This window comes from Citrus clementina, unplaced genomic scaffold (assembly GCF_000493195.1).
Source record: "Citrus clementina cultivar Clemenules unplaced genomic scaffold, Citrus_clementina_v1.0 scaffold_5, whole genome shotgun sequence".
Classification (NCBI taxonomy): Eukaryota; Viridiplantae; Streptophyta; class Magnoliopsida; order Sapindales; family Rutaceae; genus Citrus; species Citrus x clementina.
The window spans coordinates 42,561,917-42,813,704 of NW_006262201.1; the positions used below are offsets into that span (position 1 = coordinate 42,561,917).

Here is a 251,788-nt window from a genome sequence, read left to right on the forward strand (position 1 = left end):
GCTAGGGAGGGGTTAAAAAAAAAAAGGCCCCCAAAACATGTACCGCTTCTCATTGAAAATATTGCTCATTGGCAAAAATAGGTAAAGATTATTAATTACCTAAATTAACTGAAATAAGACTAATTGAAATTAAAAACCTTTTTATCCGTATGAGTAGGTTGTAAGACAAAGTCTCTTATATCACCCAAAAACCAACCAGCGGTCTAGCACCGAGTTACCAAATTAACTTAAAACTATCCCAAAGCAAAAGAATTTAATAGACCAAAAATCAATTTAACAAAACTTGGAATGTTTAATGATAACAACTGGCCAACTCAAAAATGCCAATGATGAGAATACTCGGAACTCAATTATTTGAGGGGCCACAATCATGGAGCGTTGCGTAATTAATGCAAGCACGATACAGCTCTTTTTGTCGCAAAAATCTCCTTCTCATTGGACCTCATTGCAACATGTTCAATTCTTGAGCTCAAATCTGCTGTCAATCACAAGTGGAGAGGGAATGCCAATTATGTGAGACATAATGGTCGCGTATATTAATTCTCTTTAGAAGGCTTGCATTATCGTGAGATAAAAACAAAAAAAAAAAAATCATGATGAGGGGATGACTGGCTTGCTTCTAAATTATAGCATGACTTTCCAGCAAAACTTTACGTTTTGTTTATTTATCAATCACCTGTTTCGATTCAATATTATGTCTAACAAACCATGTGCGGTTTTGTTCTAATTACTCATATGCTCTGTCATTATGAACGTGCTAATAATCCCTGCAGTTTTATTTTCTTTTTAATAAAATTTGTTACAAGAACGTGCAGTTAAAAACTTCACAATTAATTCGATCCCATATGATGCAAAGAGGGAAACAATGTGAATCAATCTTTAGCATGTCTGGTAATTACCAAGAATGAGAATTTACATAATTTTAAAGAATCCGTTTTCTAGTGCAGATATTATACGCTTTAAAATATAAATTTAAATAATTTTAATTAAATCCTTTATGTTCTAAAAACTTTAAATGTAGATATAGTGATCTAATTTGTTGAATGTACATGCGTTACAGGTTGACATAAGTTAAGTAAAAATGGATGCTTGTGATTGCCTTTTTATTATTATTATTATTATTTCCTATTTTGTCGCGTGCATGATTTATTAAATGCACATGAGGGAATTACTTGCATTATCACCAAAGGAAAAGGAGATCATTTTACTTCAAAATAAGAAAGAAGACGTTAAGCTTACCTAACAAGTTTAGCAAAATGATTTATTATTATTTTTTAAATCCGAAACTTTGATTAACATTGGAGATAATAATGCACTTGTTGTAGAGCGCGCACGCACACATATATTTGCCTTGATCGCAATTGTTCAAAATATTGTTCTAGTTTTTTAAAATCAATGTCAAAATTAACATAATCTAAATTAAAAAATGGTCAAAAGTTAATTCTATGCTTTAATTATTTTTCATGTAATGAATCTACTAATTAATTATTGTAAACCATTCTTTTGATTTAATAGGGAAATCAATTTACAGAGAAAAAAAAAAAAAACTATACATCATTCAAGTTCTTCTATTCACATATGGAGACTAACTTTTCACAATTTCCATTTCTTTCTAGCGGATAGCACAGAGGAAAAAGAGATCAAGTGTTTTTTTTTTTTTTTTTATAAAAAAGAAGAAGAAGAAGAAGAAGAAGAAGAAGAAGAAGAAGAAGAAAGGAAGTACATCCCTTTTTTTTTGTTTTTGTTTTTTGTTTTTTGGTCTACTGTGTGAGCGTATTGAGCAGTGAAACCCTGGTGGTGATCAAACTTCTGAACACTTTCTCACTAGCAAATTCAATTTCACAAATGCAGTCCTCCAAATTTTGCATTTTCATCAAAACCACCTTCACTTGTTCATCTCCTTTCTTTCTGAAGCCCCACAAGCTATCAACACCGACCTGTTGAAACTCTTGAATGCCCTCTTCGAATTTTACTCTGTTGTCTTTCTTGCTCAGTCTCAAACCCATCCATGAAGATTTTCGCGGCGCAAAAGCCGTTGAAATCCCATTAAAAAGGGCAACCGTAACGAGCATTGTCACTCGAACAGCATCAGTGACGACACCGGCTAAATCAGAATCTACAACGGACGCCAGCATTGGTGGCGGTACCTGGTATTGGCCGATACACCGAATTGCACTGACAAGCTTAAGCATCTCTTTGGCCAATCTTTTTCTTGATTTCAAATACGAAGCTATCTTTGCGTCGTCTTTTTTCCTTATAGCAACTTTGGCAGCAAACTGCTCTTCCTTGAGTGTCATAACAGATGTTTGGAAGATTCCAAAGACATCGACGAAGCGAAGAAAGTCTTCGAGAAGCGTCTCGACCCACTCGTGTTGATTGCGAAGAGAGTCTTGTGTTTGAGGAAGATGGAGAATTTCATGCAGAGAATCATGAACGTCTTTGAGACGGCTCAAGCCGTCACAAAGCCAAGATGATGTTCTGTTATCGGGTTTAGTAGACCAAGTCTTGAGCTCGCTGATCTCATCTTTGATCTGGGAAACCAAAGGGTGTGATCTGCACGGAAGACTGATGGATCTAATGTGATGAGACATGGGTGGACGGTTGGGATGTTTGTTAGGGAATGAAAGGGAGCGCCCGAAAACGCCTACCATTTTTTGCTATTTTAATCTCAACTACAGTATTTTGCTTCAATTCGGTTTTCTTGACGATTGAATGAGAAAGAAATCAAGAGAGCTGGAGGGAGGAGGAGTAATGGGCGGGCGTGTGTTTACATACAGTATGCATATATATTCACACACACAATATAAAGGGAATATTTAAGTGGGAAGACAACTAAGGCGCACGAGGGGAGGAGACTGGATCCGCGAATAACTATAGCTGTTAACGCGGGCTTTAGACTTTAAATCATGTGGGTTTAGCGTTTACGCTTGCAAAAACTAGTCGTTTCTGTGTTCCTTTTCCTGTGGGGAGGAGACACCACGTGTTTTTGGCCGCTGGCTTTTCTTGATCAGCTGTAAAACTTTATGTCCAAACACCCAATTCAATTTGTGTCACTGCTCACTCACTAACCCATTTGTTAAAAGATATATAATTAAACTGATGAGGAGTTGGCGTTAATAATCTCAAATTTGTATTTGGAGAAAGTTCTTGTACATACATTCTTTTTCATTAAACTTTTGTGATCATGTGTGTATTTACAAGTAATTTCATGATTAGTGGAGAAAGTATTCATGACAAAAATCTAATAAATCCATGTGTAAATATATTTGGGATTACCCAAAATTTTCATATGTTTACTGTTCATTCCCAATAGAATGAGAGAGTCGTGTTGGATGGAATGTGTATACCACCACATCATCCTATGCCTAGCTTTTCAATAAATTCTTACTACAAACAATCAACATGCATTTTTAAGTTAACACATCAGTATAAATATTTTGATTGAAAAGAGGGAAATCGAGTCAAAAGCATTTGCATAGACTTTTGTTGCATAATTTGATTGCTAATTTTGTTTGCCCATGTTCAGTTGAAACGATTCGTTGAGTATGTTCGATCATATAATATGCCACAGGAATTATTCATCAAACTAATAATTTTATTTTGTTCGTTATTGAAAAAATGATTCAAAATCATTCAATGCTTACTTTGCATCCGCTTGAACCTCACCATTTTGGTCATTATTAGGGGAACACCCATCGTTGGACTTGTGCTGTGCCTGTCGCCTTGGCTGGTGATAAAACGTGATGGGTGCGACTCAAAAAATTCTGGACAAGGCACTGAGCCATCTCCATCTCCATGCTTAGTTATTCCAACTTCCAAATTCATTCGTTTTTACCAAACTCCACCTAACTAATCATAGAGATTGAATACTCGAGTGTTTTCAGCTTGGCTGTCACAAATATGACAGTGAAAACTATACGGCCAAAGGCGCGTATAAAGATTTGAATTGTTAATGCAAGTTGATGATCGAATCAGCGGCTGGTTGTCAATATGCCAATCTCGAGCTCCTCACTGGAGATTATTGATACCCTGAAATTTTAAGAAGTCGAAGAGGATTACACGGAAAGCTAATAATTAATAACCACACGCGTAATCTCGAATTGAGTTAATTGGAACTTGAAATAAAGATTTATAGGCACCTTAGAATCTTTTACACCCCAAGTCTTCAAATGGAGCATCTACTTTTTTTCTCTTCTGGCTCTCTCTCTTAGAGAAACAGAATGAGAGTGGAGAGTGAGTCTATAGGACTATTGTGGTCACTCACATAAGTTGGGTGTTTTGGTTCATGATTTTATCTCCTTTTTTCTTTCTTCTTCAGCTTTTAGCCGATCGTGAAAGTAAACAACGATATCTCAGTTTTCGGAAGCAAAATAGTTAAGCACTCTTAATGGACATTGATGAGCTGATTCGAAGGTGCCAAGAAATATCCTTGGAGGGTGAGAAGAGAGGTAGAGTGTCACTTAAAAGCAAAATGAAGATAGACAGGCCAAAAGATGGTGGACGGCTGTCTCCTGGCAGGGGCAGAGACAGCATATTGATTGACTGGGGGCTTACCCAACGGCGATAAAAAAATATAAAAAGTAATAAATATATAAATTTGAAAGATTTATCATACTTCAATATATGTTTACAATTGTCCTTTACGAGTTTTCATACATTGATAACGTTGCATTACAACTTCATTATCAATATTATTAAATAAGTCTTTTTCTATGTAAACAATTAAACTATCATTCATCCATTGCTCTCCCATTCGGTTTCGTAACCGATTCTTCAAAATGTTCATGGCTGAAAATGCTCTCTCTACACTCGCAGTGGCAACATGTAAAGTCAATGCCAATGTTATTAACAAGTAAACTAATGGATATACATTATGTCTCTTAGTCTCGATCATCCGCTTTGCAAGATCACCAATATCCTTTAATTCTGAAAACTCACCACTAGTGCGCATATCCAAAATATATGTATCAAGTTGAATCTCAAGTGCCATGATATCAATTGTAGAGAACTCATTTGGATACAACTGAGCTAGCCGTAATAGCTTCTGCTTGTTGAAAGCTGAAAATAAATCATTTGGAGATAAACATGCTAAGCAAAGAAGCAACTCAGTGTTTGTCTCATTAAAACGAGAATTAAGCTCTTGAAGTTGCATATCTAAGACTGCATAATACAATTCAACACGATAACGATGCAAATTTGTGATTTCTTGAGCTTTACGTCGTGATCGCCCTCTATCCACAAACATATCATCCATATTAGGCACATCAATATCATGCTTCGCACAAAAAAAAGTAACTTCATCAATCAAAGAATTCCATCCACTTTGTCTCATTGTTTGAAGTTGTAGTTTACATAACCTAACTAAGTTCATAGCATTCACAATATCTTGATCTTTCCTCTGTAATGCTTGTGATAACTCATCTGTAGCCCCTAAAATATTCCTCATCAAATGTAAACAGAACACAATTAAATGACAACATCAACTCTAGTAAATTCTTTGCTTCTCCTCTTTGCCCATATTTTGGTCCATCATCAATAATCATTTCCAATACACTAATTACTGCTGAAAACATGTTAATAATGCTCAATAATGTATTATAATGTGAACCCCAACGTGTATCACCACAACGTTTTAGAGTAGTCTCTTGGTTTAGGCCTTGCCCACTCGAGAGATCTCCAAGATTAAGTGCTTTAACAACTACATCAATTCAACAAATAATTATATATGATTTATAAACAATAAAATAAAAAGTAAATAAAGTGTTAACTTGTACCTTAATTTTATTGAATGAAGAAACGAGGGGTTGTTTGAAATTTGGAGGAATAAATGAAATCACTTTCCACTTTGCTTTTGGAGATGTCGAAACAAGAAGATGATTAATGCAAATTCCACTGTCAGTCTGTCACTGCTGTTTTGCTTTTGGAGATGCCGAAACAAGAAGATGATTTAGGGATTTTAGATTTGCGTATTGGTGCAGGCAGTGGAATTGGAGAAGGTACCGAATAATAAAATATTATTAATGGGTTTGTGGGCTATTTAAAAATTTGATTAATATTAATATTTGTGGGCTTAATTTTAGTTTGCAAAGCCCATCTCTTTTTATTTGTTTTAAAAACTTAAAGTATGTAATTATGTTTATGTGTTAGGGGTTTGAATATAAATTAGTGGGGGCTTAGGAAAAATTTATTAGAAATTTTTTATAAATTAAATTAGTTAGTAAAGGATTTTTTTTTTCAGTGGGGACTTAAGTCCCCACTGGTCCTAAGCTGGATCCGCCACTGTCTCCTGGGAAAGGTGTTGTTGGCTAGAGAAATCAACATCGTGGGTCTCAAAGCATCCCTGCAACAGGTGGAGAACTCTAAGAGAAGTGCAGATTGAAGAAATGGGGGACAATATTTTCTTGTTCAAGTTCGGAACAGAAACAGATAAGAGGAACATTCTAGCAGGGGGGCCATGGCACTTTGATAGAGCTTTGATAGTGTTAGTTGAACCAAAAGGTATCGGGGAGATCAATAAACAAGTTTTCACTCATGTATCCTTCTGGGTCCAGATACATAATGTCCCCATATTGTGCATGAATGAAGAGACCATCAAAGAAATTGGGGGAGAAATTGGATCAGTGGAGGAAGTGAGGACAAATGCCTCAGGAGAATGCTTTGGCAAATACGCCAGGTTGAGAATTTCAATTGATATTACTCAACCTCTGATTAAAATACTAGAGCTAAAGGATGAGGAAGCTGTAGAAGGGGAGAGTGCAGCAGAAAACGAATCAGGAAGGGAGTCTGCAGAAATGGTAGATACAGAAGCTAACAAGACAGAAAAAGAAACTACCAAAGGAAAGATCATCCCAATGCCGGTACTATATGAAAGGATGCCATATTTTTGTTTTGTTTGCGGATGCATAGGACATCAATACAGGGAATGCAAGCAATACAAAAACCAAACAAGAAAGGAAATGGCTTATGGGCCATGGCTGAGAGCACTCACAATGGCAGAAAAAATCAAGCTAAACAGAGGAAAGGAGCGATGGAAAGCAGAAGAAGAGAAAAAGGACAACATAATATACACAAGGTCCAAACCAGAGGTGGCCTCAAAGATGATGAAAGACCAACACAGAAGCAACATCAATGGAGCTGAGAAAGAACATGGGGTGACCCGATTACAAATGGATCTAATATTAGATAATCCGCAGACGGAAGGGGCGGGTGTTTCAAGGTTGTCAGAAAAAAGTCTCATAAAGTCAATGCAATCAACAGATATTAGTACAGTGCCTCAAAAACAGGGCCAAAAGGCGGATCCGAAATTTAAATAAGAGGGAAGGAGAAAGGGGAGATGAGCAAAATGGAGACTGGGTGAAAGAAACAAGAGAAAGGAGAAGGATATCACTAGTGAATGAGGCCCAATCAGAAATGAGCCCAATAGAAACCCAAGTTGTAGTAAGCTGCGAAGAAGGTGAGAGGCTGAATAAAACAAAGACTAAAATAAAGAAACGAAAATGGAAGCTCCAAGCAACCATCGAAAAGAACTCTTTGGAAGAAAATGGGCCAAAGCTTTTAAAAAAGCCTTCAGGAGAGGCTAATTGGGTGAGCCCAGATGGAAAAAGAAGAAAAATAAGCAGTTTAGACTAAGGTGCAATTTGTTCGATAAAAGCAAAGAACATGATAGAACAGGCAACCCAGCAAGACGGAGATGTCGAAATGATAGCAATGGCAGCTGTTTCAACTCCGAAAGGATTAATGGCGGTGGCTGGTAGCCAGCACCGCCCACAACTATGAAGATCCTAAGCTGGAATGTTCGGGGTTTGGGGAATGACCGAGCATTCTGGGAATTTAAAAAGATTCTCCAAATGCAAAGGCCTCAAATTGTGTTTTTGTGTGAAACTAAGATGAGGGCTGAGCAAATGCGGGTGACAGGTAAGAAGTTAAATTTCGAAAGTTGTTTTGCCGTTAGTAGTAGAGGTAAAAGTGAGGGGTTAGCTCTTTTATGGAGCTCGGAGGTAGTTGTGGATATTAAATCCTATAGTAGCCACTACATAGATGCAGTGATCCATTCGGAAAAGGGTAGCTATTGGAGAGGTACAGGGATTTATGGCCATCCTGAGGTAGAGCAAAAGCAGCATACATGGACTTTGTTGAGGAGATTAGCTAGCTTATACTTATTGCCATGGCTCTGTTTTGGAGATTTCAATGAGATTCTACAGAAAAATGAAAAGACGGGGAAGATCGACAGGCGTGAGTCAAATATAAAAGATTTCCGAGATGCTGTAAAATTTTGTGGATTGAGAGATTTGGGCTTCAAAGGCCACCCCTTCACTTGGTCTAACAGAAGGTTCGGTCCTCAGCTGGTGGAAGAAAGATTAGAGATTCTTTTACTGCAAAGACTGGGGGGGTATGTTTCATGCAGTTGCAGTAGAACACCTTAAAATATGGACCTCAGACCATAATCCGATAATGATGGCGCTCGAAGAAAGAGGCAGAAACAGAAGCTTTAAGAGAAGAACTTTCACAAGGGTGCATTATGAGGATATGTGGAGCCCTTATGAGAAGTGTCAAGAGATTGTTAAGCACGAATGGATTGAGAGTAGAAGCTGGAATTGTGAAGATCCCGTCTCTCAGTTTAAAAAGACAGCCAAAGATTCGCTTGCAGAACTAAAGATGTGGAGTAGAGAAGAGTTTGGTGGAAGGGAAAAGAAGTTGGGAAAGTTGCTGGAAGATTTGAAAAATTACAGGCAGAGCAACAATCAGTATGAAGATGGTAATGAAATTAAGATAATAGAGAGGCAGATTGATGACTTACTTGTGGATGAAGAGATTTTCTGGAGGCAGAGGTCGATGGCTGTTTGGTTGCGAGAAGGAGATAAAAATACGAAGTTTTTCCATTCTAAAGCCACAACAAGAAAAAAGAAGAATAGAATTGGAAGGATCTTTGATGAAAACAATAGGTGGACTGAGGAAGCAGAGGATATTGAGAGGATTTTTTGCGAGCATTATGACAACCTTTTCACCTCCAATAATCCATCCCAAAGCCAAATAGAGAATGCATTAAAAAACATGCCTCGTAGAATCACAGAGGAGATGAATGCCCAGCTAGACCAGCCCTTCTCTGAAGCAGAGATCACAGAAGCATTGAGTCAAATGCATCCAACTAAAGCCCCTGGTCCAGATGGCCTTCCAGCCGCTTTTTTCCAAAAGCATTGGAAGTCAGTGAGCCAAGGAGTCATTGCCACATGCCTGCAAGTCCTTAACGGCAGAGGTAACCTTACTCCCTTGAATCATACTTATTTAGCTTTGATCCTAAAAGTTGATAAACCGAAGAAAGTTAGGGATTTTAAACATATTAGCCTATGTAATGTAATCTATAGGATTATTGCAAAAACTGTCGCAAATAGGCTGAAACTGATCTTAAATGATGTAATCTCACCAGCTCAAAGTGCCTTTGTTCCAAATAGACTTATAACTGATAATATTATTATTGAGTATGAATGTCTTCATAAGATAAGGCTTAGTAAAGGGAAAAAGCATGGGTTAGTGGATCTGAAGTTAGACATAAGTAAAGCTTATGACAGGGTGGAGTGGAATTTCTTGAAATGTACTTTAGAAAAATTGGGTTTCTCTCTTGGCTTTGTTGAATTGATAATGCGTTGTATATCTACTTCATCATTTTCGGTGTTGATAAATGGGGTAGCTAAAGGGCTAATCTAGCCTCAAAGAGGGCTCAGGCAAGGATCCCCGTTGTCCCCATATCTTTTTATCCTTTGTACAGAGACTTTTTCAAATCTCCTAAAACAAGCAGAAGCTCAGCAGCTCATTCATGGGATAAAATTCAACAAGGAGCTCTCCATTACTCATCTCTTGTTTGCGGATGATAGCTTGATCTTCACAAGAGCTACAAGGGAGGACTGCACAAATCTGAAGGAGATATTCGATTGTTATGCAGCGGCTTCTGGCCAAATTTTCAATTACGAGAAGTCATCTATGTTTTTTAGTGAGAGTACCAGGCAGGAGCAGATCGCTGCAATTAAGGCCATTTTCCAGCTACAAGTGGTCTCAAGGCATGCAAAATACCTCGGTTTGCCCTCAATGGTGGGTAGAAATAGAACAAGTTTTTTCAAAGACATTAAACTCAGAGTTCTTGGCAAAATTTCGAGCTGGCAGGCAAAATTATTCTCTTGTGGAGGAAAGGAGGTGTTGATAAAAGCTGTTGCTCAAGCGGTGCCTGCATACGCGATGAGTGTTTTTAAGCTCCCTATAGGTCTTTGTGAGGATATGCAGAAGGCCATTGCTGGTTTTTGGTGGGGGAATAGCCAGAATCATAAGTCAATTCACTAGTCAAAATGGGAAAATATGTGCCAAGCAAAAAGTAGAGGTGGGCTGGGGTTTCGTGATCTGTCGAGTTTTAATCATGCCTTAGTTGCAAAGCAAAGTTAGAGGATTATCCAAGAGCCGAAGTCACTGGTAGCAAGAGTTTTGAAGGCCAGATACTTTAAACACTCAAATTTAATGCAGGCTCAGCTGGGTTCACATCCTTCATTCATATGGAGGAGTATTTTATGGGGCAGAAAAGTGATAGAGCAAGGGCTACGCTGGAGAATTGGAGATGGTCAGCAAGTTCTAGTGTACCAAAGTCCATGGCTTCCAAGACCTATGACTTTTCAACCGATATCCCCCCCATCTTTAAAATTAGACACAACTGTTACAGAGCTGATAAATGAGGATCAGGAGTGGAAAGAAGAAGTGATTAGGCATCACTTCCTGGAAGAGGATGCTGACCAAATGTTGAAAATACCACTGCCAAGGCAACCGAAACCAGATCAAGTAATGTGGCACCATGACAAAAAGGGCAATTATTCAGTTAAGAGTGGCTACCAATTGGCTTTAAAGCTGAGATTTCCGGACAAGCCAAGCTGCTCCGGGGAGAGATACAGATCATGGCATGCTATCTAGTCTCTTCAAGTGCCAGAAAAAGTTAAAATATTCATGTGGAGGGCAGCAAAAAATCTATTGGCAACGGCAGAAAATTTATGGAAGAGGAAAGTTGTTCAATTCCCCTGGTGCCAGAGATGCAAAAAAACAAGAGAAACTGTCTGTCACATGCTTTTCGAATGCAAAGTTTCAAAGCAAATTTGGAGGCTGACCCCTTTTGTTGTGGACTCTCAGTTAGGCAAAGTCAGAGATGTTTTTAGTTTGTTACAGGATCTTACTACAAAAAGGACAAAAGCTGAAATGGAGTTGATAGTTGCTGTGTGTTGGAGCATTTGGCACTCAAGGAATCTTGCCATTTTCAAAAATAAAAGGGAAGATTCCCATCTATCAGTTGCGGCAGCAGAAGCTTTGGTGCAGTCCTACAAAAGAATCCAAATGCCCCAAATGTCAAAAAGTCCCCCTACGAGTCCTGCTATCCAGCAAAAATGGAGCTACCCCCCTGAGGGCTGGTTCAAAGTAAATGTTGATGCAGCAGTAAAAATGGAGCAATAAAGAACTGGTTTAGGAATTGTGATAAGGAATTCTGAAGGGAAGGTTATGGCTGCAGCAATGAAGCCCTCAAAACAAAATCATTTAGCTCTAACGCCAAATTTGCCAGTGAGTGAGCTAAGGAATTACACCCTCGTGGAGTGTGCTGTATCTTCACTTTCTTCAGCCTCTTCATCCGATCTTGGATTTCAGAGATGACCCAAAAGATTTCGGTTCTTGTGCTCTTCTTAAGAGAGATTAACTCCACTACTTCCTTAGAATCAGATTCAATAATTAGAGGGAAACATCCAACATTTTCTGCTATCTCCAGACCGAACTTAGCAGCTTCAGCTTCTGCAGCATCAACCTTGCTAAGAAACTTGGGTAGATAATATACCAACAAACTTTTTGTACTTATTCACTCAATTGAATGAATGAAAGTTATACTTTCTCTCAAAAAAAAAAAAAAGAATCTTTTACACCCACACACCCGCATGAATATTTTAAAAGTCAAACTAAATTTTAAGTTTTGGATCCACGATTTGGATAAGCTACTACAATCATATTCATGTGAGATAGATACAGGGATAGTGATAAGTATGCTAAAATATATTAGGAAATTGCATCTCAATTAATGTGATATACAATGTGACGTAATTGAATAGTAGAAGTAGAATAGAAGTAAAACTAAACACACTTACTCAATCCAAAGTCGTGTGAAAATATGCTTACACTTGATATAGTGGTTATGAATCACTCTATCGTTTTACTTCTTGAGATTTTGTAAATTGTGAAGGTAAATATAATAAATCTAATTCAAGAAATACAATAAATAGGATTAAAATAATAACATGATATAAGCTTATTTCTCTAACTTAACTTAAATAAGAAAACTAACTGGCAATTAAAATATCTAAATGAATGCCTAATGTAACTCTAAATAAAATGACAACCATTGAAAAGGACCTAAAATAAATAAAACACTAAAATCTTCCCCCATCAATAGACAATCATCAAGTGATTGATGGATTTTAACAAATTTTGAGTGAATTAATCATATCATCACAACCTCGACTTGATAAATTTTAAGTGATTTAAGATACAATTTTGAGATGTCTAGTACTACTCTACAAAAAATAAAAAGGGTGTGAAATTAAATAATTAAGGCAACAATCTGAAATTGAAAATTATAATTAAGTTATATTTTATTTCTTCATATACCGTTATTCACGGGATCTGCTAGACATGTCGCCTTACTTATTTCATGTTTTATATGATTTCTCCGATGACTCAATTATTAATACGTAAACAATGACTCACGGACTAGCAGAAACATTGAATTATTAAGAAGAATTCTGAACTTTATGACCTGTGACTTTACCCAAAAGTAAATAAATAAATAAAATTGAAGGGTAAATGAAAGAAATGTTGCTTTAACATTGTAGTTAGATAAAACTAATCGTCCTTTCAGGGGAAAAGGAAAAAAAAAAAGGATAACCAAATTTCTATGAAATGCCAACTCCCAGAAGTGATGATCTAAGTAGTTGCAGCAGTCCTGAATCCAGACTCCTGATAAAAAATTAAAGATGGTTGAAATAAACATATCATCGGAATTTGCTAAGCATTTCTTTGCCTTTTTTTTTTTTAGTACTTGTAAGGTACCTCGGTGGCTCCACATCATTGACTATTGAGGTAGCTAATACGTTAACAAATATAATTTGGCTAAAATGACTAAGCCAATCGTTATCAGAATTCATAATTGAAGAAAAAAAACTATTCAAGTTGCAGATGTAGACAGCAATCGGTAGCTGCGAATGTAACAAAAGCGAGCAAAATAATTGAAGAAGGGCGTAATTTGCACTTAAAGAGCCGAGGATGTATTGGCGAATTACCTCCCCTAGTGGTATTGAATTTCGACCATCCCACTATCCAATTGAAAGCGTATTCTGATCCTTTTAATATGTTTTTTTTAATGGCTTATTGGTTGTTGGCCAGAGACTATTTAGTATAAATGGACAAAATTATGTCTTTATTTTTTTTTAAAAAAATATAAGAGACCTAAATAATAAAACCTATCCGAACTAAAATGTCAGATCTAAAGATTGACCAACTAGGTGAGTAGCTGACTACGTGGCGTTGAATCTGACTCGTGAATTAAGTTGCATATAAAATGAACTAATTAATTCAAAGTGTTGTGGAATTAATGGAGAACTGTCTAAATGCAAGTAAATAATATCAATGATAAAAGTTAAAAGGAAGGCAAAGATAATAGACAGGCTTGGAGAGCTTCCGTTGATGTGGCAGTGGCTTCTGTATTCAACTATTCTCTGTCAATATTATAAATTACAAACAACATGCCTCCTATTAATAGAATTATAGGTTAAAAAAAAAAATGAGCATTATTGAGTGGTGGAATCATTTGCCTGGTTTGAAACCCACGTACCAAATACATTACTACTGTTTGTACCCTTCAATTGACTCGGTGTTTGTTTCTCAACGCCATCTAATTTTATACGTTCACTAGTTTTTGCATCACTGCACCCAAGTGATGATGGATAGACATTACACAACACAAAGTAATTTAAATAATAATAATAATAACAATGATCACTAAGTACTAATCAAACTCCACTAGTTTCCGAATTCAGGCGCCTTTTTGAAAGTGATGACGACTTGGTAGCTCCGACAAGACAGATTGGCTTCGAACAACTTGTAGACTTGTTGTCGTCGAAGCTCTCAAATGACTGGCGGCAGAGGCACGAGATTCTTTCGCAAATTAACAGCATATGCATGAATCAAAAATCATGAAGTTTGTTAAAGGAATTCCCGTTTTGCATATTGCAAAGGATGATTACAAAGCATAATATTTTAGATAGGCATTTGGGCATTGCGGGTGTTGAGTCAGCCCACATGGAGCGTTGCAAATGGTAAGATCAATTAAGAAGGCATCGATCTTCGCCTAAACTTGAAAGAGGAAGAAGTCACGTTTTGTATTTGTGAGAATAATCTTTTGTTAAATTATTCTTTAGTTGGTGCTCTTTCAGAATTCTTTTGTTAGGTAAACCAAGGCGAAAATGAGAATAAAGAATCGAAATCTAGAAACAGCAAAAGGAGAACTGAGCCGGTTTGTTTGTTTTTTTTCTTTTTTTTAAATATCGTCGTCGTAAAAATCTTAAAATAAACCCTATAAATCTTACTCGTAGTCCCCATTTTCCACACCTTTACTATTTTAATCTCTTATTCTCTCAAATCCTATCCTTGCGCCACTGACTGTTGATAACCGATGGCAACAAAGCAACATTACCAATTAGATATTTTCATAGAAGTTGAAATGATGCCAAAATTGTATAGAATTTTAATTAGCTTGGAAAGTGAAACTGTCAAGACTCCAAAAATTTTTGACTGGTACATCAAAAGCAAAAAAATAAAAAATAAAAAATCAATTTAATTCGTGGCATGAAATGACTCTGTATTTTTCCGTATTCTGTTCCCACCTGCATCCGTATATAATAAACAACTCAGGCATATTCAATCGACAACCACCAGTTAGCACAAAATTTACAATCTGACATCGTCTTTTGGCTCACTATATAAACCGCAAACCACTGAAGATAAGAAAATTTACTTCTTTTATTTGTTTGTGTTGTTCTTCCATGGAGCTAAGGGCAACTGTGCAAGGCTTTTTCGTCTTCGTAGCAACCAAACGATTAAAAGGCTAATAGAACTAAATAGCTGCCGCTGCATGCAACGAGTGACGGGGCTGGTCATTTCAGATGCCACGTAATCAACATGTAACACGTTTCCTATTACCGGTTCTTTTGATTCGTTGACACGTGTGCTGCAACGACCCCGCGGATGGAGTCTTACAAAAAGGCTACGTATTTGATAAAGGAAAATGATAATCTCGTAACAGTGAAAGTAAAAGCAACGGAAAAAGACAGTGAGAGGCAGGGACAAGAGGGGAACCAGCAGCAGCACTAGCCACCGAACATTTCACCGATCAAGCCGCTGACACGTGAGCAGAAAAAACGGGGAAATCCTCCCGCTAGTGAAGCGCAGAGTGCTGATGCGCCACCTGGGTCTGACGCCAAGCACCAAGCTCCTCCTTCATCGGGTGACCGTGACATTGATATCACTGGCCAGTCTTATATTCAGTGATTAAATCACTTGTGTTTTTTTCCTTCTCCAAGAAACATGTTTTTCATTTCCTTTCTATTAAAGTTTGTACTTATCTAACTCTTCTTTCGTTAAAGAGCAGCCCCTTATAGTTCTCCCCAGCCCCATTCCATCATAGACTTTAAAATAAAATTTCTCTCCCAATACGAATTACATAATCCTAATATGCCCTTTACGAGGTTCATCCTTTTAAAAAAAAAAAAAATTCCACCCACTTAAAAATCCTAGTTCTTCTTTGGTGGTCTGATTGTTTTTTAATTGGAAGTTTCATATAGATTTAGAAGCCATATATATTTTCTTTTTTCTGTTTACACTCGTTGCTTGTAATGTTAACACATTGTTGAATTTTGAAAATAGTCTCACTTCGCAATAAAAAAAAAATATTGAAATTTAATTACTCATAAGAATTTCACAAATCACAAAATAATTAAAGAGTAACTGAATTGTTGAATATTATTTACTTGACGGTATCATTTTCTATAAAAATTTACATCAAGATTGAATCATTTTTAAAATCACACATCTATATTCAAGAACCACAAACAAAAACCCGAAGAATACTTTAACACCATATAAAAATACTTGCTTCTGCATTTTCGTTGCTTGGATAATGGCTTTTGCATGGATTCCTCTCCAACAACTCCATTCTCTTCATACAATCGATGAAAAAGCACGATCTCGATATGCTCGATCTGGGTTTTGAGCCGGGCATGGGTCAACGAGTTAGCCGGGCTCAAGGAGCTTTAAAGTTGGCGTGTTTTTAAAAATAAATTAAAATTATAAGAAGGATAAATTAGCGATTATATAGACTATATTGAGAGAGAAAAAATTACTTTGAAGCTTATGATGTTCTTAATTAAGAAATGGGGGTTAAGCGAAATTGAGATGTTTAAATATCACTATTCTTTGTCGAATGAAATCAGTGAAACGGCAAAGAAATCAGTGAAAATTAATTTGTTTCGTATTCTGGTTTTAATTAAAAAAATGTTACTTGGACAATTAGTGTGGGCTAAGCCATTTTTTTGAAGGAGTGGAGTTATTAACACCTTTAAAAATCTTTGAAAAATACATATTTTCTTGATATACCACATTTTAAGTATTTAAAAATTATATAATTTCTTTTAACACTATTTAATATTAAAAATAACTTTAATTTACCTATTCATAATCAACTACCTTCAACAAGATGTTCTTCTCAATTCTTTAGGTTTGTCAAACCTCTTCATCAATTAATTTTACTGTGACCTATTTTAATTTTTTTAATCCAATGAGCAAATACAAATTAAAGTAAATTTAATTATTTATCAAACATACTCATTAAAAAAAAATATTGGATAGTTTGGGAGGTTTTATTTTTTATTTTTAACTTGCTGTGATTAAGAGATGACAATAAAAGTTAAAACACAAACACGAAGAGAAAATCCTGAAGCCTGATCATTGAATCTCAAATAATCGTGATTTCGAGAATGTACTTTTTCTCTCTCATTAATCCCATATTTGACAATAACCAAACACCTACTAATTAGATTAATTTGTAACCGATTATGTAAATTCAGTAAAGTCTAAAATAGTAAATATGCATAAGGGTTTATAAGAACTTTGGAGGCATGCTAATTGGCTAACTAGCTATACCCTTTTTCAAGAGCTTTTCCATGCCTGGTGTTGAGAATGAGAGCTATAAATAATATTTTGCAGTCTGCAAGGCACATAAAACAAATTATCAATGCCAAAATTATCTTTGGAAAAGGGCCAAAATGTCTATTAGGCTGTGATCCAACGATCAAGGGCACTGCCAACTAGAAAGTAGAAACACACACCAACCCGATATGCAGCGTTCTTTTGTTTTTTTTTTTTCTTATTCGTCTTGATTTCGTTGAGTCAATCTGAAAAATGACAGCAATTGAACAAAAAACGTGATACCCAAATTCTCTAACTTAGTTGCACTTGCACAAACTCAACCATGGAGCAAGTAGCGTTCCGCTCCAGAGCAAAGCCCCACCACGCTGGACGCTACAGACCAAAACCGCTAATTTTCAGGAGTGCTCCGCTTAGCCTCAAATTAGTGTTCTCGGCTCTGCTCCTCCAAATCGAAGAGAGAGCAAAAACATGATATTTGATATCTCTTGTAAATTTTAAACGGTTTCCCTTTGGAGTTTAGTAGATAATTAGTAATAGACTTTGAACCTTGACTTAAATTGATTGTTGTGTTACTGTTCATATTTGTAGTCCCCGGGATTCAGATGCAGGTGTTTTTTTTCAGTTTATGTTAATGAGAGCTGGTGCACGCAAAATAGGGTTGGCAAAACCCTGAGCTGGTTTTTTAAGCCCCGTATTGGGCTGAGTTTTAACCTAGGTACTGGGATTTTTAATTTTTTTAATATTATATGTGTATTTTTTTATTTTTTAGTAATTTTATAAGCTTTAAATTTATTTCAATAAAATTTGATATGAAAATATAAATTTTAAGTGTTTAAAACTTTATATATGTGTCATGAATGAGTCAAATAAATATAAATATTTAAAATAATATATATTTTTTAATATTTTTTTAATAAAATTCGGGTTTTGAGTTTATCAAGTGATGTTCAAGAACAGCCCAGCTTCATACCCGGGCCGGATCACAATGTCTGGATACGGTCCAGGTTTGGACCGAGCGAGTATTTTTGGCACCCCAAATGCAAATGTTCATCTATTCTTTTTTTTTTCTTTTTGTTATTGAAATGTAAGAACATCTCTTCAAATAAAATTTTATTATTTATTTAAAGAGTGAGAAACACTATATTATTTAGAGTCTTTTGGAACGTTTAGTTTAATATTATATTAATTTTTATCTCATAATTTATGAAAAGAGAAAAGTGTTATAATTATTATTACGGTTATTGAGAAAATAAAATTAGATTAAAATTATATATATATATATATATATATATATATATTATTTAAAGAATCTATAAAGAGGTGACTTTTTTTTTACTCTTCTATTTATCATATAAATAAATAAATAAATATTTGATGATACTCTAACAAGGAACAAAAAGCTAAATCGAATGAGTGGTGGCCATGGCTTTGTTGGTTGCCCGTAAATCGTTTAATTATATTATAAATATTTTCAACCCTTAGATTAAAGAAGGATTCATCGAATGGTTTATATAATACAAAACAGAAAGTTGAGCATGGTCAATAGCGCAAGTGCCGCGCAACAGTTGAGTAAAATAAATATAAATATTTAAAATAATGTATATTTTATAATATTTTTTAATTAAATTTGAATTTTAAGTTTATCAAGTAATACTCAAGATTAGTCCAGTGTCATACCCGGGCTGGGTCATAATGCCTGGATGCGGTTTAGGTTTAGACCAAGCGGGTATTTTTACCACCCCTAACGCAAATGTTCATCTATTCTTAATTTTTTTTTGTTATTGAAATATAAGAACATCTCTTCAAATAAAATTTTGTTATTTATTTAAAGAGTGAGAAATACTATATTATTTAGAGAGTCTTTTGGAAGGTTTTGTTTAATATTATATTATTTTTTATCTCATAATTTATGAAAAAAGAAAAGTGTTCTAATTATTATTACGGTTATAGAGAAAAAATTTGATTAAAATAATATATATATATATATATATAAGGAGGTGATTTTTTTTTTTACACTTCTATTTCTATTTATCATATAAATGATAAATAAATATTTGATGATACTCTAACAAGGAACAAAAAGCTGAATCGAATGAGTGGTGGCCATGGCTTTGTCGGTTGCCCGTAAATCATTTAATTATATAATAAATATTTTCAACCCTTAGATTAAAGAAGGATTCATCCAATGGTTCATATAATACAAAACAGAAAGTTGAGCATGGTCAATAGCGCAACAGTTGCAGCACAGTTGAATCCCACAACCTATGGCAGTATACCGAAATTATTTCCTAAAAAACCCAAAAATAACTTTTTTTTAAATTTTTTTTTTCATTTTATACAACAAACACACAAAAAAATAATGATTACAATAACAATGATATATGCTAGCTCCCTAAGCCAAGTCGGCAAATGTCCTCCGGTGGAGGAGCTTCCCAGCTAAAAGCTCTTCTCTTCATCTTATTAAAATCATCAACACATCTTCTCACACCCAAAGACCTAACCTTTTTTCTCGCAGAAGCAAGTTTCTTCCCAGCAACCCTATCAAAAATCTCCTCCCAATCACTCTCCCACCCACCGCGAGCATCACACAATTCAAGCGTCCCATTTTCCCAGTTCGTCCAACTCCACCCCTTGTAGAGAGAAAGCATGACGTCATTCACGCACGATCCTCGACACACGGCCGTACACGGCCTGCACTTGGCCCCACTCAACGGTCCCTTACTCGACATCGCCGCTACGGGCACACCAAATCTAGATGGAGGGAACCCGTACTTTCGGTCCGTTACTATGCAAAACGGGAGTCGTTTTGTTAAACGAGGCACGTGGTGGGTAGTGAGCTGAGCTTTGAACGCGGTCTCCGAGTTGAGTTGGCGAAACCCGGCCAAGTCGAGTTGAGGGATTAGAGACAAGCGTGAAAGTGCTACTATCGATGTGTTGAGGTCGCCGATACCCAGCCGGTCGTTGAGCCCGCCGAAACTGGATCCCGGCGGGACTAAATATTGATCCGGAATAAAGTTATCCGGATCAAGTGGCAAGTTCCAATACCCGTCAACACGGGTTCGGACTATCCATTTGTATGTGAAATTGTTCCCTTTTTGGTAGGCTTCTATCATGTTTAGACATCCTTCCACGAGATTGAAGTACTGAAGCAGACCCTGCGTAACATAGCAATTGTCAGTTATACCCCCGTTTTAATAATTAAACTCGTTGTACGCGCGTGGCGAGTACTAATGACTGGGTTCACGTGCTATATGTGCGCGGCCGCGAGTTATGAACCTATTCAACAAAGCAACTAAGCAAGGGAGACTTTTCTCCAGTAATTCAAAATTTTCGAAATTTAAGATCCGATTGCTTCTAGCATTGGATTCAGGAAAATTGTACCAAAAATATCGTTTTGGTTCAACAGAAATTATCTGCAAATAATAATAATAATAATAATTCATTTAAATAATAGGGATCTGGTTGATAAATTTCGCAAGCTCAATATTCAAAACCAAAAACGCTTTTTGCAAATTAGCTCGTGGAAAATGATAATCATTAAAATATTTTTAAAATTATTATAAATTTTGAATATAAAAAGTTCATTATTTCAAATAAAAATAGAGCAAGTTTGAAACATATAATAATTTTAAAAGATTTTATCATTTTATATGGGGTTATTAAACAAAATGAGCAAAGTTGTGCGGTTCCCAGTTTAAACCAAACACACCCATTAGTAAAACTATTTAAAGTCACAGACGCGGGGACCCATTTGGAGATAGATAGTTAGATACGGGTATACAGGTACAACCACAGCATACCTATCTCTTTGCTACCATTTTCGAAATCATTTAAAAAAAGAAAATTAAAGATATTTGAAAATTCTAATAATAGATAATAACCGGAAAAAAAATAGTGCGAACCTGGATGCCATTAGGTGAGTGGGCGGCGGTGAGAACGCGGACTTGTGACTCGGTCTCATTCAACGGCTTGGGCTCGAAAATTCGAACCGATGCGAGCCGGGGCGCGAGTTTTAGTAAAGAAAATTTGTAAGCATTTTTATCCAAAGGGCTGTGCAAGAAAAGGTCAGCATTAGGATACACTTCGAGAATATTCTCGATAATCGACGGACCGGTGAGTTCGAATCTCCGGGCCCCACCGACCAAACACACGGCGATTCTCGATCGAAGCAACTCGTCCTTCCACTGAGCCGCCGCAGGGTTAGCCCCATTCGGAGATGAGATTACGAAATCGGCCGAGTTTGTTGAGGTTGTGGTGGTGGGGGTGAGGGTACGGTTGGAAATAAAAGATTTGATAGGGGTAAAAGTGGAAAATGAATTAATGGGTATGGAAGATAAGGAGAGGAAGACAAGGATGGACAGAGGAGGAATAATTAACAAGAGAAGGCGCCAATCAAGATCGATTACCCATCTAGTGATTTGCATGGTGCCTTTTGTAGGACTCTTTAGCATTTTTTTTTCCCTAACGGCTGTGTTTGGATCTTGGTTTTGGATTCATTCGCAAAAGAAATTTACATGGAGATGGAGAGGTACTTAAAGAGAACAGACGACTAATATTCCCAAAAAAAAAAAAAAAGAAAGAACGAAAGAAAGAAAGATACAGAAGATGACAAGTTAAACTGTTATGGTGGTTTTAGAAGTAGTTGAGAAGGAAGATGAATCCGTCTTTTAGTGTGAAGAGAATGGACTTGGGTGGTAAACTTTTAAACTTTTGAGGGTAATTTTTTAATTTTGAAGTTTGGCTAATATGCTTTTCTTTCAAGTTACATAATAGAATTTGACTTCTCATGCCTAACAACTACGTCTTCAATTTTTATTTTTATTTTTCAAGCTTAAAAGAGTCGGTCATTATATTATATTTTGGGTAAAAGCTTATTTAGTCCCTATATTATGAGGTTAGTGTCTATTTAGTCCCTGTATTTTTAAAAACACCTTAAAACGTCCCTGCTACTACATATTAACACTTATGCCATTATTTTTTTTTTATTTTTAACTTGCTTTTACAATGTTACATTTTTACAATAATGTTTCTTTTTTGGATATTAATAAAAAATTAAATTATCAAATTAAACTCAAAAATAAAATAAAAACAAAAAAGGTATATATTAATTTTTGTGGAAGCTCACGTATGTCTAAAAAATTAATATCGTAAAAAATTACATTATCAATTTTTTTAGAAAAATTAATATTTTAACTCAAGGGCGTGTTCCACAAAAATTAATATATATTTTTTATTTTATTTTATTTTTTGTTGTTAAACTGGTAATTTATTTTTTTCTTTTTAATAATGTCTAAAAAAATTATTATAATAGGGTTATTTTTTTCTTTTTAATAATGTCTAAAAATTATTATAATAGGACAATATTATAAAAATAAGTTAAAAGGAACAAAAGATAATGGTAAAAATGTCAATAATTTAATTGTAGGGATGGTTTGAGGTATTTTTAAAAATATAGGGACTAAACGGACACTAACTTCAAAATATAGGGACTAAACGAGCTTTTACCCATTATATTTTATTTCAGGTGGGATAGCAATTTCGGAAAACCAAAGTTTATTTTTTATGATTATTATCTAAGAAGTTGAATATTGTACCACGTACAAAACTAATAATATTTTCTTAGATAAGTAAGACAGAACTCGTATAAAAGCTAACAATGGTTTTTGTAAAGTAATAAAATGGCGTTAATTAATAGTTTTTCAAATATTTTTATTCTTTAAATATTAGATTAATTCTATTTATATTTAGAATAAAAGAAAATTTGACAATGTATAAATAATACTCTTCGGTGTAGCTAAATAACTGGACTCAAAATGGATGACACTTTTTTTAAATAAATAATAAATAATGCTGTGAAATCTGCATAAATTAAATGCATGAGACCACTGAAATTTTATTAATTTAGCGAATATTAGTTAATCATTAAATTAATAAATTTATTAATTTATGAAAATGTTATTTTTTCTGGACAGTACGACCACATTGATTTATTTTGATTTTGTATTTGTTATGTTTTATTTGGATGGTAATTAGTTGCCTTATATTGGTAGTAATTTATTGTTAATAAATGATAATGCCATTTGATTTTTTTTTTTTTTTGCATTATGAAAAATTAAAGATGAGATTTAAGTCAAAATCAATTTCAAGAAGGGATTAAGTAATAATGAGAGCATATTTTACACAAAGGCATATAGACATTATATATAGATTTAGTTTCAAATTACGCAATTAATAATATAAATGGGAATATATGATTTTTTTTAAATATTATTTTATAAATTTATTGAATTATAATTTATCAGGCTGGCCTTAATTTGTAGCTAGTAAAAATGATTATTTAATTCAAATTATTAAATTATTGAGAAGTAATTTATTTAAGTTCACTTGTATTTAGACTTTTTCAATATTAATTATTTAGCCTAATGTATTTAAACATAATTATGCCTAATCAAAACATGCATAATAATAATAATAATAAGAAGAAGAAGCTATTTTTGAAGCAAATAAAAAGAGGTTCAGACAGAAAGCTTAGCATAAAGTAATAGACTTTTTAAGCAAAAATATGGAATTTATACCCTGAGAATTAATCTTGAGATGTGCGGGAATCAACATTAAGTTTTTATATTTATCGGCAGAGGACGAGAAGCGTTGACACGTTTGCACGTTTATCGAATTGATGGCGCAGATGTTTTTATTGGCAACGTGTACTCGGAAAGGCGGCCAAGGACGATGGTAATATGATTATGATCCCTTTCTAATCTGATTTTTATTCGATCAGTGATATTAATATAATTAGTGATTAATAAATAAATAAAATTAAATCTTAATAATTTATTAATATTAAAATATATGTGATATAAGATATGTAAAAGATTAAGAGTGCTTAGATCAAGAGAGGATCTCAATCCATAATAATATGATATAATGACGAATATAATTAATTTGAGGTATTAGCTACGGAGGAGTTGTTCGATCATAGAGGATTGCCTTAAAATTATATGATTAAAGTGATAAATCATAAAAAAATATGTTTTTATTATGATTGTGTGGTTATTAATTGTGTTTACGGTAAAACAACTCAACTATAATTAGATTCTTAATTTGATTAGTGAAATCCTAAATCCTGACGCTGACAAAATGGTTAATGACTAATCTCTATCTCTCTCTTGAGTTATTTTTATATTGTCTCTGATCATTATTGTGACTTAGTAACTGAACAAGATAATGAAGCCAGTATGACAAAACTTGAGGGAAAAATGAGAATTAACTAAAAATTTAGTGAAAATTTTCTTACATATTATATTTGATTAAAATTTTACTGTAGTTATGATGGTGTTGATTTTATATATTATTTTATTATTTTACATCTATTCTTGACGTTAGACATAAAATTTAAATATTTTGAAAATATAAATCACACACAATTGCTCCTAATAGTTGTATAAAGCATAATTTAAATTGCAATAACAATAGGCCGTATGTAACCACGGGAGCTCTCTCATAAATTATAATCCTATATAAAGGGGAGGCAAATAGAATATACTCCTATATAAAATTGCAATAATATTTAGCCAAAGTTAATAGCGCCAATGCAACAAAGAAGCCGTAATTTTTGGAAACCGCGTAATCATTTTTTTTTTTTAATATTTGTTCGATTTACATTTTCAAAGTAATTAAATTCTATGGCTGATAATAAGACTGGGCTAGAATAATAAATTGATATATAAAATTAACACCTTTATAATTGCAGAAAATTTGAACATATTTTTCTAAGAGTAATGATACAACCACAAACTCTTGTACAAACTGACATGGTATTAATTCATTGGTTGAATGAAAATATAAATTAATAAAAACAAATCATGTGGGCCAAGTGATATTTAATTCAACCAATCTTATTATGCCACATCAGTTTGTACAAAATAAATTTGTACAAGAGTTTGTGGCTATATCATTACTCTTTCTGTAAACAACGCAAAGATAAGCCTCACTCCCAAAACTTGAGCTGCAGTATAAAGAAATTATTAAACGTTATTATTATTGCGGTAAAACAATGGATTCATACCCATGCATTAATTGCCTGTGCTAACGATTATGGACAGATTAGCTTCTTGTTTCTTACCAAGTAAATAACAATTGGATCTTAAATGCGAAACTTGCAATTTATTAACTTACTCATCAAGAACTTCAAAATCATTTGCAAGCATATTTTGGCGTAAAATTGCTTTAAAAGTTGTTGAATTTTTGCCGCATTCAAATTATTTTTCATTCGAAAATTGACAAATTGTCAAGTTTCACGTTAGTCTTTGTATCTACACAAGCTGCATGCATACTCAAATTATTAAGCCCCGGATGGAAATGCATGATTGATTCGTCCACCCAAATATCGTTTGGGTAAAAAGAGCATGTGCAATTTTTATTTCTTATTTTTTTTTTAATCTTTTTGAAACTCTCTCTAATCTAAAATATGCATCATCCTCAAGCAAAATAATATAGATATAAATTCTTATGTGGTCGTGTAAATTTTTTGTCTATACAACCTATAAAAATATTAAATTTAATACAATTAATGAATTGAATTTATGTGAAAATTATCCAACAAAAATGTTATTGATATATATTTGTAAATAAAAAAAAAATAGGAAAATTTGTATTTATACATCGTTCATGCTCAATTGATTAGGAGCTTGTGCTGGTGGAAAATGCATAATTCATAAAACTAGAGTCTAAAAGGCCGGTTCATTGGGCTTTAAAAAGCCCAAAATTGGGAAAAAAATTTAAAAAGAAAAAGGAAAATGATGGAAATATAAGCTACAGTAATGGCGTTTGCCGATTGATGACTAAACTCCGAGTTTCGTTGAATCGAATCGAAGTGCAACAATGCAAGGAGGATCTTCAGGCATAGGCTATGGTCTCAAGTATCAAGTAACTCACAAAACTCGAACGCTCTTTTTCAATTTTTTTATAAATCCTGGTTCATAGATTCTCAAGTTTTGTCTTCACACGCAGGCTAGATGCATATCAGATGTCAAAGCAGACACGGATCACACCAGCTTCCTCACTGGAACTCTCAGCCTCAAAGAAGAGAACGAGGTTTTATTTCTTTTTCATCTTTAGAGATTAATTTGAATTTATGTTCCAAGTTTCGGTGGCTAGATCTAATGAATCAAAAATCTTTTAGGTGCATTTGCTTCGGCTTTCATCCGGTGGAACCGAGCTCATTTGCGAGGGTTTGTTCTCGCATCCTAACGAAATATGGGACCTCAGTTCGTGTCCGTTCGATCAACGGATTTTCTCCACTGTTTTTTCCACTGGTAACCGTTTGATTTCTGTATGTGTTGCGTTTGATTAATACATTTTCGTCAGTTCTTGTTTTGATTTTGTTTGGTGTGTTATTGAAGGTGAGTCATATGGGGCAGCAATATGGCAAATTCCAGAGTTGTATGGCCAGCTAAATTCACCTCAGTTGGAGCTTATCGCCGCTCTTGATGCACATGTTGGTAAGATTAATTGGTGAGTTTATTTATCACACATTCTCAACTTTTTCCTCAAAAACTCCAAAGTTTGACTTTTCACAATTATATTTTAAATTACAAGAACACTTGATGAAATTATAGAATAAATTGAGACACGACTTAATGAATTCAGTCAGACGTATTCATTTTTGATATCCTATTGCATTATATTATGGTAAATTTATTGTTGGAAGCACAATATGCTAAACAAAAATTTTAGGTCTTTTTGTGCATTTATGAGGAACTTAGGATTGTAGCTTTTTTTTTTTTTTTTTGTTCGCTGAATGTATATACTGTATATCCTTGATAGCGTTCTTTGGTGGTCATCTGGAAGACATGATAAATTGGTCAGCATAGACGAGGAAAATATTTTCTTGTGGAGCTTAGATTGTTCAAACAAGAATGCCCAGGTAAAACTCTTAATCAAATTCATGTAGTACTCTTTGCAATTTTGATTCGGTATGTACTTCTTGCCATGAAACTAAATTTTGGTGATAATGAAGTGCCTTGTGCTGCATTTTGAATCTTTAGCTGGTGGAATGGAAACTTATAGTTGCTGCTATGCAGAAATTTAGTGCAGACCCTAACATCAACCATAGTTTCGGTTTTCTCATTTTGCATCTTATTTGTTTATTTTTTTTAATCTAGGTACAATCTAAACAGTCATCTGGTATGCTGCATTATTTATCTGGTGGAGCATGGGATCCGCATGATGTAAATGCTGTCGCAGCGACTTGTGAATCATCAGTCCAGTTTTGGGATCTCAGATCAATGGGGTATGTTATTGCATCCCTTTTTCTCTTGTTTCTCTTTAAAATGATTATCAATTGATCACAACCTACTCACATAACTGTTACTAGATGCCTTTTTGACTGAAGCATGAGTATACGTATTTGTTGTGTTACTGCTTTTTATTTGGATAACCAGTAGTCCTTGTGAGTAAAATTTGCATGTGGATACCAACTTAAATGCAATAGGTTCTACTTTCTCTTTTCTTTTATTTTTGGTAAACACCAAACTTGCCATCCAGTTGCTTTACTGTGGACAAAATCTACAAATATTTTGCAATTCCTAGATTCTCGTTTTCTTTCAACCACGATTGGAGCGGAATTCCTGAAGCTCTTAATCATCTGATGTTTCTATTTATACAATGCATGCATTGAACATAAAGTTCTGCCATGGCTAATGATAAAAGTGATATTATTGCAGGAAGACAAATTCAATCGAGCATGCGCACGTCCGCAATGTGGACTATGACACCAAGAAAAAGCATTTACTTGTAAGATTGCTGTTTTCATGTCTCCTTCACACATATGAATCAATTAAGTGTACACAGATTGGGAAAAAATCTGCACAATCTGGGGTGCTGATTTGATTAGTGACCAAAAAGAAAAATGATTGTTTGGGCTATTACTTGTTGCACTAGCAGTCATGTTGGATTCTAGATCTGCTGGATAAATAATATGGTATTGTCAATCACAGATCATTTTGTGTAGTATCTTTTTCATTTAGTAATCTATGTAGATGACAGATTCTCGTCATTTGTTTTTGGTCACTAATCTATGCACTAGCAGTCATGTCGGATTCTCGTCATTGCAGTGCTATGTAGATGACAGAAATATTATCACTTGTTAAAACTCAAAAAATGAGCATAGTTTGAGTTTACTAAGGCTTAATTACCTAACAAAAATATATTTAGGCAAAATACTAAACTTAGAGACTTGTTTAGTTGAGTCAAGAACAAAATGTTTTTCTCTCAAAACTACTCTCCTGAATGTTATTTTAGTCATATCTCTTGAGGTTACTCCTGCGTTTGATCTTTTAAATATGATAATGTTAGTAACTTCTGTTCACTTCTCTTGGCAAAACAAATTTGTTACCTGTTATAGGTTACTGCAGCAGATGAATCTGGGATACATTTATGGGATCTTAGAATGCTGAAGGCACCTATCCAGGAACTCCCCGGACACACACACTGGTAATAGGTTAATAGGTTTTATCTCACTCACTACTCTGTCTACCTTTAGATTACTTTGTTGCTTTTACAAGATGCAAGTTTCCATGAGTGTGTGATATAGCCATTTTCAAGTACATTTATTTGATTTTTAATGATCTGAGTCCCTTGTAAATGAGATACTCCTATTGCAGTAGTTTCAGTTTTCTGATTGTGACCTGTTTTTGATAATTTTGGCAGGACTTGGGCTGTCTGCTGTAACCCTGAGTATGATGGATTTATTTTGGTAAGTCTTAATGGTCTCTCAAGTGGTAGATAGTTTTACTGATCTTGAATGCCAGAAGAATCTCAGATCTACTTATTCATCCTATGTGGTTCCTCTTTTGGCACTCTTTTGTAGCTATGGAAAGTGTTAGTTTCAAGTTTGAATACAGATTGCCCATTCATGGCTGCATGAGAATATTCTTACATTTTAGGGACGGTGTATTCCTTGTTGAAAGTAGTTAAATGACTGAAAAACATATTGTGTGCTTAAACAATGAAGATTTTTAAGCAGAGTTAAAATACTGCAGAGCGCTGGTACGGACTCGACTGTAAATTTATGGTTGGTTTCCACGTCTAACCATGATGAGCTTCCATCCGAAAGGTTTGTCTTCTTGTCTGTGTATTAGATGTTGTATTATGCATCTTATTCCCTTGTTTAATTTGATCTATAATATTTATTTCTTTTTGTGTTTTTGACAGCTTAGTTGAATCACCAAATCAGCGTGCTAATTCATTACTCAATTCATATAGTGATTATGAAGACAGTGTGTATGGTAATTGCTTCAATCCACTGGTTCATTATTCTCAGTAAATGTTGAACTTAATTTGACTATATTCTTATTATGATCACAGGCCTTGCTTGGAGTTCTCGTGAGCCTTGGATTTTTGCTTCTCTGTCCTATGATGGGAGGGTAAGAAATCATATGTTAGAGAAGTGATCCTGAAAGATAAAACAGATGTTTCATAGACATACTTAAAGTTTTAATATATTACGATCTCAGATGAGATCTAGGGTTAAATTAGTTTTGGATCCATGATTCTTGATTTCAGTGAAATCTTGTTCAGATAAGTTACTTGGAATTTGCTAATTTGCCATACGACGTTGCCTTTTGAGTGTATTATGTTTCTTATGTTTTTCCTTTACACTGGCTTCAATTGAGAATGTCAGTGTCTCATTGATTTAAATCTTTTGGTTGCAATGCAGGTAGTTGTCGAGTCGGTGAAGCCTTTCCTCTCGCGAAAATGAAGTCTATCATAAGTCGCGACAACCAGCATTGTCATCAAATTCGTGTAAATTTGTTACAGCTCATGTCTTTCCCTTTCCAAAATCTGAAGCAAGGAAACGTTCCACAGCTCCTTTTATATAGTTCAATTACATGGATAAAAATTGTGAGTTTGTGACCATGACATTGTTTTTCCGTGAGTAGTTGAAATTGTTGTCCAACTGGACGTTAAGCTTATCCAAATTGCATAATCCAGCGTCAGAACGCATGTCGGGTTTCCTCGTCTAACGGCAGACAACCTAGTTCTGGGCCTTTTTATTGATCGTTCCGACACGTGGCATCTCGATCCCCAAGAATTCTCTGCCACGTACTTAGTAACACGTAAGCTCCACGAATTCAGCTTATCCGCTAGAAGAAGATTATGGCCAAAAGATGTTGCCATGTCATCGATATCTAGAATGCGGACACGTGGTGACCCAGGTGAAACAAAATTAGACGAACGTGGCAGTACTAGTTGGATAAGATGCGGAGATTTCGCTTTCCAACAGGACTAAATAAAAGTCTTTTTTGATTCACGTCAAGTGGACACTCACCAGCGGTTGCCACGTTGTCATCGCTAAAGATTGCATTATGAAAAATCCGGAGATTCTTTGAGGAGTCTCTTAGATTTTGGGAGAACTAAGTGGATTGAGACCTTCTCCTGATACGAGTATTTTGGATATTTTATAGATTTTTTATTATTTGTATTTTAATATCAGTGAATGATTAATATTTAATTTTTTTTATTAACCACTAATTATATTAATAGCACTTGCTCAGATAAAAATCAGATCAGGAGATGATCTTGATTCGAACTAAGAAGGCTTGATGATACACTATGACCCTCTCTAGAATCTAGAACCATTAATAGGTTTGTTTTCACATGGCGTTTGTTGTTTCATTTTTTCCCAAAGGCAAATATATAGCCAGTGTTCACATTCACACATATCGCCATTTTTATATGAAAGCCGCTTAACCATAGCTTGCATTCCGTTTCAAATTAACCTTCTTTTCATTATAGTAAAGGAATGAAAAGTTACATATACAATGAGTTTTACGGTCTTAGCTTCTTATTTCGAATTTATGGCTTAATTTTGTTCTTATCGTGTCAATTTGAGTAACTTGCAAATGATACATTCCTCGACTTTTCCTCCCCCATTTATCATAGTTATCATGATTATAATTTTATAAAAGAAGCTTACCAACGTTCCACATCATGGTTTGTGTCACATCCTATATTTTTGATAAATTTGTATGCCAATAGATTTTAAAATTTGATAAAGCAATATTTGAAGATCCATACTTAAAGTTATATATTCATTTTTATAGATATCCTTGATTTATCTAATTGGCTTTTCAAATGCAAATGTAAATAATTTAATTGCCCTTCGATATTTTAATTCTTCAATATACGTAAATATTTTTTTTTTTAATGGAAACAAAAAATAAAAAATTGTGCCTAAATGTTGATAAATATTAATTAATTTTAATTGATTCAAATAATTCGCACAAAAGAAAAAGGCCAAAAAAAAGAAAGTGACGGCTCAGTGTGGGACACGTGGCAAATCAATTGGGGGCATTATGGATATAAAATAGCAAAAAGGTGGGTCCGGTTGTGCTCACGTGTATGATTAAATCCCAGGATTCGTAGCCGTGGCCGAACAAACAACCACCGATCTGATCTCGCCCCTCACAGTGTCAGTCACCCGCTCTCTTCTTTTTTAGCTTCTTCTTAATTCTCATCACACGACTGACCAGTGAAGACCCTTCCCTTTCTCCTTCAAATGCCCTTAACGCAAAGATTCCCCGAAATTCTCTCCTCCGCCTCATTTATCCATTTTTCAAATTTGTTACTTTTAATTTTTTAAATTAATTTTTTTAAAAAAAAAATCATAACAAGTACACGCACGGTTCCCCCCTTCTCTTCTGCCTCTCCTCTCCTCTCCAAGTTCATTATTAACACTTCACTCATTCACCCTTAATGGCATTTTCGTAATCTTTCAATGGCGTCGAGTTCTAGAGGGTTCACCACTCAGCTCGATTTCCGACTCCGCAGACCCGTTGATATCTCTCGCGGACAAGTTAATGGATTGGACGAGCCGAGGAAGCGGAAACGAGTTTCTTTTGAAGGTGAACGAATTGGAGTGAGTCGAATTAGCTGCTGTTGCTCTGACCCGGTAGTTCCGATTCGGTCATGTAAGAGTGTTGAGAAATGCGAGGAATGGAGGTTCGATCCGAAAAAGAGCTCTCACCGCTCCCGAATCCAAGCCTCTCCTTCAATGCCCTTCGCTTCCTCTCAGTACGTCACTTTTAATTTTATGCGACCCTGCTGTGCATATTCGCATTAACATTGAATTTCACCAGTTATATAATAAATAAAATAGGTTGCAATTAAGATTTGATTAGTTTTAAGTTCTAATGCTGTAATCACAAGTTCATTTAACCATCAATATATTATTGTGATTAGTGGCTAAGAAGCTATCTTAGTGTTTTTTTTTTTCAAGTTTGCCCTGGTGTGCTGATGTAATTGAGTTATTAGTGACATGATTAAGGTACTGTTTGATCCTTTGGCCTTGCTGTAGATAAGTTTGTTCCGAATTTATTTTTGAAGTTATACTGTGAGCTACTTAATTTATAATGTAAAGGATGATTGAGGGAAGCCTTTGCTTTTTTGCATAATAATATTAGCAGATCTTGTTCTGTCTCCAAACAAGGAAAATTTTATCCCCGTTGTACCCCGAGGAATTCAGGTCCACAGTCTCGCGACAGTCCGCCAAAAAGAGGTAATTTGTTGGAGGTTAAGAGGATTAAATATGATTTTCTTCTGGCTAATATAGCATTTCGAATGTCGTGCCTAATAAAAAGACATGTTCGCTGGTTTATTCACTTTAGACACTGGTATTGCAAATGAGAAAGACTGGGGCATCAGCTTATTAAATGAAAATGTTAATGAGACTGGCACTAATGAAGATGGCAGTACTTGGTATCGTGAAAGTGGGGAAGATCTAGGAGAAAATGGATACAGATGTAGATGGACAAGGATGGGTGGTCGGTCCCATGATGATTCCTCTGAATGGAAAGAAACGGTACAATTTTCTTTTCTTAAATCACGTTTGGATGTATGAATGTTGTTGATGCTGGAGTGAAACAAATTGGAAGCAATTCTGTGTAACAAGTATGCTTAAATGGGTAACACTCACCCATTTGCTTTTGAAACCAAAGTTGATTTTGAATGCTATTTTTTCAGATGTTTTATTTGAATCTAAAATTGTTTGATCAAAGCCATTTACACACTTAAGTTAATATAAAAGAATATTGATTAATTTGTCTGTATATTACATTTTATCTTAGTTGTGATTCCTGGGTTCTCCTCTGGTTTGCTTTTATCTCTCTCTCTCTCCTTTCCAAAGTGCCCTTTTTAGTAGCAGAACCTTCTGCCTTTTCTATTGCTTTGATGTTCAAATATCTATGATTGGATTTGGTGGCCTAGACCAGATCCAGTTGACTGATTGCATCTGCATCTGCATCAGTCAACTGTCATGATCTGTCTAGGTTCTTCTAGATTGACTTTGGTTTTATAACGCTATTAAGTATCATCCCAGGTAGATGCATTTAATTGGATTTATTGATCTCCTTGACAGTGGTGGGAGAAAAGTGATTGGACTGGATACAAAGAGCTAGGTATATTCCTTAACTTGTCAATACTTGATATGCTGTTTATTCACTTAATTATTCTGGGAGATGGCGGAAGTCTTTGGACAGTTTTTTGCACAGTTAGCTTCAATTTCAAGACATTAGCAACGTAATCATATATTTTGAGAGACTAGAAAACGAAAGGACTAATATTGAGAACTGTTTGAAAAGCCTGTATTGGTAATATAACCTACCAATTTGACACAATGAAATGTTGTCTAAAATAATTAGATTTGGTGTACCATTATGATACTCCGAAAGTAGAGAGGTGTTGGAAGTTTTCAGCAAAGATTCAAATGAGAGTGCTTTGGCCATGGCATTTCAATTAGGAATAACTTGCAGTTATGCAATACATGTGAAAGAAGGTCATTGAATTTGTTAGTGCCGAGTTTCTTTCATAAGGAAACAATCATCTAGATATAGGAGATGCTCTTCCTTCTTTATGAAAAGTGCTCACTTTCGGTAGAGTTCATATTTTGTAGGTGTGGAGAAATCTGGAAGAAATGCTGAAGGGGATTCATGGTGGGAAACATGGCAAGAGGTGCTTCATCAAGATGAATGGAGGTCCTTTACTATGTTTTACTATTCCCCATGAGTTTGCATCTTGTTTTCTTATTTGCTTCCTATCCATGAGATGCAAATCAATCATTCAATCTTACCATGAATATATCAGTTCATTTATTGTGCCAATTTGAAATTTGCAGCAATTTAGCAAGGATAGAGAGGAGTGCCCAGAAACAAGCAAAATCTGGCACTGAAAATGCAGGATGGTATGAGAAGTGGTAAGCTAATATTACAATGCTTAACAACTACAACAATAATATTTCGTTTGCATTAAGGATGCAGTTGATCGATGCCCAGGTATCCGGTATCTGCTACTTTACTAATGCATTTTGTTTTGGATTTAGGTGGGAGAAGTATGATGCTAAAGGCTGGACTGAGAAAGGGGCACATAAGTATGGTAGACTAAATGAACAGTCATGGTGGGAGAAGTGGGGAGAGCATTACGATGGAAGAGGATCTGTTCTAAAATGGTTCTCTCTCTTTCTACCTTAGATGTGTTTTTTGCAAAGTTCTAATGCTATAGGGAATCTTAATATTTTTTTGTAGTTACTGGCTGTAGTGAGTTGTTCAGAGCAATAATTTAGCACGCAGCATATTTGTTGTGGGATGTAGAGCAATGGAGAATTTAATTAATATTATAAACGCTGGAAGTGCTTTGACACTTGCTAAAATTCAGTCCAATTATGAAATTTTTTTCCACTAGAGTTGGTGTATGACTAATCCTTCCCAGTAAATCTGATAACGATCATGCTCTGTGGAAACATTAAGTGAAATAGGCATGTTATGTATGGCCAAACAAAGAGATGAAAACTATTGTCTTTCCAAGAGTACTTGTTTTTTCTTTGGAGAGAAACAATGAATAAATAATATTTTCTTAAATGTAGTTTTGCTTAATTCCTTTTTTCTTCTCCTTCAGGACAGATAAGTGGGCTGAGACTGAGTTGGGAACCAAATGGGGAGACAAGTGGGAAGAGAAGTTCTTCGCTGGCATTGGTTCACGTCAAGGGGAGACGTGGCATGTATCACCCAGTGGTGAACGTATGCCTTGTTCTCATACCTCGTCTTCCTGCCTGAATGATTTTCCTTTTCTCAAATTCTGTTGGTTATTTGCCCATTATTATCTCTTGTGACATTAGTTAGTTTCTATTATCTTACTGATTTTCTTATAGAGCTGCCGCATTCATGTATACGACTTTCTGTTTAGTTTGGACAATATGCTTACAGATCTCATGATTTCATAAAATGTGACAAGATCAGTTTCTTGTATATATTCTTCTTGGGCATTTCTTCACAGTTTTTTCCAAACCAAATCCTTTCACTATGCTGGTAATAAACATGGAATGATAGATGGTTTAGTTTATATTTGATCTAATAGAGAGTTTTATTGTGATCTTTGCACCTTTTCGTTAGGACTTTTATGGCTGTTATTGAGGAGTTGCACAGATACGGAATTATAGCTTTGACATCTGTTGTTTGAATAACACTATGCTATTGAGATGAAACAGTAGTTTGCTTTGTGAACCATCCTCACAAGGTTATTGTGATATTTGTACATAGGTTTGAAACTATGAATTTCAGGTTTTGCTTTAACTAAGAATTTATTATTTCATCTCGTGACTAGGTTGGTCAAGGACATGGGGGGAGGAACATTTTGGAAATGGGTATGGATCTCTCAATACCCTAAATTCAGTGAACACATTGCTAAGAAATTGTCTCACCTTATCTAACATTTCCAACTATTGCATCACTTCTTCAAATAGACATTTGAGTAGTTGTCTTGCCTTTTTGCTTCACCAGGAAAGTTCACAAATACGGAAAGAGCACAACCGGCGAAAGCTGGGATATAGTTGTGGATGAGGAAACCTATTACGAGTAAGAACATGTTTCCTTTCCACTTTTCTGCTTTTCCTGTTGTGTTTTGGACAATGCTTAATTTGGAATTTAGTCAGATTAACTCTCCTAGTACGGGCTGTAAGTGCCTAATCTTTATTGACAAAAGACAAATACTTTTTCGCTTTTTGAAAGGTCACAAAGTAATTGACAAGATCTAACATGTTTTTATCCAATGAAGGGCTGAGCCTCACTACGGATGGGCTGATGTTGTGGGAGATTCGAGTCAGTTGCTGTCAATCCAACCACGGGACAGGCCGCCTGGTGTTTTCCCAAACCTAGACTTTGGGCCATCACCTGATCCAGCTGACGACCAACCGGGCTAGTCTCCCCCAATCTTCAGTGAAGAGCTATGTTTAGGCCCCCATTATTTTGTTTTAGGTGGTTTCAAAATTATTGGATCGAATCATATCGGTTGAAAGAAACTCCTCTTGTAACTGAATATCGTGAATTCCTGTTCAATTGATTCATTCTTTCAATAATCAATTTTGCCCACTTCACGTTTTGATTAAATTGAGGACGTAATTACATTATTTGAGCAAAATTTTGGGAAAATTGTAAGTTATTTATTTCCTCTTTGGGCCGGGAGGAGCGCCAGCCCGCTGTTCATTTGAAGGTGAGTGCATTTATTAAGTCCCGGCGTTTCATCTCATAAGACCCCTCTAATATTCAAATTATCGTAAAGGACAGGATCTGTGCTGTATTTACTTTTCAATCAAACTCAACAACCCAGCATCTCTCCTCTTTTGTATTTTTACTTGCATGCTATAAGCATAAAAATGTTTTTATTTTTCAAAACAATGTATTTCACTCTTTTTATAGCGATTTGATGATGAGTACAACATAATCTCAGCTTGATCATTTTTTAGTTCTTTATTTCTTTTTCACTCTAAAATATGTAACTTCAGAAATTTATTTGTCTAAAAGAATCTCTAGTGGACACTTGCATAAGAGATGATCAATTTAAAATAAAATACAATAATGGATGATAAACTTGTACCTAAGTGTGTTGGTGTAATTCTTTAAAAAGAAAAAGATAGTTATAACAGAACACAAAGGAATTTGGAAGTAGATGGAAAGGGGGAAAAAAAGATAAGAGTCCCCTAAAATAAGAGAGTAATTTTCGAAGTTAATGGAGTCTTGTGAGATAACATGCGCAGGTTGAATATCATTACTCTTTAAAATTTAAGCTGTTGGGCTTCGATTGTTATGACAAGTTGTCGGGGAAGGGAAGACTGGATAGAAATCGCCCCCATCGATTATCTATTTATCTTACTACACCACCCTTGCCAAACCCTTGCCAAAAGGGGCACGATTCTATAACTTGTGCGTGTATAATACAACCTTTTACAGATTGAAATAAATAACTTCCTAGACTAAGGCATATCAACAAGAAATTTTTTTCAGTTCCAGAAAATATTGTTTTCTAATCTTAAGCTAATCACAAACAATGAAGTCCTAATCATTTGTTCAATTCTCTTCACCAAAAACTATTGTCATACACGATGATTCTTACCAGTGTTGTTCAATGAACATGAAAATACATCATCAACTAGAAAACCGGGCCCAAAAAAAACACCCCTATATATATTTATATCACCGTAAATGCAAAATTAATATGGATCAGGAACATAAGAACTAAGAAGTGAAAAAGGCCGATTCAATGATTCTTAAAATTTGTTTTCGTCCACCATCCACAGATCCAACATGCAAATCCGTTGACTGTATGGCGTCAGCAATCAGCACTTCAGATGTTAACGTACGGCATGGTTGAATGAACTTGAAAAGACTTACAAAACCAGTAAACATGCTACAACTGTAAAATTTCTATTCTCTCTATCCTTTTCTTTTGCATTTTTTAGCAAAGATGCCTCAATTAAATATCTGTTCACACAAATTAACTAAACAGTTGAATTACACAAACCTTTGGCTCGAAAACTTTTCTTGCACCACCCATGTCTGGCATTGCATTCTGCTGCAACATAGACTAAGAAAGCTTCTGGTAGATTCCATTCTCAACCAAGTGCCCCAACACATGACTAATAGAAATGCAGATCGCTTTCAATATGATTAATAGCTCACTGTCAGAAATTCAATGTTGCAGCCATCATCTCCATTCCAATGGTCTTATATACATCACTCTGACGTTTCTGCAGGATTGTTGAAGTTTTGGTTAGAGCTGCAAATTTTGCTAATGGGGGACACAAGGATGTATGAAATTCACAAATGAATTGGTGTGGTAGACCCAAAAAGCTCTTTTAAGTGTTATTCTGTTTAATCAGATAGCATCTCCTCCAACTCAGGTTCCTCAGAGATGATTGAATCATAATCCAAAACTGTTCCATTATTCAGTTCCTTGTCTTGAAGTCCTCTTTGGTCTTCATCATCATCGGGATCAGACCATTCTGGATCATCCTCATCATTCTGATCATCGCTTACCATAACTTCCTTTCTGGTTAAACTATCCCCCTTTCCATATTTCCTAGGCACTGAATCTTTCTTTGTCCGGGCCTCAGAATCTTCACATATGCAGGTGGCTGGATTCTCGTGAAACTCACCCCTGCCTGGTCTTACCTCATTTGGCTCTCCCATGAAGCCTCGCTGGTAACTACGAACTTTTGAGGCAAATGTGTCCCATGTCGTGCTGGTCTGGTTCAAAAATAACCGATAGAGCTTTTTAGCATTTGGACGAATGGTTGGCTTGTGCCCAAAATATTTCCTGCAAACAAAAGAAAGAAATTCTAAAGTTAGCCACCAGTTACAAGTATGAAAACAGCTCAAGACAGAATAAAACATGTGTACCTTCTTCCAGCTAAAATTTTGGCCATATTACCATTGTTATTGGTAACAAATATGTCACTTTCATCACAAACAATAAAGTCCAATGCAGCCATCCGCGAAGAGAATGAAGAAAATGGTTCCAACTCCTTGGACGCGATAGTCTCTTTAGAATAGAAGTTCGGAAATAGTGCCTTTAAGGGTGCCAATGTCTCTTCTCCTCCATAAACTTCACCAGAAGCCACATAGATATGAACGTCACTGCCGTATCCTAGTGCTCTTAACATTAGACCAACTTCTAGTGGAGTGAGTGGACATTTTCCATGCCTTCTTTCCTTATCAGGATTGCTTATCTGAAAATCAGTTGAAACAAGGTCTCTTCATACTGGATGTCCAAAATTTGGCAGTAGAAAAATCTAACAGGACCAAAATGAAGCTTATATCGAAGTGAAAATAGAACACAAGTCAAATACAACAAAAATGACTTAATTTGTCTTCTCTCTAGCAGATGTCAGAGCAATTTCCTAGCATCAATTTATTTTCTTTTGCTATTGTTTTTTTTACCCTAGCTGCTCTGCGCCATTTGTTGCAGAAATTTTTATATGAAATCTGTATTTCTCTTTGTATATTCACACATTCTAGGCCAAAAATGAATTATAAAAAAAAAAAAAGTCAAATATGTCAAGAAAACAGGAATTTTTTACTAAATAAATGTCGGTAGATGATCATCCTAAATCAAGGTTTATATTTTATAGTCTTACATGTAAAGTTTTCCATCTCTTCCGTATTGCACCCAGTTCCTTTCTCTCCTTATCACCTCCACCGTAATAGCATCCAGAGAATGCAAGCATGTCAGGTTCAAACCTGTAACAAGAGAAAAACATGTACGTCAAAACTGTCTTGTGAATGTTAGGTTCACTGCTCAAAAAAAATTATAATACAACACAAGCAAGATTCTCAGAGTGTCTATGCCATAATCAATGAATCACAACCAAATGATGCTCCGCTCTTATCATCCATCAATTACAGGCTTCAAAGGCAATGTTACCACAGCTTTATTTTTAGGATCAGCAGGTCAGGCCGGGCCTGCGGTTCTAATGATTCCGTAGATACAGAAAGAGTCAGTCTCAAGTGTGCAGTACATCAGACCATTATATGTAGTACGCAATTTCTACATGCATGTATCAAATGTGTGTGCACAAACAGTAGTACAGTATCCATGGGTGTCTAAAACAGTAACCAGAAATATAGAGGACCGAAGATTAATCATTCTACCTCAGATGCAAAGCAATGTAATGCTTGCCTTTCATCCTCATTTGATGGACCAGTTTTTCACCCATTTTTTGGATAGAATCAGTAAAACTTAGAGCATGGTAGTTAACCCTGCATCTCAACTTCTGCAGATCTGTATCCAACTTGTTTGCAAGTCTGTAATCAAACTTGGATAGCTGAACAGCCTGCCGCACAATGAACACCAAAAATCTAAATTTGGTTGATTATACATAGGTCCAACAAGCAAGTGAATTCAATTAATATCTAAACTAATTACATATGCACAAAAGGGGGAAAGAAATAAAGAAAAGGTATAATGCTAATTAAGAAATGTGATTAATCACAAAGAATAATCATATTTCTTCCCATGCGTGGATAAGGAATCAATCAAGCGTTGCAGGTGGAACAAAAAAAAGTGAGCTATAACAGGCATAAACAAGAGGAATGGCATCCTATGAAATGAAAAAAGAATACTGAAAACTTGTAACATATAAAAGAAAACAGGAAAAGGTTTAGAGAACTGAAACTTACATGCCTTTTCAAAAGAACAGGTAATACACGATTCTGATAACATTTTTCATTGCATTTCCTTGGGACACGCATGTGATATGGTGTCAAAGATTTTCCTCCTTTCCTTGGGATCTGCTTTATGATTTTAACATCTTTTGACAAAACTGATATAAACCGATCAACATCAAAAATCTCTGAAAAGTCGCTGCACAAAAAAAAAAAAAAGAAGAAAGAAAAAGAGAAACAAATGTAATAAATTAGTCAAAATTAAGCATCACACTATCTTTTCAAACTTGGACAGACATAAGAAACTATAAATTCAAATTGCAATAGAGATGACATAGAAAATGAAACCAGGTATTAACTAACCTGGCATCCTTCCAGAAAGACTTTTGGTCCAGCTTTGGTATAACAAGAGTAGCATTCAAAATTCGGGCAGCGACAACAGCATCTATGATCTGCCAATGACGTGCTCAGTTATCTTGGAACCAATGATAAAGAATTTAAAAACTTTAAGGTAATCAAGAAGTAACATTGCAATAACAAAATCAACTGATAGTTGATGTGTTTGGTCCATTCATTATACAGCCCTATCATTAAGCTTGTTCATAAATTAATAGAACAAAGTTTCATGTTGACTAATGACAACTAATCAATGTGAAGTAGCTGTGGACCACAAAAAAGAAAAAATTGTGATTGTTTGTAATGTAAGAAGCTCAGAAAGTTACCCCAGTTCTTTGCTGATTCAAGCCTCCACTTGTAACAATCGCCAAGTACCTATTTGAATGTGTTACGTCTCCAGCTTCTGCAACAACGTCAATACGAGCTCAAATGAGAGCAATAGTAGCTAATTTGTAGGGGAAACAGCTTAATACAGAATGGTTTAGTTAGAGCAAAAACCTAATTGCAGTTAAATCAGATCATAAGCAACAAAAAGGCAACATTGAAATAAATACACACTTGCAAACTTGCTGCTGGCTATGCTGCATCCGTGATAAAATTGGGCGTTTCTTGAGCTCCAAATGTCACGATCTAATTTGCCACCATCTCTCTGTTTGTTCCTCAAACGCAAGCAATCGTATTTAATTAAAATAAGATCCGATAATTTTAACGAAGATTTTGAATATATATATATATATGAATCCCTAACCTGAACACGAAAAACGGGTACTCCAGTTGGACCATCGACGTTGTCGGTCTGCATACCAAATAGATAAAGACAAAATAAAAGTAAGCCGCAAATCCGTTAAAAAAAAGGGAAGTAAGGTAAATAGGGAGAAAGAGAGAGAAAGCATACTGAGGTGAAGCGGCGAGGGTGATGGAGATGATCTGTATCTGACGGAGACGGAGCCAGAAAGGAGAGGAGCGCGAATAGAATGAGAAGAGCGGAGAAAACGGAGGAGATGATCGGAACTACCACGCGCAGGCGGTGCTGGTGGTTGTGGTGTTGCCGCCGCCGCTGAAATGCCATTATTAAACCGCCGCTGCCGCCGCCGCCGCCGCCAGTGGCTTTGTTTGTTTGTTTGGAGAAAGAAAAAGAGGGGTTCTGATTTTGAGTTTTGAGTTACGAATCACTCATTGCCAGCCTGATCCCGAATAAGTGTTTGGAGTGTTTGTCAGAAGCTAAACAAGAAGAAACGACAATAATTCATTCCCATTCATTTTGCGCGGGCGCAGAAGGCTTTCGCGCACAACCAGTGTGACACCGACTCGCTGTTTAATGAACAATGAGAGTGTCACCGTGCCTTGTCTGTCTCGAGCTGCTTGCTTTTCCTTTTATTTACATCTTCTATTTTTTAAAATTTTATTATTTATTTAATTAATTCATTTTTCCAAATCAATTTGTGTTGTGCGCCTTAGCTAATTTGACCAACCATAACTTATCACCCCAACCCAAATCAGACGGAGATTTGCTTACATAAAAAGTCAAAACAAAATCAAAAGGAGCCGCATCGGTATTCGTGTTGCAGCATACGTGATAATTCTTGACAAATTGAGAGCTTTTATCTATTTTTATGAAAGTAACCGACTGTGAATTTGAATTTGTAATAGTGTTTATGAAGCAACATTCTTTTCTTCTTTGGTGTTATTTTTCATTTTGTCATAGATTCTAAATGGGTAGGTAGTATTGTTAAATAACTAGATTCATGGACGAAAGCTCTCCATTCTCCTTGATGTTTCTCTATTCTAGTATTAGCAGTAGTAATGAATGACAATTTTTTTTTTTTTTTGGTTTTTATTTTTGGACGGGCGGTCAATGAGTCACATGGGAGCAGGTGAGAAAGCCAACCCCCACTGATATATAATGGTAAAAAATGATTGCTCGCAGTTTTAGTACAGCGAGAGAGAGAGAGAGAGAGAGAAGCAGAGCATTTTGTGCAGTGACAAAACACAATTTGTCATTTGCACGGTTACTTTATTTGGTAGGCAAAAGGTTGGAGCTTCGGACACAATTTCTATTTTTCATGTCTTTCAGTTGGATTAGATTCGCGAGACGGACAATATTGAAGTTGAAGGATAACATTTTGTTTACTTTAGAACCCAGAATCCTAGATCACTGTTCGTAAAGAGCCCAAAATCCTAAACCTAGAGCTAGATGGGTTCCAAAAGCAAAAAAAAATTATAAAATTTTGACAGCTGTGGGATTTGAACCCACGCCCTTTCGGACCAGAGCCTAAATCTGGCGCCTTAGACCACTCGGCCAAACTGTCAAGATTGGAGCTATTGGACGATTTTTAATTAATATATAAATAAAATGATAAATGAACAAAACCATGACAAAAATTTTTATCTTTCAGTTAATTTTGATGATTATTTTTAAATGTAAAATCATCAATTTTTTTTTTTTTTAAATTTTACAAAAAGGCAATTTTTATAGTTTATAATAGTAAAAAATAATGTTGCCGACAGAAGGTTAAACGAGCAGGAATATGCACATTTCTTGTGTCTTACTTCAAGCAATAAAACTAATGTGATGGTCTTTACTCTTTAGTCTTTACCTAAGTTGAGGAAAGTATTGCCGCCATTCTTTTCTTGCAACTCACGACTAGATGCAAAATTGAGTATTTCATGTGATTTAATATGTCTTGTTTAAATCTTTTAGCAAATTGGAATCAAGCTAGTGCTATTAATAATAACCGGAGTTGGTACGTCAAATCAAGATATAATAGGCATCCATGATCTTGTTCATTATTTGTGTCAAAATCTTGAAAAATAATATTAATATAATCTCTTAACAAGTTAGGAGTAAGGATTAAAGTGTAAATTCTACGTATAAATTAACATTGCACAGCTAACTAAAAATATGATAGCATATATGATAGTTTGATAAAGTTCTACGTAGGTATAACTCTCTTAAATTCCAAAATTTAAAAGGATATCTGCATGAAAAAAAAAAAAAAGTCAGTGGAGAAAAGACTCATGTATACATGATTTTATTGGGGGTGTTCAAAATCTAATCCGATCCGCTCAACATGTTTGATCCGTAAAAATTTAATCTGTGGATTGGTGGATTGGATTTGATTGAAAATTTAAAAATCCGTAGTCAGTAAATTTGATATAGATTTACTTCTAGAAATCCACAAAAAAATTTATTTAATAAAAAATTAAACTTGTAAATACAACATTAGTACTTATTAATAAACAAATAAATTAAAATATAGTTACATAATACCATATTATATCTTATCTGATAATAATAAAAAAATAAAAATAATTAAATAAACAAATATATCTTTCTAAGTAATTAATTTTCATGTATTGATCTAAACAAATAAGATTTTTTGTTTTTAGTGTGCTATATTTTGAAAATTTGATTGTATTTTCTAACTTTATTTAAACAATTAATTTATTTAAATTTTATTTAATTTTAAATTTGATCAGCAGTTAAATTATTTTTATATTAATTTTTTTATTTAATTTGCTGATAGATATGACATAATTAAAAAATTTTAGCCTGCAAACCAATCCGTAAAATGATGGATTGAATATAAATTAGGTCAAATATGCATCCAATCCGCAGACATAAAAATTAAATTTAGATTAAATTTTACTAATTGCTGAGTTGAATTGGATTAAAAATTTATAATCCATAAAAATTTAGATAAAATATAAAATGATATATAATCCGCGAACACTCTAATTTTTATTAGAGAGCTGCCAAGATACAGCCGTTCGATGGTGGCCGACCGCGTTGACTGTTGGTAGCATAAACAATATCAACGGTCAGATACGAGAGCTATAAACATAATCCTAAGAATGAGAATCAATTTCAGCCATCCGATTCGCAATCGATCTTCACGGTTTGAATGATCTACGAACCACGCCTCTGTTCAGAGATGAAAGCTTCACATTTCAGATTTCACAAACGGAACAAACCCTCATCTCTGCCTGTGACCTCTGGGAAACCCCGCAACACATCTTAATGGCGTCAGTCACAGTGTAAAGTAAAAATAAAAAAGGAAAAAGTGAATTGATTGAAAAGGGAGAAAAAAAAAGTTTCTGAAGCAGCTGCCCGGATGAATTCGTTGACAGCGAAGCCTTGCTTTATTTATCAACCACCATCTTCATCAGTTACTGTTGTTTCTTGTAGGCCGAAATTGTTTAGTTCAGTGAGATGCCCAATAAAGACGAAGAAGAACAATAACGGAAGATTGGCTTTGAGGATTCAAGCTTACGATTCTTCCAAGAACGAGTCCAATAATAACGGCTCCAATGATTCCAAGCCTCCCAACGGCGCTCTGGTATTTCTTTATTTCACATTACTCCTTCATTTACTTTGATGATTTTCTTTCACCATCCTGTTATCTCTCAGGCGTGGATATTTAAGTATAACTAAAACTGGGTTTGTATTCAACACTTTGGCTTCTGTGCTTGCAAACGTGCGCGAGCTATTTGTGATTCACCAGACAGTTGTAAAATATTTTTTGTATTTCAGTATTTGCTTCAGTTATTTATTGCTTTGCTGGATTCAAATTGTGTGTGTCTGTGATGCGTTGCTTTGTTAATTGGCAGCCCAAGGGCAGAAGGGATATTCTACTGGAGTATGTCAAAAATGTGCAACCAGAATTTATGGAGTTGTTCGTGAAAAGGGCTCCTGAACAGGTTTGTTTCCTCATCTCTTTTCTTTTCGAGTCTTGTGGTACATATTTAATATGGGAAAGAATGAAATTCTAATTTTTCGTGCTTTCTCTTTGGTGTTATGTATAGGTAGTTGACGCAATGCGTCAAACTGTGACAAATATGATTGGAACGCTACCCCCGCAATTTTTTGCCGTAACAGTGACCACTGTAAGTTACTTCAGATATTACAATATCATACACTTGTTGACTAAGGCTTGGTCAATATATAATAATGTTTTGTGGTATCTCAAGATAATGGAAATTCAGATATTTACCAATATTTCCCATTCTTTGTTTTAGGTTGCTGAAAATCTTGCACAGCTTATGTACAGCGTTATGATGACTGGATATATGTTCAAGAATGCACAATACCGTTTGGAATTACAACAAAGTTTGGAGCAGGTCGCTCTTCCTGAGGTCCTAGACAAAAAGGTCTTCTTGCTTTTACTTCATCTTCTTCTTCTTTCATTTGTCATTGTAACTCTTCTAGCATATTTGCACAAGTGTTAAATGGGTTATGCATTTAACTTTCTGTGGTGCTGTTTATATAATCCAGTCACTTGACTGTTACAGGATACGCCAGATTATGCACCTGGTACACAAAAGAATGTGTCTGGTGAAGTTTTTAGGTGGAATAATGTTTCTGGCCCTGAGAAAATAGATGCTAAAAAGTACATTGAGTTCCTAGAAGCAGAGATCGAGGAACTGAATCGTCAACTTGGTAGAAAAGCCACCAATGGTCAAAATGAATTGTTGGAATATCTCAAGACACTTGAGCCCCAAAATCTGAAGGTAAGGAGTGTCGCATCCCTTTTCATTATCTCTGTTGTCTTCTTGGCATATGTTGGACAGGTGGATGTTTTCCTGCTAATTGGTATTCTTCCGGCTGGATCATGTATATTCCAATATGACTAGGATGTTTATATGTACAAAATATGGTCTTTACATAAATTGCCAGTTACTGCTTTGGGTAAGAATTTAGTCTGCATGATCTTCTTTAAATGACGCATGTGCTGTGTTGTAGGAATTGACAAGCAGCGCAGGAGAAGATGTTGTGCTTGCGATGAACACATTCATTAAGCGTCTTTTGGCTGTTTCAGACCCTGGCCAAATGAAGGTTTGAGTTTTTTTATATTTGAAATGAATTAACAGTTGCAATTAATAATTTAGCTGATGATCTGAACTTTCACCGACCAATTTGAAGAAAAAGTTTAGTCTGTTTTGGTTAGCTGGCTTTAAGCATTGAGTTTTTGTACCCATGCTTGGTGGTGCTAATTTGCATAAAAGATGTTCAACATGCATTCTTCTGATGAGTGTTTTTGGATTATAAGATCCTACTGTCATTTCTAAGTTTGAGCTGGTGTAATTACAGACAAGTGTGACCGAGACAAGTGCGCCAGAACTTGCGAAGCTGCTTTATTGGCTGATGGTTGTTGGATACAGCATTCGAAACATCGAAGTTCGTTTTGATATGGAAAGAGTTCTCGGCACTCCTCCAAAGCTTGCGGAGTTACCTCCAGGAGAAAACATCTAAACATGTACTATGAAACTGCAGATGATAGGATTTTATGGCACAGTTAGAGGTCACCAATCTGAATGCTGTACTTTCTGTGCTACAGAGGCGCTGTAAATTTATTTTACAAAGAAGCTCTATTGCTCGAGGTAGGGACATTATTTTTTTACGTGACGCAGATGGTTGGCGTATCAGGGATAGTGATTAAACATGAGCTTGGCAACAAATATTCTTATTTTCTTAATGAACCGAGTTAATCTTTTTTAAGTCGTATTGACTTCTTCGGATATATTTAATCTTCTTACCATTCTTTCCGGGCTTTTTGATGATGGACTCTTCTTACTGCATGGGCTTTGATCGATCATGTGACCAGTTAGAATAATGCCTGTTCCAACTTCTGAGCACAAGCCAATTTTAACCGCAACGTTACGTGGAAGATCCACCCCGCCATTTTCGTAATATTATTAAACTATTATACGGAAATTTTGTTTCGTTTGGCTGGCATCTGCTGCCAAGATGATGAGCCAGCAGTCAGCAGAGTTGTATGGCTTAGAATGCCAACTGAGGGAGGGAAGCCGGAAGCATGCAATAACAGAACTTAATGGAAAAATGAATTTGTGAATAGCATACAAGGTGATCGGGGGTTACTTTATTATCTTGAAGCAGTGAAATATGAATGTGAAACTTACACCATTTGCAGCGGATAAGATTTATATTTTCTAGTTTGAACGTAAATTTTATTTTAAATATCTTGATTCTGGATGATGGGGGAAGCCAAATTGGGCAGGCATTTGATTTTGATTTTCCATGTGAAAGAAATCCCCTTGAACTTGCTGTACACTAAGGAGGCAACTTGGGGAACAGATGGGGGGGGGGGGGGGAGATGGTGGATTCTTGAGGGTGGACGTGCATATTCAATATTGAATTCCACAAGCCAATTAAGCTTTTGTTTCTCAGACAACCTCAGATAGATACAATACAACAAAGGCCGCCAATACTTGTCCTTTTCCTTCGTTCCATTGGAATATTAAAGAAACAAACTCTTCAGTGTTGAAATTGCTCCTTCCTTTGGTTATCAATTAGTGTTATTTAAATTGTTTCATAGTCGGAACTGGAATAAGATAAGAATAAGCTTTGGATTTGAAGTGGCGCGCTATTTTTAATGCTCTATTACTGTTGCAGGGCCCGCTAAGCTTGTCTTCTCTTGTCTGCGGCCCAACTTCGATCTTATTCGCAAGGTTGATCCACAAATAGAGTCAAAGAAGTGAAATAGTTGCACAAGTTAAGTTTATCAAATTAATTATTATGTTTAATATATAGCAAATTGATTATCCCGATGAGTTTTGACGTGGCGTTTTTGTTCGCTGTATATATTCCTTTCATATTTGGGTCACGAGAAAGAAATTCCCTCCCACTCCCCCACCAAACAAAAGTGCCAATTTATAGCATCAAGAGTCTGAAAAATAATGTGTGCGCGCGCGCGTGTGTATATATATATATATATATATATTAAATTATTAATGCGTCTAGGCACTGCTATGAGCGCTATATATATGTGTGCGTAAGTCGCCTACCATATATAATATAGAACATTTCGAATTGAAGATTTGGAAATCATCAATGAAAATGGAGGTTGAAATACTTTCGAAAGAGTGCATCAAACCATCTTCTCCAACTGCCCATCATCTGGAAACCCACAAGCTGTCTCTCTTGGATCTTTATCTTCCTCCCGCTTATATTCCTTTGGTCCTCTACTATCCCATGAACCAACAGCACTCATCGGCCAATATTATTGATGATCATATTATCTCCACAAGATTGCAACTGCTAAAGCAGGCTTTATCAGAAACCCTAGCTCTCTTTTACCCGCTTGCTGGAAAGATAAAAGACCTCCATTCCATTGACTGCAACGATGAGGGGATTTATTTTATAGAGGCCAGAGCTAAAAGTCCTCTCGATGAATTTCTTAACCTTCCAAGTATCTCTTTGATAAAAGAATTTCTTCCAGATCCAGATGATGCCAAATGGAGGAGTATACCAACCCCAGGAGATTATGTAGCTAGTGTGCAAGTAACTACATTTTCCTGTGGTGGTATGACAATTGGTGCGTATGTTTCACACATGATCGGTGATGGAACAGCATTTAGCTTGTTTCTCAAGAGTTGGGCAGCTGCCACAGCTCGTAAGAGCTATAATGAAGAATCAGAAGCAGCACTACTACTGTCCCCTAAATTTGATGCTTCACTTTCATTTCCTCAAAATGATGCGTATCCAAGACAGGCTTGCTCCACCTCCATTCGCAGTAATCTACCTATCAAATTTGGTAGATGCGTTTGTAGGAGATTTTTGTTCGATGCCTCAGCAATAGCCAACCTCAAGGCCAAGGCAAAAGGCTCGACCGTGCAAAATCCAACACGCGTCGAGGCTGTAACAACACTACTCGGCAAATGCATCATGGCTGCCTCAAAAACGCAAGCAAGGTCATCATCATCTGATCGTGATTCTGACAAACCGTTTGCACTGATACATGCTGTAAATTTGCGGGGAAGAGCCACGCCGCCATTCTCAGAAAATTACATGGGGAACTTTATTTGGATGGCATCGGCATTATGCAAAACTGAGGAGGAACCAGAGTTGCAAGGCTTGGTGTGTCAACTGAGGGAAGCAATAGCGAAACTTAATGGAGATTTTGTGAATAGTTTACAAGGTGATGAAGGGTTGCTTAATTTTCTCGAGGCTTTAAAGTATGAAAGGGAAACTTATACTCGCGCAGCCGACAGAATTGCATACAGCAGTTGGTGCAATTTTGGTTTTTATGAGATTGATTTTGGATGGGGGAAGCCTATTTGGGCCAGCGTTACTGGTCCACCTGAATCACCGGCCACTGCGATTCTGAACGCAATCCTTCTCATGGATACAAATATGGGGAACGGGATTGAAGCATGGGTGTATTTGCACGAGGATACCATGGCTATTTTACAAGTTGATCAACAACTTCTTCAATACGCTACCGTGGATCCAAGTCCCATTAAAACAAAAATATGAATTATGCTTTCTCGTATCTTTCTTTTATCCAAAGCCACGTCATTTCAGTTGTAATTTTTGTCACCTTTTTATTAGAAAAGTCGTGTTTTAGGGATAGTATTTTCATACGTTCAAATAAGCCGTTCCGTTATTAATTACTGTTTTTTTATATTGCTTGTTTATGTTCCTGGCCGGAATTTGGATTAGCTTTGGATTTGAAGTGACTCATAATTTAATTCAATGCTTTATCGCAAGGCTGGCCTGGCTGGCTGGCTATATTTCCCCTTCAGCTGTTTTACTCGTCTTGTTGTGTAGCAGTGTTTGGCCAGATTTCATCAGGAAAGCTCGAGAATGTAAGCAGATCATCATCACTTGAAACATGTTATCTATAGATTTGATGCATTACTTTCTACCTTTATCAGCTTAATTTCATATTAGCAAACAACCAAAGAAGCAATCAACGACTATGCTTGCGATGTTCCGTTTTCATCAGTAGCGGCAAGCTAACAGCTGTAAGACGTACACGGTTACAAATGAACGTCTAGTATATTCGCCTCACTTTGTCGATCGAGGTTTTGTTTTGCTTCATTTTTCATTTTCAATATTGATGTTATAGGAAAAGATGAGAAAAATAATTACACCCTTAATTATAGACAATGGAGAATATGTTACACCAAGTAATACTTTATCTATTCAATTGAGATAACTCAATTCGTACCTTAACTAACGTGGTATTTTTTATTTATTGTCATGTCTATGTTATTAATTCATCTAATAAAACTACAAATTATCTCATATTTATTTTCTCAACTGTACGTGATGAATTAAATGATCTATTAGAAAATGGCTTGTACCAAAATAAATTTTCTATTACACGCAGTTTCTAATTTTTAATTAATAACATGTCTCAAGTTATGAATTACACATTTTTTGTAAGTCTTAAAAATTTGAAACATATATATGATAAAAAAAAAACAGGAGATATATAAATAATATAAACTCTGGTGAGATTGCAGAGAGCTTATTACTATATAGGTTCATCTTCAAAAGTCTGGGAAAATTTTGAAACTTACTAATTATTAAGTGAAAAACCAAGAATTATAAGCACTTTTCCGCTCTCATTCTCACCGTCCTCTTTTATTGCTTTCATAGTGTAGACACAGAATTTCTGGTCAACTAGGGAAATAAATAAGTGGGGTGATGTAATAAACAATACATAACGAGTTTGCATAGTTTAGCATTTAACCATCTCTTATGACTTTGGATTGTACGAATTGAGTAAAAAAACCATCGGAATCCAATTTGAACCTACCGAGCTAATTTAAAATAAATAAGATTGGATTCAAATTGAATGAATTTGAGTTTTGATTGATTCGAATTGAGTTCAGATTTGCGGCCATTTTGGCAATTTTCACATAAAATTTATGAAACCCATTACTAATTTTTTATTTAATTATTTATATTTATTTTTTATTTTTCCAGTAAGTAGTGCAGTTTGATCAGATCTGATGCCTAACCCTAACGACCACGAAAAAAAGAAAGAATAATTTCATTATTGTATTATCATTACAATTGAATTTTTGTTTAGCTATTTCTCTATTTATAATACAATTTAGACAACTCAAATTCTCAATAACTCATCCTTTTTTATGATCTTTTATCACTTAATTAAAGTATCATATGGAGTCAACATTTATCTTCTGACACTTCTCTTTTTTTCAAACTTAAATTGAACTTCTAGAGCCTCTAGATTCTTTTTATTTTAATGACTGTGAATAAAACTTTTCTAGGCCTGAACAAGGCTTCAAGCAATTGGACTCCAGCTGTTGGATTCACCAACTAGGTTATTTCAATTAAAATTATCTCCTATAATCATGCTCTCCTATTGCCGTCTTGATTTTGTAAAATGCTAAGAAATAACAAGAATAATGCTCAAATCAAGAATTTATTCTAAGAAATAATCAAGACCTACTTGTAAAAACTATAAAAAAAAATATTTATTTATATTTATTATGATTTATCCTAATTTGACTAGGCAATCTATTTTAATAAGACTCATACCTAAATTAAAAATACAACTCATATAAGTAGTGTTTTAACAATAAAACTCTAAATTGATAATCAAATTAAACTAGAATACAAATTAATTAAAATATTCTTAAATATTACAAATTTCAATTTAACTAAAAATTCTTCAATTATTTGCTCTACATCATGTATCAACAATTCTCTTTCTATAATATAATTTAGATAGCACAAATCCTTGACAACTCCTCCTTCTGATGATCTTTATAACTTAATTTGAGTTTCATCTAGAGTTGATATTTATCTTCAGCACTTATTTCCTTCTCAAACGCAAATTGAGCTTTTAAAGGTTCTAATTTCTTCTTATTTTAATAATCATGATTATAACTTTATTGGACCTCAATAAGGCTCCCAAGTACTGGATTTTTTTAATTAAATTTATCTCCTACATCTGTGCTTCCTCAGTTGCTTTGTTCTCCTTCTATTGTGCTCATTTGATTTATTCAAGTTTCCAACTATGGTCTTCCTAGCACCCAGACTTATTTGATTAAAATCTTATTTTCATTTTTTTGACCTTCCAAATTTCTTGTTAAAACGAAGAGATTAATTTCTTATTTTATTAAAAACCAGAATAGGAGAGAGAGAGAGAGAGAGAGAAAGAAAAAGAGAATGCTTCCAATTCTTCTTGTTTAGAGATGCTTTAATTTATACATTATAGGTTGCATATATATAGCCCTGAATCCAACTGGCTATTAAAATTTAATCTTCTTCAGATAAGATCAAAATTAAAAATAACAATTAATGGAGGTCAAATTAATTTCCATCAAGCCCTCTTCTCCAATGCCCCATCACCTAGAAAACCAAAAGCTTTCTCTTTTGGATCAGTCTCTTCATCTCATGTACATTCCTATGGTCCTTTATTATCCCATGCGGCAAAACATGAAGCTTTGTCCTACTAATAGCATTGATCATATCGTCTCGAAAGATTGCAACTACTAAAACAGTCTCTGTCAGAAACACTTGCTGGCTTTTACCCACTTGCTGGAAAGGTGCAAAAATAATCTTTCCATAGACTGCAAGGACGAAGGGATTCATTTCATGATAGCCCGAGCTAAAAACCCTCTAAACGAATTTCTCAACCAACCTGATCTCTCTTTGATCATTAGAGTACTTCTATTTGAGGTGGGCGATGAGGTTGGAGCATCTGCAGGGAGTCATGGAGCTAAGACACAAGTAACAACAAATTTCGTGTGGTGGTATTGTTATTACTTCATTCGTTTCATAAAAGATCAATGACGGAAAGACATTTGAGTCGTTTCTGAAGAGTTGGGCTGCTGTGGCTTGCAACAATGTTACTGAAGAAGCTGACGGCATGCACATCTAGTAACCCTAATTATGATCATGCTTCATCCTTGTTTCCTCAAAATGATGTATACCCAGGAGAAGCGACATGGGAAACTAGGACCACCCCGTTCGTCAAAACTGACGTATGTGCTACTCCGAGATTTGTATTAGATGCCCCAGCAATATCCAAACTCAACGCCAAGGCCACAAGCTCCAGCATGCAAAATCCAACACGGGTCGAGGTCGTGTCCGCACTCATTTCCTACTTTGCTGACCGATGCAGTAAATTTGCGACAAAGAACCAAGCCATCACTCGCACAAAGATACATGGGAAATTTGATTCGGATGGCGGCAACAGTATGTCCAGGTGAGGGAATAGAATTGAGTGGCTTTGTGCGCCAACTTAGACAAGCGGAAATTTTGTCAAAAGCCTACAAGGTGACCTAGGGTTTATAAATTTTTGTGAGGTAAATAAACATGAAATTGGAATGTACAGCGGTGCAAAGGAAAGGATTACGATTGGAAGATGGTGCAGAGACTTGGTCTTTATGATGTTGACTTTGGATGGGGAAAGCCAGTTTAGGCAGGCGTCGCTGGTAAGCTTAACTTTCCTACCTTTTCCGCTAGACGCCAGTGATATTATTCTGATGGGATCGAAGCCTGGGCGAACTTGCACGAGGAAGATACGACACTACTACAATTCGGCATACGACTCTACTACAATTCGACGTACAACTTGCTGCGTTTGCTAACCTTGGATCCAAGGTCCCATCAACCAGTGGTGTACTCACTCGGACAAAATGCTTGCGGATTGCTGGTGTTCTCTCTCTCCCTTTCCCTTCTTTCTGTTCTTTTCAAGTGGCGTTTGGATAATTAATGATGAATAACAACAGTACTATGTGGGATAATCAAATTCTCTGTGTGGATGCTCGCACATGTTAAAATGCAGTTTCAAGCTAAAAATTGTAGCTAAACAATGTTAATCTCACCTAGGTCCAATTTAATGCTACCATATTGACGTTAAACTATGCCATCTTGCTGGAATCTGCGTTATTTCAAAACGTGCAAACATCCACTGACAAGTAAATACCATTGGTATACACTTGCGCATATGGCAATTGATAGGCCTTGCAACTAACAGTTAATACAGATCACATCTTCAGCATGGGCAGGGAAAAAAAATTGTCATCTTTACCGAGCTTAAGCTTTAAACAAACTTCATTTAACCATTTACATATCACTACTAGAAACTCTTTTGCATCAATAAACAAGAATTAATGAGAACTGTATCACAACTAGTGAACTAACAGGATTTTCTTTTTCCTTCTTATCAACAGGGAAAAATATGCTCCCCATTGACCGCAAACTCACCATGAACAAATAAATAAAAGGGAAAACAAAAATATAAGATGTGGTGAGGGGATTGGCAAGATCAAAATAATGAGATAAAAAGGTACAATCAAAACCATTTTCCTCAACTGCTTGAACTTACAGCAATCTTGAAATTGGAATCGACAATCTGAACCAGAGCTTCATTCCCATTGACAATACTGATGCAATCTTATGCTTCAGAACCAAGCATAAGATATTGAACACCACCATTGTCTGTCAAGTGTCAAGCATCGGGAATCGATGTTCTGGCCACTTGGGATACGCACGCTTGTACAAGCTCATGCAAACAGTGTCACGCTGCTGAAGAATTCCATTGAAAACACACTTCATTGCCCCTGAGGAAAATTAAACGTTAATTGAAGAAATTTAGTTTCAAATTATCATCCAACCATGTTCTTTTATCTATAGAAAACCAAAAGTACATTCAACATCTACAGCTAATCCTCCCAATTGCAATGCATGGAGAGTTTCAACTATCTAAACAACTCTAGGAAAAATAAAGGTAATAGATAATTTTCAGGTCCTTAAGAGCATCACATGTATAGATACATACAAACAGACATCTCAAGCAGAAGAAGTGAATTAAACAAAGCGCAAGTATTTTGCTAAATCATATTTAACCATTTTCTTCAGCCTACAGACTGAAGAGCATTTAATCCCAGTTGTAAGATTTATATGGTCAAAATAAGCACCATACCATGTGTACCAACAGGTTCCTTAATGCGACCACGACGACCGCATTTTGTCCAAACTTCAACAGGCTGAAATCGTACACAATTATGTGAGTGTACAATAATTCTAAGGAACAAAAACAAAAAGAGCTCTCTTTACCTTGAACCATCTCACATCCTCCGGGTTATGAAACATATATCTTACTATGGCTTTTAGTTTTGATACTCGTTGAGGGTAACTGCAACAAATATTTTCAAGGTTTTAACAAATTAGAACCACTACAAATCATTCTTAACAGACCTTAGAATTAAACCAGTACATCGAACTTGACCAAATAAAGTATACATTGGTATTATGTGGTGCATATTAAGAGGGGACAAGTTGCAAAGATCATAAAAACTTCAATCAAGAAGTTTAAAATGAATCATACCCAGTTAAAACAATTTTCTTCAGAATTATTCTATCTGGGTCAATGCTTCTCAAGGAACCCACAGCAGCAACTGCAGGTGCGACGCCTCCATCTGCACTCTTCAGAACTATCAAAGGAAGAGGTGGAAAACAAATGGGAGCATAAATTGAAGCTACGGAGAAACACCCTGCATGAAGAAACCTCTCCATCTTATGCTTATCTGAATTCATATTGTCTGAGGAAAATATTGGCCTGCAAAGAGAAATACAATGACATCTAAAACTTCAATAGAAGTTCATTAAATGTGACAATTTAGAGGACCAGATACCACCTTGCAACAAACTGGCGAAACCCAACATGAAATATTAATTCTTCTTTTGCTTTTATAGGAGCATCATAGGTATCATGCTTCTTTACACTGCAAAACAATAGTAATCTCATAATCTGATATGAATTGATTACAACGCTATTTCCAAGGACAAGAAAAGTTGAACGCAGAAAATTTGTTCGTCGAACACACCTAAAATGAAGGACAGACATCTTGGATTCATGCTGCAAAAGTCCAGATGCTATTAATGGGCTTCTCTCTGCCATCTCACATAATCTGTGAGCAATACCTGCAGGTACTTCTTTGATATGAAGCCTCACATATAAACTAGCTGGTACACTGTCATCCATGTTCTCTTGCTCCATTTTTAAGGCATTTGCAAAAACATGCTTCTGTGTTCTTGTGAATTTATCAAATGCAAATATTCTAGCATATTCTGGAGGTAAAGATTCCTGATATTTCGTCAACAGGAAAATTAATAAAGCTCTTGTAAAGTTGATAGATGATAGAGAATATCAACAAGAAAAACTAATATTACTTTTGGGTCCCATGAAGAGGTCCTAAAGGACTTAAGGCCCCTATATTTCGCGAAGCGTTTTCTGGCGGGAACATCAAGCGGAGTATCCACTTCATCAGGAAATTCTGAAATATGAAGCCAAACAATGAACAATCCATAATAATACATTAATACTAAACTGTTAAGAGAAACATTAGTTCAACTAAAGTATAGGGTGCCTTTTCATGATTATAACAATCTCCAACTAGTTACAATAGTAAAACACATAAGTGTAGACATTAACTTCAGAAAAGATTTCACTGTTATTCGAGAAATCCCATGGCTTTGCACTGGAACGAAGTTTTCAAATGCATTTTCTTATGCATATTTGTTACCATGCAGTAAACTTAATAAATCCATGTCTATTAAGAGACACCTAAATAGTAGTCCCCAACCCAAATATTTAAGAATTGTTAGCAATAGTTCAGTTTGCCGCAGTGTGAATAATACCCCATAAGATACTATTTCTTAGAATGGATAGAAGAAAAATACCCTCATCTTCAGCATGTGCCTCTTTAATTTTTTTAATTTCATCCTCTATCTGTTCTCTTGTCAAGATTTCACCTTCCTGCATGACAAAGGAAAGCAACCGAAATTCTGAGAAGAAGTTGGATATAACATGCAAAGATGAGTAGAGAGAACAATTATCTTATGCGAACAAGAACTTCCAGTCAATCCATAAAGTAATTATTCCAAAGGACAAATTATCAGAATTGATGAGAAAAGTGACTCACCATCATCACAGAATCATTTTCAGTTCCATCGTCAGCATATCTGAAGTTTAGGGAAGCTTGATCATCATCAATGTCTGAGTTATTGGTTCCCTCATAGCCAGGAAAACCTCTATCTTCTTGGTCCAATACCATACCATCATCAGCATCATTATCACTATCTGAATCAGCCTCATCACTATCATCCACGATCCAAGCAGCCTACAAGACTTGAATTATAAATCAATTCCTTCCAAATGTTCCATAAAAGATACATACAGATATTTTAGAACAAACTTATGCATACCTGGTACTCTGAAGTGCCTCGAGGAAGAGCTCTTTTCTTCTGCTTTCTATGTTTTTGATTTTGGTCAGCCTCAGCCATTTCTGCTTCAGTTGGCCATGTCTGATCAAAGGAACAATAAGATAAAAATGCCAATAGACAAAACCATTACCAATTATCTCTCAACATATGGATAAGTTTTTACACTTTCATCAGAAAGTAGAACTTTTGCTCTTGGTTACGAGAAGATTCTGCCTTTTTCAATCCAGATTTAGATTAAATAAACATAAACATAATCATATTAACATGCCACCCCAAGAAAACTATTTTTTTATGCTATTAATTAACTAAGCCTTAATCGCAATATTGGGTTGGCACCGAAACTCATTTTTATAGTTGTTTTTTTTCAGGGATATAAGTGCCGCTCAAAGTTCTTATTAAAACGACAAAGATGCTCTTTCGATTTACCTGTTCTCCTGCAAGAGGATCTGGAACATTCTCAACAAGTAAAGGCTCCAGTTTCAAAGGGTCAGGAGACAAGGTACGAATGACCTGGAATCATGGAAAAAAAATCCATCAATTAATAGTTATCTAATCAGAAATACACTACAGTAAGGTAAAAATAAAAAATAAAACAAAGCCTGTTGCAGAAAGAACAATATTATCACAGCCAATGTAAAAAAAAGTAGAAAAATGAAAATCAATAGCATTTCTGCAGTGCACATGGGATACAACCAATCTGTAACCTTAAGCACAACAAAGAAAAAGACAAATAGTAACGATGTTCACCACTGACCCTCCACTAGTATATATATGAAACAACTAATACCTCCAGATCATGTATTTCATCCGATTCCATGGCATCAGATTCCTTTCTTGCATTCAAAGGAAATGGATCCTTCAAAATTTCAATTTTACCTAACTGGAAATCTCCCGCTCCAGAAATGTGAACCTGATTTGAAGAAAATGAGTCATACCTGTAAGATCCACCCATAAAGTCAAGAAGAAGGCTGAATTAATTACCAGCTGGTTCACAGAGAGACAGTGAGCACGCAAATAACCATGAAGGAGAAGCGTACATTTTCCTGAATTGCAATCATCTGCTACTACATCAACCTGTAACGGATTGGTGAATGAATTATCTTCTGAAGGCACTAACGTGAAAACTTATTTAAAAGGAAATTAAGAGCAAGATTTGCTACCATTCAATACAACATGAATGCGTGCAATAAAAGAGAATCATACAAATGAATCTTTGCAGCTTCTTCAGTAAATCAGTTTAATAATAAAACTAATTAGAATACCTTTTGCGCCATGAGGAAAGGCCGTTGATTTCGCCAGTGAGGCACTGTGAGTCTCTGTTCCTTAAAAAGCCACAGGAACTGCAACCATAAAAACAATTAGGGTAAATACTAGTAATGTCAAAATGATAAGTGAAATTCATTGCACATATTTTAACCGAATACCATTTATTTCTGGGTATCCCCAAAACATAATTGCTGAGTCAGCATTCTGAATAATTAGTTTAGAGGTGCAGACAATCACCTTATGTAACTCATCTTTTGTATCAGCAGCATAAAACTTACAGTCCTCAGGAAATTCAGAAGTAAGGCTAGAAATACACATCTTCTTTAAATCTTTCCTTTTTTTCAAATCGGTGGGTAAATCCTACAAGTGCAGAAAAAAAGTTTTAGCATCAAATCAACAGAGAATCCAAACTTTCTTCTCTATAAATTTCAAGCAAATGCAAGGCTCATCAACCAAGAACTTACACGGATCAACACAGCAGTACTTGGTAGTCCAAGAGATCTGAACACCGAAAGACATTGATTTCCAAATGAATCAATATAATAAGACATGCTTTCTTCACTGAAAGAGCTGGCTGATGCCACAAAAGCAACTAAATCAGCAACCTACAGTCATTCAAAAAATCATCTAAGCGTTAAAAACTAGAAGGGGAGGAATAAGAAATATGTAAACCAGTAATTCAGCAGAACATGAAATACAGGCATTAGAGAACGACTTACCTTCGCCATTTCCATACATCCCACTAAATCCCCATGAGGTGCTTGCAATACCTATGGTATACGACTTTAGTCAGATGGCTACAGATTGTCACAAAACGAATGATAAAAAAAATACATTTCTTTAACGTACAGATTAAAAATTTTGAAAATTCCAAATAACATCATCATAAAGTAGAACGATAACCCATATGCAACAAAAATAATTAAATGAAAAAGAAAAAAAATAGCAAATCTTCTCAGCAAGAGCACCCCCCAAAAAAAATCTCGATTTAACTACGGCTGAATGCATTAAAAGAAGTGACAACTTAGTTTAAAGTAATTCTTTTTTTTCAAAGAAAAACCCCTTCAATTATTATGTTTTCCTAAACAAATTCCTAGTGCCCTCAAGATGAATTACTGGCAAGTGGAAATTTAGCTCACCGTTGTTCTTAGTCTGTATTTGGAAGAAGAAACAGTTGAAGACAAAGCTCCAGTACCTTCTGAGGACAACTGTCTCAAAAGATCTTCCCTAACTGAATTCAGATTCACGGAAGCAGAGAGACCAAATAGAACCTGCCATTAAGCCAAATTAGAAACCCAAAACAGGAGATTAAATTAAAGTCCCAAAACATAAACAATTGATGACAGAAATCAAAACACATTAATACCAAAAATACAGTTTCAAATATAAAACACTTACTATAACACGAGGAGGACTCGCTATTCCACTCGAAGCTCTCTTTTCTTTCAAAAGTGCTAGTCGTTTCTGGTCCCTTAGCTAATAACAGGAACAATAAATTTGATTGAAATTCCACAAATTAATCTCAGAAAAAGAATTTAAAAAGAAAATTACCATTTTGTTACGCTGGACTCGGGCAGCCTTGGCTCCCTTTGCAACATTGCAGTCCGATTTTCCAATCCGGCTCTTATCTAATACATCAGAAGTTTAATTAAAAGAAATGATAACCAATAATAATTATTCGAACAATAAAAATAAATATACGAGAGTGATGGAAGAAGAACCTTTTGCAGCGGTTTTGTGAAGATTACGAGATGATTTGGTGGAGAATCGGGATTTGTGGGATTTGTTGACTTGAACTCGAGATCCTGTCATGGCAACTGCAAGAACCGAACACTGCTAGCTCTTCGAAAAACCCTAATGAGTCATCAGCAGTCAGCAGACGGCAGACGGCAGACGGCAGACGGCAGACGGCAGACGGCAGACGGCAGACCGCACGCAGGCACGCAGCAGCAGCCAGCCAAACGCTCAATTTTTGCTAAACCCTACTACGACGTTATGTGTAAATAGCGGCAAAGGTTTTTGGGTTTTATTAATAACTGTCGGTTAGTAGTTAACGTTATTTAATCGCCTAATTATAATTACCTACTTCCATTTCTATAATTGGCGGATTAATCCAGCATATAATCGAAGCTAACTGGGTAAGTGGATAGCACCAGAGCTGTACATACAACCTTAACATTTTCCTTAATATGAACTATTACCCTCAAGTTTTGAACACGGTCAATAAGACCCCTCACTTTTATCTCAATACAACCTCAACTAGTACCACACTGTAATATACTTTTATTTTTAAAAAAATTATTAATTTCAAATCAGCCCTTAAATTTTTTCACGAAAAATTAAGTAAAAATTTAATATTATTAATTATGAAAATGATAATAATAATAATAATAATCCAAAATTTTCTTTCAATATTTTTATTAAAAAACTTAACATTTTATTAATGTTAAATTAACCCAAAATTTTATGATAAATTAAGTACAAACTTCAATATCAAGTAGTGTTAGACATCTCAAAATTTCATTTTAAATTATGTGATATTGCAATCAGGTTATTAATGTGATTATTTTATATGGGTAGATCACTCTCCACAACAGTTAATTTGTTTTCTTTGAGGTTTTTTTTTTGAAATAATGAGAATTTGGTTTTAAAAAAAAGAAAAAGTATTAGTTTTCCTTATTGATATAACTTTCTTAACTTCGGTTTTTAATATATGAGAAGGAAGAAAAAGCCTATAGTAAATGGCAAATGTTGCCATTCAAATTAAGACAATCTAAAGAAAGAAAGATTGTCCCTTATACACCATTAATTAAATAATGAGATAATATGATTAATTTATTTAGAACTTGTAAAACATTATCAATTGTTAGGAATGATACATTACATGTCACATTAATTTTTTTAGAATTTTTATAAATAGTTTTAATTTTTTTAGAGAAAAAATTGATTTTATTTAACAAAAGTCATGTTTTTAAAAAGGCCAGTGATGAAAAAGTTGAAAAATAATAATGAGGATATAGTTAGAATGAACCGGAAAAAAATAATAAGAAAATGATAAAAATAATAAAAATGTAATAAGAATGAGAGCGTGATAAGCAAGCGATGAGAGTGTTATATAAATGTAGTAAAAGTAATGAAAAGAGAATTTTAGAGAAATTAACGAGAGGTGACCAAAATGTCGTAGAAAAATGGTAATACGCGACGAGAAGTGATGAAAAATGTGCAGAAAAGTGGTGAAATAAAGCTTTTCCAGGTTCAACTGAAGTCGATAGCTTATCCTGATGGTTAGAGAGATACCAACGGCGTCGTCGGGCCTCATTGCCTATTTTTCGAAATCTTGGCATGATAAGTACATTTAAGCTAAACACGAGTGGGCTAGGATGATTTTTAACCCAGTAACCGCTTCCCAAGTGGCAGTTAACAATTGGCCATGTTTTAATCTTCCACAACGGAACACAGCACTGAATTTAAAAAATAAAAAATAAAAAAGCACAGAATTAAGAAGCTCTTGATAAAATCCAGTACTTCGCGATGCAGGAAAATATCCGCAACCGTCTCTTCAAGAAGAGTAGAAGACGCACACGACTCGAAAGTACGACCACAAACTAACCAAAACAAAACCGATAATGCAACCTTCGCTCTTGCATAGTATCATCAACACTCACTTGTAATTCTAAATAAAATGATTCTTTTGCCTCCACAGCCTCTATCAGTTCGCTTCCCTGCAATTCATTCCGCTTGTCCAATCACACGCCACCACGTCATTTTTCAGCCTGCGTTTTCCGTTTCAACCATCACCGGCATAACCACCGCCACAGCTTCTGGAGAATCATCTTTTTCATCCTCTTCTTTTACTTCAAAACAAAACGACACCGAAGAAGAAGAAGAAGACGACGACGACGTTTTATCCCTACAAAAGCAGCGTTACGATTTCACTCCGCTTCTCAATTTTTTATCAGAAAATAGTAACTCTGAATCAGCTTCAGCTTTAGCTTCATCACCGAGTTCTCTTAATCGCGTTGAGTTCAAACTCGCTGAGTCATACCGAGCTGTGCCTGCTCCACTCTGGCACTCACTTTTAAAAAATCTCTGCTCCTCGAATTCCTCCATTGATTTAGCATACGCTGTCGTTTCGTGGCTGCAAAAGCACAACCTCTGTTACTCCTACGAGCTTCTTTACTCAATCCTTATCCACGCGCTTGGGCGGTCGGAGAAGTTATACGAGGCGTTTCTGCTCTCTCAAAGGCAAAGGTTAACTCCGCTAACGTACAACGCGCTTATTAGCGCATGTGCTCGCAACGACGACCTCGAAAAAGCCCTGAATTTGATGTCGAAAATGCGGCAAGACGGCTACCATTGTGATTTTATAAATTACAGTTTGGTTATTCAATCGCTCACGAGAACTAACAAGATTGATTCTTCACTTTTGCACAAGCTTTATAAAGAAATTGAGTGTGATAAGATTGAGCTTGATGGGCAGTTGCTAAATGATGTAATTGTAGGTTTTGCAAAAGCTGGTGATGCAAGCAAAGCTATGAGGTTTCTAGGAATGGCTCAAGGGGTCGGATTGAGTCCCAAAACGGCCACGTATGCGGCAGTTATAACTGCATTGAGTAATTCTGGTAGGACGATAGAGGCAGAGGCTGTTTTCGAGGAATTGAAAGAAAGTGGATTGAAACCTAGGACTAAAGCTTTTAATGCTCTTTTAAAAGGGTATGTGAAAATGGGTTATTTGAAAGATGCTGAATTTGTAGTATCTGAAATGGAGAGAAGTGGAGTGTTACCTGATGAACATACTTATAGTCTTTTAATTGATGCTTATGCGAATGCGGGTAGATGGGAAAGTGCAAGAATTGTGTTGAAGGAAATGGAAGTTAGTCATGCAAAGCCTAATTCTTTTATTTATAGTAGAATTTTAGCAGGGTATCGGGATAGAGGAGAATGGCAAAGAACCTTTCAAGTTCTGAAGGAGATGAAGAGTAGCGGAGTAGAACCTGATACACATTTTTATAATGTCATGATAGATACTTTTGGTAAATATAATTGTCTTCATCATGCTATGGCTGCATTTGATAGGATGTTATCGGAGGGAATTGAGCCTGACACCATTACGTGGAACACACTTATAGATTGCCATTTCAAGTGTGGAAGATATGATAGAGCAGAGGAACTGTTCGAGGAAATGCAGGAGAGGGGATACTTTCCTTGTACTACGACATATAATATTATGATTAATTTGTTAGGGGAGCAAGAGAGATGGGAGGATGTAAAGAGATTGTTGGGGAATATGCGAGCTCAAGGATTATTGCCTAATGTTGTAACATATACGACTCTTGTGGATATTTATGGACAATCAGGGAGATTTGATGATGCAATAGAGTGCCTGGAGGTGATGAAAGCTGCAGGGTTGAAACCCTCATCTACCATGTACAATGCCTTAATAAATGCCTATGCACGAAGGGTAGGTCTTTTACTTCATATGTATGCCTTAATATCTGTGTTTGTTTAAATCTTTTTCCTCATTTTGTATGTTGATGGATGTGGATAACTAGCGCAGTAGCATCAAGTGTGTGCTCTATACAACCATGATAGCTTAGTGCTTTTGACGGTATAAATTTTACTGAAATTGCAGTAATTGTATGGGAGTTTGTGATTCAAATCCCCATCGGTGTCAATGTAACCATCTTCTGCATGATTGGGATGCCTGTGCTCACTGCCACTGACTTCACTTTTCAGTATATTTATCAACAACTTTAATATTCCATGCTTTAAAAAAGGTCTCCTGAAACTACCTGTTTCAAAATGTTGGATTTATGTTTACGTTTGGGCAGATGACATTTGAGAATTTGAAGTTCCTTAAGATTATGTTATCTAGAATGTCATATGTTGAGCATGCAATTGATTCCTTCCATTTCATTTCTAACAGGGTTTGTCAGATCAAGCAGTAAATGCATTTAGGGTCATGAGAACAGATGGCCTAAAGCCTAGCAATTTAGCTCTCAATTCATTAATCAATGCATTTGGCGAGGATCAAAGGGATGCTGAAGCATTTGCTGTGTTGCAGTATATGAAGGAAAACGTTAGTTGCTATCTTAATTTTCCCCATGTTTCCCCCTTTCTATGGTGAAAGTTAAATCATCTCACATTATTTTACTACATGTCCTTTTGATTCATTACAATTGCAGGGCTTGAAGCCAGATGTGGTTACGTATACCACACTTATGAAAGCTTTGATTCGTGTTGATAAGTTTCATAAGGTATTCTCAAGTTACCTGTTCTTTAACATATATAAAATGCTGTCATATTCAGGTGAGAAATAGCAGAAGCACGATGGAACTGTTCATTGGTAATTCGTATGCGTGCAATCATACCAAAGATTGATGACAATGAAATACAAAATCATCACTACGTTTGTGTTTGTAGCAGGATTACCTAGAAGCTCTTATTTGTGTTGGGAGCTGATCCAAGTGGTTTATGCCTTTCAGGTTCCAGCTGTGTATGAAGAAATGATCTTGTCTGGGTGCACTCCAGATAGGAAAGCCAGAGCAATGTTAAGGTCTGCTTTGAGATACATGAAACAGACACTGAAAACATAGTTGACAAGCTGCGAATCTTCCAGCCAAAGCGAAAATTAAGACTAATTTTCATGTTTGAACTAGCTTGTCATGGTAAGGTTAGTGGACCCGGTCCTGAGCTGCAAGATTTTTAAGTTCAGTTTTGACATGTTACTGTCTTTCTTTTGAAGGAAACAGAACTTTTAAAGTTATTGATAGTGAAGTTTAATAATTTTGAACTTGAAAGAAACGTGAATGCTTTGCAACGAGATGACTTGCTGAATTTTGCTTTATCAGCAATTTCTCATGCTCTGTTTTTTTAAATGGTTTTGCAGGGAATATTGGTCCATGCTATTGCCAGGTCATCCTCTCCAGACTTTTGAAGAAATGATATCTCCAACAGCAATGTTTGGGTCTCTTAAATTGAAGAAACGAACCAAATCAAAATCTAAATAAAAATAGAGTAGAAAACCCACATTCCACTCCTTGAAGATAGGCTGTAATTTGGTGTCTGTTTTTTAAAAGCTTCGTCCACAAGAATGAAAATGAAGAAGCAGTTTGTTGCTGGTTCTTGTATTATATACATTACCACATTCACATAGGCAATTTCTGTATTTAACTACATTGCTTCGTACATAATTCGTGAAAGTTTAGTAACTATGAAGAACGCATCTGCTTATAATTTAAATCGGAAGCAGTGATTAGACTGGCGAGGAAAAAACAGTACCTTCAGGGCTTCAAATTTCAATTGAAAGAATTTTGTGTTCAACTATAAGATCAAATATCTATCTGGCGTCTACTTCTCAAATCAAAGTGAGTACCTTTTTTTTTTCCTACAGAATTTTAGCATTCACAGGGGGTGGTGGGTCTACTATACTTGTTCTTTGAAATTCTAGAACAAAACATAAACATTAATAAAACTGATGACAACAAGAATAGCCTGAAATATGTTCTAATCTCCTGCATTCCAATATCAAGCACCTCCAATTTCTTCCCATCTTTCTGTGTTCTTTGCATTAAGTATCCATCAAGATATTCATCGATAGATACCCGCTTGTCCCCATTGGCTGCAGAGGCCTTTGCCCGGAGTTCATCTAAGTAATGTGGTCCAAATTTGAAAATCGTTAAGAATGCAGCTGACCAATCATTAAGAACTCTCTGAACCAGGAAACAAGATACACCATCTTTAGATTTAAACCAACCATATTCATCATTAATCAACTGCAAACTGCCTCCTCAAAAAAGTTGGTTTTATATGGTAAATTAAAGAATAGATTAAAATGAAAAGTAAGGAAGGAATGAATCAGACAACTAGAAGGAAACAAAAGAGAACGAGCAATCGATTTTAGGAGTCACTGGACATACATTGAAGGTTGAGTGGTCAGTAGGATTGAACATTTTAAAGCAGTCCTTTGATGAGGCTGCACTATCTCCATAGATCTGATAATAAATGCAAGAAGTTATGTGCATGCATAACACAAGCCAGCTGCAAGAAATTATGCGCATGCATAAGCGAAGCCAGCTGTAAAGAAGTCAAAAGAGATTGCATTTCACAAACCTCAAAGGTAAAAGACATGGGAACCCTCACAACATTGAACATATAATCCGTTGCTGTCCCGTGAGCCAGATACCTAAAATCAAGCACATTTTTAACTCCAAGGAAGAAATCAATGCGTGAACACTAAAGCATAGGCAGGAGAGAACCACTGAGAAGCACTCAGGGAATAACCTATGTGTGGTCCCTTAGGGCCTGCAGCCCCATCGACACTAAGCCCATGTGGCCAAAGGACCACTTCAGCATTAATATGGCCTCAAGTAGAGGAATATTTACATATAATCAGCGTTCTCAGTCTTAAGTAAATACATACCCAACAGAGCCTCCTCCTGATCCGATCATGCAACGCTTCTGGCAGTGAATTTTATTGAGTTGTTCAAGCAATCTTCTCATCCGCTGTGAAGGTAATCCATCAGGTGTCGTATTTTTGTGGTCGTATGGCATAAATAGTGCCTGAAAAGTTAAAGTTGGCAACAAGAACTATGTCATCACTTGGGGCACATAACCAATAGCCCTAGAATGAAACAAAAATATTTAGCAGGTAAGATTAATTCTGGACTAACAATGAACATTTGGCAGGGAAGAATAATTGGGAACTGACAACAACTCACCTCCATTCCAGAGTGTACATTAACCCATATGTGAGGATCAAATGATAAGGCAAGTTTCCGCATTATTTGACTTTCAGGCTCACTGAAAGGAGCAGTTCCAGGATTTTCTTCATAAGGATCATAATCCTGTATTTGAAGTCACGACAATAATTACTATTAAAAAAAATTGACAATAATTACTATTAAAAAAAATTAACAATAATTACAAAGAGGGGCTTTTTCACATATTTGTGACATTTGAATAATCAAGTAATAGAGAGAACGGACACGAAACTTCAATATTGAGCCCAAAGTATCCAGCACTCTCCAAAAGATAAATTGTTAATGAGATGCACTTAAGTTAATATTACAAAATACAACTTAGCATATTTATGAAAAATGAAATAAGAATTATAAACTTAGACTGAATTTTCCATAATGAATAGGCATAATGGACCTTCTCCTTTTTGCCCCAATCTACGCTCCAGTTGCGGTTCAGATCAACTCCTCTGCCTGCCAAGAACTCAAAATCTTGTGAATTTTAGTATTCTAAAAGTCACATGAAATTTCAAATCACTAGATCAACTGACCATTCCTCCGTTCACAAAGATCTCCTTCTTCAACAAGTTTCCGGCCATTTAAGTTTTCCATTGGCACCACCTGATAAATTGTTTAAAAATTGAATATGGAAAATACCTAATTTCAACTTTTGAATGATGCAAGAGTTACCAAATAAGTATATCGGCAGTAACAGACTGCAGTTCCTGCAGTAAGTTGAAAGTCACCTTAATAACAAGCTCGTCAAGGGTACTGTTTAGAGAAACTGGATTCGTGTTAGGTAGAAACTGCTCTTCACTTAAGATTGACAAGATCCTCAAGGCAAGTTCCGTTGTAATAAGCTCCCTACCATGCTGCCCAAAACTCTGGAAGACAAGGAATCATCTGTCAAAAAAACCAGCAATTACCAATTTGAGACAATCTAAAGACTACATATCAAATTCACAATACATGACCCTATTTGATTTTCCAATGGAAAATACATGAGTTCTCCACCTGCTTCAACAACGCAATAACCTGCTTTACTACTGCCAACAAAACGATATTGTTACAATCTAATTATAAACACAACAAAAAGGTGAAAACTTACAAGAAGGATCCGAATCTTTGACCGGTCATCACTGTCTTTCCTTCTATGGCAATAAGTAACAACTCTGATCTCTGCATTATAGCCTTTGTTTCCCGCTTCGATTGTCTCCATCTATAATTCAAGTATAAACAGTCATAAGTTTAAATTCAGAAGTAGCACACAGCAGTTAACCCCCCCCCCCCCCCCCCACCCCCAACAAAAAAAAAAAATAGTAAGTAAAAGCTTACACTGAGTTTGTCCGGGTGCCTATGTACCAAATTTTTTATCATTTCCATCAAATCGCCACTGCAAAATGACATAGAATTATAAATCATTGCATGCAAAACTCGGTAAATATAGAAAAGCAAAATAGTCCGCAGCTAAGTGGAATTGTTTCTAACACGTGTTGTTTAATAATCATTGAGTTAAGAGTTCGAACTTATAATTACAGCTAAGATTTGTTCAACGCGATTCAATCAAAAATCACCAAATCATCATATTTATATTCATCTATTTATTTCAAAAGAGAAAAATAAAAATAAAAATAAAACCTGGAATGATAGAGATCGCGATTAATGGGGGTAGAAGATGTTCGGTTGAGATTATCATCGCAATTAACGAAAATTGGCAGACAAGCAGCGAAAATGGAAAGGGGAATATAGTACAGAGAAAGGCTACGGCGTCGTATCATGGCCATCGTGAGCAAAGCCGAAGCGAAAAGAATAATGTTCTAATTGCTTTGTTTCTTTCTTCTCTTTTCATTTCATTTTATTTTCCATGAAAAATAAAATATATAAAATAATAAAGCGACCGATGCGATGCGATGACTTTGCTTCTTCGATGACGAAGATGGATTGGGCACCAGAGCGAAAGAAGGAATATGAGGTCTTGTCAGTTTGTCTCTGAATTTTCCTCGATCAATGGTCATTTTCCTTATCTTTTTTTTTTTTTTGCCCTTTATGCTATATATTCGGTCATTGCATCAGACGGTGAAAAAAATAACCAATCAGATTATTCAGATCCAAAAGCAAAAGTCGAAAAATGGATTATATCATTATGGTCCCTTTCCCTTCGTTTTGTCCTGATGTGACACATTCAATATTAGAGAGTGCGGAGGTATATTTATTATTTTATGGAAAATGCTACTTTAATAAAAGATTGGGTTATAAAATTTTGATTAAAAAAATACTAAAACATCTTAATCAAAATTAAGTTGTTTTTTTAACTCATTTTTCATCACAGCAGCATTGTTGGCATTCTATCCAATTCAAAAGCTGAATTAGCTAGAAATGTGGTAATAAGTTTAAATAAAATTCACCTCTCAATTTGAATAACTCAAACTCATGATGAATTTAGTAGGTATTTTTGACACCCCTAATTTTAAAAAAAATCTTTTTAATTAAAATTATTTAAATAATTTAAGTTAATTATTGTTTTGTATAGAAATTAAATTAAACATTTAGATAAATTAATTTTTTTTACTCCCACCTTATTCCATAATTTATATTTATATTTTAAATTTTTGTTGATTTTTTTCATAGAAATTATAAAAGTTTGGAGCTATGAAAATAGAAGTTATGTAATAAGAAAAAAATTAACATAAATTTTATATTTTAGGATTTGTATGTATAATTTTATGTGAAAATAATTATTTTTAATATATAAATTTGTATTTTATCAATTAAACTAAGGATATTCGAAGAAATAACATTAAAAAGGAGAGGGTGTTATAAGAATTTTAAAGGGGTGTAGGGTGTTAAAGCTCCGCTCTAACCAACTACAAGTCATAAGCTCGCTTTGTATTATTGATTCTACGCTATGTACAGGCTGTACAGTACAGCCTATGCTACAAATTTTTTAGCAACTTCTCCGTTCAATTTCCAATTTTTTGCAGTTCGTTGATTTGTTACATATTGCCTTAGAATTAAAGTAATTTATTTTTTAATTCAATTTTTAAGTAAATTAAGACGTATAATGAAAAGTTTACAAAATGTAAATTAAGACGTATAATGAAAAGTTTACAAAATGTACTAAAAGTTGACTTTACAATTTAGTAGTTGAAGTAGTAAAATTGGTTTTGTCTTGCACTTTAAAACAAGATATTTCTGGACCATCTAAAATTTGCAATTGACCATTGAACTAATAATTAAGTCCGGAATGCAGGCATACAGCAATCAAGTCTCGAAGTCAGTATGATTTGGATCCTTCGCATAGTTCTGAACTTCTGATCTGAAATGTGAAATTATGAGTCTGCGTGTAACTGAAAGGCACCATGTATATAGTTATGTAAACCACATACAAAACAAAACAGAAGTTGCAGAAAAATGATCAAAACCAGATTTATCATTTATGAACTTGAAGCAGAATGACCAATGAACGTCAAAGGACTTGGATCCATTGAAGCAAATTTGATGTACTCTGAGCTGCATTCCAAATTAGACATGTCTTGCTCATCCAAGGTCATCCAAGCTTCTATGCCATCACCATACCTTGTTTCAACCAAGATGACAAGATTCATAACTGGTGAACCACTTAAACCATAACTGCTAACCCAAACAGGCTTGCCCCGGCCAAAGTCAATTTCATAGAAACCAAAATTGCACCAGCTGCTGAATCCAACATGATCCACTTCATCTTTGGAGCATAGCTCGCCTATCTGTTTGAGAGACTCACACATCAACGAATTCCCTTCATCACTGCTTAGCTTCTTAACAAATTCACCATCGAGTTTTGATATTGCATCCTTCAACTCGCCCACCAGATCATGCAACTCTGGCTTGTCCGGAGTCATGCATTTAGCAGCTGCCATCCAGAGCAGATTTCCTGTGCAGTTATCTGATAGTGGCGGCGTCATTCTTCGACGCAGATTCACTAAGTGGGTTAACACACACGGCCTTCGAGTTTGATAGCCATGTTTTTCTTTGGACGCAGCCATGATGCACTTCCATATGAAGGCAGAAACTGCCTCAACTCGTGTAGGAGGAGTAGGACATTTAATTTTTGAACTAGTTGCTACCACTTTGAGTGCAGCTATTGCTGAAGCATCAAACACGAATCTTTTAGTAATACACTTGCCTTTCTTGAACAAGGAACCCCACATCACCATTGATGTATCTCTAAGCCACAGATCGTTTGCAGGGAAGAGTGAAGGAGCAGCGAAATTTGGATATATTACTTCCTCGCAGCCCCGAGCTGTGGCACTCCAGGCCCGGAGGAAGGTGCTTAGCGCTGCACCATCAAGCATCTTGTGCGAAATGCATATGCCGATGGCGATACCGCCACAATCAAAAACATTGACTTGAATGTTAGTCAGGTATGTTACTGCAGTTAATTCCTTCATGAGTTCGCAAGGAAGGAATCGATGCAATAACAAAAGATCAGGCTTTGTAAGGAACTCATCAAGACGACAGTTAACTTGAGCCTCTACAAAATAAGCCCCATCATCATTGCACTCGATGGAAAGGTCATCTTTAATTTTTCCAGCTAGAGGGTAGAAGCGAGTTAAAGTTTCTGATAAAGACCTCTTTAGCAAAGCTAATCTTTTGGGAATTTCAGCAAGAGTCATGCAATCATTGGGATAAAAGAGAATAATCGGAGCGTATGGAGAAGGAATGAACTGATCCAAAAGAGAAAATTTGAAGGTTTTAAGGTGCGGGGGTGTTGGGGAAGATGGTTTTATGTCTTCTTTGGAAATGATTTGCACTTCTATTTTCATTTTCAATCTCTTGGTTTTTCAAGATGATGAATATGCTTTATTTACATGGGAAAGAGGTAAAGATTGATACAAATAAAGCATTTTCAAGCAAGTGCAAAACTTAATGCCTAAAGATTCTCTATGCATCTAGAAAGTGAAATTTGGTTCCCACTAGAATTGCCCTCATAGATGGATAAATAAATTACATATCTTTTTTTTTTTTGGTAGAAAATAAATTACATATCTAATGATAGATAATGTAAGTAATATTTGTTCTTTTTTTAACTTTTATGGTGATGAAAAGTAACATGCTTGAGAACCTTGTCAGTTAAAAAGGGTCAGTGTCTTGTTATTTCAATACTATGCGTGAGTTTGTCAAGTCTGACGGTCTTTTTGAAGGACATTAATGATAACGCAAATGGCATCATGGCTGCCGTCGTGTCACGAACACCGGTGAAATTAGGGAAGGTAAAATCTTGTATGAAGTCTCACAAGGCTACCCTCTAAATTAGATAAATTTTGAATAATTTTTAAAAAATAAGGTGAGAAATAAAAATAATAATTTTTAAATTTTTAATAAGATTGGGTTTGATATTTTACTCTCTATCTCACTCCACTCCCACCCCAATCCTCATTATATATAAATATTTTTTTTAATTTTTATTTGATAATTTTTGTTTCATCTGTTATAATGTTAGTTAATATTTTTTTTTATTTTTACGTAATATAAATGAGTTATAATTAAAAAAAACTTACAATATAATTTTTATTTAATCTAAAATATTATTATATTTTTTTTCTCTCTTAAGATATCATTTTTTTCAAATATTTTTTAATTTTGATATTATTTTAAATATTTAATATTTTTTAAAAATTTTATTTAAATATTTTATAATATATTAATAATTTTATTTAATTTTTTAATTTTTAATTTATTAAAATAATATATTTATATTTATTATAAAATAAATAATTAAGTAGGGATAGAAAAATTATTCCCCAGTAAAATTTCCTATCCTAGATGAAATCCTGCACGGCTCTTGCTCAAAAACTGATGTTTTCTAGATGTGAAGGTGAAGCTCCTTGTTTTGTGACAAATGGCGCCGCCTTGCCTTCCTTGTCAAAATGAGCACATCTCGTAGGACACAAAACAAAATGACCTAATTTTTGGCCATTGGATTTGTTCTTTCTTTTTATCATTGGCCAGCACATTCCTTGATCCTTCACTACTTAGTAAGGTGAGTTAGGTCCACTGAAACTTGACTTTCTAAAAGTGTGAGCTACTTTCGTTTTGTTGTCATATCCATTCCGATCTGACGATCTGCCCATCGTTGTAGATTGTAGTAATCATAAATTTTATATGAAGTTAAGGCATAATTTTATAAACGAAACAAGTTAGGTGAAGATTTGTAATCGGTAACCAACAAAAAAAAAATCTAACCTATCATGAAAAATTTATAAATTCTGTAACATATTAAAGTTGTAAAGTACCATTTCCCTACCAATTTGATCTTGTAGATTACTATGAAAAGTATTAGCCCATTCTCGTATATAATTATTCATTGAGGGAACAACAGAAGTTCTGAGAATACTAAATCAAAAGAAAAGGGTAATTAATTAGTTGAAAGTCAACGAGTAAACTAATCAACTCAAGACAAGTTTCTGTAATTTTTAGCAACACAAGCAGCAAAGAGCTCAGCCAAAAACCATTTTTTCCTTCTTGGAGTTGCATCCCATGTCCTTGCACAACTGATCATTGGAGTATTTTTGCAGCAAAACACTGACACAAGATCTTCTGTAGCTCTCACCGGCATAAAGCCGCATGCTTTTTTCCCAATTCATCACGTTATGTTCCATCTCTTTTATGGTTGGTAAATTAGAATTCCCAGCAAGAAAATGTGCCAGGCACTTGCTTCTCATCTCTGTTGTGCGTAAAATTGAAGGACTATCTGCATATCCAAGTATTGCTAGCTGGGGGATTTGAGGATGAATGCCCTCCCTTATACAGAATAATGAAAACCTTTCTTAGATATTAGATTATGGTTATATGAGAACTACACTTTTTTCCTTTTTTTCTTTTTTTCAGGTTTCAATGGAAATAAAATTCAGAAGATATATATCATCAAGGAAATCCTGTGGCCCAATACCTGTACAATGGAGCTGATGATCCAGTTATCTGTTTTTGGAAGTAGGTTGATTTGAAAATGTTTTTGAGTTTTTCATCACTTTTATATCCAGTTGCAAATATAACAATGTCCGTCACCAGTGGAGTTGTCTCACCATCTATAACCAACCCATTTTTGCAAAAAGTAAAGCTTCTAGATTTCATTAAGCTGAGGCCACCTCCTTGGACTCTGTCATAGAAGTTACGTGGCAAAACTGTGAACATGCATGAAGAAATCTGATTAAGGAAGCTATGACCTGGAATCATGTTATATTTCTTCAACGGAAAAGTCCATTTGAGACAGCTCTCCACCACTTTTGAAGATAGCCAAAGCTAAAATCAGCAGCATAATGTCAAGTAAACTATATTTGAAATCTAAAGTAGTTGAAATTTCAGAAGTATTATAATAAAAGTTGACAGCTGATGTATATGTAGCTGACAAGTCAAAGGTGTCTGTGCATATTTATCCAAATAAAGGCAGAGCTACAGCGACAGAAAGTTACCAGGGGTGAAAGTGAAAGGGCTAAAAGCCAAGAAAAGAATCCTTCACCAGGCTTATGGATTATTAACTCTGTCCAGCGATTTAAACTTCGAAAAGTTGACCAAAGAAAGTAATCAGGAACCATCCAATGCACTGTCTTGAATAGCAGAGTACACGGGTATCTCACCCCTGATATGATAATCAAACAGAACATTCAGGTATCCCTGCTTGAAAGATATGATCCTAGATGGACAGTTACATCTCTCATTAAGTTCTTTCATGATGGCCCTATTTATCATATCCAAAGATCTGCTCTTATATCATCAAACATATATACAAGTCATTATTTAGCAAGGGTTCTCTTACTTTAATATGATAAGGATAAATTAAAAGATAGAAAAACACAAATTTCAATACATTAAAAGACAAAATATATTACATTAAGTGTGTGTTTTTCTTATCTTTTAACTTATTCCTTACTTTATGTAAGGGATCTTTTATTAAAAAATTTAACTGTATATATAATAAACAGATATGTCTTAATTTTTCAATGATGAAGATTTGTATTATCAATGATTTAGCTGGATTGACAATGAAAGTAGTTAACAAGAATCTAATGAAATTAGCGCAAAAGTTCTTTAGTTCCTAAAGAACATAATCCATTACAGTAATAATTGAAAAGAGAAGCAAAGGCTTTTACCATTTCTATTAGCAACCTCTGCTGCCACATCCACAGCTGATTTTTGGAATCCAATGACTGTGACCCGCTTTCCATTGATGAGTTCAGCAGCGAGATCATCATTCATTGAATGTAAGACCTTGCCGTCAAACACTTCAGGGCCTTTGTTCATTGGAAAATCCGGTGTGTTAGGCAAGTCACTGTACCTTCCAATGCAGAGGATCACAAAATCTACTTGGTAAGCCTGGCATCATAAACACACCAGTTTAAGGCTCTGAAAGTTTTGGCTGCTCTAAATTCAACAAAATCTGAAATAATAATTGGATAATTTTTTTCTTCCAAGGAGGACATTCCACGTCCTCGGTGCTGCTTTATTGAAATGTGTTACTTTTGGCGCTAATGGCTCATGACTTGATACATAGCCAGAACAAACTTATAGTACTAGTATGCTTACTTCAGTTGCAGACGATACATTCCGAGCTTCCTGTACGGTCACATTCCATTTCCCTGAAGATGAAAAAGGCTTCCCGGTGCCTCCCCACAAGTCCCAAGAATGCTCATCTTCATCAGATGGTACAAGGCGGTCGATGCTAGTGACTTTTGTGTCAAATTTGATCGAGGGGAAGAGGTTGAAGTGAGCAGCATATGCTTGGAGGTACTCCATTACTTTGTTGTGATCCGGAAAAGTCTCGGTCACTGAATTTGGCCATGCAAAATCCGAGAACTGGTAAAAACTCTTGGGCGTTTGGAGCTTAGTAGATTCGATGGTTTGGCTCCACACTCCCCCTATGCCGCTCCTGGCCTCAAATACAATGGGTTTAAAACCATTTTCCAAAGTGTATTTGCATGCAAGCAATCCACTAACTCCGGCGCCGATGATTGCAATCTTCCGCTCCATTTTTGGTCCAGAAGAGAAGACGGTGAAGCAAGAAAGCGATAACTGTTGGTCTAGTGTAATTTGGCAGCCTTCTCCTTTTCCCATTTACATAAACGGGTGACAATAGCAAAAAGCAATAGAGACACAAATTCAACGCCGAAGCTTATTTTTGGCTTGTAATAAGAATCTAATGTTAAACAAGTACCTGCGACTGCAAGATAACTGGAACAAGCCTATGACGAGTCATGAATCACCCTCTTTTAGGTTAAGAGGACATAATTCAACCGATCTTGAAGAACGGGACAAATAGAGTCAGCCTTAGCACTGTTATACCAGCAAAATGAACGAGTGCTTGCCGTCTTCCACGTCCGTGCCATGCATTTGCTTGGCTAATGGCTTGACGTAACAGAGTATTGACATGTATTTCAGTCATTTTATAATTCCAGTACCTATGCTCACCCTCAAAAGGCAATGGGAGCAAAGCAGAAGATAAAAATTTCTAGGGGTAAAACCAATGGCTGTAGATTTGCAGACAATTTCAAATGGATAAATTGTATCCACACACTAACAGCAGTGAATATGCTTGCCATCAAGGGTAATATAACAACACTCATAGCATAGCCATGTGATTACATTGTTATGCAATTAAATAACTACAATTATAATTTAATCAAGCTTGTATTACAATTTGCTGGTTCCTTTCTTTGAAATGCTTCCCATGGCCTTCGCCTTCTCCCTTAGGACATATTTTTGCGTCTTTCCAGTTGAAGTCTTCGGCAGATCTTCAAAAACAACAGTGCGAGGAGCCATATAATGAGGCAGGCGATCCCGGCAGTAATTGATAATTTCTTCACCATTAGCAACACATCCATCCTTCAACTTCACAAATGCACAAGGTGTCTCCCCCCAGTGGTCATCAGGTCTTCCGACAACAGCTGCTTCAAGCACAGATGGATGACTAAAAAGCACCGACTCCACCTCAATCGTGCTAATGTTTTCTCCCCCAGAAATAATGATGTCCTTTGATCGGTCCTTTAGTTCTATGTAACCATCAGGGTGTCTAACTCCCAAGTCCCCACTGCGAAACCATCCACCATCAAATGCATCCTGTGTTGCCTTCAAATTTTTCAAATAGCCATTCATCACAGTGTTACCTCTGAACATGACCTCACCAATGGTTTTTGCATCGGATGGCACACTCTTCATGGTTACAGGATCTTTAATATCAATTTCGTCCAGGCCAAGATGGGGCACACCTTGACGGGCCTTGATCTTTGCCTGTTCTTCTCGAGGCAATGAATTCCAATCGGGTTTCCAAACACAAACTGTCCCAGGCCCATAGGTTTCTGTCAGACCATACGCGTGAGTCAGTGTAAATCCTAGTTCCTCCATTTTGTAAAGCACTTGTGGGGGTGGTGGGGCGGCTCCAGTCATCACTGCCACCTTCCCCGGAAGCGGTTTTCGAACACTTGGCGGTGCATTGGCTATCATGTTCAAAACTGTGGGTGCACCTCCGAAGTGGGTCACCTTGTGTCGAGTAATATTATCAAATATTTCTTTTGCATTGACAGTCCTTTGGCAGACATTAGTGCCACCCTGAGCAGCCACAGCCCACGTCAGGCACCATCCATTACAGTGAAACATGGGGACACACCACAGATAAGTAGGCATTAAGCCCATCTCATTGAACAGAGCTGCAGCCAGAGAGTTCAGATAGGCCCCTCTGTGACTACAAATAACACCTTTCGGGCTTGAAGTCGTGCCCGAAGTATAATTAAGCGCGATAGGATCACATTCATCTTTTGGACGTCTTACTTCTCGCAGTTTCCCGATAGCTAAAAGACTCTCATACTCTAAATTTCCAGAACTCGAAGCAACTGTGGAAACCGGTTCTCCACACTCTGGAACCAGGACTAGAAGAGGCAGCTTGGCTGAAGTCTTTGATAGAATTTCAAATGCTCCTTGAGCAATAGGTAGAAGCTGGTAATCTACAAAAATGATTTTGGCTTCTGAATGTCTCAGTAACACTGACACCATAGCTGAATCATGACGTGTATTAAGTGTACAAAGAACCGCTCCAGCCATTGGAACACCAAAATGTAACTCATACATTGCAGGAACATTTGGAGCCAATGCAGCAACCTATTCAAATAAGCAAAGGTCAACTATTTTATGCCAAACAAGTTCTGGGAGAATGCCTCTAATTCATCAAAAGCAGTTAAAGACAAAGCAATACTTAAAACAGCCAAATAGTCCCTTTACTTTCGAGAGATCTATCTCAATTACATTAAAGACAAGGGGAAAAATTGTCATACCGAGAAAAGTACACTAGAAAAGTAACCAGCAAGCTGAAATGTCAGCAAAGAGTTCCGACGCCAATGAGAATAGAACTTAATATTCGAGTCTCGTAGTTGTGGCTTTTAATTCAAAGTGTTTATCGAACACTTTAATGGAAGTACAACAATTAAATGGGCCCCAAGAATTCAATAGTGACCTATGAATAAACCCATCTTCCATAAACAATCTATGTATAATGTCTATCAACGACATAATTCAAAAGGCATCTTTTTAGTTAAAAACTTGAAAAAGAACAAACTTTCCCGCAAAATTTCCTCCGAATAATTCCATAAGGTTAGTTGCATGCAGACAAAAGTGATAATCAACAAATCATCAAATATCAAATATCAAATATCAAATATCAATAGATGGGTGCAAAAAGCTCAACACTTACAACATCTCCTGGAGAAATTCCCAAGTGGGCGAGCCCAGAAGCGAGCTTGACACACCTTTGATGGGTCTCTTTCCACGTGTACTGAACATCACCATAGACAACAGAGGGCCTGTCTCTGTAAACAACCGCCGAGCGCTCCAAGAAACTTATGGGAGTTAAAGGTACGTAGTTCGCGGAGCATCGGATCATACCCTCCATTGAAATTGCAGGAAGATTTAAGTTCTGTGAAAGATTAACGGATAAGTGGACTGGCTACTCGATGATGCCAACAAAGTGCAATTATATTCGGCGAATGTCTGTCTGGTTGTAATCACATGCATTTCCTTTAATAAATAAATAAATAAATAAAGCAGTAACCAAAAAATAAATAAATAAAGCAATTCTTTACTTGTGCAACAGCCCAATTGCGTCCAAAGTCGATGACTGGTAAGTACAGATTTTAACGGGGAAATTTTTTAATTAAGATGGTCGATTATATTAAAATTAGGAATAGATTAAATAAAAAATAATAATATTAAATTATCAGATTTAAAAATGTGTACTACAAAATTTTTTTAATCTGAGTTCAAACGGTATATTTTATCATGTAACATATTAAAATTTATATTTTTAATTTTTAATTTATTCCTAATTTTTATATGATCAAAATCTCTTGTTAAAAATTCATTCAAGCCATATATATTTTTCGGTTGATAAAATCAGAATACTAATTATTTTTCATCTAAGTGGTCTTTCATTTTATTATTAAAAAAATGGTGAACTTGTATTAATTCACCTTGAGCCACAATGGAGAAAAAATTTAGTATGCTATAACATTCATAAAATATAGTATGTTATAATGTAATATTTATAAAATTGATAAATATACATGCAAAACCAATATGCTAATTAAAAAAACTGAGTATAATCAATTAGAGTTCTTTAAAGTTGGTAGTTCATGTTCCCCATATGGTCGGCAATGTATAATTTCTCCTAATTTAAAAGTAGGCTTTCCATTAAAAAAAATGTTCTTTACTTTCAAATATCCATGCCTAGGCTGGCTTCTAATTATAATGCTAGTAAAATGTATTTTTGAGTGAGGCGGTGTTTGTTCTTTTATCTAAACGTGAATGTATCTGAATTTTTATAAAGTCCAAATAAATTTGAATATGAATATTTAAAATACATTTTTTTAAATATCTAAATATAAGTGACATCTTATTTATTAAAAAAAATCTCAAATATGATTATTTGGTATTTATATCCTCACAAATCAAAACAAAAAAAATTAAATTTTATAGTTTACAAAATAAATATATTTTGTAGAGATAATTTTGGAATATAATACTTAATTTGAATTTAAATCTTTTTTTATTTAGATAAAAGTCACAGATGTTTATTTTTTCTATTCAGATGTAAATACCAAACAAATAAGATATAAGTTAAAAAGACAAATAAATTTTATAAAAAGATTAAAATTATATATAATTCTTAAAATCAAATTTTAAAAACTTTTATACTTTAGACGTTTAACAAACAATCCCTTAGACTTTAGAGATCATTTGGATTACTTTTGAGAGGTTCAAAAGTAATCTTAAAAAATTAAACATTAATTTTGGCATTTAGTAAATTTTTTTAAGAATTATTTTTGACAAAACCATCTTTTCTGCACCATATTTTAGAAAGTAGGAAAGAATAATTTTTTAAAATCTGATTTTGATAATTATATATATATATATATATATATATATATATATATATATATATATTATAAAAATCTAAAATTATCCCTATTCAAATAGGAAATAAAATCATTAAATTTAAAAAGATTATTATTATTATTATTATTATTACCAAATATATTGAATAACAAAATAAAAAATAAACTTAATAAAATAAAAATATTAATTTTAGTTGTCAATTGCTTTATTAAAAAAATAACAATATATACATGTATATGAATATGTAAATAGATAAATTGTATTCAACATTATATCCATTTTTATAAGGGGAGGGGCAATTTGCAGATTGAAATGTACTCTGCACACTTAATTACTCAGATCACTCATATATAAAAATTCAAAATTAAACTTTTACTATGTATAATTTGCCCAACCTCAAAAATAACCTTAATTATTTTTTCAACGCCCACAACTTTCTTCTTATTTGTTTTCTTTGCTTTTATTCTCTTGGTTTTGCTTTTGTAAAATATGTTAGGGAATTTTAATTCCACCCAAGATCTAACTAGTAAAAATATCAAAAAAATAATAAGTAGAAAACATATATGGTGAATAAAACTAGACACATAATATAAGAATTTAAGTGGAAAACTTCTATACCAAAAAAAAAAAAAAAAAACCACAGCTGTCATGGATGATGAGAGAAAAATATAATATGTGAAAAATTATTACAATCACTATAGTATTTTTCCTCATACCTAAAACTGTAATAACACTTAATCTTTTAATAGACTTATCGTTTCTCTCACATTACAAACTATTTACTTACAGAGAAACTAATTGTTATGTTATACAAATAAGTGAACCGAACTTCTTATATATAGTGATTATTTCTTATAGAGAAGTATTCCTTTTTTTTATACAAGTTATTCCTCTATGAATAAGCTAAATCTCAAAGGGGAAATTACTTATTCCTTAATTAAGAAAATATCTTAGGAAATCTTTATTAAAAAAGGAGATAAACTTCCTAATAATCTCCACCTTAGAGACAATATATAATCTACTGTATATATATACAACCATGTTGTCTCCACCTTCTATACTCCACCAAAACTATTTGATTACTCAGCATGATAGGAATTCCTATGAGCCCCATCACCCCCTTTTGGTAAGAATACGGTGAAGGTCTATACTCAATTCCTATCAAAATTGTGGCACTCACATATGGCTTATAAGAATCACTCTAACATTGATAAAATATTATCATATATCCAACAATCATAGCTCTCTACACTAAAGTCATCATACTTTACTAATTTACTTTATCCAGAATACTTAGATTCACATGTCAATTACCTTGCTAAAAATACACACTCTCATGTTTGACTTCCTTAAGAGTTCTCAGTCATCAATAGCAAAATTTCACCATGCACCTTGCATAAATACCAAACCATATCTTATGTGCATATCTTGTGGACTTGTTAGTAGTAACACAACATTTTCTATGCCACACCAAAAAGAATAAACCGATCTCTCACAAAGAAAAGAGACACATCACTTGGTGACATTATTAGTATCTCCATCTACTGATTTTGAGCTACTTGTCATACTAGCTCTATTCCAACAATCTTCTTTAAGGTGGTTTGATCATCGACACACCTTCAGGAGTTTCCATCAATGGGAACATAATTTACATTGCCCACACTTTCATTGTGTAACAAAATTTAACCAAAATATCTTTGACTTAAACTTTTCAGAAGCCAAAATTGATTCTTCCATCAAAATTTTATTTTTGAAAAATCATTGCTGACATATTTGCTATGCATTGCAGCCTTGGATTTGATATCACTTGTTAGGAAAATTTTAATACCATCCAAGATCTTCAAAAAAAAAAATCAAATAAATAATAAATAGAAAATTATAGATGAAAAATAAAATCAATCACACAATACAAAATTTAATGTGAAAAACTCATAATCCGAAGAAAAACTACGGTCGCAAAGATGATGAGAGAAAAACCCATAATGTGAGAAATAATTATAATCGCTCTAGTATATATATATTTTTTATACTCAAAACTGTAACAATACCCATTCTGTAGACTTACCGTTTCTCTCACATTGAAAATTATATTTGCAGAGAAATCGATTGTTGTATTATATAAATAAGTGAATCCAACTTCTCTATATATAGAAATTATATTGTAGGAGAAGTATTTATTTTCTTATACAAGTTATATTCCTCTTTAAATAAGTTAAGTTTTGAAGAAAAAATTACTTATTTCTTAAATAGTAATCCTCCTAACTAAAACAGTATTCTAAGAAATCTGTATTAAAAAAAGAGACACATTTCTTAACAAAATAAGCATATAAGATAAAATTTGAAGAAAGAGGTCACAACTCTTTCAATATATCAAAATATTCAAGACAAATTTGCAGCTTTATAAGTGTATCATTAATTGATAACTAAAATTCCAAGTAAATTACACAATATTTAAGAGCCGCAGCAGTTGTTTAATCCTTTCATGAATGTTTAGCTTTTTCCTTTATGAATCTTCATTCTTGCTATTTTGAATTTTCTGTGTTGAATTTTATGCCATAACTCGTGGAATTTATTTTTTATTTTTAACTAATGTGATCTGTGACATGTAATTAAAACTCATTGGTGAAAGCATTGAGGTTTTGATCTGTGCAGCATCTGGTTTGTATCTTTCATGAGTCTCTGATGGTGAAATGTTGAAGAAAATATAGATTTAGGGTTTATAATAAACAGGTGTAAAGAACTTTTATAGTTTTATTTCTTAAGTAATTATGTTATTTTAATAATTTCATGAAAGGGTATTTTTGTAATAAAAATATTTTTAAAATAACGAGTGTTGAAAATATTTGATAGAGTATAAATAGTCATACCATTTAATTATTTATATTTTTATAATAATTTAAAAATAATAATTACTAAATACATAGAACTATTTTTAAAATTTATAATATTTTTTAAAATAAATTTTATTATATTTATCTTATTTTTTTTAACTACTAATAATTACTATTTTAAAAATTATAATATTATCAAATTCCCCGTGCACTGCATCAAAGTAAGTCCTGCAAATTTTTAAAAGTAAAATTCTTAAACGAAGGATGGGACCGTCAAGATTTTATTTCATAAACTCAAAAAGGAAATAAAACCTCCGGATTCCATTACCTTTAATATCCCCATTACACACCTTTTAAATTTCAAACAATTCAGACCGTCCGATCAAAAATAGGACCGTTAGAGACGCTCCTATTCTGACGTGTAAAAATTCGAATTGACATCCATGTCTCCCAATAAAACCAAAACATCAACAGGCGAAAAAAGCAGAAACACAAAGAACAAGAAACCATCCTCAATCTAAAACGAAAAGGCAAGTAAATCTTATAATATAATATTTCTTGATAAGTCTCTCTTTGCGAACAATTTTATTCATTCACCGATTCTTTATTTCTCTCTTTCTACAGTTTTTTTTTTCCCAAAGAAAATCGGCAATGTCTAAGATGAGAACTGACCGGAAACCACCGCTGGCTAAATCGCCGATTCGAACCCGGCCGCGTCGTGTCCTCCGATCAAACTCAACTACTCTCCAAACCCCTCCAGGTAAATTTTGTTTGATGAGAGAAGCATGTGACATCTGCTTACATTTTTTTTCTTGAACAGTTTCTTGATTTCATACTCTTTTTTTTCTTTTCTTTTTTTTCTTAAATGTGACAGGTTCTTTAACGAAATCCCAGAAGCCGATTCGTTCATGGGACATGGAGGAGACGGATTTTCGAGCCGAATACCGTTCAATTTCTTGTGAGTTAAGGGCTTTGGCAAGGATGGTGCAAGACGAATTTGGGACGAATGAGACTAATAAAGGTGGTATTGGTAAAAGTTTATGTGCTAATTCGAGTCCTCTATTTGAAAGGGGAAGGTTTTACGAAGAGTACGCAGCGAGAAGAAACGAGAGGCTGAAGAGAAAGAAAAGTGAAGCTTGCAGTGGAGAAAAGACCCCGTATAATCTTGGAGTTACTGTTGAGCCTGCGAAGAGAAGGGACTCGAAGAAGCTTGAGAGTTTGAGGAAGTCGGTTATTGCTGCTTATTCAGTTGAAAGGAATGAGCCGAGGTATATGCTTAGGAGCATGAGCAAGGAGAACAAGAAACCTCCTCTGCCTCTCAATTCATCTGCAATGGCTACTACTGAAAAGAAGACCGTGTCTCGCAGAGCTGGAAAGATATGAATTTCATTTTCATGGCCACCATTTTGTATTAGGGATACTTCATTTACTTTGTTCATGGACTAAATATATGTTGTTGATTTTATGAATGCTCTTTCAATGATTCTAGACTCTACCATCACAAATTTATTAGTTGGGTTTTGGTTGTGTCCAGGTTCTATCATATTTTTCAGTATGTGATGTATCTGGATGGACCACAATTGACTGGCCTTGTGCATAATCTTTTTACTAAATTAGGTTGAATGAATGACGCTTTATTTCACTGATTCTTTGTTATGTTATTTGAATGCATTTAAAATTCATATATGTTCAAAGATTATTTATCTCTACTTCTCACCTCCGAACTTCAGCAGTAATGCAACTTTGAGTTGTTATAATCAAACACGGATTGCAGCAGCGTATTGATCAAAACTGAATTTTGTCAAGTATTGCTTGAGAATTTTCGCCTCCAATTACGAGAAACCAAAATGCCAACAAAACTGAATTTGAAGAACGCATGCATGCCGCTTATAATTACCTATATCAAAGAGCAGGATGATGCAAATCAGACTCGAAAAAGAACTTCAATCTCTCATATGAAAAAACCATATTGACTCTCATCAGCCATCATTAAGTTAGTAATCATTCGTAAGACTACCAGATAATTTGCTACCTGAATTCTAGGACTCAAGAGCATCAGGTAAAATAAAAAAAAGGGCAGATCAGAGACTTGAAATAATGTGATAATTTTTTCAACATCAGTGGAGGAAGAAATGATCATAAGAGAACCATCCCGTGACTTGTGATCAACAGCTTAATCCTTGAAGAGTGAAGTTATAGCATCTTATGTTGTGATGAGAAGATATAGAAGGCCTTTAAGATATTCGACAATTTCAGATCCTCCAAGCTTTGAACTTCCAAATACTCTGTCAACAAATGTAATTGGAACCTGCGGAAAATGAAAACATGAATCAACCAGCTTAAAAAATGCAAGCACAGGAAAAATAAGCAGATATACCAGTTTGTTTAGAAGAAAACAGATCTGCCGGTCATTGCACCAACTATGGAAAGAAAATTTTGAATTTTTCTATGGCCTTTAATGCGTTGAAATTTGAAAGACAATGCTCATTCCACGGAACATCAAGGAGAGTTTAAGGATGTAACAATCCAAATATGGTACAAACCAAAAAAATAAAAACATAAAACACAAAGCAATTGACTGAATTGTCATGCATAAATTTAATGATCCTAATGCTAACAAACTGGCAATATGCATGTTGTTTAGGGAAGATCTGTCCTTAAAACACAGCAGCAGCAATAACATCTGAGCAAATAATTCATTCATCCACTACCATTGGAACACAGCAGTTCATGCCACTACATAGCCAGTGTAGAATGTTACACCAGCAAGAAGAGCAGTTGTGTGTTTGCTACTATAAATAACAGCTATAAAGGAAGAATTGAGAGTATCTTGACATTAGGAGAGAGTGAAAAGCCTGTGGCATGTGCACATACCCAACTATAATTAATTAAAAATTCAAGTGATTAGCTTATCACAATTGAGTCCAAAACTAAAGGGAAAAGGAAAAAAAAAATGATTCAACTATGGAAAGCTAGTCAATCTCAAATTATCAATCATACATCACAACAAGATTAAAACATAATTTTACCTCTTCAATGTGGTACCCCTTTCTACAAGCACGAACAATCATCTCCATTTGAAAGACATATCCCTTACTCACACAGGAACTAATGACATCTTCAAGCACTGATTTCTTATAAAGCCTTCAAGAACCCAAAAAACATAAGTTCTCAAATTGTGAAAGTGCAAAGAGTCAAAGAGCTTAATACTTCAAACTAATTCAATTACCGGAAAGAACCAGTGAGATCTGATACACCAGGCCATAAAAGTGTTTGAGCAAGGACATTGGCTCCTCTACTAGTCAGTTTGCGCATAAGATTCCACCCATGCACACCACCACTTCTAACGTACCGGGTTCCAGTTACAATACTTGCACCTGTCTCCAACTGTTTCCTAATAACCATGTTGTAAGAAGACACCAAAAAATTCCAAAAATTAGGCATCATCCTACACTCTATATGATATGATACAAGAGAAACAGACTAAAAAAAATTCCTCACTTTATGAAGCTCGGCAAGTACTTTGGCTGCAAAACAGAAATGTGAAAAAATCAAAAGGATAATACATTGAACAAAACAAGATTACTCAAAATTACCATCTGCAAAGCACTTACATGGTGGGATAAATCAGCATCCATAATCACAACAAAACTGCCCGATGCATGTTCAAACCATGAATGTAAGCAGTTCCTAAAGATTGAAGACGTGCATTAAGATCCAGTTTCTCCTGATCATCAACTCAAAATCTTAAACACATACCTAATCCAAGCTTCTTCGGTCTAGGTCTCAACAGCTGCACCATCCAAGAAGCTATAAGCATTAAAATCAATATAAAAGTCGGCGTCTGTAAAAGAAGTCAAATGCAAATCCAAATTCAGGAGTTAATTACGGTACTTACAATTCGATCTTCTCCGTATAATTGCTGCAGTTGTTTTACAACTTCTTGTGTACCATCAGGACTTCCATCATCCACCACGATTATTTCAAAATCTACATCCCTAAACAAACCAAATTTTCATCATTTGCAATGAGGATTAAATAATATCTCCAATTTGAAGAAGCCAAATGGAAATAACAATCATTTCTAAAAATAGAGAGAAAGTGTGGAATTGTATACCGAAGATGCTTGAAGATGAGGTAAACGATCAGAGCAATGTTGAGTCGTTCGTTGTATGTTGGTATAATTATACTGTATTTGTTCTTGTTCTTGTTCGTCTCTTCCATATTATTCCTAATTTGTTTCAAAACCTAAATTTCAAATCGAGAGATCAAATTATTCAAACCGACTCAGATCGTCGTTTTGTTTCCCCTTCTCGAGTTTTTTTTTTTAATTTTTTTGGCAAGTCAATATCTCTGTCCCAAACTTCGTGCTTTTAAGCCAAATTATCGTAGGCAATTTCTAAAATACCCTGAGAATTGTTTATTATTGTATTTCTAACTTCTGACGTCGCTGAATATATTATTCTAACCTTAGTAAGTTTGAGACAGTTTGGTAATCATAATAAGTTTGAGCCTTTGAGAGTTGTTACAGTTATTGTCTTTTTTTTTTTTATAATTATTTTACTACTTAATATTTACTGACATATTATTTTACTATCAAATTTTTTTATAATTATTTTTTCTCATTTAGTATTTTAGTTTTGTCATTTTATCACACAATCATTAGAGTTAACAAAATTTTTAATAAAAATATATTTTACTCCGAAATTGTGTAAGTGTAATTTAATCTTTTAAATTAAAAAATATATATAAATAATTAGAACAAGAGGGTGCTAAATAGAATTCACCTTCCCAGGCCATGGTTTAAAAAGTATCAAGCTTAAAAGAATTATATATACCACTATAAGTCATAGGAGTACAATATATAATATATTAACGTCAGCTAATTTCTCTATAATTTATAATTCATTATTAAATTAATTTATCAGTAATAGTGCATAAGTCATTTCACTTTATCTGTATTTACAAAATATTTAAATTTTATAGCTAACATCAAGGGGTAGAATAATATAACATCCTTATAACTATAGGGGGTTTGAACTTATTTTAAAATATGATGGGATTTTACTTAATTTCTTTAAACAATAGTGAGGTAATCCTCATTTTTCCTATGAAATACTGATGTAAAGAGTTCTTCAGTAAAAAAAATTGAGATTACTATTTATCAAATAGGAATGTCTTTTTAAGTAATATAATTTGCACACAAAAACGTATAAATATAACAGGGGTTCATAAGATTTTTTTAGGGATGCTAATAGCTCAACTCTAAGAATTGGGTTATTTAAATCTACTAATTTCCTTTTAGAACACACTTTTTTAAACTAAAATAATTATCAAATTATAACTTATTATTTTAATTCACAAATTCTCAAAATTTATAAAATTACCCTTAATTAACTACTTTTTCTCTCTATTGTAAATATGGTTAAAACCTAAATTAACTACTAATTTCTCTTTTTTCTATTCTTTCTCGCTAAATTACCTTTATTTTTCTGTTAGTTTTTACCATAACATTACAAGTTTTTACTTATTATTATCACTTTAGAGTTTGTGCTTTTGAAATTTGACCAAAAGAATTCTAAAAGATTCAAAGTGGTACAAAGACTTTTACGTTTGATTTCTACATGCTAGGTATTAATCCTTTCATCCCAAAGTGATCAGTCTTTTATTGAATAATTGATAATTTTTTATAGGATCTAATGAATTAGTTATAATATTTTATCAATTAATTAATGAATACTACATTATTTGAGATAGTTTTTTGGATAAAAATTTGAATGTTTTAGCATTACTTAATTATATTTTCACAATAAAAAATTTAATTAAAAAAATATAGTGAATAATTTAGTGGGTTCAAATAACCCCACACTTATAATAATTGTGTATTTTTTTTTAAACAAAAAAAAGTTAGTGTTAATAAAATTTTTCGGTCTACTTTTCATACTTTATTATTAATGCATAGTGGAGACAAGGATTGGTGAAATATTACTTGCAAGCAAAGTAGCTAACATTTGTCCATGGTCGAGACTTGTTTTCGTTGGTGTTTGCTAACTTAGTTCTGATTCCGGATCTGAATTGTACATTCGCAGTTGAAAATCTCAGTTTTGTAATCGGATTCTCTTGACGAAAAATTTGTGGCGAAAACTTTTAAAATATCTCATTTTTATAATTGGATTTTTAACCCAATAACCTGTTCTCATGTAATATGAAAAAACTGACAGGATAAAAAAATCTTATAAAACAAAAAACAAATAAGTGACTAGAAGTTATTTTGCAATTGTGGGCCGTCTAAAATTTGGTTACAACTTAACCCATAAATTTAAACAACGGCCTGGCCCCACCACAATAATTTTTTTTTTTGCAGGAATAGTTACTGTATTGGACATTTGGACAAATAGAGCTGAGATCATATTATTCGCAATCCAGAACCAGAAGGAATGCTTCAGACAACTAGACCACCCAAATGTTAAATTTTATGCGCATCCTGACTTCTCAACAATCAAAATCCATTGACTCTTGCAAAAATATCCCGTCCAAAGCACAACCGGATTCGCTTTTACACCCTATATGTATGTACACACACACACACACAAGAGAATGATTTCAAATGCAGATATCAGAATTTACAACCCATAGAGGATTCAGTGATAAATTCCCTATTATTTAACAGAGCTGTCCTATGAACAGCTGAGTTTTGCATATTAAACATTGGACTCCCCTCCCACGATTCTATTTTGCTTCTGATCTTCAATCTTTCTTGCAGTAACATCATCAACATCATCTGCTGCCAGGGTGGCTGATGATTCAGGACTTTCCAGCTCAGCTGGAACATCTGCTGCTAATTTTCCTTGAACATTCACTGGCTCACTATTGTTGTGCCCTTCTTGGCTTTCTTCTACTCTATAGTAAACCTGTTAAAGAATTTGCAACAAAATTAAGCATTTCATAATCATTGTTTTAAGCTGCCGGCAACAGACCAGGCAACAACATCAACTTGAAACCATTCTTTTCTGAAATTACATTCCATTTCAGAACATTCTGATACGTAAACTGATGAGCAATTGAACCACATGTAAGGTTTCCACTTTAAGAAAAAAAAAAAAAGAATTTGTAGCAAAAAACATACCACACTCGTGCGAGGTGGCGATAGTACTCTGAATGAGTTGGGACGGTTGTTGAAATTTGTTTCTGCAACTCCTGGTATCCCTTCTGGAGATGTGAAATGATCTATGTTATGCCCTACCTGCCAAAAGTATACTTCTAGTGAAAAAAACAACCGAACAAGCCGCACATTCAAACATAAGATTTCCCTCCCTTGAACCCACCCACCCCTCTTCTTTTCACTCTCCTCTTTGATCCACAGCCCCTAAATCCTTAACTGATATCTTTTCACGACTGTGGACAGGAGAAGAATACAAGTTACACAATGTATTCAGAAATTATGTTGCTTCTACAAATTTTCATTTATCTTCCACTATTCTAGCAATAACAAGAGGACTGCATATAGTTATAGAGGGGATTCCTTACTCTTCCATCTCCTCCGAATCCCCAAGCATCACTATCCAGAGCAACTCTGTACTTCCCTGGCAAGTCGCACCCAACTTTATACCTGTATATTTCAGATTATAAGTCACTGAGTTGAAGAAAAAGAAAGAGAAAATCCAACAAAATTGATGTTTTCATCGTAGTCCAAGCCCTATCCAAACTCCTTTAAACTATTGTAGTCCAGATAGCATGCAGCCATCCACACTATACAGACCATATTAACTCAGACAAACACAAAGCCCTGTCGCGTTATATAAAGCATGAATACCCTTCATATGTGTTTTCTGGATGAAAATTGAAGACAAAAACAAGATCTCCACGCTCAAAAACGATAACCTGTAAAGTCAAACAATTAATTAGTATATTTGTATAAAATCTGAATCACTGCCCTAGAATGTTCTTCACAATCCATGCTATAGTATAACCTTCACCCAAATTTCAATTTCATCAATTAGTTTAGAGCATAAATAGTTAAATATCACACAGCAGCATCCTTACCTTATCTTCTTCATTTGTACTGCTCACAATCTGCTTTGTCGATGCAAGGAATGGAAACTTATCATCAAGCTCATTCATAGCTCTGCCAAATGCATTCATGAACTGGACAATTTACAAGCACAAAGAAAAATATGATTTTAGTAATGTTAGATGAGAAAACAGAGGCGTCAAATGCAGATTAATTAAGCATGCAGCATCCATCATTCAAATGTCCACAAAGGCCCATATCCATAAACCAAGATGACGCAAACAAATTCTTTTCCTTTCTTTTTCTTGAGTGCCTTGGGCCCTGCCATGGAACATATTCTTAAGTTTTGATGAAATGGAATATGGTAGGGCCATTGAGTATCCTAAAAAGCCCAAGTGTTTATGGCCTAAAAATCAAAAGCAAAGCATGACCTTAAAAAATGAATGTTTTTCAGCAGTTGCTCCATTGTGCAAAGAGGACATGATTGAGAATCCACAATGAACGATGGAAGGAAGAGAGAGAACTAAAATATAATTAATGAAAATGAGATCTCAAACCTTATATCTTAAGTGATCAGCATCCACCAAGTTCCATTGGCGCCTGCATTTTTCATAACTCCACTCGTTGCCTTCTCTTGGAAAGTCAATCCACTCAGGATGACCAAACTAAATTATCACATGTGACAAATAGCTGTCAGAATTTGAGAAATTAACTCAGATGCAGTCTTTTGTCTGTTTAAGCACAATAGATTTCATGATTGTTGCAGTGAAAAGTCCACGGTGATTGACGATCTGCCTCATGCTTTTAATGTTTTTTAACAAACTACAAAGTTGCTCATGTAATTAGTAGCTCAAATAGAATTGGAATATGCCTAATTATTTCATCTCGTTAGAATATGTAGATACATGCCTCAAATTATTATTTTAGAAAAAGAGAAAATAATGTGCCTGTTGTGAGACAGTTGTTTTCTTCCTTTCTTAGAACTCAAGAATTTTGCATTGGCTGTCAAATCAAAGTCTTAATGAAAGACTCCTCATTAATCATATAAGTAAAAATCCCTGAGTTTGTCAAGTAGGATTTGAGGCACTGTATTTACCTCATTCCCCATAAAATTAAGGTAGCCCTCGCCTCCTAATGCCATAGTTATGAAATGTATCATCTGCAAAAGATAAAGATAATGATTATCAAATGTGCTGTCAGCAATTGTCTTAAAACTTTGTCAGAGGGATAGGGCCAGAGGCTTAAGTTCAGTTGCCCAACTTAATGGTTATGCTAGATTCTCTATAATTTGGTAAACAGCATACCTTATGGAGAGTTATTCCTCGTTCAATAGTTGGAGAAGCATCTGTTAAACTAGACATACCAGTATACATCTCTTGATCCATCAACAAAAATGCAATAGTCTTATCACCTACAATGGCCTGCAAAATAAAGCAACTCATGAAAAAAATAGTCAAATCACAAGGGCTGAATGAAAATTGGAAAGAAAAAAAACAATGATTTTGGGCCAGACTTGGAATGGAAGAGATATACTGTGAAGAAGCCTGTGAAAGTCTTGAGTGTCATTTCTTTTAACATCCTGGCCAGTAAGAGCTGACTTGGAGTTTGAGACACTTCCAATTGGAGTAAGAACGGAAACCAATATAAAGGTAATTGGATTAAACAAATATGTTATAACTACAAACGAGATGGTTCATACCTGGTCATGACTTTCTGCATAAGATATACACTTCTCAGTGTATCTCCTATTTGTCAGACTCTGCGATATTTCCTTCATCGACCATTCTTCATCTTTCTTGTTCTTCAAATAATCAATCCACCGGTCAGGGATGGCCATTGCCAAGCGGTAATCGAAGCCTATGCCCCCCATAGAAACAGGCGAACCCAGTCCAGGCATACCAGAAACATCTTCGGCAATTACAGTTGCATCTGGAAAAATATTATGAACCAGACAATTTGCCAGCATCAAATAAACAACAGCATCAACATCTGTTGCCTCACTGAAATATTCATTATAATTCCCAGTAAAACTCATGTTGATTCCATGATGATGATACAACATTGAAGTTACACCATCAAATCTAAATCCATCAAATTTGAACTCCTCAATCCACCACCGCAAGTTGGACAGAAGGAAGCGAAGTACTTCCCAGTTAGCATAGTTGAAGAGCCTACTATCCCACAACTTATGATAACCTTGATCTCCAGTGTGGAAATATGACTCTTGTGAGCTTTGGCCAACATCAAACCCATTAAGACCATCAGTGACATTGTTACTTGCATGGCTGTGAACGATATCCACCAAGACCCGCAGACCTAAGCTATGGGCTTTATCAATTAAATACTTAAGGTCCTCAGGAGTTCCAGATCTGCTACTTGCAGCAAAAAAGTTCGTAACATGATACCCAAATGATGCATAATATGAATGCTCCATCACAGCCATCAATTGGACTGTGTTGTAGTTATTTGCCCAAATACGAGGCAAAACATCATCTGCAAACTCTCTGTATGAATTCACACGAGGTTCTGAACTACTCATTCCAACATGGGCTTCATATATCCGTGGGGCCTTGGGTTTTGGAGGTCGAGGGTACTTAAACTCATACCTGAATAAACAGTTAAAGAATGGGTCAGAAAGAAACTCTATGTAACATATTCTACTTTTGCCACAGACTGCACTCATACAACAACACTCAAGCTTTTTGCCAGATTTTGATTGCATATGTTCACCCTGTAACAAAGACAGGTTGAGTAAGAGCCGTTACCTTTCTGAAGGTGGTGGATCCCAGTAGACACCATCATATGGTGCTCCAAACCTTGACGAATCCACGGTTGCATACTTAATCCATGCAGGGATTCTATCAATGAATACCCCATCATGTTTGAATCGGAATTTGACTCGTGAGCCATGTGGAATGGCTGGTTTTCCACCGGAATCAGGAATACTAATACTCCAAACACCAAATTCATTCCTTTCCATCTTGTGGTTAGATCCGTCCCATCCATTGAAATCCCCAATAAGTTGTGCTTCCCTATTTTATATGACAGATAAATCCTAATCAAACAATTAAAATATGAACTGACCCAAAAATCAAGTAATTTTGTATTTTCAAAGCTTCGAATTAAACTGAGGCCTTACTTCGCTGCAGGAGCCCACTCACGATACACAATGCCACCATCTTCTCTGTTAAATCCAAATTCGAGATAACCTACAAAGTGAAGTGGGGTGAATTTACAGTGAACTATTAGTCTGAATAAATAAAAGGAAATTATCCACCGACCACCCTTTTTTCAATTTTTTCAAAAATACATAATTTTTTTTTTTGACAGCGCTCCACCTGAAGTTAACATTTTTTTCATTGGTCCACTCTCGTTATAACACCATTAGAACTTTGCTGACATCATAAGAGTAAAATTGTCATTTCACAATGACACAGTGGTGGATAGGTACAAAACAATATAACTTCAAGTGGAGTTCAACAAAAATAAAAATTATGTATTTTTGAAAAAATACAAAAAAAAAGTGGTCGGTGGATAATTTATCTTTTACATTTGAGGGTAAAAAGATCATTTAAACAATATTCCGTTAGTTTTCTTAACGGTCTCCAAACAGAAGTGGAAAAGTGAAAAGAAATGTAACTTCAGGTGGATTCCAGTAAAAAAAAAAAAGAATTGTGTATTTTTAAAAAAATTGGAAAAAACGAGTAGATGATGGATAATTTCCCATAAATAAATAAGTAAAATAAAGCCAAACATGTAAGATATAACCAACATCAAAACAATACAGCAATGTAATGGCTTTTTGAAAAATTAGCATGCATCAAATTTTATTGTAGAAGAGAATTTAAGCGTTAGTCATTTCTAAAGAAAGCTAACTCATGTATGCACTTGCATGTCAAGTGTCAGTAATATCTTTTACCTCTTATGTCCACAATTTTTCAACTATTTACTAGTGTATATCATGCAAGTGTTCACCATGTCATTTTCCAAAAATGAGTCAAAAGTTAAGAAAAGAGTAGAATGGCAATATGCATATTACCTTTTGCAAATTCCTCCAGACCACCTTCATGCTTTTCAAGCAGCAGCTTTTGATCTACATATCTCTTCATTCTATATTTAAAGTGATCTTTAAATGGTTCCAAGCCTTGATCAGTGCTCAAGATACCAATATTTTCTGTCTCGTCCTCCATCCTCGTCATGGATGAGCTGTCATCAGTCAAAACAGACGAGATTGGGAAGTTTTGCTTCACCTGCTAAGGTAATAGAATAAAAAATAGCAACAGAGAAGCACCTGATTACCAACTCAGAAAAGAAATATACCTGCAGAAGAATTAACAGAAAATATTTTGTAGAGGCAATGCAGGGGATATGAAGCGAATCCTTGTTTTATAACTATAAATATTCACCATAGAGGATTTAATGTTTCAAATTCAATAGGAGTTCTAGATTCTACTTTTGAATTCGTTTTATTTAATTTATGACAATGACAGTGAAGTTGAATTTTAGATGTAATGCGAATGAGAATTTCTTGACCCAGGTTTCTCTATGATGAACAATCAATGAGTCTTGGTTCATACAGTCAAAAACCAACCAATCCAACAAATTTAACATGCAAAATCAATAATTTCATCAAACCAAGGACCAGTTTACTCCCACATAACTTCAATGCAACATGAATCACGCACAGTTTCCCAGTGTTTAATATTAGAAATGTCAAACATACTCTCTGGGGCACCAGAAATCTTGAAGTACTTATGTGATGCCTAAGCAATTTTTGAAATCCACACGTTCTCTTGATTGGTAATTGTTTGGCAAGCTCATTGTTTTCTGCAACCTGTTGAAAACATTGAGCATATCAACTTCAAAGAGATAGACTTCTTAAAAGTAAGTCAATAAACAAAATCTCAAAGCATATAAACTACTCTACAATTCAAAAGTAGGTTGTAATAGTGGAATTCCTCCAATAGGCAACAACAATAGCCTTCTTGAGCCTCAAAATAATTTTCCCAATTTCTTTATTTCTTTACTTACATTTCCCTTCACGAAGATCACGCGTAAAATGAAACTTACCATCATTCTGAAGAAACGTGAACCCATCATTCCATCAGCACCTTAATTTTAGCAAGCTCACCTATCTAAATATCCCGTGCATCTAAGATTCTAATATTAAATTTCGAGTAAAATTCAAATGAAGTACTACATACTGCAAAATATATTCAAGCAACATCAAAATTCATGTGAACACACCCACTCCCCCCGTAAAAACTCACTTCAGCTCAAATCGAATATTGATCATTTCATAAATACAAGAATGACTTCCATGTAAACTGAAGTTAACTCAAATACAAGTAATAACTAACATCAAATGTGAAAAAATAAAAATATGAAAGTGAAGCTGATTTTACTCGTGTGTAAGTTTTGCTTGATGGAAGTGAGGAACAGCCAGCAGTAAGCTGCGAAACTAGACTCAAAGAACCCAACATCTTCTCCAATTCAGCTTCTATTGTTCATCTGTAAAAGCCAGTGTATTATTGACCCTCAATAAAGCAGTTGTACCAGGAGTCCAGGACACGTATGCATGGCGATATTTTCAATCAGTAAAATCTGACCGTTAAATCTTTTTCTGGGCCCACGCTCGAAATCATTGCGATTTTTTTATTGTTTAATAGGCGATGATGATTTGATTGCGAGGAAGGCAACAAAGGAACGAAGTAAAGCATATGCTCCACGTGACTACTCACAGGCCGTCAAAATTTCTTAAATTTGTGAAACAGATCCCGCTCGTAACAGCTTCCCTCCAGTTTCAAATGTTTACGGTGATCGGACGGCTGTGAATTGATTAGATGACGAAAATCTATGAATTCGAGGAGTAATAATCTACGGGTATTTGAATTTTATATCTACTGCAACGGCTAGGCTACCGCCTACATATTACGCCACCTCAGACGTTCTGGAAGTTCTTTGTCACAGAAATATTCCAGCACTCTACTAATGTTGCATTTTATTACTAACACGTAATTGAAATGAGTTGGAATATTGAATCAAAATCTGCAGAAATCAAAATGGAGAATGAAAATATAAGTAAGTTTAATAGTAATAATTGAAATCAGAATGAACTATATTATTATTAATATGTTTATTTTATCTTGTAATCATAATAAAATTGTTATAAGTTATCAAAGTGACCTTAGTTCATTATTGTCATTATTTATAACAACAACAATAACAACAATAATTATTATTTCATCCCATTTTCATTTCTATTTTAATAAGTAAATACTATCAATCCTTCTCATCCAGACTCCCCAATCCCACAAACAAATACACCATAAATGACATAATTGCATCAAATTCACAATTTAGCCTTACGATTACAGTGCAGTATTCGCACTGTTATCCCCTAATACAATCATTCCAACAAATAATAATGCTAGGAATTCATATATTTGAGTCTCAACATAAGACCAATGTCATATGTTATTTTTATATTGAATGATGAATTTCATAAATTATAAAATTATTTAACCATCGTTCAATTAATGAATGACACATTAGTTGGGAATCAGATTAAGACTTGAATATTGGGTGCCTAACATTAGTTTTATGAAATGGGGTAGGTGTAAAATATTTATTAAAATAATTGTTTATCTAAATGTTTAATTAAATTTCAATTAAAAAAATGAATTAATTTGTGTTCGGTTTTTTAAGTAATTTCAATTAAAAATAAATTTTATGAGGAATTTTGAGAGATGTGAAAAGGCCCGCTCTTCAATGAATGCATTTAGACTCACTATAATAAAGAGTCTCTCTTCATGAATTAAATTCTCTATAGTTTACAAATAGTTATAATTGATTATCATTAAAGAGATAATAACATAAAAGTTATTCAAATATGGTTAAGGACTCTTTTGGAATAACTTTTAGAGGCTTAAAAGTAATTTTTGAAAAATTAAAGTTAATTTTGGTGTTGGATAATTTTTTTTAAATCACTTAAGAAAAAAAGTTTCATTATACAACAGATTTTGAAAAATAGAAAAAAGCAACTTTTCAAAATATGATTTTGATAATTAGTTTTATAATTAATACAATTCCTTATATATCCTCACTTATATTGTAAAATTTCAAAATTATCATTATTCAAATAGGAAATAAAATCATTAAACTTAAAGAGTTTATTATTATTATTATTATTATTATTATTATTATTATTAAAATAAAAAATAAACAACAAATTTAATAAAATAAAAACATCTCTTTTAGTTGTCACTATTATATATACAATTAAAAAAAATCATTTATACATGTTTATAAATATGTCAATAAATTTTATTGAGTGTTATATCTATTCTAATCATTAGAATTCCAATGGTAATTTGACAACAAAATTTACTGAATACATATAATTATTTTTAAAACTCATAATACTTTTGAAAATAAAATTTACCAAACATTTAATTAATTCTCTTCATAACTAACAACATTTATAACAATTATTTTAAAAACTATAGCATTATAAACTGGTTTTAACACATTTTGAAATGCCAAATTGACTTTAAACAATCATATATGCTTACAAATTTACATCTGACAAGTTTTTTCTTCTTAAATTTTTCGTTTGTTTCATTTTTTTAACCGCGGTAAATTTTACACTACACAATGGTGGTGTCAAATTAGATGGTCGTCTAAAATATTTTTGTAAAATTCCCATCGGGTCAGCTGTGGGAGTGGGAGGATTGAAACCTATAATTAAAAGATTCTGACATTAAATTTAACAATATAAAATTACTAAAATTGTAATGATTATTGTATTTTTTTCTTTGTAATTAGGTAAATTAAAAAAAAAATAATTACATCACATAATTTATATATGAAAAAATATTATATTACGCAAGACAATACAAAACAAAGACATGATTCGAAGTATCATGATTGAAGTCCAACATGAGAATGTGTTCAGTGCTAGAAGTTTAATGTAGTAGGGCATAATTCAAATAATATTATAATTTTGAAAAAAAAAATCAATAGAAAATGGTATGAAAATTCATATTTATTAAAATCTTTCAAATTCAATTCATTTACAATTGTAATTGCCATATTTTTATATGTTGAAAATGTTTAAAGATAACACTGCAAAATATATTATTATTTTTACGTATGTAATTATACTATTATTCAACAATTGATCTTTCATCCGGTTAGGACATTAATTCATTCACTATATTCAAATAAATTTGAGGCATTAAATACTAGGCCGGTGCTACGTTACGTTAAGCGTAACATACGCCACACACAGCAACAGTAACGGATCTCACCATAGGAACTGTTGCTGTGTGTGGATGTACGTTACACTTAACATAACGTAGCGGAATCCTAAATACTAATAGTATTATACACTGTACAATTTGTAAAAGTAAAAGGTGTTTTATTCATCCAATTTATTTTACGTAGCCTAGCGTCGAGTTTAGCAATAATGGAATGGATTTGCTGCAGAAAGAGAGAGACATTTTAAATTGGAAAAAAGAGATTTGAAGTAGGCTTCGTGGGGGTGACGGGTGACCCGATAAGGTCACTATCCACTTGAAAATCTGGGCCACGAACAAATTCGACGGGCCTCGGCAATCCGAACCAGCAAGGCCGCACAGGCTTTGGGCTCGGTCTCTCCCGTTCGGTACCTCTGGCCCCACAGCTGCTGCCTGCTGCGTCATCAAAACTGCGCCACGTCAAAGCTTCTTTAAACTATTTCAGATTTTCAGTACCAAAATTCCCTTTCCAAGTTGTCATATGACAAAATTGCCCCAAACTTTTTCATAATGCGTCTTTAAATTAAATCACTGTTCACAGACTCCTCTTCGGTCTAAAAACAGCGGGCACGTTGTCGATTAGGGTTTTACTTTTACTTGCACACAGCATTTGTGAGGCACAGAGAGAAAAGAAGAGAAGCCATGAGCAGAAGCTTGGGCATACCAGTGAAGTTACTTCACGAGGCCTCGGGGCACGTGGTAACCGTCGAGCTCAAGAGCGGAGAGCTCTATCGAGGAAGCATGGTAGAATGTGAAGATAACTGGAATTGCCAGCTCGAGAACATCACTTACACTGCTAAGGCACTCTAATTAGCTATTCGTTTGTTTAATTATTGCTTGTTTTTGACTTAGTATGCGATTTTGCGCAAACCCTAAATTTGATTTTTTTATGCGATTTATTGATCTGATGAATGTAACATCTAGATTGGTGAATTTTCCCAGGAAAGTCATAGTGAATAAGCCGTTATTACCCAGTGGCTGCTAAACCCTGATGTTTTGGGTTTTAGGGAAGAATATGATTTTTGAAATTTTTGTGCAGTGGTTGTTAAACCCTAATATTTGGGTTCTGGGTTTAGTATGATTCTGAATTTGGGGTTTGAATTATTTAATGATATGACATGGCATAGGATAAAAACTTTGAAAAGAAATTTAGCTTGTTATTATGCCTGGCTTGTCATGGAATCCATATTCTTTCACAGAGATATTTCAGAATAATAAAACTAGATGAACTAGAGATGATTTGTCTTCTTTATTCACTGATGATTAGAAGTCCCTGAACCTTTTTTTTATGCCGATGCCAAATTTTTATGTTTTCTTATTGGTTTCACGTAAATTATTGGGGGCAAAAAAAAATATATGTATATATATATATTTGACTATGATATCTGAAGAGGCAAAAGAGATAGAGGGAGGACGGTAGGGAGCACATTGAAATAAATAGTTGCTTAGGTCGTGCTTATCTTTTTGTCCTGGCTAAGTGGCTTGTGTGTAAGCTTGAATCTAATTTGATCCTTCAATTGAGTCTTGTATACTTTTCTCAAAGTCGTCATCCTGCTCTAATGATTTTTTCTTTTTCACTATTTTGGTTGTGTACTAGACTTTTGTACTGAAATTATCTTCTATTTATGTAGATCTTTCAAGCTTGAATAGTTATTTATTTATTTATTTATTTTACTGAATTTAGTCAGTTTCTTTCTCAACAGGATGGAAAGGTCTCTCAGCTTGAGCATGTGTTCATTAGGGGCAGCAAAGTCAGGTACTGAGATACCCATGTCATTTTGGTTATAATCATCAAGTTTACCATGCATCAACTGAGATGTTTGTTAGCTATTTAAATATAAGTGAACTGCCTGGAAATAATTTGAAATTTGCAATTTCCACAGGTTTATGGTCATACCAGACATGTTGAAGAATGCTCCAATGTTCAAACGTCTCGATGCTAGAATCAAGGTACCTTACAGTTGGTAGTTAAATAGACTCTTAATAGCTCACTTTGTAATTTGTGACTTATAATACTCTCTGTGTCTTGAAGGGTAAAAGCTCATCGATTGGAGTTGGCCGGGGTAGAGCTGTTGCTATGCGGGCTAAAGTAAGTCTCTCTCTCTCTCTCTCTTTAAAAATAAAAAAATATTTCAAGTTTTATCAACATTAGGAGTCACTTTAATCAATGTAAAAGATACTTGGATGTTCCAAATTCATTTGGACCCCCGAAGGATGGATTGTTGCTAGGTTACTGTTTTTGCATGAAAAACAAGTGCTTAAGTTGCAGTTTTGTTTGTTATGTAATGGTTCAGGCTTTCAAACCAGATCATGTGTAACCTATATTTATGGCCAATTCTTACTTACCAAACCATTTTTTATTTTTTTGGGTGCAGGCTGCAGCAGCTGGGCGTGGAGCAGCACCTGGCAGGGGCGTTGTGCCGCCTGTTCGAAGGTAGTCATCCGCTTTTTGGAAGAATGGTTGCTAATCTCCTTGGTCCTGGATCATTGCTTAGTTTACTGTAGTTCATGCCTTCAGTTGAAAATTCCTGCCATTGTGACCCTCAAGCTCCATGTAAAAGGATGATTATTATTCTAGCTTAAGTTGTTACAAATAGGGTGGGGAATGTTACCTGGACTTGCATTTTTGTAGTAATGTATTGAATTTGAATATTACTAACATGTGATATTTCTATAATGTGTTTGAGTTGAGCACAATTTCCAGCAGGGATCATTGCATTGCATAAATTGTGAATGGGTATATTTACCTGGGTAATTTTCAGGAGTGAGGGGAATTAGGTGATTGCAGTTTTTGGTTGGGTAATTTGATTGTATTAGTATATATGGCTTATGATTTTTGAAATAGAGAGAAATTAGGTGATTGCGCTTGTTATCTCGCCAAATTTATGGTTATCTTGATTGGGACAAAAAAATTCCCAAATCACTAGCTCATGTTGATTTGTCCCTGCATAACATTTGACGCAAGGAAGTCATGCAGTCGTTATTTTTCAAAAGCCTAAATGTAAATTTGTGGATAAGAAGAAATACAAGCCGCAATTTTCAACTGGACCACGGCCGTGGGCGGCTGCGGCTGTTACATGCCGCGAAAATAATCAAATTGAAGGTACCCATGCAAAAACAATTGAATCCAAGATTTCAAATTTTCAATCAACTAATAAAATGCGTGGGCTTGGCACTAAAATTTATTAGGCCATTTAAATAAAAGCCGTTGGATTGAATTGGGGTTAAATCCAACGCCTTGTTGTGTATACGAAAATTTCGGGATTAGTTGCCTCTTAGGCAAAGTAGCTGAACCCTTTTCTAACAACAACAACAATAATAACTCTTAAAAAAGTAGAAGAAGAATAATAGTAATGTTAATAATTAAGGATATTTTAATAATTTATTCATTCCGATTGTAATTTTAAGTAAATATATTAATATTGATACAATTTATTTCGATTTTGTTTTTTACAGTTTTAATAAACAACTTATTCTGATTTTAATTCCAACCTATTTTGATTACTGAATGATAGATGCAGTATTAAAGTGTTTTTTTGTTTTCATATTGGGTTATATTGACTAATACTATATAATTTTGGCTGGTCTCATTGTCCATTCCAAAGAGTTCGCAGATATACAAGTACTTTTTGAGTGTGCTTGGTATGGGTAGAAAGAGTTCGCAGATATACAAGTACTTTTTGAGTGTGCTTGGTATGCAGGGTAGGATAGGATAAAATGAAATGGGATGAGATAAGATATAATTATATTTAATAATGTCTTGTATTTGGTGTAATTCATGATTAGATTGGATTGTAATAATAATTTTTTTAATTACTATTATTAAAATTAATAAAAAATAAATAAATATTTACTTATTCACAATTAATTGAATCAATACAAATGAAAATTCATTTTATATAAAATATAAAAAAACATTTTTAATATCAAAATATTTTAATATTTTTACTTATAATAAGTTATATCATAATATTATGATTTACAAGTTATTATTATTATAAACTAAAAATCTTGTATTATTAATTATACCAATCAATGTCAATGATATTAATTAAATATAAATCATAATTTAAATAAATTTTTATTTCCATTTATTAAATATATTTTTAATATTTATATTATTGTTATTTAATAATCTATTATTTTATCAAAATTTATATTTTGAATTTAATAATTAATTTAAAATGCATATTTGAAATTACAAAAATATTTAATAATTATATAAACTAAAATAGTAATATAATTTAATGTGAAATTAATGACGATAATTAGCATGGTTTATAATTTACATTATCAAAATTAATATTTTTAGTACGTTTATCATAAATAATTATAATTTTGATATTTATAGATTGTTATGTTTGATTGATTGACAATATAATCCGGACCTAACGGCTCACCACATGCCATAACTTTCTTTATAAAATTAAGATTATCTTGTGGCCCAAGATAAGAAAATCCTAGTGCTCTTAACAGTGAGATTAGAATAAAATTTGGAAAAATGGTCCGATCCCCACTTTTAGTACTCCAACTACACGCACCCATTTGTTCTTGAAGAAGGATTAGCATTCAAAAGAAGATTTGGTACCGCGGTCCCTGTGCCGCGTGGTTCATCACATTAATTTATTTGGTGACTAATTTCTTTCATTGGCCATCTTGTCTGCTATAGATCATATCTGCTCTGATTTTTTGCTTTTATTCCTTCTTCTTCTTCTTCTTCTTCTTCTCCTTTTTTTTTTTTTTGCCAATTCAACACCTTATTCGAAATGGCACGGCGACCTGTTGCCTTTCGTTTTATTGGTTTATTCCCTGCGAGAGCACGCAGCTCTAACAAAGTCTCCCTTGTTGCCATCTTTGGGTGGTTTTAATTTAACTTACCGCATTCACTCATTTTCACGCGACTTGATGCATATACATGTCAACCTTTTTCTGTTCTCTCCTGATCAGATAATTAATAAATGTGCTATTGCTAGCTGCAGAATCTCCCGGTTCTTGTTGCTACCACTTAATTTGCATGATTCACAAGAGCGATTATTGTACCGATCACACTCCCGTATGCAAGAACCTCCAAGTCATTTTGCACAGTGCTTGTCCTCACATTCTTATAGTCTGACAAGAATTTAAGGTCGTTCACACTGCTGATACCCCATGCATAACCATGGGGGCTAGGTTAAATGTCTCTCTCAAACTGCTGCAAGACAATAAAGCTCTTAATTTTTTACATGTGAGACAGAGTTCGCTTATTCTAGGGCACATACCAATACAATAAATACCATGAGAGAGATTTGTTAGCCCCCCACTTATAAGTTTTCTTATCATCAGCTATACTATTTTATTACCCATACATTGCCGGCCATTACTTGCCGATAAGCAAAATACACAACACAACACTGCTGAAAAATTTTGTTACACTAAACAAAATAAACCCACGCTCTCCTCTCAAATCAATGGAAGTAGCCATATAGTTCCAAGAAGCAGATGCAAAAGTTCCAGGAGTTAGCAGCATCGGCAGTAGGCCCCATGAGAACAACCCGAAAGAATCTAAATGGACGCAGTGCATTTGGTCCAATTACCGCCCACGATGCAAATTGACCATGCTTGCACATTGTTTGATCATTCTCATGAACTCTGAGGTTTGTCCAGCTCTTTCCATCCATAGAGCCCTACAATGGAGATAATTCACCAAAAGCTCTTAATTCGCCGTCACTTCACTTGGGTTTATTTTGATACCAATTTCATGACCAATAAAAGAATATTGACTAAAAACAAGTGCAGCTGAAGATCATTTTACCTGAAAATTCCAATATCTTATGTAAGCCCTGGACCCATCCATTCTCAAGGTGTAGTAATTGCACATAAGCTGCATCAATACACATCTTGAGTCAGTCCTGATTTTAACTACTTAATATTGTTACTATAATGAGGAACTCTATGTGACTGAATCGATAGAATGAAGAGCAACATTAATGATCTCTTACTTAAGGAGTACAACTAATTGAAGTCAAGTAAATGAAAGAAACCTGGTGATCTTGGCCAATGTCGACCATCCACCAAGTGCAATTGTGTCCATCTTCCATCCGAGGCCCAGCAAAAGATAATCCCTGAAGTGAAAAAAGTCATCCAAGTACAATTTCATAAAACTTGGGGTAATTCCTTTGCATTTTTAACCCTAATGTTTGCTTCAACATACCTGGTAAGTTCTTGAAGCCAAAGCCTTGGGATCAGTGTATCGCGAAATGGGACTGCTAGCTGTAATGTTAATTCTCTGAAACATCCGATTTAATAAGGTACTCAAAAAATTAATCCTTTGCCGCCCCACCCACCAAAAAAATAAAATAAAATAAAATGAAATAGTCCAAGGAATTTACCTTAGCCAGAACTGGATTCACCCATGGATGCTCCCCATATGATGTGCCAGCAAAGTACAAAACTCCATTGCTGTCACCATCACATATGTACTGGAGCTCCTTGAAACTAGATCGTCTATGTTGAAATCTCACACTGCAAAGTATGATCACATTACCTAACTTCTTCTTAAGCTTGTCATCACTAAATAACATGTCATCATAGAATTTACTACAAATGGAAGCAAAGACTATTGAAATAACTAAACAAACGAGGTTGCATAGAGTTTCTTTCAGAATTGAAGACCAGCTCATCTGGAAGTTACGATATTTTATTTTAAAAAATAACCTCGTATGATATAATTCCTATGAAGCATTTAGAAGCAAACTATTCCAGGATAATAGAAATTAGGTTAGACCATCAACCACAAGATGAATAAAATTAAGAATCAGGAAATTTATTTTAAGTCCATAATAGAAACCCCCCCTCCCAAAACCCAAAAAAAAAAGAAAAAGGTTGTAATGATGCAAGATCAAGATGCATGATGATACTTAATGCTTACCTTTGGTTGCTTCCTGGCACTGCCAATCCAGATTCTATGAAAATGATGGCCTCCTTCACCTGACTCATTAACATTGAAAAACATTACAAGATAGTTCAAGTCAAAAAGAGACAGAGAGAGGAATGTCAATTTTTTAATTCAAGTTATTATCCCGAAATAAAACTGTCAAACTCACAAGATTATCAAAAATAGGAATCTGTCTATTGAGACAGCTGTTCTCCATCTGCAACATCATTACAGAAAAGCAAGTCAGACCAAGCTCTCAATCTCATTCGTAAAAGAATCACAATAAAATGTTCATCCAGGCCAACATACCTTCTTCAACAGGGCATGTGGCAGTAATGGAAATCGCACAAATGGCAATAAGTAATTAACTGACTGAAGCCTCTCCTCAAAAACTAGTTCAGGAGTTAATTTTATAATTAGTTCATCCATCTCCTCCCACCCACACAATTCCTTTGCTTTCATGCCCCACATGAGGATAGCATTGAGAACTCTTTCTTCAGATGTCACCGTCAGGTCCGGGTGCTGCAAAGCCCATAATTTGTTCTGATAAATAATTACATTTAACCAAAGCACTGAACACTATCTATTGGCTATTACTTCTAGGATAGAACCCTATCACTGTGAAGTAATTTTCATGTAATCCTAATCCACTAAGGTTTAAGAATTGTGACTTAAGACATTAAAACTTTCACCCCTTAAACTGAATCATTAGTCCAAGTCCTATACTCAAACTCAGTAATCGGTGGGTCAGATCCCAACAAATACCCTCGGAGCACTTCAGGACCCATTCTTGTATGTGAACCAAAAAAAGGGGAAAAAAATTAGAGCAAGAGAGTTATCCCCGACTATTTTGTCATTCCCAACTCTTAAAGTTAGCAACTAGTCTCCACTCGTGGAGAACTTGCACCCTCATGGTAGCAAGCTACTGGACCATATCAGCTTGTTCTAGAAGAAGTGAGTGTATTTAAATGCTTTAGTCCACCATGAATCTTAAAGTAAGTTAGCTATTATAAAGCAAGCACCTACCCGAATGATACTGCTAAAAGTTGCCTCATCTAAGAAGACAAAGTCAAGGCTCGCAGTTGTGCAGTAGTCAAAGTGCAATGCAAATTTCCTTTCACATGTTTCTTCAATAAGTTTACAAGACGAAATCGGTGTAACCCACCTTGAAGGATTGGACATACTGAGTCCTGCAACAAAGTTCAACAGTTAGCTTTAACAGCAACAGCACAATTACTTTGCCAAATTTGTCTGCTTCCTCGTCCAATAAACTTGTGCATAATAGAAAAACTGATGTTGTATGACCTTCATCCACTAGGAGAACTCCATCCCTGCATATAATATGTACATGAAAGAAATCAATATCTTTTAATTCAACAAAAGGGTTCTCTTCTTTTGTTTTCAGAAGTCCGAAACCGCAGGTATCTTCTCCGTTCATTTAGTTCGAGTCATACAAAAAGCAATTGTGACAACATGATAAATTATGCTTATAAAATCTTCATATCAAGTTAATTGTACAATAAGGATTACTAGACTACCTCCGAGAAGCATTCTAAAAGCAATTTGCAGCATTCCTGATGAAGGAGGGTGACTCCAAATTGATCAGACAAAATGAGAAGCTGGAGTAACAAGCTACCAAAATCCAAGCTATCTTCTATATTGAGCTCGCCACTGTACATGAACTCGAGCATTATCTTGAATGCTTTTAGTGACACATCTCTGAGATGAACATCTGAGGAATAGCTCTCACTCATTCCATTTGTGAACATCTGTCATTGCAAATAACTACTTTTCAATCATTTCTAGTAAATTGATAAAACAAATATTACCAAAACACAAGACAATCAATATGAATATATGCTGTTTACTTCACAAAGGGCATAAAGGAGACACAAAAATGAAGAAATATCAAGTTGGCTTACTTTGGCAAATGGAACACTCCATAAGCTGAGAATAATTTTATGAGATTGGGCAACAAGACCATGGCTCTCAACGTAAATGTTTACATCAGCATACTCGCAATTTGAGGCCAACTGCTTGAGCCTTTGTGAATTGATGGGGAGACCAAAGGGAAAGACTGTACAGTGGGGCCGAGAGCTTGGATATGACAATTCCACATTTTTACCCAAATCAAACAATTTTTTATTTAGCTTAAATCGTTCCATTGTCTCCTCACACTGCTTCACCAATGGCATCACTTGAAATTGTGAGCTCAAAGCCCATAAGGGACCAAGTAGTGGCTCTGAAATCTACACCAGACAAAAACCACATTTGAGTTTAAATAATATTAAAAAAGCTTGAAATAATTCTCACTACTTAGAATTTGCTTAAAAGAAACAGAGATGAAAAGAAAGACAGATATCGAGTAAAAAAGCAAGGAGGAGATAGATGCAAGATGAATAGATATGAAATATGACATGAGCCAGAAATGAAACCAGAGAGGTTAAACCACAATCCTTGAACCCAAACCAGAATGCCAATTTCAAAACTACAAAAGATATGATTTGAAGGCAAAGAAATTAAGCAACAGGACAATGCTGCGAGATGTATCGGATAGTTGAGACGAGTGGTGAGAAAAATGGATACCTGGGTCCGCCCCGTGTAAATAAACTGGAGCAGTGCATGTAGGATTGGATATATTACTTCTTGCAGCTGAACAATGCCTTCACCTGTCAAACTCAAAGGGAAATTACCAGATGCTTGCAAGATAACCTTGTGGGCTGGGACAAGCTTTTCCTCAGTACCAACAATGAAGAACATATCAGATAATTCCCAACTCTCAAAAAAGTTTTCAAGCCCCCATTTTTCATAACCGGTGCGTTCATCTATCATCATTTCCACATCACCATCCTCTTCCTCTTCATATTTATCACAATCCACATGTTTCCAAAGCATTATGTGATTCTGTGTTAGTGGCAAAACATTGACATTCCTATACCCAACATGTTTATCCCAGCTACTTAGTCCAACATATCGAACACTGCAATTCGGACTCGAATCAAGCCATTGAAACACAAGATTCTGAAAAGGGTACCTTCCCTTACCAATACTAATCAACCCATCATAGATACTGATCCAATAACTCTGAAATGCAGAAGAACAACAAAGACCAACACCAGCCACATCAACCACAGTTTTTCCATCCACCTCAATTTTCAACCTACGATTCCTATTACTACCAATAATTACAGTATAATGAGGACTGTTATCTCTCTTATAATGATAATGTTGGCTTCCCACATTCTCTCTAAAAACAACCGTTACATCATTGTGAGCAAAAGCTTCAAAAGCCACACAACCCCTCCCAGCTTCCCGGAATTTCAAATCTTTTCTCCAAGCACACTCAAACGGAGCTACTGTAAGGAATTTTTTCTCTTTTTTCTCAGCCATCTTTCCTCTGCCAGTTCCCCTTAACTGACACATCAAACCGAAAATCAAGAATGTTAATATAGACCTGAGAGACAGAGAGAGACAGCAGCCAATTTTCTGGAAAAAGAAAAAAAAAATCATTGGGAAATTACAAAATACCTGGCTCTAAAATTTACACCAGCCATTTACAACAAACTCAATAAAGTCAATCAAAAACACATGACAACATTAGATTTGTACTTAAAATTCACAATATATATGGTTAAATGGAACAATTAAAGTTAAAGCATCACTATCTGAAAGGAATCCAGAAGTTGCAACAACTGACCAACTCGACGAAAAATCTGAACCCACTTACAAACTGTAAATATCAATCAGAAGCTCACTATCAATCCTACACCACAAATCTTCGTCAATTATATAAAAATCTCAACCAATAACACAAGAACCCGGCCCACAAAAATCCAGAAAAGAGACAATAAATGAAATGGTCATGGAAAGGGACAACGAAATATCAGCTACAAAGAAAAAAATTCTCATGGTGGGTATTTATTTTCATACCTTGAAGAAACAATGTCCGTTAGCCAACTACACACGAAACTGGGAACCATACACGAACAGGATATTTAAAACAACAAGGAAGCAGTTGATGTTGCCGAACAAGTGAAAGGGAAATGGAAGTGGAATTGGAGTAATAACATGAGGGTCCCTGATTTTTGATCAAATGATAATAAACTACAGTTTGGAACTTTGCTCACAAATTTCTGTAATTAAAATTCATTTTATAAAATCGAATTTCTTTTGAAGTATTGATATATTAGTCGTCAATCGTCATGAATGTATTTTCAAAAAATATATATGCCTTTATTATTTGGTGAAAAAAAAATGGCAATTTGGTTAACGGATTAGAGTGCCAGCGAAGCAACTGTGGAGTGTGGGGTATTTGCTGGGAATTTATGGCATGATCGGTGAATGAAAGTGAAACGTGGCAAGTTGCCATGCACTGTGGCAAGTCTGATCCTGATCCACCACAAATTTCGTCCACTTCTGACGTCACTCCAGCTGGACATTCTCGGGATCGTATTATTTTTTTGTACCCATTCCATTGTTCAGTAGAAAGCCTTAGGCGACTCTCTCTCGTTCTCTAAAAAAAATTCGTAAATAATTTTCTTTTTCAATTTTGAATTTTGGTACTTGTAAAAGAATTGGAGAACGAGAACTGGGCTGGCTGACACAGGCGAAGGGCTTGCAGTCTAGGCATCCATTGGGATAGCCCAAATGAGGGATTGGGTTCAGAGGCACGGGTTGCTTAGTAGTTATCTATGTGGGCATTGCACCGGGTTTTTTTTTTTTTTTTTACACACCCACAGTAAAAGAATTTACTGAAAGTGGGGTGGTAGTCAGATCGTACCCGCAGTGCTCGTCAGATTAAACAATATCGCCCTTTTGGGCTCTGTCGCTTTTGCTGCCTCAAGATCCAGTGTCGAATTAAAGAATTATAATTGGTTCAGGTTGACTCTCGCCCGTAACATGTTCGACGAAATTCCTTATATATGAGAATTATTTTCGTCACAATTTCAGTGTTCAATATTTTGCAGGCGCGCTCTAGATGTCTTGGCTGCTAGTAATTGTATCAACAATAGTAGTCTGGGTGGCTTCTCTATTCAAAATTCTCAACTCTTCACGTTCTCAGTCCAATGCCGCATTTCTTACTACCGGTAAAATTATTCCTATTTGTGTTTCTTCTGTTTTTGGTAATTTTTGTGGTTGTTTTTAGTAAACCCTTTACTTGTTAAAATCAGGTGACAAGAAAAATGTGTTGCTGGTTATTGCTCACCCAGATGATGAATCTATGTAAGTGTTATCGAAAACGGACTAGTAATTTGCTTTCTGCAACCTTTTGTTCTCACATTTATACTTGATTAATGTTAGTTTTACATCAACTATGTTAGTTTCCGATCATCCAATTATAATCTTTGTTAGTTTCTAATTCTGTTGAAACAAATCAACATGTGGCGTTTTTGCAGGTTTTTCTCTCCAACAATTAATTACCTGACTTCGAGGCGACATAATCTTCACATATTATGCATGTCAAATGGTAATATGATATCTTTATTAACTATTCAGTTTCATCATTCAGTCCATTGGGTTACATAGGCTTCATTATGCTTTATGAATTTGGTTGGCTCTCAATGCCTGACGATGAAATAGGCATATAAAGCCACTGAATTCTACCTCCACCATCTCCTGTAAATGCAAAAAGACTTTACTTTTTAGCTTATAGCAGCTTAGTGCATGCATGTTAGTGGGTGTCATTTGTTAAGGATGTAAATTGCTGCTTTAAGAGATGAAAACTGAATTGACAATGAATGATTGTTCATCATAAATCTTTGTTATCTGTTCGGTTTCAAATGGGATGGTACGAGTGTTAGTTTGTGACAAGTGTAAAGTTTCCATTTGTTCCTGATTTTACCTTTTGCATATTGCTGAGAGGGACAGTAAATCATGTCATCATTCATTAATGTTTTTGTTTTCTATGTATATATTAACCTTTAGTTTTACTTTAAGCAGGTAATGCAGATGGAATGGGAAACATCAGAAAAGATGAGCTCCATCGGGCTTGTGCAGTTCTCAAGGTAATGTGTAATTTGGTGTGAAAACAAGCTAGAACTAACATTTCAGTGTTTTTAACTTTTGTTGAGTAAATGTTTAATCCACTATGCTTCACTCTCGTTAGTGATAGCAGAAAGCACCAAGCAAATGAAGGACTTTGTGGTTGGCTTCTACTTGTTTAACGTTTGGTTCATTTACGCAGATTCCATTGGAACAAGTGAAGGTCCTGGATCTTGTAGATTTCCAGGTGACCCTATATCTTGAAATCCTTCTGCTATTGTTTAAACAAATATTCATTACATAAGTTTGACTTCAATTTGATTTAGCTACTGTGTTAGGATGGCTTTGACAAATTGTGGAATCATAAGTCACTTGCAAAGATTGTTGAAGAGGAAGTTGTTAATTGTAGCATTGACTTGGTGAGATCTTTTCTCCAGTTAATCTCATTAACTACTTTGTTCCCTGTCACTTAGTTTGATTGCCATTTTATAGCAAAATGTGCACATCTATTCGCTTAAGAGTTGTGAAAGTTTTCTAACATGGTATTCCAGATAATCACCTTTGATAACTATGGTGTTTCGGGTCATTGTAACCATCGTGATGTGCATCATGGGATATGGTAAGTCAAAGATTCTTTAACTATATATTGAATTGATGATATATTTGCTGGCTGACCTGTCATAAACGAAGAAGTAAAAGTCATTGAGGATGGTGTACAAATTATGTCGTCATACTCTCCATGCACATAATTGAAAGAAAGAATGTCATTAGAAATTTGTTTAATTTTAATAGTTATGCAAAATCTTCAATAAGTTTCATAAGATAGTATACTAATGAAAGCTTAAGCATAGCATAGATAAAGAAAATGAGTGACAAATCCGTTGTTTATGTAAACTTGCCGTTGTACAAATTATGTTGTTGTACTCTCGTGCACATAATTGGAAGAATGTTATTAGAAATATTTTTATTTTAATAGTTACGCAAAATCTTCAATAAGTTTCCTTAAGATGGTATAGTAATGAAGCTTAAGCGTAGCAAAGATGAAGAAAATGATTGACAACTCTTTTGTTTATGTAAACTGGCAGTTGGGTTCTTGCTACTACTGTTTAAGGGATGATAACTTGTTGGCAGATTTAGTGGATGGCTAATGCTTTGCTAGATTTTATGGAAATTAACATTGTTTTTTATCTACTATAATTGTAAGCAGGAGCTACTTGAATGGAACTTCAGAAAGAAACATTGAGGCATGGGAACTTGTAAGTCTGTTTTGTCTTTCCTTATCTTCTGTTTTCATTTCCTGTTTACTAGGCAATCTATCTGTTCTGCTATTCTTTAAACTGGAATATCTGGAACTTCTTGTTGTCACTGACATACATTCTGAGTGGGCCCCTATTTTTGTTGTATTTTTCCTCTCAGATGACCACCAACATATTGCGCAAGTATAGTGGACCCCTTGATATCTGGTTATCCATCTTATCTGCCACGCAGTACCGCAGAGGACAGGTTCATTGCTTGCTAAACGAACACCCTAAGAAAAGCTTTCTAGCTATGTCGCAGCACCATAGCCAATGGGTTTGGTGTGACTTCCTCTATTCTTTCAATCCTTAACTTTCATTCAACCTTTAGTTCATTGCCAAGTCAACTCCGTTCTCTCATTTTTCCATTTATCCTAAATTATGATAAATCTGCAGGTTCCGGAAGCTGTTTGTATCATTCTCCAGCTATACTTATGTAAACACCCTCAAAAGGATTAACGATTAGGCACATATGATTTTAAGGATTACATATTTGTAACAGCTTAACAGCTGTGCTTTTATTTTGTACTTAAGATGCACAATCCGGATTAAACGTGTCCAACTTTATTTTGCTCTAAGTAACAACAATAACATGTATTTTGGCCAAATGGAAATTCTGTCATTATGCTTCGAATGGAATTTTGCCATTTAGGCTTCAAATGTGCCTCAAGCGTTGTCATACATATCAATTACACTTGTCATTCAGATTAAATTCCATTATTTTGCTCTAAGTAACAACAATAACATGTATTTTGGCCAAATGGAAATTCTGTCATTATGCTTCGAATGGAATTTTGCCATTTAGGCTTCAAATGTGCCTCAAGCGTTGTCATACATATCAATTACACTTGTCATTCAGATTAAATTCCATTATTTATCCCCACTGGAAGAAAAAGAACCATTTATGTTAAGGAAAAAGAAAGATAGAATTGAAAGACACCAAAATCAGTTGTGGTGATGAAGTTCCCAGGGGCAACTTCTGTTGCTCAACTGCGCACACACCCCCCATAGAATGCTGAATTCCTAATTCCTTGGTCATTGCTAGAATCCGGCCCCTAGGAGAAAGTTAGGTAGCCGTGTTTTTGCAGCATAACCAAATTTTTGATGTACTATACTTTCGGTGTACACCAGTGAGCTTCCCAGTTCCTGCCTTCTGATGGAAAATAACCATCAGCCTTGAGCATTCACTGCAGAAACACCAATAATCAGTAATAACATCAATAACCTGTAATGTTATGAAGGAAAAGAATACTTACAGAAGTTGTTCTTCCGAGTAGCTGGTATACCACTCACTGGTCTTGCTCCATTGTTTAAACCCACTTAGAGTACACTGAGCTGTGTAAACAGCAGCAGCAGCTAACAGAGAAGGCGGAAACTTGAGCATTTCATATTCAACAAGGCAAAGCTCTATCAAGAAGAATGACAGAAGCTCAAGCTGCTAGGTCATAATAAAATCAGTCTGATCAGAACTTGAAAAGCTAAAAAACCTAAAACCAGTCCAGTAATATAACAAACCTTTTTGTCGGATTGAGAAGCTTTAAGAAACCTCCTCATAAACACATACGGAGTGGGAACAGACATATTAAACTGTAAGGTATTGACCATTAACTTCTCCTGCAGCACGAATATATTGTCATATATTCATATTCCAACTCTGAACTGTTCTAATTCACATGGAAAATTGAAACTTGTAGTTAGAAATCTGTTTCAATCAAGCATACCATATCAAGCACTTCTTTTCTGCTGTATGCCTTATCAGATATTAGGATTAGATCCTCCACCACAGGAACTGATACTTCTTCATATTTGCATGCAAGAAGCATGGCAGTTACACCTACTAGCTGGAGCTTCTTCCTTACTACTGGTTGGACTGTTAAGAATCTATCGATGAGATTAACAGTAAGATATAAGGTCTCTTCCATTAGTTCAAACTTGTAGTGAACCTGTGAATTCCATCAAGATTGTTACTGATACCTTAATGTCACATTAATATCGGATTGCTGGGGTATAAGATGATGGTAAAAGTGTTTATGTACCTCAATTAGCCAGTCAATGAGGATGCCTCTCATCCTCTCATTGATATCAAATTGCTGGGCCATGTAGTTTGGTGGGACATAGCCAGAACTCTGCAGGCAAACATTGATATAGAATGTTAGCATTCTGCAGCTATTTTAGTTATCACAGAAACACATATTCCAGTAACAAGCTGTGAAAAGCTATTGCCTTATAGTTGTGAGTGAACAGAAATATTAGAGAATTTATGAATGACCTCTGCTTTCTTGTAGAAGTTATATATATCGTCAATATATTCAACAACAGCTTGCGGATTCTTCTTCTCTTCGTAGTCTATGTCCATAACTGGATCTTCAGCTACATCTTCCAATTCGTCCTCCTCCTGTAGAAAATAAAACATCCGCAACTCTCAGCCAATGAGATTGATACCAGTTCATGAAAACAGGAAAAGGTTAAATAGCAGTAGGAGGCTGTCTAAATACCATGCGATCAATCTCCTCCAGCATAGCTTCAGTGTGTTGCACGAACATCGGCACAGTTGATTCAGTGGTTGGTTTATAATTGTGCACATCTTTGATGGTACGATCATCCAGCTCACTTGAAATAGGGACCACTTGCGCTGATTTCTTAGTTTCCTGTTAAAGCAATCATCAATTCAATTTTATGATGGACGAAAAAATTTAAAATAATTTGTTAATTCACAAAAATGGCACCTCAATCTCTGGTTTTAGTTGCTGCTGCTTGTTAGCTATCTCAGCGGCAAACTTCCTACACAAACAGCAAAATCATCCCAAAAAGACCAATGAGAAGTTACATTTTGGCACAACTAGAAAGTGGTTAAGAACTGCAAACAATGGGCAGCTACTCACCTAGTAATTGGTCGATGCACCGGAATAGGTGGGTTCTTATCACAGATTGCATTGCTTCTACATAAAATAATAAGAATGAGAAGAAGAAGAAGAAGAAGAAAATCAAAAGTGGCTAACCAAAAAAATAACTTAAAAAATCAACATAAAGCTCCTTCTGCTTAGTTGAGATTAACTTAAATAGTCATCTAACAAGGGAAATTGAAGATAAACATAATTCCCAAAATCTTTTATTCTGCGAAGAGATAAGGGCAAATAGAACAGAGAAACCCGCACTCATTGAGCACCAAATACAATTTCTTGTCTTATTTGAATTTATTGAGTGAACTTAACTGAAAATAATAGAAATTCCTGTTCTTCGTACTCTCTTATACTATCAACCAAACAGAAAATAAAACACTGGGGGTTCTAAGAAATTACTCGGACAAAGTTCTTTTGTTCACTGCACAAGGATAAGGTGGAGCTGCGATTATGTTCCGATTAATGGCACTTAATGCTCGCCGATTTTGCCCAACCGCCCCCACGAACTTTCCTCCTCCAGCACGTATACACCCTTTTACATCAAAACCAAAAGAACCCATTTCTTGAATTAGGGTTTAACACTCAAATTAAAAAAATTTGAATCAAATTTGCTAAAGAAAGAATCAAACTTTGATTCAATTATACCATGAAGATTTGATTGGCCATTAACTACTGGGTTGTTCTCGTCTGATCCAGCCATTTTCACTTATCTACAAAGAACAGCAATAAATATTAAAAAAAAGAATAATAAAAAAATTCAAAAAAAAGAAGAAGCCCAAATCATAAAATAAAAATCTCAATACGGTACCCAGAATCCAGCGAGGTTTCTTTATCGATTTCGATCAAACAAATTTGAATTTCATGCGTTGATCCTGAACTCGAATGCGAATCACAGAGAGAGATTGATCAGAAGCTCTCCATTAATCACAGATTAGAATCTCTCTCTCTCTCGGTTCTGGTTTCTCTAGGTTTCTGGGTTCTGGAGGAAAAAAAAAAGAAAAGAAAAGAAAGAAGACGAAATGGGTAGCGAAATCGAGTCGTCGTAAAGAGCGGATATATGTCTGCCAAAAACAGGCTCTGTTATATTTTTAAATGTAACGGCTAGTTAATTGTGACCGTTGGATCTTGTTAATCAAAAGTTGCGTTCTTCTGTGCGAGGCTTAACGGTTATCTTGCCATGTGGTTTCAAAATTTCACTTCTTTGTGTGACACGCATGCACGCTCAGCAAATCCCTTTTATCGTTATTCGCTTGTATTAAAATTTCTTCCACGCTTCATTAATTCTTGTACAAGCGGATACCAAGGGGAACCCCCGCCCAGGGACACTGTCTATGGGTGGCTTTAAAGAATTTCTCAACGTTCTTATTTCTTCTGTTATGTGGCCAATAACTAGATTCATCCAATGTTAATTACCATATGTCACTTTCTGATTGGGTGTGAATCACACGAAATTCGATTTGGATGTCGTTGAGGAGGAGATTGTTGGCCTTAAAGGGGCAGTCAAATAATTTGATGTTTATTCTCCCAGCACCAAGTGATGTTTACAGTACGTAATATGACACCCATTACTTCAAAACTCTCATTTCACCTTATCATTTTGTCTTAAGTTTGATCTTGAGGTTCGTTATGCTTTTTTAAGATTGTTGCATTCATGCCACTTCGGCCTTCGCCGAAGTGGTGGGCTGCTGCCCTCACAAGCATTGTGAGGGCAGCGGTTCTAGCCCCCACAAAAGCATTGTGGGGGCTAAATGTTCTTTATATCATTCTCCCTTGCGAAATGCAAGTGGAGTATGGACATCCTCTCCTGTGATGGGTTATTTGTATTGGGCATGTACTTCATAGAATTCATTGTAATAATGTAAGTCCCAATCATGTATATCTGATTGTAAATATCAGTGTAATATCTCTGCTACAATAAGCAGTTGTTGTAAATATCTGTGTAATGCAGTAATCTGATGATTAATCAGTCTCAAAAAAAAAAAAAAAAAGATTGTTGCATTCATATGGCATATGGATGGATGGGATGATGGTGAATAGACATTTTAAATATTTAATTTTATTAATATCCATATGTGCATACAAGGTATTATTTGAAATGTCGGGTAATGTACGCTTAACAATTTTGTATAGTTAATTAAACAAACTTGATCCTCCACAACTAATTAACAATAAGATCGTGGGGGAGAAAATTATGGAAAGAAGAGAACTGCGATATCTTCATGATGGTTAAGAATGAACGGATATTGCTAACGAAATCTCATATGACACCATGGACCATGATGGCTATCACACTGTTATTAATTTCGAACATATAGGCCATGTGTCATTATGATTTTGAATGATGCAGTAGATAGTTTGAAACCATCGAGGAACGTATGGTGATCCTTATGAAATTAACAAATTTTCAAAATTTGTTTCTATTTTTAAGAACCAAAATCCCGGAAGAATATTGCCTAGAAAGACATTGTGCTACCCGAAAAGCCCGCCAAGAATTTCAGAATCAATCTGAAGCAGACCAAATTCGGAAAGGAATCCATGGGAACTAGGGTTAAGGTTTCGTTAATGAGCATTTCACGCTTTTCTTTCCCTCTTTTTTCTGGAAATTAAAATATGTTTATTTCCATCAAAACCCTATCGTTGCTTTCAGAAAACTAATAATTAACATACGTACCCCTAAACCCTGGCTAAGAAACTGAAATTTTGATATTTTTGTTGTGAAATATCAACTGCAGATGGTGATCATGGAGGGAGGAAGACGGGGAGGAGGGGAGATTATCATGGAGGAAGAAAATGAAAATTTCGCACCATCAAGCCCACAAGAAATTGATAATGTGATTCAAGAAATGTTGAGTGCCATTGAATCTGTAGCTCAGCTTGGAGATTACCGGAGAACTCAAAAAAAAGAATGTTATGGCCTTGTTAGACGTATGAAGCTTTTACTACCACTTATAGATGAAATTCGAGAACTTGACACACCCATCTCTGAAACTAATATGGCTGCCTTGTGTAATTTAAAGAAGGCACTAGTTGTGGCGAAAAAATTGTTGAAACTTTGCAATGAAGGCAGCAAGATTTATCTGGTAGGTTAACTTTTTCAAATGTTAATATTTTACGGGATTTTTTTTCACTTTTTATTTTTGTTCTGATTATTGTTTGCAATCCAGGCATTGGATATGGAGACTGTTATAATAAGGTTCCATGCTGTGTGTGAAAAACTGAGCGCAGCTTTGGATGGTTTGGACTTTGATGAACTTGGTGTCTCAGATGAAGTTAAAGAACAGGTATTTTATTGTTTCTATTATTATTATTCTTTTAAGAAATACTAATGAGATAAGGAATTACATATATAAAAGATATAGTTATTCGGGAAACGGATTAATGAGTATTTATTAAAGATATTATTCTACACATTGGTTGAGAATAGTTAAGCTTGAGATAATTTGAACTAATTTGAGTATGAGTTAGACTTATAGATTTCAATACAGCGGACAAAATGTTGATAATAAAATTTTTAATATGCCAAGAATTATTAAAACAAAAATTATATGAATTTTAAAAATACAATGTATCGCTTTTCAGGTTGAGCTTATGTGCCTACAACTTAGAAGAGCAAAGAGAAGAACAGACACACAGGACATAGAACTTGCAATGGATATGATGGTGGTATTTTCTAAAAATGAAGACAGAAATGCCGACATTGCAATAGTAGAAAGGCTGGCAAAAAAGATTAACCTACACACAACTGAGGACTTGAAGTATGAAACTATAGCTATAAGGAATCTTGTTAAAGAAAGAGGAAGCCAAAGTTCAGAAAGCATTCAGCAAATGATTGATCTTCTTAATAAATTCAAGCAAGTTGCAGGCATGGAAATAACTAATGTGCTTGATGATCCTATTGTTCCTAAGATGCTGGGGAAGAGCCTGTCTTTGGTGATCCCTCATGAATTTCTGTGTCCAATCACACTGGAGATTATGAGAGATCCCGTCATCATCGCAAGTGGACAGGTGATCATAATACATACTCACTTAAGAATTTTCAAGAGCTAACCTAACATAAACATATGGACCGGCAATTCTTTACACGGAAAGTCGATAAAGGATAAGATCTCGTCAACTTTGTACATGCGTATGTATAGAGTCCAACAAGTTTGATGATGGTTCAGATTTTAAGAATATGCATGCATGATAAAGACCATATTTAACATTAATGCTATTGGTTCGTTGCTGCGTGCGTGCATATACATATTTGTAGATTGAATTAGGAATCATATGGTCTGCTGATGTGCAAACTAACAAGCTTGTTTTTTCATTTCTTACATAATAAAGACATTCGAAAGAGAAAGTGTACAAAAGTGGTTCGACTCCAACCATAGGACATGTCCTAAAACCAGGCAAACACTAGCTCATTTGTCAATAGCACCAAATTATGCCCTCAAGAACTTGATCTTGCAATGGTGTGAGAAGAACAATTTTAAGCTTCCGAAAAAGGATGATTCCGAAACCTCAGAATGCACCGCGGAACAAAAAGAAGAAATCGTGTCTTTGGTTGAACAATTATCTTCTAGCAAGCTAGAAGTTCAAAAGGAAGCTGTCAGGAAAATTCGGTTGCTGTCTAAGGAGAATCCTGAGAACAGGATTTTAATAGCCGATTGCGGAGCCATTCCTCCACTAGTTCAACTGCTACCCTATCCAGATTCCAAAATTCTAGAGCACGCAGTCACAGCTGTGTTGAATTTATCGATCGATGAGTCTAACAAGAGACTCATTGCTCAACAAGGAGCCATTCCTGCTATAATTGAAATCTTGCAAAGTGGAAGCACAGAGGCAAGGGAAAACTCAGCAGCAGCTTTGTTTAGCTTATCAATGCTTGATGAGAATAAAATAACCATAGGATTATCGGATGGGATCCCACCACTGGTAGATTTGTTACAGAATGGGACAATTAGAGGTAAAAAGGACGCTGTGACTGCGCTTTTTAACTTGTCCCTCAATCAAGCTAATAAGGCCAGGGCCATTGATGCTGGCATTGTGTTACCCTTAATGAATTTACTTGAGGAGAGAAATTTGGGCATGGTAGATGAGGCACTTTCAATCCTTTTACTGCTTGCAACGCATCCAGAAGGGCGACATAAGATTGGACAGCTCTCGTTCATTGAAACTCTTGTCGAATACATCAGAGAAGGCACGCCGAAGAACAAGGAGTGTGCAACGGCAGTTTTGCTTGAGTTGGGAGCCAACAATTCTTCTTTCATTTTAGCAGCACTTCAGTATGGTGTTTATGAGCATTTGATTCAGCTGACAGAAGGTGGAACCAGTAGAGCTCAGAGGAAGGCAAATGCTCTTTTGCAGCTTATTAGCAAGTCCGAACACTTGTAATAATTAATTAGTTTCAAGTTGGTACGTAAAACTTTCTTTGATTCTTAAGTTAAATTGAATTAGTCTCTTTGTTTTCACGTTAAAAAGTTTATAATGATGGGTTATAACAGTAATTTAACTCCACATCATCACATCAAGTTGACTCTCGCTTTCTAAGACAGTGCTAGAGGAAGGAGAAATTTAAAAATAAGTATGGCCGTAAGAAGAATATACAATACCTCGAATCAACTAAATGCCAACCCAAGTGCAAAAAAATAAAAACCCAATTAATTAACAGTACACAATTCTTTTCCTTTAATTTCTGTCGGATGCAAGTGATTTGCAAATTTTATTATTTAGACTCTATTTAATATTAAGGTTGAGTAATTGTAGTTTAAAAACTACAATCCTAAAATATTTAGTAAACTTGACATTCTAAAACTAAATTGATTTGATGATTAAAAAATATATAATATTTTTATTATTTTTATCATACTATAAATTTTTATTTTTATTTTTATAGCTATAATTATAATTTTTTTTATAATAATTATAAATTTTAAATTACAATACCTCGATACTAAGAAATATCCGAGAAAGAGGCGAATGTCTGTCCGGGATGCGAACAGAGTTTTCAATGGGAGAGAAACCATGCTACTGTATGTGACGCACTTGAGATTGGGCAGTTGATCGTGGAAAAGAAAGAATGCTGGGCTGGGCTGGGCTACGCTGATATGTACGAACATTTGTCTTTCTGATTTTTTTCTCTCCAATCCAAGCTCTGACTCAGAATCATTACCATACCCATCATCATCACAGATATTAAACAATACTGATTTCTTATTGTATTTTAATTTTTATCTTAGTAAAATACAGAATGAACAAATGGTTAATGAATGAAAACCAACTGGTCCTTATCCACCTCAACACTATTCTCCACAACCGGCGCCACCTTAGCACCAACTCTTCCACCAACAGCGGCAACAACAAAACATACCTCAAATCTTATACTACTTGTTCGTTATGTTTTACAAAGATAAAAAGTTAAAAAATTATTAAAAATAAATGTTATTCGGTATCCACGATTGAAATTCAAAAAAGGGTTCAATCTAAAACAATTAAATCGTACGTCTGAGGTACTTAAAAAATCCTCAAATAATGGAAACTTACTGCTGAGTATCCAACGGCTGGGATTGAGATGGTGAACGAAATCAGAAAACAAAGCGGCTGTTTTGTTCAAGCAGAAGCAGCATCTCAGAAAAGAACGAGAACACTGAATGAGGATGACAGTAAAGCAGGCCGCGCCCCGCAATTCCCTGATACTTAAAACTGAGCGATTAAAGATGACGTCATAAGAACAAAAGCAGATTTTGTCATGACTCGGCGGCTGTCGGAATTAATCGTCTTTGTGGAACAACGACAAGGCACGGAAAAGCGCACACGAGGATATATACGCCGTGTTTTCATAGGCAAATTTGAGTCCGAAATGAAGCACGCCAATGAGTATAAGTAGGCATGGCATACCAAGCGCGTACGAATTTACATGCTAATTAATTAAATAAAGTGGATAAACTTATAAATATTACCCATTTAAGAGACATTAAGTCATAAATTAAAGTGTTTTAACTTATTCACTTATTTGATGGAAGGAAACGATAGATAGAGTTATGTTAACTCACTTTGTTTAATAATGGGAGTTCAAAAGTCTTAAGTTAAATCTTAGGGCTAACTATAAAAGATCTCTAGCCTTCCAATTCAAACTTGCAATAAGCTATGTTATTAATCAAAGAGTGACTCTGAGTGAAATAGACTATATTTATAAAAAGCTTTTATAAAATTAGTGAGTGTAAAGAACTTTCGATGCTTGAATTAATGACTATATTTAGAGATATGGTTCTGTCTATAATTTATCTTACATGTGGTATAAGAGCCACTTTCAATTCTACTTTGATACCATATATATTAAAAGTCAATTCTACATTTTTTTTAAAGGTTAGGCATATATTAAACTGTAAAATATACGTGGATTGTAAAAAAATCAAAAGAAAAAAAAAAGAGATAATAGTTTATGACTTTTTGTTGTTGGTCATTAATATCTACTTCAGTCGTTAATTAGGCAGAAAAAGATCGGCATAATATATGGGGGGTAACATATTACATATTTTTCGATGGTAAAAATATGATTGTAATTAGTTACCAATTAATCTAGCATTTTTTTCATTAAAAAATTATACAAACGACATCATGAGTTTAAATCATTAAATTATTGTATGGATGTATTATTTTAGTATTTTCAATGCACGCTATAATTAATTTCACATATTCACAACATTTATTAACTTATTTAGTTCAACAAAAAAAAAAAAAATCAATACATTAGAGATATCACATAAATTAATTACGTAGAGTTGTAATAACAATTTATATTAAACAGCTATCAAAGACAAAATAAAAGTTATATATACCCATATTAGACAGAGGTAAAGCTAAGAGTTGGCTAACCTGGGCTGTATCCTGGGTAAGCTTTTTGAAAACAAAAGTTAATTATAATTTATAAATTTGTCTTTATTAATAGTTATAAAAAAAATAATAAATCTAATAGCCCACCTTAAAAAATGATGCTAGCTTCGCCACTGATCTTAGATAGATTAAATGTATTTGTTTTATGATGTGATTATCTATCGGTAATTCAAATGATTTAAAATCAAAATGGATTGAAATCAAAATGGGGAACGAAAATTAAAATAAATTATTTATTTTAACTTATCAATTAGAACAGTAATGAGTTGTATTGCTATTAATGTGTTTACTTTATTATTTTGGAAGTGGAATGAATTGTTGCAAGTCATTGAAATGACTTTAATTGATTAATTATAATAATTGTGATTATTATTGTTCAAGTAATCATTGTTAATAATGATAATAACAACAATAACATTATTATTATTATTATTATTAACAACAATTACAAAAATAAGAATAGTAACAATAACAATAATAATATAATATAATAATAATATTGTAATTAAGGACAAAAGTGAAATTATAAAATTTAGGTGAGATAAAATGATGATTTTAAAGAATAGGAACTTGATTTCCTATCCTTATATGTATTAAGTTACCATTTCTTAATTTCGAAATATATGATCCTAATTCCTACATATTTCATTTTTATCTTTACCACTATTTTAATAAATAAACAGTATCAGTCATTTTATTTTTAAATTTGTATTCTTCACTGATTCGATAAGTAAATGCGCCAGTAAACGAACTATTGATACAATGAATAAATATTAATTTTTTTTTTCAATAATAGGATATTGAAACGGAAAAATAAACTGTGAATGTGACAGGCAAAAATACGCGGTTAACAAAATTTCAACAAATTAACTGACAGGGAAATTTTTCATCAGAAAGCCTAGCTAGCCTCCAGTTAAGGCTAGAATACCGTACACAACCACCGCCTATAATAAAGATACTGCATTGCATTATTGCAGCTGCAAGCTGCAAGAAAAGATTTATGCCGACACTACTACACCGCAGCAGCTTGCTAATTAATGCCATCTAATATATATTAATATAGGGGTGCGGTGCTCTCGCTCTGATCCACAAGTGTTATGGTGTCACGCGAATATCTATAGAACTGGATCGAAAATGACAAGCTAACCTAAAAGAAGACTTCATAATTTATGCCTTGAAAGGAAAAAGAAAAAGAAAAAGAAAATCAATTAATTAAGGTCCGGACGCCCTGTCCTACAATCCACGCCGGTCATTAACTAATTTGTTTCTGTGTTCATTTTTCTCATTCGTCTTCTGCCAAAATCGCTAGATTCTGGACCATCTTTAATTTTCAACAAGAACGTGCTTTGACATTGATTCTTTAACTACCCCGAGGGAGGGAGGGAGGGAGTATAAACTGAGTAATTTCTGTGTTGTACATAGATATCTAAGTAATTTCTCTTTCGCTGCCAACATCCATGCGTTAATTATAACATTGTTTCGGATTCTTTTATTTGATGTTAACGGTGTATGACATTGAATTCTAAATTGGATTTTGCTATGTTACATTGAATGTACCATACACAACTAACAAGAACCACACAATTATGTGGGTTCCATAATTTGTGTGGTTCTTGTTGGTTGTGTATGGTACATTGAATGTAACATAGAGGCTCCCTTCTAAATTTAGTCTTATCAATGCATTCATGTAGCAAATATAATTACACACATGTGTGTCTAATGCACATTTTAAAAAAAAATATTACTAAATATATGTCAAATTTTGTTTGGACATTTAAAGAAAGTCGTTAACTCAAAGTTTAAATATAGGATTACGGATAAGTTTTCGTCACATAAAATGTAGATCTAAACAAAATCATGTGAAATTAGAATGGATGATCTAATATTTTAATTAAAGAGCGAGCATTTAAACACAAAAATTCAGTTTTAAAAAATTGCTTAATTGTAACTCTCTCTTTTTTGGAATTATTATATTGTTACTTTACTAAGGTTCTAGATATACATTTACGTGGCACTCATTTAATTCAAAAATCTACTTCTACAATTATTGATGAGAAATCTACGTATAAAAAATGAAATTTCTCTTATAATGACATTGAGCGCGTACATCAACTGAGTTCTTAAACCATAAGGACACCTAGCATCTCCAACTCCAAGTTAATAAATACTATCATGTATGGTACGATCGATCGAGTCGAACGGTTAAGATCGACTTAAGAGTCGGTGAACATAACCCAACAATTGAGGTGACGCTGATTTGATCACTCCGCTGCCCACTTCCTCGTTTGGTGCATATTCAATTGCTGCTTTTGAAGTGCGTCAAGTGACACTTCCATGATGGAATCACCACGTGTTAATGTTTTAAAGCCAGGACTCCAAAGCTTATAATTATTAATAATTTAAATTAAAAAAATTATCGGTCATATACTTTTAAATAGCGACCTTATTAAATGTACTATAATATTTTTTAAATATATCACTCGTATATTTTAAGTTGATAAAATATTTCTATCGTCTATTAATTCATTAACTTATATTAGAAAGTTAACAAAATTATGATAAATTGACTATTTCACTCTTAAAACTCAAAATAAGGTAAAAATATAAATTTATTCAAAAAATTAATATAAATTTTCAATACACTTTCTTTTGTTATTAACAATACGTTTTTTTATTAAAAAATATGAATTATTAATGGTATATATTATTAATAATTATTCGTAAAAAATATCTATATTATACCATAAAAAATTATTAACAACATATTATTTACAATTATACATATTATACCATAAAAAATTTCAATTGGAGCTTAAAGGAGTAGATCTTAAAAAATTTAGGTTAAATTTTGGAGGAGTAGATTCGGTTGTAAAATAGTTTTTTTTAGCAATTATTAACAATTATTTGATAAATGAAATGACATGTCATTTTTATCAATATATATCATATGATATGTTATTTTTTATTAGATAAACAGGATGACATGTCATTTTTTTAAAAAGATTAGATTATCCTTATAATATCAGCGCTTGCAAACGACAGTTAACGGATAAGTAGATGGTAGAAGTGTTTTGTCAATTTAAGATATACAAATAATACACTTAAAAAATATTATAATATATTTAATACATGTATTATTTAAAAATATATGACTAATAATTTCCCATTAAATTATCCTGTGTAGTCGCGACCGAGGACGAAAAATATCTGCGTGACCGTGATTCCTGGGTCCAGAATATCTGGTGTTGTGGCTAAGCTTGTGTTCGCGCGGTCCATCCTTATCTTATCACCCCGTGACTTTATCGCAATTAGGGAAATAAAGTAATAAAAAACTAATGAATGAATTTGCAGAATTTTTGGCCTCCCAGTTCCCACTCAACGAAGTAACTTGAGAAAACTGCAAAAATTTCCAAAAACAAACGCGTGCCCAGTCATTTTCTATTTGGATCTCTCTGCGAAAACGACTGCCATTCTTGCTCATTTTCTCCGTGAGTCACATCATAGTTGCTACAGACAATTACCACACCAATTGGGCGTGCAATCACGAAATTACGACGTGCCTCCTCAATTATTGTTGGATTATTAGTATATTCCCATTAAATAAAAATAAACAGTAAAAGAATATCCAACGTTCCGCATCTCGCTTTTCATTAATTTTTTTTTGTAATATGCACCCCTTGTATGTATTGTTTAACAGCGAAGCAGAGCAATCAACTTTGTATGAGTAAATAACCTTTCTATAGTCAAAATTGGAGTTCGAATAAAAGTCTTAAGAGAGACAACAGTGATTCTTCATCCTTCGATGCTGACTCTGCATCGATCTGATCACTGACTGGCTGATTGCTCTGGATATATGTAATCCATATTATCCATTAATCTGATGACTTTACAGCTCAATCGTGTCCTACCATGGATAACGAAATGATGGGGTAGGAGTCGAATAATACTATATATTAATGTACGTTAAGTCTTGTTTGGAGCAAATTAAAACTAGAAATATATTGAAGAAATTAATTCTGAAGATAAAACACTGAATTTAGTGTTCGGCGACATTTCCCCATTTTCCACCTTGCAAATAAGTTATTCATTTTACAAAATACGAACTGCAGTCATATATAAGCCAAAATAATAATAATAATAATGATAATGATAATGTTGCACTAATTCCGTGAAAATTAAAATGCAGATGCTTGCAGCGGAAAAGAATAAAAATGGAGAAGAGAAGGGAGAGAATTTGATAGCGTATAAAGTCCGAGTGTTCGACACTTCGACCCATCCTGGAAATATATAATTAAACAAGCAAACAAGTTGCATATAAAGATTACTTCTCTTCTTTTTCCCCTTTGAGGAATTGTAATGTTTCTTTGAACTTGTGTTACACGACTCATACACATATGCATCCTACATATAAGGAACACCGTGAGATATTAGCATATTACTAAATATAACAACTTTACAAGTTCACAAAATACAGGTGAGAGTGGCCTCACTTTCCAATTTCTAATGAAGGAAAAACAAAAATCATTATGGTTATAACAATTAAATCACTAAAACATTGTATTTTCCATTTAAGTTTATGGTCAGCGTACCGTGCACATTTAGTACAAATATTCGCATTTTAAAGTCAATGAATTTGAGTTCATAAATTTTTTTTTTTTTGTGTGAGCATGTAATTCTTTGTACCAGAAACTACTTGCAAAGAATTTCTTGGGTCTCCACTTTTCTTAAAATGTTGCAGCACTAAGTAGCGGCGGTGTCAGAAATTTGTCTTAGCAGGGGTTAAGTTTAAATAATAATATAATCTAAAAAATGTCAATAAGTAACAAGTATCAAAAATAAAAATTTATTAATATATTCAATACATTTATAATTGATCTCAACATGTTTTTATATGTTAAAAACGTTAAAAAATAAACTTATTATCAAGAATACAAAATATATATTTCTCTACATTTGCAACAATAATGCTACTCAATTATTAATCTCTAATCTGATTTCACATATGATTTTTCCTAAAATCCATAGTTGAAAATGCATTTTACTATTGTAGTCATGTCAACTAGTAAAATCAATGTTAATGTTATCAATAAATAAATTAATGAATATAATTTATCTTTTTCAGTATCAACTATTTTTCTTGTTAGCCTATCAATCTCTTTCAACTTTGAAAATTTATTATTAGAACCCACCTATGTAATGTAAACATCAAATTGAATTTTAAGTGTCATAAGATTAATTGAAGAAAAATCATTTTGATAAACTCAATAAGATAAAATAATTTCTGTTTTTTTGTGTGAAGAGAGTTAGCGTGCAACGAATCTCAAAATATCAATTTCTTTGTGGGTTAGAAGTTAAAGAAAAATACTTAATATTTTGGTTATTTTTAAATTTTAATAAGGACTTTTATGATAAATGAGACAAATATTAAATTAAATTTATAAATTTTGCAAAGTTAGAAGGGGCTTGAGCCCCCCTAGTTTCTAACGTGCATCGCCTATGGCACTAAGTGTCGCTGTGTCTACACATTTTAAAAAATGAAGAATTAGATTTGATGGTATGATCTACTTAGCAAAAATTGATTAGATATATATATATATATATATATATATATATATATATATATATATATTAGCATCATATTTGCAGTTAGATTGCTCGTCTAGACCAAATCCATATACACTTAAAAATGTGTGCAGGCGTCAATCTAGAAAAAAACATATACCACCTCTCTCTCTCTCTCTCTCTCTCTCTCTATATATATATATATATATATATATATATATATACTTTTAGAAATTATGAATGTATATCGTTAACAAAATACAAATGAGAGATTATTGTTGTTATGATAACTACACTGCATTATTGCAAAACGACATCATATTGTTCTATTTTTACTGTTTAAATTAGTGGTGTGTCGTAAGTGTGGCCATTGATAGAGAAAAAGGATATACTAAAATATTTAATAATAACTCAAAACTTCTCTTATGATTATATAAAATAATTAATTTTCAATAATTCAAAGAAATAAACACAAAAGATAATTATAGATGGAAGAAGATGCCGTTGGGGGTGGAGAACTTCCAAAATACTAAAAATTAAAGGAAAAGGACAAGACTTGCATCCCACAAAGTGAATAGTGCATGAAAGGAGACACAGACAACTTGGCCGGTCCCATTCCCAAATAATTGACTCCTCACCGTTCTGAGTAAGTGACGATTAAATCGGCCCGAGTTACTCGCGCTTGCCACGAGCCCCTTATAAATATAAACCCATCTCCACGTTACGCTTGCCACACTCTTCTTGAGTCTCGACTCAACTCCACTTCTCCTTTCTTACGATAATAATAACAGTAGCAAAATCTTCAGCAAGAAATATCGCCATGGATCCCTACAAAGTACATATACTTTTGCTCTCTTACTATTTAGTTCTTCATTTTTTTTTTCGATATGATCACTTGATTCTTAATTTGCACTCTTATATTGCTGTGGCCGTGGCTACTAATTAATTAGATTATCTGTTTGCTATTGATCTGGTTCATGTTCGTGACACCTGGTTTCCCCCCACCTTTTTTTTTTTTTTTTCTCTCTTTACTAAAAGTTCAGTTTGTATGTAATATGATCTGGGTTGCTACAATTTATTCATCGGATCGAGATCATGCATGATGTGGATTAATTTATACATATCACATGATGATCTGGGTAATTGCTATAAGTTTATTCATCAGATGGGGAGATCATGCATGATGTGGATCATTCTCTTTTGGTCCTGAGTTAGTTGTCACCTTTTATTTATTCTATATTTTTTTTGACTGATCGCTTGCTTTAAATTGATCCCCTTTAGAGTTTTCAAATGATTATTTCACGCGCTCCTAAGGGTTAAAGGAGAGGATACCAAAGAGAAGTTAATTTAATGTTCCGCATACGCATTTATATATGTAGGCAGTAGCCAGATCGCCAAAGGATCGAACAAGAATTTGATAAAACAATCAAGGAATTAATTCCTTTTTACATAAAATGGGCTCAACCGCCTGTGTTTATTACTGATCAGGCAACAGATTAATTAGATCACGAGATAAATTTGGTAGCATAAAGAGTATTTCGTATTGAACAATTTACATTATTTTTTTAAATTATTATTACCGTTTTAAGATCATGTCTTAAAATTCATTTTTTTTGAATTAATTAAATTTCTACTTAAAATAAAAAAAGTTGTTTAAGTAATTTCAAATACAGAGAGATTTTAAAAGAGATTTTGAAAAGGCGTCAAAAGGCTACTCTAAATTAAATCTAAATCTAGATCACGAGCTGTCCGAATACGATCATATAACGTCCTTTTCCAAATAAATATTTCTTGTACGAGTATCACCGTACGGAGGCTGAAAGGCCCGTTAAACAACATCGACCCAAAATTGACTGACCCAAGAAACTTCCAAATTACCGCCTCAATCACAAACAAATCTTTTTTTAATTTAAAAAAAAAAAAAAAGGCGAACGAACACTCCAAAATCCAAATTCTGTAAGAAGAATGAACGCACACTCTTTGCTTTCGCGTTCGAGTTCGCGCTCGAGTTCGCGCTCGAGTCTTGCCGCTAATACAAAATTTTTTCAATTAGGGTTTCAAAATCTTTTTTGTATTTTAGGAGGTTATGATGTATCGGATAGTAATTTTGAATATATACATGTTGATGACGAGTGCAGTTGCTTCCGTCAACTACTCACAATGCCCCCTTTATGACTACAAATGCCGGCGCTCCTGTCTGGAACGACAATCACTCCTTGACTGTTGGAAGTAGAGGTATTCATTTTATCTAATCTGCAGCCCTTTTCTTTTTTCTTTTTCGGTTGGTAATTGCTTGCTCTCGTCTTGGAATGCAATTATTGAGATCATCATCACAATAACAGAATCTCTGTTTAATTACTTCGTTGTTGTTGTTATTATCACTAATAAAGTAATTAAGGAACTAAACATGGTGTTTTGGATCACTCACTAACAGGTCCTGTCCTTCTTGAGGATTATCATCTGGTGGAGAAACTAGCTCATTTTGCCAGGGAGAGGATTCCAGAACGTGTCGTCCATGCTAGGGGAGCCAGTGCTAAGGGTTTCTTTGAGTGCACCCATGATATTTCTCACCTTACTTGTGCTGATCTTTTTCGAGCTCCAGGGGTTCAGACACCTGTCATTGTTCGCTTCTCCACTGTTATCCATGAGCGGGGCAGCCCTGAGACACTCAGGGATCCTCGAGGATTTGCAGTCAAGTTTTACACCAGAGAGGTGAGGGTCTATCTCTAATGCCTTTATTTTTCTATATTGATCACTAAAATGTATTAGATGATAGCATATGTATCCACGTCATGGCTGCCAGAATCATGAAAACAACATTTAATCAGTAGATTTGATGGATGTTCTGTTGTGTTACATAGTTCCCGTGGGATTCTAGAAGTGCCAAATAAGAAATAGGGAAAATGAGAATTTTGTAACTCTTTGGAATTCTTTGTATAATCACATGCGGCTTTAATTATATCTTTCTAAGATTATTTCCTGTACTTCTTAACATTTCATATATGTATGAAGTTACAGAATTGTAAGCTAACAAGCTCTTATTTGTTCTATTGCTTTACACATTCTTATTGTGATTTTTTCTTGTGAACTCAGGGTAATTGGGATCTTCTGGGTAACAGTATCCCTGTTTTTTTCATCCGTGATGCAATCAAATTCCCAGATGTGATCCATGCTTTTAAACCTAATCCAAAGTCTCACATCCAAGAGTACTGGAGGATCCTCGACTTCTGCTCCCACCTTCCTGAAAGCTTGTCCACATTTTCCTGGTTCTTTGATGATGTGGGTATTCCACAAGATTACAGGCACATGGAAGGCTTCGGTGTTCAAACTTTTACACTGGTCAATAAGAATGGGAAAGTGCACTATGTGAAATTCCACTGGAAACCAACTTGTGGAGTTAAGTGTTTGATAGATGATGAAGAAGCAGTAAAGGTTGGTGGATCTAATCACAGCCACGCTACTCAGGATCTCTACGACTCAATTGCAGCTGGAAACTATCCTGAGTGGAAACTCTACATTCAGACTATTGATCCCGATCACGAGGACCAATTTGACTTTGACCCACTGGACGTAACCAAGTGGTGGCCTGAGGACATCATCCCTCTGCAGCCAGTTGGACGCTTGGTCTTGAACAAGAACATCGATAATTTCTTTGCGGAAAATGAAATGCTTGCATTTAACCCTGGTATCGTGGTTCCTGGGATCTACTACTCAAATGATAAGATGCTCCAATGTCGAATCTTTGCCTATGGTGATACCCAGAGGCATCGCCTTGGACCCAACTACTTGATGCTTCCAGTTAATGCACCCAAATGTCCTCATCGCAACAATCATTATGATGGTTTCATGAATTTCATGCACAGGGATGAGGAGGTACTTAGTTTCTACTTTCCCCCCTGGAAACAAAATTTATGAATCAAAATAGGCTCGGCACCTATAATCTATCCACATTTATCTTAACTTAGATAATGGTGCATGTCTTAAAGATACAAGTGCTTAGTACAAGTGGATGGTATCAGAATCTAACCTGTTGTGTGCTAGTGTTATAAAAAAATGCTCTAATTGGATATTATGATGCTTTGTTTTAGGTCGATTACTTTCCTTCGAGGTATGATCCTACTCGTCATGCTGAGAGATATCCCATTCCTTCTGATGTAATTACAGGAAGGCGTGAGAAGGTAAATTTCTGTACTTGATAATTCTTAAATCTTGAAATTCTATTTTCACTTACATTAGGAGATGGGTTGGTTCATAAACATAATTGGAATATATTTATGAAGGCTAAATTTTCCAAATCTATTGGTAAACGCAGGCTTGCATTGAGAAGGAAAACAACTTCAAGCAGCCTGGAGAGAGATACCGATCCTGGGCCCCAGACAGGTAAATTCATGTTTGCCCCCATTTTTCAATTAAAATATATTTGTGAAATCAAAACATTAACCTCTTTGCTACATTTTTATATGGCTTAGGCAAGAGAGGTTCCTTAATCGATGGATTAAGGCTTTATGTGACCCACGTGTCACCCATGAGGTTCGCAGCATATGGGTCTCTTACTGGTCTCAGGTGAGACTCCCTTTCATTTCAACCTGTTGCAAATTATGGCTGCAACTTTGAAAGTTGGAATTTTTGGTGATATTGTTCTCAAAATTGAATAATATATGTAGCGTGTATCAGCTAAACTAATCATACATGGTATTCTTTGCTGTTATGTATATAGGCCGACAGATCTCTGGGTCAGAAGCTAGCTTCTCGTCTCAATGTGAGGCCAAGCATTTGAAGGTGTCACTTGAACTGGAACACTGGATGCTTTTGACTTGCCAAGAGTGAGCAAGGAGTGAACACCAAGGGTGCAGCTATGTGAAGAATTTCGATCCTATGTTTGCTGTTGTATATTGTAATATAGAAAATAAACTTGCATGTTATGTGACTCTTTTCCTGTTGTTTCAATTAATAAAAGTCTGTTTTATGAAGTTCAATATCGGATCTAGAGTTGTTGAATCAATGTTTGCTGCTCTGGTTGCCTCAGTCTCCTAATTAGTGATCCTCTTCCAGTAGAAAGTTTCGTAATTGCAAGAGCTTATTGTATTGCCATTGTTTTGCATCAGAAAACGAATAGATAGATTCTTACTCACTGGTTGAATGCTTGAACTGTCTTGTTCTAGAGTCTCGATTGCTTTCAACTTTGTTATGCTGCAGATTAGAATTCTGGAGATCAGTTATAAGTTTACTCTGCAAAGTGATTTCATTCTACTGTTCGTGAATTCACAACTCTTCCTGCTCAAAATTTCATTTTGCCATCTATAGACAAATGTGGTTTATCAAGAGTCGTGTCTAGACGACAACCAAACCCTAGATATCTACGGTGCGCTCTCACTCTTTTCTTGTGTAGGCATTCATATTATGTGTTTTAACTTTTTCATATCTGTGCATTTGTAGTAATAGATTTGGTGTGTTTTGTGTTTAAAGTAATTTTTAGAAGCTGTCAAGCTAGTTACATATCAGAATTTTTTTTTTTTTGGTGGAAAAACTAATCAAGTGGCAGCTTAACTGAGTACAAGACTCATGAAGAGATTGACAAATATATATATATTTTTAATATTTTTGAGAAGACCAAATGAATGTTTGCAGCTGAACTTTGAATGACTATAAAATTTTCCGGACATGGATAATAGCACAAAGACCAAATTTTGCTTGATGTAGGTGACGTGGAAAAGGAAATCAATATAGTAAGTGTTCCTAATTGCTGCTAAACCACTGTAAACAAGAGTTGAGTTATTGAGATTTAAAATATTGTGCCAGATTTAACACATTTCTTGTTTGTAAAATAGATTTGTTTAGTTGGGCTATGATCTTTTCTTCGTCCATGTCATTATTTAACTGTAAAGCAGAGCAGAATAATATAGCAGCGGGGAAAAATGAGGGAAGACACATTGCTCTTTTGATTTTGAAGCACTGTAAAATTCCTTCCATTTGGAGTTCTAGCAAGTTGCATACCATAGGACATAGTGATTTATGCATGTTTGATTTGGCATTTCCCAAGTGGCTATCAGTCAAGATTTCTTTCTTTCATTCTGCAGGAGAGAAGCTCCCGACACCTACCATGGTGCCTTGAGAAGTGAAGGCTTTTGGGAATCAGTTTGGTTCTGTGTAGATGAGTTTGCACTGATACTCAGGAAGTTATGTTGACCTTCTCTATAGCATCAGAAAGGCACAATGCCAATATATTTCATTTAGCTTAGAGATTTGCTAGGAGAGCACAGTTGTTCATTTGGTCTGTGGTTTTGTTTCAGATATACGAATCAATGCTGCCAGTTTTCCAAATACAATTCCTGTGGGTTCAGGTGTTAGCTTTAAAGAAAGTGGAGCAAGGCAATAACGTGGTGATGGTTTGTAACTATCGCTGTTCATTGGACTTGGTTTTGATGGACTTCTTGGAACTTGGATGTGTTTTCTGGTTTATTTGAATGATACTAATCACAGCATGATGATAAAGAATCCTCGTTTGTGTGAAAAAATTATCAGAATCAGGAACTTGCTCAAATCTTCAACAATCTTTATATTCACAAAGCAATTGTAAAATTGCTATGAATCATGAATGGATATCAGGGAGGCTTTGTGAAACAATAACATGATCCCAAGCAACATCGATTTTTTACCTGTTGGATTCATCATGCTTAGCCACTTGTTTGAAATATTTAGAAGCACTCTCGAACTCAATAAGTATGCCTGGGAACACAAGAAATGCTCTTGCTTCAGCCTTATTTGCAGTTCTTCCCAGATGACAACCCATTATCAAACCATGGACCGATGCTGGAGGTAAGCTTTCAATTTATCCAAAAGTTCCAACATTTATGTTAGATGTTTTGAGTGAATCATGTTTGCTTCTGAATATGTCTGCTGATCGATATTTTGCTAGAAAGACCAGTTTGTCAATATCATAAACTGCGTGATTGTAAATAAATGAAAAATTTCTTATAAAACTCCACATGCTAGATGAATGTGCAGCCTAATCCTACAAATGCATCGATTGACCATAACATATGCCGCAGTTCCCTTCTTACTACCATAGAGTCACTTTTCCTGAGGGTAGCCCTTGACCGTTAGGTTCGTAACACCATTTTACAAGTTTGTATTTTATTTGTACCATGGACCTCAGCTAAACTAGGGTGCAAAACTCGAGAGTAGATTATATAAACTCTAATATAAACCTTCTTTTAGGAAGGAAAATGAAAGATTGCAGGTAAGGCTTTAGGCCACTAAATTGTTTGCTTAGCAGTTTCAGCATAGTACACACAAACACACACACACACACACACACGAAGGTACATATATACACTTTTTTAATGATGTGTTGGCATACGTATATACAAAGTTCTTCTCTAACGAAGATATCCTCACATTATTAAAGTGAGGATGTTACAAATATACAAAAAAATACAGATTTTACTACATTGAAAACTGTGTTCATTTTAAAAAAGTGCTATCAGAATGATAAATATGCACCCAAAAGATTCCTTTATTCTCTTTTGTATAATAAACATTACATTATTATACTATATGATTTAATCATTTTTTTTGTCTTTTAATAAAGTCAGGAAACGTTTATCAAATAAGTACTATATATATATATATATGGAGAAATAACAAGATTTAGCAACCTCTACATAGCATAGTAAATTTTATTGAGAAAGAAATGAAAAGATCATTGATGGGTAGAAGAGAGAGAGAGAGAGGGCGGCGAAGCTGAACTTGATAATTGATTTTTGATACCCATTTAATTTAAGTTTTAATGAAAACGAAACACACTCAATTAGGAAGATACTAATATTCTAATAGAAGAATTCGCAATTTGAAATTATTAGTAATGGATTATTTAAAATTTAAAATTATTATAATTACATAAAGTGGATTGTATAGATGGTTCAACCAATAAAACATTAAAACTATCAGTAATGCTTGATGAGACTTTTACGGGAATGTTATCCACTTTCGCATCAGAGTTTGAGAGTGGTTTTTCTTAAGCAGAATAATTTATTGATGCACTGAAAATAGTTTAGACAATTAAAAATAATATACAAATATGATAATTTATCAATGCTCAGAAATGTATGCATTTAGATCCCCCCCCCCCCCCCCCCAAAAAAAAAAAAAAAAAACAAAGAAGGTATGCATTAAAAAGTGGGTCCAAAAGAAGTCAGTCTTGTGGCGGCAAAGCTCACCTCACCACACGCCCATTTTACTCTTTATCAAAAGCGTAAATTATACCGTTCACATTGTAAATCAGCAGCTTTCATTTCGCGCACACACTCGCACAGCTCTTCGAGTCTATCTCTTGACACTTTTCTAATGATAGAGCACACGTCTCAATGCTCTTCTGGAGACGTGGCGTCACCAAGCTGGTCCATGTCATCTTCTGCCCATAAGTGGTTACGAATTCTTTGTAGTAAACTTCCAAAACACTGGATAAGGAACCCTTGAAATCCTGTCGTTCGCAAAATATATAATTTTTTAATCTTTCATCACCTTAAGGATAATCATCTCTGTTGCGGGTCCCATCTCTTGCCTTGAAAGAATCAATATCGGCGGAGAATTAAATTTAATATAACATATCATCCAATCCACGATATTTTGTCCTAAATTATTCAGAAATATTTTTTTAGATTATTTTATAATTGGATAAAAAAAAAAGTGGGCATAACATTTTAGATTATTTTGGCCTGCAAATAGGTACTATTCAAGGCCTTGCTCTTTTTCCTACAGCCCAGGTCTTCAGTTTGAATTTCAATATATGCATGATTTAATAATAAAAAAATATTTTAACATAAATGATAATACAGTTGAAAATTTTAGTAGAAATTGATATGACCTAAATTTATTAGTTTAATAAAAATATAAAATAATAAAAATAAATTATATTGACGCAAAGTTATTTAATTCAATTAATTGAATTATATCATATTAGTCTGCACAAAAGAAATTTGTATAAAAGTTTATAACTCTATTATTATTATTTTTTATTTAACACAAGAAAATAAAAATATTTGACATATTATTTTTACTAAGACATTTATTAATATCGGTTAGTAAACTAATATATATAGATTTTTTAAAGCTTATAAATTAAAAAAACTTATTAATTATTTTTTAGATATACTAAGATTATCCCAAATACTTTACCTTGAATGAAGTGATAATATTGAATGACTATTCTAGGTATGTACTAAATAGCCTTAAAATGATAACAAATAAATAGAGTAATGATATAGCCATAAACTCTTGTATAAATTTATATTGTACAAACTGATGTGGCGTTAATTCATTGGTTGAATTAAATATTTATTAGCCCACATGATTTATTTCTATTATTTTATATTTTCATTAACCAATGAATTAATACCACATCAATTCGCATAAGATAAGTTTGTACAAGAGTTTGTAGCTGTATCATCACTCAAATAAATATCTTACGCTTTTCTAAAATAAAAAGATAGGATAATTTTTTAAAATTCTAATAATATAGTAATACTCGTTTTCTATAAATGCCTATTAAACTAAGGCTCCGTTTGGTAGAGCTTATTAAATAGAGCTTATAACAGTAGAGCTTATAGCAGTAGAGCTTATACCAATAGAGCTTTTGAACAAAAAGTCATTGGGTATTTGGTTGTCAATAAAAAAAATATTTTTGAACCATTAAACTGTGTGATATTTTTTATATTATATATTTTTAAAAAAACTCTATAGCCTCTACTCCCAAAAGCTCAAAAATAGAGGTAAATTAGCTTATTTAAGCTAAAAAAATTCTATTAAAAAAATAACTAAACACCATAAAAATTTTTAAAAAGTGCTTATACGATTAAATAAGCACTTATGGTTCTTAAATAAGTCATACCAAAAAGGCACTAAGCCAGTTAGAGACTTACATAATAAAATTGAATCTTTTTTTCTTTTTCATAAGTCAAAAAATTGATTGTACTCTTTCTATACTAAGATGAAAATTAAGTAATATAACATTCTTTTTTTTTTCAGGCTATTAAGTATGAATAATATTCTCTAATTTTAACTTTTAAGTAAACAAGAATATAAATGACTTTTAGTTGTTGTATTAGATTAATTCCCCTATTTTATTATAGTAACATAGAAGGAGAGTGAATGAAGATTTTTGAACATTGTTTTTATTTTTTTTTTAAGTAGTATTTAAAGAACCACCAAAAAAAAATAATAATAAAAGAAGGAATAATTATCAATTTATATTAATGGCGAGACGTGATATTGGCGAGAAAATGAACACGTCGAAGCTTGTTTGTCTCATTACGGATTTTTGGTGTCGCTATAGATAGAAAAACGGGTGAGGCCTCTCTGACATCTGAGGCTGGCAGAAATTAGAAGCGCGAGCCACGAGAGTCTGTGTATATAAATAAATAATAAGGCAGTAGTATTGCATTCGTGATCACCGGCTTTTGGTTGCCACACAATCCCCATTTGTCTACTCTCTCTTTTTCTTTCTCGTAGTGTAGCTTCTCGTTCAATCTTTTTTTCTGCTTCCCTCCCGCTATGGATCCATACAAGGTACTAATCCCATCTGTCTATTTGTTTTAACTCTTAATTCAATCGATTGCTTTATTGAGTTTCCATCCCAATATCTCTATTTGATGGGTCAGGCTATTTTAACTTGAATTTTTGAATGATTGGAATCTGTTTCGGTTTTCATCATCTGCTTTATTAGATATTCAATTTCTAGATCAAAGCTATGATCTTCCTTTTTTTTTTTTTTTTTGGTTTGAAAAATTTTACCGTGTCGTTAGGGTTTCCCCAATGATTTTGAGAAGAAGTTTTAAATCTTTTCGCTTGTATATGTTTAGCTCCCATTTAAATGAAGAGACTTGTACTAATAATCTAATATTGTTTGTGTTTTTGTATCATGATGATACAGTTCCGCCCTGCCAGTTCTTTCAACGCCCCCTTCTTTACCACCAATTCCGGCGCTCCGGTATGGAACAACAACTCATCAATGACGATTGGACCTAGAGGTATCAACACGTTATTGTTTATTCACTGTTTTCTGTTTGGTAATTGATGTTGTTTATTGTGCTAGGAGTTAGCAACTTGCCCTTTTGAGTTGTTGGATTTGTGTTTGACTTATTTGCCATTCTCTCGAATTAGATTTATGTATATTATTGCTCAGCTGTTTTATTATTTTGGTTATTGCTTTTATCGCATATCAAAGTCTCTGTTAATTTGGTGAGCGGGGGCCATTATCATCATCTTTGTCATTATTCATGTAGCCAGTGGAAGTAAAATAATCAGAATATGTGCTTTGATCGGATGAGTAGCAAACTATAGGTATTCTAGTCTCTTTTGTAGACTATCTTATCTTTATAATATGGATTTCCGATACTGGTCTCTGCTATGCAATGTCAAATGGAATTAATAAGTTAGATCTATTTTCAAAAGTATTAATCTTGAGGTATATTTTTTAGTGTCAATCTACAAAACCAGAATATTTTTCCTTTCTCCATCTGGCTTGGCAGAACATTTTAATTCATAATAAGATTCCTTATTGGCTAGTCCTTTTTATTTTTTTGCTTCACTTTGATGGATATGGTTTAAACTTTTTAATTCAGGGATTTAAGTTGCTTCAATTTGACAGGTCCAATCCTCCTTGAGGATTATCATCTAGTGGAGAAACTTGCAAATTTTGATAGGGAGCGGATTCCAGAACGTGTTGTCCATGCCAGGGGAGCCAGTGCTAAGGGTTTCTTTGAGGTCACCCATGATGTTTCTAACCTTACTTGTGCTGATTTCCTTCGAGCCCCAGGGGTTCAGACGCCTGTCATTGTCCGCTTCTCCACTGTTATCCATGAGCGTGGCAGCCCTGAAACCCTGAGAGATCCTCGAGGATTTGCGGTCAAGTTTTACACCAGAGAGGTGAGAGGGGCTTATGTCATACTTGTTTTATTACTAATGTGTATTAGATGGTATGTAATATGTGGGGGATCATGGAGATGATCGTTTAGTTACAAATGATGCATGTATTTAGGGCATGGGTACTTGTAGCTTTAAGTTGCTTTTGCTGAAAGAACAGGAGATTTTTCTATTTTGATTATGATGCTTCAAAAATTTTATAATTGTAATGGTGAAATAGGGAAAATAAGAGTTCTTCAATTGCTTCGGCAGATTTTCCCATGTGATGTGGTTGCTATAACATATTTTCATGTGTCTTCAATCGTATGTAAATATGTAATCACTTAGTCATGAAGGCTGCATAGGTTCAGCATTTCGTGTGTTTTAAGTCATCCGATATTTTATTACTCCATGAAGGTGGACAAGTTGCAGGCTGTCAAGAAGTTAGCTCCCCTACTTGTTGATAGGTTCTTACGCTGACCTTTTTGTCATGTGAGTGCAGGGTAATTTTGATCTTGTGGGAAACAATTTCCCCGTCTTTTTTGTCCGTGATGGAATGAAATTCCCTGACATGGTCCATGCGCTTAAACCTAACCCAAAGTCTCACATCCAAGAGAACTGGAGGATTGTTGACTTCTTCTCCCATCATCCTGAAAGCTTGCACATGTTCTCCTTCTTGTTTGATGATGTGGGTGTCCCACGAGATTACAGGCACATGGAAGGATCTGGTGTTAACACTTACATGCTGATCAATAAGGCTGGGAAAGCACATTATGTGAAATTTCATTGGAAACCCACTTGTGGGGTTAAGTGTTTATTGGAAGATGAGGCAATCAAGGTTGGAGGAGCCAACCACAGCCATGCTACTCAAGATCTTTATGACTCAATTGCAGCTGGAAACTATCCTGAGTGGAAACTCTACATCCAGATTATGGATCCCGACCATGAGGACAAATTTGACTTTGACCCACTTGATGTAACCAAGACCTGGCCTGAGGACATCTTGCCCTTGCAACCTGTGGGCCGGTTGGTTTTGAACAAGAACATTGATAACTTCTTTGCAGAGAATGAACAGCTTGCTTTCTGCCCTGCTATTGTGGTTCCTGGCATCTACTATTCAAATGATAAGTTGCTCCAGACTCGAATCTTCTCCTATGCTGATACTCAGAGGCACCGTCTAGGGCCGAACTATCTTCAACTCCCAGTAAATGCACCCAAATGTGCTCAGCACAACAATCATTATGACGGTTTCATGAATTTCATGCACAGGGATGAGGAGGTACTAAAATAACTAAAGAAAATATCGGTTACTTGCTATTTTAAACTACTTGTATCTCAACCAAGATCATGATGCATGCCACAAGATATTACTGCCATGTGTTAGTTGCCAAAATGGTCTGCTGGTGTTGTTTGTTAAGATTGCTTTCTAACTAGGTACAATATGATGATTCTTTTTAGATCGATTACTTCCCTTCAAGGTATGATCCTGTCCGTCATGCTGAGATGCATCCAACTCCTCCTGAAATCTGCGGCGGAAGGCGCGAGAAGGTCAGATCTCTACTTGGCTTTTCTTTTTTTCCTGAAATAATCTTAATACAGATTTGCATGAAGGGGGATACTTTACATTATGTCTATACTTGCTTAGTGACCGAGTGAGATTTATATCTTGATTCTGTGGAGTTTTTGATAGAATGGGTTTAATACTAGACAACAGTGGATGGAAGTATTTTATTTATTTATTTTTTTCAAAATCTAAACTAGTTGAATCTGTTGTGTTCAATGCAGTGCATAATTCCAAAGGAAAACAACTTCAAACAACCTGGAGAGAGATACCGATCTTGGGCACCAGACAGGTGCCATGTTCTATCCAAGTTTTTTAGTAATAGTGATTGTTGAAACTGTACCATGGATCTCTCTTAAAATTTCTTCATTCAATTGCTTGTAGGCAAGAGCGATTCATCTGCAGATGGGTTGATGCTTTATCTGATCCACGCGTCACCCATGAGATCCGCCACATATGGATCTCATACTGGTCTCAGGTAAGACTTCTAGTCCTTGCAACTTTTTGTAAATTGAACATGGGTTTGCGAAATTGTTCTGATGTGATATTTGATTCAATACATATTCAGGCTTGCAAGTCTCTGGGTCAGAAGTTGGCATCTCGTCTGAATGTGAGGCCTAACATTTAATGGTGATGCGGAGCTGAGTGATTTAGAAAGAGTTAGCAAGGAGTAAACACAGAGGACGTCAGCAGTTTAAGGAATGCGAATTCGTTTTCGGGTGGTGTGTTATTTTGTAATACTAAAAAAAACATGTTGGTCCTGTAATTCATAAACATGATGTTCCTTAAAATAAATGCTGGTTGTACGCTCAAAATTTGTATAAAGTACAATCATATTAGTACTTTTCTGTTATTTTCGTTGCATGCCGCTGGATTTTGTTAAGTTGACGCTTTTGCTGTTCTAGTTCTTCAGTATGGTGGGTTTTGTGTGTTCAGCTGTCTGCATCAAATAGGAAGCCGGGCAATGATTGTGTTTGTGGTGTTAGTTTGCTTTGAATAAAGAATGCATGTAGAGTTGGTAATGGGGGAGGTAATATGCAGATTTCTAACTTCTGAAATGCAGATTTGATCTAGCTATAATTTAATATTTATTATAGATTTATAACCAAACACACGCACGATAAATAAATCTTTGGTTAATACAGTATCTCTTTTATTAATTTATAGACAGAATAGATAAATTTTTTAATGTTTGTAATTATTTGTAAGAGTTGATATTTAAACTATGTTATTATAAAATAAATATAATTAATTCTGATAAATATATGAGGTAAAATATCATTTAATTATGTGATACATGTCACTAATAAAAAAATAACAAGATTGAAGATGTTGCTGCGTGAAGTCTTTTTCATTACACAAGACACAAGAAAAGATTTATCGACGGGGAAAATGCGTTTCGAGTTTTTTATTTGAAAGGGTTATGATTACGAGAGATAAGAGGGAGGTGAAGAAATAGAATAACGACACACGATCGATGTAACCATTAGAATCCTAGAAATATGCAAGCAATAAAGAAAGTTACAGTATTTTTTTAAATTTATTAATCGAGTGGACCACAGTTAGTTTATTATTTGGATCCAACTAGAATCCCAACCATCCTCGTCGATCGTCATGACTTGCCTTCTGCGTTTTGATTTGATTACCAATCACAACTTGCACCTAATTTAATTTAATAAACTGCATTTTCTTTAAAATGCAGCATGAAGGTTGAAATAATCACTAACTCCCCTTTTGAGTACTTAAATTAAATAGACATCATTTTTGTTTTGTCTTCTAAATATTTGCAAATTTTTATATATACTTAAAAATAAATAAAAAACCTGTATCTCCTTTCCCATTGACTTGAGGAATAAGAACAACTGGGCTTTCCCTCATTAATATGGTCTTCATTTCATTTGGGGATCATTCATTTTCCAGCCACGTCTTTTTGGCTGAGGCACGTATTTGTCTAATGAAGCTGTGGCCGGAATATTTGTAGAACTAGCTTTTATTTTGTTTTATTATTATTATTATTAATTTATGATTCGTCTCTGAATAAACAAAAGGAGCTTCATAGTCATGGGAAGTCGTACTTCAGTCAACACAGCATCGGTGCCTGAATGGATAGCTATTTGATATAAATGATTAAACTGGTCATTATTTCATAAAACAAACAATTTAGGGGGCCTGAATGTTAGTATCCGCAACTGACAAAAGAAGACTCCCAAATCAAAACACAAAACGCCCACACAAGTCTCCACAACCAGTTATGCCATGCCCCGGTTGTCGTCTGAATATCGCCAAACCCAAAATATTATGGAAGGGAGAATCTACTCCCATTATTATTTGGCTAATCCTAAAATACATGCATGTAATTTAGGGGATTCTTATTATTTATGATTATGGAGGAGAATTCAATCCAGTGGGGAGCAGAGCATCTGAGCAATGCAAGTGGTGCACACGCAACACACCCCTCCAGTTTTTACCACTTCGAACAAATCTCATTCCTCTCTCTTATATTAATTATTAAAGTACAATTCCTTTGAAAGGACCAAAAAAAAAAAAAAAAAAAAAGCTTTTATCAAACCATTGCATCAGCAAAAATGATCAGCTCCCTATCTCTATCCGAGCACAAAAGTTTCGACTATGCAGCGAGTATTACAAGGTCTAAAATGCGAGTTGTTTAAGTGGGGTCAGGAGTCAGACATTGGAATCAGCATCTTCTCTTTGCAAATTGCCGGGAATCACCGAGTGTGTTAAAATTCTTAGGATTGGCTTTGGCTTGCCAGATAATTACTATGTACACAAATTAATTAATTTATTTTTTGACAGACTGTTTAAAGCTTTTTATGAGATTGTCTGTTTGTTTGTTCCGTTCATGTTCCAGCTCCTCAGACACTCAAGCTTTATTGGGTATTTTTGGCAACTTATATTTTGGAAAAAAAAAAAAACACACCCATTTGAGCGTCTTCAAGAATCTGAAACTAGTGAGTTATTCTGCTGCCTTTGATTTTTGTTTTGCTTAGTTTGCTTATTATGAATGAAGATGTTATGTAAATTTCATGGCTTTTTTCCTTTGTTGGTAAGTGTGTAGTTAAGTGTATCCCTGTGTGCTCTGAGCATATTGAACGAATCTGTAGAAAGTGGGTTGTTGACTTATTGTATTGTTTTGTTTTTTTCCTTTTTATGTCTGAAATTTATGGCTGCTTTGATTGATATGATGGTCCATAAATTGGGTTTTATTCTCTAATTAATTTGCCGATGAATGATGATTCTTTGACTGATATTGGATGTGATGGCAAAAAAGACAGAGGGCTTAATCTTCGTACAATATGCATAAAAAAAATCATTTTTTGTTATTTGCCTGTTCAATATTCTGGACTTTCTTGTTCTTATCTCAACTTTTTCTTCTAAATGATTCTTACCAACAATGTCTCAACAACAGGAAGAAATTATATTTTGAAGATTGGATTTGGTTTTGGAGTTTCATCTTTGGAAAAGTTACTAATAGTTGGGAGCCTTAGATTTCAACAATTGTGCTAGACAAGATTGTCAAAATGGTGTTTTGAGAAAATATCAACATGGAAGATACTGTTTTTTTGCCCGGTACCATGCGTGGAGCTTCATTGGATTCTGCAATGGACTTGGACTACATGAATGAATTGCTGGCAGAAGGATGCTGGCTGGAAACTATTGATGGATCTGAATTTCCTCATCCAAGTCCCTCTACTTCTACAGCCCTCTTTGACTCTTCATTTGTATGGCCAGCTTCAGAGATTACCAATGGTGATACGGGCAGAAACCCTTCTCAACAGGGCAAGCAAGATGATATGCAACAATCATTCTTTCTGCAGACTTCATCTATGAATGACCCCCAACAGAACGGCCCTCTTAGTACCCCGTCTCTTAGCCAGGGCATGGTTAATGTTGATGAAGACGATGGTCAATTGGATGATAATATTGCTGAAGGTTCTGAACTCAGTAAAAGACGGTGGATTGGGCCCAGGGCAAATCTGGGGCCTGCAACTTCCGTTATTCAGAGATTAGGATGGGCAGTTGGGTATATTAAGGATTTCTCAATTAATAAAGATGTCCTTATACAGTTATGGGTGCCTGTGATTAGGGCTGGTAGACAAGTTCTGACGACTTATGATCAGCCCTTCTCACTTGATCTTAAATGTCAGAGACTTGCAAATTACAGGGCTATCTCTATTAAGTATTATTTCTCAGCTGAAGAGGATTCCAAGGATGTGGCAGGATTGCCTGGTCGGGTTTTTTTGGGTAAGGCTCCTGAGTGGACTCCTGATGTCCAGTTTTTTAGAAGTGACGAGTATCCACGAGTTGATCATGCTCAACAGTATGATGTCCGTGGTACCCTTGCTGTGCCTGTTTTTGAACAAGGTAGTAGGACTTGCTTGGGTGTTATTGAGGTTGTGATGATGACCCAAAAACTCAAGTATAGATCTGAACTTGAAAGTGTTTGCAAAGCACTCGAGGTCAGCTTTCTATCATTACATTATAGTTTCTCCCTTAAGTTTCCTCTATATTTTCTAATTCTTTCATGTTTTTTACATTATCGAGCTCAGCAAGTACTATTGTTAAAAACTATGCCATCATTGAATATTAGACTTTTTTTTTTTTGTTGAGTGTTGATATTTGTACAATTACTACGGGATCGGTTCAATTAAACAATAGAATGTCCTGTAATTTCCCAGGACGAAGTAATATGTAATCTGGATCTTCAATTGTCTCTTGCAGGCTGTTGATCTTAGGAGCTCTGAAGTTCCAAGTACTAAAAACATGAAGGTAATACGGTAATGGTTAAAAGCTAATTATCTAATTAATGGATATATTTCATTTTGTGTTCACCAGTAGGATTCCTTTTATATCAGGCATGGAACACGTCATATCAAGCTGCCTTACCTGAAATTCGAGAGGTCTTGAGATGTGCTTGTGAGACGCATAGATTACCATTAGCTCAAACTTGGGTCTCATGCATCCAACAGGGAAAAGTTGGTTGTTGGCACTCTGACAAGAACAACAATCATTGTGTTTCCACTGTAGATGATGCTTGCTACATTGCCGATCCTGATATGTGGGGTTTTCAAGAGGCTTGCTCTGAGCATCACTTGCTAAAAGGTCAACGTGTTGCTGGGGAAGCATTTCTGACCAACCAACCGTGCTTTTCAAATGATATAACCTCCTTGAAAAAGACCGAGTATCCTCTGTCTCACCATGCAAGGATGTTTGGTTTGTGTGGCGCTGTTGCAATACGTTTGCGGAGTATTCTTACTGGTAACTCTGACTTTGTATTGGAGTTCTTCTTGCCCAAGGGTTGCCGGGATCCTGAAGAGCAGAAGAAGATGCTTAGTTCTTTGTCCATCGTAATACAACAGGTCTCCAGGAGTTTACGTGTTGTAACAGACAAGGAGATGGAGGAAGAAACTAGTTTGCCAGTTAGTGAAGTTATTTTCCCTTCGGATGGTAGACCCAGCAGGGAAAAGATATTAAAAGTGGACTCTCATTCTGAAAAGTATTCTCATGATAATTCATTTCAATCAGCCTGTCTTACGAAGGTCCAAAGAGATTGTGATGTCTCATTAAACCAAAATGGAAAACCAAGGAAGGTATCGGGTAAAAGGTTTTTGGAGGGGGGGCACCGCAAAGAAGATTTTAGCCTGAAAGGAAGTGCTGAATATTGTGATGATTCAAATTCTGTTGAGGGTAGCTTCTCAAGTGTGGCTTTGGGTAAAACAGGAGAGAAAAGACGTACCAAAGTAGATAAAACTATCACCTTGCAAGTTCTTCAGCAATATTTTTCTGGGAGCCTAAAAGATGCTGCAAAAAGTATTGGCGGTAAGCTTACAAACAGCTCTCATTTCTTAGCAAAACTTTAGTAGTGTATTGGTGGCTGTTACATTCTGTTTTCATTATGGACTGTTGCTTTCTCCGTAGAGCCTTTTCAAGCAAATTATTAAACTCTATATATTGTGCTTTAATAGAAGTTTTTATTGTGTTTCTTTTGAGTAAGTTATCTTCCCAAGCATATCCACAGGAATATTCCAGCGCTTTTTTACCGTACTCAAAAGCATAATACACAACTTCCAAGCAATGTGAATAACGTTAAGCTTATACAAGTAATCTTTATTCTGACATTTATATACTTATTACAATTCAGTTTGTCCCACAACCTTGAAAAGGATATGCCGGCAACACGGGATAAAACGTTGGCCTTCTCGAAAAATCAAGAAGGTTGGTCACTCCTTGCAGAAACTCCAGCTGGTGATTGACTCCGTTCAAGGTGCCTCTGGTTCTTTTCAAATTGGTTCCTTCTATACAAACTTCCCAGAGTTGGCTTCCCCAAATTTATCAAGATCAGGAGCTAGCCCTTTTTCGAATTCATTGCCAACTGATCAGCAAAAGCTGACAGGCATGCAAGCTAAGGGTGGAACTTTAAGCCCCCAAGCCCAAGCTGCCAAATCACCATCTTCCTCTTGTAGTCAGAGTTCAAACTCCAGCCAGTGTTGTACCAGTGGGACTCAGCAGCACCGTTCTACAAATAACATTGCTGGTAGTGAGGATCCTGTGGTTGGAGAGAGCTTTGATGATGTTGTTCTGAAAAGGGTTAGAAGTTATGAAGAGCTGCATGCCTCAAGTCAAGAACCAAGACTATTACCGAGATCCCAAAGCTACAAATCTTTCAGAGAACAGCCTATTCCTCGTTTACCAGAAAATGGTTGCCGGATGTCACAAGAGGTTGTTGATGGACGAAGAGTAAAAGTCACATACGGAGAGGAGAAAATCCGGCTCCGCATGCAAGACAATTGGAAGTTTCAAGACTTACTGCAAGAAATTGCCAGGCGATTCAATATAGATGACATGAGTTTATTTGATGTCAAGTACTTGGACGATGACTCTGACTGGGTGTTATTAACCTGTGATGCTGATTTAGAGGAGTGTATTGAAGTATGCCGATCATCTGAGGGACAAACAATAAAACTCTTGCTCCAAGTCTCTCATCATCTTTTCGAAAGGCGTTCAGGTAGCAGTGGGAATTCCTGATCCTAAGAAATTCTGTTGCTCTCTTGGAATTATTACGAATCCTTCAATTAATTCAGGTATGGGTTTTTTTTTTTTCAAGTCTTTGCCAGTAAGCACTGAGCGAAATGTTCTAGGCTTCAAGCATTGTAAATGAAAAGCTGTATTAGGAAAAAGTTTCCAAATGCATGCAATCTAAGGCTTCGGTTATTTGACATTGGAAAGCTGGATGAATGGGTTTCTTTTCACAATGTCCGAAAGAATTACTGAAAAGAAAAATGTTGGAACGACGGGACAAATTATTTGTAGTGTAATATTAATTTAATACAAGCAGTTAGAATTATAAATCTGCTGCGTCAACTGTCAAATTTTCAACTCGAAGTTGAAATGAAATGGAATTTTCTCCACGAATACTCTTATGTTGCGTTTACTTTTTGGATTGGAGTGGGAATCCTTGGATTAAGAGTGTGGAGTGGGAGTGGGAGTAGGATGTTTACTTAAACTAAATAAAAGTATGGATTGTCAATCAGAATCCTAATTATTTGTTTATTTTGTCTTGGATTAGGAGTAAATTGTTTAAAATTATAATTTTATTCTTATGTACAGAATTATAATTTGTAATTAAAAAATTAATAAAAAATATTTAGAAAATAAAATAAATATTTTATTATATTTATAAATTAATAATAATTACTAATATTCTTAATTATGTAAATCATAATTTTTTATTAATTTTAATTTAAATTATGTGAATAAAAATTATTAATAATAGCAACACAAATGAAATATTATTATTGATAATATAGTACAAAATTAATATTTTTTTAGAATAAAATATTTATTATTATTAATTAAATAAATAATTAATATTTATTAAAATTAATGTTTAATATTATTAATTTAAATATAATATTTATTTATTTTTATTTTATTAAATTTAATAAAATAAATATGATATAATTATTATTTTTAATAAATATGATATTATTTATTTTATTAAATATGATATTATTTATTTTATTATAGGGATAAAATGGAAAGAGGGGGAGTGGATTCCCACTCCCACCTCCCCCCATGGGAGTGGGAATTCCACTCCCCACTCCAAAATTGAGTGGAACTCACGGATTCCCACTCCCACTCCTACTCCTCCTTTTTTAAAGGTAAGTAAACACTGAAGTGGGAGGAATCCACACTCCACACTCCTACTTCAAAAAGTAAACACTACCTTATTGTAGAATTATTAGGTGGCTTATTTTTATTATTTTTTACTGTAAATATGGGTAGCCATGCGTCCACAATTAGGCAATGTTGTGTTCTAGAGTATTCTAATATTACTCAAAGCAAGGTCGTGATTTGATTCAGGTGATATGATGATAACTATTGAAATCTTCTAATATTGTTTTTTTTTTTTTAAATTAATCTATTAATTATCATTTTATGATTAATGCATAAAATAAAGGATCCAACTACGGTACCACCGTGTTACCCGTACCACTGGTTTTGTCTTTTGTGCCAACTGTGTTGTAAATTTTCATTAAACCCCTTTCATTCATTTTTATTTAAACTTTACCTCATAAATATTAAATTAATTTCTATTGCATCCATATAAACATTATAATTAGCACCTTATACTATTTGTTATTTATACATTTTTCTTCTATATTACACATTTATCACAATACCCCTCTTTTTATCACAAATACCGGCGAACCCGACCCGAATTTCGTTTCCATTTCCGTCCACGCCACCGGCCAAGGTTGGTACCGATCGGAAGATCGTGCGACGCCGGTCATCTCCACGCCATCCTTGTCACAAAAATAACCGGGTCAACCCGACCCGCGAACCCGACCCAGATTTTGTTTTCGTTTCCGGCAACTCCACCGGCCAAGGTTGGTACCGATCGGAAGCTCGTGTGATGCCGGTCATCTCCATGTCATCCTTGTCGCCGTAAAGCATTCGGAAAGCTGCCAATCGAAGCCGTGAAAAGTCACAGAATCCCCGCTTCAATTCGCCGTTGTTTCTCCAGTTTCCGGTGACGCCACCACTTGAGTTTTGTTCTCCACAATTCTCTCTGTCTTTTCTGACCAACCACAGCCACCGGAGGAGCCGATTTGCCGTTGATCGGCCGTTGAAGGATTCACGAGTTTGGGAGAAATGAACTTAATATTTTTGAAGCAAAGTTCAAATAAGAATAAGTGAAAGGGCTTCATGAAATTTTACATAAAAAAAGACAAAAGTAGTGGTATGGTGCCACTGTTGCACGATAGGCGAGTCCTAAAATAAAATGCTTACAAAATCATAAAAAAGTAAAAGGGCGAAGTGGGCCCATGGTGATTGATAAATGTGCGGTCAAATCCACGATATTATTGATATTGGTGAATATGAGATTCTACGTCATTCAGGTTACGTACATAATCGGGAATTGGTTAATTTAATGCTAAAACGAATAAACGATACGACCATCTGATTTGGTTTAAAAAAACGACCTTAGTCTTCTATTTTTTGAGTGCTTCTAGAGACGATGACGATGGAACCTTCCGCAGCGGATTTGTCATTATTAAATATGTTTTTATATAAAATTTATTTGTTATAAGTTTTGATAATTATTAAATCCGTAATGATATTTGACAAATTTGTTATGAATTTTTATATTTAAAATTATAAATATTCAATATATAAATTTAATGACTTAAAAGTTTACCTAACACACTCAATTCTAAATTTAACCAATGTAAATGAAAAATTAAATTTCAACATCAATCCAACACAAATACTCAAATTTAAATATAAAATGTACAAATTCATAAAAAAATGTCAGAAATTAATATTTAAAAATAACAGTTATCATTTCATATTATCATTTGACAAAAGTTCCAAGGGAATATCTCCATTTTATTCACCACCATTAGCACTCGTCCAGTATGATTCTTACAACAATGGTTAATATTAATATTTTCTAAAGAATAATATTTTTTAAATACTAATCCTAAGAACAAAATTATAATAATAAAATAATACATGCATTAAGTTAAAGAAAATTTAATTAAATTATAATAAGTATATAAAGTATATTTTGAATTTAATTATTTTGAATTTAATTAAAAATAATTAAAAAAACTGCAGGTTCGTGAATACCAATGTGAGTATCTGTTGGATATTTGACTAATACCAAACTCACCTGTAACCTAATATGAATTATAATTTATAATACCAAACCCGTCTGCAATCCATAAAATTACCCACAACAAGTGAATTTTGACAGGTGCAGATTTGCGGGTATTATTGTTATTCCTAATGTGTTTCTCTATTAAAGAGTGTAGAGATACCATCATAAGTAGTAATCTTGGATTCTTAGTTCATGCCAACGATACTACTATACAGTTACGATAAGCTGTCTTAAACTTTATTATAGTTAAAGATCAAGCTCACAAATTTTTAAATACAATATCTGATAAAATACATTATATTTAGAATGTATATTTTTGTGTCTTTTAATTTGATCCCGAATTTATTACAATCCGAAATATCTGATTACTAAAATGTGATTGCAAGAGACCAAACTAATTCAGAAATCAGATATTCCTTAAAAGAGGCGAGAAACAGCTGATATACTTGGGGTGAAAAGAATAGTATAATAATAATTTTTGCTAATGAATATTTTCATTTTTCTCCTTTCTCTAGGTTAAAGATTTTAGTACGCTTTACAAGCTATTCAAAGTACTTTTGAACTATAATAATTATACAAGGAATTTGAGTATCAAAACTGCAGAACTTTAACCCTGCCCTAAAAAGAAGGAAAAAAAAAGAATAAAAATTGATGTACTGCCATGGATTCAGTCACAGCGAAGAAACTGATGGTCTCTCTTCTTGCCTCTCAACAAGCATACATCTTGAAGGTGGACCAAACACGCTTAATACAACCTGTGGCCATAGGGAAATTGTTCACAAAGTTATCTTTACTTGCATACAGAATATAAATTTTTGTTTCACTTTACGCCACTTGGGGTTTTGGCAAAAGTCTCTACAAATTGGAGACTGCAACAATGTACCATGCGTAAATCGATGCACTTACCGGTAGAAATACAAGGCCGTGCAAGAAACCGAGAAGGACCAGAGCTAGGTACATTTGGAAGTAATAAACCTGCAAGATATAAAATGGTAAAAGTATTAAGTGGGCTGGACAAGTAGTGCCTCCTGCAATCTGAGAGTTAAGTGTAGGAAAAGATACCACAAAAACTTCTGTCCTTGAGAAGCAAAGAACGATAACTCCAACTAGCTTTGTGAGCGTGATTCCACTGCAAAAGTGGTTAAAGGGATGGTCAAAAGCTGAGATGTGTGAAAAAAATTAAGCTGAGGGAGGAAGCTTCCTTTTTTTTTTTTTACATCTGAGTTAGGAGGATCCTAAATACTCGGGATCCATTGTTCCATTAGCAAAAAGGGATGGTCAAAATGTCAATCAGAAGTCACAAGTTCATTGAAGAGAACAAAAAGAACCTGAAGACAGAAGCCCCCATCGTACCAAGAGCCTCTTTCATGCGCTGGTTTTTGTCTCCACTGCTTACCTGTTAAAGAATTGCTTGAGAACATGCTAGAAGAAGATATGTTTAAAGAATAGCATAAAGAAAATGAAATTATAAGGGGAGTATCAAATAAAGAAGGGATAAAATTTCCTTCGAGATGCACTATATAATTGGTTGTAGTGCTAAAAAAATTCATCCTACCACTGTAGTATCAATGGCATACTTACAACTGTTCAAATACAAATCATTAGGGATGCGAATTCTGTGCTGGGTTGAGTTTTAACTGAACATTGAATCAATGGTTGCTAGGCAACATAAATGAAAAGATAGAAATAAAAATAAATCCTAATCATTGATTTAGTGCTTGGCAAAAACTTAGCTCAACGGTAAATCTTAATCCAATCATCAAATATGTATATGTGTCTTCAAAGAAAGAGAGAGAGGACCCTTCTTCTCTTTCAACTAATATATATAAATAATATTTATGGGATTTATGGTATTAATTTGGGAAGAGTGTCTAGCTAATAGTTTATGCAAGACATGGGATGTAAAACATAAATTTAAGAAGAGAAAATGGAAAAGATACTGACGGAGAAAGCATGTGTTATATGCACGCAGAACTCGACAGCAATGCCAACTGCCATGACAAGATTAACAACAGAGACTGCATTTAGTTGGATCTTCAGAATTGCCATCACACCCTACAGAAGTTCAAGTTTTAAGCAGATGTTAAAAAGTAAACAGACAATTGATAACAGAGCTGCTTGAAATGAAAGAAGTTTAGCACAAGTACCATAAGATCCACCACAATCATTGTCAACACCAGCAAAATGATTGCTGAACTCCAAAAACTACATTTAAAAATCAAAGAAGGTAAAAAGTCATCTTAAAAAAAAATACAAGCCTAATTAAAAAAAGGCTAAAATTAGAATACCGACCTGCATGTGGTAATTAAACAAACAACAAATACGGCGCCTGGTAAAATATTTAAACGAATCAAATCAATGTTTTGGACCAGTGGAAATAACTCCCAAGTCAGCATAAAAGTGAAGAAATATATATATATATATATATATGAAGTCAGAATTATAAAAATACAAATCCAATAGAAACAACCGATTACTGTTATGTGGGAATAGTGAGTATTTTCTTCAGAGAAAGCCACAGGCTATAGGGCCAGTAATAAGCTTGTGTGATTTCCAAACATACTTATTAAAGCTATCCAGTTTCATACTAGGAAGTGGGAAATCGAGTCATTGTCTTATATCCCAAAAAGTCTGTATGCAAAGAATGATATATAATCACAAGCTTCCTCTCAGAGCATAGAAACAAAATGGCATGGAAAAGAAGGAGAAATATGAGTAGTGAAAGAACTGGTTTATGCAATACAACATTTGCTTTTGATGAAGACCATTTAAAGTCTAACCTTAAAAGCAAAGAGCAATAATACCAGTAAAGAAATTCCAGTTTATGATGTACTACAAAATCATCAACAGTTTCTGAGTGCGGAAGTCCTGAAGGTACTAACCAATAGCTATAGCAAGGTTGATCAGTGCAGTCCTCCAAATATCAAGGTATTGCTCAAAATACATATAAAATACAGAATACGGAAAGATCTCCATCTGCACCAGAAAAGAAAAATTATAATTGTAGACAGGGTAGAACTAATATGCTCTGCCTATTCTGCTAAAATGTATTACAGTAAAATAACAATGGGCTTCCCTGAACCTCCAACTATACACATGCATAAAGCATCTATGGAGTTTATCAATACTGACTTACAGTTTTTAGCATGACATGGAATTTTTGCTAGCAACATACATCTGCTGCCTAACATGGGAGCAAGACAAGACAGTTGCATGGATACTAGCCAGAAAATATAGTTAATAAATATAAATGTAAGTACCCAAGTGAAACTATTGAGCCAGTCACCAACTTTTGATTTATTACCTGCAAAGAATCAGAAACTCTTGAACTGAATTCTCGAGCAGCTCTCATGGAATTAACATAATCAATCTGAAATAAATTTACAGTTGAATTAAATGCCATCTCCACATAATTCCCAAAAAAATTAAAAAGAATGCTCAATTTTATTAAATAGAAGAAACTTTTCCTACCTGCCTGTTGAGGGGTGTATGATATGTACGAAAGGAAGAAGCTTGTACAATTCCATTTTCATAACCTGATGATGCAGAATTTACATAATAATCCACCAAAGGTAGTTCACAAACAAAGCCACCCATACATATATCAAATTGTAAACTGTTTCAGTGTCTGGCTTGTTGTTTAGAAGCGGAAGTAATTGAGAAAGCAAAAATGCAGTCCTTCTAACCTTTCAAATCCACACTGTTGGTGTATGCACCATGGCCACCCTTCGCACAACTGGCCGAAGGCAGAGCATTCAGGAACCATGGAAGTTTTTCCTTGAACTGTATGGTAGATGGTCGATCTTTAAGCAAATCCGAGTGGTGGAAGCACTGAAGAATGTCAAATTTTCTCAATAGTTAGAACTCAAAAAGTAAAAATGAGAAAACCTGTTGCCCTACTCCAAAACAATTATATAACGAATTGACTCTAGGGAGTAGATTACCGTTGTACAATCTTTGCATACTCCAGCCGAGCCACAGGAACTTTGACCAGAAGGGCAGCAAGGAGGCTGGAGGGAAGACTATTTTAGTAAATTATTGGATTCCCACTAAAAGATGGAAAATCTTAAAAGCATCAAGGTTTGATGTCCAAAAAGTGCCAGGAAAGCATTATCAAAATAGTATGCCACCTCATGATTACACAGTTAAGCAAATTCTCAACAATGGAGGCTTAAAGAGTTGAAGATTTATTGTGCCATTACTGTAAAAATGCTAAAGTGAAAAGAATTAGTCACATAATATTAAATTCTAATTGTTTTATCTAAGCTACTAAATAATCAGTTTACCACTTGTAATTTTAAAAAATTCCAGCACCTTTAAAAAAATTTAAAAACCAGAGACAACATAAGGCCTTGGAGCGAAATAGTACATAACAACAACAAACTGACTGGGGAAGCTATGAGAAAGACAGAAAGAGAAGGCCACATAATTCTGGAACCATTTAGGCAGACATTCCTCAATTAAATGAATGAAACAAGAATAAAAAGATGGAATTTTAACCTGGTCGTCAGGTGGGCAATAACTCCCATTTGTGAACTTTCGACAGCAACCAAAAGCTTCAGGAGATATCCATACAAGAAAATCATCAAGCCATGAAGCAGCTGGCTTAGCAATGTAGCTTGATTGTGGAATCAACGATGCTCTTGAAATCTAGTCAATAAACAAACATTTTGCATCAAGGATGTAATACTGTGGAAATAACATAGACGAAGAAGAAGGAATAAATATATTGACAAAGTGCAGAAACAAAGATTAACAGGCTAAACAATTAAAAATCAAACAAACCACACTTAAACTGTTCCACACTCAATGGAAGACACTTTGTAATATAACATGAATCTTAAAACTGTAAAAGGGAGATAAGGGGGAACTGTTCAAAGATATGTTCGAGTCTCAGAACTTGTATCATCAAAAAACAAAGATATTAAACATCTCCTCAACACAAATACGTATTCATGAATAGAGAGAAATTCTCTATCACTTATATGCTGCTTCAAATTTACAAACATAGACAAGTATTAGTATAACTATAGTTTTACAGACAACTTAATTAAAAAGTTGCTGAAAAAAAACTGTATAACATTGAAAGAATTTCTGTACATAAATAAAAGAAGGCGAATCAGAATATAAATGGCAGAAATCATCAAGTGAAACTTTGCATGACAATTAAATGAGGTGATCTTGGAGGTTGACCCAAATATAAAATAAAGATGTCCAGAAACTAGAATTTTATCTGAATATCAACAAAATGAGAAGAAAGTTCAACCTCATTCAAAAGAGAGTTTGAATCACATTGGCTGATTGAACACAGCTGATTCGTCTGCCTTGATTCTGAGCTGAAGTATAGAGTAATATTAGCATGAAAAACAAAATTGAAATGAAAAGTGATTAAAACCAATGTATGCCCAAGTGCTTGCAAATGGAAAAGTAAATTTGTAGCTGATTCATTTTTGAGAACAGAGGGACTGCTATAGATAATATCAAAATAAATGAAAAATAAAAGGCAAATTTATGCAGGTATACCTGTAATTATAGTTCTTTACAACAAAATAAAGTGGTGGTCCAATTCTGAGATGCTCTGAAATATTATTAAAATACCCCTGCAGCAAACAGGAACTCAAGAGTCAGAACTGCTGTACTGAACACAATAAATAAATACACAAGGACTCAATAAAATGTAAGAGTTATGAAGGGATTAAACCTGAAGATATGAGTCTCGTGGAAGAACAATCTTCTGCTCCAAACCAGGTTCAATCCGGGTGCATAATGCCTGTTAGTTTTAGAAATATGAGCAACTAAATTAAAACACATGAGAAACACATATCAAAGAACTGTAGATCCCATATATTTTTTGAAAATAGAAACAAATAGAAAGCAACTCACAATGCTAGCCAAAGTGAATGCAACAAATAGAGAAATAACAGCTATTTTCACTCCCCAGAGACTGAGAATCGTTGCATGGACCTCCTAAAAGAATTGGAAAAAGAAGCTCAAGTGGATTGGAAATAACAGTAAAGATGGAAAATCAAATTCAAATTATGAAGCTCAAAATTACCAAAAAGATGCTGCTGAATGAACTTTTAGCATTAAGAACTAGAGGGAATATAAAAAGAAACAAGTATGATAATCTTAATCCACACATCAGTAACATAAATGTCCATTGGCTAATTTAGCCAGAGACAAATATTAATAACATGTAATTTTTCTGCCCTTTTATTTTAATTATTTATTTGGGCATGAGAGTGGAACTTGTGGGGGCAGTCCCACTACCACGCTTTCTTCCCCCCACCCCGCGCCAGAAAGAGCTGGCGATGTATCTCGCACGATAATTATCATTCACGTTTTATCTCAATTATTAAATAAGAATTCATCATTAATACTGCAATCAGTTGCAACTGCCATTGCCAAACTTGTGTAATCAAATTTGACTTGTAAGAAAAGCATTAAGGGATCTACTCCTTTTTGGCAGATCAACCCATGTTTTGTTGAAAGTTTTGTCCCATGAAAATTGACACTAATTCAATACCATAGAAGATCTCATAGGATCCTTTTTTTTCATCATAAAAGTTTGTTAATATTCGGAACTATTAGGTTTTCCCCAATCAAATATGTGGCTTAGATGAGGGTCAAGCATTTTCATAGGGAAAAATTATTACTAGAGGCTCTGAGAGAAAACATCATGAATCTAAACAAAGAATGTTTGTGCCATGGAATATAGTTGAGAACTGTGAAACAAATATGACTTGCCAGGGAAGTTCAATGGCCAGCAAAGTTTAATTACCTTCATATATCGAGCCAAGAGTCCAGGTTTTCTCTGACCAATGCCTAAACTTCCACAACAAAAACTTTAGTCAGAGTTGATTTCAACTTCAAAACAGAAGATTGAAAAAACGAAGTGAGAATTAATCACCTAAAACCAGGTCAGGTAATACTCTAAACATTAATTAAGCAACTCTTAGAAGTACCTTTGTCAGAGTCAGCATATGAAGAAGATAGTTTTAAGCATGGAATACAGTCAACCCTCTTATCTTCAGCTCGCAAAAAGTCAAAAACTATTAAAGCAACAAAAGCAGTAATTTGCAGAAGGAAGTCCAACAAAACAGCTAGCGCTGCAAGAGTACAAAAATTGGAGTTAAAAAACACACGACAATGGACATCATGACAGTCACTCAAAAAGGACGAAAAATTATTTCATAAGTTTATCAATTTAAATGGATGACAATATCTGACCGGCAAACATGGAGAAGACACGGCAGGCTGGCATAGGAATAAAACTTCCAACTGCAAATGCTAAAACCTCAGATAAACTAGCAAGTGTTATGGATGGTCCAACTTCCACAAGTGCATTGCTTATTCGTGTTTCCAAAGGTAACTCCAGCTGCTGCCGCTTAACAGCATGCACTAGTATACACATATTATCCACCCCAACCTGTTATAGCAGAGGAGAAAACAATTACATGCTGCAACAGAACTTGATGACAGATATTGCAACAATTAAATAGAAATAAAAATGGATCAATCACCAAATTTTGAGAAGATTTTAAAGTTAGTTATTCTAATATTCAGATTGAAGGTCTTTTGACCTTTTGAAAACTGTAATTAACTAGCTTCATGGAACTTAAAACATAAAATGAAAAGGTTAAGAAGAAAATTTTCTGAAGAACTGAATGTGTCCACTTAAAGCTCATGTTCTGTTAAATATTAGCTGATGATTCTACCAACATGGTAGCTTGCATTATGTGAATCCAGGTCTGTGCCTAATTGAAGTACTCAACAGTTATTGGTACAAGGTAACAAAAGGGACTTAAGATGCAAAACTTTTCACAAACTTCGGGCCAATAGTTTTCATTTCCCATCTCATGGAAAACCATTTTCGCTCTGCCTAGCCCTATCCCCTCTAGTGGTATTTTAGTGATAGGTTCTATAGGAACCAGGTTTTTTGTTACTGGGATAGGCAAATTCATAGTCAAGTAATCCAAGTTTCTAAGCACTGATTTTATTTCCTGGAATCTGCAGGCTTAAAATTTTTGGTTCATAATCCACATTTCACACATGGCCCAAATCACAAGAACAGTGAACTCGCATCTAAAATTATGCAATCTGGCATCATATGAAATCGACAGATGGTGGAACTTACAGCTAAAACAAGAAAAGGAATAACTTCCATGATGATGAGGGTTGATTTTACTCCAATTGCACTAAAAAAACCAACTGATCCAAGAACAGAGAGCATGACAAGAACAACCCCAGAAAGGCCAAGCAATACCTGCAATCCGACCAATCATATACTGAGATAAGTTTGAGAAAAAATATGGTCAATTTCTAATGTGTGTATGTGGAAAAAATAGTGGATTAAATGATACCTTAGAAGAAATGTAGAAGGAAGATAAGTGAGGTGTATCACCCAATGTAAGAGATATGTACGCAAACATTACCAAGTAGCTTATCTGAAATGGAAAGGGAAGCAAAATTATACTCAGAAGAGAAACACATCAATTTGGCTCTGTTGTAAGAGAATGAAGTAACAGGGTGGTTTTATGTTAGCTGACCTAAATAGCTGTCCGAAGCTTAGTTAAGTTGAGTTATGATAGCATTCCGATTACAAGAAAGTTCATATTTTCGAAACAATAGAAGATGAAATATAGGACAAATTTAACAATCAACTCAAGTAAGTTTCAATTCCCAAGACCAGTTGGTCTACCACAACAATCATTTTTCTTCGATCCACACTACCCCAAGCCAAATTAGCATGAACGATATTATAGATAGTTTGAGATTAATTTCGTAACAGCAAACTAACATAAACGTTAAGAAATAAATATTCACCACTATAGTTATGGCATCTGCAGTACTTTCTCTTTTCAGTTCTTCCTCAATGGAGCTCTCCGATGAAAAAGCAAGTGTTAAATTTTTTGACTGAACCATGGGCAACAACTCATCCTGAAAAGAGATTAAATTAGCCACAACTTTAAAAGGAGTGGCAATTAATGACCACCAAACTTATAAGAAAAATAGATGAAAAACATGGGAAATCAAGTGAAGAAGATAAAACATTTCTGCATGCAAGATGCACCATCGTCCTAAGCCTAAATATAAAAAGGTTGACACAGTGGTCAACTGTTTGGCAAGCTACAAGAAAATCAAACAAACAAACAAATAGCAATCAATAGTGAACCACAGATACAAACCTTTGCTAACTGAACAAAGGCCTTTTCCCAAGCTACTGCTTTTTTGGTTTCATTTCCTTCTCTATCTACTGCATTGTTTACTGGATATGTAACAACAAAAGCAGATGCCTGTCTTGGAACATTACTTTAAGTTAAAGACTCCAATGGTACAATTGTATCTGAAATTTACAAGAGCTGGAAAAATTACCTCAGAATAGTTGTTCCCAGAGAAACCTCCTAATGCGGTGCTTGGATCAAGGGGACCTTTGAAAGCACTCATGCATGATTCTGTAGATGTATAATGCTAAAAAGACATGTAGCATAATCAGTAGGCCAGCTTGTAGAAAATGAGGCTTCCATTATTGTAAGAGAAGAGATCAAAAAGGAAAATTATAAGGCAAACAAATTAATATAATTCTGTCAGACACATACAACAAGAACATCGGAAGAAATTATAAAACAAATGCCACCAACAGAGCACACAATACGATTCTAACCAGCAAGGAAATGCAGATAAAATTGTTCTATTGACTAGTAATTTAAGATTCGACAACTTTTATAAACTTGCTTATCAGAATCTAAATAGCTCTATCAGTTGAACTTTTGACATTATTCTCAGTCTCAACTGCATTTAAGTCATCATCATTTTTTCAGATCAAAGTAGCACATGATTCCAAGAAAATATAAATAATATCATTACCAAGGGAACAATTGGATTTTTCAGCATAACATGATGTCTAAGTATAGAATATAGCAGCTCGATTGTGACATGTGCCATTGCACGAATTCATGCCCACACAGCTATGCCAATTTCGAGTTCATAAAATGTGCTTTTGCAGAGTTCAACCCTTTTCAACGCCCAAATGCCAACAACACAATGCTTCACCAGTCATACTCAACTCATGCAAGGACAAATATACTTTAAATATTACATTTAATATTTATAGTATATAATCTAAAGCTTAATTTTTTATCAGACATAAAAGATTAAAGGTCAGACATTTTCACTTATAAACAATAAAGGCATGCTCTTGCACTTTAAACAATATGGAGATCAAGATTACTAATGTGTACCTGAAAACAATACTTGACATGTTCAACTCCTCCGAAATCATCAAAATTTTTAGGATCCATTTTGAAATACTATCATAAGGAAATAGCAAATAATTAAGGAATATGTTAGTCCAAATAATTTATTTATTAGGGAGCTGGATGCAGTAGTTAGGGAGTTGTCACAGAGAAAGACATTACCTGCAGAACGCTTTGTGTGGCACAATCCTGGCCCAGTGGCTTCATGCAAATGTCTGTGAGAGATATCATTGAGCCAGAATAATTTGCACGAAGTCCATCAATCTATTAAGATTGAGTTGTGAATTGAGTTATTTAAGTCAATTTGTCAAGGAGGTTCAAAAAAGTTACAAAAACTTCAACTTAATAAATTAGAAAACAAATTTGCATGTTAATACAGTTTAATCATAACAAGTTTCATCAAACTTGCCTTCTTCTGTATTTCAAAAAGTAACTTAATGTTGCTCTCTGTCACAATACTCGGTAAGTTCCCATGAGTGGTGTCTGGAATGGTCGCCAATATTAGCTGGAAAAATTAAGTTCCATTAGTTCTTTCTATCTATGAATTATGCAATAATAAAGATTTGTCCTGGTTATACAGTGAAAAATCCTCAAAAAAGAAGTTACCAGATAACTAAGTCTTATGAAAAGTCACATCGGTATAAACTGAACTAGGCACAAATGCATTCTAGAAAAAATAAATGAAGCATAACAATCCAAATGAGAGCCTTTAACTGAAAAAAAGGAGCTCCACAATAGCTTAAAGTTTACTTGCACACTGTTACATGCAGGTGAATTTTATTCTCCCGCAAGCATATAGAAAAACGTTAACAGAATGATATCGTGGTCTTTTTCTCCACAGATCAACTGAAAATAACAAGAATTTTCAGTTGGACTGTGCTTGTTTCTTTCAGTTATATTATAACAGAGAGGATGTTAAACCTACTTTGGCCTCCAAACCATAATCAAAATTTCCCTCTTTTGTACTTCAAAAAGTAATAAAAAACACAATAACTACAAAATGCAAACCTCTTCAATTCTGTAGAAAGGAGCAAGGTGGCTGTCGAAAAATAGTTTCTCCTCTGCGGCTCTACTCCCAGGCCCAACCCAAAGCTGAAACAGTACATGTATCAAGAGTTGACAGAGAACTCAAGCAAAAAGAAAGAAATGCTAAAATTATGGTAAAATAATCGTAAATATATGTAATGTTCACAGAGAATAATGTAATAATTTAACCCCTGATAGCCCTTAATGAATTTAAAGGACATTCAAATCCTTAACAACTATTTTTGCATTCTTTCGGTCATGTTTCCCAACTGCATATCACTTTGTAGTTTCTACTTTAATCATTTACTCGGTTTATTGTTTTCCATTTCTTTCCACATATGTTTATTAAACCACCCAAAATTTATAAAATGTGAGAAGTTTCTTTTTTTCTCTCTCTCTCTCTCTCTCTTTTTTTTCGGGCTACTAGACATTTTCCCAAATACTTGTGAGATTCTACTTGAGAAATTCTACTTTATTGAAGTTTCTCTGCTTCCTTCCGCACACATTCGTTGAGCATATAAGATGGCCTCGCCACAAGCTTCATCTATGGTGGGACAATAGAACCAACTTATGTCCACATGAGAAAACAAATGACAGGGGGAATTGACGCCCTGAGGATTTAGGAGCTATGAATCTTTAAGAAAATCCATGTATCATAGTAAGAAAGAGATGGCTGCACTTTCCATTGAACAATTATTAGAAAATGGCATCCTCAAAAGATTTAAATCCTCCCCCCTCTGGAAGTTACTTCCAGAAATTTTCTACTGTAACTGAAATTATCCAGATTAAGTCAAGAATATATTATTTTGTACTCAGCCCTACTGCAGTATACAAACTAATTATCCCTGCCATAACATGTCAAAGTTCATTAACCAAAAGACAGTGAATCACATTTAAACTGAAATGACAGCAGCATATTGAAGCAGAATTGAAAAGGATGAGTAGCAGAATTGGGGACCAAATAAGGCAGAATTTTTTTTTAAAAAACACTATTCATATATGATGTAAAATGCTGCTTGAGCCAAATATTACCTTCTCAGGCCGTGTTTCGACCTCGAAACGGATTAGACCTAAACAAAGTAGAAGAACCAAAGCCATTGACAAACTCAATACAAGGGTTGGATTTCTAGCAACCCATTTTCCATATTTCCTGAGCACAAATATGTTTCAACAGGTCAAAATTCATTCTGCTTGAAATGATGTATAAGCATTAAAGGTAAAGGCAGTGACCTGTAAAAATTTGACATGTATCCTTGCACAATCGAAAGCTGAATTCTGTTTCTAGTTCTAGGAGTACCAAGCATCTGATACAAAAATCCAGTAAAAAAAAATTTATGATGTGAGTAGACTAACCAACACACAAAAGAAAGAGAGGGAAATAAGGAGTTAAAAAAAGAATAAGGGTTTGTCAGAGAAATTTATCCAAGCATGAGTGAGTCCTAGTGTATATGTTAGAAATAACCTAATAGTAGATTCGCTGTTGCATGATACACAGAATATCTTTATTTACAATTGAAGGTAAAAAAAAAGAGAAGGGAATGGCATATCACTGGCTCAAGATATATAGTACATGAATGTAGCCTGTGAATGTGCAGTATTATGCGTCATGATAGAAATTGAAGATCATAATATACTAGAATGAGTGAAAATTGGCATGCACCTGCACCTGCATGGGGAGGTTCTCTTCTTTCTGCCTTTCAACAGAATGCAGTTCACTACCATCCATTGCATTTACCAGTGGCTTCATTCTAAAGGATCGGCTCCTTTCTCTTTTACGATGAAAGAAACCCCACCCAAAAAACAGAGAAACCAGTATTATATACAGGATTGCTAAAGCAAAGTCAACACATTTGGCCTGCAGATGTCAACCAGTGAACATTAGCAAAATATATATGATACCTAAAATTACACTACATGAAAGTCTAAAAGCATTTTGATGACAATTGCATCCAGAGCAAACAAGAAATTGAATGCAACAGCCAAATTTGATACACAATGGTGTTGGCTCTCACATTAAGAGATCCCATTTTAACTGAACAGGAGCTGCTTTTGTGTGGAGGAGGTGCTGTACTAGAGCAGACAGGAGAGGAAGTGCAATCACCACAAGAACAGCCAAGTGAACCATCAGCACATGAATAAGCAGATACATTCATAGGTATCATTCCAGATAACTCAGGAGCACTTGGCCAAAACTTAATAGTATATGGTGAACCAGGCAGATTGGCAGCAGCTCGCCTACCAATAAAAGCAAACCAATCTGCAAAAAGAAAACATTCAAACACAACAAGTTATCAAGATCATAGGGAATATATCTATAGTCTCGTTGGAAAAATAAACTAGTAAAAAGTGCAGACACTTTTCAGTAACAACCAGTCCACTTTTCAAGTCCCATTTGTGAAGACTTTGAAAATAATAACTGATGCATCCATTTCTTTAGTCAATGCACATAATTATTCTCCCAAAACCAAACCTAAATCCAAGCCGCTGCAGCTCAAGCCGACCTTTGTAGATTTTCTTTTCAGCTGTTTCAAGGTTCTGAAATATAGCGGGCTACAAAATTGGATTTAGCCCTTCTAAACCTACCCAATCAACCCCTCATTGGGTAGCCAGACCATGGAACTTAGCAATTAGAACAGTTAGCATCCAGGTATTTGAAATCAGCATTTTCAATTAATCTTTAGAGGTGCCTATTAAATTATTCTTTGGAGGAGCTAAGAATTAAAAGGATATTTGTTTTACACCTCCAACCATAGCAGGTCATCGAAAACAAAAAAAAGGAGAGATAGAATAGATAGAGAGAGCAACCTTAAGTTTAATCACCGAGCATCAATTTACCTTTAAAATTTTGAGCACCCCCACCAATAAAATCTAATGCTCGAGTATTCATGGTACCAAATTTTACATCCTTGCAAGATTCATATAACCCTTGACCAAAAGTGTCAGTTATATAATAGTCAATCCCATCCACTGTCAAATTATTACTGACCTGCAACAAGTTTAAGGAATAAATAAATTATACATGCTTCAAGGTATTTTCTGTCTCCAGTGGGAAATGTGATGAAAACCAGAACTTAAATTCTTGAAAGAGTATGTTACTGCATAGGAAAATTAATATTTAAATTGTAGTTTTTTTGTAAAAAAAAAAAATTTGAACAACAGCAAGATTGAAAGGCATGTTAGATTACCAGAAGACTAAATGTGCTTAACATGTCACAATTTGTGTCCAGGTAAAACAATCCAAATGATATAACAAAAGAAGCAACATGAGAACAAACTGACTAGCATGTGCTAACTCAAAATAGAGGAAACACAGAGGACACAGATTCTTATTTTTTAAATCTCAGATAACAGAATTGCTTGCTAGTTGTCAGAAGGGAGACCTAATAATATTGGAATGCTTAGAGATCTTTTAAAATGAAACCATATAACAATAATAATGATTTCTGACCTTGGAAACAGAAGTCACATTGATAAATAAACTCTGATTTGGAGAGCAGGTAAGCTCACAGAACAGATTTAAAAAGTTTCTCAAACATGCTGGACAACCTACAAGAAAGGGAATCGCCTGCAAAAAGAAATACGTACATGAGAACTGTACAATTGGCATAATTTTCGGTTGCTTGAGTATTGGAAAAACATAACTGTAACCAAAGCACCCTTCCTAAGAGCATGGGCACATGACTGTGGGTATTCATAACCATTTCCTTTGAAATAAAAAGGTGATTGTTCCATCTTATAGATGGGCTGCCTTCACAGCATTTCAGGTCTCTGTGGGAACTGGGAAAAAGACAGAAAGAGGACCTGAAATCATGAGACAGGATAGGACGAATAGGTTCAGATAAAATTCTTACTTGCTGAACTTGTGTCCGTAAAGTATCAAATTGATCTTCTGTACAGCAAACATTGCCAGTAATTGTCGGGCATAAACTTTGAACTTTTGATGAAAGCAAGTCATCTGGCTGGGGGAACACAATGAGATGTAATCATCAGATGGTTATAATAAACGACAAATGAAGGAAAGAAAAAGTTTGTATAAATTTAAGAACCATCAATAATCACCATTACTGTAGAATCTATGCTAGAAGAGCTGCAAAAGATACCTTAACAGATGGGATATTATAAGGACAATTCAACACTTTTCGGTCACTACGTGCTCCACAAATGTCGTACATTGCACAAAATTCCTCCACATGTTTCACCTCCCTAAACAAGAATCAGGAGCTCAATTCTTCAAATATCAAGTAAACAGATCACTAATATCCAAAAACAAGATGGCAGAATTAATATTAGTCCGGATTTTACTGTTAAATACGAAAAAGCAATAATCAACGCACCCTGCAACGGAGTTGGATGTCGCAAGCAAGCGTGCGTCAGGCCTCTCTGCACGAACTACACATAAAATAAATAAAACCTGCACATATTATGTAACTTCGAGTTCAGCTACCTTTCACAAAAATGAATCATCACATGATATCAGTTCACTTCAGTACCAAAACTGAAGCTCAAATAAATAAGACTCTTCATTTTTTTTTTAAATTAAACATATATAGAATCTGCTCAACTAAAAACTAAAAACACGCACAATCCGCAACTTCTTTTTTTCTTTTAACTTCATATTTTGAATTCTCATCCAAACTTAAACTTCAAATATATTACGATAGCAGGAATCTAAATTCAAAAAAAAAAAAAAGCAATGGCAGCAAAGCTTCTTGCCTGAAATAAAGAAATCGATTGGAGAAACTTTATTTTCCTGCGTGAGAGCTTCATTTTGTCGATCACGAATGCGTTGAGAAAATGAACATAAAAGCAAGAGAAAATGAAATGTGGAGCCGAGACTTCAATTTCAACAGAGAGTCAAAAAAGGAGCGAATTTATAGTTACTGAGAGAACAGTCTTCTTCGCTTGCCGCTGGCGACTTCACTCTCATCAAGCGCGTTCGAATGAGTCTAGTTTCGTGTGCTTATTTACGGTTTTGGCCTTGCTTTCGGTTAGTTTGTCTCGTCGGACAAGTGTTCCAATTTTTTTTTAAAAAAAAATCCATTTTTTAATATGTAATTAAGTGCAAGGCTGCTTTGGTAATTTTGAAGTGACGAAGTAACGTTAAATATATAACAAATAATGATTTCATCTAGATCACAATCGGACTGGCCCACAATTTTAATTCTCATCTGTGGGAACCCGCTGACTGTGATAGATCCTTATTCATGAGTTGAGTTGTGTCCTCTCTCTCAATTTAATAATAAGAATAATCTTTTACCAAGTGTCTCTCATTTTATTTGAATTGTGTACTGAATTAAAATATAAGAAAAATTCACTCTTTATTATAATGTTTTTTTATCCTTCATCAAACCCCTTTATTTCAATTCATTATTCTTTTCCTCTTAATTTAGTTTTCATTTTGTTAAAATGATAAAAAGATTCCTTCTCTCATCCCTTATGCTTAACAATTTTTTTTTATTATCAACATCAAATTTTCATTACATAATTCATAGGATTCCAGATTTTTAACAAAAGCATTAATTATGTGAAGTGATGTTGAATTGACCAATTATAGCCCAAAAAAAAAAAAACCACTCTTGAAATTCCTAACCTGATTTAAAAAAATTATATTGTTATAAAACATGTTTTGACTCAAATTTTATATCAAATTTTTAAATAAAAAATGTAAGTTAAAATATCTCCATAGTTCATATGCATGTTTCATACAAATTTTACTCGTGCGGACAAAATTTGGATAATCGAGAGTGATTTTGCTTGATATTATCTTATTTGTTTATGTACATATGTTTTTACATAATTTATTAAAACATGCACGCGATAGTCGATATATTTGAGATTTTGAGCATGTTTGTGATTGCTTTAAAATTGTTAAATAACCACTTATTTAACAATTTAGCACCCAAACACTTTTTAAATTGGATTACTTGAAAATCTATTCTCAAATAACCTATTCTTATCTTAAACATTAAAAAGCTAGTTTTGAAAATTAATTTTTTAAAAGAATATGATATTATAATTCATAATACCAAATTTATCCTCATCTTACCAACAAATTTCCAAAAATACATGTACACTGAAATAATATAATTTATTAATATCCATAAATTTATCTTTAAAAATAAAATTAGAAAAAAATTGGTGATATGTTTCATCGCCTCAGATTCGGAGGAACTTATCCTACGGCGACACCGTTGATACCACTCGATTCAGAATTTTTCGACCGATCTAGTGGTGATGACATCTAAGACATGCAAGTTATCTTCGTTTGTTGCACACCACTTTAATTAGCGGGGACCCTATAAAACCAGCATAAAATGGCTTGAGCATTAAGGCTTCTGTAGGTCCGTATTCAGGTGGCTGTATACCTTATATCGTCATCAACGATAACATTTTTTTATCACCAAACAATTTATCAAATTATTTATAGTCAGCTGAGCTGCTGCGTTGGAGCAACTTTAACTTAGAGCATTTTTCAGAACCATTAGATGGCTATAACTGAATGGCAAATGCTAAGTTATAATAATTGTAACATACATCTCTCATGTGAATCACATAAATTATGGGTCCTATAATTTTATGTGGTTCACACGAGGGATGTATATTACAATTATTATAACTTAGAGGCTCCATAACTGAATTTGAAACAATTGTAATCATGTGCATCCAATAATTTTAGGAACTGCTCTGCCTTAGAGTTGTTTTAAGACAGCTGAACCTTTATTTATATAGCTTTTTATATTAGAATTTCCATAAGAATTGATTATTTCAGAAGCGAAGACAATCCCGAACATACCCTTTGTTTGTGGTATCAAACAAAAAAATTGAAAGCTCAAATAAAAGAGTTGGTTATGAATTGAGTGATATAGGGTTTGGTGAATGAAAGTGACAAAAGCAAAGATAGAAATATTCATGCATTAATACTTTAATAGAACCCAGTACGGTGTTTTGACAGGTAAGTGAGAGTTGGTCGTTGAGGGTTCTTTAGCGTGCGGATTTAATAGCCCAACTCAAATTCCATCGTTTGCTTTAATAATATAATGGGAAATTTTTAACCTACCTCTAAATAAATTGACATTTTATATCGTGCACTCAAAAAAATTGATGTGTTACATCGCACCCTTAATTTCATTAATTTTTCAATTATTTCTAACGGCTCCGTCTAACTTTTGATTGAATGATAAAAATACCCCTCTCTATGAAAAATAAAATAAAATTTTTAATTCATTTAATTTTTTAAGATTTTTATTTCAATTGCAATAAAAAAAATTCTTGTTACATGTACATTGTCACCACTATTATTTTTCCTTTAATTTTTTAAGATTTTTATTTCAATTATAATAAAAAAAATTTCTTGTTACATATACATTTGTCACCACTATTATTTTTTCTTTAATTTTTTTAAAATTTTTATTTCAATTGCAATAAAGAGAATTTCCGTTAAAATTAATTTAAAGGATTAACTTTTAATTTTACCTCTCCACTGTTAAATTTAACTGAAAAAATAAAAGAATTCAAGGTACGGTACAATAAGTCAAATTTATTGAAAATGCGGTATAAAATATCAATTTATTTGGGGTAGGTTAAAAATTTTCCTAATATAAACCCTGAATTGAATTTGTCAAACAGGGTGTGAGAATTCAATTGTGGGAAATGAAAACGACAAAGAAATTTGTGGGATGCCCCTTTTACATTGATAAGTTGGAAGGAGCCATAGGAAATACCGCCACGTTTGGATTCTCAACGACCCCACTAGAGTCAGTGTTGCTCCAGAACAGAATTTCTCAGCATCAGTCAGTGTGGATCAACCACTAATCCACTATGTTATTTTGAATTTAATTTCCCATTTTCTCTGTTTAATTAAAAAAAAAAAAACTACTCCACAGTTTAAAGCGTAAATACTCGGATTTGATATGACTACTTGGATTTTTCTTTTTAATTTATAGACATTACTTGCAAATATTATGTCAAAAACTTCACGCAACGATACATAGTATTCAGTAATCAATTAGTTTGATTGAATATGTCCCTCTTCATCACCTATAGTATTAAACTAGCAATTACATCCATATAGATTATGTATTCTAAAAGAAAGATATATGCTTAAATGAAATAACACATGATGTTTCAATCATTAAATGAATTCATAATTTTCAAAGTAATATAAGACATAATTTAACTACTCAATTTTTATTTATTTATTTTCTATAATAAAAGTGTGAGAGTACTTGATTAACAAATACTATTTTTATTTAGGGCGTACATTATGAAATAAGTTTTAAGATTTGCAAGTGTTCGTATGAAAAAGTAACGATTTTCAAACTTTCCAAATATATGAAAGGGATCTTTTACCACTTCATTTTGTTTTATTTTCCTTGAGTTTGTGAGGATACAATATTAAACAGGTTATGCATTAAAAGTGAAAAATATTTGCACTGGCTCAGAGTATTACGATTTGCTTGTATGAACGAGGATATATGATCAATAATATATGTGCAGTAATTGCAGTTATCATAGAGCTTTTAATGGTGTTCTTTAATTGCCATCATCCGAGTCCTGCAACAACTGCGGTCGCTCTTTTTTTTGAGACTGATTAATCATCAGATTACTGCATTACACAGATATTTACAACAACTGTTTATTGTAGCAGAGGTATTACACTGATATTTACAATCAGATATACATGATTGGGACTTATATTATTACAATGAATTCTATGAAGTACATGCCCAATACAAATAACCTCTCACAAGAGAGGATGTCCATACTCCACTTGCATTTCGCAAGGGAGAAGGATATAAAGAACATTTAACCCCCACAATGCTTTTGTGGGGGCTAGAACCGCTGCCCTCACAATGCTTGTGAGGGCAGCAGCCCACCACTTCGGCCAAGGCCGAAGTGGCAACTGCGGTCGCTCTTTGCCGCAGCTACATAAGCGTTGGGTACACAATGTAACAAAATACTAAGTATAAAGTACATGATTAAATTAACATTGTAAAGGGTAATTATTAATTAACAGCTGCAGAAAATCAAATTGTAAGTGGGACTAATTATTAAGAGTGTGATGGTGGGGCCACAGAGAGCCCAAAGGGGTTGGAGTCACTCTACTTTACTAGAGAATAGATTCTAGATGTGTTGGGAGGGGGGGGGGGCGCGTCCTGAGCGAAACTAAACCAATTAAATTAATGGAAGCTCGCCTGCGCTGTTATGGGCTTTATAATTTGTAAGACTCAGTCGTCGTCATCATTACTACTCATTTGACGTTATCATAACACTCGGCGCCACGCCTCAATCATGCAAATTGCAAGTTTTGCCACACGCCACATGCAATTGAAACTCAGCCGGCTAAAATTAAAACCAGATTCTTGATTCTTTCATTCACATCACACCCGCTCACGCTGACCACGCACATTCACACTGGATGCGTGTAACGCTTAAAAAGCCGTTACTCTCTGTGTGTGTGAATTGCAGTTGGATGTTGGTTGTATGCACGTTATATATCCCCGTATTTTATTGAGGCTTTCGTGGCTTATTCTGTTTGCGTGAGCTTAACACTAAGCAGCATTTACTCCATTTGCTTTACCCTACTAACACATAAAAAAAAATTATTAATTATTTAATTTATCCATATATTATTAATAAAATTACATATATACTCTCATTATCAAATTCCTCTATTTAATGGATTCTAAAAGCAATTGTCTCGTCTCACGTTTGGGGCCCAGTTAAGAGTACCGGGGGAAAAAGGGTGAGGTCTTCAGTAGCAGGCTTGCTTCAGTTTCAAGTTTTAGCTCAGGCCGCGCGGTCCACAGGATCGAAATCATTTGGCATTTGAGTGTACGCATTTCAAATCGCAGAACACGCGCCTAGGACGAATTTCTCAAATATTTCATTAATTGCTAGTATATATTATTAATTAACAGAATGCTTTTCCTAACATCCCCCGAACCCCCACCCCCAAAACTATATATATATATACAGTAGCGGACCCAGAAATTTTATCTAGGAGGGGCTTAGTATAATACAATTAAAAAAAATTCACTAACAAGTGCTAATATTAACCGGCATGCGGCTGTTTTAACTTAACAAAGGTACTCAGTTCGAGATTTGGGAATGCAATTACGTTAAATACTTGTTGGGAGAATTTTACCGCCTTAGTGGTCGTACCCGGCTCGAATATAAATTAGTCAGGGCTCAATGTGGTCTTTAGATACCAGATGATTTAATAAACTGAAAAAAAATTCAAACAAAAACAAGTGCCAAATTATTGAACTTCATTGAATTAATAATTTTCAACACATTAATGACTATCCTCGACTCATTTTCAGTTTTTAAAAAATTACATACTATAATAATTTCATTATCAGCTTAATCAACAATTTGAAATTTTGTTGTTTTCATGCAATGACTTAAATTAGAACAATTATTTGAGGCAAAAAAAAAAGGTTACCACAAATAGTAAGAAATTTAGTTGATCAAATAACTCTAACTCAACTAGTCATGTTTAATTCATATGAGAAAATCTTAATACTTCATTCGTTTTTTATTTGAATGTGATAAAAAGACCGTGTAATTTTATTTTTGAAAGAGTGATGAAACCAGTTGGCTAATTAAAAAGCTAAAAACCAATGAATTTTACCTTGATATTTTTGAAAATTTAAAGTTATAAGATGACACTTATGTCAATCAATTAAATATTCACTTAAACACTCCTTTCAAGTCTAGTACATATATAACAAACTAAAAAATGAGCCAAACGTAAAAAATATTTTTAAAGGAAATTTTTTAAATCAACCAATTATAATATATATTTAAATAAATTTCAAAGCAGCCCCTCCTGGGCCTACACTAGGTCCGCCCATGTATATATATATATAGACAGACACACACATATATATAATTAAGAAAAGAGAAGAGAATGATTGGTGTCAATACAAGCCGGCCAGTCATTTTCAATAAATTATTTTAATGATATTCCTGCCCAAAATGGGTCCTTGGATTACGTATACAAAAATGAAAACTAAGCACCCAAATTGTAAGTCCTAATCATGTAATTTGAAATGGGGCCAAAAGCTTATTGTACAGGAACAGAATAGCTTTCGGGAGGTGGTTTGTTCTGCAGAGTCTGCGAGATGCAGTTTTTAGAGATCCGAGGAATAGGATTTTGTTCTGCTGAAAAGTCTTGTGTGAGATAGGGACATACTGCATGCAGCATGCCCAATCTCGAGCTTTGTAGCTTTCTTTCTTTCTTTTTACCAAAGCCATATATAAAATGTCATCTTCAAAGTTCAATTGTTCATTGCTCTGACCAAAAAAGTAGAATGTCTAAGTTGGCCTAATCATTTGCCATCTAGAATTATAAAACGTAAAAGCAAACGTCACCCCCTTTTTTTTTATTTCCTTTTCTTTTATGATTAAGCATTTTGACTCCAATATATGAAAAGTGGAGAAAACAAATTAAAAAAATTATCGGACTAAGAGCATCACCAAAAAACTCTTCAAATAAGATTTTATTACTTATTTGAAGAGCCACATCAATATTTAAAGCTCCAAAAGACATTCTAATTAAGATTATTCAAATAATAATTGATTGTCTCTCTTCAAATTTAGAGAGTTAATTTCTCCCTCTTTAATTTATATTTTATTATTTTTCATTGAAGAAAGAGAGAGAAGTGTTTTAATTGCTATTGACTTTTCATTTAAAAAACTAATTATATGATTAAAATAATATTAATTTATTTTTATTTGAAGAATCTTTTAAAAAATATCATATTTTTTCACCATTTTATTTACCACATAGGTAAACAAATAGGTATTTGAAAAGTAAAATTTATAGAGTCTTTTGGAGATACTCTAAATACAAAATTTTAAGCTTTTTATTTCACCCATTTTGCGGGTGTATCGGACGGAAATGAAAATTTTTAGGTATAAATAAATATTCGCTCATTATAAAATTCGGGTAGTTTAATTAACACTTACACATGGGGTGCGAATGGCTAAATTTGTGCAAACACTTATACAATAAAATTTAGAGCCGAATCAGAAGTAAATTTTTGGACACGAGTCATGACAATGAAATGCAAACTCCGTGGACTGGGACTGGAAAAAAGAAGCTGCATTCTAGACTGTTTAATCAAAGCCATTGATTGTTCATCATATTATCAATAATTAGTAAGAAATGCGCCGCCTGCGGCCCGTGGGTTCCCCCGTTCACACTCCACGCGTTTAGCCAAATGGGTCCACATCAGCCAAGCCAAGGCAATCGCGCGCATCCGCATGCAGATGCAAATGCAAGGACCGAGCTAGCATTTGCCGAGCCGCTTGATTAAAAAATTCTCTAAATTGCATTCATTATTGAAGTTCCTACCCCGTGAGCTTGAGCTTAATAAGAGTTGAAAAATTTAAGCCATTGACCTTATAAAGTTAATTAAAATACCTTATGAATTGAAGTTGTGATCACTTATATATATATATATATATATATATTGAGTTTATTATTATATTACTTCCAAGTTCCAATCAACTAAATTCTAAATTTATGACTCCGTCCCCGTGAAAGTGAAAAGCCCTTATGATGCAAAGTTTTTTGCAGCATGTGAAATCATCAATCATGCTTTCAAACAGGGAATTTGGAATCCAATTTACAGTATTTTGATGGACAATTTTGAGCTCTCACGTGCAGAAAGAAGCACGGCATGTCACGGTGGTTGTTATACTATTAATTAGATGACTTAAAGTGAAGCAGTAAAGTGGCTTGATTGCCATTTCTTCAATTAACAGAGCCTGGAGCCCAGTTAATTTGGTTGGAGATTATTGCACAGCTGGCTGTCGCAATGTGCATGCTTAAGTCTAACTGCCTATGAAAAATTAAAAAAAAAAGAGTATGGTAATTTAGGTGTTTCTTATCACGATATGAGCGGAGACCAAGACAAGAGCATCCAGAACTCTCACCAACGAACAGACGAGCTCGGTCTTATCAATTTTTCCGATTTCACAATTATGAAGCTTCTTTCCAAGGGAACTGTTTGGTGACGTGGGCAAAACTCAAAAGAATTATTAGGGTCGGCAGAAGTAGAAAAGGATTGTGGGACACGGGCGTTGCTTCAATGAGACTCGTCGAGAACTGCATTCACATCGCCCAACCAAATGTCATCACTGGAGGCTTGCCGTGGACCATTGGTGTGACCATCACATCCATCACAATTAGAAGAACAAACGATCCCTCCGGTCTTGTGCGTTTTTCCAGCTGGAAATAAACTAAGATAAGGCAATATATTCAGTATTTAAGTGCTGATAGCAGCATTTTCAAAGGTGGAAGACGCGATGTTCGTATTGGGCATAATTTCATTGCTTAGGCCCATAATTTCGTTATCATGGTTTAGGAACAATCAGTTTCACACAATGACGACGTAAAATTAATTAGTATTCAATAAGGGCAGCGAAGCGAGAGTGCCCCGTTTTTTTGTCCAATGCCAACTGTTTGGGAGAGATACTGTTTGGGAGAAATACGTCGACGAGACCAGGAATGACGAGCAGATATGACGAGCAGATATCTGATGGCAGAGTCCTGCGAACCGGTGTGTTCCGTAAAAGCTTGGTGCGCGGAGGAACAGGAGCAGAAATATCCTGCTCGTCCACGATGTTGTCATCCGCGAGGCCAATTCCCTATAAGAGGTATACGGCCATTCCGGCTAGAGGTCGATAGGCGAGGAGACCCGGTCGACGGCAGTTGGCAAGACATGCTCTCCAGCCCGAGAATCTAGGCACGACAGCCACGCTTTCCCCTGAACCGTGGCGTAACACGCAAGATCTCACAGAACCACGACAGCCACGCTTTCCCCTGAACCGTGACGTAACACGCAAGATCTCGCAGAACCACGACAGCCACGCTTTCCCCTGAACCATGGCGTAACACGCAAGATCCCCCGTTTGCCCATAACGCAGCAGTCAGAGCCCCAGACCGTCTCGAAAAAAGCGGAAAACTGGGATTCAGAGGAAGCCTATAAAAAGGTAGCCAACGAAGGTAAAAGGGTTAGCAATTTTGATTCTAAAAGAGAGAAAACAATCTAAGAGCCATAAGATTTGTGGCAAGCGTTCCCCGAACCTTCATATCTGACTTGAGCGTCGGAGGGTTTACGCCGGGAAAACAACCGGCGTACTCTGACTTGTCTGTGTGCGCAGGAACCTCCGGGGAAGAAGCCTTACGCGGAGACCTCCTGGTCGTGGTGAAGTTGATCGAGCAGAGATCCTGGTCGTAGGCAGAGGAGAACCAGAATCTCGCATCAACATTTTGGCGCCGTCTGTGGGGAACAGAGCAAAAAGCTTATGTTGATAGCAAGAAGAGGGGTGAAGCAAGTGAAAAGCAATGGAGACAGGAGGAAGTAGTGCACAAGGAGGCGATAGGAGGCTTCACGACCCCGTGGCGCTGAGGGAGATAGTCAGTGAAGCACGGGAAAAAGTCATGTTCGACCGGATGGAACGGATGGAAAAACAGATGGAGACCTTGACAACCATCCTGCATGAGCTGCGGAGCGAGCGAAGGGTAACCCAAGAGGGAAGGGTGAGAGGCGGAGGAGTGGCACAGGGTCCCGATAGTGCGAGGAGAAGTCAAACCACCAGGGGATATGGTGGTGAGAGAAGTAACGTGCCTCTGCGGGGAGAATTCCATAGAGAAAGAGAGCAGTCCCCGGCAAGACAGATTTCGGACGAGGCCGACGGGGTGGTGAATGCGGAGGAAACAGAGTTGAGGCAACACTTGCATGATGTAGAGCAAGAGCGGGATCAAGTTGTTGCACGTGACCCTGGTCGTGCAGGGCAGCTGGAGGAGGAAGTGCGCAGACTAGCGCAGGTAATTGACGACATGCAAGGAAGGAACAGGGCCCCTGGTTGGAGGATAATGCTGGACGGAGAATCACCGCTCGCAGCAGAGATCATGAGGGCGGTTATTCCGAGAGATTTCCGCCTCCCAGACCTCAGATACTCGGGAAGAACTGACCCGCTGGTGCACATAGAGCGCTTCAACGACATAACTGGGGTACAAGGATTATCTCAATCCCAAAGGTGCAGGGTGTTCCCACTATCCCTTGAGGGACGTGCACGAGAATGGTACAGGAAACTTCCTCGGGGCAGCGTTAAAACCTTCGAGCAGATGTGCCAGGAATTCGCCGAGCAGTTTAGTAGGGCAATGGCACCAGAGGATGACATGATGGAGCTGAAAAGCATGAAACAGGGGGAGCAAGAAACCCTTCGGGAATTCATCAAGAGGTTTCATCGGGCTGTCCTCGATTTGGGAGCCTTCAACCACCCTCAGGCGTTAAGGGGGTTGAAAGACGGGGTGAAGATAGGAAGGCTGTGGTACAATTTGAGAAGCCCAGCCATTCAAACGTACGCAGCCGCATACGAGCAGGCTAAGAGAGACATCGAGATTGAAGAGGAGAAGGCTGCACGGATTAAGACAGACCAGTTAGAAGGGTCGGGGAGGAAAGAGAAGAAAGCATTACCGGGGAATGGACCGATTAGGAGGAGGGACCACCAGGCCTCCGGTAGTGGAGCAGGAGGTCGGGTAACTGCTTACCAGCCTCATCAGAGGCCACCACTGTATCAGCGCAGCAGGGCGCAACCTCCTCGTTCCCCAGCTAGGGAGCCTTGGAGAAGGCATGATTCGACATCTGCTGGTCTTCATCGATATTCCCACGGTAGCAGAGCGAGCAGACCAGAAGTGCTTCCACCGCCCCCGACTCAGAGCGGGGCAAACAGAGAAAGAGCAGTGCACCTGATCGACCAGGACCAGGACTATGGGCGGTACACTTCCTTGAAGATGTCCCTGGATGAGGTCTACGAGGCCATAAAGGATCGGGGGCTGCTGCACCTCCCCACACCAATAACAAAGCTACCCAACATGAGGGATAGAGGACGTTATTGTAAGTTCCATGGCACCCATGGCCATACCACAGCAGAGTGTAGAGATCTCAAGACCCAGGTCGAAGATCTGGTGAGAAATCGGTACCTGGACGAGTTTGTGGATGGGACTTTCCTGACGGTGGCGACAGCAGGTGAAGGGGAGCAGAGTGATAGAGACCTGAGGCGCGAGCAGCCCGCAGTAAGGGTGATAGCTGGGGGTCCAACATTGGCCGGAGATTCCAACAGATCCAGAAAAAATTATGCTAGGTACGCCATGACCAGTAAAGAGATACTCTTCAACACCCCAGCAGCCAAACGAGCAAGGGTCAGGCAAGTGCCAATCATGTGGACGGATGAGGATGAGAAAGGGGTTCTATACCCCCACGAGGACGCTTTAGTCATCAAGGCTACTGTTGCCAGCAAGAAATTCGACCGGATATTGATTGATACAGGGAGCTCAGTTGATGTACACCAACACTGGAAGAGATGGGAATAGCCGACCGGAAGTTGGAATACACCAACACCTCCTTGAAGGGGTTCGGAGGAGGGAAGCTGGTCCCGCTGGGCGTGGTCGAACTGCCTATCACAATTGGGAGTTCCCCGACAGAAAGGACAATAATGCTGGACTTTGTCGTAGTGGATGAGGAAGGTCCTTACCAGATGATCCTAGGTCGGCCATTTTTAAGGATGAGCAAAGCGGTGTTGTCCAACCATTATCTGGCTCTGAAGTACCGAGTGAATGGGGTAGTAGGAGTGGTACGAGGAGACCAGAGGATCGCGAGAAGCTGCTACTCCTCGGCAGCAAGGGAAGCAATGCAGATAACATCCCTCGATACCCGAGTGGAAAACAAGAACGGCAGACAAGAGCCTGTAGAGGATCTGAAAACCGTAAGCCTGGGGCCAGAGAACCCGGGAAAGACAATCAGAATCGGGTCGAGACTTAAGGGAGAGCGAAAGCAGGAGTTGGTGAAATGCTTACAGGCTCATGCTGACGTGTTTGCTTGGACACATGAAGACATGCCAGGGATTGACCCTGAGGTAGCATGTCATAAGTTGACAATAAAGAAAGGTGCTCGGGCAGTAAGGCAGAAGAGGAGGTGCTTCAACCAGGAGAGGTATGAGGCTATAAATGGCGAGGTGGAGAAGCTCCTAGGAGCAGGGTTCATTCGGGAAGTCAGTTACCCTGAGTGGATATCGAATGTAGTGTTGGTAAAGAAGGCAAACGGCAAGTGGAGAATGTGTGTGGATTTCACAGACCTCAATAAGGCGTGCCCGAAAGACAGCTTCCCTTTGCCCAAGATCGATCAGTTAGTAGACTCAACGGCTGGGCACGGTCTGCTTAGCTTCATGGACGCGTTCTCGGGATACAACCAGATCCCCATGCACGAGCAGGATGAGGAGAGCACGGCTTTCATCACTAACCAATGTTTGTTCTGTTACAGGGTAATGCCATTCGGTTTCAAAAATGCTGGGGCCACCTATCAAAGGCTGGTGAACAAAGTCTTTAAGCCGTTGATTGGGAGAACCATGGAGGTGTACATGGATGACATGATCACCAAGTCCAAAATCCCGGAGGAACATGTCAGACACCTCGAGGAGACATTCGAGCTTTTGAGGAAGTATAAGATGAAGCTCAACCCGGAGAAGTGTGCTTTTGGGGTCGAGTCAGGGAAATTCCTTGGATTCATGGTGAGCCATAGGGGGATTGAAGCGAATCCCGAGAAAATCCAGGCGGTTGTGCAGATGAAGTCTCCTCGAAACCTGAAAGAGATGCAGAGCCTCACGGGGAGGTTGGCGGCGTTGAGCAGATTCATATCCAAGGCTACAGATAAGTGTCAGCCATTCTTTCAAGTGATAAGGAAGGGAAAGAAAACAGAATGGACCCCAGAATGCGAGGAAGCCTTCCAGAACTTGAAACAATACTTGCAACAAGCTCCGCTGCTGTCCACACCGAGGGAGGGGGACAAGTTATATCTGTATTTGGCGGTATCGGATCGGGCCGCCAGTTCTGTTCTGGTGAGAGAGGAAGAAGGAGTTCAGTATCCGATATACTACACCAGCAAGGCCCTCCTCGACGCTGAGACCAGATACCCACCGTTGGAGAAATGGGCACTTGCCCTTGTGGTTGCTGCTCGGAAGTTGAGGCCATATTTTCAAGCATTCCCAGTCTCGGTAATAACAAACCAGCCATTGCGTTAAACTCTACACAAGCCAGATGCCTCTGGTCGGCTCGTCAAGTGGGCTGTAGAGCTGAGCGAGTTCGACATAGACTATAAACCCCGCGCAGCGATAAAGGCCCAGGCAATGGCCGATTTCGTAGCTGAGTTCACAGAGCCCGAAGCATGCTTAGATCAACAAGATGCAGTTATAGGCAGTGACGAAACTCAAGTATGGTAGATGTCTGTGGATGGGTAGTCAGGGGAGCGGGGTTCAGGAGCAGGGATTGTCTTGGAAGGCCCAGAGGGGGAGGAGATCTCTTATGCTGTAAAATTGGAATTTGCAGCCACAAATAACCAGGCAGAGTATGAAGCCTTGATAGCAGGTCTGGAATTGGCTCAGGCCGTGAAAGCAGACAGAGTTAAGATCAGAACTGATTCCCAGCTGGTGGCGAATCATGTCAATGAAAGATTCCAACCAAGAGAGGAGAAGATGGAGCAGTACCTGAAGATAGTCAAGCAGATGATGGGGAAATTCGAGGCAGTGGAGGTGATACAAATCCCTAGGGAGCAGAATAGTCGAGCAGACATCTTGGCTAGGATGGCAGCAGTAGCCGACCTAAAAATGCCAAAGTCGGTCCCTCTGGAGGTGAAGTCCGGCCCAAGTATCGAGCAGAATTTGGGGGTGCTGCGGATAGAACAAAAATGCTCGTGGAGGGACCCGATAGTTTCATACCTTAGAGACGGGGCATTACCACCAGATAAGCTGCGAGCTCGGAAGATTAGAGCCCAGGCCTCGAGATACACGATGATTGATGGGGTATTGTATCGGCGAGGATACACACTACCGTTCCTTCGGTGTTTGGATGAGGACGACGCGGATTACGTACTGAGAGAAGTACATGAAGGAATTTGCGGAAATCATTCTGGCGGGAGTTCCCTGGCCCACAAGGTTCTAAGGCAGGGATATTTCTGGCCGACAATGCACCGGGATGCGCAAGAGAAGACCAGGAGTTGTGTAAGCTGCCAGAGTTTTGCAAATTTCTCTAACCAGCCCCCAGAGAAGCTCACCTCTATGGCCTCCCCTTGGCCATTTGCTCGATGGGGAATTGATCTGATCGGCCCATTGCCAAAGGGACGAGGAGCAGCAACACATGCAATAGTTGCTATAGATTACTTCACGAAGTGGATAGAGGTAGAGGCCCTTAGCAGGATCACAGAGAAGAAAACAACAGACTTCGTGTGGAGAAACCTGGTCTGTCGATACGGGATCCCTTATGCCTTGGTAACGGATAATGGCAGGCAGTTCGATAATCACAGCTTCAGGGATTTCTGCCAGAACCTCGGGATAGAGCTGAAGTATTGCTCGCCTGCTCACCCTCAATCGAATGGACAAGTAGAAGCAGCCAACAAGACCATCAAGAGGCTTTTGAAAACCAGGCTCGGAGCAAAAAAGGGTGTGTGGGTTGACGAGCTGCCAGGTGTGCTATGGGCATACAGAACAACCCACAAAACCGCAACTGGGGAGACACCTTTCGCTTTGGCTTTCGGACATGAAGCGGTCGTGCCGGCTGAGATAGGAACGACCACACACCGGACAAATCATTTCAATGAGCAGGAGAACGACGAGCAGATATGTTTGAATCTTGATCTGCTAGCGGAGAGGAGGGAGCAAGCAGCCAAGCGATCAGGCATTTACCAACAGAGGGTTGCTCGGTATTACAACCAGAAGGTGAACATACGGCAATTCAGGGTCGGAGACTGGGTACTGAGAAGAGTGAATCAGAGCACCAAAGATTCGACTCAAGGAGTGCTGGGACCGAATTGGGAAGGGCCATATAGAGTCAAGCAGATAGCGGGACCCGGAGCTTACAAGCTGGTTCGCGCAGACGGCCACGAGGTGAAACGCCCATGGAACGCAGCACACCTCCGGAAATACTTCCAGTAAGATTTGTACACATGTGAAAGCTATTTTCGCTCATGTTCATTACCGTTTATCTTTCACCCTTATTGTCAAAGCAAGTTCATGTAAAACCAAAACCTGCAATTGATGGAACTTGAAACTGTAAGAAAAATCAAAGGCACGCAAAGGCTCACCAAGTCTCAAAGCCTGTCTTATGGCGAGACAGAAGCCAAGCGTGCCAGGATCTGCTCGGCCACGAGAAGGCAGCAGAATCTCAATCCTCGAAAAATCCAAGGCACACAAAGGCTCACCAAGTCTCAAAGCCTGTTTTATGGCGAGACAGAAGCCAAGCATGCCAGGATCTGCTCGGCCACGAGAAGGCAGCAGAATCCCAATCCTCGAAAAACCCAAGGCACGCAAAGGCTCACCAAGTCTCAAAGTCTGTCTTATGGCGAGACAGAAGCCAAGCGTGCCAGGATCTGCTCGGCCACGAGAAGGCAGCAGAATCCCAATCCTCGAAAAATCCAAGGCACGCAAAGGCTCACCAAGTCTCAAAGCATGTCTTATGGCGAGACAGAAGCCAAGCGTGCCAGGATCTGCTCGACCACGAGAAGGCAGCAGAATCCCAATCCTCGAAAAACCCAAGGCACGCAAAGGCTCACCAAGTTTCAAAGCCTGTCTTATGGCGAGACAGAAGCCAAGCGTGCCAGGATCTGCTCGGCCACGAGAAGGCAGCAGAATCCCAATCCTCGAAAAATCCAAGGCACGCAAAGTCTCACCAAGTCTCAAAGCCTGTCTTATGGCGAGACAGAAGCCAAGCGTGCCAGGATCTGCTCGGCCACGAGAAGGCAGCAGAATCCCAATCCTCGAAAAACCCAAGGCACGCAAAGGCTCACCGAGTCTCAAAGCCTGTCTTATGGCGAGACAGAAGCCAAGCATGGCGGGATCTGCTCGACCGCGTAAAGGCGAGCAGAATCCCGAACATCGGAAAATTTTCTAAGGCAGGTGGCGAAACCATATACCAAGCCATAGCCAGCTCGACCAGACGAAGACGAGCAGGCTCTCGTAATTACCACACAAGAGAGTAATCAAAAACATTTCTATTAATTTGTTAATAATTAACAAAGCAGATAATCTTCACAAACATTGTTCATTACAATACAAGAAACATATCAGGAAGGTTGTGGATCAGTAAGCCCAGCAGCGTCGGTTGGCTGGACCTCCTCAGGTGCAGGAGGAGTATCACCAGTTGCATCCAGAGGGGCGCTCGCCTCGCCAACATCAGCAGGGACTGCACGAGGAGGAGAGTCTCCCTCCTCAATCACGATCGGCTCTACCCCTTCGGCATCTTCCTTGGCCGCCTCCTCGTCCATATGTTGAGCAACACCAGCTGCAAGGTCATCCATCTTCAGATCAGGGTGTTGCTTTCCGAGGACGGCCATGATACAACGATAGGAATGCCGAAATCCATGGTCGTACTGGTTGTCGGCCTCCCTCTCCAAGTTCTCTACATGAGCTCGGTGGGAATCGCGGAGAGATTCGAGCTGAGCCTCATACATAGCCCTCTGCCCTTGGAGATCCTCCTTAACCTTGGTCAGCTCCTCCTCGAGGGTAATGGCTTTTGCTTGAGCAAGAGACTCTTGCTCTATCAGCTTGAGGTTCTCAACGTTTAGCTCCCCCGCTTTTTTCTCGGCAACGTCAGCTCTGGTCGTCGCCGATTGAATGTCCTCCTTCATCTTCCTGTCGTAACGGCCTACCTTGGCCTTATAGTAGGTGGCCATGCAGCTGAGATGGAAAGCGCTATACTGCATGGCTCCCACCAGCTCGCCCAGGGTACAACCGTCAAAGCCCTCCAGGTCCTTCTTGCTCACGAGTTTAGACAACTCATTGAGATAGGGAACCAAGTGTTCTGGTCAGCTGTCGGGTAAGCGAGACCGAGGCACAACAGGTGGAGAAGAGGAAGCAGGATCAGTGGCTGCTCCACTGGATTCCCCGACTTTAGCAGAGGCAGGAGGGAGGAACCTGCTGCACGATGTTCTTTCGCTTCGCAGCGGGAGCATCTTTGTCCTGGTCCCTATCGGTTGTTGGAGGCCGAGAGCGTTTCCTGGTCAGAGCTCCAATCACTGCGTCCTCCATCTTATGGCCAGGAAGTATCAACCGAGACTCGAGTAAGTTGTATGTAGATAGCAGTTCTCGGCTCGAGCAGGAATTGGCCAGTACAGCCTCGACCCGTTTAAGCTGACCAGGTCGGAGCGGGAAGTGAACACCCCAGGAAACTACAGCACAAACAGACACTTGGTTAGAGACAAACCAATACAGCAAGAACAATTATGGATACAAGACATCTAAAGCGAGCAGGCAACCTGGGACCGTGAAACGGGGTGGGACGCGACAATCCTTCCCGTCTATTTGTGCAACTTGACCCCAGGGACCCCCAGCAAAAAAGAATTTCCTCTTCCAAGTCCCACCACCACCAGTTGGAAGATCAGTTATGGGTTTCCTGCTCTTGGTACCAGATTGGAAGTAGTACCAGCCGGCATCTTTAGGGTTGCTCTTCAGCTGGTACAGGTGCTTCACCTCATCAACCGTGGGCTCGCTTTGGCAACATCTGTCCCACAATATGAACAGACCAGAGAGCACTCTCCACCCGTTGGGGTTCAGCTGACCAGGAGCCAGATTTAGCCCGTTAAGTATCCGGGCAAAGTAAGGCTGCAAGGGACACCTCAGCCCATACTTAAAGCTCTCCAGATACAGGGTAACGTATCCCCTAGGAGGCCGGCTAGGTGTATCCTTCTTTCCTGGGATCTTAAGAGGTATCTCACCAGGAATACTATACCTAAGTCGGAGGTCATTGAGCTCGTCAAACGTGGTCGTACACGACATGTAATCAATGGCATAATCACGCGACAAGGCTCTACCTCCTACTGTACCCCGTTCTTCTGGTCGTGATGTTCCAGATGGAGACACCTCACCAGAATCACCTTCCCCCTTCTCACTCAAGGTGCCTCCAGAGCCAGAAGATCCCTCTTCACCACTACTTCCGCTCGTGGAGGTCGTTTGGGGGGACATCCTCCTAGCGCTAGTCCCGACACTAGACCTAGTGGGTTCTAAGGGGGCCCCGGGGTCAAAAGTAGAATCAGCGGGTAGACTAGGCAAAAAACCTAGTTCGTCGTCACCAACCTCAACGACCTTCTCCTTACCCTTCGACATATCCTAAGTTCTAACCAAAACACCACCGCCAACTACAACCTCAAGCAAAGCAGAGAGAAAGGAAATTACCTACAACTAACCAATACCGAGAAAATAGAAGAAATACCTGAAGCAGGGACTCGGTCAGAGAGAGACAGGGATGACAGTTTTGGTGCCGAGGTTCATTCGCCGGAGAGACAAGAATGGAGAAAATGACGAGTTCGTGTTTGAAGATTTTGGGTTTTCTTACTGAGAAGCAAACTCTTGGGCTGCCAGCATTTAATGACGCATATTCCGAGAATCTCGCAACCGTAGGTTTGAAATTCAAATGGAGGGGTAGATTTCCGCCACATCACCGCATCCGCAATTAAATGCGACACGACTCTTGGCAGCCTTTTCCAGTCCCACGCGAGCAAAAACCGTCGAGTTTCCACTGCTGGTCCACTACATTACCCAACACCAGAAACTGGGGGACCGGTGTTTGGGAGAGATACTGTTTGGGAGAAATACGTCGACGAGACCAGGAATGACGAGCAGATATGACGAGCAGATATCTGATGGCAGAGTCCTGCGAACCGGTGTGTTCCGTAAAAGCCTGGTGCGCGGAGGAACAGGAGCAGAAATATCCTGCTCGTCCACGATGTTGTCATCCGCGAGGCCAATTCCCTATAAGAGGTATACGGCCATTCCGGCTAGAGGTCGATAGGCGAGGAGACCCGGTCGACGGCAGTTGGCAAGACATGCTCTCCAGCCCGAGAATCTAGGCACGACAGCCACGCTTTCCCCTGAACCGTGGCGTAACACGCAAGATCTCACAGCGAGGAGACCCGGTCGACGGCAGTTGGCAAGACATGCTCTCCAGCCCGAGAATCTAGGCACGACAGCCACGCTTTCCCCTGAACCGTGGCGTAACACGCAAGATCTCACAGAACCACGACAGCCACGCTTTCCCCTGAACCGTGACGTAACACGCAAGATCTCGCAGAACCACGACAGCCACGCTTTCCCCTGAACCATGGCGTAACACGCAAGATCCCCCGTTTGCCCATAACGCAGCAGTCAGAGCCCCAGACCGTCTCGAAAAAAGCGGAAAACTGGGATTCAGAGGAAGCCTATAAAAAGGTAGCCAACGAAGGTAAAAGGGTTAGCAATTTTGATTCTAAAAGAGAGAAAACAATCTAAGAGCCATAAGATTTGTGGCAAGCGTTCCCCGAACCTTCATATCTGACTTGAGCGTCAGAGGGTTTGCGCCGGGAAAACAACCGGCGTACTCTGACTTGTCTGTGTGCGCAGGAACCTCCGGGGAAGAAGCCTTACGCGGAGACCTCCTGATCGTGGTGAAGTTGATCGAGCAGAGATCCTGGTCGTAGGCAGAGGAGAACCAGAATCTCGCATCAACTTGTCATTAAAAATAATTCCAAAGCAATGATATTATTACTTTCTGGCATGCTTTTACTTGAAAGGAGCTAGCGTCTTGTCTAGTTTTCTTATCTGTGACGGGCGGAATTTTGTGTAAATATGTCAATTGTTGTGCAAAAGGTCTTGCTTACATTTCTACAAATTATTTGACAAAATATTATAATTTTGAAATATCTAATTGTTTTGGGGGGGGTGTCGTGGCTGTGTTACATAAAGAAGTTGGGGGAGATTGGAGAATATCACAATTCACTGCCCATTATTAATTCGATAATTACAAATAGGATGGGGCTATTTAAGCCTAACAAATTCTTTTCTACACTTATTTTTAAAAATAAATTCATTATTAAAATTTTAAATTTTAAAGATCTCAAAATTACCCTTCACTAATCTTTTTCTCTCCCTACATTACAATTGCATATTCGTAATCTCTTTCTCTCTCTACATGACAATTGAATATTCGCTCTCTACTCTCACGTTTTATAAATTAAATACTCAATTTTACTCTTTTTTTCCCATTTATTAGTAGATCATGATCTCTATTTCATACTTTTTATTTATTAGATTTTTTTTCTTGGTATTCATTAGCTTTTGTGTTTGGTAAAAATTAGTTTTCTTAATATTTATTAACTTTCATGATTGATAAATTTTTATTGATGTCCAATTTTAAATAGTGGGTTCTGGTCCTCTTAATTTGTGATATCAATTGATTGTAGTTATAATAATATATCTGAAAGAATTGTTGAGAATTTTTTTAATTGAGATAAAAAAGAGAAGAGATTGTTAATTAAGTAATTTTTTTTAGAAATTATTTAGATAACAAATTTTTTAATTGGAAGGAAAGTGTGGAGAGGAAATTAATAGGTATAAATACCCCATTCCTTGCCAATATAGAGGTCCTCAAATGGTCACATCTTGGGCTACTTATTGGGCTTTCTTGGGATTTGGATCAACAATGAGATTGAGCCCCAAACTGAAAAACAACAAGATACACACACCCATTGATGATTATATTGATACCGTCAAAGAATGGGTCAATTCAACTCAGCATGAGTGGTGGGGGTGCAGTTAGTTATCTATTTTGGCATGGCTTGGCATCGCAAGTTACAAGTAACGCGGTAAAACTGTCGCATCTCCCATGCACGTATAAAAAAAAAAAAAGAAGGTACACGCATTAATGTCTTTTTTTCACCGGAGACCGGAGTCATGATAAAGATTCTGAACAGAAAATTTGACCTAATAGTGATAACGCCGAGCTCTGGTTCCATTGTTGTGATCACCGTGCTTGGAATGGAGCGGGGACTGCGACCGACGATTATGAGGATGGCCACGTTGATTATCGTTGCTGTTATTATTATAATTGCCTCTAGCTTTAGCCTTCTTCTTGGGTTCAATCTCGATGACACTAATGTTTTGCAAAGTTTCCAAAACTTCCTCCATTGACGGCCGATTTTTGGGCTCAGCTTCTAAGCATTTTATTATTATCTGACCAGCTAGCAATGCACCTTTTATTGGATATTGCTCCTCTAGCCTTGGATCCATTATTTTCTTGAGCCTTCTTTTGTCAGTAAGCGATGGCCTCGCAAAATCTACCAAAACGTGCTCCCCAGAAGGCCGATTTGTATCAAGTGCACGTAACCCCGTCAGCATTTCCAGTAGCACAACCCCAAACCCGTATACGTCACTCTTTACGTACAAATGACCTGTCAATTTTAATAAAAATAAGCATATTTATATTTCAACTCATTATGAAGCAGAGAAGACGTATCAAAAATAATTTATTATTATAATATGTAAAATATGTCTAAAACAAAGAGATTTTACCGGTCGCAACATATTCAGGAGCTGCGTAGCCGTAAGTGCCCATAATGCGCGTTGTTACATGTGAATTTCCATCAATAGGTCCAAGTTTCGCCAACCCAAAATCCGAAAGTTTGGCATTGTAAGACTGCAAAAATGAAATTTGGTGAGAATGTAATTAGGCAGCAACAAGTTTTTAAAGTAAGGTGCTGGATTAATTATTACCCCGTCCAACAAAATGTTAGAGGCCTTAAAGTCTCTGTATATGACACTCTTCTCGGAGGAGTGCAAGAAAGTTAGGCCCTTAGCGGCGTCAATTGCTATTTTAAGGCGGGTGTTCCATGGGAGAGGCTCGGCAGAACCCTCTGCAATGAATAATAATAATAATATATATCAGATAATGATCATGCCAACCACAAAGCAATTTTATTAATGAATTCTTGTTACTTACTTCTGAAGAGGTGATTTTCCAAGCTTCCCTTTTGCATGTATTCATAGACAAGAAGAAATTGTCTATCTTCCCAGCAATATCCAATAAGTTTGACAAGATTTGGATGAGAAAATTTTCCCAGGAATTTCACCTCGGCCTGCACCCACCAACCCACCCAAATTAAAATTTGTTTAACTAATTTTCCCAGCAATATAAAATATGAATGCATCGATCTCCCGCTTAACTGAAAAACATGGTGTTGCGTCATCCATTTTGTCATTGCACAGGATTCAATTTCATGATCTAGGCTGGCTGGCTGGCTGGCTAGCTAGCTAGATGTTAGCTAAGTTAATTTATTAATACAAAATTCTTTCAGTTTTCAAAGAAATTAAAATATTCTAATTCAAAGAATATTCTTCAATTTTTGCTTAGTCAACTAGGAAATTTTTGCTTTTTTTTTTTTTGAATTTTCAAAAAACATTGACTTGGTGCGTTGTGAAGCATAGACCCGTACAAATTAAGCTTGATAAAAATAAAAATGAAAAACAGGTGTCGTCGTCATGGTTGCATTGCGTAATTAACGGTTAGTACCATTATTGGCTAGAATACATACACACACACACACACACACACACACATAATATCATTAGTTAACAATGATTTCTGAATAGCAATTAATTACAATTTCTTCCGGCTTTTCGTTATATTGAAAATCTTATATGAGTAATAAAAAAACAAGATAAGTATATGGGAAAAAATTGTAACAATATGGTTGTGAAAATATACACAAATGAAACTGAAAAGTGAATTAATATTTGCATAGATGACAGTCGGCCGGCTGGTTATTGTGGAATAGAAAAGAGCTGGACATTTGTAGAGAAATTAATTGATAGTACGGAAAGTACGTACGTATACGTATTAGAAATGAAAAAACAGCAACGATCCGGATTTGATTCTGAATCTGGTGATGATGTTTTTTACGGACGGACGTTAATGCACAGAGGGTGGGTAGGATGAAAAGATCATAAAAGCAGGAAAATGTGAAAAGAACGGAAGAAAGAACTTACTTGCCATTCTCGCAAGCCTTGGATGCTATCAGGGTTAGATTTCTTGACGGCGACGGCCTTGCCAACGCCAACTTTGGTGGGGGCAAGGGTTTTGTGATCAACCCAGCCCTTGAAAACTCGTCCGAAACCGCCCTCACCCAGCATTGTATCGGGTCTAAAATTCTTGGTGGCCGCCCTCAGATCTTGCAACGTAAACATTTTCAAGTAGTTCGGCGTCACTATCTCTCCACTCGATGGCATATTCTTATCACCACCATCACCATCCCCTAATTGTCGACCTTCATCAGCATCATCAGCTTTCCTCTCATGTTCATCCTTTACGTCATTGATCTCTCCCGCCATCTCTAATCCATCCGCTTTGTTTTCTTTTCCAGTTAGTGAGTTGGCACCTGTTCGGCTACCTGGACTGGGCGGTTTGCTTGGGCCATCATCTACTGGAGTTCCATAGCAGAGACCCATGTTTTATTTTAATTTGATTGATATATGACGATGTTGATGATGATTTAACCTTCTCTCTCTCTCTCTCTCTCTCTCTCTCTCTCTCTCTCTCTCTCTCTCTCTCTTTCTCTTAATTCTTCATGGTCTATATATAGATATATATAGATCATGAACATGAACTCGACTGACCTGGTGGCTTCTTCGCTATGCCTTTATGTTAATAAGGAGACGACGACCTTTTTTATTTCATATTCTATTAGAATTCCTATGTTTTGTTTTTGCACTACGAAGGCGAGGCGAAAGATCAGACAAGATTTTTTATTTTTTATAAGAAAAAAAAAGAAATATAAATAATATAAGATAGAACAAGAGACAAGGCAATTTAAGTTGTAGTATAGTACAGAGAGTTGTCGGACTGTTTCTTTTAGCATTCACACCTGCTTTATATATCGCTAATCTCTCTTGTGTTGTTTTTATCGATTAATTCCTCTTCTTTCTCCCACTCGCAGCTTGTTCCATACTTTCCTTTGGAAAAATTTTGAAGTATCTCTCAGTCATAAAATAAATAAATAATATTAACTAACAACCGCATAAATTAACCGGCAAGGGGTTGTTTTATCTTAATTAAAATTCTCGGTTCGAGACTTGAGAATGCAACTGCGTTAAATATTTGTTGGGAGAGCTTTACCGCTCTAGTGGTCCTATCTGACTTGAATCTAGATTAGTCGAGGTCCAATGTAATCTTCGAATACCAGATTGTTTAATTTTACATATTTTTTAATTGTTTGAACAATTTGAATGAGAAAGTTGTCAATAAACTTCCACAGAAGCAGTTGGGTTAATTAATTAAGTTGAAACCCAAATTAAAACTAATCGAGGAACAAGAAAGCAGTTGGGTTAATTTTGCAGTTAGTTAAATTAAAACTGGCAATGTTAATATTAAAGAAGCAGAAGGAGAACAAGTATTAGCAGCCAAATGAACATTGTATGTCTTAAATCGTATCCAATGGTCAATAATGTTATTAGTCCACAGTCCACACGAGCTTTCTATATATTTATGCTGATAAAGTGAACAGCATGGAAAGAGTCAGCGTTGTAAACTTTTGGGACTCCCCATGATTTTCATGAGGTGGGGTTAAGCGCAGGTACATGAACAATTTCAGAAACTTCCCAATAATTAATTGGTTGTGAAGAAAACTAACATGAAGAGAAAAGAAAGCAATCAATTAAAAGAGTCAACGCTCGGAAATTGCATACCCTTTTCATTTTTCATGTAGGCAACCCGGTCTTCCCTTTCATACCACTGAAGAAGCGTTCTCATGACTTTTTTCTTGAAAGATTCGGGGTCTATTTGGATTGATTTTTAGAAGTTAAAAAGTAATTTTATATTTAATTTAAGTGTTTAGAAAAAAATTTTAAAGTTATTTTTTTTATAAAATTACCTTATTTTACCACAAACTTTAAAAAATATGTAAGTAGTTTTTTTTTTTTGTCCGGCTATAGTGCCCTTGTGACACCGTACTCCCACTTTTTGTCATTTTCTTATAAGTTATTATAAACCATATGAGGTTTAATATAAAAGTAGTTCAATGACTTATATGGATTTAATAGGTTATTAACTCTACAATCCCTATTGTTTGTTTGCTCATTAAAAAATGATAAAGTTTCAACATTTTGACACATAACTCCAAATTGTTTAAAATTTGTATTTATATATATAAATTATTTAATATATAATAGATCTATATATTATTTAATAATCACTATTTAGCATATGATAAATTTGACTGCACACATAATAAATTAACATGTATTACTTTGCTCTCAATATTTTAAAATGTGATTAGTCCATCCTCATCTATTAGATTTTTTTTATTTATTTAATCATTGACCACCTTAATCATATAGAATTTGATCATACCCTTATTAAAATTAAGGTTAAAAAAGATTAATTACCTTCACGATTGGTTCAAAAAATGATTTTCTCATTTGGTTCTAATCACTATAAGTTAAAAATTGCGTACAATCAATGGTAATTTTATTGTCATGATTACAAATAAAATTGCTCAAAACTTTCTATTTCAACCATTGAACTTTTTAGCAGCTTCTAGACATGAAGAATTTAAATCTATAATTTCTAGGCGCAATTGTATTTGCATATGCCATGAGACAATACTCACTAGCATTATTTTAATTCTTAATTGTTACTCTTTTTTGTTCCCTTTTTTCTCTCTCCTCTCTCTCTCTCATTTCCCCCCATTTTCCTTGACTTTCTCACTTCCCAAACACCCATTATAAAATAATTTTTTTTTAGATTTTACTATCCTCGAGAATTATTCTTGTACATGATGAAATAATTTTAATGGGTGAAAACTAAAATTAAAAGATAAGACTATTTGAACCCATAAATGTATTCATCATATGAGGATAGCTTATGAATTAAAAATTTTAGGGCACCATAGCCGGACCCCTTTTCAAAATATGATTTTAAAAATCAGTTTTATACTTAAATACAATTTTGTATATATCCACATATATTATAAAAATTTAAAATTGTTCATATTAATTAGAAAATAAATTTAAAAAATTTAAAGAGATTATTTTTTTATTACTGCCAATTATTTTTAAAAATTTAATAAAATTAATATATTTATTTTAATTATCAATTATTATATATACACAATAAAAAATATTATCTATATTTATAAATGTGTAAATAAATTTTATTAAACATTATGTTCATTTATGTAATTAATATTCTCACAATAGTTTAATAATAAGAATTATTGAACTCATACGGTTGTTTTTAGAACCCATATCAACTTTAAAAATAATTTTTATTGAACATTTAATTAATTCACTTCACAACTGATTATTTTTATGACATAACTAACAACAATTATTTTAAAGTATTGAAAAAGTACGTGTTTAAAGCAATAATCTCATTTAATTATACAAATCAAATATTTCAATGTAATTAAATAATAAATTTTATAATTTAATAAATTAATTAACATTAATTTCAAAGTACCGGAAAAGCACGAACACGACATCTAAATACTGGTGTTTGGCTTTTACATATATATATATTATTTTTATTATTATTGTGGGATCTAGTATTGTTATAAACAGAGAATATATTGATGTTAAACCTTACTTTTAAAACTAATGTCGAATTCTTTATCCAGTCATTTAAGCTTTGGAGGGTTGAATGGTTCCCACTAACAAGTAGCACTCAGCCTAATATTCCAATTGAGAGTGAAGTGCAAGGCAATTCATGGAAAAGTGTCGATTGAGACATGTTGATAAGAAGTCTGTGTGTTAAATTAAAAAAAAAAAATGAATGTAGCAAAATCCATGACTATATCTACTCAAGATTTCAGCCACATATTAAAGAAGAACAATATCTCAGGACCAGGACTTCTAAATTTAACTAATCGACAAACATTCGTCTACTCTTTTAAAAATTTACTGTCACCGACACCCATAGAAGCTTTTACAAAACTAATTTGATTTGTATACCAATCATGGGTCTTCACCTAACAGCAAAACATGATCTAATTTGCAACAAATGAACCGAGACCATGGCATTTCGAAATTGATTAATTGAATATGAAACAGTTGCCACGGTATCTTATGTTGATGACAGTCGGACTCAGATACTTTGTTCAATAAGATGGTGAGCCGCCGGCCCAAAAGCTGTAGACTCATATTAAAGAAAATAAAATAACCCACCATTAATTCGCAATAAACAAATTGCCATTGAACTTAGCCTAGGTTTGAACAAAAAATGATAATTTAATTCAAATGTGCCACAGGCCACAGTAAGAAATAGATTATATAGAACACATGTCAAGTGAATTGAATCCTCAAAATCCTCGTAATCTGTAGGGATCAAAAGAGAAAAGAAGAATGATAGTAAAAGATACAAAGGTACGACAAAAGTCAAAGATTAGGGTCCCATACGTCGATTAAGTCAATATAAAAGTTTCATCATAACCTTCGAAGATGTTAGTCGGAGTCTTAAATATGGTCGGCAGGCTAGTATTAATATTACATTACATCTTAAGCTAATTTAACATCGTATCCTCGAGTATCTAGTTGTAGATTCATTATTCGCTTTGTTAACTACTACCAATATGAACATGTTATCATTTTCTATTGTGTATTTTTTTTTTTATTATTAAAAAGAAAATAAGTGTGCACACAAGACAAGAGGGTGTGGTTGGTAAATTCAAGCCTAGTTGCCAGGATAATTAGATGATGGAAAACTAAGCCGAATCAAATTGGTTTAGTCAACGTAATTAAAATTTTCTCTTGTTCAGATTTGGTTTAATTTAGTTTTGAGAGTTAATCCCCCCCCCCCCCCTCCCCCCAAAAAAAATAAATAAATAATCGCGTACGGTGTATACGTGAACATTTTTTAGTATTTGACTATTTTTTTTTTTTTGAAATGGAATTTCATTAAAAACAGAAAAACATTACAAATAATTTAATAAGCATAGAGGTGGAACATGACTCCACTCTCCAGGATCTGACATAAAACTTCCTGCTCTAGCAACAGAATGACCTGACACAAAACCTCTGCTCTAGTATTTGACTATTTATACCTTAATTTTTATTATTGTCAATAATTTTAAGGATGGCTCAACTAATCCAAAGTTTATGACAAGCACAAGCTGCGGACAATTTTATCTCTATGAAGATAAAATCAATGGAAGAGCATTAAGCCCAACGGAATAACCAAATTTTGTACTTGTTAATATTCTGCCAGTTGCCGCACCACGATCACAATGATTTGAAAAATATTTTACAGAGAGTTTTCTTTTTAGCCAAAGCTTACGTTACATTAGTTCTATGTTACAGCTAAAAAATTTAAACCCTTAGAAAAGATAATAATTATTGAAAAAGTCAATAAATTTTATAGTTTTACTTTACACTCCCAAGCTGCAGCTAGGTAATAGAACCGTTAGTCTTTTAATTTTTTTTAAAGTTTTCCATTTATATTTATAGTAAATTTAGTACTAAATTACTCGGCTTTTTTTCTATTTTATTTAATTGAATATCTAACTTGTTTAATCTTATATCTATTGAGTATTTATTGATTATATTAATGGTCTCTTATTTTAATATATCGTGATAATCAATATTGAAGCCTTTTATGAATTGTTTAATTTTATTAAATTCTTTACTTAGTTGATCTCTTAACTTATTAATTTATTTTATATTTCCTTCATTGAAATTATTAATTTCTAATATTTTGTTTACCCTTTCTATATCATTTATAGATTAATTTGGGCTTTCTAATTTATTTAATAAATACAGTGACATTTAATTTAATTGATTATTTCTCCACATGTTTGAATCATTGATCAGATCAAATGGTTGAAATCTTTCGTTAAAGGTTTTGGTAATTTATTCACTGTAACATTTTTTTAATGATTCATTAGATTTATAAGATATATATCACATATAATATCTCTTATAATTCAAGATACTAGATTTAGATTAAAAAATCTATGTGACATCACTGATAGTATGTATTTAGGATGAAAAATAGATTGAATGTGTGTGTGCGTGTCTATGTGTTTGTTAGAAGAAAAACCTAGTCTATGTCTCAAGAGAGAAAATAAATTATAAATGTAGGTACAAAAATTTATTCAGAATTTGTGATTTTTATGAATATAATAATAATAATAATAATAATAATAATAATAATAATAATAATAATAATTTAAATCTTTATAAAAATATAGTAAAAACTTTATAAAGTTTAAAACATAATTATAGAAGAGATGGATGAGAAAATCATTAATTATAAAAAATTAATGAGGACTTATTTGAAAAAATAAGTAAATATATGATTTGAAGTGAATTTTTCTATAAATAACAATTACGCCTGTACTTCGTTTTAGGTTAAAATTATTTTTATCCATTAGATTTAAAAAATACCAAAATCTATGACCTATATTTATTGGTTGTTTGTTACATTATTTGTAAGGTAAGCTTTGCCTTCTTTTTAAATCTAACGCCTCATCAATTTTGATCTGAAAAAAGTTTACGTGTTATATGTCTAATGTTGTACACCATCATCCAGTCAAATTATTAGAGATGTCGTCATTCGTTTGCCGGGGTTGGTGAACGTAAAACCCAAAAAAAAAAAAAAAATTCCTTAAATTCGTCTATGGCATTGCGTTGACGGAGGCGTTATCTCTTACACTAATTTTCTCACTGGTCTTTTATTTTTACTGTAAAAAATAAAATTGATTTTTTTTTTTGGGTATGGTAGAATCAATTCCCCGTGAATCGATCTCCATTGAAAATAATTTGATATAATTTTCTCCCAGTTCGTTGCAGTCGAAAGCACAACTGTTTGAGACGACTCTTTCTTACTCATTACCATAATTTGGCAAGAAACTCATCACCATATTTTCACAAGAAACAATGCTGCTACTTCTACTCCATGCCCCAATATGTACAAACATCTACATATAAATATATTATATATACCCACTTTGATCGGTAGAGGAAATTTGGGAGTATTTGATTGGATTCTTCCAAGGTTTAGCAACCTGCAATCAGAAATTTGAGTAGTTCATGAGTTGATCAGAACTCGACTAAGTTTTGAAAAATCTTTGACATGCGTCTCCCAAGTCATATTTGAATAATGTCTGATCTTTTATTCTTTTCCCTTTCCTTAACCATTAGTCCCATGTCTGTATTCGCTTGGTAAAAGCTAGGATTAATTGACAACGAAGCATATTTCGTTGTATTAAAGAAATAGACATGCCACCAAACAAGCCTCTTATTTAAGAAGCAATATTGCTGCAAAAGTAAAGCGGATTGATTACTTACAGTGATCAGCTCATTGATTGTTCCCAACAGCCTTTTAAGCAGATGAACTACGTCTTGAATTAGATCCTTGAGAAACATCAGATGCTGATGTGGGGACACCACGTGCACCAGCATTTCGGGATACTGGATGACTGTCTCTCTGAGAGACCAAGTAATCAAGTGCTACAACAATGTCATTAATCAGAGGGCGGAAATTTGCTTCCTCATTGAGGCACATAGCAGTAACAGCTACTGCATAGTTCAAACAGCGACGAGGATACCGTCCGTGCAATAGTGGATCAACCAAATGCACAAACTTCTTCTGGTCTTTTAAAAATGGACGAGACTGCAATTAAATAGGAAATCATATAATGAAACAAGCAGAATCAATTAATTTATCAGATACACAGGATTTCCATTAAGTTCCCAAATTACTCACCCAAAACACACATGCAAAAAAAAAATGCATTTAGAATTCGATGCGCGAATGTCTAGGATAAGCTAGGAGCGAAAACAAACACATAGCAAGCAAAACCAAGGAGAGCAGCCCACCCTTCAAAGCTGAACTATGAATAGAAAAAGCAGAGAGTTAACTCACCCAAGACACTAGGTTCTGCTCTCCTTGCCCCTTACTAAGATCCATTGCCTTCCTCCCTGTGATTAACTCCAAAAGCACAACACCAAAGCTGTAAATATCGGACTTAAGAGTCAATTTGCCACTCATTGCATACTCTGGAGCACAGTAACCATATGTTCCCATTACTCTGGTTGAAACATGTGTATTATCACCAACAGGTCCCAGTTTGGCAAGCCCAAAATCAGAGAGTTTTGGATTGAAGTCATTATCCAGCAAAATATTTGCAGACTTCAAATCCCGGTAAATGACAGGAGGATTGGCCTTACAATGTAGATACTCGAGGCCCCGAGCAGCACCGACTGCAATTTTCATGCGAGTGTTCCAACTCAATGGCTCTTGATCAGGTTCAAGATCTGAATATAGGTAGTTAATTAAAATTATTTAGCAGAATGCTCGTGACAAATTTATTTCAAATAATCAATCAAAATGCAAGAATTGTAAGTGATGCTCAGCTTAAACCTGAACAGTGAGCAAGTGAAGTAGATAGATCTAAAACAGTTTGAAATGAAATAAACTCCTAAGGAAAAGCACGTAGCAATAACAACAAATCAGGAACAATTGCAGTCTTGATGCGTAATATCAAGTGCTGACCAAAGATATCCTATGAAAAGGGATATGGCATGCAATATCAATTTCCACTCGCACCTTCGGCAATTGAACCTAATGGTCGCCCAAGCAATGGGAAACAGTAAGGATTGAAAGTTGATAATCAACAGAATTAAAGGATAAATAAATTTACCATAAAGATGATCCTCCAAACTACCCATTGGCATATATTCATAAACCAAGAGTCTTTGATCTCCAGAAGTGCAGTAACCAATTAAGGTAACAAGATTATCATGATGCAACAGACTCAACATCAGAACCTCCACAATAAACTCTTGATGACCCTGAAGACCCTCGTGATTAAGTTGTTTGATTGCAACAAGCTGATCACATAACCAAACTAAACCCACATTATAAAATTTGCAGGACAGATAACAACATAACATTCTACCTCTGCAAAAATTATCGCATTAACGAAAAAACTCTCAAGCAATTTGAAAACAAAGCATCTTTAATATGCACAAAATGTTATAAAATTTATGCAACTTGCCTGGCCTGATTCCAAACGACCCTTGTAAACTTTTCCGAAACCTCCTTCACCAATCAAATTCGCTTCTCTAAAATTTCTTGTAGCGATTGCTAGTTCACGGAAAGTGAAACTACGCGCTCCACTTTTTTCCTTTCCACCATTTCCCTTCCCATTCTCTGCACCCAAAACGAGCATAATCAACACTAGAAAAAATATTTTGGCAGGGTACATCGCCACTAGTGTCACTCACCGTAACAGAAGCAACCTTGTCCGCCACAACATTCTAATTAACACTAAATAATAATAAAAAATTATATAACCTGTGGAAACAGGCCTTTCGACTCCAATGATAAATTCAATCATAAAGCAAAATGTCGCAAAATTCTCAAAGAATTTGAGCACAAAAAATGGATAAGAAAGAAAAAAGAACCTGAGGATTCAGAGGAATAACGGGACTTGGATCGAGGGGCATCATCAATATCAACTTTAGTATCCTTTGTTTGGCGAGTTAAACAAGAAAAGCAGCTCATTGCTCAATTATATCACACACACACACACACACAAAATAAAAAACAAAAAACAATTGCAATCTTCCTATACCCACAAACCAAACACTTCCTAAAACATAAACATTATGTATAAAATTAAAGAACCCTAATCCATTCAGGAGAGAAAGAGTCTCTCCTGCCAGGTAAAGACAAATTCAAGAAATGGAACCCCAGGGATTATCAATTTACAAAATTCCTTTTATGTTTTGAGATCCCACTCAGCAAAAGACGCTGCAATTAAAGATATTTCCAAATTAAAATCCCAACAAAAATAATACCATTTATGAATGTCATTACCCATGGACAAAATCACCCAAAACGTAACAAAATTATTCATATATCACAGAATTTAAAAAACTAAAAGTGGGTCAAGGAAAAACACAACGGAAAGTGTGAAACAGCTCACAAAAAAGTTTTATTTAGAAGCATTGTACTTTGTGGGGATTTTGTTGGAGGATTCGTGGGGTTTATTAAGGGGCTTAATTTAGTGTGAGAGTTGAGACAAGTTACGCGCCACAGTGAGTTGTGTTCTGTCTTCTGTGATGCAAGAATGAGTTACCCATTTTTTTATGGTTGCTTTTCTGAAGTGGGCTTTTTCAATTTCCGCTTTGCCATAAGTGCCCCTCATATTTTTATGTTTTCTCAAAACAAAGATAACCTTTTCATCATTTTCATTTATATCAAATAGTCTCTCTAAATAAATATTTTATGATGACTCAAATACTCTTTATCATTACATTAAGGTCCAATTTGGGACTGCCAATGGAGAGGTAAAAGTAATTTTCTCTACGATAATGTTCATTTTAGTTGTTTACAAATTTTGAGAATTAAGGGGGAGGAAGAAGCTATTTTTAAAATTAATTTTTCACAATTAATACATACCTATATAAATTAAAATATAGCTCTTGATATATGCTTAGTACATACTGAATTTATAATGAATGAAGTTTAACAATGAATTTTATTGGAATTTTTAAAACTAACAACTTTAAAAGTATAATGCCGTAATTAAAATAACCAAACTATCCGTTGATGTGTTGGTTATTTTATTTATTTAATCAGATTCACTGATTAAATAAATAAGCCAACTGTGTCTTCACTTCATATGGGAAAATGTAAAGATAAGAGGAATAATTTTAATCCAAATTAATTTTTTTTCTTTTTTATTGTAATCTTTATGGCAGCATTGACGTTTGGGCATGATTGTTTTATTGCGTGTCGCTTTCCATCCTTCTCATCACTTCTCTGTTTCCGCATTTAAACGTTTCGGTCTGCTGGGATTGGAGTTGGACAACTGTGATGACTATTCTGCCCCTCGTGTTTACTCGTTTCTGCTGCTCTGACACCGCGTGTTCTTGGTTAATATCACCGACCGCATATGATGATTTTAGGTGAGGCTTCGATCAATTTTGATTGGCGGCCTGATCCGTTTGTCAAACTGCGGGGCCCACTGCATCCTCTATTTTTGGTCAAAAGCCTGTAATGCACTGTAATTTTTAATGGACATCTCTTGACTTCTACAGATTTTTTTCTCTGACAAAGAAAAATGACGAACTCCAATGTATATATATATATACAAAATTGAAGTGTGAATTTGAAATCTCATGATATTTATTTGACTTTTTTTTTTTTCCATAGATGCAAGCTGTAGCTCATGAAAAACGACACAATAGTTGAAAAGAAATGTCTGATTTGAGGAAAAAAAAAAAAGATTAAGAAAACAACTCGTTTGAAATTTACATTAAAATCAATGAAATAATGCTTCGGCCTGAGAAAAATAGAAATTTGACTGAAAGACAAAACTATCCTACGTTAAGGACAAAACTATCTATTTCATTAAACTGAAACAAAATTTTTAAAAACCACATAGCTTTAAACTGAAATTTAACTTAATTCTATGTAAATTTTATATTTAACCCTCTCAAATTCACTTAAGTTTCATTACATCTTATAGCTTCTACCAACAAAATGAGATATTGATAAATCCAACCAATAATACTAGGAGTCTTAATATTTAAATCTTACCGCGTGTCTTAATTATATATAAAATTACTATTTTATTATATGATGAATTTTAAAACTAATTAAAAAATTATATAATATATAATCCAATGATATAGAATCCCAATATACAATTGAATATATGAATGTATATATAAATTGGGACCCCCCACTATTGTATGCTTGACAAGTAATTATGAAACTAGACAAAAGCGATAATTGGTGAGTTGGGTTTAGAATGGAGTGGGCTAGTGCTAAAATTAAATGCTGCTAGAGAGCCTTCATTGAAACTTGAAAGAATGGCCCATGGCCACGAGGCTTGTCAGAATCTTGACAAATAACCGAACGAGCGGAGAAACTCTAGTAATGACGGGACCAATTCCTCCACAATTAATTGTGTTTTTCGTTTGGGGCAAGAGGAGTAAGTATACGGCTTTTGTGCACTACATGCATGCGTATTCAAATTCAACATCTAATTCCAAGCTCCCCATGGACCATGGTCCCCTTTCTTTGAATTATTTCTCAAATATTGGCCACCCATGACGAGTTTGTCGACCAACATAGGTCTAAATATTTAGATTGTGGTATTATTGAATTAATTCGAGCAATTTCTCGGATGATATTTGATTATTAACACCAATAATTTTTATTTTTTATTTTCAAAAGATTTTGTCGAAACACACAATTTAGATTAGTCTTGGGCTTAGTGCTTATTTGGTATGGCTTATTTAAGAGTCATAAGTGATTATTTAATCCTATAAGTACTTTTTAAAATTTTTTATGGTGTTTGGTTATTTTTTTAGTAGAGTTTTTTTAGCTTAAATAAGTTAATTTACCTCTATTAGCAAAAACCTAAAATTGAGATTTTGGGAGTAGAGGTTAGAGAGCTTTTCCAAAAAATATATAATATCAAAAATATCCTTAACATATTTCATTAATTACATAATACCCTTTGTATAAAACCTACCCAACGAAAATTGTTGCCGCCATATAAACATATTGCTGCCGCCACTTCACTTTATCTCTTTTTGTTTTTTTTAAATAACTAGCACTTTAATTTTGCAATCTCTAATACATAACCAACACTTGAGAGAGTAATCATAGTCATAGCCAACGTTTTTGGTGAGAAGGATGTCAAGTAATACGACACTTCTCATGTTCCGTTAATATTTCAATTATATTATTAATTATCATTTTAATTTGGATAGTATTATTTGTTTAGGAGAATATATCAATTATGAAATTTTTTATTTTGAAGATTAAAGAAATGATTGAACTGATTTTTTCTTATTAATTGATAGCTTAGATGCATTTTGTTACATGTTAAATAATTATGAATACATAACCTTTTTGGTAATTTAATTACACAAAAGAACTTTTAATTTTACACAACCAAACCGTTTAATGGTTCAAAAGTACTTTTTTAATTGACAACCAAACACCCAATGACTTTTTGTCCAAAAGCTCTATTGGTATAAGCTCTACTGCTATAAGCTCTATTTAATAAGTTGTGCCAAACGGAGCCTTAGTTTGTATCCTCAAAAGAGCAGAGCTTTTAATCCCCTTTTAAAATCCTTATAGCATCTTCTTTGAATTTTATTCCCAAAATATTTTAGTTTAGTTTGTGACCAGCAAGCCCGTATATCAAAATTAACCATTTGCTCACAATTTTTCACTCAAAAAAATAGTAGTTCCTTTTTGTTTATATTTATAAAACACACGCGAATCTTAAAATCTTAAGTTATGTTTTTATTACATAAATTTCTACTGCCAATCGCTCTAAACTCTTATGATTTTCTCAATGAAGTATTTTTTGACTATAATTTAAAAAGTAAATTATGTAATGGATGTGTAAAAAATTTGTTAAAAAATAATTTATTTAACTATTCAATTGAGTTCTCATTTAAAATAAGAAATAGATTAAAATTTATCTTTATTTATTTAAGTAATTTCAATTAAAAACAAATTATAGGAAGAATTTTGAAGAGTGCCAGGAGGTTTACTCTCTCAGTATTAAATGGACCAACCTATCATCGTGATAATGGGCTTCATGTTTTTTTCAGTAGGCCCAAATTTAAGGATCCAATGACAAACATATTTTCTGATTAATTGAAAAAAAAATGTGGACAAAACAGAAGACAACGAACATGATTTGTCCAAACAAAGATGTATTTTATGTTAAACATATCACTTACTAAAAATGGATCTAATAAACATGTCGCTCTCTCTCTCTCTCTCTCTCTTTCTCACTTACGAACATGATTTGTCCAAACAAAGATGTATTGTGATCAATATAAGTTGGCCATAATTTGTTAAGATCTCAACTTCAACCATGAAAAATTAGAAGAAGAAGAAGAAGAAGAAGAAGAAACCAACCAAAAGAGAAAAGAAAATTAAAAAAAAGAGAGAATAAATTGGCTTATTAATTTTTTTTTTTTTTTACCAGCGACTTTTCCATTTTATCCTGTTGAACGTTACGGATAACGGTGAAATAGATGGTATTGGACGCGCGGTGCCAGTGTTTGGAAGTAGTGAATGCGTAGTGTAAAATGTCAATTTTTTTAAGGAATAGGTTGCAAATTACGCTATTTAATTAATTGAAATATAGCTAATTAGCAGAATCAGGGAAACACTTCGAATGCTTTCTATGTTTTCTCTTGAACAAAAATGATTTTTATAATTGGGCACCTAATTGGTATAATTGTTAACACGCGTGGAGTTTTATTTTAGGCTTCTCAATACCATTTGTAGTGCTTAATTTTACACGTTACTTATTTTTAGACACTTATCTGGCGACAATAATAAAACCATTATAATGGATTCAGTGATTCCAGCCAATGGTATGCATAAACATAATGAAATTATTATGAAATGAAAACTATTTAAACAAATTAAAATTAGCCCAAAAAAATAAAAATAAAAGTATATTGAGCACCGTATGAAGTTATAGAATTTGGATGACTTCCTTCATTGTCTAAAACAACTTTTAACACATGCATGCAAGAATATACAATTCTATGAATTGTTATTGTCTAAAATCTAATAAAGTAATAGGTGAGGTAACTTTAGAACCAATTAAAGTATAAATATATAAATATTAAATAAACCACTTTCAGTCATCAAACTATATATATATATAGAATGAACTTTGTGTGCAACTGAAGTACGTACAGCTTTGGAGCGAGAAATTTTCTCAAAGCATGAGCTGTAAATTAGGCCCTGCCTGCGCTTTCCTATTAATCATTGATAATTAATTTTCTAGCTATATATACATATACACACACATACGACTTATTCCAAGATTATAAACTTTGTTAAAATTCAAAAAAAATTATTACATTATATAGCGTAAGAGTATAATATGGATAATTTATATATATTTGAATACAAGTTCATAATCTGGGACGAGCTAACAACCGTGTTAGTATACTTTTACAATATTATCAAATAGTTTATAAAATTGTAAAAATATGTTCACAATATTATTAATTCATCTCAAAATTTTTAATAAAGTTCAGTATATTGAACCAAGTCATAACTCTTTCTCTCTCTCTTTATTTATATATATATATATATAGATTCCATGTCACAAATGATAAACTTATGATATATACATATAGGTAGGACTTCAAACTTTCCACCCTTTTTAATTCTCTCTATAGATGTCGTGTTATGCGCACATTAATGATAGTTTGTGATAATGCTTTCAAGAAATTAAATTTAGTGAAAGAATATTCATGATCGATATTAAAAATTTTATGAATTAAACATGTATTGGTGAAGCTAGCTGGAATTTCTAAATAAATATCAGAGAAATTAATTTATACAGTTTTAGTCAAATTAAGTAGAGAAAAAGGAGAAATAAAGTAACTGTAGCTGGGAACACCCACACTCTTTGGTGTTTTATTGGTTTCAAACTCTTTTAAATTATGGTAACTCTTGAAAGAAATTCGTCTTCTTTAAAGCCCTGGCAACTTTTAAATAATAAACCTTATCACAAACTATGGTAACTTTTTAAACTTACCCATTAATTAAAATCTTCGCATCTAAGCTTAAAACTCAAGTCCACATTACGTGCAGGAAATGCTTTCTCTTCTTGAAAAAGTGTCAGGGAAGATGCATGTATAAATTTAGAATCATCAATGAGTGTCTGTATGCAAATCAGATGATTTGCATACATGTACCGCCTTCTCAGCGGTATAAACCATAAACCTTCATCAACGTAACTCATCGTAATATATGTACGTACAGCCCAAGAAACAACCAATAACAAAGCAGCAATGGCGTATTATCAACGAACTTTCCCCCCTCCTCCTGATTCATCTTTATCTGAAACGACGTCGCGTCGCAGAACTCGCGGGACCGAGCTCTTTTTCTCTCTCCTTCTTTTCATTGCCTTTTCATTTTATTTCTCCAGTACACTCTCCGGCACCGATCTCCGATTCCTTCCGGCGAAACGACCGCACGCCAGGAATCTTATCAGCAACGTGATGAAAGATGATTTCCAGGAGGTCACTCGCCTGAGCCGACACGTGTCCTCCGTCCAAGATTCAGCTAAATACCAGTCCGTCTCCGTTCTCCTGCCGGATTGGGAGGTTCTTGTGCTTCTCTCGCCGGAGACTTCGTTGGATTCCGTTGAGGGCTTTTACTGTCTCTTTTGGAACAGTCAAACTTCTCCGGCAAGATTCTCGGGAGTGCTGCCGTTTACGGAGCGAACGGCGTTTAAATGCGCTATGCCCAACGGAGCTCGACGTCCTCCGCTTTGGCAACCGATATTGACCAAGTATCCGGTGAAGGAAAATCCAGCCAAAGAGCGTGAGCTATTGAGAATGAAAAAGTTAGCGTACGAATCGATTTCGACGGAGGACGACGTCGTTTTGTTCGTTAAAGGCGTGAATGCCCGCTCCAGAAGCAGGTCTCCTCAACCTCAGGATTTCATGTGCGTTTTCGGTGACGCCGTTAAGATTCCCGTCACAAGCTGCACACAAGAGGTCTTCAGGTGTTCTCACCCTGACTTAACGGCGTTTACTTCCGGCACGGACCAGCCGATCAAAATGTCCCTGCAAATAATGCATCAAGTCCAAAACCGAACCCTTCCTTCCGTAGCGTACTATAGACCCCGGCAGAGCCATGCTCAAGAGCCAAAGTCGGAGATCTGCGTATGTACAATGGTTTACAACGTGGCCAAGTTTGTGAAAGAGTGGGTGATTTACCATACCAAAATCGGCGTAGAGAAGTTCATTTTATACGATAACGGCAGCGAAGACGATCTGCAAAATGTTGTTAACGAGCTCAATGGAGACGGCTATAACGTTACAACACTGCTGTGGATTTGGCCCAAGACTCAAGAAGCTGGCTTCTCACACAACGCAATCCATGCAAAGCATTCATGCAAATGGATGTTGTACATAGACGTTGATGAATTTGTATACTCTCCATCCTGGCACGACTCAGGCCCGTCAAAGCATCTGTTAAAAGCTTTGATTCCGCAACTACATTCAATCGGTCAGGTTTCTATAAGGTGCCTCGATTTTGGACCGTCGGGCCAAAAATCACATCCAATTGAAGGAGTGACTCAGGGGTATAATTGTCAAAGATGGGACGTCAGTCAACAAAGGCACAAGTCTATGGTATTATTAGAAGCCATTGATGATTCGTTAGGTAATGTTGTACACCATTTTCGGTTGAAGAACACGTTTCAATGGAGGGAACTGAGCATGAGCAGTGCATTGGTGAATCATTACAAGTACCAAGCCTGGTCCGAGTTCAAGACTAAGTTTCGAAGGAGGGTTTCCGCTTATGTTGCTGACTGGAGAGATGCCACCAATCCCAATTCCAAGGACCGGACACCCGGATTAGGATTTGAGCCCATTAAGCCTCAAGGCTGGGAGTTTGAGTTTTGCAATTTTACGGATGATCGCTTAAAGTTGCTGACTCAAAGATGGTTTGGTCAGTTAACACCTAACGGCGGTTACAAAATGGCGTGGCAAAGATGATGATCATGATTTTTTTGTTTTTTAAATTTTATTAATCGAACCTGACATATATATGTATACGTATACGTATACGTATACATATATGTATATTTATACATACACATACAACTAGGAATAATTAATTTTGTGTTCATTCATGTATTGTTAGCTGTGCGTAGATTAATTTGGTGGGGAATATATGATGGGTTTCTTCATCTTTATTATTATTTTTTTCCTTTGTAGACTATAGAAAAGAAAGGAATATTTTTTTGATTTTTCTAATGTTTTGCTTTCTTGTCTACAAACTTAGTTTGATTATTTTTTTTTGTTCATGCATTTTGATTATGTAAGGCTTTTAATCACGCTAGCAATGTGATAGATCCATGCAAAAATGACACAATTAGAAGCCGACCAATGAGATTAGAGGCGACATGAATCCCGAGACATGCACGGTGTGATTAACATAATGTATATTTTAATGCTGGATCGGATTAGTATTACTTGGTTTTATATAATATAATATTTTTGCCTCGGAAGATGAAGAGCATGAGGCCCTTACATAGCAGAAATTGTAGAATACTTATAATATATTACAATTAATTGATGATGATAAATTATAAAATATCTATCATGTATTATAATCAATTAATACACGCATGACATGCGTGGTTGAATTTAATATAATCATCACTTGCACACATATCATTGCATTATTTATTTGTTATATAATTGACATGAAATTTCTGATGTATTTTATAATTTCTCCTTATATAGACTACAGTTCGGTCATGCTACAGGCACTAGCCAAAGCCTTCATATCATTGAAGCCAACTTACGAGAATAACTTGATCAATAGTTCCTTCTGGTTCTGTGTAACAGAAGCAACAATAAAGCACAAATTCAGTCTATCATAAGATCACGAGGTCTCAAAGTAATTAGAGATTATCTTACCATTTATTCTTTACTTATATGGCAGTTTTACAACCCTCCTTAAGTAATTGGAATCTTCAAAAGAGCTACAGATACATCTTGAAAAAACTTCTACTGATGTTGCGATTCCTCTTGGCAATAAGAACAACACGGAACTAGCCTGAGCAAGTCATTTGCGTAAAGTCTGAGCGAATCACCAACCATTTGGATGTATCGGTGATAAATTTGGTATTAGAGTCGAGATAATATGTCAAGACTCAAATTTTATTTTATTTTTTTCACTTCCTAAAGAAGAAAAATGTACGTCAATGAAGTCTGGAATTCTGGATCAAATCAGTATTTTTGGTGCAATATATGCCAAAATAATCAAGCCAGGATCATAGACATCAAAATGTATCATCAATGATCTCTTGAATGTTGTATTACGTAAAAATAGTGTAAAGGTATCCAATTTTTCGTCCCAAAAATGTGTTTAGAGCAAAATCTGCAATGAATTTTCTCAATGATGGATTTTCTGAAACCAGAAAATAGCTTGAGGCAATAGAAAATTTGTTGGAGCATTTTGCAAACTCATTTGGTGGAACTGGAACTTAATAATATAGCTTTTAGGGACTAGCAACCATAAGGGGTACAATTATAGATTTAGGAATTCTTGTGGTAGTTTGTTATTTGCATTAAAGTTTCTTATTTGTTTGCACCAGTAATATACTTAGGATGTGTTTGGCACATTCTGGTGTATTATAATATATTACATTATTTGATGAAGATGTATTATAATAGAACTGTATTATGTATATTAATACCATATAGTTTTTGGTCCTACATTGTAATGTTTTAATTTTTAATTATTTTATGTTTGGTACCGGATTGCATTGCACTAGACTATCTTAATTTTTGGTGATTAAATAAAATAATTTCTTTGAAAAATTAGTATTATAATAACTTGGAAAATACTAAATATAAACTTTCTGAAAAAAAAATGCTTAGATTTTAATATAAAAGACATAGATTTTAAAAGTCTAATTTGTATATATAATTTGTAAAATACACCAATTTTTCAGATTATAAACTATTAAAAATTGGCGAAAATAAATTTATCAAAATAAAACACCAAACTTCAACAATTAAAGGAGAAAAAAAAAGCACAGAATAATAGCTAATTAATAACACACAAGTTTTATTAGTAAAGAATATAATGATAATTTGCTGAAGTTGAACAAATCAATCGCAAACCTTTGCAATGGGATTAACAATTATTATAGTAGCACGTGCACTATATATATATATAACATAAAAATTCAACTTAGAAGAAGAACAAACATAATCTTCGATTTTGCTTGATGATTTAGGCCGCGAAGATCCGACACAACGGCAATGGAGAAGCACCTGTAGCGCACGGCAAACCAGTCCTCGAATTCACACGACGAAGGCAATGCAGATGATGGGTGTACGCAGAAGCAGCATGCGACAAAGCTCTGTTGACGGATTCGCCGCCAAAATAAAATATAAAAAAACAATGCCCTTCAAGGCAAGGTGGCGGAAAATAGAAAAAGCAGCTTTGCGCTTTTTAAAACATTTTTTTTTTCTTTTTTCCGTTACGCTTTATGCATACCCGCGTAGACCCGACCCTCACGAGTTTGGTTAATGCAGGTTTCACCATATAATTTTTACGTGTTATCCCATGCAAATGCAGGTGTAATTCATAGGCAAACACAGGTAATCATAAGTTTAATGCTGAACAGTACTTTATATCATGCAATACTGGGCACCAAACACGCCCTTAAGTTATTGTAACTGGTGTTATTAAAAAAAAAAATTTATTATTGTAACTGGTCACTGTTTTCATTTTTATTAACTACTAAGTAGGTTCATATATTTACTAATGTGAAAGCTAAGATGAGGGTGGATAGTTATTATTATTTAAAAATTTATTTACGGAAGTTTCTGATCAAGGGTGGATGTTTGTAGTTTACAAAATGCAATTCTTTAGAGTTGAACCTTAATTTGTTTTTTTTTTTTTTTTACCGAATGGTCCTGACTCCTGATTCAACGAGGAAATTTATTCTTAAAAAAAAAAAAAAAAAGACAAGAGAGAGCTCACAGCTCAGCCATTCCGTTTCAAGCAACAAAATAAACTCATAAGAACTTCTGGTTCGGAAGACCCCAAGGATTATTAAAAATGACAATCTAAATATTCGGCCGTTGATACCCAAATTTGCTAAACAGCCAGTCACTTTGGTTGCCTAACGAAAAACATGCGAACGGATGAAGGAAATAGCTGCCATAGAATCCCTTTTACAGCCAAATATATCTCTACAAAATAGCATGAATTGTTGCCATAATTCCAGCATAGAAAGAAGAATTATTTTAACGCCCAAATTTAATTGAAAAGAACCCAAAAATGCACCTTTGTAATCCAGAATCACCCCCAAACCAAGCTGAGATCCCAAGATTCATCATTGAGAGGCCAAATTGTTGATATGAAAGAGGGTGCCAAACAACATGACCAGGAATCCCAACGTCCTTTTAAAAATCCTTAGATAAGATTTGCAAGTGAAGAAACAAAGCCTGGACAAACTGAAGAGCAAGAGAACTGTAAGTATGATTCATAAGGAACCCACATAATATGAGAAATAGAAATCTAGATAAACAATATGTTGTTACGGGCTTTCCGTTTAGTCTTTGAAACATGACATACGCCACACCACTGCCACATGCATGAGAATGAAAGAAATTGAGAGAATTGACACTGCATATATACAAATGTGATCCAAAGATCCGGCGGACTGAGGCTATAGAAAAGCTAGCCGCAAGTATTGAGAGTCCCAACTTTTGCAAGAAAATAATTATTGAAAGAAACCAAATGTGATCAAGCATTTATCACTGCGGATAAGTATTCAAAACCCATAAACAAGGAAAGTAAATATGCACGACGTACTAATCCTGATCTTGATTGAAAATGGAAATGGTGATAACCAAAAGAAAATAACAATATATTTTTTCGTTTTTTAAAGGTCAATTAATGTACTTTTAATTATAAACTTTTTTTGGGTAATTGCATGATTGTGATATTGATGATTGCAAAAATGATTCTAGGAAGATCATGATGATTGATTTTATATATGTTGATATACATTAATTATTACTTCACTTATCAATTCATAAACTTATCTTCTCTTTTACGATACATTAAGCAAACTCCAAAAAAATCAATGCAGGTAACTCATCAGCCTTCTCCCTTTCTAGTTACTCGCCAATTCTTTATAAATTGTAATCACTTGCAGAAACTCATCAGTGCTCTCATTGCAACAACTTTTGTCTTCATCCTTTCCGATGCTGTCAAGGTAATTAATAATAACTTCCGCAAGTACACATTTTTTTAGATTTTATCTTCGGTGCCTTTTCTTGGTGTGTGAACAATGGAAGAATTGAAACAGGAGGGACAAACATGTGTAGCAAATATTATAAAATGTAACAAGGGTTTACACTGCGAAATTTGTGTTGCTGATCGAATCTTATGGCCAAGATGCACCAGAACGATCAAGCCTCTGAACCCTATTTCAAAGGTCTGTACGATTTATCTTAATTAGTTTATATTATAGTCTTGTTTAGGTGCAGATGTCCAACGAAAAATTCATGCAGATAGAGTTAAAGGACAAAAAAAAAAAAAAAAAAAACAGAGCTCCAATACATTAAAAGACAAAAAAAATTAAATATTCGTTGCATTTCTTATTTTTTAACTCCACCTGCATTTTAATTTCATGCGGACGTCTGCATGTAAGCACCACACAAACATGATCAAGTATGTGCCATCATGCGTGTTATCATGCTCAACAGGACACGTCTCGTTTGATCATTGGTTGGAAGTTGACATGTCCCATTGCGTACCTGATCAAGACTCCATATATAGATATTTTCAGTTTAGAGATATTTGTACTTTACTCAAAATTGTGAAAGCTGAGGCTTTAGGAGGAAAAATATAAACTAGCGATTTTATAATTGTAAATTGAGAGTCATGAGGATTGAGGAATATATAAATGACAGCTCGGAAAGATTTTTTATTAGGAAAGTTCAATTTAGCATATATGAATATGATATTTGAGGGAAAAGTGTGTGTGTATACACATATACATATACATATACATACACACATATACATTTATTTGAGGAAAGTATAATTAATAAGATATCATTTAGAAATTACCAAAATTCATTAATATAATTGAAAACTCAAAATAAATTGAGATTTTTAATTATCCACTTATTTAACCTCTTTTTCAACATGGATTTAAATCATCCCCTAATTTAATTTTTCCAAAGCTTTGCCAAAGATTATAACACATGTCATACTGTTGGTTAAAATATGACCTTAATAATAAGTGAACTGAAAAGAAGCGATACGGCTAGAGCTCCCAAGAATTTTCCCATGAGATGACATAATTGAATGGAGTTGTACATGTGATTTAATTAAGGTTGATAGGGCCTTGAAAAATCTCTAAACCTTATGTTGTAGCTGTAACCTCTATGAACAAAATCTGCATGCCAACGTCCTACACTTGAAAATGACTCAATAAATATTCATGTTATGGATCTGCGGTGTTTGTTTCTGTTGGATAAATTTAGGAGAAGGGGCTGCCGTTTAATCGATATTCATGGTTGGTGACTCATAATTCTTTTGCAAAACTTGGAGCTAAGTCTGCATTTGGACACTTGGCACTTGCACCAGAAAATCAGCAAGACTCGATTACTAATCAGCTCCACGTATGTTAATTTCTCTCTTTGTCTAATCATCTCTGGTTGATCTGGTTGATTACAAATGATAATTATTCGCTCAATTATATATTCTCTGTTAACTGATAATAATGACTCTGTTAAAAATGGTTCCCTGATATTGCAGAATGGTGTTAGAGGTTTAATGCTAGATATGTATGACTTCCAGAACGATATCTGGTTATGTCACTCCTTTGATGGACGATGCTATGGCAGCACTACAGCTTTCGTAAGAGACATATCAAATAATTAAAGCTTTTATTATTCCGTAGAAGGGAAAAAAAAAATAGCTAGTTGATTTAATTTATTTTTTATAATATGATTTTCAGCAACCTGCCAAAAATGTTTTGGAAGAGGTTCAAGCATTTCTTGAAGCCAACCCAGCAGAAATTGTCACCTTATTCATTGAGGATTATGTTACATCACCAAATGGGCTGACTAAAGTATTTGATGCTGCTGACCTGAGAAAATACTGGTTTCCCGTATCTTCCATGCCCAAAAATGGTGAAAGTTGGCCAACAGTTGATGATATGATCCATGAGAATCAGCGTTTAGTGGTTTTCACTTCAAAATCAGCCAAGGAAGCTTCGGAAGGGATTGCCTATCAGTGGAGATACGTGGTCGAGAATCAATGTGAGTTCTATATACTAGTATTTCATTCATATATATATATATAAACACTTTTTAATTAAAATGGCTACACACATGATGTCGATCACTGTCATACCCATGTGGCCAAAAAAAAAAAAAAAAAACTATGACAGATGAAGGTGTGATTGGTTCCTAGCTAACAGTTATATATGTATAAATTACAGATGGAGATGGTGGGATGAAAGTGGGTTCGTGTCCAAACCGCGCAGAATCATCCCCCATGAACACAAGATCAAAGTCATTGGTTTTAGTGAATTACTTTCCTGATATGCCAGTGTTACCCCTAGCTTGCAAGGATAATTCAGCTCCATTAGCTAGCATGGTGAGCACATGTTATGAAGCTGCAGGCAAACGATGGCCTAATTTCATTGCAGTTGATTTTTACAAGGTATGCATGCGTTATTGATTAAGCATGTATATATCCCCATATATATATATATATATATATATAAAGAGAGAGAGAGAAAGAGAGAGAGATACTAGACTCTAATTTCTAGCTAGTTAGTTAATTTAAGCAAGTATATATGTGAAAGAAGTAATTAATTAATAATATGTATATATATACTATACGCCGAAACAATTTCTATGTGAGATTTCAGAGTAGCAATGGTAGGGGAGCGCCGGAAGCTGTCGATGAGGTGAACGGTCGTCTGGTTTGCGGGTGTGGAAACATTGCCTATTGCAAGGTTTAATTAATTTGCAGCACTTAATTAATTACTTCATTAGAGATTGTAAGTATGATGATATGAATATCTGTTATCGCCTGCAGGCGAATATGAGTTATGGAGTGTGCGATCTGCCAGAGCCAGCAGTAGATGATCAATTTAACTTTGCTTATTCAAATAGAAGAAGATCAGTTAAACTATGTTGGCTGCTTGGGTGGATGATTCTTTGGTCATTAATGTAACAATTGATTTGTTTTAACTTGTAAGTCGATCGGGATAATGCCTTAAGAGGTGCGTGCATGCTGGCTGCGATCGCTGGGATATCTTCAATTTGCACTTTCTATACAATATACAAAAGACGTCTGATATTTACAGCTGATGTAAAAGGTGTTACATAATAACAAAAACAATTTGTGTCTTAAAGTTTTTTTTTTTTCATTTTTGCAATGACCATCATTAATTAAGTGATGACGACTAAGTAAGCCGCCACCGCCCGCATTTCCTTTTTAATCCACTAACAGTAGACAAACTTGAGTAACTAGCTGGGGTGTATGTAGGCAATGTACCCTGTGATATCTGAAATCCCCTTTACAGGAACAAAACAATCATTGATGCTCCATCCTGTTCTGTGCTTCTCTGCCCTGCGCAACAAGTCAACAGCAAACAAACATGTATATTGCTCATTACAGTTACAAACATGTATATCTGCTCTGTTCGTAACATAACATTAGTTGCAAGCTGTTTGGTTTGTTACTGACTTACTGCCCCCATCAAAACCCGCAGGGGGAACCATAACAATTTCTTGTCCCATCTTTCAGTTTTACTACGACATATATCAAGATTCGGGGGGGTCTTAAAACAAGCAGCTCTGCCATCTCTGTTTGTTTTCTTGTCCACAATATAATTATTATTCGATACCGGCAATTTCTTCTCCTCCCCCCTTTTTCAATATAACGTTCGAAAATTATTTTACTCTCGGAAATTTCAGAGTTACAAATATTAATTAAACTCTGGTTCTCACCTGAAAAATTTTGATATATTAATCTGTACAAAATCTTTCCCCACAGCATTGCATGTGGACTCCTCACACAACTTACTCCGGGAGCCACACAAATCAGAAATATCGCCACCAATGATTTCACAATTTACACACTTCTTATTTGGTTTGAAACTTGTTGATACTGTAATATTCATCATCCTCAGAGCTGTAATGCTAAATCCGGCTGCTGTGGTGAACCGATTTGCAAGTTAGAAATAGGTGAACCGGGTGCAAGGAACCTAACATTTAAGTCGGGAGCAAATGTATGAAACTCCTGTTTATGCAATGTTGACAATCCCCGCCAGGATGTATCACCCATTAGCCCTGGATCCACTGCTGCATGTGACCCACCGCCAGAAACTAAGACTGAAGAACAACTATCTGACTGCACTCTACTTGAACAATCTGCCAACTTCACAGTATTTGAATCATAACCGCTTGCAGGCATCAAGGAAACAGCATGGTGATTGTTTGGAACCGTGCCAAAGGCACTATTGCCAGATCTGGAGTTTCCAAGTGCTCTAGCAAGTCCTACCGACCCCACATGAGGCAGATAATTAAACCCAAAGCCACCACTACGACTAAAACCATTTATATTAGAGTGAATAATGGGTCTTGACTGGATCTGCGAACCAGGCGCATGTCTTATCCCACCAAGAGTACTATTCTGAAGATTTGAATCACTTTGGGGGTTCACTTCTTTAATAGTTTCCATTTCTTCCCCGCTTTGCAAGGAATATCTATTTTCTAAAATGAAGTTTGAATCAGAAGTAGCTGGAGACACAAGTCTGCTTGAATGGTCACCGGATATATAATTGTTTGACAATTTCTGTTTCTCAGGGTATGAGTACTGCTGCCGCTCAGTAGCCTTGTTTTCTCCTACCCACCCAGGACTAAACTTGACCCCAAGGGGCAAAACACTCTCAATCTTCTTAGAAGCAATATTCCAAACAACTGGTCCAAGATCTGATGCAAATCGAGCCAAGCTTCTTGCGTAGCCATGCTCAGTGTTTAAACCAACCTAATTAATCAAATCAACAAATAAATAAAAAAGCACATTACCAACTGCAACACACACATATATGTGTGTGTGCGCGTGTCAAATTTGGTACAGTTATGTATATATTCAAGGGACCATTTGGATTGCCTAACTTCCACGAGTTTGTTTACCATCTTAATTTCAGTCATCGTGATGTAGAAAGCAATATTAGCCAAAAGTTAATAACTGTAATAATCATTTCAAACAACTTAATATTCCTATGAATAGAACTTTAACTCGCATTACTAGAACTCAACCCCAACCCCAACCCTTAAATATCCAAAAACTAGTACAGGGAAAAAAAAAATCTTTCAACCACAGATCGAATGTTGAAAAACTTTAACATTTCCTTATAAATAACAGGTTAAAATAATGATAATGGAAAAAAAAAAAAAAAAGCCATAAGAAACAAACTTTCCAGCTGCACATACCACCGTTAGTTGCTTCAACTCTCCTTCAAAGGTTGTTAAAACAGATGGCTCATGCCTAGAAGCCATGGAATCGTGATAGGTATCTCGTCTATTCACATCTACTGTAAACTGTTTCTTCCCATACTTCAATACAGCCTTCACAACAGAAGCTACAAATCAAGAAAAAAAGGTTTAATATCCTTTATCACGAAGGTAGAAAATAAAAGATGCTTTAGAAAGTATGGATACCAATAGTAGAAATGTAAAACTCAAAACCTGGAAATTCATTCTCCCATTCAGATAGCCAGCTAGTGTAAGTTTCGCCTGCATGAGAGCCATGTACATGAGACCCATGAGAGGCTCTGTTCACTGAATCAGCGGGCCGAAACCTGACTGAAGTTATTGGTCCTTTTCTTAAATTGTGAGCACTAGCCCAACTTACATTATCTCCTCCATTAGCAAGAGTTGCATCGGAGGAGAACTCAGAAGCAATACGATCTGAAGGAGAGGAGTCAAGTGACTTTTTCAGGCTCTTTGGTGGCCTGCCTCTCCTCACAACTTTCACACGGGGTTGTGGTTCACTATCATCGCTATCTTGCCTCAAGTTTTCAAAGTCCTTTTTTGCCAGGTCTAGAATGGATCTTGCCTATGAATATATTTTAAACTTTTGAAAAGTACAATAGATAGAATCCTGACATTAAACATATATGTTTTATCAGATCAAACCTGTCGAAAGTAAATTGTATCAGGTGCATTATACTGCATTGCGTTCGAACATATGAGAAAAACATCTTGCTGCAGGAGGAAGAAAAAATGAAGTCATAACGTCAGATTCCTCAATTCAATATCAAATGTTTTCAACAGAAGGCAAAGCAAGAGCAGTAGAAACCAGAAGCATTTTAAAAAGGTAAACCCCACAATCCAAAGTGTATTTGGCCACATCAAGATGTCATAGAATTAAAATGAGCAAGAAGTACAGGGAGTATCATCGTGGTGAGGCCACAGGATAATGAGTAACGACCCTATAGTAAAGCTACTCCATGATTAAGTTCCCGACAAACATATGCATGGAAAATTTGTTCAATACACGTTCGATAAAATTACATATAGCAAGGGTGCATTCTTGATTCTGTGTGTTTAGTTTAAGAAGATATTAAAACTTAGAAGACACTTAAATGTACATAGGTAGGTACAGAAAAAAAGTGAGGTTGCCTGTATAAAACATGATTTACAGGCTACAAAGACTGCCATCTCATTCCTGACTGCCTTGTCCACACTCCTTTCCCCATCTCTTATTCTCATAACACCATTGGCCCAAACTAATTTATACATCCTTCTTATAGCAGTCACTTTCACCTGATAGATTTTCTCCTATCCAGATCAAGATCATTGAGTTCCAAAAGTTGTCCACTTATACATATATTATCATGCAAAACAGGTGTGGACTCTACGAGTGAAAAACCAGGCAATTAGCACCACATTACTGAATAATAATTGTTATAAATATTCCATGTATGAATAACCAATACAGTTCTGGTCAGAAAAACGAATAAGATTTTCTAATTTACAACTTCAAAAAGCAGTGTCAAAATCCCAGGTTGATCTCTGCAAGTGGACTATGATTATGTACTCTTTTCATTAGTAACCATTAAAGATTGGAAGCCAATGAAAAGGAGTTGTTTGAACTTCAACCAAGTGCAACTAATGAAGCTCAAATCATAAAATAAAGTCCCTATAATCAAACCAAAAAGTGATTTCAAGGAAAAAGGCAATGCAACCACCCTGCTCCCAGGGAGACAAAAAGCAAATGAAGTTCAAGCAAACTCTGGTAGCAGAACCTAAACTCAGAATATCCAAAATCACAAAAGAAAAATGTCTTAAACCAACCTCAAATTCTTCCAAGTATGAATAAGCTCCAGCATCTAGTTTCTTTCTCACAGTTGCAAAATCCATAGGATGCGCAATGATCTCATGGTAATCTGGAAGCTATACCCAAAAAAAAAGAAAAGAAAAAGCAATAAACTATCTCAACAAAGGAATTCAATTATAAGTTACGCAAACATTAGCAACATCTCCAGAACAAAATGCTACCTCTGCTGGATCCACCGGCTCAGAGAATACCCCATAAGTATCCTTCCTACAATTAGATTATGCGCGCACCAAAAGACAAAAAGCAATCAAAAACCAACTAAAACTAATTATTAGTATAAAAAGAAAATCAAATTACACACACTTTTGAAGCCTGTCAAGGACGAACAGCAACAACTTTCTGTCTGGCAAAGTTGTCGTGGGACCAGCAGACTCCACCGGTAACCCTGTCCACAGATAAGATCAAATTATTTAATCTAAATTCAAACACACTTTTATTCATTTATTTATTCAAATTCCCAGAATATCGAAACGAAACTGATTGATACCATGTAGAGTGTCTGTCGCTTTCAAAACCTTTTCCTCCTGCAAGAAAATTTAGTCCAGTATTTTAATTATTAAATACAGATTTTACCCATAACATTAACAAATCTGAAAAGCCCAACAAAGTACAGGCACAATATTATAAATTACTGATAATTATTGTTATTCATAAAGAAAAAGACAAAATCTAAGCTTTTTTAAAAATTACGAAATAAAGAAAGAAACACGTCTCCCCAAAAAAAAATTAAAATTGATTAATTAATTAATGTTAATGAAAAAAGAGGAAAAAAACCTGGTCAAAGTTCATTCATTGAATCATTTTCCAAAAATTCAACCAATCATAAACTTCAAAATAACGCGCGAAATCCCAAAAAAGAAAGGAAGGAGAGAAAAGAGAATAAACATTAAAATCCAGCAAGTCAAGATTTTCAAAAAAGGCGCCAAAATTTATACCATCTGGTCAGATCCCGTAGGGATCTTGCGACGGCCGTCGTAAACAGAATGAAGAGCGGGAAAATTATCCAAGCCGTGTAACAGCTTGTGCTTCTTCTGTTGACGCTCGTCGCCGTCGTCGTCGTCGTCGTCGTCATCGTCGTCGCGATTGGAATTGAAATTAGGGTTTTGGCGGCGCGCCGGTGGACGGTTAGATTTGAGAATGGAATTAGGGTTCTTATTTTGAAATTGATTTTGTTGTTTAATAGAACGTTTTTGGAGGTCTAAAAGCGAAGGGCGTCCCTTCTTTTTCTTCTTCTTTGTTGCTGTTGAAGTTGAAGTTGTTGTCATTCTTGTTGCCAATTCACCGCCCATTCTTTTTTCCCTTCCTTTCTTTCTCTCTCTTAATTTCTGTTTACAAAATACATCACATACAATGAATGGGGCCTATTTTCCTCTTCCCTTTTTTCTTTTTCCGTTTGTTTTTAATAATAATATTAATAATGCCGTATCGGGAATTGAGAATGCTGACGTGGAGAGATGGTCACGTGAAACAGGCGCGTTCTGACACTCGACGTAAGGTCAAATTCGTCCGATTAAGACAAAAGGAGCGCCAGATGGTGGTTACCCGAGTGTTCAGAAAGTGATTGTCTAATCATCCGAATTTTAGAAGTTCGGCCACCCAAAATTAAATTGAATTGCAACCCTCCCAAACACAAATTGGCAATGGGCCGAGCAGCATGAGGCACGGTTAGAATATGATACGTGTTTGTATAGTATGATACGATATGAGTATATTTTAATAAGGTACGAGATATAGTATGGCACATATGTGGATCGTGTCAGATCTAGAATTTTAGATACGCAAATTTTAAAAGTATGACATAATTAGAGATATGTCAAAGTATGACACGTAAAAAGACACGTAATAAATACGTTTCATTGATGAGCTAAGCACGCGGCCCGTGGATCACCAATAGAACGTGAGCTAAAATATATCAAAATAAAAATTTTTAATAAAAAATAAATATAAAATATCATAATTTTATAAATATTTAGAAATTAAATTTTAAATAGGCTCATGCCGTGGGCCATGCCGAACCCTTATAAAAAAAGTGGACAGGATATGGCACAGCCCACTAAATTGGTGGGCCGTATCGTGCCGGCCCACGAGCCCGCGTGGATCGACGTTTGGTGGATCGTGCCATACTTACTCCCAAATGAAATTAATTAATTTGATGTCACATTGATTGTCACAACATGATAAAGATTCTCTTTTAATCTGAGTTCTCATGAGTTTTTAATGATCTTGTGTTATATATATTTAAATAATAATATATAGATAGAATTTAATTTTTTTTATTTTTTTATTTTTTAACTACCAATCACCCATATATATTTTTACTCACGAAAAAATTAAATCATGAGAAAATCATAATTTGTCGCAACAGACCTACTTTGATGTAATAATACAAGTTGAATTTATTCTCAATCCTCCCTCTCTTCTCATGTAACCCATAACTAAATAATCGGTCTCGGTGGTTCCACGCCCAAAGAAAGTTATGAATTTTGAGTTACCAAAAAAAAAAAAAAAGTGAAGAATAAACTCCAAGTCTAGCAAGAATTGCATGACGCCTTTTGCATTGGCTGTCCAAATCAAACTTTATTCTTTCCTTGTGTCCATCGCATCCTTCACCTTCACAACCGAACATTACGCAGTGAATTAATTCAACTAGAACAATAGCAAACTGGGATAAGCCAACATCAACAATAACAATAACAACGATAAGAAGAAGAAGAAGAAGAAGAAGTACGAAGAAGGCTACAAAGGCACATGCTGCGGTTGGCAAAATTTAATTCCAAACGCCCAATTCCTGAAGTCCCCACGAATGATTTTGATATTTTTGGTTCGTTTATGAATCATTCCAAAAGTTCGAGCCGCATAGTTTGGTACAACCCCTTGTTATCTTTATTCCCTTCCTGAACCTTTAATTTGCTATGATATGAATTCACTAAATTGAATGTGCCCAACCCAATGACTTTATTTCACCAAGCGCATCAAGATGTGGCAATTATTAAGTATTATCTTTTAAGCCCCTACGGATAATTATTGATGAGTTACGAGTAGCTTCTATCGCCAATTTGATGTCCTCCTGTTGCGCCTTGATTACGTTATTGCAAGCCTCACAAATGGTTCTGTTCCCATTTCGAGTAATAATAATACTAATAAAACGGTTGTGCTTTGAATTTGATCACGTGGAGTTGATAATTGATTTTTTTTTTCTCTCTGACACATGCTTATCTAATTAATATTATATTCCAAAGACTGTTTAAAAAATCTCATGAATCATTGATTTTTTGTTTTGTTTTGATTTTCTCATTAGTCATGAAACAAATATTTCAACACGTTAGAGATATGTTCGAATTGCATCATAACATAATTTATTTAAACGGTATATCCTAATTGATAATATCAAAAAGTAAATTAAAAAGGAAAATAAATATATATTGATTAAGAGGACCAAACAAACAGATATACCCAAGCACGTGGATTTAAAATACCATGAGCAAGAATATTAAATTTATTATATTAAAAAAAGTTACCGACAACCGACTCTAATATAAACAAATGAGAAAACCATGTTAGAGTCGGTTTTCTCATCTAACTGCTATTAAATGGCGGCCCTTGATTTAAAACTATGTTAAGAGTACGTCTTTTTCTTATTTAAATGCTTTCAATTGCACCGCTTAACTCGCTTTGTTTCAATTGTAATAATGTTTACAACTTTTTTGCTCATTTTTTGGCCCACGAGTTGGCTATAATTTCTCAGTGGGGACACTTTTTTTTTTTTATTTTTTGCCCTTTTGAGATAAAGTTGATGTTTACAACAAAAGAAATATATTTATAAGTAAGGTAACTCATCAAATGTGAAATGAATCAATTACAGTTTCAAAAAGCTCTTTGAATGAGTTTGTTTTTCTCCGTTTTTAATAATGAAAAATAAATTCTCCCTCTTCAAATAATATTACATTATTTCAAATGACGTGACATTCACCAATTAGTTAGTGAGAAAATATAATTAATTCATTTTAAATTTTGTAAAAAATTACTAACTAATCAATAAATAACACATCATTTGCGATGAAATTTAAAATATCTATCATTATTAAATTTTTTTTCATTTCTTGTGAATGTGTACGTATCAAATATTCAAATCAATCAAAGTTCAAATTAGAATTAAAGAAACTTCAGTGTAAATTTGAGAAATTCAGAAGTACAAGGATTTACGAAGATACTAAAATAAAATGATAAATAATAAAACAAGATAAGTTCAAATGCTTTACTGCGTGTGTGAAACGGCTAGCTTTGTTATTGGTCAAATTTGTTTGTTTGCCGAGTGCCCAAGTTTTATATATAGGGTCTCCGCAAATGGAACGCTAAAAAGCAAAACGCATGCAAAAACAGCTGATGCTTATCTCTATCTCCCTTCTACTCTATTCTTATAATTCTTGCTAACAGCATTCATTTCAAACATCATAACAAGCAGAACAAATACAACTACTCAAAGCTTCGAGGATTTACACAATGTGTATAGCTGCGTTTATATGGCAAGCCCACCCGCTTTACCCCTTCTTTCTATTGCAAAACCGAGATGAATATCACCAGAGGTACCTCCTTTCCTCTCGATACTATGCATTTACTTCAAATCGGGTTTTGTTTTTAACATGATATTTGGTGTTTCAAGGCCTACAAAGCCAGTGGCATGGTGGGATTCTGGTGAAATATTGGGCGGGAGAGATGAGCTTGCCGGAGGGACATGGTTAGCTTGTTCAAGAACAGGAAGAGTGGCTTTTCTTACCAATGTGTTGGAGCTTCATACTCTCCCTGAAGCAAAGAGCCGCGGAGACCTACCTGTGCTCTTCTTAGAGGTTTTTCTTCTTCTTCTTCTTCTTCCTCTTTTCCAATGCTGCAGATCTGCAATCATTTATACTCTAATTCAGTATTGTCTTCTTCCTGAGAATTTTAATGCAGAGTACAAAGAGTCCAATGGAATTTGCGGAGGAGTTGGTGACAGAGGCTCACCAGTACAATGGATTTAACCTGATTGTAGCTGATGTATCATCCAAGAGCATGGTTTATGTCTCCAACCGACCAAAAGGAGAACCAATCACCATTCAAGAGGTTTCTCCAGGCATTCACGTGCTTTCAAATGCAAAGCTTGATTCCCCCTGGCACAAGGTTATTATTTTTACCCTTACTTCCTTGCTTTATGACTATGTTTCAGCTGTTGATCAAGCTCCATTTATGAAAGGTTTATAATTCATGCTTTCTTCCAGGCTCAGCGTCTTGGATTGAACTTCAGGGAACAGCTTGCCAAATATGGCAAAGGTCAAATACCCGTGAAAGAAATGGTTGAAAAACTAATGCAGGACTCGGTTAAAGCAGATAAAAGTAGATTGCCTGGTATTTGTTCTCTTGATTGGGAATTCGATCTAAGCTCTGTGTTTGTTGAAGTAGACACACCACTGGTAAACCTTAAAGCTTTTACAACGACTTTTATTTGCTTCCAATAAGGTTTTGGTGTTCTATTTAACTAGTTATCTTATGGTCTATAGGGACTTTATGGCACAAGGAGCACCGCTGCATTAACCATAGATGAAGGTGGGAAATTAAGCTTTTACGAGAAGTATCTTGAAGAGGATACATGGAAGGAGAAATCTGAAAAATTTTATATTCAGAAGCTAAAGTAGATCAAGATTCTGAAATATCGGTGTCTAAATAAGAGATTAATCATCTATGTTTTTGTACGTATGCATAAATCGTCTTTCCTTAATGTTTTCTGGCAACAGAGAAACATAATGGAGCTAGAAGGCAATGAATGTTGCCTTTCATGTGCTCCGAAGACCAGGCAAACTTTATCATGAAGAGCAGTGTGTCTTCTTCAATTATTCTGATGAATATGATAGATTCATTAAAAACAAATAAGGAAACGAAGGAACCCATAAGCACATTCAAGCTGTTGTGAAAAATAGCAATTAATTCCAATAATCAGCCGGAATAGATAGCACAGACAATTCCAGTGAATCTGCAAGTCGAGCTTTTAACAACAGGAACCACAGAAATGTCCGAACCATCGGAAGACCTCTAAATAAATTGTAGTGAAACTTAAAACATATTAAATAACCTGAATTCAGACTCAGCTCCCAGACAAGTTTCATTCACAGTAAAACTTTCAATAAATCTGTTCATTAACCATGAAGATATTAGTTTAAGTTTACTAGTGTCTTGATAAGGAAAGACTACCTGTTAATGATGTGAACATATCAATGAATAGAAGGAAATGTCGATGTTATATGTAATATAGCTAACTGATCACATTAAAAATGATGGAAATTTCAAATAGTACCTATTCTTGATTCCTTTTCAATTTGCAACAACTCTACAACTGTTTGTTTGTCCAATTTAAATCCTGCCATCTCTGCTTCTTTGCAGACATCCCTGCACTTTGCCAATCTTCCAGAAGCCATGAAAATTCTAATCATGTCACGGTATATGTCATACGTTGGGCAGAAACCTGCTTCCTTAAGTTTTGAAAAGTATCTGATGGCCCTTGATATATCATTTAAAGCAACAAAAAGCTTTATCACTACACGGTATGCAGGAAGATCAAAGAGACAATTAGAAGCCTCCATATTCCAAACAACAGTCAATGCCTCCCTGCATTTCTTCTCAGAAAGTCGGCTATGAATCAAAGTAGTGTACATAACCACAGTTGGATCACGTCCAGAGTGTGTGAACCAGTGAAACAAACTCTCTACAACACCAAATTTCTGAAGCCTTATACCAACTTTCATGATAGCCGTACAATCCTGCTGGCTTAAATTCAAATCATCTCTTTGTCCAAGCTCATCCAATAATGTCATAACAAGCATGTATTTATCAGGATTTTTACCAAGCTCCAATATCAATTTTGCATAAATGCTTGGGTCCAGCATCCTCCCACCATCCTTGGCAACCATGAGAAGCTTCCAGGCAAGCTTCAAGTTTCCGCCTTTAACGAACCCCTTGGCCGTGGCCTCCAATACACCCTTACTTGCCAAACTAACAAAATTCTCCAATTTGAATGGCACCTTCAACTCATGGTGCCTCGCCAAGACCTCAACAGTGGAAGCCAAGAGCCGATCATCTGGGAAAAGATGAGGCTGCTTCTGAGCCCAACAGAAAGTCTGCAAAGCTCTCTCAGGCAAATTCATGTGACCCAACTCTCTGACTGTAAATGACAATGAGCCCTTGCGCAAGAATCTACCACATTTATCAAGAACTTCAGCGACATCCTTGTGGGAATCAAGTCCCTTAATATCTCTAGCTAAACTAATTAAAAAGCTCGGATTCTTGTACACTTGCTTACATATAGAAGCTCGGGAAGAGGCTAAGCAAACGCGTTTCTTTGGAGTAGGGAGCTCCAATGGCCTTAATCTGTGAGGAAGTGGAAGAGGGAGAGGCCTTTCTCTGTATAACCTCCCAGGCTTTTGAGGAATTCTTCCCTGAAATAGAGACGATATAGCTTCTAACTCCTCTGATTCCCAAATAAAATCATTATCTGCTTCTTGTTCTTCAACAGAATCAGCTTTGATGGGGTCATATTCATCGCTCGGTTTTTTCAAGAACAAGTTAACTCCGAAGTCAGGAGGAAGCTTTGTGCGCCGTGGATTCTGAAGATTCTTGGGTAGCTTTGGGTGACGAGTTGTTGTTGGTCTCCTTCTTTGATTGGAATGTGCCATCAAAGTTGTAGTGATATTATTATTCTTCGAGATGGGGAATATTCTATTGGATAGCACGACGGGATGCAGACTCATATATGACAACGTACAATTCATTTATTTGTCTCCTTCAAACGAAAGCCGGCAACAGCAGAGAAATTGAAACGTTATCGCCGTTGTTGATAGTTTGAAAGGCTAACAGGACTTTCATCGAACACTTGGTCTACTAGCTGGGCGGAGAGAGAGGATACCGCCCCACCACGACGACAACAACGAAACACTTCTGAGGAATATGGGGTGCAAATTAATTAATTATTTAAAACAAACCCAGTGACAGTGGCCCATCCCATCCCGTCTTCCGAATTTCGTTTGGTGCAAAAATAATATCTCTGCTTTTAATATTTTATTTGGATAAATTTGTCTCTCACACTTAAACTGTGGTGTGGGCGCCCAGTCGCAAACTATGTTTAGCCGCAAGCTATTTGTCATCGTCATTTCTAACTTTAACATGCACACGTCTACGGCGAATGATAGAGAATCACGTATTTAAAAGAGTGAAAATTTTTCTTTATGAAAAAACTCTTTAACCAAAAATAAGTTTATATTATAAATTTTAGTTAATTTTTTTCTCTTAAAAAAATCCCTACTAATATTAAAATTACCATAAAGAATGGAAACTATGTTGTTTTTACTTTTTAATCAAACTCAATAACCCAGAATCTCTATTTTTACTTGCATGTTGTATGCATCAAATATTTTTGGATCCCTCTAAGTTACATGCAATTACCTTACAACCCTCTCACATGAATAGTGAGTGGACCCACATCATTCACTATTCATGTGAGAGGGGTGTAAGGTACATGCATGTAACTTAGCATTAGCCAATATTTTTATGTTTTCAATCTCGGCTTGATTTTTTTTATATGTTTTATTTCTTTTTCACTCTAAAATATTAAACTTTAGAAATTTATTTGTCTAAAGAAGCTTCTAGTGGACACTTACATAAGAAACGATCAAATTTTTTTTAAAAAAAATAAAATAATGGACGATAGACTTGCATTTAAGTGTCTATAATTCTTTAAAAAGAAAAAGTTGTTATGACATAACACAAGAAAAGTTAGAAGTAAATGGTGAAAAAAAGGGGTCTCATGAGATAAGAGGGTAATCTTGAAAATTAATGGGATATAAAAAAAAAGAGTAGGGTCTTGTGACATAATATGTGAGTTGAAATATCACTATTCTTTCGATAATAATATATAAAAAAATATTATAATATTAATTGAAGTGGAAAAACTCACTTTTTAACATTAAAAAAGCAACGCCGATATTCACACAAAGAAGAGCACAAAACTTTGCACAAAACGGTGCGTTTTGTGCAAAGTATAAAATGTCTCTATTGGTGCAAAGAGCACCTCACATACGCAACAGGCGCGCCCAAAGTTCACGCGTCTGACTCTTTCCCTTCTCCCTCATTACACTGCTTTTCCTTTCTTCCTCATCGCAACTCTCTCTCTCGTCTTCAAGCTGCCAGCCGCTGCATAAGCTCCACCGCAGCAGCCATTTTCTTCCGTCTCCACGCAGTTGCCCCATTTCCCAACAGTACAACAAGAAGTCTCTTTGCTCTCATACCCTCACATACACAACTGTACTCTCATCCAATGAATCGATCTGTTAACATCAGTTGAGTTTTGAAGGTGGGTTATGAAGAAGTCATTCAAGGTGATCAAGCTTCACTCCAACTTCCAAAAGCTTGAATCTAGCAATAATGTCATCACTGAGCCTTTGTTGTTGTTGTTCTCGGCTTTTGTTCTCAACTTTACCATCTGTCTCTTCCATCAACTTTGCAGCCTCTTGAACTTAGATATTTATGTATATTGGTCAAATTGTTCTAGTTTGTTTATCAAATCTATTGCCCACCATTGCCATAAAAAAAAATTTAGAGTTTGTAACTTTGATGAAAATTGCCATGCTTGTCAGTTAAAGTGAAGCATTTTTTTTTTGTAATTTTTGTAGTGTTTAAAGCAACTATGTTGTTTAATTAATTATTTTTCTTCCTCTTCTCGTGTTTGTTTTTAATTTGCTTCTTTGTGTTGCAATCCTCAGCAGGATACTTCTAGGATTAATTACAAATTCAACAAATTTAAATCTAAGTGGGCAGAAAAGATTAAGCAAAAGCACACAACTTAGTAAACAAATTAATTTCGTTCACAGCACCAAGTAATACAATCCAAAAAAAGGAAAAAAAAAAAGCACTACCACATTCTTCATTCTTGTAAAAAAAAATAAAAAAATACAAAACTATTTTGTGAAATCACTTCTAAAGAGTTGAATCACAGATGTGAGAGAAAGAGTCGTCAAATACTTCGAAACACTACTGCGATTATGTTGTGAGAAAAGGGACTGCTGCGGTTGAGCTTGTTGCAGCGGCTGGCAGCTTGGAGATGAGAGAAAAAGAGTTGTGATGAGGGAGAAAGGAAAGAGTCGGGCGCGTGAAGGTGACTGCTGGGTGCGTTTGTTGCGTGTGTGAGGTGTCCCATGCCTCAGAAGTCAGAAGAGATATTTCATACTTTGCACAAAACTCACCGTTTTGTGCAAAGCTTTGTGCACAACTTTGTGAAAACATCATTTTCCTTAAAGAAGGAACATAATACTATTGTTTAAAAAATCTTCAAATTCAACCTTTATTTTTTTATTTGTCTTCTCTAAATGAAAAATAAAATTTCATTTAAAGAATCTTTTGAAGATGCGGATACTCTTATAAAAGAATTTATTTCCTTGACAGACAACTAAGTTCAAAATTATTGCCTTCCCCGCTGTTAGTAAAGAAGCAAGGCAAGTAAATGAAAATATGCTATATAAATAAAGATTAATTTCATATTACTCCTCATAAATTGACTATTTTCAAGTCATCCCTCACTTTTAAAGGCCTTAGTTTACCACTTACTTTAGTTAAGAAGAAGAAGAAAAAAAAAAAAAAAAAAATATATATATATATATATATATATATGAACCCCTCCCAATTTCCCTTTATATTTTGAACAAAAATAAAGATAATATCGGGTTTTCAAAAATATGGGAAATGATCTAAAAATAGTCAATTGATCACAAGAAGAGTAATCCAAAATTTGTGCTATAAATAATATTATTATTTACTATACACTAACAAATCATCCAACTTCCACGTCCACTGAGCTCCATTAATTTATCATCCTTATGAGTTAAAGAGAGACTGGAAATAAAAGAGACAATTGTGGAAGAGTGAAAAGAGATATTGCAAAATTGCAAGGATTGCCAAGGATTATTTGATATTCTTCTGATTTTTTTTTTTTTTGGATTTACTATTGAACCAGAGGATGCCTTTGATTGGATATCTAGTATTGAAGATTTTACCACTGACAACATTCTCGGAAACAAGCATGTCAAGTATATATCATCCTAATAGGGATTGGAAATGCTAATGATTGGTGGAGAAACTTGAAGGCAAAACGAGTTCGTGAAGTAAAGAATAAGATTTGCACTTGATACAACATGAAGAGACGATTAAAGCCTATTTTATACCTTGTGATTATATCGAGATAATACTTCATAAGTTTAAGAGTTGTCGACAAAGTATGAAAATCTGTCATGCTTGTAAATCTCAATTCTAAAGCTATTTCTAGAGATGATAAGCTAATTTTAAGATATTTGAGAGGACTACTGGCCGAGATCAAAGAATGAACTCCTTTATAACTCCTTCGCAAATTAAATTGCAAATCCAAAATGAAAAAAGTCAAGTTTTGAAGAAGTTAATTCCACCACAATCATGTACTAACCCAAGATCCATCATCCTATCACGAGTCAATAACCTAGAGTGGAAGATGTCAAGATGAAAGAAATTCGTGCTTCACCATATGAAAAAAGATGTGAGTAATGTTGCAGAAGAAAAGGTACATGCATATTGATTTGAGGTTTCTATCTAACAACTTGTATAAGAAAATGTGCATGATGTTCAATTTGATACAAGATATGCGTTGAAGAAGTTGAAATGATTGATATGATTATACATATTCACGTTGAAGATAAGAAAAGTTGTATTTGAAGAAGGCTTGACGGGAGTTATTTGATTGTAGTTCATTCTTAAAATTATCCATCGCCTTGAAGAGTATTAAAGTCAAGGAAACTGATGAAGTATGAACTCTCCAACGTTTTAAGAAAGATTGATGATAAAGACTACAAAAGCAAGTTGCAAGATGATTTGTTACTACACCATAAGTTTCATCCTCCAGATTGCATCAAAACTTGAGGATGAGTTTCTTTTAAGAGAAGGGGAATGATTTAAGACAACTATTTAAGTTTAATTATTTTATCAAGTATTTTAATTTTGGTCAATTAGATTATGTAATGGGCATATTTTTTCTTTATTATTAGATTATTATCTATGTAGGATTCTATTTGTGTATTTGCTCTGTTATAAATAGAGTGGTCATGTAATTTGTATTAAAAAGGAAGTCTTTGATTAACTATAAAAAACATTGCTTTTAAGTTTTTTTTTTAAATTATTTATTTAAATCTCTTATGTGAAGTCGTTTTGATTAAATCGTCATCTAATTTCACTATAAGATAACTTAATAATATTATTATTGGGTGAATTATTTGTTGAGTATTTTAAGTAGAGGGGTTTGATAATTAAACTACTATGCAGTAGTTGTACTCTTATTTTCTAATAGCCTTTTTGTCTTTCTCCCATCAAATTCAGTAATTTTAAAAACATAAAATTTAAGTATATTTATGTGCATTAGTGGAGGGAAAATTTTCTTCTGATTATTTAAAGAGGAAGTAATTATTTAAAGAAAAATACTTGTTTATTTTAAGTCTTGATATTCCAAATTATGCCCAAACAAACCCTTAATTATTCTTACTTGCAAGAAACAGCCATGTGTTTAATTAAATAAACCAAACGTATGAACTTCTTAATTGCATGATACCGACGGTCTAAATCATGTACTGGGGAAAAAAGTCAAATTAAAAGTATTTTTTGCTTAGTTCCCCTAAACGCACTCTAAAATAATGTTAGAGATCTTGATATTTAAATCTTAATATTATGTGCCACTCATCTATTACATGATAAATGTAGAATTACTAATTACTTTATACTAACATCCAGTTGATAAATGCAATAGCAATTAAGACTTAAATATTAGGATTTCTAACATTAATATGTTAATTAATAACCATTTAATTTCTCTTAAACAGATTGTAATATTTGGGCTCATGTGGATCTATTAATCCGACCCGTATTCATATGGGCCGCCAGTTGACCGACTCACTCGAAAACCCAACGCATCTAGCGCAAATGCAGAAAATAACGTTTGAAGCACATGGACGCAGAGAGTGCAAAGAAGCACAAAAGAAAACACAAAGGCAAATCAACGCTCAAGCTTTAACACTGACGCACCCAATCCAACGAACTCACTCGGATAGATGACGTGGCAATAAATTTCGAAATCCCGCCTAAACCCCTAAAATCCCAAATTTCATTTCGTGCGCAATTGAATTTCAATTTCCATTCCTCCACTAAATATCTCCGCCCCTTCGTTTCTCTTGCAGCTCACAAACAACGCATCCGCTATTCACATCTGCGTCTCTCTCTTTTTCTCTTTCCTCTTTTTCTCTCATTTGAAGCCCTAACCCTAGCTCTATCTTTCTTCAGAAACAGGTAATTCTCGTTCGATTCCGACGAATTTTCACGTAATTTGTTCGATTTTAGCTCTAATTCTGCCTGATCCGTTGTTGATATTGCAGGATTTGAAATGAAAGGAGGTAAATCAAAGTCAGATACCAGAAACGCCAAGTAAGTCCTCTTTTTACGAAATTCATCAAAATAGTTCATCGATTATTGACCGTTAGATCTCGGATCTGTCTAGATGAATATATTAATTAATCTTTTTTTTTTCATTTTTGATTATAGGCTCTCTGTGAACAAGAAGCCTGCCAAAGCTGGACGAAAATCGGGAAAGGCAGCTAAGGACCCGAACAAGCCAAAGAGGCCAGCCAGCGCCTTCTTTGTTTTCATGTAATGAATCTTATCTTATCTTATCATCATTCTTCCTTTTTTTAATTTATTTTTATTCTGTTTTTTTGCGCCATAAGCCTTTATTTTAACAAGTGATAAAATAAGACTCATGAGAATTTTTTTCGTCACCTAAGTAAAAAAAGTGAGCGAGTTATGGAGTATTGATATTGGTTCGATGAATATAGGGAAGAATTCCGTGAACAATACAAGAAGGATCATCCTAAGAACAAATCAGTTGCTGCTGTAAGTGTTAATAATGTTAATATGAATTTTTTAGCTGTTGTTGTGTGCTCAGTAATAATAATAATTGTTGTTGTTAGATTATTGATTTATTTCTGTTGTATTTATGTACTCACAGGTTGGTAAAGCTGGTGGTGAGAAATGGAAGTCAATGTCTGAAGCTGTAAGTGGATTAGTGTTAGTTTGAAGATCTCTAAATATGCAGTTATGAATTTTGCAATTAAATTAGAATTCGATTAATACAGGATAAAGCACCGTATGTTGCTAAGGCAGAGAAGCGCAAGGTTGAGTATGAGAAGGATATGAAAAACTACAATAGGAGACAGGTGATTTATTGATTATTTGTGATGATATCTGTTGTCTAATCTTGTTTGTTATTTAATTGGATTGATGATGATGATTTTTAGGCGGAGGGAACTAAGCCGGAGGAAGAAGAGGAGTCTGAGAAGTCTATGTCAGAGGTGAATGATGAGGATGATGATGAAGAAGGCAGTGGCGAGGTTTTTTTTTTGGGGATGTTTTGATTTTTAGTTTGACTTGTTATCATTGTTATGTGGTTTTTCTTGAATTTGTTTGTTGATTTATTGTTTTTGGTTTTGTGCAGGAGGATGATGATGAATAGAAGTTGAAGGAAGAAATTAGCATAGTCATGTTAGGCTGTGACAATGTTTCAAACAACATATGTTAATGCTTTGTGCTTCCATGTTAATTTTTTTGGATGCTTTCATCATCTTCATCATCATGTAAGAGAATCATGTTGCTTCTCCCTCGACATTTTCTTATGCCTGCCTTTCGAAGAATTAATAGCTGTAGGTGGGAGATTCACTGCTCTATATGTACTGTGTTCTAAAGCTTAATGATTTAGCTAAGGCGTTCCATCGTTTGTAGAAAAATCCCATGTTTTTTGATGATGAATGGTGGTGATGGTTTTTTCTTATCTTTTGTAATGCTAAGGAAATTAGTTACATTTGCTATAGTTAATCTTTAACGCATTTGCATGGTTAGGTCATGATTGGATTGCATGATGTCATATGGCTTATGATTGAGCAGCTTGGATGCTGAAGTATGTTTTTAATGAATGGAATGTCTTAAAATAATTTATTTTGATAATAAGCACATTGAAGTGCTAAATTGTTTGTCAATCTGTGGCTGCAAATTGGTAGAGTAGAATTCATCCTTTGTGGCATTGCCAGTGCTAAATTTCAAGCATTCAAGTGCAATATAAATTATCTTTTCTGGTTACAATGTGTTTGGTGCCTTTTGCCTAATCACATAGTTATTGTTTGGCTCAGAAAAATGTTATGCGTCAGCTCCTTTATGCAGTTTTGAGGAAAACCTTTTTGACTTTTTACTTGAAGATGGTGCTGCCGGACAAAAGTATTTGCTGTTTTGCTCGCTGTGATTAATAGATTAAACGGCCAAGCAATTTCTAGTCATTCGTGGGTTGGGTTAATTTTTACAAATTGGAATATGTTGGATGGTTCAGCTATATATGATTGATTTTTGGAAATAATCAGTTTATTGGCAATAAATTATGAATAGTGTAGTGGATCGAAATAAAAGATGGAGAAGACATTTTGGAATAAGAATTGGGCTTATTATTAGATGGAGACTGTTCAATGAATGTGTAAGAAAATATTTGAAGAAAATAGTAAAAAAAGGTATTTGGGTAAATATTATATGAGGTAACATATTACTATGATAGGCTAATCAAGGTATATTTGATTGTTAACGATGAAGCAAGTACAAATAGATCTGTATGTGTCGATAATAAATGGTTGTAATTTGAATTTATTGAGTGATTGAATAGGCGTGGTTGGTAGGAAAGATATTTCATAAAAAGAAAATAAAAATACCCACGCGAGCTACGGACACACAAAGACAATGGGAAACCTAGAAAATTAATTCGAGAGGGGTGCAATTGAAAAAGAAAATATTACGAGGGCAGTATCCAACAATAACCTAACAAAAAGAATACCAATTATAAATATTTTTTCTCAAAATTGTCGGCAAAATCCACAAAAGAATAATTTTTATATACATGAACCTGTCAAAAAATTGTCACTCTAAACAGGATCATCAACGTACATAAAAAAGATAAAATTGATTTAATTCATCGACCTCAAAATAATTACTAGCCTTTTTGAAAATTGATCATTATTCATCAACCAAACGTTATTAAAATTAAATTATTGTTACTCCATAATCATAACCCCAGCAAGAGAAATCAAAATCAGTCAATAACCCCAATATTTTCATTTTTTCAAATCAGCAGCGGCTTTCGAGGAAGAGGAAGAAAGGCCAGTTGCCTAGTGACTTTTCTAGCCCGTAAATCCACCATGTATTTTTTCATTTTTTTAATAATCTAACAGCCGTTCGATTTCTGACTCTATACCCAACGGTAAACTATTATTTGTCCGTTAGTTACGAGTCCCCCTTTTAAATGTATTGACAGAACAGATACGTGATATTTTTTTCGGTATTGGAAGCAGATTTTTCACTTTAGTGCCGGCAGAATCTAAATTCTTTTAAGAGCTAGATATTTAGAATAAAATATTAATATATTGTAAATATCTTCACTCATTATCGAGTCGGATACGATGGATGTTGGGCACATGGGCAACGGACGGCCATCTCACAAATTTAACGAATTGTCGCGGCGCAGCGTGGTTTAAAGTTATTCCTCTGTTTGTTAAACCTGTACAACACCATTCTCCATTCAAACGAGTGTTGAATTTGACAAAGAAAAATAATCATAAGAGTAACGTTGGGGTAAATTTGAGGAACGTAGACAGATTCTGACATAAGCAAGCCTCCGTGATGGGCAATCATAATACAAAAATAGTTAAATTTCAACACAGATACTGAATAAATAGGTCTCAATTTTTGAACCTTCTCTTAAGAAAAACATATTTACTTTAATTATCTAATAGACACAATGTATTTAAATTATTCTGCCATTCATATATATACATATAATGATATATTTCACACAGAGATCTTTCGTCACACATCTGATTCTCGGTGTTATGTTTGTTTTGCCTTTGAACATCTACTTAATTCTGCAAGAATTTAACCTTATACAATTCTTTTTAAAGTGGCCTCAATTCTCTCTCACATAGGTTATTTCTTAATTAAGAGCAACCCTTATTATGTGCTCAAATTCTCAATGCATAAGAATCATTAAGATCATAACTCGTTCTTTCTCCTACAAGCATCATTATATCATCATAGAAATAGATACGAGGAACCCTTATAGTGACCTGGCTTAGTCTTTAATAACTGAGTTTTCCCTTTGAACTATAACTCTATGGGCTTTAGTCTTATTTTCTTCTATGATTTTCTACTATCTCTCTGTTTAATTCTTTGGTTAGTGAATTTACAATGTTATCCTTTGACTTCATGTACTCAATAAAAATAACTACAATAGAGAGTAATTCCCTAATGTTAATTATGTTTTTGACGTATATATCTAGACTTACTATTATACATATTGCTTTGTGCGCTTCCAATTACAGATTGATTATCACAGTGAGTGCAAATTGATGGCACAAGTTTTGGCCAACTTGGAATATCCTCTAAGAAATTTCGCAGCTATTATACTTTTTCACCATATTTATCCAATGCAATGAATTCAGATTTTGTTATAGATCTAACTATCACAGTTTTTTCTAGAGAATTTCCATGAAATAATTGTACCTGCTAGTGTAAACATATAGTCGTTGGTAGACTTTTAAGTCTTTCACATAAGACATCCACTTTGCTATTCATATTAATGTATCATTCTAGTACAATTGAATATCTAGTATAGTGCATCCCGTAATTTTGAGTATGTTATAAGCATATGAGTACCCTTACTATTGCTTTCTTGTGGTTAGCCCCTGGTTACTGGTATATCTACTGAACTTCCTCATTGTAAAAATTGAGTTTGATTTTATATAGCTTATTAAGTACATCAAAATCTATATCACTCTAGAATATTCTATTAAAGGAATTTTAGTCACAACAAAAGTATCTTTGTTGAATTTACTAAGTTTTTTTTTCACATAATATAATTGACTAAGAATAAGTCCATTAGAAGTCCTTAAATTTTTTATTCTCAAGATGACATATGCTAGATCTCATGTATTTCATGTCAAATTTATACTTCAACATATTCTTAGTAGACTTAACAATTTTATCATTATTCCCAACATTGAGCATGTCATCAATGTAAAGCCATAAAATAGCTTAGCTATTTTCTATCTCTTTGATATATATACTCATATTTCACGTTTGTTGATCTTAAAACCATTTGCCATCATCATTTGGTCAAAATTTTCTTAAAACCATTTTGCATAATCCTTGGGTCAAAATTCCCATGCTTTCAAGCCATAATGACTTTACTAATTTACAGACCTTATTATTATTATTATTATTATTTTGGGATTTTGGAGACTGTTCCATATAGATTTCTTCATCTAAGTCCCCATTTAAAAGATTTTTTTTACATCCATTTAAGTACTTCAAGATTACATAAAGTTGCAATTGCAAGTATCATCCTAATATAATTTATTCTTGTTACAGAAGAATATATATCAAAATCATCAAAGCCTTTTTGTTGTTTATAACCTTTAATTACAACTCTAGCCTTATATTTGTTAATTAATCCATCAACTTTCATTTTTTCCTTGATATCACATAGGTTTGCACCCTAGATAAAGTTCCACAAACATTTAAGTATGATTTTGTAAGATAGATTTAATTTAACTGTTAATGGCGTCTTTTCACAAAGTGTCTTCTCGTGAAATTATAAATCTTCCTTGAAGCTTTGAGGTTCACTTTCCAGTAGCTCTTTTGTTACATTTAAGTTCAATCTCAACCTATTATTCATATTCTTAAATTTCTTCTTGATCTAGGTTCTGACTATCTTCAACAATAGGCTCATGTGTTCATTTAATTGAACTCGAATCATCTTTGAATTTACAAGTAAATACATGTTCAAAAAATTATGCATTTCCTAAACAATAGTTTTTGGTCCTATCTTCATATTTGTAGGTGGAGAAATGACCACTTTAGCAAGACACCTCAACACTCATAAGAATTTATAGCAAGTTACTTTACCTTTCAATAATACGTAAGGAATTATCTCTTTTTCCTTTCAGGACACCTTATTTAAAAGTAATTAGCTAATAAAATCAACTTCTCTTTACATATCCTAAGGTACCCCATAACCTATCAATATTGCATTCATCATTTTTTTCAAGGTATGATTTTTTTGTTAAGCAATCCTATTAGATTGATATGAATAAGGAGTTGTGATTTGATTTATAACTCTATATTGTTAATAGAGTGATCCAAATGGAACAACATATTCACCACCATGATTTCTTCTCAACACCTTCATTTTTTTGTTTGGTTGATTCTCAACTTCATTTTATAGAAAATAAATTTCTAAATAAATTCATCCTTACTTTTCAACAAATACACATAACAAAATTTTATATAGTCATTAGTATACATTAAAAAAAAATATTTATGCATTTCTTAATTAGAATATTATATTTATGTGAATATCTGGTATATTCCACTTATACACTAGAAATCAAGATGGAGGAATGATCACTTTAGCAAGATACCCTCACACTTGTAAATATTTATTAGATGGCGTTGTACCTTTCTGTAATTCATAAGAGGTTTTCTCTATTTCCTTTCGGAATACTTTATTTAAAATGTAATTAAATAACTTCTCCTCACACATCTAAGATAACCCAAAACTTATCAACATTACATTAATCATTTCTTTTAAGGTATGATATTTTCTTTTAGCAATCCCGTTAGATTGAGCTAAATAAGGAGATGAGGTTTGATGTATGATTTCTTGTTGTTAGCAAAGTGATCCAAATAGAACAACATACTTACCACCATGATTATTTCTCAACTCCATCATTTTATTATTTAGTTGATTCTCAACTTCATTTTTGTATAGAAAAAATTTTCTTTATAGCTTTTTGTCTTTGTCTTTGTCTTTTAACAAATACATATAACAAAATTCACCCCTCGACTGAATGGATTTAAAGCACATATATCGTTATGTATTAGATCAAGTGGTTCAGTGCTCCTTTTAATTATTTGAGGGCATACGATTCCCTTATGTTTTGTATAAATTTGTTAGTTTTGCCTCAACACAAGATTCCCACATATGTTTTGTATAAATTTGGAATAAGGATATATGATTTATGTTAATTAATTTGTGAAAATAATTATAATTAACATGTCCTAATCTACCATGCAATAAATCAAATGACTCAAGAAAATAAGGCTAATAATATAGATCATGAAGAAATTGCTTCGTTATTCTTAAGTTCTACCTTAGCCACAAAAATGATAATTTTCTTGTCATTATTTTTGTTGACTTATTCAATTTAAAGTCTTATAATTAGGTCTTCAATGCTCATTTCCTTTCTTTTATACTTTGGATAACTCTTCAAATCTCAATTTTGTTTCAATTCAACAAAAATTGAATTGAATGTCCACCCCTGCCCTAAGTGTCAGACATTTTACTGATCTTACTAGTTACCACTTTAACCATTGATGGTTGTTTGATATTGATAATATAAATACCTTCAATTATTTAATTGATATTGTTGTTACACTATACAGATTTAATTTCAATTCAATTCAATCCTAGTGTAATAAAAAGAAAATGGCAAAATCACCTTTAGTCTTTTCATTTTTACTAAACAAATTGGTGCGTTTTGAGATTCAATTTCTTATTAACTCAAACACGAGTTTGAGTATTTTATGATTAAAAGAGCTCACAGAGAATATTCTGAATTATCCATGCAAGCATATTTCCTCAACATATATCTTACTAAAAATTGGCATTATAATAATTATTTGTATGTTATTTTTTCAGCATATATATTGTTAAGCTTTCTTATATACTTAAGAGATTTAGCATGGGTTGTAAACAAAACATTTGCATTAGGTATACACCCAACTTTCTTAGGGTGCATTTGAAAGTAAGATGCTATATCTTTTAAGTTGAAGTGGATAAAACCCATAACTGTGAAGTAAAACTGAGAAAAAAAAAACTGCTAAGCTGCCAAAACACAGTTGTAAGGTGTTACCAAACAACTTTTATTTTTGAATTACACATCATTCCCAAATGCACCCTTAAATTACTCAATTGTTGTTTTCCTATTTGTTTGTTAAAATTAACACGTGTCCATGTGTTTGCTTCATCACTAAACACTGCCTCTTTATTATTCCCGTTGGATATGCCGAGGGCTGATAGTTTCATTCATCTCCAAAGACTCAAACCTTTAGCATAAATTACTTAAACAAAATAACAGTTGTAAAATTTCGTTCCTTTTGTGTGTGTGTGTGTGTGTGTGTGTGTGTGTGTGTGTGTGTTACAATTATGAAAATAATATAACTCTTAACATCTTATCAGGCTAGAGTATGCTCTCACATTTTGTTTAATATTGACTTAATATATATCATACTCCAAAGTCCAAACATAAGATACAGCCCGTGCACGTTGAAATTCCATACCCACTACCCAGCAAAGAAATAACATGGGTTTTGTACTATATTTAATTAATTCCCACTAACCAACCCCTACGTATAATTATTAGCCAATTTTTTGAATCAAAATCTTGGTTTATAATATGATTTTTCATCTCATAAACAGAATGTGCGTAATTTCGTTTTTTTTTTCCTTTTTTTTAATTTTTAAATAATAAAGTCATAATAGTATAGAAAAATTTCTATTTGAAGTGAATTAGATAATAATAAGATGTAAAAACTAAAATTTTGAATATATAAAATATTTGCTAATACATTTATAAATGTATTTTATGCATTTTCATATTTTGAAAACATTGTGCATTAGACTCATTATCAATGCTATTAAATACATTAGTTTCTATATAAATAACCAAAACAATCATGCATCCATTTATCTCCCATTCAATTCTAGAGCTGCGAATTTCATTTACTAAAGATATTTTTTCTATGAATAAATAATTACCCATTATGTGAGTTACTATTTAGGATAATTTATTTGTGAACGAGCGTAACTTAATTATTTTAAACACTCGTGTAACACACTCATTATTCAAAATATAATTCTCTTACCATTAACCCTAAAACTTTTGTTTCTAACATGTTAAAAAATACTTCGTTGAATGTGCAGCAAATTAATTAAAGAAAAACTATTAAGTAAAGTTATTTTTTAAAAAATTATTTCAAAGTATAATTAATTCCATTGTTGTAAGTTATGCTAAATTTCTTGAAAATTTTTCTCGTGTGTGCTAAATATATTTATTGGTGTTTTAATAAATAAATTAATTTAAGTGTTTTAAGTAAAGATTTTATTAGTATTTTAAAGAATATACATCTGTAAAATTTAATTCTTTAAGTTTAGTAGATGACTATGCAAAGTAGTAAAGTGTTCAATGCAAATAATTTCGCTCTTTCTTTATTGTGGTTGTGAAAATTGGAAGAATTGATGCAGATGTCACCAACAAATATACTAAAATTAATGTTTAATTTGTGATTAAAAGGATGAGATATTATTATTTTTAAATAATATAAATTTATTTTGAAGAATGAAAAAGTATTTTCGGTTGTGGGGAGGTGGGCTATTATTATTTTTAATTAAAGTATCGACTTTTGCAATAATAAAAGTTGAAATTTAAATTTATGAATTTTATAAGAATTCTTTTAATACCTTAATGGGGATCAGTTAGAAATTTTAAATATATGTTTTCCGAGCCTCCACTGCTCACGTGCTGGATCCTCCGCCGGTGGTAAATGGTATGAGGTAGGTACTGTAACACAAAACAGAATGGCATGGATGGGTTTTCATGTTGTCATGCAATGGAATAACATGGCGGACACCGAACAGTCACATCACATCCCTCTGACTTGGCAGCCAATAAATAAAGCAAAGCAAGACAATTAGACAAAGGGCAAATATTTTACGCCCCTTTTGCTCTCCGGTTGCATTAATTTACAGGACAATAGGTTCTTTTTCTTTTCTTTTTCGAATTTAAAGATTACACTAGTTTCTCTGATCAACGGGATCATTTAACCAATGACTTGGCAGGGCCTACCCGCCTACGCCTGTGAGTGATTGTAGTTCAAAAGAATAAGAAGAGTAGAAATGACTTACCCGCGAGACCCGCAAGTTATAGCGTTAATTTGGCACAGTCAACTTTCTAATTGCATTAAACTGAGCAATTAACTCCGCCGCCTGTCAATTACACACTTTTTGTTTGTTTCCAAAATAAATATATAATTCAGAGTGAGTGTGTGTGTGTGTGTTGGTGATGGAATGGTTTCTATACCCTTGCACTCTAAAGTGACTTGTTTCTTCTTCCCCAATCTATAAAATAAATTTATTTATATAAAAATGAAAGAAATGGTTTGAGTTTGGAAGTGGGTAGTGAAGGGTGGGAAAAAGAAAAAAGAGAAAAAGCCAAAAAGAAAAAAAAAAGAAAATTCAATCAATGAAAATGGAGTGGCCAAATTTTCAACAAGGAGGAGAAATGGAGAGGCAGTTTCAGCAAGATGGAGGGGACACTAGTAATGGGTTGTGCGTGAAAGTGATGACTGATGAACAAATGGAGTTGCTCAGGAAACAGATCGCTGTTTATGCTATGATTTGTGAGCAGCTTGTTCAGATGCACAAAGTCTTCTCTGCTCAAAATGAAATCGCTGGTCTCTTCTCTTTCTCTTTCCTCTTTTAGTGATTGTGTTTTATTTTAATCTTATTTTGATTTTTTTTGGGGGGGGGGGGGGGGGGGGGGCTTTGGTGTTTTTCCATTAGTCATTGCAAGTTTCTGTTGCTTGATTTTGCTCCGACTTGCTTTCTTAATTTAGGTGATACGATAACCAATCAGTTTATACATGGAAAATCCCAAATCCATACTTGAATCATGCAATAATTGAATCCCAAATTAACACGAGCATAGAATCTCTGATTGATATAATGAAGAAATGATCATCTTTAAGTGGATGTAGAACACTTGCAAATTCTTTCCTTTTTCGGCAAAGCCACTGCCTCCCCTTATATTCCGGAAAGGAAATTAGAAACTTGCTATGTCATATTCATAGGCACTAGCCCAGTTTTCTGGGAAAAAAGAAAGCATGATTATAGTATATTTTTTGGAGAAATTGGAAATTGATTTGAGTCTTTTGAAACCCTATCGAATACGCTTGTCAACGAGTATCCAATTGCTTTTGCTTCAGCAGACTTTCCGTTCTGTTGCACCATTCACTAGTTTAGCTACTTATCCCATCAAAGTCTTGCTATTATTCTCGTGATTCATTTATCCAATCAAATTCTACTAGGACCTTGCCGTAGGCCCGCAAAATTTTGAGGCCTTTTTTGTCTTGTAGGAATGAGAATGGGGAATCCATACTTTGATCCCTTTGTGGCATCTGGCAGCCAGAAGCTCACTGCCAGGCAACGGTGGACCCCGACACCTGCACAGCTCCAAATCCTTGAGCATGTTTACGATGAATGCAAGGGGACTCCTCGCAAACAGAAGATCCAGGATATGACCGCTGAATTGGCAAAACATGGCCAAATTTCTGAAACAAATGTGTATAACTGGTTTCAGAATAGGAGAGCCCGTTTAAAGAGAAAGCAATCAGGTGTGGTTCCAAACAATGCAGAATCAGAAGCAGAGACAGTGACACATGCTGAATCCAGGAAGCAAAACCCGGAAAGCATCCAGTCATTGGAGGATTCAGCACCACCACCCAGGGACGAAGATATCTATCCTCAAAGTCCTGATTTAGGTAATAAATTTTTCTGCTTCAATGTTCTGCTCAACAAATATAAACTTATTTTCAGTCACATGTAAGTTAAGATTCATAGGCAGTTTTTGTTGCATGAGAGGTATGCAAAATTTCTGTTTTTGATCCTTGTTACTTATACTGATGTCAATTGGGCGCACCCTCATACAAATGAGCAAAAGATTTCTGAAACAATCTGGGGTTTTTGTGTAGGGATTGACCAGATGATTGGTAAGATGGAAATTCCCGGAAGCTTCAGTTTTCACTGGCAGGTAGACCGATATGACATGCTTGGATGATGCCCTTCCAGAAGGCAGTAGCTTAATTGAGGAGGGTGAACATGTCTTTTTGCTAAGAAATATATGACCTACTAGCTGAAAATCTACAAAGACAATTGAACGTGGCCAAACTATATTGTTGTTGAATCTAAAATACACCTATATTCTAATTCTGATGAGCTTGGTTTGTTGGAGCTCAAAAAACTTTCTTAAGTAGTTAAAGTTGATTGCATGGAAGAAATATTAATTTGTGACTGCATCTACCCACGCATTCGACACCAAGATATGTACATATATGCATATAAATACTTATGTATGTTAAATGTTTCTTTTTAGCTTTTGTGCTCAAATTTACTTATTCTAGGGAGTGCAATTCTAATCTCACCAGGGTGCTAAACAATAAATATGATGTTTTTATTAGCTAACATCATTTTTATTTACTGGTTACAAGAAGTGCTTTACAACTTACAAATCATCCGAAATGCAACCAGTATGCCAAAATTGTACAATCAAGCTCCTGCTTGTAATTGCAGAAGTGTGGGAGCTGAACATTAATTAGGCTGCACCAGCTGAGCTTGATGACCATAAAGGACCAAAATGGTAAGGAAATTCTTGACTTCTCTGCCTCTACTCGTACATATGTCCATGGCATATACAAAAAGCCAGAAACATACGATCGTCTACAATCTGATAATTTTGTGCAACATACAAATTCATAAGGCCATGTTAGAATATGCAATCCGGCTCTCCATTAGGAACCCCGGCCTTTCTTTGGTAGTCTCAGCTGCAGGATTGTGAAAGCTGAATTTCAGATTTATGGCGGGATAATGCCCTGTGATCAAAAGCTGCAAGCATTTTATAAATTATTTTACCTTCGATTTTGTGGACCTCCACCCTCCTGAATCTTCCAGTATTGGAGAATAAGAAAATTTTTCTATGCAACTGAAAGCAGCGACTTTATCCATGGCTGAATGAGTAATTGGTGATGAATCCTGAAATCATACTAAAGTTGTTACCAGGAGGAGAGGGAAAAGCCATAACTTCAAGCCAACTTGGCACTATGACAAGTAGAAAAATGATGCACAATGAGAAAATAAAATAAGGAAACAACATAGCAAACTAACCTTGGCCTCTGACTTGAATTTTCCAGATTCAGGAATTCTAATTTCCAGACGATCCAAGTAAAACAATATCTACACATAAGGCGAAGTTAGAGAAGCAACCCATTATGTGACAAATTGCAAAAACAATAAGATTTTGCATGAAACCTACTTTGTTAAGTAACTGAAAGTTCAATGCATTGCTTGCCACTATCTGAACGCCAAGACAGTTGCTGGGGCTACTGCAGAAGGGGCAAAAAAGGGTATTATATACACATCCATCCTCTTCACACCATATGCCCTGTCCTGAGGCACCTCCAAAAGACTGGTTGGTGAGTAGCTGATCAACTGATGAAATGTCAGTCATGATAACAGGTATGCTTGTTACATTTGCACACAGTTCCTGTCTTTGTTTCAGAAGAGATACTAAGTGAGCTTTAGCAGATGAAGTAACTGAGCACCTAACATATAGATGATTCTCAGGAAGACCTAAAGGGCTCCTACAGAGTGAACATGAAATTTGTAAAGTCTTGTCCATAACTGGAGTAGAGGACAAATGTGATTCAGCACAATTATTTGACGTTTTGGATTTGTTTTTCACATAATTGGTTTCCGAATTAAATTCAATTCTCCGATTTGCTTCTCTGCTTGCCATTAACATAAGGTCAACTGAAGGTGAAACCATGGTTTTCCTCCTTTTTTGGGTATGTGAATTAACACTCGAACTCAAAGACGAATCTCTTTCTGGTGGCAAATTGCTGGTGTCTCCAGTGACTTCTTTTTCAGGAGTGACTACCATCTCAGGCTGGGCGCTGGAAGGGACTCGGACCGGATTTGTCAAAGACTGCGAATGGACTGATAATTGATCTGGAGATTGTGTAGATGCTTGAAATATGGTTGAACTAGAGTTCCCATCCTTAGATAAGGATCCAGGACTAGCCATGGTATTATTATCATCCATAGCAGGGGTTTCCTTGACAAGGAGTAATTCTGGATCTTCATTGGAGAATGGCATGGATGAAGCCTCGCAGCACCTGCAGAAAAGAAAAAGTCTTATAACCCACACAAAGTAATCATTGCAGTTTAAATCATGTGGCAAGATATTCAAAAGAAGCCACCTATAAACTTTACCAAAAAACAATTGCTTAATCCAAGGACTTGAAACACATTGATACTATATAGAAATATTTAACAAGGTTCCCATGCTTACCTTGAACTTTTCTGCAAACTGCATTGTGTGTTGATATAATCTTTGCAGCTACTGACTCTATCTAGCTGGACAAATTCCTGAACTTCAACCTCATCTAACAAGTTCAGCCCGGGAAAAGAGTCATACTTCACTGAAGAGTGTAGCTTCTGTCCAGAATTGTCATAACTGTTCAGTTTCTTGTTTTCTTTCCTTGTTGACCCTTTGCTTGAATCAATAGAATGATTGTTTTTATCGTTCATTCTTTCCAGGTCAATATATTCTATGCAGCTGTTGTTCTGATCAGTTTGCAAAGATGTCTGAACTTCAAAATTACCTTGAGACTTCTGATGGGAAAAAGGGTCATACTTGCTTATAGATTGTACATTCTGTCCAGAATGATCAGACTTGTTAAGTTCCTGAGTATTCTGTTTTGTCACCTCTTTGCATTGATCCATAGAAGAGACATGGTCCACATCGTTGTCAGAATTTTCTAAGCCATTAAACATTTTCTTGCCAACCCAACCCTGAGAGCAAGTTTTGGCAGGAAAACCAATTAGTTCATCCACTGAGTTATCCATATAAAGAAAAGAAAAGTCTAGTGATACTAGAGAAAGAAATGGTAAAAGATGGGACCTTGACATCTCTGAAAAAAGACTTTAAACCCTCTAGTGATGCGTCAAAGCTATCATACTGTTTAATGGATTTCCTTAGCCACTTAGAAATATGAGCTCTATTCCTTTCCTCTTGAAAGCGCTCATCTGCTTGCCAATAAAATGTGGCATTATAATCTCATTGACAAGGGATTTGAGCATCTCTATTAAAGAGAACAAAGTGGGATTTACAAATATATGAAATGTGAAGATTAATACAAATTTAAGGAAACAACTTGACCTGAGGTAGATGCAAGGCACAACATGAACAAATAATTCAAAACAGTTACCTAATAAGATGATGGCTCCATAGTCAAACCTATGTCTTATGCAGCGTCCTACAAAAGGAGTAAAATGCAGTACAAACAATAGAATCATCAAATGATGCCAAGGAAAAATAAGAAGAAAAAATTTGTCTGTTATATGTAAAAACCACCCAGCAAAACCCAGTGGCTGACTATAATAATAAAATCACCCCACAAGATAATAGACAAAGTGCAATGCTTGACGCATTGCTTAGCATACCTATAGCTTGATTTAGAGCTCGAAAGGCTTGGTTGCAGTACCACTCATTACCACTTAGAAGATTTTTTGATGATCTATATGTATCATTATATTTCTTCTTCAATGAAACTTGAATATCATTTCTGGTAAGAAATTCACAGGAATCAGTCCCTGTGACTTGCAAAATTACATAATGATCTTGTTAGGAAAAAAAAAAAAAAGAACAGGTAAGTATTCTCACATGTTTGGAAATGGTATGCCAACAACTATCTGAGAAAGTTAAGGACTTCCAAACTCATGAGAAAAAAACAATGGGAATTCT

At 35.2% G+C, this 251,788-nt stretch overlaps 35 protein-coding genes and 1 non-coding gene across 52 annotated transcripts in view; 17 read left to right on the forward strand and 19 right to left on the reverse strand.

Moving 5' to 3' along the window:
* Nucleotides 1-1,744: 1,744 nt before the first annotated feature.
* On the reverse strand, nt 1,745-2,781 carry LOC18040428. The gene has a single exon (XM_006435263.2). The coding sequence runs from the start codon at nt 2,649-2,651 to the stop codon at nt 1,761-1,763; it is 891 nt and encodes a 296-aa protein (XP_006435326.1). The 5' UTR covers nt 2,652-2,781; the 3' UTR covers nt 1,745-1,760.
* A 16,612-nt stretch (nt 2,782-19,393) lies between these two features.
* On the reverse strand, nt 19,394-22,029 carry LOC18040790. The gene is made up of 2 exons (XM_006435266.2): nt 21,168-22,029; nt 19,394-20,420 (listed from the first exon to the last, which is right to left on the reverse strand). The coding sequence occupies exons 1-2, from the start codon at nt 21,714-21,716 to the stop codon at nt 19,650-19,652; spliced, it is 1,320 nt and encodes a 439-aa protein (XP_006435329.1). The 5' UTR covers nt 21,717-22,029; the 3' UTR covers nt 19,394-19,649.
* A 4,041-nt stretch (nt 22,030-26,070) lies between these two features.
* LOC18040791 (WD repeat-containing protein DWA2) lies at nt 26,071-30,735 on the forward strand. Of its 2 annotated transcripts, XR_002905543.1 has the most exons (14): nt 26,071-26,190; nt 26,275-26,358; nt 26,447-26,579; nt 26,667-26,778; nt 27,091-27,190; nt 27,429-27,556; nt 27,990-28,059; nt 28,670-28,758; nt 28,975-29,020; nt 29,307-29,380; nt 29,479-29,552; nt 29,632-29,690; nt 29,984-30,168; nt 30,259-30,735. XR_002905543.1 is itself a non-coding variant. In XM_006435267.2 (13 exons), the coding sequence occupies exons 1-13, from the start codon at nt 26,146-26,148 to the stop codon at nt 30,023-30,025; spliced, it is 1,056 nt and encodes a 351-aa protein (XP_006435330.1). In that variant the 5' UTR covers nt 26,071-26,145; the 3' UTR covers nt 30,026-30,239. The 2 variants fall into 2 exon arrangements, 1 of the variants encoding a protein (XP_006435330.1); XM_006435267.2 differs by lacking the exon at nt 30,259-30,735 and having other exon boundaries at nt 29,984-30,239.
* An 884-nt stretch (nt 30,736-31,619) lies between these two features.
* Nucleotides 31,620-36,695, forward strand: LOC18040792. Of its 4 annotated transcripts, none has more exons than XM_024183899.1 (11): nt 31,620-32,340; nt 32,730-32,824; nt 32,934-33,127; nt 33,683-33,722; nt 34,217-34,298; nt 34,439-34,516; nt 34,643-34,768; nt 35,215-35,396; nt 35,920-35,959; nt 36,096-36,170; nt 36,370-36,695. In XM_024183899.1, exons 1-11 carry the CDS (start codon nt 32,045-32,047, stop codon nt 36,512-36,514), a joined length of 1,353 nt encoding a protein of 450 aa, XP_024039667.1. In that variant the 5' UTR covers nt 31,620-32,044; the 3' UTR covers nt 36,515-36,695. The 4 variants fall into 4 exon arrangements, with proteins under 4 accessions (XP_024039667.1, XP_024039668.1, XP_024039669.1 ...); XM_024183900.1 differs by having other exon boundaries at nt 31,622-32,340; nt 32,733-32,824; XM_024183901.1 differs by having other exon boundaries at nt 31,625-32,340; nt 35,215-35,336.
* A 1,239-nt stretch (nt 36,696-37,934) lies between these two features.
* Nucleotides 37,935-42,740, reverse strand: LOC18042820 (O-fucosyltransferase 16). Of its 2 annotated transcripts, XM_006435274.2 has the most exons (10): nt 42,046-42,740; nt 41,899-41,946; nt 41,709-41,799; nt 41,477-41,553; nt 41,118-41,206; nt 40,770-40,953; nt 40,242-40,423; nt 39,728-39,830; nt 38,991-39,319; nt 37,935-38,907 (listed from the first exon to the last, which is right to left on the reverse strand). In XM_006435274.2, the coding sequence occupies exons 1-10, from the start codon at nt 42,217-42,219 to the stop codon at nt 38,463-38,465; spliced, it is 1,722 nt and encodes a 573-aa protein (XP_006435337.1). In that variant the 5' UTR covers nt 42,220-42,740; the 3' UTR covers nt 37,935-38,462. The 2 variants fall into 2 exon arrangements, with proteins under 2 accessions (XP_006435337.1, XP_006435336.1); XM_006435273.2 differs by lacking the exon at nt 40,242-40,423 and having other exon boundaries at nt 40,774-40,953; nt 42,046-42,738.
* A 639-nt stretch (nt 42,741-43,379) lies between these two features.
* On the reverse strand, nt 43,380-43,459 carry TRNAL-UAG. Its single transcript has one exon. It is a non-coding gene; the product is annotated as a tRNA-Leu (tRNA).
* A 1,561-nt stretch (nt 43,460-45,020) lies between these two features.
* LOC18041436 lies at nt 45,021-47,691 on the forward strand. Its single transcript, XM_006435275.2, has 7 exons — nt 45,021-45,490; nt 45,762-45,851; nt 45,957-46,037; nt 46,170-46,301; nt 46,443-46,661; nt 46,894-46,986; nt 47,242-47,691. The coding sequence occupies exons 1-7, from the start codon at nt 45,266-45,268 to the stop codon at nt 47,401-47,403; spliced, it is 1,002 nt and encodes a 333-aa protein (XP_006435338.1). The 5' UTR covers nt 45,021-45,265; the 3' UTR covers nt 47,404-47,691.
* A 1,298-nt stretch (nt 47,692-48,989) lies between these two features.
* On the forward strand, nt 48,990-50,427 carry LOC18042253 (vinorine synthase). The gene has a single exon (XM_006435276.2). It carries the CDS (start codon nt 49,003-49,005, stop codon nt 50,425-50,427), a length of 1,425 nt encoding a protein of 474 aa, XP_006435339.2. The 5' UTR covers nt 48,990-49,002.
* Nucleotides 50,428-54,963: 4,536 nt separating this feature from the next.
* On the reverse strand, nt 54,964-61,465 carry LOC18042254 (pre-rRNA-processing protein TSR1 homolog). Its single transcript, XM_006435277.2, has 21 exons — nt 61,155-61,465; nt 60,985-61,061; nt 60,832-60,909; nt 60,573-60,704; nt 60,153-60,203; nt 59,898-60,038; nt 59,671-59,793; nt 59,430-59,507; nt 59,149-59,241; nt 58,955-59,077; nt 58,594-58,677; nt 58,150-58,248; nt 57,867-58,064; nt 57,625-57,700; nt 57,115-57,218; nt 56,769-57,028; nt 56,580-56,666; nt 56,270-56,500; nt 55,999-56,077; nt 55,865-55,928; nt 54,964-55,502 (listed from the first exon to the last, which is right to left on the reverse strand). Exons 1-21 carry the CDS (start codon nt 61,243-61,245, stop codon nt 55,384-55,386), a joined length of 2,388 nt encoding a protein of 795 aa, XP_006435340.1. The 5' UTR covers nt 61,246-61,465; the 3' UTR covers nt 54,964-55,383.
* Nucleotides 61,466-62,881: 1,416 nt separating this feature from the next.
* On the forward strand, nt 62,882-66,605 carry LOC18040358 (pentatricopeptide repeat-containing protein At5g42310, chloroplastic). 2 transcript variants are annotated; one of them, XM_006435280.2, is made up of 5 exons: nt 62,882-64,894; nt 65,360-65,512; nt 65,619-65,690; nt 65,919-66,106; nt 66,323-66,605. In XM_006435280.2, exons 1-4 carry the CDS (start codon nt 63,116-63,118, stop codon nt 66,027-66,029), a joined length of 2,115 nt encoding a protein of 704 aa, XP_006435343.1. In that variant the 5' UTR covers nt 62,882-63,115; the 3' UTR covers nt 66,030-66,106; nt 66,323-66,605. The 2 variants fall into 2 exon arrangements, with proteins under 2 accessions (XP_006435343.1, XP_006435342.1); XM_006435279.2 differs by having other exon boundaries at nt 65,919-66,101.
* A 96-nt stretch (nt 66,606-66,701) lies between these two features.
* Nucleotides 66,702-70,185, reverse strand: LOC18041625 (carboxypeptidase A6). 2 transcript variants are annotated; one of them, XM_006435281.2, is made up of 11 exons: nt 69,810-70,185; nt 69,507-69,564; nt 69,280-69,390; nt 68,918-69,055; nt 68,723-68,792; nt 68,590-68,645; nt 68,154-68,279; nt 67,856-67,995; nt 67,546-67,618; nt 67,353-67,427; nt 66,702-67,145 (listed from the first exon to the last, which is right to left on the reverse strand). In XM_006435281.2, the coding sequence occupies exons 1-11, from the start codon at nt 69,953-69,955 to the stop codon at nt 66,831-66,833; spliced, it is 1,308 nt and encodes a 435-aa protein (XP_006435344.1). In that variant the 5' UTR covers nt 69,956-70,185; the 3' UTR covers nt 66,702-66,830. The 2 variants fall into 2 exon arrangements, with proteins under 2 accessions (XP_006435344.1, XP_024038918.1); XM_024183150.1 differs by having other exon boundaries at nt 66,913-67,081.
* Nucleotides 70,186-71,275: 1,090 nt separating this feature from the next.
* Nucleotides 71,276-73,118, reverse strand: LOC18041836 (vinorine synthase). Its single transcript, XM_006435282.2, has one exon. The coding sequence runs from the start codon at nt 72,971-72,973 to the stop codon at nt 71,606-71,608; it is 1,368 nt and encodes a 455-aa protein (XP_006435345.1). The 5' UTR covers nt 72,974-73,118; the 3' UTR covers nt 71,276-71,605.
* Nucleotides 73,119-74,548: 1,430 nt separating this feature from the next.
* LOC18041837 (probable flavin-containing monooxygenase 1) lies at nt 74,549-77,174 on the reverse strand. The gene is made up of 5 exons (XM_006435283.2): nt 76,731-77,174; nt 76,298-76,520; nt 75,620-75,786; nt 75,100-75,449; nt 74,549-74,951 (listed from the first exon to the last, which is right to left on the reverse strand). Exons 1-5 carry the CDS (start codon nt 77,172-77,174, stop codon nt 74,648-74,650), a joined length of 1,488 nt encoding a protein of 495 aa, XP_006435346.1. The 3' UTR covers nt 74,549-74,647.
* Nucleotides 77,175-77,637: 463 nt separating this feature from the next.
* Nucleotides 77,638-80,193, reverse strand: LOC18041838 (probable acyl-activating enzyme 1, peroxisomal). Its single transcript, XM_006435284.2, has 2 exons — nt 79,885-80,193; nt 77,638-79,295 (listed from the first exon to the last, which is right to left on the reverse strand). Exons 1-2 carry the CDS (start codon nt 80,080-80,082, stop codon nt 77,835-77,837), a joined length of 1,659 nt encoding a protein of 552 aa, XP_006435347.1. The 5' UTR covers nt 80,083-80,193; the 3' UTR covers nt 77,638-77,834.
* A 4,616-nt stretch (nt 80,194-84,809) lies between these two features.
* On the forward strand, nt 84,810-85,878 carry LOC18041586. Its single transcript, XM_024184881.1, has 3 exons — nt 84,810-84,945; nt 85,039-85,175; nt 85,290-85,878. The coding sequence occupies exons 2-3, from the start codon at nt 85,067-85,069 to the stop codon at nt 85,796-85,798; spliced, it is 618 nt and encodes a 205-aa protein (XP_024040649.1). The 5' UTR covers nt 84,810-84,945; nt 85,039-85,066; the 3' UTR covers nt 85,799-85,878.
* A 467-nt stretch (nt 85,879-86,345) lies between these two features.
* LOC18041587 (dolichol-phosphate mannosyltransferase subunit 1) lies at nt 86,346-88,747 on the reverse strand. Its single transcript, XM_024184880.1, is given in 9 exon segments — nt 86,346-86,723; nt 87,445-87,559; nt 87,645-87,809; nt 87,917-87,942; nt 88,030-88,082; nt 88,085-88,105; nt 88,175-88,208; nt 88,314-88,413; nt 88,533-88,747. Coding segments are annotated over 9 exon segments (726 nt in total). The 5' UTR covers nt 88,640-88,747; the 3' UTR covers nt 86,346-86,618.
* Nucleotides 88,748-90,904: 2,157 nt separating this feature from the next.
* Nucleotides 90,905-98,368, reverse strand: LOC18041588 (1,4-alpha-glucan-branching enzyme). Of its 4 annotated transcripts, none has more exons than XM_006435289.2 (15): nt 97,832-98,363; nt 97,150-97,260; nt 96,466-96,676; nt 95,566-95,635; nt 95,192-95,458; nt 94,126-95,032; nt 93,960-94,019; nt 93,731-93,847; nt 93,523-93,585; nt 92,984-93,091; nt 92,459-92,560; nt 92,229-92,296; nt 91,943-92,024; nt 91,542-91,658; nt 90,905-91,326 (listed from the first exon to the last, which is right to left on the reverse strand). In XM_006435289.2, exons 1-15 carry the CDS (start codon nt 97,907-97,909, stop codon nt 91,117-91,119), a joined length of 2,571 nt encoding a protein of 856 aa, XP_006435352.1. In that variant the 5' UTR covers nt 97,910-98,363; the 3' UTR covers nt 90,905-91,116. The 4 variants fall into 4 exon arrangements, with proteins under 4 accessions (XP_006435352.1, XP_024039683.1, XP_024039684.1 ...); XM_024183915.1 differs by having other exon boundaries at nt 96,466-96,679; nt 97,832-98,362; XM_024183916.1 differs by lacking the exon at nt 93,960-94,019 and having other exon boundaries at nt 96,466-96,679; nt 97,832-98,361.
* Nucleotides 98,369-101,234: 2,866 nt separating this feature from the next.
* Nucleotides 101,235-103,432, forward strand: LOC18042918 (small nuclear ribonucleoprotein SmD3b). The gene is made up of 5 exons (XM_006435291.2): nt 101,235-101,527; nt 102,430-102,482; nt 102,610-102,676; nt 102,759-102,815; nt 103,102-103,432. The coding sequence occupies exons 1-5, from the start codon at nt 101,369-101,371 to the stop codon at nt 103,162-103,164; spliced, it is 399 nt and encodes a 132-aa protein (XP_006435354.1). The 5' UTR covers nt 101,235-101,368; the 3' UTR covers nt 103,165-103,432.
* A 2,023-nt stretch (nt 103,433-105,455) lies between these two features.
* Nucleotides 105,456-111,793, reverse strand: LOC18041683 (BTB/POZ domain-containing protein At2g30600). The gene is given in 14 exon segments (XM_024183089.1): nt 105,456-106,389; nt 106,518-106,586; nt 106,747-106,827; nt 106,917-106,991; nt 107,095-107,227; nt 107,634-107,692; nt 107,809-107,856; nt 107,949-108,161; nt 108,666-108,803; nt 108,806-108,829; nt 109,178-109,408; nt 109,562-109,888; nt 110,226-111,125; nt 111,570-111,793. Coding segments are annotated over 13 exon segments (2,454 nt in total). The 5' UTR covers nt 111,063-111,125; nt 111,570-111,793; the 3' UTR covers nt 105,456-106,170.
* A 334-nt stretch (nt 111,794-112,127) lies between these two features.
* LOC18041684 (N-acetylglucosaminyl-phosphatidylinositol de-N-acetylase) lies at nt 112,128-115,636 on the forward strand. The gene is made up of 11 exons (XM_006435293.2): nt 112,128-112,519; nt 112,607-112,726; nt 112,811-112,862; nt 113,036-113,106; nt 113,580-113,644; nt 113,824-113,868; nt 113,960-114,040; nt 114,173-114,240; nt 114,829-114,877; nt 115,038-115,198; nt 115,313-115,636. Exons 2-11 carry the CDS (start codon nt 112,618-112,620, stop codon nt 115,380-115,382), a joined length of 771 nt encoding a protein of 256 aa, XP_006435356.1. The 5' UTR covers nt 112,128-112,519; nt 112,607-112,617; the 3' UTR covers nt 115,383-115,636.
* An 8-nt stretch (nt 115,637-115,644) lies between these two features.
* Nucleotides 115,645-118,937, reverse strand: LOC18042850 (cyclin-B2-4). The gene is given in 13 exon segments (XM_006435295.2): nt 115,645-116,017; nt 116,019-116,103; nt 116,173-116,351; nt 116,432-116,530; nt 116,638-116,859; nt 116,953-117,042; nt 117,186-117,311; nt 117,412-117,564; nt 117,643-117,697; nt 117,799-117,855; nt 118,216-118,348; nt 118,462-118,526; nt 118,625-118,937. Coding segments are annotated over 12 exon segments (1,314 nt in total). The 5' UTR covers nt 118,517-118,526; nt 118,625-118,937; the 3' UTR covers nt 115,645-115,957.
* Nucleotides 118,938-120,557: 1,620 nt separating this feature from the next.
* On the forward strand, nt 120,558-123,437 carry LOC18040510 (U-box domain-containing protein 15). The gene is made up of 4 exons (XM_006435297.2): nt 120,558-120,896; nt 120,981-121,097; nt 121,396-121,821; nt 122,143-123,437. Exons 1-4 carry the CDS (start codon nt 120,558-120,560, stop codon nt 123,190-123,192), a joined length of 1,932 nt encoding a protein of 643 aa, XP_006435360.1. The 3' UTR covers nt 123,193-123,437.
* Nucleotides 123,438-131,969: 8,532 nt separating this feature from the next.
* On the forward strand, nt 131,970-136,231 carry LOC18041273 (catalase). The gene is made up of 8 exons (XM_006435298.2): nt 131,970-132,088; nt 133,392-133,488; nt 133,688-133,965; nt 134,347-135,126; nt 135,342-135,431; nt 135,566-135,633; nt 135,723-135,816; nt 135,971-136,231. Exons 1-8 carry the CDS (start codon nt 132,074-132,076, stop codon nt 136,028-136,030), a joined length of 1,482 nt encoding a protein of 493 aa, XP_006435361.1. The 5' UTR covers nt 131,970-132,073; the 3' UTR covers nt 136,031-136,231.
* Nucleotides 136,232-137,880: 1,649 nt separating this feature from the next.
* LOC18041274 (catalase isozyme 1) lies at nt 137,881-145,737 on the forward strand. 2 transcript variants are annotated; one of them, XM_024183996.1, is made up of 8 exons: nt 137,881-138,069; nt 142,184-142,280; nt 142,901-143,178; nt 143,657-144,433; nt 144,613-144,702; nt 144,940-145,007; nt 145,100-145,193; nt 145,284-145,737. In XM_024183996.1, the coding sequence occupies exons 1-8, from the start codon at nt 137,995-137,997 to the stop codon at nt 145,341-145,343; spliced, it is 1,539 nt and encodes a 512-aa protein (XP_024039764.1). In that variant the 5' UTR covers nt 137,881-137,994; the 3' UTR covers nt 145,344-145,737. The 2 variants fall into 2 exon arrangements, with proteins under 2 accessions (XP_024039764.1, XP_006435363.1); XM_006435300.2 differs by lacking the exon at nt 137,881-138,069 and adding an exon at nt 141,591-141,819.
* A 1,525-nt stretch (nt 145,738-147,262) lies between these two features.
* Nucleotides 147,263-152,061, forward strand: LOC18040959 (protein NLP4). Its single transcript, XM_006435301.2, has 5 exons — nt 147,263-147,684; nt 148,143-149,193; nt 149,456-149,503; nt 149,590-150,553; nt 150,876-152,061. Exons 2-5 carry the CDS (start codon nt 148,279-148,281, stop codon nt 151,757-151,759), a joined length of 2,811 nt encoding a protein of 936 aa, XP_006435364.1. The 5' UTR covers nt 147,263-147,684; nt 148,143-148,278; the 3' UTR covers nt 151,760-152,061.
* Nucleotides 152,062-155,392: 3,331 nt separating this feature from the next.
* On the reverse strand, nt 155,393-171,062 carry LOC18040960 (Niemann-Pick C1 protein). Of its 3 annotated transcripts, none has more exons than XM_024183159.1 (39): nt 170,897-171,062; nt 170,518-170,594; nt 170,284-170,386; nt 170,035-170,142; nt 169,632-169,748; nt 169,019-169,169; nt 168,196-168,440; nt 167,850-168,038; nt 167,414-167,487; nt 167,216-167,333; nt 166,166-166,249; nt 165,567-165,662; nt 165,320-165,421; nt 165,143-165,211; nt 164,277-164,372; nt 164,090-164,197; nt 163,728-163,841; nt 163,265-163,348; nt 163,039-163,167; nt 162,132-162,330; nt 161,867-162,010; nt 161,683-161,726; nt 160,785-160,868; nt 160,603-160,671; nt 160,425-160,501; nt 160,168-160,237; nt 159,402-159,551; nt 158,846-158,911; nt 158,588-158,732; nt 158,373-158,437; nt 158,206-158,271; nt 157,784-157,877; nt 157,194-157,230; nt 157,049-157,106; nt 156,846-156,956; nt 156,230-156,297; nt 155,964-156,030; nt 155,808-155,876; nt 155,393-155,656 (listed from the first exon to the last, which is right to left on the reverse strand). In XM_024183159.1, exons 1-39 carry the CDS (start codon nt 170,948-170,950, stop codon nt 155,573-155,575), a joined length of 3,885 nt encoding a protein of 1,294 aa, XP_024038927.1. In that variant the 5' UTR covers nt 170,951-171,062; the 3' UTR covers nt 155,393-155,572. The 3 variants fall into 3 exon arrangements, with proteins under 3 accessions (XP_024038927.1, XP_006435367.1, XP_024038928.1); XM_006435304.2 differs by having other exon boundaries at nt 167,844-168,038; XM_024183160.1 differs by lacking the exons at nt 170,518-170,594; nt 170,897-171,062 and adding an exon at nt 169,826-169,984 and having other exon boundaries at nt 167,844-168,038; nt 170,035-170,138; nt 170,284-170,365.
* Nucleotides 171,063-191,594: 20,532 nt separating this feature from the next.
* LOC18041190 (probable serine/threonine-protein kinase PIX13) lies at nt 191,595-194,521 on the reverse strand. Its single transcript, XM_006435305.2, has 5 exons — nt 194,042-194,521; nt 192,996-193,131; nt 192,770-192,909; nt 192,569-192,692; nt 191,595-192,447 (listed from the first exon to the last, which is right to left on the reverse strand). The coding sequence occupies exons 1-5, from the start codon at nt 194,498-194,500 to the stop codon at nt 191,981-191,983; spliced, it is 1,326 nt and encodes a 441-aa protein (XP_006435368.1). The 5' UTR covers nt 194,501-194,521; the 3' UTR covers nt 191,595-191,980.
* Nucleotides 194,522-201,356: 6,835 nt separating this feature from the next.
* Nucleotides 201,357-204,143, reverse strand: LOC18041992 (probable serine/threonine-protein kinase PBL21). The gene is made up of 5 exons (XM_024184612.1): nt 203,456-204,143; nt 203,047-203,201; nt 202,690-202,879; nt 201,912-202,303; nt 201,357-201,659 (listed from the first exon to the last, which is right to left on the reverse strand). The coding sequence occupies exons 1-5, from the start codon at nt 203,553-203,555 to the stop codon at nt 201,369-201,371; spliced, it is 1,128 nt and encodes a 375-aa protein (XP_024040380.1). The 5' UTR covers nt 203,556-204,143; the 3' UTR covers nt 201,357-201,368.
* A 5,711-nt stretch (nt 204,144-209,854) lies between these two features.
* Nucleotides 209,855-211,570, forward strand: LOC18041993 (glycosyltransferase family 92 protein At1g27200). The gene has a single exon (XM_006435308.2). It carries the CDS (start codon nt 209,855-209,857, stop codon nt 211,568-211,570), a length of 1,716 nt encoding a protein of 571 aa, XP_006435371.1.
* A 3,453-nt stretch (nt 211,571-215,023) lies between these two features.
* On the forward strand, nt 215,024-218,807 carry LOC18042381 (PI-PLC X domain-containing protein At5g67130; the record flags this gene model as incomplete). The annotated part of the gene is made up of 9 exons (XM_024183881.1): nt 215,024-215,074; nt 215,698-215,823; nt 215,917-216,045; nt 217,103-217,240; nt 217,377-217,478; nt 217,579-217,882; nt 218,065-218,288; nt 218,500-218,586; nt 218,670-218,807. Coding segments are annotated over 9 exons (1,299 nt in total), but the record flags the coding sequence as incomplete, so codon positions are not given.
* A 51-nt stretch (nt 218,808-218,858) lies between these two features.
* Nucleotides 218,859-224,347, reverse strand: LOC18042382. The gene is made up of 9 exons (XM_006435310.2): nt 223,919-224,347; nt 223,471-223,507; nt 223,287-223,368; nt 223,145-223,190; nt 222,941-223,039; nt 221,780-221,848; nt 221,330-221,699; nt 221,075-221,223; nt 218,859-220,625 (listed from the first exon to the last, which is right to left on the reverse strand). The coding sequence occupies exons 1-9, from the start codon at nt 224,270-224,272 to the stop codon at nt 219,765-219,767; spliced, it is 2,067 nt and encodes a 688-aa protein (XP_006435373.1). The 5' UTR covers nt 224,273-224,347; the 3' UTR covers nt 218,859-219,764.
* Nucleotides 224,348-227,324: 2,977 nt separating this feature from the next.
* On the forward strand, nt 227,325-228,824 carry LOC18042383 (transport and Golgi organization 2 homolog). The gene is made up of 5 exons (XM_006435315.2): nt 227,325-227,566; nt 227,644-227,827; nt 227,931-228,137; nt 228,236-228,427; nt 228,515-228,824. The coding sequence occupies exons 1-5, from the start codon at nt 227,484-227,486 to the stop codon at nt 228,647-228,649; spliced, it is 801 nt and encodes a 266-aa protein (XP_006435378.1). The 5' UTR covers nt 227,325-227,483; the 3' UTR covers nt 228,650-228,824.
* Nucleotides 228,825-228,984: 160 nt separating this feature from the next.
* Nucleotides 228,985-231,090, reverse strand: LOC18042488 (pentatricopeptide repeat-containing protein At2g01860). The gene has a single exon (XM_024184026.1). It carries the CDS (start codon nt 230,774-230,776, stop codon nt 229,295-229,297), a length of 1,482 nt encoding a protein of 493 aa, XP_024039794.1. The 5' UTR covers nt 230,777-231,090; the 3' UTR covers nt 228,985-229,294.
* A 5,095-nt stretch (nt 231,091-236,185) lies between these two features.
* On the forward strand, nt 236,186-237,916 carry LOC18040827 (high mobility group B protein 3). Of its 2 annotated transcripts, XM_006435319.2 has the most exons (8): nt 236,186-236,354; nt 236,441-236,489; nt 236,607-236,711; nt 236,897-236,954; nt 237,070-237,114; nt 237,197-237,277; nt 237,359-237,451; nt 237,556-237,916. In XM_006435319.2, exons 2-8 carry the CDS (start codon nt 236,449-236,451, stop codon nt 237,571-237,573), a joined length of 441 nt encoding a protein of 146 aa, XP_006435382.1. In that variant the 5' UTR covers nt 236,186-236,354; nt 236,441-236,448; the 3' UTR covers nt 237,574-237,916. The 2 variants fall into 2 exon arrangements, with proteins under 2 accessions (XP_006435382.1, XP_006435383.1); XM_006435320.2 differs by lacking the exon at nt 237,556-237,916 and having other exon boundaries at nt 237,359-237,490.
* An 8,087-nt stretch (nt 237,917-246,003) lies between these two features.
* Nucleotides 246,004-248,684, forward strand: LOC18040828 (WUSCHEL-related homeobox 13). The gene is made up of 3 exons (XM_006435322.2): nt 246,004-246,662; nt 247,344-247,748; nt 247,959-248,684. The coding sequence occupies exons 1-3, from the start codon at nt 246,452-246,454 to the stop codon at nt 248,042-248,044; spliced, it is 702 nt and encodes a 233-aa protein (XP_006435385.1). The 5' UTR covers nt 246,004-246,451; the 3' UTR covers nt 248,045-248,684.
* Nucleotides 248,685-248,714: 30 nt separating this feature from the next.
* The window catches only part of LOC18043008 (Fanconi anemia group J protein homolog), a 9,527-nt gene continuing 6,453 nt past the window's right edge, over nt 248,715-251,788 (reverse strand). For all 3 annotated transcript variants that reach the window (XM_024183143.1, XM_024183142.1, XM_024183144.1), the window contains 9 exons: nt 251,708-251,736; nt 251,488-251,609; nt 251,253-251,300; nt 250,946-251,070; nt 250,334-250,836; nt 249,296-250,157; nt 249,148-249,216; nt 248,896-249,015; nt 248,715-248,807 (listed from right to left, as the gene is read on the reverse strand). In XM_024183143.1, coding sequence (XP_024038911.1) covers nt 248,775-248,807; nt 248,896-249,015; nt 249,148-249,216; nt 249,296-250,157; nt 250,334-250,836; nt 250,946-251,070; nt 251,253-251,300; nt 251,488-251,609; nt 251,708-251,736 — 1,911 coding nt within the window. In that variant the 3' untranslated portion in view covers nt 248,715-248,774. The remainder of the gene's footprint in view (nt 248,808-248,895; nt 249,016-249,147; nt 249,217-249,295; nt 250,158-250,333; nt 250,837-250,945; nt 251,071-251,252; nt 251,301-251,487; nt 251,610-251,707; nt 251,737-251,788) is intronic.

Bases quoted from the DNA above. Each gene is read 5' to 3' on its own strand.
- LOC18040428 (XM_006435263.2), bottom strand. From the start codon at position 2,651: ATGGTAGGCGTTTTCGGGCGCTCCCTTTCATTCCCTAACAAACATCCC.
- LOC18040790 (XM_006435266.2), bottom strand. From the start codon at position 21,716: ATGCTAAAGAGTCCTACAAAAGGCACCATGCAAATCACTAGATGGGTA. The intron at 20,421-21,167 runs GTTCGCACTATT...TATGTTACGCAG, and splicing joins ACTCACCTAATGGCATCCAG to GGTCTGCTTCAGTACTTCAA.
- LOC18040791 (XM_006435267.2), top strand. From the start codon at position 26,146: ATGCAAGGAGGATCTTCAGGCATAGGCTATGGTCTCAAGTATCAA. The intron at 26,191-26,274 runs GTAACTCACAAA...CTTCACACGCAG, and splicing joins GCTATGGTCTCAAGTATCAA to GCTAGATGCATATCAGATGT. The intron at 27,191-27,428 runs GTAAAACTCTTA...TTTTTAATCTAG, and splicing joins GTTCAAACAAGAATGCCCAG to GTACAATCTAAACAGTCATC.
- LOC18040792 (XM_024183899.1), top strand. From the start codon at position 32,045: ATGGCGTCGAGTTCTAGAGGGTTCACCACTCAGCTCGATTTCCGACTC. The intron at 34,517-34,642 runs GTAAGCTAATAT...TTTTGGATTTAG, and splicing joins GCAGGATGGTATGAGAAGTG to GTGGGAGAAGTATGATGCTA. The intron at 35,397-35,919 runs GTTGGTTATTTG...TCTCGTGACTAG, and splicing joins TTTTCCTTTTCTCAAATTCT to GTTGGTCAAGGACATGGGGG.
- LOC18042820 (XM_006435274.2), bottom strand. From the start codon at position 42,219: ATGGCATTTCAGCGGCGGCGGCAACACCACAACCACCAGCACCGCCTG. The intron at 40,424-40,769 runs GTAAGTTTCAGT...ATTGTGCGGCAG, and splicing joins CTGTTCTTTTGAAAAGGCAT to GCTGTTCAGCTATCCAAGTT. The intron at 39,831-40,241 runs GTAGAATGATTA...CTCTTGTTACAG, and splicing joins TACATTGCTTTGCATCTGAG to GTTTGAACCTGACATGCTTG.
- LOC18041436 (XM_006435275.2), top strand. From the start codon at position 45,266: ATGAATTCGTTGACAGCGAAGCCTTGCTTTATTTATCAACCACCATCT. The intron at 45,852-45,956 runs GTTTGTTTCCTC...TGTTATGTATAG, and splicing joins TGAAAAGGGCTCCTGAACAG to GTAGTTGACGCAATGCGTCA. The intron at 46,038-46,169 runs GTAAGTTACTTC...TCTTTGTTTTAG, and splicing joins TTGCCGTAACAGTGACCACT to GTTGCTGAAAATCTTGCACA.
- LOC18042253 (XM_006435276.2), top strand. From the start codon at position 49,003: ATGAAAATGGAGGTTGAAATACTTTCGAAAGAGTGCATCAAACCATCT.
- LOC18042254 (XM_006435277.2), bottom strand. From the start codon at position 61,245: ATGACAGGATCTCGAGTTCAAGTCAACAAATCCCACAAATCCCGATTC. The intron at 59,508-59,670 runs GTGATTGTCTGC...TTATGGTTGCAG, and splicing joins CAAAAGATGAGTTACATAAG to TTCCTGTGGCTTTTTAAGGA. The intron at 59,242-59,429 runs GTATTCTAATTA...AATCCGTTACAG, and splicing joins CTTTCCTCATGGCGCAAAAG to GTTGATGTAGTAGCAGATGA.
- LOC18040358 (XM_006435280.2), top strand. From the start codon at position 63,116: ATGATTCTTTTGCCTCCACAGCCTCTATCAGTTCGCTTCCCTGCAATT. The intron at 64,895-65,359 runs GTAGGTCTTTTA...CATTTCTAACAG, and splicing joins TAAATGCCTATGCACGAAGG to GGTTTGTCAGATCAAGCAGT. The intron at 65,513-65,618 runs GTTAGTTGCTAT...TTACAATTGCAG, and splicing joins TGCAGTATATGAAGGAAAAC to GGCTTGAAGCCAGATGTGGT.
- LOC18041625 (XM_006435281.2), bottom strand. From the start codon at position 69,955: ATGGCCATGATACGACGCCGTAGCCTTTCTCTGTACTATATTCCCCTT. The intron at 69,056-69,279 runs GTAAGTTTTCAC...CTTGTCTTCCAG, and splicing joins CAAAGATTCGGATCCTTCTT to AGTTTTGGGCAGCATGGTAG. The intron at 68,646-68,722 runs GTCAGTTGATCT...AGTTCTTGGCAG, and splicing joins TCTTTGTGAACGGAGGAATG to GCAGAGGAGTTGATCTGAAC.
- LOC18041836 (XM_006435282.2), bottom strand. From the start codon at position 72,973: ATGAAAATAGAAGTGCAAATCATTTCCAAAGAAGACATAAAACCATCT.
- LOC18041837 (XM_006435283.2), bottom strand. From the start codon at position 77,174: ATGGAGCGGAAGATTGCAATCATCGGCGCCGGAGTTAGTGGATTGCTT. The intron at 76,521-76,730 runs GTAAGCATACTA...TTATGATGCCAG, and splicing joins ATGTATCGTCTGCAACTGAA to GCTTACCAAGTAGATTTTGT. The intron at 75,787-76,297 runs GTAAAAGCCTTT...TTATCATATCAG, and splicing joins AGAGGTTGCTAATAGAAATG to GGGTGAGATACCCGTGTACT.
- LOC18041838 (XM_006435284.2), bottom strand. From the start codon at position 80,082: ATGGAGGGTATGATCCGATGCTCCGCGAACTACGTACCTTTAACTCCC. The intron at 79,296-79,884 runs GTAAGTGTTGAG...TTATTTGAATAG, and splicing joins GAATTTCTCCAGGAGATGTT to GTTGCTGCATTGGCTCCAAA.
- LOC18041586 (XM_024184881.1), top strand. From the start codon at position 85,067: ATGTCTAAGATGAGAACTGACCGGAAACCACCGCTGGCTAAATCGCCG. The intron at 85,176-85,289 runs GTAAATTTTGTT...TAAATGTGACAG, and splicing joins TACTCTCCAAACCCCTCCAG to GTTCTTTAACGAAATCCCAG.
- LOC18041588 (XM_024183915.1), bottom strand. From the start codon at position 97,909: ATGTTGGGTTCTTTGAGTCTAGTTTCGCAGCTTACTGCTGGCTGTTCC. The intron at 96,680-97,149 runs GTATGTTTGACA...CTATTACCTTAG, and splicing joins GATTTCTGGTGCCCCAGAGA to CAGGTGAAGCAAAACTTCCC. The intron at 93,848-93,959 runs GTATATCTCTTC...TTTATTTTGCAG, and splicing joins CTTTCACAGGCTTCTTCACA to GCCATTGTAGGTGATAAGAC.
- LOC18042918 (XM_006435291.2), top strand. From the start codon at position 101,369: ATGAGCAGAAGCTTGGGCATACCAGTGAAGTTACTTCACGAGGCCTCG. The intron at 102,483-102,609 runs GTACTGAGATAC...CAATTTCCACAG, and splicing joins ATTAGGGGCAGCAAAGTCAG to GTTTATGGTCATACCAGACA. The intron at 102,677-102,758 runs GTACCTTACAGT...TGTGTCTTGAAG, and splicing joins GTCTCGATGCTAGAATCAAG to GGTAAAAGCTCATCGATTGG.
- LOC18041684 (XM_006435293.2), top strand. From the start codon at position 112,618: ATGTCTTGGCTGCTAGTAATTGTATCAACAATAGTAGTCTGGGTGGCT. The intron at 114,041-114,172 runs GTGAGATCTTTT...ATGGTATTCCAG, and splicing joins TTAATTGTAGCATTGACTTG to ATAATCACCTTTGATAACTA. The intron at 115,199-115,312 runs GTGTGACTTCCT...ATAAATCTGCAG, and splicing joins CACCATAGCCAATGGGTTTG to GTTCCGGAAGCTGTTTGTAT.
- LOC18040510 (XM_006435297.2), top strand. From the start codon at position 120,558: ATGGAGGGAGGAAGACGGGGAGGAGGGGAGATTATCATGGAGGAAGAA. The intron at 120,897-120,980 runs GTAGGTTAACTT...TTTGCAATCCAG, and splicing joins AAGGCAGCAAGATTTATCTG to GCATTGGATATGGAGACTGT. The intron at 121,822-122,142 runs GTGATCATAATA...TACATAATAAAG, and splicing joins TCATCATCGCAAGTGGACAG to ACATTCGAAAGAGAAAGTGT.
- LOC18041273 (XM_006435298.2), top strand. The intron at 135,634-135,722 runs GTAAATTCATGT...TATATGGCTTAG, and splicing joins CGATCCTGGGCCCCAGACAG to GCAAGAGAGGTTCCTTAATC. The intron at 135,817-135,970 runs GTGAGACTCCCT...TTATGTATATAG, and splicing joins GGGTCTCTTACTGGTCTCAG to GCCGACAGATCTCTGGGTCA.
- LOC18041274 (XM_024183996.1), top strand. From the start codon at position 137,995: ATGCTCTTGCTTCAGCCTTATTTGCAGTTCTTCCCAGATGACAACCCA. The intron at 142,281-142,900 runs GTATCAACACGT...TCAATTTGACAG, and splicing joins AATGACGATTGGACCTAGAG to GTCCAATCCTCCTTGAGGAT. The intron at 144,703-144,939 runs GTCAGATCTCTA...TGTTCAATGCAG, and splicing joins GCGGCGGAAGGCGCGAGAAG to TGCATAATTCCAAAGGAAAA.
- LOC18040959 (XM_006435301.2), top strand. From the start codon at position 148,279: ATGGAAGATACTGTTTTTTTGCCCGGTACCATGCGTGGAGCTTCATTG. The intron at 149,194-149,455 runs GTCAGCTTTCTA...TGTCTCTTGCAG, and splicing joins GTGTTTGCAAAGCACTCGAG to GCTGTTGATCTTAGGAGCTC. The intron at 149,504-149,589 runs GTAATACGGTAA...CTTTTATATCAG, and splicing joins CAAGTACTAAAAACATGAAG to GCATGGAACACGTCATATCA.
- LOC18040960 (XM_006435304.2), bottom strand. From the start codon at position 170,950: ATGAAGCTCTCACGCAGGAAAATAAAGTTTCTCCAATCGATTTCTTTA. The intron at 167,488-167,843 runs GTGCATGCCAAT...TTTTTGTATCAG, and splicing joins ACCTCCCCATGCAGGTGCAG to ATGCTTGGTACTCCTAGAAC. The intron at 155,657-155,807 runs GTAAGTGCATCG...CTATGGCCACAG, and splicing joins ACGGCCTTGTATTTCTACCG to GTTGTATTAAGCGTGTTTGG.
- LOC18041190 (XM_006435305.2), bottom strand. From the start codon at position 194,500: ATGGGTCTCTGCTATGGAACTCCAGTAGATGATGGCCCAAGCAAACCG. The intron at 193,132-194,041 runs GTAAGTTCTTTC...TGGTGGGTGCAG, and splicing joins AAGGCTTGCGAGAATGGCAA to GCCGAGGTGAAATTCCTGGG. The intron at 192,448-192,568 runs GTAAAATCTCTT...TAAAATTGACAG, and splicing joins TCCTGAATATGTTGCGACCG to GTCATTTGTACGTAAAGAGT.
- LOC18041992 (XM_024184612.1), bottom strand. From the start codon at position 203,555: ATGAGCTGCTTTTCTTGTTTAACTCGCCAAACAAAGGATACTAAAGTT. The intron at 203,202-203,455 runs GTTCTTTTTTCT...TTTTGGGTGCAG, and splicing joins TTATTCCTCTGAATCCTCAG to AGAATGGGAAGGGAAATGGT. The intron at 202,304-202,689 runs GTAAATTTATTT...ACCTATATTCAG, and splicing joins TTTGGAGGATCATCTTTATG to ATCTTGAACCTGATCAAGAG.
- LOC18041993 (XM_006435308.2), top strand. From the start codon at position 209,855: ATGGCGTATTATCAACGAACTTTCCCCCCTCCTCCTGATTCATCTTTA.
- LOC18042382 (XM_006435310.2), bottom strand. From the start codon at position 224,272: ATGGGCGGTGAATTGGCAACAAGAATGACAACAACTTCAACTTCAACA. The intron at 223,508-223,918 runs GTATAAATTTTG...ATTTTCTTGCAG, and splicing joins CTACGGGATCTGACCAGATG to GAGGAAAAGGTTTTGAAAGC. The intron at 221,700-221,779 runs GTTTGATCTGAT...ATATATTCATAG, and splicing joins ATACAATTTACTTTCGACAG to GCAAGATCCATTCTAGACCT.
- LOC18042383 (XM_006435315.2), top strand. From the start codon at position 227,484: ATGTGTATAGCTGCGTTTATATGGCAAGCCCACCCGCTTTACCCCTTC. The intron at 227,828-227,930 runs GTTTTTCTTCTT...ATTTTAATGCAG, and splicing joins TACCTGTGCTCTTCTTAGAG to AGTACAAAGAGTCCAATGGA. The intron at 228,138-228,235 runs GTTATTATTTTT...GCTTTCTTCCAG, and splicing joins TTGATTCCCCCTGGCACAAG to GCTCAGCGTCTTGGATTGAA.
- LOC18042488 (XM_024184026.1), bottom strand. From the start codon at position 230,776: ATGAATTGTACGTTGTCATATATGAGTCTGCATCCCGTCGTGCTATCC.
- LOC18040827 (XM_006435320.2), top strand. From the start codon at position 236,449: ATGAAAGGAGGTAAATCAAAGTCAGATACCAGAAACGCCAA. The intron at 236,955-237,069 runs GTAAGTGTTAAT...ATGTACTCACAG, and splicing joins AGAACAAATCAGTTGCTGCT to GTTGGTAAAGCTGGTGGTGA. The intron at 237,115-237,196 runs GTAAGTGGATTA...CGATTAATACAG, and splicing joins GGAAGTCAATGTCTGAAGCT to GATAAAGCACCGTATGTTGC.
- LOC18040828 (XM_006435322.2), top strand. From the start codon at position 246,452: ATGAAAATGGAGTGGCCAAATTTTCAACAAGGAGGAGAAATGGAGAGG. The intron at 246,663-247,343 runs GTCTCTTCTCTT...TTTGTCTTGTAG, and splicing joins TGCTCAAAATGAAATCGCTG to GAATGAGAATGGGGAATCCA. The intron at 247,749-247,958 runs GTAATAAATTTT...GTTTTTGTGTAG, and splicing joins TCCTCAAAGTCCTGATTTAG to GGATTGACCAGATGATTGGT.